This window comes from Halichoerus grypus, chromosome 9 (assembly GCF_964656455.1).
Source record: "Halichoerus grypus chromosome 9, mHalGry1.hap1.1, whole genome shotgun sequence".
In the NCBI taxonomy this organism is placed as follows: Eukaryota; Metazoa; Chordata; class Mammalia; order Carnivora; family Phocidae; genus Halichoerus; species Halichoerus grypus.
Window position 1 is genome coordinate 124148839 of NC_135720.1, and position 274039 is coordinate 124422877.

General features: G+C 40.5%; 1 protein-coding gene across 3 annotated transcripts; it reads right to left on the bottom strand.

The window, feature by feature from the left end:
- Nucleotides 1-9200: 9200 nt before the first annotated feature.
- On the bottom strand, nt 9201-176623 carry F13A1 (coagulation factor XIII A chain). Of its 3 annotated transcripts, none has more exons than XM_078055667.1 (15): nt 176606-176623; nt 174314-174465; nt 162127-162315; nt 130384-130635; nt 105110-105228; nt 101984-102091; nt 74553-74727; nt 71383-71521; nt 54766-54869; nt 53327-53415; nt 44623-44776; nt 36862-37149; nt 31503-31663; nt 17024-17160; nt 9201-10909 (listed from the first exon to the last, which is right to left on the bottom strand). In XM_078055667.1, the coding sequence occupies exons 2-15, from the start codon at nt 174441-174443 to the stop codon at nt 10756-10758; spliced, it is 2199 nt and encodes a 732-aa protein (XP_077911793.1). In that variant the 5' UTR covers nt 174444-174465; nt 176606-176623; the 3' UTR covers nt 9201-10755. The 3 variants fall into 3 exon arrangements, with proteins under 3 accessions (XP_077911793.1, XP_035924728.1, XP_035924729.1); XM_036068835.2 differs by lacking the exon at nt 176606-176623 and adding an exon at nt 176391-176475; XM_036068836.2 differs by lacking the exon at nt 176606-176623 and adding an exon at nt 175853-175901.
- Nucleotides 176624-274039: the final 97416 nt, after the last annotated feature.

A 274039-nucleotide genomic window follows, 5' to 3' on the forward strand; every position in this document is an offset into this window, starting at 1 on the left:
AGACAATCCCAATTTTCTATGACTTTTAGTAGGGTTATAAATATAAAGACTGAGACTTCATAGTTAACAGCCCAGCTCAGCTCTGCACTGTAGAAGACTTTTTACCACCCCCTGGTGGATAAAGTAAGAGAAACAAGATCCCCAAGGTCCAAGGCCAAAGAATGAGCAAACTGCTTAATTCTTGGGATTGGAGGTGTGGAGGGAAAGTGGAGCAATGTTAAGTATATGTAGAGCTGTGAAGTGGGCGATAATTTGATAACTTCCTTATTTAAGTGTCCTGTCTCCCTATTTTGAAGTGCCCAACATTGGGCCCGGGTCCTTCACCGTTGTATTCATTCTGGTCTACTTTAGCCTACCCTTCCTATTCAGGGGTCCCTAACACTTCCCACATAAAGGAGCCCCTTTCCCAGCCAACTTGGATGGAGGATCAGCCTCCATCTCAACAGTGTTCAGCTGTTTTGTTCCTGACAGTTTTTCCTCCCAGAACTGTCTTCTCTTTCTTAGCTATCTCAAAGCTTATTCATATTCTGGATAGTGGTTAACTTGCAACACAGAGTACCACGTGTTTTCCAATGAATTTATGCCTCCATACATACGTAGTGTTTCTTGAAAATTTGACCTCCTCCGACACGCTGATGCAGTTAACATTTTTGAAGCCTGGATTCTTATTAGTTGCTGAGTCCTTAACATCTCTTTGTTTCCAGAACTTTATTTTACTTGCTTTTACTAATATCCATGGTTGTTAAATGGAAGGCAATTGTCATTAAAAATTGGGCCTCAGGTGCTGTGGAAAAAGCCTGGGAACTCAGCTAATAAACTGGGAAGTCTCTGTCTCTTCTTGTTACTTCTACCATTTTCATTACTAACAGTCGAAGAGTATATTGTTCTTATCTGATAAAAAGTTGTTTATAAGGGCTCACTCATGAGGCCCAAGTTATGAGTTATGAGAGAGGTAACAGAATTCTTGTTTATGGACACATGCTTCAAGCACAATTCATGATAGTCATCTCGATCATGGAAAGACTGAATGACACACTGAGTGTTTCAGCTCAGCATGCTGATGTGGAAATGTTAGGTGTTATAAAAAGCACAGTCTGATAATAATAGATCCTTAGAACTGGAAGTGATTTTGGAAATCATCTTATTTGTTCTCTTGTCTAGTTCAGAACCTCATGCAACCATAACCAACAAACAGGCTAGACGCCCAACCCCTGCTTTGGCATGTCCAGGTGAGGACTCACTACCTCGAGTGGTTGTTTGGTCCAATGTGAGAAGCTGTATTTGTGGGAAGGTCAGCACATGGTGCCCAGTTTGAAGATAGAAAATGAAAGCTCAGCTTCTCTCCTTTCTGTTGTCTTCATCTCTAAGTTCCTAAATCCAGCCTCAGCCTGAATCCCAGTCTTAGCAACTGAAGGAGTTCTAGAGTGATTAATGTTATCTGCAAAATTGTTTAAAATCACTTTGGCAGGAGTCTGAGCAGAGAAAAAGGCTATTTCTGACTCTCTGATTATTGTCTTGAGGGGGCTTGTTATGGGAAAATGGGAGTTAGCATTCTGGGAAATCTTGATTAGGATAATTCAGGTTAGAATGCTTCAGGATATTCCATTTCTAGGGAGGAGCAGAAAGTCAATGGGCTATGTTCAAATGAGCTGTGTTCAACGATAGAGTTCTCCTTCTCATCCCATCTTGACCCCCATTCTCTTTTATATTATTTAGGCTTTAATGCTTGCGCCAACTCTAGAAGGTGGAATGGCAAAAAGAAAATAAATTGCCTAGAGACAAAGTGCTTTGGGACTTTAGCGGCATATGGGAAGTGCTTGAATGAGAGTCACCAGAATGACAGGGTTAACCTGAACTATAAGTACCAGGGAGAATAACACTCTTTCCCTACTCCATTAGGTGGCCATTATGACCATTCATTCATTCAACAATGATTACTGACAGACTATCCTGTACCAGATACATAGTGATGTATACACCAGAGCCACAGACCTTCTTTTATAAGTTGAAAAGTGGATGCTTGCCTAAATGGGATTTATTTTAATCGTTTGAAACTGTTAGTCATTTTTGGCAAAGGAAATCATCGTGATGGGTCAGCCAGATACTACAACTTATTTCAACATTTGGTACGAGTTGTCAGGGAAGCCATGCCAAGGCACAGCAGAGATGAAGAGATAATCAACTTTAAGATTAAAAGGTATTATTTTTCCATGTGTTAACATATAGTTTGCCACACAATTTCTGCTGCATTTACTGGCTTTTATATACAATGAGGTGAAGCCCAGCTGAGGTAGCCAGAATATTAATGATGAAGACTTTTTTTTTTTAAAGATTTCATTTATTTATTTGACAGAGAGATAGACAGAAGAGCACAAGCAGAGGGAGAGGGAGAAGCAGGCTCTGCATTGAGCAGGGAGCCCGATGCGGGACTCGATCCCAGGACCCTGAGATCATGACCTGAGCCGAAGGCAGACGCTTAACCATCTGAGCCACCCAGGTGCCCCAATGATGAAGACTGTTAATTTTCTGGTTTTTTTTCTAAGCTGTATCTATGTGGTATTGAAGTGAAGACAGCAACTCCTCCCTCTCTGGCATCCAGATACTTCTTAGGTAGAGAAGTACTTGTTGGTCAAAGAGGTTCATTTGGGTCTGGTCAGATGGTGATCTTTCAAGAAGTAAATCCTCAAGTTGATGTCTTGAGGAGGAAAAACCCCAAGAAACTTAATTAGAATTCAGTTAGTATGCATGGATAACTTCTTAGGCCCAGGAAGGAGGACAACATAAAACCAAAAAATCTTAATGTAGTCAGAACCTGTGGCTTCATCTTGGCACTTCTAAGAATAATTTTCTTACACAAATTTCATTGAGGAATAACTAAGATACTTCCAAATGATTCTTGTTTTCTGATATTCATGCCCTGTGTAATTCCTTTCTCTTGACTGTAGGCTGGATTCAGTGACTCATTTTTAACAGAATATGACAAAAATGATGAGTGTCACTTCTGAGGATAGGTTACAAAAAGGTTTTGGCTTCTGTCTTGCTCTCTTGCCTTCTCATTGTGATGCAAGGTAGATGTCCTGAGCTGCCCTACTGAGAGGCCCATAGGACAAAGAACTGAGAGAGGCCGCCAACCCACAGCCAGCAAGGAACCGAGGCCCTCAGCACGCCTGTCCACAGAAAACCCATGAATGAGCTGAAAGAAGCCTTCAGATGACACTATAGCCCTGGCTAACCTTGAGTGCTGCCTTGTGAGAAACCTTGAGCCAGAGCACCCAGTTAAGTCTCACCTGGATTCCTGAAAAAATTTTTTTTATTATTTTGAGTTCTATGAATATTCTTGAACACTCTTATCTTTTGGTAACTGTATGTACACATTTCTGTCGGAAATATACCTAGGAGTTGAATCACTGAGTCACAGCATGTGTTCAGATTTAGTAGATACTGCCAAGTAGTGTTTCAAAATCTACACTCTCACCAGCAGTGCTCCAGATCAATCCCTATTTTCGGCAGGACTCTTCGCTGCTTCTCAATTCAGCACAGGACCTAGTGTGCCGTGGGATTTAAACAGCATATTTTATTAGTAATAACACTAATGAAAAAATAATAACAGTGAAGGCAACCTCTTGGATACCTAATTATCTAATGTATTAATTTTTGAAAAGCAATATACAGCCAGGACTTCATCATGTGTTATTATTTTACATGTATGGAACACTAACAGAACAAAACATTAAGTGTTAGTTAGGATACATAGATACATGGCTGTGCTTAAATTAGATTTTTAGGGCTATAACCAGGATTAAAGAAGAGAAATGGTGGAAGTAGAACATTTTTATATTATGTTTTCAATATTTAGGTTATTTAGGTGAACCCGGTTTTTTTTTTTTTTTTTTTTTTAGTTTACATTTCCCAGATAGTAGCTGTCACTTTCTGTTTAACATTACTAGTGAAGATATCATGAAAGCCTATTGTTTTTCATCGTGGAGAGAGGTTTTATTTTATTATATCTATTTTTAAATTTTATATCAGTAATAACACTTTGTTGATCTATATGGGTTTTTAGCATTGTATACTCAATAAAGATAATTGGGATATTATTGAAGATGCCTAGCATCTCTTTTAATGATCAAATTCCTTTTTTAGAACCATATTTTTTGAATTCATGGTTATAGCCAAGACAAAAGAAAAAATACTCATGAGCTTGGCCTCGTGTCTATAGTAAAAGCAATGTACAAAAAAGCAAGTTTGGCAGTACCAGGGCAATACCATGGGCACATCAGCCTGGACAGGTCTGGTTTTGGGTAAGGGAATACTTGGTGGCAGGGTGAACCTCTCCCTTGAAAATCCCCAGATGCTATAGATGTCCAACTTTGAAATATGGGTAACATTAGCCATAAGAAACTAACCCCAGAAACAGTAAAGAAAAAGTAAATTATAAATATCATTAAAAGTAGGAGAATAAAGATGTCATTATGGTCAGAAACTATTCAAAATCCATATTAAATGTCATAGTTTATAATGTAAGGGCATGATCTGCTAAGCTTAGGAATCTCTCTTTTCAGGAAAAGGTATAGAAAGGCAAATCATATGGTCCTCCACTTCCTGAGGGCTGTGTAGTGCTGATGAGCACAGGCAAGAGCAACAAGGGTTCACCAGAGACTAGCTCTCAGTGCCTTCTGTCAGGGATCTTGGGGAACCCCGTGGATATGGGCCTTCTATGGTTTGGGATGTTTTGATGAAAGCATGTACAAAAGTGTGGGACCCCACTGTGGCATAAAGGCCCTCATAGATGAAAGGCTGGGCAGAGGACAGCTACTCATTATGACTACTATTGAGTACTGAGAACACATTCTTAAAGGGCAAGACTGCTCTAGGGTCACTGCCATCAAATGACTAGTTTTTGACTCATCTTTAACTGAACACTTCAGGTTTCAGGCCATTATCGGGCTTACCTGTTAAAAGTGGCCACAAATTTCAGGCTTAGGTATAACTGATACAAAAATAAGTTACTTTATTCCATTTGGTTTCACATAGTTAGAGCTAAATCAGTGTAGACCTATGTGCGAATCAAGGCATTTTTGAACGTTCAGGGAGAAAACAATGGCATGTAGGTTCATGACCAGACCGTTCCCTAGTACTTCAGCTCATGGAGAGCCTGGGTTTGGGGGGTAGTAGAGGATCTGACATTGCTTGGAGGTTCTCAGTGGAATGACCCTATTCCCTAAGTCTCTGTGAGAGACAGTGTCATTCTCCATCCTCGGGTTCTCTCTCTCATCTTCAAGTTATCCCTAATAGCATCTAACCAAACCTCAATGAAGCTGATGAAGATCCCAGAAAATCATAGCTTAAAAGGAAGAGTTCAAGGAACTGGCAATATTGAAACTATTAAACTTGGAAGTATACGTGTTAGGTCTCTTCAAATACATGGAAGCTGCTGAGTAATGACAAACTATGCATCGTCCTATATTTTTTGGAAAGAAAAGATGAAGTTCAAACATAGCATTTCCTCAAAGCAAGAAGGGCGTTAATCAGTAAATTGCTCTCCTTTCTGAGATGGTTGGGCTCAGTGCTCTGGTTTTATCTTACTGCATTGCAGATAACCTCAAATCTAGTGACTTAAAACAGCAACCATTTTATATATCTAATGATTTGGTGGGTCAGGAATTTCGGCTAGGCTTGGCAGAGTGATTCTTCTGCTCTAAGTAACTGAGGTCACTTGGTGGTGGTGATGGTACTCAGCTGGTGGATGGGCTGATCTGGGGAGCCCCATATGGCTTTATTATCATATCTGGTGCCTTTGTGGAGATTACTGCAAGGCTGAGTTTGTCTAGGATGGCTGACCAGAGAATTAACATGTAGCTTCTCCAGTATGGCAGTCTCAAAGTAGTTGAGCTCTTATTGGAAGCTCAGGCATTCTATGGAGAGGATTTCAAAAGAGAAGAAGTGAAAGCCACCATTCCCCCAAGGAATGGACCTTAGAACTTGTAGCATTGTTTCTATCCCATTCTTTCAGTCAAAGCAATCATAGAGCCTGCCTAGAGTTGAGGGGTGGGAAGGTGGACCCCACTTCTCAATGGAAGCAGGGACAACAATTTTATGGTATTCTATAATCTACCACCTTTAGGTAAATAAACTGATTGTAATTATTTTTACACTGTCTAAACTTGCTGTAGTTTTCCACTGTCTAAACTTGCTCAAACCAAAAAGAGGAAAGAACGCTTTCTGTGTTATAGGTACTTGCTTTTTACTAATAGAAAATACTCATTAGGACCCCTTATATTTGAATCAGTTTCAGGGCCAGTGAAACATTGCTTAGATAATTACTTAAGTTCTAGAACAATGATTAGTGTGAAAATTAATGGGGGTTCATTAATTGTTATCAGCAGCAAGCTGACCAAGCATCTTTTTGAAAATGGCCATTGTCTTTGGAGCTAAAAAGTGTTCAGTGTAACTCCTGGCACTTGAGGTGAGCACAATCTCCTAGTTACTCATCCTACCGCAACTGAGCTCTTTGTTTTTTCTTCTCACGTAGTTATGTGTTTGTTTTTATGGAGTGATTTCTGACAGATACACTCAAAAGATGTTTGTCTTGTCTTGTTTTAATTCTTCTACAGAGACTAAGAAGGTAAAACTGAGTCTAAGTGGTTCGAAGTGCTGAAAATGGAAGGAGTATCTGTAGAAGCATTTGGCTCTCTTGGGTACTGAGTTGGAGAGCTTGGCCTTTAAGAGAAGTGAGAATGGCCCTAGGAGTAAGATCCTGGGTATTCATCAGTCTCTGCCAATGGTAAATACCTGGTTGCCCAAATTTCAGCTTCTAGGAACTTGTCTGTCATATACTTGTATCAGTCTTTGAAATGGACAGCTGCCCTTGACATGCTACCTTTCTCACTTTGTATCCACTTGGGCCTTCATACATCTCATTTCCCATTCCTAGACCCCAATGCGGCCATGCTCCCAAGCTTATTCCTTCCTCACTGACCTGAGTTAGGCATTCCACCCCATACTCTCTTGGCCTCGTCCCTCTTTGACCCACCCGCTATAGTTCTTAGTTTTGATCCAGTTTTTTGTTTGTTTTTTTGTTTTTCTGTTTTTTTTTTTTTTTTAATTAGCAGTCTTTATTAGCCTTTCTCCACAACACAGGGCAGAAGGTACAAATTCTCATTCTTGGAAGTGCTCCAACTCTGACCCATACCTGTACTTCTGTGGCTGAAATCTCTGTAGATACCGTCTTACAAATGATCTCATGAGTCATTATGGTGAATATGGAGATCCCTGCCTCTTCTTGCTGGATATTGACCATCTTGCCACGCCAAGCTAATTGCAGTTCCCCAGAAAGGTCATGTTCTTTCTCTTCTCTAGGCTGTTACATGAGCTTTTCTTTGCCAAATGATCTCTATCTTACCTCTTGCTCTTTTTTTTTTTCATGATTCAATTTGAATTTCTTCTCCATTATTGGAGATATTAAGGGAGGCTTTTTCAGGCATGTTTTTTCCTCTTTATTCCCATGGTATGCTGGGCAACTCTCAATTAACATAATATCTCATGTACCTTATCTATTTATATATCTGGCCCCCTCCTCTGGATGTGAGTTCTTTCTGGGTAATGACCATGGGACTTTTCATTGTTGAATTCCCAGGCTCTAGGATGATGCCTAATGTTCAATAAATATTTGTTTAATTCATGCTTGCACAATTAATTAATGCATAAATGTTAAATAGATGGTTGGAATAAAGAATGGATAGGTGGTTAAAAGGTGGTTGCCTGGCTGGCTAGCTGGCAGAAGGATGGCTTGATGGTAGAAAAGATGAATGAATGGATAGTTGGGTTGGTTGACTACTAACTTTGTAGTAATATTGGAAGAATGTTCATAAATAACAACCTTACATCTGGAATTTTGTGACTTTTGATTGCACAAACTCCATTTCCTTCCATATTCTTATTATAAATTTGTACATATTTTTGTTGTTATACTGCAACTCTATGAAGAGTCTTGAAGTTGATTTTAATTCAATATTCTTAAAAACTTTGAGAGACAAAAGATGTAAAGAATATACAGTAAATCAGGGGTTGATTTCACCGCTTGCTCCCATCTGCAGCTTGACTTGCCATGATGTGTGGCTTCCTGGACCTTTTTAGGGTCTTTATCAACAGGCTGGAAATAATTACATTTATTTCTTTTACAGGGTTGATGAAGTGAAATTACTTGGAAAAAATGTATTCATACAATCTCTCTCTCTCTCTCTCTCTGTTTCTATCTATATCTATCATCTATCATCTATATCTATCATCTATCTATCTATCTAATCTATCATCTATCTATCCGTCCATCCATCATCTATCATCTATCTATCTACCTATCTCAATTTCTATCATCTATCTACCTATAGTTTTGCATGTGTTGTTAAGTTTTGCTTCATATATCCCCAGAAGAATCTTGTGGAAATGTAAGTATTATTACCCCTCTTTGGTCACTGAAGCTATAAACACAAATAAAGATTTGTTAAGAAGCATAGAGGCCTAGCAGAGGCAGAAACTAGAATTCAGAGTCTCTGGTGCTGAGATTCATTGCTTGTTACCATTGCTAAAATGATTTTTAGAGTCGCAGCATTATTATACAGTGTAGAATCCCAGCTATTAGAGGGGATGGGCTGGTTCTTAGGCGTGATGAATAGGTTTTATTTTGAGTGCCAACTCTAAATCAGTTGGTAATGGCTGCCTGGAGTGCTGCATTGAGGAGAGTTCTGAGGCCCTATCTGAGTTGCAATTGTTCAGTGATGTTGCCATGAATGCAGGATCTCCCATACACACTTGTCATATGTTTTCCATCTTTGTTACAAGATCACAAAAGGTGTTCATTATGATAGGTGTCCAGCTGGTTTGTCTACTGAGTCACTATAATGATTCATGAGATCATTCATGAAAAAGTACCTACAGAGATTTTGCAGTTTCTGGAAGCTGGTTTTGAACTAAATACGTAAACTTCCTCCTTTGATGAATGTGGTTAATAAAATGTAAAGAGAGCAGTGAGGAAAGCTAACTGTGCATGAGTACCTATTAAAGTCATTTCCTTTAAAGGAGAAATGCTTGTTTTCCTAGCCAGGGTTGGTCATCTACTGCTAAGGAAGGGTGGTTTCTTGACCACCTGTGGTTAGTAGTATGTTGTATTGAAAATGAAGTGTTCACTTTTATGCAGATGCAAATATAATCACATTAACTTTATTTGAAGCTTTGATTACATTCTAGTTAATAAGCATATACTACATTAAGCCAGTTTAACCATATAGCAAAATGCATTTCATTTTAAAATTGAGTATTGGAAAGCTTGGCAAATACTGGGATTATTAATTACTTAATAGAATTAGGTATGATGCACATATGGAGGGGACCACTAACCCTCATGGATCCCTGGTGCCTGGAATAGTCTCAAAGGCTTAGAAATGTGGTTATGCAGATCAGAAAATTTCATTCTGGCTTTTCTCACTTTGTTTTTGTTTTTGCTAAGAATCATACCCTAGGCATATCAATGGATAATTTTGATCATAAATCAGCCTTGCAGATAAATAGCAGATAGCCTTGCCTGTTGGAACCTTGGAGCATAATACAAATGATGTCAACATCTTCTGTCATTGGGTCTGTGTTAGCACTGGCTACTTGCAAAATGGACTCTGTATTACCTTTTAGCATCTGTGTCCTGAGCTGAGGTCTCAACATGAGTGATATGAAGGACAACAGGGAATTAGTGGCTGCCCATCCTTCTACACGTCTGGCCACTAAATCCGCCAGATTCTCCAACTCATAGGGCTTGTTTTATCTCTAAAAATGTACCTGGACATCATTGTGTGAAGGAGAGGATCCCAGAGAGACAGATCTTGAAGTATAATCACTAATAAAAGAGACTAATTCCTCATTTTTCCTGTCCCAAGTCAGCCTTGTTACTTTCTAGTCCTGTGGCCCCAAAAGAGTTAAAGTAAAGGATATTGGTTCCTGCTGATCAGGCCACAGTGTGACACCTCTTATAGAAGGCACCATAAAACTCCATTATTTAATAGATCTGAGTATTGCACCTGCTATCTTATCTCCTCTTAGGTGATTAAGTTTCCCACAAATGCAATTTGTTAATATGGGGCCATATCTTCTCACAAGGTAAATCTGTGAAATTTGGCAGGCAGTTGCTTTGCCGCAGGTGTAAGATGAAAGACCTTGCCCTGGCTTTGCCAAGAAGAAAAATGATGTTGTTCTCACTACCTGGGAAAAATATTCTGACACAGAGAGTTGATTCCAAAGAAAGGGGAATAGAATTCTAGGGCCCAAATCATGTGCTTCTCTCCCTTTTGGGGAGTATATTACCTCCAAAAGGCTGAGTGGGAGATCAGAGTCTTGTTTTACATGAAGCCAGGTATTGAGCAAATCCCCTTGTTAAGGGAAGTCCTCTGATATTTGGAGCTGTAGCCATTTGTGATGATAAATGACGACTTCTACTCTTATGAGCCATGAGAACGTAATTAGAGCTTAATTAAAGCTAATGCTCAGAATCTTTTGGAAGGTGGAGTGATTAAAAACTAACTTCCATATTGAATAGTCACACTGAAAAGTAGTCTTTGAAATACATGGCGTTTCTACTCTGGGGCCCCGTGTAGTCCTGGCTGGGTCTTCATACCTAAGTTAAAGCAAGAGCTGACTATATTTTGCATTAGAATTTCCTTAGCCAAGACTACAAGAGGCCCAGTACCCAGGTCCATCTCATCCCCTGTGCATTTATGCAGAAGGTCGTTTTTGAATCTGCAAATCCAGCTCGCCATACACATGTCTCAGGGAGTCACTGGTCATGCTGGCTATCAGCTTCCGACGCCCAGACACCCAGGGTCGACACACTTCTTCCCATTGCACGGTGGAGTTGGGCTGGATTTCACTGAAAGGATGGAAAAGAGAGGAAAGGTTTTACTTTCCAGAGAGGCAGATCCAGTTCCCCACCTTGATCAGGAAGCAGTGAGAACCCTTGCCTGAGTCACATGCTCTCTTTCTCTCAGTTGATGGTAGTAGAAGACAGAAGGGCTGATTTTACCAGTTCCAACCCAAATGAGGCCCCTACATGGGGATGTACCTGTGACAGACCCATTGGGTCATGGTTCCTTCCACTTGGATGCATCAACTGGCATCTACTGCCACTCAGTAGATGTGGTCCATCCAGTGCATGGTGAAGAAGGGCTGAGTCTCCCACAGCCATGAGTCAACTGAAGTCTAGCTTGTCCCCCAGCCTCTGCAGTAGCCTCATGGATGTGACTGATCTCCCTTGGCTCATTTTGGGGCACTCTAGTTCCCTCCTGAATTAGACTCCTATCTGAATCCCCAGCTGACTTTGCTGAGGTCCTGATACTCTAATTAGTTCTTGCCAATCCCTTTGGGATAGACCTTGTTCCCAGGCCCAAGGTCTGGAACATAACCTTACCTGCTGCCAACTGATGGAGTATTTACATGCTCTATAATTCATAATCCTGTTTAACCACCAAATTGGGTCCCTTTGCCCATGTACCTTTCTACTACTCATTTGTGTCCATCCTGATAATGGGACTGGCCTTTAATGGTTCTGGTATTCTCCTCTTCCTCTGCAGCCTATGCACTGATGTTTTCCTAAGCTTCATGGCCAAGCCCACTCCAGTGAATGACTAAGGTCAATCAGGGTTGGGGAGATTTAGGCTTCTTTGGGGTGCTTCACATATTTTACCATATAGAAGCCTCAGGGGGAAGTTACATTCAGGTTTTACATGCATGAGTCCCTCGGGGTAGGTACTATTTGACACACTGAATAGTTAAGAGAAATGGAGGGATAAACAAGTGAGGCAGTTTTTCCAAGATCACACAGCTGTGAATGGTCGGAGATGAGATTTGGACCCAGGTTGTTCTGATTCCCAAATCCATGCTCCTCCATAAAGATGACTTTTCTGATCACTGTGCTAGCTTTTTTTTTTTTAAATAAGCAAGACAGATGCCCTTTTATTCAGTACTAAGAGCTTCTTGCTTGTATTGCTCATAGAGGATTCCTGGTCTCTGCTCTCTGATCCTCAGGGAGAGCATGTACTGGGTGACCTTGCAGGGGATCCTGGGCCAGCACTTCTCTGGGAGGACATCTGGGAGATGAAGGAAGACCACCATGAGTACCTTACACAGAAAAGGGACCTGTTTTCATTGGATTACTGAGGCACAACACGTCAGAATTGAGAAGGACTTAGAAATCACTTAGTCCAGCTACCTCTTATAGGCGAGGAGGATGAGATCCTAAGGAGCCTTATGGAATCTTCCACAGCCATAGCCTGATGACCCAGACCATGGACAAACAAAAATGTGCTGGGGAACATGAAGAGTGTGCTCATGCTAAGAAATGAGGAACATGATGTGCAGAGGAATTCTGTGAATACATTCCTAGTGGAGGGTACTTCCTACTAGTACCATGGAGGGACTGAGGGACCAAAGTAGCAGGGGATGCTGTAGCTTCAGACTGGTGTGGTGGTAGGAGGGGTAACAAGGAAGGGGAACTGCCAAAGAAAGTCTGCAGTGGTTCAAAGGCCTCAGCTATGTGATCCCCTATTTGCCCTTGGGGGCCAGGTCCATAGAGCATTACTTTAAACACAGCCAAAGTACAAGGAGAAATATGGGGCCACATACCTGTGCTTGACCTATTCAATATAAAGTTAGAAGCCCCAAGTTTCCTCAAATAGAGCTAAAACAATATGTATTTTAGATGGCAGTGGATGTACATCCTCTGGGATAGAAAGGGGAAATACCCCAAATCTTTGAAATCTAGACACTAAATAAGAAATCCCTTTCAAACTCTTATACCTGTGCCCAGTGAATTGGGAAAGGCATCTAAGGCCTTGGGGACTCCCCTCTTTGGAACTGCTCCAGGCATTGACTCTGCCACTGCTGGTCTAAATGTCTCAATTAATTTGGTATTTGCTAATTCTCTTCTTTATTTTTGTTCTTTATAAATGTGGTTCTATAAATTATTTTCACCCATTATATAAAAGCCAAATTGGGTGAAAAGTGCACACACATAACCTATATAGGTATTTTTCAAATTCAGTAAATCGATTTTATGATTCAAGGTTTGAAAAACATTGACCTCACCATGGGTTTCCTCACCTGTAAAAGGCAGACACTATAGAATATTGAATAGAGTGTGGGGGTGCCTGGGTGGCTCAGTTGGTTAAGTGTCTGCCTTCAGCTCAGGTCATGATCCCAGGGTCCTGGGATCGAGCTCCGCATCAGACTCTCCACTCAGCGGGGAGCCTGCTTCTCCTCTCCCTCTGCCTGCTGCTCTGCCTACTTGTGCTCGCTTTCTCTCTCTATCAAATAAATAAATAAAATCTTAAAAAAAATGAATAGAGTGTGGAGAGAGTGGGGTGAATTACTATTTGTACTGCACTTAGAAGCATGGCAAATATGGCAATTGCCAAGTGTCGTTTAGTGTCGTTATTACTGTTGCTGTTGCTATAATTATTATTATTAGCACAATCACCCTTGTGGTTGTTGCTTCCTCTGCCTGAACTCTGCAAAACAACTAGGAAAGTAAATTCCTCCTGCCTGTTTGCAGAGAAACAGTTCTCTGTCCTTAATTTACGGTGATAAATTCAATATGAATATATGTTTTAAGATATTTATTTCTCAAGCGCTGGGCAATTTTTACCCTGATCCTTTCATTCTTTCTTCTCTGGTTTCCCCAAGTGATCAATCAGAAACACTTTGCAAAATAGTTGTCTTGCTTAAGGATCTGGCCTAGGGCCATGTAATGCAGGTGACTACCTCAAATAGAAACTATAATCCCTGAGCTTCACTTCGTTACTGGCTCTTATTCATAAACCTGGCCCCATAATGATATTCACATATGTATCTCATACATGTATAGATGTCTACTCAAGACTATCATACAAAGATACTCATACATGAAAATACACATGCATGTCTAAGTATGCATTTATTTATAGATAAATATGTACAGAAAGAGAAAAGAATCACTCACCCATATTGGTAAATGGAGTAATACTGGAATAATCCTATTTGCCTGGGGATAGATGTTGTGATAAATGGTTCTCAGTTAATGTGCTGAGCTATCAAGACATGCTGGCCATTTATCATCTTGAACACACACAGGCAAATGGGATTATTATTACAATAAACTGCAACTATCTATGGGTTGTTCTCCATGTGTCTAGCCCTCAGCTTCTGTCCTACTTGAGAAACTCAAAATTTAAAACAAAATTACAAAGTCGGGGAACTTTTCTCTTGAAATAACTTACTGAACCTGATCATTTTTTAAAGAGAAAAATGAATCTGGAAGATGAATTATTTGATGTTCTGGAAGTATCAAGTGCAGAAACTTGAAAGCTGAGAGTCTGTGGGGGCAGCACTTTCAAGCATCTGAGATAGGTGGGAGGTGGTAGCAGAAGGCAGGAAGGTAAATCATCTTGGAACACAGTTTGGCTCATACCCTGAGCAAGGAGTGAAACACCACTGCTTTCCTCATTCCTAGTTCAGTTCCCTGTTCTCTAGCTCCTGCCTTCTAGGCCCCCTGTTTTGAGCTTGACACCCCTTGTCTTCTAGGGCCTTGGCAGGACTGTGGGTGGATAGGTGGGGGTAGTGATTCCCTTGACTATTCAAGATGTGTATCCTAGAAAGGAATACAGTCTTGTGAACAATTCTGCTACTACACAATTGCTCTTTTTAAGGGTCCAAGTTGTTACATGGATCTGCCACTCTTAGATCAGATCTTGGCAGCATAGGGTACCCTGGAGTGCTTATAATTATCTGACAATATGGATGTGGGTGCTGGCTGGCTCAGGTCTTGGTTGTGAATGTGTGTGCTGGAGTCAGAAGGAGACAGAGAAAGTAGTGCTCTCCAAAGTCCCAAACCCACCCTAGATCGTAAATATTTTCCCTCTCAAGTTCTTTCCAATTTTTGACAGTCTCAGAGAAATAAAGCTACCTTTGTGTTGGAGAGATTCACCTCCTGGATCTGGATTCCCATAAGAGATTGAGGACCTCGCTTTCTGTCTGTTACCCATCTGCCATAGACCAAGGTGTTGGAAGTAACAACCAACAGTACCTTAAGGAAGAGTGTGGGCAGGGCATTTGCCTTGTATCCATGTAAGGACTGGACTCTCCCGTCCTTTCCATGATTCACTCCACTTTGCCCTACCCCAATGTCAGATATTAACAATAAGCGCCTGGACACTCAACTCACTTAGAGCCCTATGCCTCCCAAACTGTAGGTCATTGCACCGTGTGAGGATTAATCTTTCTTCTAACACACAGATTGTCTCTTTTCATGCACTGGCCTATGATCAAGGTGGGATTTTTGGCACAGCCAAGGTGTACAGGTAGCAGAAGGTTCCAGTATCCTCAGATGAGGCTTCCAGGGTTACCATTTGAGAAGGAAAAAATGGATGCAGCGGGGGTCGTTTTGAAGAAGAAACGTGTTTCACTTTGCCTGAGTGATTCTCGCATCTGATTCAAGCGGGAAGGTGCGAGAAGAGGTGAGTGAGGCTGTCGTTTCTGATGAAATCAGGGCTATCACTGCTGACCTCTCCCTCTCACTAAGGATGATTTCTAATTTAATTCTTTTTTTCCCTTCAACTTTCCTAGTAGCACAGGAAGGGTTGTTATGTTTTGTGCTTGCATTTTTAAAAAAGCACTCGAATTATTTTCTCTGTTCTTTATTGCATTCACGGGCAGCAGTCTCTCTTAGACAATGCGATTGCAGAAGCTGTGAGCACTGTAATTTGAAAGGAATGCAGAGAGCACTTAGTGGGCAAATTGTTCTTTAAAGGCATCCCAGAAGGGGTGAAGGAGGCCTTGGCCTGGTCCCACAGTTTCAGAGGGTGTAGCTTCCAGAAAGGGTGTTAGGGAGATTCCTAACATATCTCATCATCAGGCACTTTCTGCAGCCCTCCACCTCTCCTTCTATGCTTTAGAAGTTCACCCCACAGAAAATATGCTAGATCGATTGATGCTGACAGGGACTTATTTGTGGTAGAAATGAAAGTATTAAGCCTCAAAGATTGGGATCCATTCTGGGTGTCACACTTTAAGAGGAGGACTGACAAACTGGTGTATGTGGGAAAGGTTGGAGGGGGGAAGCTAAAGCCACGTTAGAGGTCAGGAGAGATATAGAGAAGATGTGACAACTGTTTGCAAACATTTGCAAGGCACCAGATGGAAGAGAGTTGGGTTTTATTTTGTGCTGATCCAAGTGACAGAATTAAGATCACTGGGTAGGATCAAAAGGTAGAACTGTTTTCTAACAATGAGAGCTACCTGACTGTGAAATGGGCTGTCTTGTTGGGGGACACTCTTTGTCAGCAGAAGTCACAGAAGCTAAGAAACTATAGGGCACAATCTGACAGTGCTAGGTGTGAATGAAGCAGTCTCATTCATTTTATCATGGAGCCTGAGGTAGTCATTTGTCCCCTAGAGAACCAAGTCTGCAACTCTTTAGGCTTCCCTCTATTCTACAGAAAGCAACAGTTCTAGAGTGCTTGTGTCAGGGAAATCTGGAAGGTGGGGCTGGGAAGAAAGGACCCTTGAAAAGGGGCATCTTTCAGCATAATATCTGACGCACACTAGGTACTCCATGGATAGTAGTAGAATTGACACCTGAGGAGGTGGTATGGCAGAATGCTTGAAACTTAATTTCTGAATCAGCCACCCTGAGTCTGAATCTGGGCACCTCTCTTATTAGCTGTGGAACTTGGGGCAAACCAGCCGACCTCTCAAAGCCTCTGCTACCCAAAGGGAGATGATAATAGTACCTATCTCATTAGGGTGGTTTTAAGGATTAAATGATGGAAATGCCAGTCAAACCAGCCCTACCTTTACCCCATGACTCCTAAAAATGGCCAATAAGAAGGTGGCAGCTTCTCAGACATGTTTAATGGGTGTTAGATGTAAGTTTGGAAAAGACAGAGAAAGCTAAGCCTTCCTACAGTCCCACATCACTTGTCACCTTCTCAGTCCCCACACCACCCCTTACCGGAACATCTTCCTCCTTGGCTTCATCAGTCCAGGACCATCCAGGTGTATCCACACATTCCGCAGAGTTTCTTTTAGAGGATTGGTAAACTCAACTATCACCACCATGTCAGAACCAACCATCCTGGTGCCGCGGACCTAAGGCAGAAGTGGGGGAGAATGCAGCTCATTAGCAACACGTAAAACCTTTCTGCTTTCCTGTGTCCTTAGCCATCTTCACTTTTGCTGGTTTTACAGAATGGTTATTTTTTGGCAATGGAACTCGTGTGATGAGGATAGCTGATTGCTTTGACTGGGGGATACCTATTGAGACAAAGATGGAAATTACTAATTAGGATCACACTCTTTTCCTCATTATAAAAACCACCTTAATTAGAGCTCAGGTTAATAGCCATGACCACCAGCTGCTCTTTCTCAGCAGGAGGTGGAAGTGTATTTGGTGTAGCAACACATTTCCATGGTGAGGATGGCCAGGCAAACCCTGCTTCTGGACAGGACTCAAGTTTCCTGCCAGCACACGGGAGATTCCCGAGTTCAAGAGGAAGAAAATACTCTAGGGGGCCTGAGCCTTCTTCCTTTTAGGCACACTAGAAAGAAATGTGGCCAAAGAGGGAGTCATCACTGTGGAATTTGAAGAAAAAGAATCTGGATACTAAAATAAGCAAAAAAAAAAAAAAAAAAGGACTTTTCATCTGCAGTTACAACATCTGAGTCCAGGACAGTGTAAGGTCCTTTGTTGGCAAGTTTATCTATGACAAGTCTCAGAAGTATTGGGTATTTGGCAAAGCATCTCATGAGGTGGCTAGAGTTCAATGTCAGTTCGGCACTTACTAGTAGTGGGGCCTCAGGTGACTTACTCAACCTTTTTGAGATTCAGTTTTCCTGTCTCTAAGACTGGACTGACATTCCTATGGGGTCATCAATGTGAAATGCTATTATTATTTGCTCTTAGGCTGTGTTTACTAGGTTCTAGGAATGGAATGCTCTCCCAACACCAACACAATAAGCTAGAAAATGGCCATGTGTTCTGGGGTTTGTTTGTTTAGAAGATATGTGTGCTGAATGGATGGATCTGAATAAGCTCTACATAACTTGGGAACAAGATAATAATAATAGTTCTTACCTCAAAAAGAAAAGGGTAGAATGGGATAATGCATATAAAGCAACAAACACACTGTAGGACACAAGGCAAAAGCTCCATACTTTATAGCTCATACTGTTTTTGGAATAGCAATGCTCAAGGTAGTTTGTTTTATTCACCTTAAATTTTCGTGCACTTTCAACTCCAATATCTAGCCAGTGCCCAGTAAATATTTGTGAAATCAGGTTAACTGCTTAACAATGGAATTTTTTGACTGAGTTTCCTATGTAACAACTCGGTCATTCTTATACCCTATTTCTTTAAGTGGCATATAGTATAGAAAAAAATCATATGGAAATGAGCCTTTCTTATGAACAGAAGGAAGGAGGAAGGACAATTCCCAGAGAAAAAGACTCTCACTTACTGACTTTGCAGTAAAGAACAAATCTTCATGGGCTTTACTCTTTAAGACACAGTTTGTGTCTAAATTTATGTCTATGGAATTTTAAAAATCTATGAGAAAAATGAAAATTGCAGCCAATTCTCCATGTTTATTACATTCAAATCAACACCTGTTGGGTGGGATGAGGGGACTGCTGGGGTCACAGGGATCAGGGTGGAGCAGACAATGATCATGGTGCTGACCACAGCAGGTGTCATCAAGAGAGCACAGATCATAGGCCAAACGGTTTGTCCAGCGCTTTGCCCGTGGTCTTCAGCCAGCCATGCATACAGAGTCCCCTGGGGAACTTAAAAATCATGGAGGTCTAGGCCCACTCCCAAGCAATTAGCTCAGAACCTCAGGTGGAGCCTGTAATAAGTTTATTGTAAGCACCCCTGTTGATTTCTAGGAGCCAATTTAGAAAACTGCTCCCCAGGTGAAAATCTCTGATGCAGACAAAACATTTAGAAGACAGGCTGAAATTTTCACTTTCTTTCCAGATGTCCTGACTCTATCAATATATATGTTGGAAGTACAGGAGTGCATTATTAGAATACTCTGAGTACTCTTGGTTTAATTTTCAAGTGTGGCCAACATATTTTTCCTAAGTTGGAAAACAATTTCAGAACACTTTTAGATTTTTAAAAATATAAAGATAATGTTTACAAAAACTGCCTGAATTGGAGAAGGTGGGGCTGCTTCAGAGATGCTATTGGTAAAAGTCGGATCACTTTAATTTCATGGGGGGGGATATTTTGGAGCCATCTGCTGTCTTCACGGCATGCTGTTACAGGTATGGACAGAAGCCCCTTACAAAAATCTGGTAATAGCTACTGACCCTTCCTTAACACACACACAGTGACAAATACAAGATACATACACCTCTCACGTGTGGTTTTAGGGGATTCGTTACAGACCCAGAAGATCTATCCATGGACCTCCCAGGCTCATGGGCTCCAGGTGAAGAATGATTTCCATATGGCGAGGCTAGCTCTACGGGAAGATTCCTGCACTGTGGAAAGCAAAGTGTACCCTTCCAGGTCACTTTTGACAGTGCTGGGGAAATTTAGTGTTTGGAAGGCTGGCCTCTGTGCCTGGGTCTTCATGGACAGGCTTTGGATCTGGTGATGATTTGAAGATTAAGCCCTCTCACATAACTTCATGCATCATGCCTAACCAGTTTCCCTTCAGATGTCATCTTTGTAGCCAGCTGCTTCCATGGGTGTGTAAATATTCCCTGGGCTTCCCCGATCCTCAGTGGGCAGGAGGCCACTGACGCAGATGATGCAGGAGGCCCTGGAGAGGTGGGAGGATGAAAGGAGAGGTCTCTTTTCAGGTTGTAGAGTGTTTCTTTTGCAATTAACAAAGACTCAGTGTCCCTTTCCTGACATTCATCTCCTGCACCCAGAATGTAAACTTCCTTTTCCTGACTACTGAGATGCTAATGAACCCTAGAGACTCAAACCAAGCCAAATATGAAAGTCTGCCTAACATTTAACATCCTTGTTTTCTGTGTAGGGAAACTAAGTGGAGATATTTTCCTCCCTTCTTTTGAGGAAAATGGACAAAGTATTTTCACAGTATGCATTGATTTAAGTGAGGCGCCATGCTACGGTATCTGCCAAATGCTGAGAAGACCATTGTGGATGAAAATGTCCAAATCTAATTCTTTACGGAATCTGCACTGTTCCCTTTTCTTTAATGCTGTAAAAATAATTCCATATCATTGTTGTTATATTTCTGAACTTCTTGCTCTTGTAAAAAGTTAAACAAAGGGAGGCTCGAACAATCCAGAGAAGGTTAGGTCAGGAAGAAACTTTTATGTGCACTCACTTCTGAGAAGAGTAGCCATTACTCAGGCCAGAGAAAAGGATAAAGTGTATGTCATTCTTCATGACATCAAAGTCTCTTCTATGTGTTTGATGGTCCTTATTGTTTTCAATATTCCATTTAAAATATCTGTTTTTATTTTTTAAAAAGATTTTATTTATTTATTTGTTAGAGAGACAGAGAGCACAAGCAGGGGGAGTGGCAGGCAGAGGGAGAAGCAGACTCCCCGCTGAGCAAGGAGCCCAATGCGGGACTCGATCCCTGGACCCTGGGATCATGACCTGAGCTGAAGGCAGACGCTTAACAGACTGAGCCACCTAGGTGTCCCTAAAATATCTGTTTTTAAATATTGACATAGAATATGATGCTTTCCAAGTTAAACATTCACCAATACTGACATACTGAGTTCTTGTCTTTTGTATGACTTCATGATAAATAGCAATTATTTTGAGTCTTTGGTGAACGAGAAAGTTACTGATGTGCGCGCGCACACACACACACACATAAATTTTGGAAGCAATTACTTTTCAGGAAATCACAAGATCTCTTCCAAGGAGTATATGCTTTGTAATATGCATACCTGTGTTCAAAATTGAAACTGAAATGAAGGAAAAAAATTTGAGAAAGAATGAATTTAGGTGGCAATTTAATTCACATGATTTAATAGTTCACCTCACGGCCCTTACTTCAAGTGCCATCAATAACGTATTACATGTATTACTGGAAAATAAATTTGTTTCTCCTCTCTAGCCTTGCTGGGAAGAAGTAGTTTCTTATTCATGAACTGTGCTCACATACCAGCACCACCACTGCTTCCAGCTAACTCACTTAGCTTAGCAGTTAGTACATAATACTAATGGTTTTATGGTAGTCAGGCAATGTTCTAAGTCTGCACTGTCCAGTGTGGTAGCCATTGGCCACATGTGGCTACTTAAATTAAATTAAAAATTCGGTCCTTAATTATACTAGCTACATTTCAGGTATGCAATAAACCTGTGGCTAGTGGCCATCATATTGGACAGTGCAGATTTAGAATATTGCCATAATCATAGGAAGTTCTATTGGACAATGCTGTTAAGTGATTTACTTATATTGATTATTTAATCCTCACAACCCTATAAGGTAGATACTACAAGTCTTTGTTTTCCGGAGGAAATTGAGGTGCAGGGAAGCGAAGTAACTTGTTCAAGTTCACATGAATATTAAGTAGGGGAAGTAAGATTGAATGCAGATCTGCTGCCAGTCATTGCTTAATCACATCCCCTTCATGGACTCTGATTGGTAGCCGTGATAATAGCACCTCGCATTATTTTTAGCGTTTCCTTAGTAATGCAGGCATCCTGCTCATGTTTTACTTACATTATCTTGTTTCATCTTCCTTACAGCCCTCCTTATGGGCTTGGGAGCAACATTATCATTATCTTCATTCAACTGATGTCAATCTGACACTTAGAAGATAATCAAAGGACCCAAGTTACAGAGCTAGTAAACTGGTAGAACTCAGATACGAATCTAGGTCTTTCTGACTCCAAAACATTCCTCTTTAAACCCTACATACACTGTCATCTCTGACAGCAGAAAGGCAAAAATAGTAACTTTTTTTTGATGGAAGTAGCTTCTTTATTTTCTGAAATCCACTGATGAAATCATTCACAGTATTACCTTATGTTACCATTAAACTTCCATGTAAGCACGATGATTATAACTTGACCCTGAACTAAATTTGAAAATGTATGTATAACCCAACTCTTTGTCTTTGACTTCATGGGGGAAAGAATCCGATTCCTACGCCAGAGTAAAATGTGACAAGGTAGCCTTGGGGCCTTGATAAATTACTTGATGATAATAGCATTTTCTATTAAAGGTAAAGATAGAAATATCGTTTTAGAAAATACCCAGTTGCCTAAACAGAGTGGGATCATATGAAGGTAGATAAGATTCATTATTCTTGATGTTTTGCTTTGTGTCTGTGTTTCTTTTTTAAGATTAAAAATTAGCAAACGGGGGGGCGCCTGGGTGGCTCAGTTGGTTAAGCGACTGCCTTCGGCTCAGGTCATGATCCTGGAGTCCCTGGATCGAGTCCCGCATCGGGCTCCCTGCTCGGCAGGGAGCCTGCTTCTCCCTATGACCCTCACCCCTCTCATGTGCTCTCTCTCTCTCATTCTCTCTGTCTCAAATAAATAAATAAAATCTTTAAAAAAAAAAAAAATTAGCAAACGGGAAATATATAGAGCAAATTGTGTTTTAGGCACCCCAGTTAGCAGTGATTTCTCATTTTCATTTTCAAATACAGGTTGTTCAGCAGCTGTGCTGAGCAGGGAGGTGCAAATGCACACTTTATAGTGGCAGGGCTCACTCAGAGACATCATCTAGGACGTGCTCTCCTGGCTGATGGAGCATATGCACGGTCTGCTCCTCTGTGACAAACAGCCATGAATGGGCAGAGAGTCAGCTACCCGAGCATGTAAAGCCATGGCTGGTGGTGCTCCACCTGGGACCCTTTGGGGATACATAGGCTACACCTGCTCAGAGCCCCTCAGGATGGGACATCATAGACTGATGTCTTTGTTTTTCTTCACAGATTGAGAAGACAGTGCCAAGGGGGACAACCGCAGTGGGTAGGACACAGAATGTGACCATGGTTGGGGGGCGCTGAGGGAGTGTTGGACTCAGGGTGTAGAGACCAGGGGCTGCCACTGTGTGTCCTCGGACCAAGTTGTTCGAACTCTCTAGGCCTTGGTTCCCCGTGTGGTTATTGGGAGGATATGTGAAACCATCTGGCAGAACATCTGAAACATAGCATTTATTGAATCTAAATGCAATTGATGTTTAAAGGGAGAATCTTATGTTGCCAGCATGACCATGAAAACCTCCTCACCTAGAAGTTCTCTTCTGTGGAATGACTTGGTTATGGTTTCTCAGGTACTGGAGTAGAAAGCCACAAGGAGAGAAGCTGCCAGCCTCCACCAACACTTGAAAGAGAAGTGGAGAAGCCCAGGTCCCCACGCCCCTGTCCCAGCCTCCCTGGCAACTTATGGCCCTGGTGGTCCAGACATGTGACAGAGTCATGCAGAACCCAAGGGAGGTTGGAATGGATAAATGTGCTTGGATGGAGACATGGGAGGGTTCTATGGCTCAGGGTTCAGGGGACAGTTAGAACACAGAGTCTTTGTTTTCATTTCTTGCCTGGCTGGGAAGTTTTAGACATTTAGGCTGTCACAGAGCAAAATGATTTACCCAGTAGCTGTCATGGGGGCACTCATATCTCAAGTGGTTTCCCAGTTTTACCTTCCCCTCCAGGAGAGAGGCATAAGAATTAGGATGTTAGAGGAGCACGGCTCAGACACTCTCCACAGCAATCCTCTGCTTTGCTCTACTCTGGTTAAAATAGGGGCTTTGGGGAGCACGGGCAGAGGGGGAATGAAGAGGATTCTGAACTTAACCTCAGCAAGATCAGTGAGTTCCAGTGAAGAAAAACCAATGGTGTTTCAAGTCAGAGCAGATGTGGATATGGAGCCAATGCTGGGGTTTATCTGTGCAAGTTAGGCAAGGGCCCCCCTTTTTTGGGGTGGACGCTGTTCCCTGCGTGGTGTGGCCGGTGGTGAATGGGCTGGATTTGGTCCCCTCTCAGCCTCCCCCATCCCCAGGCTGGGTGCAGTGTGCACCAGTGTAGGTGTTGGCCTGGAGTGGGGCCTGCCCAGAGGAAGGTCCCGGTACCCTCCTGGGGTGGGGGTGGGGGACAGCGGGGACATTTCCTGTGTGACCTGTGTGGTCCTCAAGGCTGCAAGCCCAGAGGACATTCTGCCTGTTGATTTCTATGAATCACCTCCCTTCGTAGGCCCTGTATGCACTGCAGCCAACCCATGTTAGAACAGAGAGAGAGCACTTCTGGAGCTGACCTAGAAGGGAAATCAGCAGTCTCTCCCCATTTCAGAGAAAAAGTCAATAAAAATGTTCTCCGTGTTGTGTTTTTCTCTGGTATTTTTTTTTAAAAGCATTTCCTACAGATTATTTTACAGAGTGCACACCAAATAACTATTTGTTGAATGAACGGAATACATGAATGTGTAAATGAGTGAGTGGATAAAAGGGAGGAAGCAAAGGGAAGAAAACTCTCAGCCAACAGAACAAATAAGCAAGGAGCCCATGCATGTTATCAGCTTGCTCACGCCGCTCTTGGCCAACACCTAGTGGGGACTGGGCCCAACTCGGGGTGGGAGGAGGCAGTGAGGAATGTCAAAATGGTATCAAAAAAAGCTTGGAAACTGTCAATTGTTTTCATTTTAAATGTTTAAATAGTTTTTTTTTAAATTTGGGGTCACCTGTGTGTTCATGGTTGTAATTAAATTTTTTTTAAATTTTAAGGTTTTATTCTAATTCCAGTTAGTTAACCTACCGCATGATACTAGTTTCAGGTGCACAGTGATTCAAAACTGCCACACAACACCCAGTGCTCATCACAAGTGCACTCCTTAATCCCCATCACCTGTTTCACCCATCCCCCCACTCCCTCCCCTCGGGTAACCATCAGCTTGTTCTCTATAGATAAGAGTCTGTTTTTAAGTTTGTCTCTCTCTCTCTCTTATTTTTTTTTCCTTTGCTTGTTTGTTTTGTTTCTTAAATTCCACATATGAGTGAAATCATATGGTATTTGTTTTTCTCTGATTTATTTCGCTTATATTCTCTAGCTCCACCCATATCATTGCAAATAGCAAGATTTCCTTCTTTTTATGGCTGAATAATATCCCATTATATAGGGGCGCCTGGGTGGCTCAGTCGTTAAGCGTCTGCCTTTGGCTCAGGTCATGATCCCAGGGTCCTGGGATCGAGCCCCACATCGGGCTCCCTGCTCAGCGGGAAGCCTGCTTCTCCCTCTCCCACTCCCCCTGCTTGTGTTCCTGCTCTCACTATCTCTCTCTGTGAAATAAATAAATAAAATCTTTAAAAAAAAAATCCCATTATATACACATACACAGACACCACACCACATCCACATCTTCTTTATCCATTCATCAGTCAATGGACACTTGGGCTGCTTCTGTATCTTGGCTATTGTAAATCATGCTGCTATAAACATCGGGATCATAGTTGTGCTTTTTTTAATCACATACGTAGACAGTGGTTATGTTTTCTCTTAGCAAAATTGTCCCTAGTTCATATGAGAAAATTAGTTCTATTGCTGTTTTGTGCTGTTCTATAAAGGCTGCAGGACATGTTCCACATGACAATACTAAAGAGCTGTTTTAGAATGGCACTTGGAAGAGTTTATTTCCCAGATCCTGAATGGAGGTTATCTGAGGAACATGTGAATGCCTCTTCTCTCTCAGTCTCATGCCAGGCACTTTAAGAGTGGTCTCCCTCCCATGAGGGTTCCACAGGGAACAGAGCACACACTGCATACCCAGTGGTCAGAGTCTATGCCACTAGGTGAGGTTACGTTTGCTATAGACCAGACGGCCACATGCTATCCTAAGCAAGTCTCAGGGGTGTACCTGTTGGATTCACAGGCACAGATGGGACCAGGCAGGGAGGGAGGCAGGGGACATTTATCAGCAACTACCAGGTCCTGGTGTGGGCTAATCATTCTCACAAGCATCACTGATGTTAATGCTCACAACTTTGAGTTTTGCATATGATTGTATTGAAAAATAAGAGTAATAATTAGCATGTTATTCATTCTGCAAAAGGGGATGCAGAAGTTCAGAGAGAGGATGTGTATGAGACAGATGGAGAGAAAGAAAGAGGAGGGAGAGGAGGAGGAGGAGGAGGAGAGAAAGCAAGATGGCGGCTGGCATGAGTGGGTGAGTACGTACTATGATTACCGTAGGTTCTTGCTAGATTCTTTTTTGGGATTATTTCAATGATCCTTCCCAGAAACCCAACCAGGCCAGTACTCTTACTGGATCCATTTTACATAGGAGGGGGTTGAGTAATTAGCTCAAAACAGCCCATGTAGGATTATGAACTCAGGAGGTCCGACTCCAGCCATTGAAACCACTACGTTGTTCCACCTCTTTGTAGAAGGGACTGCTGGTGTCCCTCCCAGTGTTCTCACTCTAGCTGGCTAGAGAACCTGAAAACTGAAGCCTTCACTGCCAACTGGGAATGGGAGAAACCCACCAGAACACTGTTTCCATGTTATACATTGCAGATTGCAAGCAAGCTAGTCTCTAGCCTGGAGATCAGCTCAATTCCCTCCACGTCCCCATTCTCTCCAAACAGTAGCTGTTCACTAAAAATCAAAATGGTGAAGTCTTTTCTTGACTTACAGCATCTTACAACTAACAACACTTGAGAAAAACCTCTATGTCTGATTTTAATAAAACATACTTTTCTCATCAAAATATTTTGATAGCACAAAGAGATGCGTGCTCATTAAAGTTTAATGAGTGTCTCTCCCTGCCATTTTCCACATGAGGATCATACAGTATGACTCACGCATGGTGGGTGCTGGGAATAGTTAACTGGGAGCACAATTTAAACCAGTCTCAATCTTTGTTTTCCCGGGGACAAATGCAGCTGCAGGCGGGGTCCATTAGGGTGTAAGTACATGTCTGCTGACCTAACTGCTTGGTTGATAGTGACATGGGTTCAGACAGGTGGACCCAATAATTGCTCCTGGTTGACCTTTATTTGCTCTAAAAAGGGAGCGAGGTAAGGACAGGGGCACACCGGCTGCCAGGTCACTCCAGTCCCAAGGCTAAACTGGGGAGTCCCAGAAGAGGGCAGTGCCTTGGACAGAGGTTTATCTTCGCTAGTCTCCTGCTGCCTGCCTCACCTCCAGCCAGGGCAGGCTTTCTAGCTCTTTCCACAGGCTGTCTACCTCTCTCCTTGCCTTTGCTCACACTTTCTCCTGGTCTCTGGAGTGGTCTCTGCACCCATGTCTGCAGCTTGAGATGTCATCCATTCATTGAGGATCGTCTACTGTTCTACCACCTTGAGTTTTGGTGCCTTGACCTGATGTGATCTCTCCTCCCCTGAAGAGCACAGACCCTCTGTTAAGGCAGGCACTTTCCATGGAAGTTCCCATGTGAGAGCAATGCAGCCTCGGGGTTATCTGCACAGACTTCCAGTCAGAAAGACTCCACTCCTTCTCTGACCAGCACGTGATCACGGGCAAGTCGCTCATGGACAGAATAGTGACCATACTAACAATGGCCACCAGATGCTTGGTATTTACTGTGTATCGGGCATTAGGTATTCATCAGCTCATCATATACTCACAACAACCTATGAGGTGAGTATGGAGATTTTGCAGATGAGGAAACAGAAGCTATGAGAGATTCAGTGATGTGTCCAGGCTCACACGCATGAGAAAGTAGGCTTTGATTTCAGAACGTTTGGTCCCAGAGCCCATGTTTTTTTTTTTTTTAATTAATTAATTAATTAATTAATTTTTTATTTTTTAATTTTATTATGTTATGTTAGTCACCATACATTACATCATTAGTTTTTGATGTAGTGTTCCATGATTCATTGTTTGCATATAACACCCAGTGCTCCATGCAATACGTGCCCTCAATACCCATCACCGGACTAACCCATCCCCCCACCCCCGTCCCCTCTAAAACCCTCAGTTTGTTTCTCAGAGTTCATAGTCTCTTATGGTTCGTCTCCCCCTCTGATGTCCTCCCCTTCATTTTTCCCTTCCTACTATCTTCTTCTTCTTCTTCTTTTTTTTTTTTAACATATAATGTATTATTTGTTTCAGAGGTACAGGTCTGTGATTCATCAGTCTTACACAAAACAAACAGGCCTCACCACAGCACATACCCTCCCCAATGTCTATCACCCAGCCACCCCATCCCTCCCACTCCCCACCACTCCAGTAACCCTCAGTTTGTTTCCTGAGATTAAGAATTCCTCATATCAGTGAGATCATATGATACTTGTCTTTTTCTGATTTACTTATTTCAGTTAGTATAATACCCTCTAGTTCCATCTACATCGTTGCAAATGGCAAGATTTCATTTTTTTTGATGGCTGCATAACCCAGAGCCCATGTTTTTGATTGTGATATTACCACCCACTTGGGTCTGTTTTCTCATCTGTAAAATGGGGACTGCAATAATACCCACCTCTAGGATGGTCACAAGGACTAACTAAGATAATACAAGAGAATTACAATAATCTAGAGCTCAGTGGCTCCTAGCTGCTGTCATTGTCATCACCACGTGTTGGTCTCATTCCTCTCCTGCCCCAAAATGAAGGGTGGGATGATCACATCCTCCTAACCCTTCATCTCTCACGCAGAGTCACCCTGTGCCCAGCACATTCCTCACAGCGACTTCGAGAGGGTCTGTCCACTGTGGGCCTGACCTAGGCTCAAAGAGATTGACAAGGGGTTCTAGCATCTTCCTAGAATTTGGGGACATGCACCTAGGTAACTGTGGACCCCTGAGCCATTGTGCTTTTGTGCTTTCATGGCCTTTACCTCCTTGACAACTCCTGCTTTAGACAAGTTATTCAACCCCTCTCCCTGAGTTCTCCTGGGCCAAGATCATCATAACCTTCTCTTTCTCCTCTCCTCTTGCTTCCCCCTTCCCTCCCCTTCCCTCCCCTTCCCTCCTCTCCCCTCTGTTCCCCCTTCCCTCTTTCTACCCCTTCCTTCTCTCTTCTCCCTCCCCTGCTCCTTTCTCCTCCTTCCTCTTCTCTCCTCTCCCCTCATTGCCCCCTCCTCTACCCTTCCTCTCTCCTCTCCTCCCCCTCCCCACTTCCCTCTCTTCCTCTTCCTCCCTCCTCTTCCCCACTCCTCTTCTCTCCTCCCTCCATCCCTCCCCTCCCCTCCACTTCCTTCCTCTCCTCTCTTCTCCTCTCCTCTCCTCTCCCCTTCCTCCTCTCCTCTCCTCCACCATCTTCCCTCTTCTCTCCTCTCCTCTCCCCTATTCCTCCCTCCCCTCTTTTTCTCTGTGTCCTCTTTCTCTCTCTCTCAGTCACCCTCAGGACAGTCATATCTCCTGTAGGCCAAGCAGCATCCCAGGTCCCTGGCCCAGGAGCCAGAGTTTCTGGAACCAGAGCCCCTCACAGCTCGGTGACATCTGGGTGGCTTTTAGGGTGTGAGGTTCTTTATCCAGGAGCACCTCTTCCCTTGCTTGGATTTAGTTCATCCCTGGGATTGGCATGGTTAATGAGGTGAGGATGCTCCTGACTCCTTTCCTGAACAAACAGCACTGGACAAAAGCCAGGATTTCCGTCTCACTCAGGCTAGAGCCCTGGTCAAATGGTCCTACCTCTAAATAAGTTTCTTCCAAGAACAGCATCTCCCATACCTTTACAGAAATAAAAACTAAGAAAAAAACAAAACAAAACCCGTAACTCTTTTAAAGGACACTTGCCCTTCCCCAGGTCACTCAACTTGTGGCAGAGGGCATTTCCATTCTGCCCCAGGGGAATTTCACTGCTCTTTAAGTAAACCCAGAAGACAACCAACAAATAATGCTTCACATTAATAATGTCTAAAAGATGAAAGGTATTAGTTTCCTTTATACATCCAGTTTATTGTCAGTGGTGCAATTAAATTCTATCTTAGGCTGTGGCTGGAGCATCCCACAGCTTGGAGGGGCTCTCTCCTGAGCCCTTCACAGGGACAGGGCGTCGGTTCCTAATGAAGGCGGGCCCCACCTCCAGTGGGACAGGTCTCCCAGGGAGCACCTGCCACTGGGGGGGGGGGCCCTGGTTCTGGTACCAGCACCTTATGCTAGTGAATGCACGTTTTCACAGCACTGATGGCCCCTCTGGAGGAGCCCCATGCCACCCTCCATTTGCAGTTGTTTCCTGTTCTGCCTGCAGACCCTACACAACCTCATTGTTCAATTATCTTCTAAGGCCTCTTGTGTGGATGGCGCTGTGAGAGGCTGTGGGCGGGGCCTGAGGGGGAAGGCCTCGGGATGACTTAAGCCTCTCTCAAAATGAAGGACCTGGGCTCTCTGTCTCGATGGGCACGACCTGTGTGTGTTTGGGTGAGCCTCTCCCTGGGGTGACTCATAACATGGCCGTCCTCAAGTGCCATGTGCATAGCGCTAGACCCACTGGCAGCTGCCTTGCTGAGTGCTCCACGACAGTCATTAGCTTTACAAATGATTCACAGCAAATGGTTCATAAGACCCAGGGCTTACAGTACCCCGACCCCTGCCACCTCTGGGGGCATTTAAAATATGCGCAACTTGGTAAACTTTGATGATCATCTTAGAAGAATGAAGCTTAAGATCTGTGCTAATGCTTTTAATCACTTTTGGAAAAAAAGATCTCCAGCAACTTGAGAAGGCCTCTAATACCTGGGTAAGGCTGACATAAGGTTATCATACCCCAAGGACATGGACGGAGGCCTGGGTTTCTGCTCACAGGACAGGAAGGTGTCTCAGGATGTGGCAACAGATGCTGCCAGTGCTCCCGAAAAGAGGGAGCAAACAAATTGCCATATTTGTCTTCCATTTCCATCCATCCTCTGCCCTCCTCTGCCAAGTTTCTTTGAACCATTTGGGCAGAGACTTCTGGTGGTAAATGGAGAGACAAATAAAAACTACTAGCCAAACAGGCAAAATAACCCTATGTTGATAGAAGTCAGAAAGGTGGTTATCTTTGTGATGGGGGAAGGGATTATTGACTGGAAAAGGCATGAGGGAGCTTTCTGGAGTGTTTGGACTCCTCTATGTCTTCATCTGGCTGGTGGTTGCAAGGCGTCTATGTATATACAAACTCACTGTCACCAAGCTGACATCTCAGTGAGTGCATCCTACTGTATACAGTTAGATCTCAATGTCCCGAATGCAGGCGGGAGATGATCCCAGTGGTTTCCATTTCATGCCATGCCTGACCCACTTTACTCTGGAGACACTGAAATTCTATCTGTGTCCATTACACATCTTTATCTTCCTCCACAAGTATGTTTATACCCACAGGTTTTACTTATATCTGCAGCCACATCTATATATTTAAATCTGGAGAGGAGGGAAAAGTGTTATATATGTGTGTGTCTATATATAGGGCAGTTTACTTCTTTCAAAGAACAGGAGGATCTTAGCTCCCCCCCTACTTTTTTTGTTGAGCAGGACACACACACACTAAGTACGCCTGGGTGCCTAATCAATAACCTTGTCCTTCTCCCTTGTCTGAGATGGTAAAACTGACCTTGATGATGAGCTGGGGGATGGTCAGCATGGTGGACTTCTGCTTGGCCAGAACATCCTTGGTCTCGTTGACACGCGCTGTGACAAAGAAGTGCAGGTATGCTTGTTCCAGCAGCTGGCCCATGTACTCGCCCGCTCTGATCGGCACCTCCTCTCTCTTGACTGGCAGGAGGAGAAACAAACATACAGAACATCAGGACCTGAGTTAGACCTGCTTGACTTTGCCCACGTGCTCCATCTCCTTCCCCATCGGGATTCAAGGGAGCAAAAGGACCTCAGCATCCATCAGAAGCCAGCCAAGGTGAAGGATGAAGACTCAATCAAGGACAAAGTCTCGTGCTTCTTGGATAAAACAAGAATGTGCTAGAAATTTAATATTCAGGAAAGCCTTACTAGAGAAAATGTGTCATTTTTTTCCAAACAGTGCTTTTGCTGTTGTAAAAATGCAAAGCCATGACAGGGATGTTGAAGATCAAGGACCAAGGGGTTTTAACTGTGGCTGTTTTGAGTTGACCACGGACAATCCCAAGATGACAGAAACCCAAGGCCACCAGTCCATGTACTGTCCCCTCGTGCAACAAGAAACATCTCTCCCAGGCCATAGGTCACCCTTGAGCAAAACTGTCAACTACCTAAACCTTTTCCTTATAGCACTTCACATTTTCTTTCCAGCTTTTTCTGTACCAATCTTACATGACTTTTCTATATAAGAGAAAGAAGCCTTTGAAACCAGTTTTTATCCTAGGCATTCAGGTCTCTCCCACCCCATTCCTATTTGCAATGTAAAGGACCTCTGTGCTGAATGCCTGGTTCCTCAAGTCACTGATGTTAGCTTTTAGGTGTTGAGGACAGGCCAGTGAGACTGGCATTTAGAGGCTGGGGAGTGGTCCAGGCTCCCCTCCATTCACCATCTGGGCTGAGGGCAGAAATGCTATCTTGTGGCTCTGAATATAGCAGTGAGGTCCTGTTCGGCTGCACTGCCCGCTTTCTCTATCACTCTCATTTCCCACTGCTCAGGATTCAAGAGAGCAAAGAGGCCGAGCCCGGACCATGGTGTAGCACCTGCTCACCTGCTCAGAGCCAGGTGCTAGCACTGCATTGACAGCTGGCCCAGTGGGGAAATGGGTGGCAATGCCTCCATCCCCATGCCCAGAACACAGGCTCCGCAAATGGTCACAGAATGGAACATCTCCACCACTGCTTCCTTGCCCAATGCCTGCCTTTTGCCAAAGATTCCTCATCCCTGTGGAAGTTATTGAAAGGGATGATTCCCAGGGTCCATTGTTTTACGTGCAGGTGCAGGGGATAGTCAGTCCCCAGTGAACAGCAGTCCTGAAATGAGGACGGGATACTGTGTAGGGCAAGCCAGGGCACAGGGAAGGCTCCCTGACTTGTCGGCCCACAGGCGAGGATGCATCAGACCACGCTCATCACCTTCACAGATAAATAGGCGCTGTGACCTCCTCTAGCCCTCTGACTGAGGAGTTCTTAATCCTGGTGGGGACATTAAAAACCCGCCCTGTTGAATTAAGACCAATTAAATCCCAGACCAATTAAATCAGAGTTTTGGAGGCTGGGGCCCAGGCATTATTTTACAGGTTTCGCGGCTGATTTTAATGTGCAGCTGGGGTTTGCGGGGGGGGGGGGGTACTGCTCCAACAACCAGGACGATCCCCACAGGATCAGCTCTGTACAAGCGTTGGTTCATGTGGAAGGTATGGCCCTTCCAGTCCAGGTGCTTGCTGCTTGGAGTGTGGCCTGCAGACCATCAGCTGTGAGCTCATAAGAGACGCAGGTTCTCTGAAACCCCCCACCCCTAACCCCACCCCAACTCACTGAATTACGATCTGCTTTTGAATAAGATGCCCACGTGATGCATATTCAACTTTGAGAAGCTCCCAGAGTTAGGAGGACCTTGGCTTGAACTTGGCCCTTGAATTCTGCTTTTTTAATGACCCTTTCATATTGCCTTCTTTGGGCCTGAGCCTGGACCCTACTTCCTCCATGACTCCCCTAGAAATTAATTGTCCAGACAGATAAGACTCCATCCCTTGACTGGATACAACCTCAGATGAGCACAAGGGGTCTGTTTTTCACGCCCCCAGCTCTGGATGGATGGAGTGGCAAATGGTATGCCTTGAAGAACATATGTTTTGTCTCTAGCTGCCTCCAGCAGTACTAAAAAATGAGATTTCCTCTGGTTAGTACTGGGGAGGGGGCTCTGTTTGACCACTGGATTCCTTGAGGTTGGTGAGATATTTCTGACTTCTTTCTACCAATCTTAACGAAGACTTTTGCTACCTTTATAATGTTGGCACCAGGACATTATTCTCTTGGGTAGAACATTCTCTAAATCATAGCCCTAAGGAAACTGGGCTGTGCTTCCAAGCCCAAGAGAACAGTGCTCCTGAAATAGTATGTTATGTAAGTGCTGTGTTTTGCCACTGCACAAGAAATTGTTCTAGATAAAGTTTATTAAATGTGGCAAGAGAAAGAAGAATAGGTTTTCATTCTATGAGTGGTGGAGCTGGGCTCCTGCCAATATCATTTACTGTGTCTGGGGAAAGCCGAGGGAGACACAGACAGGAGCTGCCTCATCTCTTTTTCCAAAAAGCAAAGAAAACTAAATATAGTCAAGTGGAAATGATAACACCTTTGAAGGTACTGGAAGGTTTAAGTTATTCAAATCTTCCAAGCTGATTCTAGCCCACACATTCTCTTTAATCATCAACCTGGGAAGTATGCCTCCCATTCTACTTGGAAAACTTTCTTTGCAACCGAGTCTCCTAGGAGTGTACTCTGACCTGCTTGATCAAGGTCTAGAATCAGGTGGCTTTTTGCAACACGTTGCAATTTATTTTATTATTATTATTATTTGCCATTTATTTTAGATTGCAGTTTGCAACATATTGCATACAGTTAATTCCACCTGGTCGCTGTCCCTAGATCAGTGACCGAGAGGGTTAATGTATCATGCCATTCCAGCCCTATCAACTCATAGAAGCTCATTTTCTTACTGGATTAGGAAGAAAAGGGGAAGGAGGTGGGATTCTTGTGAGGTGGGAAAGGATGGTGTATAGTTAAACCTAAGTTAGATCAGGCCTCATTTCTGCTCAAAATCCTCTAACGGCTCCTCCGGCTCAGCTCACTTAGAATCAAAGCCAAAGTCCTTACAAGGGCCCACAGTTCTTTATGTGGTCTACGCCATCACTCTCCCTTGCCACCTTTGCTCCCAACTCTGGTTTCCTTGCTACTCATTGAACATATCAAACATGCTCTGGCCTCAGGGCCTTTGCATTTACAGTTTCTTCTGGCTGCAAAGCTTGCTCCTTTCCTTCTGTCAGGTTCCTGTTAAATGTCATCCCATTAGAGAGGTTTTCCCTGATCATCCCACCCCACCAACATTCCCTTCTTCCCTTACCCTGCTTTATATTTTCTTGTTATGTGTATAACTATACTATATGGTACTTTGTTTATTGTCCAGCCCCCACCTCTTAAGACCACAAACCCCATGAGGGTTGGCACTTCTGTTGTGTTCATTGCTGTGTCTCCAGCACAAAACAACATCTAGACATTAAGCATGAAATAAAGGTTTGGGGAACGAATCTACAACCCTGTGGTGTGGATGGTATTGTTCCCATGCACGGAAGAGCTCAGATTACTTAAGTAACTTGCCTAGGGACACACAGCCAGTAGGTGACATAGTCACACCTAAAATCCCCATTTGTCTAATTCCAAGACTCAGTTTCTTTAAACTCCACTGTGTCTGCCTGTTGTCTTGAGTCCTTTCTACTGACTAGTCTTGTCTTTAAGAATTACCTTTCCTACCTTGAGGGATAGGAAAATTGCTAGATCTCTCAGTTTCCAAAAAATATGTACCATGGTGATTTCCTAATCGTTAGTCACATTACTCTAGCTCCGGAAATTTGTTCCCCTAAGGTTGGGTAGGTTTGTTGGAATTAGGATTTTTAGGAATGTTCCCCATTTTTCTGGGAATATCTTTCTATAGCCTCACAAGGGTACTCACTGGGGCTTGGGACAGCCACTGAATCCAGAAAGCTTGAAAACAACTGGGATGTGTGGGTTGGTTATCCCTGGGGGCATATTAGTCTTGCTTGCCTTCACGTTGTAAAACTTATTATTTGTACACCTTTAATTTTCTTTGCCACCTGTCAGGTCAACAGAAATCCAGTGCTCTGAAAGGTTCAGGTCCTTTCCAACCTGCTTTAACTCAACATGCTTGGCCTGGAGACCAGTTTCTCCCAGTTAACTCATTTTACCAGTTATGTGACTAACCTTTGTGCCCCCTAAATACTAGTACCCCAAGAAATTAGATTGGTCAAAACTGCAATTCCCAATGTAAGCTGAAGATTGTCGAGCCCAAGCCTGCTTAAAATATTCTGAATTTTTATAGCGAAGGAGATGCTTTGGAAGGGCATGTATTCGAGGGAGGCTGGGCAGGATCAAGGACGAGAAAGAGACCCCATGAGAGGTGGCAGAGAGAACAAAGCCCTTCAGAAGCTCCTGGACAGCACATCCTGAGTCTCCAGTCTCCTCTCCCAAGGGTGGGCTCTCCCCTGTCCCAATATATCAGCAGATGAGTTTTCAGAAATGGCCCATATGCAGAGCTTAGATCTCTTACTTTCTAAATGGTAAAGCAAAACACATGACTTGGGGAGAGAGATACGGGGGGGGGGGGTTGCTGCTTTCTGATACAGGTGCTTCACAAACTTTCCTGGGCACTAAAATCCCCTTGGGATCTTGTTACAATGTAGATCCTGGTTCAACAGATCTGGGGTGGGACCTGACAGTCTGCATTTCTAACCAGCTCCCAGGGGATGCTGATGTTTCAGGTCCTTGGCCCACACTTTGAGTAGCAAGAAGTTACATTTAATTTTCATGACTCATGGGACTTTAGGCTTTGAAAATTTCAGTGTTCACTTCTATGCATGAGAGGTGAAGCCGAAATCTGAGGCCCCTCTAGAAGAAGGAGGTTCTCCTATGGGGTTCCTGTTTCTGAGCTCTGCGGCAGAACTTTAACTTTGACAGGAAATTATTATTTTTTTTGAGATTCATTTATTTATTTGAGAGAAAGAAAGAGGGAAGGAGCGGGGGGAAGGGGCAGAGGGAAAGGGAGAGAGAGAATCCTCAAGCAGACTCCCACTGAGCACAGAGCCGGAAGCGGGACTCGATCCCACAACCCTGAGATCATGAACTGAGCTGAAATCAAGAGTTGGACACTTAACCAACTGAACCACCCAGGTGCCCCTGACAGGAGGTTATTAATGAGTGACAGCACCAAGCCAGACAGGGAGGCAGAGAACAAGTCCCGGGGAGAAGAGCCCCCCTTGTTAGCTTACAAGACATGGGCTCCAGCATCACTTCAAATGTCTCCTTCTTGAATTCTGTCTTGGAGACCCCCGTGTAGAAGACAATATTGCCCGAGAGATAGGCTGAGAGGGTGTAACGGTTGGAGCTGTTGTTCTGGAAGGTGATAGTTAGCTTGAAGTCTCTTCCCAGCACGGCATTTTCCACTTCAAAATTCATGACCACGTCAGACCTGGGTTTAAGAAGGCCATCCGTGTTGAGGGGCTTTTTAGCCCCATACATCAGTGCAGTTTCCAGGGCCAGCCTCTCTTCTTCTTGGCCTAGGAGAGATGCAGAGATCATGACGGGAAAAGAAATGCAATGCATCAAAGAGAAATTAATAAACACGCTGCGCTCTGGGCACCGTGTGCTATACTGTAAGCCACTCAACTGCTCTTCGAGACGGGCGTCATCATTATTCAGGTGTTACCAATTCTGCAAAATCAGGTTCCTGGAGAGCTATGACCTGCCCAGGCTGCCGAGTTAGTTGGCATCGCCGGGGCTTATCTGAAAGCGGGGTGCTAAGGGGTTGCTCTCAGGGCTGTTTCTCCAGGGCTGCTACTTCAGGGCTCTGCAGGCAGAGTTGGCCCAGTCCAACTCCTCTCAAATAGTGGTGCCAATTTGCTTCCCTCCCCTAATCCTAGCTAGAATTCGGGGGTCTCTAAGCAAAGATTTTGGCGATAGTTGCATCTTGCCATTCCACCCTGTGCTATACCAGTTTTCTCCTATTCACGGGTATTTCTGATAAGACCTGTCTTCCTTGTCTCTCTTTCCACGTGGGCCTGTCCCACTTTTTCCTGCTGAGCTGACCCCTGGGCAGCTGGCGTCCTGCCCTCTACTCCTTCCTCTCTTGCCATCCTCCCCCCTAATACCTCCCCCCCCCCCCGCAGAGTGTAGAGATCACTTTTTCCGCAAATAGCGCACCGCCCCTATACTCAGACCTGGCAAGTCGTTAACAAGCCTTCCCTGCCAAAGGGCTCTAAGGCCAAGTTCCCTTGGGGAGCACTGGGTTGTCTGGGGCCTCCAGATGTTCATTGTCTTGATTCCAGCCTATCAGAGGTTCTGAGCTTGAGCCCTACAGTGAGGAGACTTAGTTAATGTAAGACTTCCCAAACTCATCTGACGCCAACCACATTTTTTTTGAGGGACATCTATTGGCATCTGGGGGTGCACTGAAGTTCTAATGCAGTTGGAGATGTGTGTGCTCTTTTTAGGAAAATGTCTTCTGTGGGATTTCCAGGATGGTGGTGGAGGAGATGAAGGTAGGGACAGGAGGAGAAGGGGTGAGCTCTGGAAGAATCAAACAAGAGCTTTGTGCAGTTGTGGAAGTAAGAAATACAGGTACAAGTCAGACCTCAGAGCTTGCTCCTCCTGGCTCCGAGCTGCGCTGACGTTCCTTACAGAGCCCCGGACAAAATGCTTGGCTTGAGGGGACAGGGCTTGAGGAGGTGTGGAGAGATAGTCTCTATTCTCTTTACCCCCTGAATACCTTTGGGTACATCTTAGTGCATCGTTGAAGACAGAGGCAAATTCTTTGACTTGTAAAAACCAGTCATGGGAATGGCTAGCAAAAAAGAATCACCTGGAAATAAAAGTGTGAGCTTTTAAATTCATTAATTTTAAGATACTGTCTTCTACTTTACTTAGCAATGGAATGCAATGCAGATGAAGAAGTCAATTAACAACAACAGTTATCGCCGAGAGCTAATTCTGTGACAGGTATTGTGGTGAAGTGCATACTGGGCATTGTCTCATTTACTCCTCAGAGAACCCTACAAGGCAGGCACTATTATTACCATCCATGTCCTTGTTTGTAAAAAAAAAGCGGGGGGCACCTACATCACGGGGTTGTTAGGAGGTTTGGAGGCATGCACAAGAACTGGCAGCTACTAGGACTTTGCAAAGACCAAAAATGCCAGTAGGTGTTGCAAACAAACGTGCATGTGCGTGTGTGTTAACAATTTCTCTGACTGCCAAGATAGCAAGAACGTGCCAGGAACAATTGGTCTAGGACAAGCATTGGCCAGAGCACGTGTTTACAGATCAATAGGAGGGAGACATTATCTCCCTACAAAGGGAAGGAGGGGCTATGACAAGGAAAGTTCAGTAAAATATTTCTGCAGAAAGCACCTGGCCAACAGCTCCTCGGGAGAGCATTATTGATGATCACTTTGGATGGGCACCAGATATGCATTTAGACAAAATGGGGGAGGGGAACACCAGCAGCAGGGACCTACCTGTCAGAGAGGTGCCATCTGGGGAAAGAGAGGCTGAGCTGGCCCAGATGAGGGGAAGGGACAATGGAAGGCTTGTGGCGAGCCACGGGAGACTTTATATGGCATCATAGATGGAGGAGCCTCTGGGTCCCCTCTGGGGATCAGCCTGTCCCGGGAGCCAGAGTCGCCAGGCAGTTGTTCCAGAAAAGGAGGCAGGGACGTCAGGGTTTCCCCAGAGCTAGCAGAATTGCCGTCTCTCTGCAGTTGTGCTTTATGCTCTGACATCTTACATAATTCAGGGCCATGAATTTAGTGCTGTGGGAGAATGATCTAAAGCCAGATTATATTTTCTGAGATTCTTCTGTGGCCTCCAGGAGCAAGGTCAAAATCATCTTTCCGTTAACTCAGATGTAATGAAAGTGCCCTTTTATGTTTGTTAAGCTTCTTCTCATTGTTCAGGTGTTAGCTCACATGTCCCCTTCTCAGAGAGCACCCCCTTCCATCACCCTGTGTAATGTGTCGCCAAGCCCAGTCCTCTCATCTCCCACTAACACCTGGTTTTCTGTCCTTTGCCCAGGACTTAACACTACATAACATTATTTTCCCCACTAGAATGCATCTCCATGTTCCCAAGACCTACGACCCGGCCTGGCAAAGAGGCTTTGAAGGATCAAGGTTTGGAAAAGCACTTTGCTTTCATCCAGAGACAAAACTTTCATCTTTTAACAGATACTAAATAGTCCAGTTTGGGATATGTGATGTGCATTTAAATGCACCTGTGAAATGGCCACCGGCATTACCATTCATCTGACGATTTGGTGCTACTTGAGCTGCTATGACGTCCAGGCACCGTGCTAGGCTCAGATGAGAAGCACAGCCCTTCCCTCATGGGTCTCAGGGACAAGTGCAGAGGGATCGCTATACGTGTGCGCTCCACAGACGCCGGGTCAGACGTTCCCATGTGGGGCAGGGCAAGGAGGAGAGACTCAACACCACCTGGGGGCAGGGAAGACTACTTGGAGAGGTTTTACTCTCTGCAGTGAGAGCAAAGCATGAAGAACGTGGCAGCCTGGCTCTCTGGAGGGCTGTCAGCAGCTCTCCCGGCTGCTGCTTGGGATGCCTGTGGGTGTGGTGAGGAGGTGCAGTGAGGGGGCCCAGAAGGCAAATAGCAGAGGCTTGGTGAGCTCTGACTGAAATGCCCTTCGAAGCAACAGAGGAGAGCAAGAGCTTTTAAGCAGTGTCATGACAGGCTCAAATTTATATTTTAAACATGTCACTTTGGCAGCAATGCACGGGTTAGACAAAGGGAAAGAGAGGGTGTGGCAGGAAGGTGGAATTGGGAAATAACAGCAGGTAGCCAGGAGAAAAATACTCATACCCTGACTAATAGTAGTAGTATTGTAGTAAGAATTGAATTACTAGCAGGAGCAGAAACTAACTTTATTGGACATTTATTCTGTATCAGGCACTACGCTAAGGGCTTTCCACACCTGATACCCCTGAATTCTCAGAGTGGCCATAGTATAGAGATAGAGGAGAGGAGATGAATTGGAACTATTTCTAAGGGGACATTTAGAGGGTTTGCTGCATGATTGGTTCTCGAGTTGCTAAATCTGGGGGGACTGTGGTTCTCTTTACTGGGGTCTGAAGTGGCGGAAACAGATCCAGGGAAGAGGAGTGAGAGAAGGCGGCATTCCGGAGGGGTCAGTTTCAGGTTTCTTGGGAGACTTAGGGGAATGTGGAGCTGAACAGATAAGTTGGGCCACAGACACCAACTGGGGGGGTGATCAGTAGATATGTGACTATAATGCCAGCCACAGAGAAAGAACATAAAGTGGGTAGGAATGAAGCCTGAGGACTGAGCCTAGAATAAGTACCATTCAGAGGTGAGGGAAAAAAAGAGGAACTTAGAGTTGCAGAAGGAGATAGCAAAAAGAGTCAAGTAGGTTGGGATACAACCAGGAGAAGTGGTGTCATAGGAACAAAGAGGAGAGAGAATGTCAAGATTCGGGGCTGAGCAGTAGCAACAGAAGGCACGGGAAGCTCAGGCAAGCTGAGATCTGGGAACATTTATTCTACGTGGCAATCCATTGGTCCTGGCAGCCTTGAGATGAGGTGCTTCAAGGGGCGCCTGGGTGGCTCAGTCATTAAGCGTCTGCCTTCGGCTCAGGTCATGATCCCAGAGCCCTGGGATGGAGTCCCCCATCAGGCTCCCCGCTCAGCGGGGAGTCTGCCTCTCCCTCTGCTCTTCACCCTGCTTCTGCTCTCTCTCAAATAATAAAATTAAATAAAATCTTCCAAAAAAAAAACAAAACGAAGAGGAGCTTCAAGGATTTGTGGCTGGTAGCAGAACTCAGGGGATGGTAGGTGAGAAAGGAAACGAAAAGGCGTGCAATGGCATGCCAAGGACAGGCAGTTCTTTCCAGATGTCTGCCATGGAGGCCAGTGGGAAGAAAGAACGGGCATGTTTGGTGGGGAATATATTGCTGAAAAAAAGTTGCGTGGTTTTTTTTTAAACACAGGTGACACTGGATCCTGCTTAAATGCGAATGGGAAGGACCTAATCGGGAAGGAGATATGGAAATACAAGTGGCAGAGGGAATGATTGATGGAACAAAGAGGAAATGGGATCCAGACATCATCATAAAAGAAGACAGATGTCCGCAGAAGTTTTAAGAATTCTGGTTTTCAAAATTTTATAGTTTCCTAATCTTACATATTTGAAAAAAAAGGTATAAAATTAATATTAAGCTTTAGTTCATCCTCCACGTGAAAAATGATCTTTCCACAATTTAGTTAATTAAAATAGTTAATTCCTGAATCTGGTAATAATTTCTTCTCTATGTTTTTATTCATCTCTACATTTTAGTGCCCACATTCAGCATTTATGGATAGAGCAATTATATGAGAGATTCAATAATGAGAAGCAGAGTGACAAATGTATGACCACAATACGAGCAGCCTCTCCTAGGGGCCTGTGGCGACATCTGTAATCACTCAGTCGGTCCTGCCAGATTCAGGCACGGTGTCTGCATCCTTCTGTAAATAACACCCCACTCGGCCATCCCTAAAGTCAGAATTTAAAATGCAGCTGCCATTCTTGGTTAAGAGGCTAATTAACCTCCTGGGATCAAACTCTAGCCCAGAAGCCAGATGGGGTGTCTCATAACTATGCTGACTTAGGGGTTCTTCTGCTTGGACCAGACCCCCATATGGTCCACCTCCCCGAGCCTTGCTTTCTTGCCAAACTTTGGAAGCCTGAACCTCCAGCTATCTTCCTTATCCAGAGTGAGCACATTTTATTTCTTTTAATCTGGTGTCCACCCCTGGTCAAGCCCCAACTCCTCTTCCATTGGACTGGCTTTTGGTCCTTCCTCTTTTGACATCTGACCCTGATTTGGCCTTCACTGCCACCTCCACGGATGACAGCTAATGACAATGGCGTTCTGCTGTGTGGTTTAGAAGAGACAGCTGGTTATCTGGATGGCTCCCTGTAGGGTTACTGCTTCTTCTCTACACTGTCTGTTCAAGACTTTTTCCACACCAGGAGTTTATCCACAATCCCTGGTGGGCTGCCTTTTCCTGGAGAAGTCTCTCCTCATGCTTCACCTGGCCAATACCTGTTTCTCTTTCTGTCTCAGTGAGCCCACCACTAATGTCCTTCAGGATCCCAAGTCTGATTTGGAACTCCCTTCTCTGTGCCCTGTTCTGGGCACCTGCTGCACAACGTGGTGAGGGCTTGCTTCCTGCTCATCTCTCCAGCTAGACGGGAAGGCAGGACTGTGCATCTCATCCCTACACAACAGTGCTGGGAATATGGTGGGTGGTTAAGATCAAGTTGTTGAATGGATGAACGAATAGGTGAGTGAATGTTGCAGCTAGTTTCTTTCTCTTTTTTCTTTTTAAAGATTTTATTTATTCATTTGTCAGAGAGAGAGAGAGAGAGAGCACAAACAGGGGGAGTGCCAGGCAGAGGGAGAAGCAGGCTCCCCACTGAGCAGGGAGTCCGATCCCAGGACTCTGGGATCATGACCTGAGCTGAAGGCAGACGCTTAACTGACTGAGCCACCCCGGCGTCCCTCTTTCTCTTTTCCTAGGGACTTTTATTTTTCCTTTCCAAACCTTTTTGTCCATAACTCTATAACAAGAGGGCATTACTTGTTTGTTTTGTTTTATTGTACTTATGGTTTTTTTAAACTCTCATTTCAGGAAAAAGCCAAAAAGAAAAAAAAAACCCACATTTGTGTCTATGTTGTGCAATGGATGATAACCAATAGAAGAAAAGAATGAACCATTTCAGAAATATAGCAAAAATTCACTAGTTCAGGTGACAAAAATCCTGAATTTCTAATACAATGCGTGAGAAATCTCAATTCAGCAAACTTTCTCTTTATAGTGCAAATTGCTTTTTTAAATAAGAGCAGAGAGACTATCTAAAATATTTAAAATGAATTCTGCATTCCTTAGCACTTCAGGAGTACTGATGAATATTTAGGTATATGCTAATTACTTGTCATTTCTCTCCATTCACTAAAATAAATGCCTACTCCTAAGAACCTCTACTGGTGAATCATTTGTAAAATATACTCCACATTCCCCATCAAGAAACCCAAGCTCCTCTACCTCCTGTCTACTACTGACCTTAGGCAGCTTTGTCTCTAGCCATTGGCACTCTGAGCTTGATGTTTTTAGGACCCTAAACACACCGACTAACTCACATCTCCAGGATGCCTTTGGTCATGTTCCCACTGCCTGGAAGCCCCTGTCTAGATTTCTTTAACTGTGGTCTGTGACTTCTCTTACCCTGCTCTGCTTTTTCTGAATCTCCTGGCTGGACTGTGTGTCTTTCTTCTTTGTTCCCCACACCCTCTGCATGATGATCCTATCACTTTTCCAGGAACAGAAACTGAATCCTGCTCACCGTGGGGATCCCCAGCACCAAACACCATTCTAGACATAGAGTAGGCACCCAGTACTGACCAAAATGGGCTTGAACTCAACAGCTCCATTTGAAACTGTCTACACAATAAACATTATTAACATTAATATTATTTTATAATCGAAATGGGCCTTTGACCTAATTGTCCTGAATTAGTGAGATCACACTGTCTTGTTAATATTGTATTATCTATTTCAAGGGACTTCCGTGATAATTCAATGGAACGATGTATGTGCAAATAGTTTGTAAAGTACTAAACAACTGTGAATGGCTGTTTAAATTTCTATTATTAAACTAAAATTACATTAGTTATACAGTGTTTTCTATTATTGAAAGTTAAGATTCTTCCGTGTTTTTGTGAGCAAGAACTATATTGTGTTAAAAGAGACATGACTTTAAACCAAATTGTCTTCACAAGCAATGTGAAGGGGAATTCTGCTCAAAGCAAATAAAGAAAACTACAAGGAGAAATTGTGGGTGTTAGGTGTCTCCCTCATGAGGGTTTATGGTGTATTCTCCAGAACACATTTCATAGTGACAGCAGGTAAGTATTAAACAAACTTGGGCAAAGAAATCTTCATTCAGTGGCAGTAAGTTACCTTCTTGGAATTTGTAGGTATCAGTAATATCCTTTATGCCATCTCCTCCAACTTCTTTGGTTACAATCAATTTCCCAATGTGGTTGGTATCAACGGTTTCAACCACATGAGTGCCATCTTTCTTGGCTGTAATGTAAACGACATCACTGTTGACCTAAAAACAGGAGAAGGGAGCATTAGCTACCATCTGAAGTCCTTGTCATCAGAATCTCTCTCAGTGGTGTAGCCATCCTGGATCCCTAGAGCGGACATGTTCCTTTCTTCAACAACATTGGATTCATTGGGCTGAACTTGTTTTAAAATGAATCTGAAGGATAATCTAGCTTATTTTAGTTATCAGATGTTATAAATGAAGAGTATTTGGACTATTGATTGTTTAAACATCAACCACTTCTTTCTCTCCTTTTTCTTGCTGGTGAATTCCACCTCCTCAGAAAGAGCCAAAACCATCACACCTGTTACTCACTTTCCCAGACTGCTTTTAATCCAGCAGTGGCTGTGTGACCTACTTCTGGGAAGAAGAAGAAGTCTGCTGGGTGGCTTCTGGGTAGGATTCTTCTCTGTTATAAAAGGAGAGAGTTTGCCCTTCCCTTTCTCCTTTTCAATGTTTTCACATTAAGTGAGGTGATGTTTGGAGCTTTTGTAGCCTCCCCGGGACAGTGAAGAGAAACACTGCCAACAATCCAAAGATGGCCAAGTAGAGAGACAAGAAGCACGTGCGGACTTAACAATGCTGTTAAATGGCTGAGTCAACCCTGGGACCGCCTACTTTAGGATTATCTACATGAGAAAAATTATAGGTAAACTCTTTATGTTTAAGTCATTTTAATTCTGTTACTTGCAGCCAAAAGCATTTTAACTGAAAAATGATATTAGGCTATCAGGAAAAATTCAGGCAATTTTGTGGTGGTTCAGCAATGGAACCATGCTATTTGTGGTATTTGGAGACAGCATCTTGGGGCCATGCCAGCTGACCCCAAGCTCTTCTGACATTCTGCCTTATCAGTCTACTTTCTAGAGACAATGTCTAAATCTGTGCCTGAGGGCTGACTCCCCTAGAGTCTCTTGTTATATTCTTTATAACCACTTTCTTAGGATCCCATTTATTAGCATGGGAGCAGGTAGAAACATGAACTACAGTGTATTATCAGGAGCTCCAGCTGAAAACAGTCTTTGATGTGTTCATGAAATGTTTTCCAAGCTACACATCCCTACTCTTTCAAATAGGGTGACAATAGTGTCTTCCTCACAGTGGTTGGCAAAATTAACTGAAATAGATGTCTGTAAATTACTTATCATAGCCTGGCATAGATCAAATGCTCTATAAATAATAATAATATCATAAATTAATAGTATTGCCAAGATGCTGTAGTGCTATAGTCCTAGAGATGGACAAAATGCATTTAGTCACTGTTCTTGTAGGATTTACACTCTAGTAAGGGAGATTCTGTGCATTAGAATCACCTGGGGAACTTAAAAAAAAAAATAGATGCCCAATTGCGGAGGTCTTGGGCGGGACGCTAAGTCTATTATTTTTAAAAGAAGTTCTCAATTAATTCTATTGGACACCCAGACCTGAGACCCTGGCAATACAGTACAATAAGTACCCGGGGTGGGGGGATGCTTAAGATACCACCAGAGCACCTGGGGCAGTGGGGCAGGGCAGGGTGGGGAGGGGCGGGAAGGTGACTAGGAAGTAACAGCCAAGTTGAAAACTGAAAAATGCATAGGAGTTAGCGAACTAAAGGATCTCATGTTAAGTGCTCTTACCAACCAACCAACCAACCAACCAACAAAAGCTCACAAAAGAACACAAGGAAATTTCTGGAGGCCATGGCCATGTGTACTTCCTTCATTGTGGGGAAGATGTCACAGGTGTATGTGTATGTACAAACTCATCAAGATGTATCTATTAAATGTGTGCAATATTTTACGTTAATCATACCCCAATAAAGCTAAAAAGAATAAAGCAAAAAAAAAAAAAAAATGGAGAGAGGAAGGCTGTGACAGGCAGAGGGACTGCCACAACCACAGGTCGGAGAGGGTGGGTCAGAGACACACTGGATTAGCAAGAACCTCGGGTTCTGATCTTGAATGTGTACTTTTGGAAAGCTACCTTATCCTCTCTGAACTTCAGTTCCTGTTTCTAGAAAATGAAAATAGTTATACTTCTTCTGCCAATTTCATAGTAACGCTTTAATGAGACAGCACCAAGCAAAATAGGATCTATGTGAGCATGACTTGTAAACTTTAAAACTGAGTAAAAATGTAATGGTTTTTATTAGGTAATGGGGGAACTTGATGATAAAGCCCTAACTTTCAAAGTTGAGGTTAAAAAAAGCAACTTTTCTTTACTTTCTCACAAAATGTTCTGAATTTACATGGACTCTGACCTCTACTAAGGTGAAAGCAAGTAGTTGACATTCATTGAAGGGCCACAAGGTTTCAGGGACACTTACAAATTATTTAATCTAAACCTCACAACAACAACCACCTGTGAGGTATGTATTATTATCCCTATTTTATAGATGAGGGTGCCAAGTGGGTTAAGAAGGGTCAGCAAAGTGTTTGTGGTCACATAGCTGGGAGCTGCTGGAGACTGAAACCCTGGGCTGGCCCATCGCCCATTCCCTGACCTTCACCTTGGGCTGGCCCATTCCCTGACCCTCACAGTGCATTGCCTCTCCCATACAGCCCTACCGGACCACCAGCGCCGCCATGAGGTGGTAAGATGGTTTCATGCTTGGGGTGCAAGTGGCTCCATGCATGGGCCTCAGATATCGGAGGGGTGATAAATGGTGACCTCATTCTTCAGCAGAATAATCACAGCTTTGTGGCACTAGCCATAGGATGTGCAAGACCAAAATATGAATTTAGGAATTAGGATAGGCCATGACAGGGCAGACACCAGGGATATTTGTCATTTTGGGAAAAAAAAAAAAAAGTTAAGGAAATTTTAAAAGAGCTTCCTGAGACTTTTGGCTTTCCCTCTGGAGAAGGCCATGCGAGCACAAACAGCCTCCTCCTCTTGCAAATTAGAGCAACAATGCTGATAAATATCTTCTTAATAACAGCCCTTACAACAGTTTACAGTTTTCCAGGGAGACAAGGCTAAATATGAAAAGTGGCTAAATCGTCTTCCCTTGAGCATAGAGCTTAGGAAATTTATGTGGGCTAAAATCTCAGGCCAGCCCAGCAGCACTGTCCCTTGTGGAGAGAGGAGAGGAGAAACCCACATATGAAATGGCTATTGCATATGTATGTTGTGGGGGTGTGGAGAGAAATTATTCTTTCCAATCGATGTTAGCAAGCTTTCTTTTCAGTTTCAGCCACCAGTGCAATGGTCCCCCATCTTGGCTGCGTATGAGCCACTGAGGGCTTAAAAGAGTAATGGTGACAGGCCCCCACCCAAGGCCAACTGCATGTCTGTTGTAGACAGTTGTAAGTGCAGGTGATGCTGGAAAGAATATTGGATCTATACTGTGTGACTTTGGGCAAGTTACTCACTGTCTCTCAGCTTGGGTTTAATAATGCCATTCTTGCTGGGCAGAAACCTAGATCAGTACTGCTGGAGAAAGCCCTATGTTGAAGGCTAATTTCTTTTGAATGAAAAGGAGTCTTAGTGGCCATCTTGTCCTACCCTACACTTGAGGGGACTGTGGTCACATAGAACCTGGGCATCCCAACAGGAAATCTGGTGCTGGTTTCAGCACACCACAACTTTGCCCCTTTGTCAGACACAGGCACTTCGACTCAGCCTCTGCTGAGGTGCTTGCTGAGCCCTGGGGCTCAGCAAAGGTGGGCTGGGGCTGCAAGCTAAGGGTCCCCCCTCGACAAAGTCCTGCACGTGCCCCTGGAATGTAAGCATACGTCTACTGCTGCCAGAAGCTGTGCTCTTTACCACTAAGGATGGAAACTCTTTTTTCAGGATCCAGGAAGATTTGCTTTGTTCATTTGTTCCTAACTAGAGTTAACTACAAAACAGGCTGTGCGGAGAAAGTGGTGCTCCTCTGAGAGCGCACGGAGGCAATGCATGAACCTTCTGGTACAACTGCCATCCTTCTACTCCGTGTGTGCCAGGCCCCTGTGTGTGCTGTCTGCTGCTCTGTCCCTGTGCCTCGTCTCCCACCAGGACTGCCAGCACCTGAGGGCACCATCTGGATCCTATCTCTCTGAGACTCAGTTCTTAGCAGGGTACTCTGCCTCCGCTTCTGTTTGCTTGCTTGCTTCATTCATCCATCCATCCTCATTCATTCAACAAGTATTTATTCATGACTACTTTGTGCCAGAACTTGTTTTCAGTGATGAGGATACATTCATGGAGCTTATATTCTAGAAAGGAGAGAAATAATAACACTAAGGCAAGTGTTATGAGACAGGCCAGGAAGTGAGATTTTAGGTGGGGGTGGGGTGGGATGAGTGAAGACCTCTTTGAGGAGGTGACCTGAGCAGAGACTTGGATGCAAGGAGGGGTCAGATGTGCAAGGATGTGGTGGAGGGTAGGGGAGAGCTTTCCCAGCAAAAGGAACAGTATATATAAAGGTTCAGAAGCAAGAGTATATTGGCATGTTGTCAGAAGAGCAAGAAAGTCAGTATGACTGGAGGGAAATGAGCAAGGGAAGAGGTGGAAGGAAAGCCAGGAGCCAGATCACATAGAATCTTATAAAGACTTGTGCTCAGTTTTATTGTAAGCGTTGTGGAAATCCATTAGAAGGTTGGGGGCAAGGGAGTAATGTGTTTTATTTACATTTTTAAAGGATGATTCTGGTTAGACTGTGGAGAATAAACAGGAAAAGGGTCAGAGGAGGGAAGGGAGGTGTGCTAGGAATCAAGTTCATAGAGCTCAATGTTATTCAGAGCTCAAAAGGTAATAATGGGCATCACAGACCTGGCTGGATGCATGCTCTCTTTAGAAGATATTTCTGGCAAGATGCATGAAGATTAAGAAGAGAAACCAACCTGATTCCAAAATCTTATACATTATTTGAATAAATGGATGAACTATTTTAGATCAGAATAGGAGCCCCCCAAAATGGGCTAAAAAGTGGTAGCAAAATAACGTTGAATTGAGAATGAAGTGTCTGTAGAGTTTGTATACAAAGAACCTCTGGCCCAGAGCAAGGGAAAGTGCTATGTAGCTTCTGAGCAATGGAGCAGTTACTGTGGCCCTGGGGGACCAGTCATCATTGCTGCAAAAATCAGCTCAGTGACAGGGAGGGAAGGAGGGGTGGGCATGTGCTTGAGTGTGCACGTGTGTGCAGGTTTGGGGTGGGCCGGTAGGAAGGGGAGGACAGAGCCAATGAGAGGAAGCTAAGATGGAAGAGAAGCAGCAACCCCCAAGTGCTCAGTGAACACGGGAACTCAGGAGAGGACTTCAGACCCTAGCACTCTTCTGCTCTCTCCTCCCCCCCACCTTTAGAAGCCAAAGGCCACCATTAGTTGGGGACAGAAAAGGCAGATGGGCTTCCAGAATGGAGGTCCTCGTCATGGCGCTGAGGGCATGAGAAATAAGCTTCAAGCCCTGGAAGCTATCTAGAAATGTGAAGAATACATTTTGAAAATGGAGGAGGAGAGGAAAAGGGGCAGAGATAGGATCCTTCCCATGTACATGCCTCTTTTTTTAATTTTTACTTTTTAATTTTTTAATTTGAGTCTAGTTGATACACAATGTTACATAAGTTTCAGGTGTACAACATAGTGATTCAAACTTCTCTATGCTATGCTCACGGCAAGTGTAGCTACCATCTGTCACCATACAACACTATGACAACATCATTGACTATATTCCCTATGCTGTGCCTTTCATCCCCGTGGCTTATTCTATAACTGGAAACCTGTATCCTCTGCTCCCCTTCACTTCTTATTTTGGATTTTGCTTTAACTAAAGGAGACCACGGCTCTGAGAAGATCAAAAAACGTCAGTGAACATGATGTTTAATCCAGCCCGGAAGTGAGTAAGGAATGACCAAGAGAGTCAGCAAGAGGCAAGAAAAGGCACACTGGGCTGCCTGCCTGGGGTGTGACAGGCAGGCTTATGCAGCCAGAGGATGGAGAAGGGAAGGGAGGATGCAGTCTCAACCCGAGTCATGGACACTCTCATTAAAGTTAAATACGATGCCCCCCATGCGCTCCTACTTTGGGCACCCTTGAGAAAAGATTCCTCATACACTTTCAACAGCTTGAGCATCTCTTATAAATGGCTCAGCCCCGGGGTTCAGCCCGTGCCAAAGCAGCAAATCGTCCGCTCTGTCAGACAAGTCTGCAGTGGCTGAGAGAGGAGTAATTATAATCTGCGAATCCCGATGACATGCATAACACCCTGATCTATATTTAATAGTAGCAAAAAGCGTTTGCATTAACAGCTATTAGGCAATTCACTCTTGGAGGGAGGTTGCTCCCTCTGTCTTTCTTTGCAGCAACAAAGCATAATAAAAATATAAAAACATGGCTCTGTGAATTTTAGAGTGATTTCCCATTAAGAGGTTCTCCTAGCATCATAAACTATCAGTTGGCAGCTGGGGAGGTTGGGATAAATCCCCAAATCCCGAAGTGAAATCGAGGGGGATGAAATTCGAAATACAGTCTGCCTTTTTTCCCCAGGCTTCTAGCAACTGTAATGGTAGTCTCCGTGGAAGCAATACTATCCCCTTTGTGTGTTTCAAATTCCTGATCTTGCTGTCTGAATATTCACGCTTATTTTACTTCCTAAACATTTCCGGATGCTGCCTCCTCCTTCCCGCCTCTTGCCATTTGGGGAGCTCAGGCCCCGCCCTCTCGGGTGGGTGTGGAGCAGACACAGCCTTCTCTCTGACCTCCCCCCTGCCCCCAGCTCGGGCCCACCCCTTTCAAGTCCCAGCTCCACGGGGCTCAAGTCTCTCCCCTGTGGGGACTCCTTTACAGGAGTCCAGTTCCTTCTGCCTTCATCTTCTACACCCCTGACACGTCACTTTTCCTGAGCCTGCAACAGCTTGTCATTTCCCACACACCCCATTCCGATGCTCAAATTGTCCCCTCTGCCTCAGATTCTTTCCTTCCTCTGTCTTCTTTCTTACCCACTTGGCCTGAATAACTACAAACTGTCCCTCAAGATGCAGTTCAGGCACTAACCCCTCCAGGGAGCCTCCCTGCCGCTCCCTCCGTGTGCTCCCACAATGCTCTGCCCAGCCACACAGGTGTCATTATCCTCTGTCCTCATGTCACCCTCCCTCCCTGGATGGTGTCTTATGGCCTTTACTGTCCTACTCAGTTCCTGACCTGTGTTTCTCAATTAACGAATCTGTATGTATTAAATGCAGATCATTTATCACCTACATTGCTCATCTGACAATTAGTTCCACAGAGTCTCCTGTACTACTGTTATTTAACTTTTGATGTGCTATGTATTGCCACCTCCCATCAAGAATCTAATTTCTTTTTTTTTTTTAAGATATATTTATTTGAGAGTGAGAACACGAGGGGGAGGGGCAGAGGGAGAGAGAATCTCAAGCAGACTCCCGTTGAGCGCGGAGCCTGTCCAGAGGCTCCATCTCCCAAAACTAAGAGTCAGAGGTTTAACGGACTGGGCCACCCAGGCTCCCCAAGAATCTAGTTTCGTAAGGGTTCTAAGTTCCCCACAGGACAGTGCCTGCCACATATTTATAATAGGTATTTATTCATCCCAGAGTAGTAGTAGAGTGTGGTGGTTAATGGCATGAGCTTCAGTACCTGCCTGGCTTTAGATCTTAGCATGACTGTTTATTAGTTCAATGAATGTGGAAAGGTTATTAACCATGCTGCCTCAATTTTCCTTTCTGTAAAATGGGAAGAATCATAATACCGATTTTAAAGGGTGGCTAACAGCCTCAAATGGTAGGCACAGTGATTACATGGTAAGAACTCTGTATACAACAGACATTACTTCAGTGTGTTTGTTGGTGAAACTATATTCTGGGTAAATCCTGCCTCTCAGCCTCTCACATATTTCTCTTCTCTCCACCCCCTGCCCTCAGCCTCCCAGCCCCCCAACCTTCTCCTTTACCAATACCTTTTATATTTAATTTGATTTTTAGAGATCTCCTTGGAGTATTCTCTAACTGCCTCATCTGCTCCTAGTCCCCGTCCAAATCTTTCAGAATTTCAGACCCTTTACAAAAGTGTTCCCATCAACCCATGAAGTATGCTGCCTTCTAGCTGCCATTCCCTCCCCTCCCTATTTCAGCAGCTCTGCTTTCCCTCCCCGATGATGGAGGAAGGCCTGGAGCGGCAGGAAATGGGTTGCAGTTCCCAGACTAAGACCATGGCTGGGGTGTGTCTGGATTTTGTTTTTACGTGAACTGCTAGGTTAGTGTCAGAGTGAAGTAGTAAGCTCTGAAATTTCAATTCATGGACTGTCTCCACCAATTTTTAGTTGAGGAATTCATTTAGTCACTTAATTTCTCAGGAGCAGTTGATACCTATTTCGTGGGTGCGAAGAACTCAACTAAGGTTCGTAACACAGTTGCTTTTCAAGGAGAAAATCTCAAAACATCAAGGAAAGAAAAATGTTAAGTAAGAACTACATTTAGAATTAAGAGCCTGGAGGTTGGAATGATGTTTAGTTGACTTTGTAGACGTGAAACATGTGCCATGGACTTGGGAAATTTAGAAGTAACAACCTGGCGTCTTATTTTTCAAGTATTAAGAGGTTGGGGAAGAAAGCGGCACTTCTCTCCAGCTTACTACTTACCTCTGCAAAAACAAAGGGTGCGTCAAACTGGAAGCAAATATGGCCGTGCTTAATGGCTTGAACGGAGGCCGGGCCACACCGATACATCCCTGCAACACACAGAGGAAAGGGAAGCATGAGTCTGTCGTCTTCACTTCTGTCCAGATACAGATACAGGCTCTGGAGGGGCAAGTGTTCCCGACTTCATCACTGATCAAGCCCACATGCTTCCCATGGCCAGAGACGGTGAATGACCAAGGTGTGTAATCAAGAGGGCTTTGTTGGAAATGCATCCTCAAACCAAAATTTGAAGCCATGAGAAGAATACAGGGCAGTCACTATGTCTCTGTCTGTTCTCCCACCTAGAACACATACTCCAGATGTTTGTTCTGAGGCTGAGCTGTTTGCTTACAGAGGATTGATCCATTTACACAGGTCTCTGGAATGTTGGAGATGGTAATGTGTCCCCCCTGGTTGTGTTGTTGTTTGTTTTGATTTTTGTGTTTTGTTTTTGGACATTATGCATGTACGTCAAGTATTAAATTGAGGAATTTGGACATTAACAACACACTGATCAATGCCCAGCATGCATTCCTGAAGTCAGTAGGCACATGATTACCTTTACAAAGTTCCTTACATTTTAACCAGCTATCTCTGGTTAATAAGAAATTAACTGCCATTAGTCATTTCTGACGTCTCCTCATGATACATAATTGAGAACACCAGAAAGTGTTGAACATTCTCCCTCAAAATCCAGCATAAATAAAGCATGAGTCTCTTATGAATAAGTTATGAATGTTTATGGATATATGGGTATATACACACACGTCAGTATCTCATATCAACACCTGAGGAAGTAAACATAATAAAAGCTACTGGCTTTTATCATCATATTAAAGAGAAATGGAGGCCTCTGATGTGATTCTATAAGAATCTGAGGGCGGTCATAGGTGCCATTCATTGCTTAGCATAGACTGCAAGTTAGATGATGAATACCCACATACGTAGGTTTTGGAAGAAATCACACAACATAAAAAGAAATCAGGTTCTGGGAAAACAATAATTTAAAGGATGATCTGTAACTATTTTTTGAGTTCTTTATTTTCTCTACTGCATCATAGAGGGCCGAGGTGTATTTTAGAGCCTAGTAAAAGTGCCTACAAGGATATTTTTTTCTCTTGTCTTCAAAACTGCTTATCAAAGCAAGAGTAGATGAATTATATATGTTAAGTTTTATGCTTTTTTTTTTTTTTTTACTGGTTGTAGAATAATCAGGGGAAAACTGACCATTGAAATGAAATTAAACTGATTGACAGGCTGTTAATACCGTACATGGGCCCAGGAAGCACACTTTTGATGTTGGTTCCCAATGGGAGTGTTGCCCACACATCAAATGCAATCCTCACAGCAAAATAAAGATCGCAGTGAAACGAGTTCCATGAGGGATGATGCAGTTTTACCATCACTGTTTTCTTGGGGGGTGCTGTCCACAACTTGCCACCCTCCAAATCCAACGGGAAGATCAGGTCTTGTCATCCAGGCTTCATTCCAGCAGTGGTAGTTCCTGAGAAAACACCACCCCAGTGAGATTAAACTTCCCATCCCATTCAATGCCCCAAGAAATCAAAAGGTGGCCAGAATTCCTGTGAGTACGCTATCTACAAGTTGCTGGGATGGAATAAACCAAATTGGAGACTCCTGAGAGATATCCTGGACTTGAGTTTTCTGGGCAGATGCATTCTCATTGGCACCCCTGGGGGGCATCAGGTGGCTGGACATCTCTCTTCCCTGCTAATATCAGTTTCAAGGCCACCCAGCGCATGAAACAGTTTTGTTCTTAACCATCTTCTGCTGCCTAATGAAACAAAATGTACTATGTGCTAACAGGATAGAAAAGAAAAGTTAATTGAAACTGAAATACATATCTTTGAATTTCTTTTATATTTATGTTTACATTTATGCATATTCGATTTATAAGAAGCAGATCTCTTGTAACAATTAAGCAATAGAATGCTTGTGTTTATGGGCTTAGGCTGTTGCCATAGAAACTATAATGTTAACTCCTGACTATAATTGTCTCTAATTTGTGGCAAATTTCCATTTGGTGTCCAACAAGAAGAAAAGGGTATCAGTGTGAGTGTCTCTTTACCCTTTATTAAAGGTGGGCAACCCACAACCTGAGGGCCATGCAAAACTTTTCAGAACATTGCATATGACCCTTGAGGCAAGAGCATGGAATAAAATGTCATCATGAATTGTATTATCATGTCCTTGGAAAGACCTGAAATTATATGACAGTACAGAAACCAATGAGAGCACACTAACCCATCTGCACTATAGAAAATATTCATATAGTAATAATGATTTAACGGTGGGGGGAGGTAGTTATAACAGTTTGTTTATAGCATGGATGAATTTCAGATCCAGCTACCATTCATCCTTTGCCTAAATGTCCTTCAATGTCAGGAATTCGTACATGTTCCCATCTCCAAGTTTGGCTCATCTTTGATTGGCTCAATTTGGAGGTATTAATTTCACTATGTACCCTTTTTGTACCAGGCTAGGTGCTGGCGATGTGGCGATGACTGATACATAGGTTCATGCCCACAAAGACCCTCATGATCTAGGAGGAATGATGAAAAGGTAAACCAATTGTTACAAACATTTCATAGATTTGCTGTGAGGCTTAAACAAGATGATGGGAGTAAAGCACTTAGAAATAGGGCCTGGCATGTGATAAGTGCTCAAAAATAGTAAGTCTCAGACTTTTTAAAATAATTCATAGAAGTGATGCAGTGGAAATTCATTTGGGGGTACGCTGGGGTCTCAGTGGGAAAACCCTTAGGGAATGAGGACAAGTTTCACAGCAAAAGTAGTACTTGAGCTAAGTCCTGAGGAATGTGGGGGTTTAGAAAGTCAACAAGAGAAGTAAGAACAAATTTGTGGAGGCATGAAATAACCCACACGGTGTGTTTGGGGGACTGCACGCTGTTCGTTGTGGCGTGAGGACAGCGTGCTTGCGTATTTGTGTGCACGGGGGAGAGGGATGGCAGGTGAGGGTGGGCAGAGAATCACAAAACTGACAAATGCACAGCACTTACTGTGTTCCAGGCACTGTTCTAAAACTTTTATGTATATTAGCACAGATGATGTTCCCGTACCGTATTAGAAAGGTACTATTACTATCTCCAGATTGCATGGGAAGCACAGAGAGGTTAAGAATCTTGCCTGAGGTCACACAGCTGGTTAGTGATAGAGCTCCAGGGCCCAAGCTCTTAAACAATGAACTATGCTGTAGGAGAGGATGAGACTGTGAGATCCTTTTATCCCAAATCAAATGATTGAGCTCTATTCTTGGGCAAGTTAAATTTGCAAATCTGTCTTTGTGGAAGTTGGGTGGGGAGGCAGGATGGGCCAAGGAGCTGAGTTGACCTCCACCCCTGTGGGGAGGTCCAGGAGCCATCAGCAGGTATAGCACGTGGAGGTGAGAGAGCTGGATGAGTGCAGGAAGACTTTCGTGTTTCCAGGGAGTATGATGGTTCCATTTACCAAGACTGAATGAAGGAGGAAGAGAAGACGGTTTGTGTTGGGAGGTGTGTGTTGGGTGGCTGACAAGTTCAATTTTGGACGTGATGAACTCGAGAGCCAGTGAGAAACCCAGGAGACAAAACCCTAGAGACGTTTTTATATACCCATGAGACAGTCAGGGTTGGATGAGTTGCTGGCGTCTTCATGGATGGTGGAGGAAAATGGGGACAGAGCCAAATGAGGAGAGCATGGAAACAGAGGGATGCAGTGTAGGTTTTTCTCCTCAGAGTGATCTAGGTTGTGAAGGGAAAAAAAAGAAGATAGGGCCATGGCTAGAAGGTAATGCAACGCAGGCAAGAGTGTTTTGATTAATTTCACATTAGGAGAGATTGTTATGCTTACAGAGGAAGAACCAGTGCAGGGAGTGGGAATAGAGAATAGAGAGATTGAATAAAAGGACACTCAACTCTCAAGAATGCAGGAGGATGAGGTTGACAGCCACACCACTCCTGGGTGTGGGGAGCGAGGCACTGTTTGCAGGGACAGGGAAGTGTAGGTGTAGATCAGGGTCAAGGTGTGGAGGTGTTGGACAGGAACATGAGGTTGGTTCCCACTTGAGAGCCTGTATCTTTCCTCTGAAGCTGGAAAGAAGGTCACTGTGAGTTTAAACATGACGGTTAGCCTCCCTCCAGAACAGTGAAAGTTACATCATTAGGCAGGGAGACCCAGGAAAACGGCAAGGAAACATTTGCAATCCAAATGGACATAGTCCTGCTTCCTACACAATCCATGTAGGCAACCTGTGTTTAGCAATCCTAGCTCTAGCTAGGATTTCACTGTTACACCACCACCCTAGATTAATAGGTGCCAGAACCTCCTTATTTAAAATCAAATATCCTGGACAGGGTTAGCCTTGAACAAGATAAACAAGCTTTGTATTTCAGATCTCAGAGAACTGAGTTTGGGGTTGGGCCTTAGTCAATGGGTAGAAAGCCAATGGCTGGGCTCCCAGGCTCGTCGTGAACAGAGTGGGAGGATGCTACCTCCAAAGCCATAGATTTTTTTTTTTTTTTTAATCATGCCATTCTCTCTGCTCACGAATGGCCAGGGAAAATGTGTCCTGGACCACTCATGCCATGAGGGTTCCCTTTTGTCTGGATGTTAAGTATTTCTGGGTACACATGCTTGTCTTTGATTTCAAGGTCCCCTGTGAAAGGGGTTTAATATTTACAGACATTTCTGAATTCCATTTACCACAAGGTTGTCTGCAGATTGGGGAATATATATGCTTCCTGAAAGGTTACTTTAAAGTTTCTTTATCTAGATCTGTCATAGTCTTTCTGTTTTCATCTTGTAATTTTATTATGCATTCGTCGAGGGAGTGATTCACTTCTGGGGCTCTGTCTTGTTCATGATCACATTCCCAGTGCTAGAGTTAGGCCTTAGGAAGTGCTCAGAAAGTATTGCTTGATTGAAAGGCAAGGACAACTCCTAGCAAGTGTAGGACATCTCCAAGGCAGGTGTAATTAAACTTTTGTTTGTTTGTTTGTTATTAAGATTCATGGTTTTATATTTTCTCAGAGCCTTCATTTGAAACTTGACTTCCCCCTATACGATCAAAATGTACAGTGTCACTTTAAAGGTAAAAGAAAAGTTAGAAACCTTCAAAGTGATCTAGTTTTCTTGTTGCTTCTTTCTAAAGAAGCAGTGTAGAAATTAAAATAAAGCCCCCATTTCATTGAGAGTTATTTAATCAAGTTGAAAATAACTTTGAGGGAGAATAACGATGGAATGACAAGTGAAGAACACGTCTTTGCTTTATGTTACTTTTTGTAGGTTTTCTGCAGTGACAGCTAGTGATTTCTAGAACTCCTTTCAAGGATGCTAATAACTCAGCAGAACTGGTGCAAAGGATCTGCAGAATCTTCACCAAAGGCAGAGCCTCCCTAGAAAAATAACACCATGCATTGCTGAGGGACCTTCAGAGAATGTCACAGCATTGGTTTGGTTTATCCTTTGGTTAAACCCTTTCCTTAGAACTTATGTGTAGCAAATAATCACACACATGCAAAGACAGGTACTTCAGAATGTTCATCCTTGCATAATTTACAAGAAGGAAAAATCAGAAACTGTCCAATACGTGATTGTTTTGAAACACAAAACAGAACATTATTCAGCCATAAAAATGCAGATCTACATTTATTAGGCAGGAAATATGCTTATGGAATATTAAGTTTTAATATTAACACATTATTTAATAATAACACATACAACACAGTGTATGTGTTCATTGTGTATGTAGATAAGTGTGGAAGGCAGAATTCTAAATTGTATAATTTCCTCCCCTTGAATGTGGGTGAAATCTATGAATATGATGGTATATAACTCCTGTGATTATGTTACTTTACATGGCAAAGAGGATTTTGCACATGTAATTAAGATAATTAACCTGTGGACTCTGAGTTAATTAAAAGGGAGATAGCAAGGTGGGCCTGATCTAACCAGGTGAGTCCTTTAAATCTGGGTCTAGAGGTTAGGCAGAGCAAGCTAGAGATTGGAAGCAGCAGAGATATCCTCCTACTGGCCCTGTAAAAGATGGAAGCTTCCATGAGTTCTACAGCTGCAAGGAACTGAATCCTTGCAAGAACCTAAATGAGTTTGAAAGAGAGCCCTGAACATCAGATGGGACCACAGCCTCAGCTAACATTTTGATTGCCATTATTTGAGACCCTGAGCAGAGGACCCAGTTAACCTGTGCCCAAACTCCTGATCCAGAGAAACTGATAATAGTTTTAGGTTGCTAAGTTTTTGGTAATGTGTTATGCAGCAATAAAAATGAGTACAATAGCAAAGAGACATATGAAAGGATACTTAAGAAGATGTTGGAAATGTTCTGAGGAGTTAGAAGATGGATGACTCTGACTTTTGTATTTTTTTTCAGCAATGTTTGAAAATTTTATAATAAGCATGCACTAATTTCTACCCACCCCCCAGATAAGTGAACTATTTTTTATTAAAAGAAAATAGAGCACAGTTAAAAATCTGCCCTGGTTTTAACCACTGGATAAGGTCACATCTGGAGTTGCAAGGGCCTGTGGGATGATGGAGAAGTGGACAGAGAACACAGCTGCGATCAAAATGGGCTTTGGGGCTCTGCATGCTAGATGTTCAAAGACAATAAAGTGGATAATATAAGCAAGGAGTCCTTTACTGCCTTAAACTTGGCTAACTGCTTAAATCCTCCACAGGGTCATCTCATTTGCAATTTGTCCAGGAACGATTTCCTACGAGGGAACAAAGAGATTTGGGCTTGTAACCCTGTTTCTGCAGCTTTATTATGGCTCAAGGGGAAACACAAATAAGATTGAGTGAAAGCCCTCAAGGAGATGTGTTGGACCAACTTCAAGTGTAAACAAATCTTTGAATTCTTTTATTTTAAAAATGGTAGGGGGTGGAAGAAAGGTACTTAGCTATCTTGCAAATTGTGTGTTTGTGGCAGATGGGCGCAGCCCCACTTCCCAGGCTGTTTTGATATACTTTTAATACAGGCAATGCTATTGGTGACAAAAATGACAGCACACCCTGAAATTGTTCCGCTTTGGCCATTCCGGTGGTGGTGGGCATGGGGTGGTATGGGAGTTGTTGAAAGAAGTGGAGGCAAGTTGGTAGATTCTGAGGCTTTTCTAGCAAGACATTCCAAAGTGGAAATGAAAGCTTGGACCAAGAAAAAACTTGTCAATTAGGAAGGGTAATGAAGCAAAACAATGAAAAGGAATTATTCAGAGAAAGGGAGGCATGCTGGAGCAATCTTTTATGGAGCTGGGAGCTGGGAGCTGGGAACACTACACTACTTCAGAATGCAGCTGTTCATTGTTAGGAACTGTTGGAATGCTGAAACCAGGAAGGGGCATTTAAAGTCTCTCTGGGGTCATCAGTCAAGGGTTGGAGGTCCAATCAGGTGGAGACTCAGACAACCCTTCTGTAGAAACCAACTGCCCACCAAGAAAAAAAGAGAAGTAATGAAGGTATTTGTTTTTGCTTGTCCTTTGCAGGGAAGGAGTCCTCCAATGCTAATTGTGAAATCAGTTTAAGCACAGTCTTCTGTAGTATGAGAGACCCCAATCAGGGGGTTTGAAGTTGGGGGTGGGGGTGGGGATGGATATTACTCCCAAAATGAAACTATGAGGTGTATTTATAGAAGAGGTGATAATCAAAATAATTAGTAACTGCTCAGACACAGACATGAACCAACTGGAAATCGCAACCAATCAGAAAGGACACTCAGTCTAAATAAATGCTGTATGTTCCTACCTGTACATACTGGATAAATGCCAGCCCAGATGTATTCAACTACATATACTGTACCATAGTACCTAAGAAGCTTGTTTCCATTTACAAAGTTTTCTGGGAGTGTGTCTTTCCTTAGTCCTGAGCCTTTCCACTCTCTTCTTAAGCTTCCAGGTACTGATTTCTTGAATATTTATTAAGAGCATTTTATAGCAGCCTTATTACAATGATTTTTTTAATTTTACTTTTTTCTCTTCTTTTGATAGCTTCCCCTCTTTTCATTATCTGTTTTACTTTTTAATTGTGGCACAAGAAAATGGCTAAGACAGAGAAGAGAAACAGTCAAGAGAAACTGTCACTAAGGAAGCCAAGACATTGGTTTACTAGACAAAGATTTTTAAATCAGGTATAATAAACATGTTCAAATAACTAAAGAAAACTATCTGAGTAATATTTAATCAAACAGAAGATATCAATGAAAAGATAACAATTATGAAAAGGAATCAAACAGAAATTCTGGAGTTGAAATATACAATAACTAGAATGAAAAATTCAAAAATTAACTAGTGGGTCTCAAAAGCAGATTGGAGTAGACACAAAGAAGAAAGAATTAGTGAACTTGAAGATAAGTAAATTGAAATGAAAAAAATATGAAGAAAAATGAACAGAGCCCCAGAGACATGTGGGATACCATCAAGAGTACCAACATACTCATAGTGAAGGTCCCTGAAGGAAAGGAAAGAGAGAAAGGAGCAGAAAGAATATTTGAAAAAAATAATAGCTAAAAACTTTCCAAATTTGATGAGACATTGATATATACATCTGAGAAGTTAAATTTCAAAAAGGATAAACTCAAAGAGAGATATATACACCTAAATACCTCAGAGTCAAACTGTCAAAAGCTGAAAATAGAGAATTTTGAATACAGTATGAGAAAAGTGATTCATTATGTACAGGAGTTCATCAATAGGATTAAAACTGACTACTCGTCAGAAACCATGGAAGCTAGAATCCAGTGGGATGATATATTCAAATTGCTGAAAGGAAAAGTTAAATAAGAACTGTATATCTAGCAAAAACTACCCTTCAAAAAAGAAGCAAAGGTAACTTACATAGAGAAATAGGCAAAAGAGTATAAATGTATATTTGTTTGAGTTCTTTCCCCCTCTGATTTTAAAGACAACTTCATAAAGCAGTAATTATAAAATTGTGTTGATGTGCTTATAATGTAGAAAGATGCAATCTGTATTACAATAACAGAACAAAAGGTAAGGGGAATGGGACAACGTTTTTGTATGCTATTGAAATTAATTGGTATTAATATGAACTAAGTTGTTTCAAATGATGGTTTTAAATTGTAGTCCCCAGGGAAACTACTAAGGAAAAACCTAAAAAATATATTGTCAAAGAAACAGAAAAAGAATTAAAATAGTATACTACAAAATATCTTTTTATACAAAGTAAGAAAGTAATGGAGGGATGGGGAAGAAAAAAGACATAATGCATATAGAAAGGAAATAGCAAAATTGCAGCTATAAACCCTATTTATCAGTAATTACCTTAAATATTAGTAGACTAAGCACTAAAATCAAAAGGCAGAGATTGGCAAGATGGATAACAAAACTGTATGTTGTATCTAAGAGATACACTTTATATTCAAAGATGCAAATAGGTTGAAAGTAAAAAGGTGGAAAACAAACTGTGCAAATAGAACCAAAAGATAACTGGAGCTCTATATTTATATCAGACAAAATAGACTTATGACAAATATTGTTACTAGAGAAAAAGAAGGACATTTTTTAAAATTTAAATTCAATTAGCCAAGGTATAGTACATCACCCAGAAGCACATTTTATAATGATGAAAGGGTAATGATATTAGGAAAACAACAATCATTAACATATCTGCATCTAATAAGAGGGCCCCAAAATACACAAAATGCAAAACTGACAAAATTGAAGGGAAAAATAGTCAATTTAACAATTCAACCAGAGGTGGGGAGTAGGGGGTAAGCAAAATGGGTGAAGGGGGTCAAAAGGTACAAATTTCCAGTTATTTGAAAGTTGGTAGGTGAGATCTTAAAAGTCCTCATCACACACACACACACACACACACACACACACACACACACACACACATTTTGTAACTATGTATGGCAACAAATATTAGCTAGACTTACTGTGGTGATCATTTTGCAATATACACAAATAATCATTATATTGCACACCTGAGACTAATATAATATGTCAATTATACCTCAATAAAAATAAACAAACAAACAAAACAAAAATAATTTAACAAATAAAAGTTGGAGACTTCAATACTGCACTTTCAATAACAGACAGAACAAGCAGGTAGAAGATTAGCAAGGAAATAGAAGACTAGAACAACACAATAAACCAACCAGACCTAATGGATGTCTATAAAATATCTCACCCAACAACAACAAAATATACATCTCTCAAGGGGAAATGGAACATTCTTTGGAATAGACCATATGTTAGGCCATAAAACAAATCTTAATATTTGATCCATTAACATTTAATCCAATTACTGATAAGTAGGATTTACATCTGCCATTTTGTAAATTCCTTGTTATACGTATTATGTTTTGTTCTTCCTCTATTCCTCATTACTTCCTTACTCTTTGTAAAAAGATGTTTTCCAATATACATTTTAATTCTTTTCTGTTTCTTTTTACTATGTATTTTTCAGTTTTTCCTTAGTGGTTTCTCTGGGGATCATAAGATTCTAACTGAGAACTCTAGTTCAGATTAATAGCAATTTATTTTCAACTGCATGCAAAAACTTTGTTCCGTTTCCCCTGTCCTTTGTGCTATTAATTCAGATTGCATCTTTCTACATTACAAGCCCAGCAACACAATTTTATAATTACTGATATGTGCGTTATATTTCAATAAAGGTGTTATAAAAAAAAGTGGGCTCTAGGGTCAACCCCTCTTGGGTTTGTAATTCAGGCTCTGCCACTTATTGACTGGTGACTGTGGTTAGGTTACTGTGTGCCTCAGTTTCTTCATCTATAAATGAGGACAACAATACCAAGTATCCTAAAAAGTTGTTAAAAAGGTTAAATGAGTTACTACATGCCACCCACTTAGATCAGGACCTGGCACAATGAAAGCATTCCATAAGCATGAGCTATTTTGATTCTTTGGAGGTGGAAAATAACTTTTTCCATCCTTTCTTTAAGACTCTGGTATAGATTCAGAGTGTATATTCTTAGTTCTCTAGTGACAGAGCTCGTGATCTTGTTCTAGGGGATTTCCTCAAAAACAATTTGGCTGACAGTAATGCAGTTAACAAGATAATCTATACTTGAAAAGAAATATCTTTGGTAGATGTTCAGAACTGGTAACCTAGATGCATCACCGGTTAATTTTACAAACCCTTAAACATCTTTAAGCAGTTTGGTTCATATTCAGAAAATTTTCTCTACCTTTATATTTGGAATTCATTTTTGTATAATTCTTTTTTGCACATACAGGAATTAAAATTTAATATAACTTAACACCATGAAGGTCTAACTAGTTGGAACACACTGAGCATCTATAGCAAGGTACAAGATAGATCGATCTAAATTTCAAAAACACGCCTACAATGGTCAAACCTCTATGCCAAGTGCAGAGACTGCAATGAGAATTGGGATCAGTATTATACCCAGTGCTGGCCCCTAGGTGTGAAGGCTGTTTAATTTCCATTCTAAAACTTGCTTCAAAAGAGCTTTATTTATAGATTCAATGCTACCCACTGCAGCAGAGTTTTTTGCATTTGGAGTGAAAAAAATAAAACAATAACAACTGTACTCTTTCCAACAAGTACTGAAGGAAGTTGGGTTTTTTTTTTTTTTAAAGAACCAGATCCACTGAGGCCAGAAATTACAACTACAAAATTTTTCTGTGGTGTGTGTTTGATTTTTGTTTTGTTTTTTGTTTTTCTTCTCTTGGGAGCTGATGTGAAGTCAATTTGCAAAGCAGCACCTATATGTGAGTGGGCGGATCCTAGCTGGCCCTGTGCAGGTGAGCAGGTCTTCACACAGAGCGAGGGGTAGAACCTGCTGCATATGGGAGGAAAGGCCTTGTTGGAAGAAGAGTGAAATTTATTAAAAAATTTTGGGGAGCTCATTAAGACCAAACTCATACATTTATATAAGAGAAAATTAAGGTCCAGAGAAATCAAGCCACTTGCCCAAAGTGACCCAGCTAATCAGTGGCAGAGCTAATCATATTGTCTTGCACCATGGAGAGAGAGAGGGAGGGCAAAATTACAAGAATAGTTTGACTTGATTTGGTGTTTTTCCATGATGCCCTGGGGAAAAACAAAATAAAATTGTGATTACTTTCCACGTGGATCACTGACTAATTTTTAGATCGTTGCAACATTGAGTTGAAACCAAGAAATACAAATTTGCTAGTTCACAATTATTTAAAAAAAATTAAAATTGTAAAAGCCAGTTTAATTTCAACTCTACTTAATTTCAAATGAAAAGGCAATAAAAGGAAATAAAAGACTTGCTAATTGTTGCGGTACTCATGGTTTTCACAATTATCTTTGATATCATATAAACTGTTTAAAACTCTGAGTTACGATGTTTTCTACACCTGCCATTTGGCTAATCAACTGGAACTTGAGAGGCTGACCGGTCAGCTATGGGCCTGGGTGTACACACGTGTGTTCAGCCCACTTCTCTTCATATCCTGAGTGCATGGGCAGCACATACGAGTGAGGGGCTTAGAAGCTGGACAAAAAGGAGTCACGGGGTCTCAAAAGCTGTTGGCTCCAAGAGGAAATCTGGAGCACTGTTGGCTGTTGGACCCTCTAAAACTAAGAGTGAGGGGTGGGTTTGTCTTAAAGGACTCAGGGTTAGACAGTGCCTAGAAGGTAGAGAAGTAGGAGAGGTGGTGATAGGTGGAGGACGGGAAGGAAGGACGGAAGGATGCATCCCCACCCCTAAAGAGTATTAACTCCATCTGCTCCTCATTGAATGCACAGCCTGGGGGCATTAGCTCCTTCAGGAAGGTGGGCAAAGAGCCAGGAGTTCTTTATATAAAGGCAGGAGTGACAAGGGGCTGGAAGGTGAGTTAGAACGAGTTTTGACATTCAACAACCGTGGTCATAAGAATAGAGGCTAACTCTGTATGAGCTTTCATTCCTTCCTGCTGGGTCCTTGAAGCAGATTGCTCTCTCTCAGGTTGTCTCATCTCAGGGCTTTTGACTTTTATAGACATACCCCTGAGTTTCATCTGTGGGCTAAGGTCACTTCCTGGGCATTCCATCTGTGAACAGCACAACCAGAAGATTGCAGGGGGGATAATGGCTTTGAGTCCATGGCCACTTCCCATGTGAACAGGCTTTCCCTTTGCTCCCCTGGGCTTAGGATGGCAGCCCCTTCCCCTCATCTCCATGCCTCCTGGCTCATATTACAACCTACCTTATATTTTTTATAGAGTTCTATATGTGATTGACTCACCCACGAACTAGCTCCTCAAGGGATGTGACTCTTATTTCTTTCTGAATCCTTAGAATCTGGTATTTGGACATAATAGTGCACAATAGTGTTTGTTGAATGAATTAAATGACATTTATTCAGTTAAATGAGCATCAAAAATTTTTTCCAACCAATTCCATTTATTAAGTCCTTGCTCTATGCCCTGCACCCTGTTACATGCTGGCAAAACAAACAAAAACAAATTAGATCAGACATTGCTCTCCCCCATGGGGGCTGCAGTCTGGTGGGGGCCAGCCAAGAGGTGGGCATAGTTCTTTCAGCCCAGAATCATCAAATCTGACTACATCCTCTCCAGCAAAAATGACACAGGATAATGCTTTCATTTAGAAGGAGAAGAGCCTTTCACTGAAATACCTCCATGACACTAATAAGTGCCACCATCCCTTTCTTTTGAAATTGTTTCCATTTCCACTGTGATAGTCATATAATGAGGTGATCAAACTGAGCTCTTTCTTGCAAGGTGAGGCCAAACCATCACTTTACCCCGTGCCCACGGAGTGAGCCGTGTTCTCCCTCCTCAATGAACCTTCATCTCCCTATTCACTGTTTGCACTGCAGCTAAACATTGTGCAAGCATCTTCATTAAACTGTCTGCAGTGATTCATAGTTGCCTTCCTCCAGAGGTTACACATAATTCAAAACCCATCGGCACACAGGGGACAGGCGGCTTAAATTGCTCCTTCCAGGATATGTTACCTTGCGTTGGTCCACTCAGAATTTCATTTGCTACAGTGAGGTCCAATTACTCTGCCCAGCTGTGCCCTTCTAAGGTTCCTTGGCCCCTCCCTCTCCTGAATCTCTAAGAAGCAGCCTCTTCCCTCTGTGGGCATCCACAGTGTGTCCACTCTGCAAAATTGCCGCTCCCTGTGAGGTGAGGCACTCTCAGAGGGGAAATCCACCATGGAGGGACCTGAGGTGCCAAACCAGGAAGCAGGGACATAAGCAGTCAGCCCTCCATGGTCTTTGGTGCTAAAGGGAGAAGAGTCAGAGCATGGGCTGAAATCCATGCTTTGCGCCCCCGCCCCCCATGGCCTTGGGGAGGGCCACGCATAGTATGCCCTTGAAAGCATTCTTGTGCTGGCTCTCTGAACCCTTTGTACTGGCTTACTTCTGCTTGGGCCACGCTGGACCTGGCCGAAGAGGATGCCTTCGGTCACGGTCATGGAGACCCAGCTGGACAAATTAATTCACCACAAACTGTGTACCATCAGGATACCTCAGTGTTAAAGAGATGGGAGAGGTACAAGACAGAGAAAGCAAGAAGTCATTCTCATGGTTGCCTTTAGAAAGAGAGGAGGAAGAGAGGAGGGGGCAGGGCGGGGAAGGCAAGAGCCATGCACAAACCAGGAGGGAGTTGGGGTGAGTTTGTCCAACTGGAGCCTGTGGAAGGAATTGAGTCTGGGGGCTTGGGGGAGGCCACTTGCTCCTGAGACCCCTGCTAGGAAATTCGTTAGGCCATGTGTTGTCAGCCATGCCGTGCTGGTTTCTCAATGGTCAGCTGATGCCCACCAAATCCTCCCTGCCCTCACCTCAGCCTCTAGCCTTTTGCCCTGCCCCCTGCTTGCTCACCAAGCTATAGCTCAGGCCCCTCCTGCTTCTCACCCCTGGCTATTACTAATCTCATTAGCAGGCACCGAGGAGCACTCCCTCTGGGCCTAGCACTATGGTAAGTCCTTTACCTGTATTACCTCATTTAAATGTCACAGCTACCCATCAGGAAATGGTTACCCTCATTCTACTGATGAAGAAACCAAAGCTCAGAGAAGTGAAGTCATTTTCTCGAGGTCACACAGCAAGTAACCGTCAAAGCCAGAGCTTGTGTGGCGGTGTGGCTGTGGTGATCATGTACTGATTGATGTATCCAGGGAAAGTCCCCACTGGCTTTCTCAATCAGGGAGGGCCCTAGAGATTCTTTTGGTTTTACGGAACTTCTATAGTTTGTAGGGTCCACTAGTGTTTGCACTGGGGTGTGTGTGCGTGGGGGGAGACATAAACTTCTGCTTTTGTTTTAAAAATACCCCAAAGGTACAGAAATGGCACAGTCATCTTAGGACGTGGGACACCCCTCTTTTTTTCTGACTGCTTCAATGTGCTTAGGTTGATGGCAACATATTGTCTCCAAGAAATTCCAGCTGTGTGACTAATAATGAAGGCAATAATGACAGCTAACATTCATTAGGCACCTGTTATGCTCTGCTCTGGGCTGAGTGAAATAGGAAATTCTGTCATCTCTACTTTAAGAGAAGGAAAGAGGCACAGAGAGGTGGTGCCTTGTCTAAGGTCACACAGCTGGTCAGTGGCAGAGCCAGGCTTTGGACTCAGACCTGACTGAGCCCTTTAATCTTTGTGTTCCATGGTCAGACGTGTCCCAAATTGAGTTCACATCAGCCAGTTAGTGAGACGGCAGTCACCATATGTTGTAAACCCACCATGAGCCAAACAAGGGGAGGGAATAAGAGCCCAGGGCAATGGTCTGGTGGTGGAGCATGGGTGAGGCCCCCAGACCAGGGAACATAGTCCCAGGGTGATGGGACATTTGTGGAAGGTAATGAGGGAGTGGAAGTTCACAGGGACAGGGAAAGGAATTCAGAGTAGGAAGCCGAAAGATGAGAGCGTTACCAAGAGCAAGATCTATCAGCTTCACAATTTGCTATCAATTTTGTTTAGGGCTTCGTGGGGTTATTTGTTAGGGTGCCCATGGGGATTCATGGTGGAAGCATTTAGATCAAGGAACAGGGAGGAATAATTTCAAACTGCAGTTGGCTAGCAAGGCATTAAGCATGTGTGTACGGGTGCGCGCGCGCGCGTGTGTGTGTAAGGAAAGGTGCACAGAACAGAATACCAAATAATTCTCATTTTGCTATTTTCTACTGTCACAACAGGCTTTTGGGGCAGCTATTTTGGTCTGTTTTTGTTATTCCATATACATGCTGGGCTGCTGTACTGTAATTCCAAGGGCTGAAATGATGCTTTAAATTGCTGTTCAATTTACAGAGGTGAGGTTTTGTCTTGCCTGTACTCTCTTGCTTACCATTGCTCAGCTCATTCCCTTCAAATGAACTGCACTATTTTTTATTCATAGTACCACTCTGCTACTAGTTCCCCGATTTCCTTCTTTCCACATCCTCCAATGAGCATGTTTACCAGTCCTGGCAAGTTAATACTGCTCCTACCACTGTGATCCATTCCTGTAACACGGGGGAGTTAAGGCACTTCTAACTTTTAATTTCTCTTCAAATGAGCTCGTAACTTCTTCCCATCCCCATTTGGATGCTTTTACAACTGACAGTCTTTCCACTTTATTACTTATAAAGAACAACCTTAGGTGACACAGTTTTGGCTTGGATATTCCAACTAGTTCAGAGCCTGGCAATTTCCCCCACACAGACCTTCATAAATATCCCTTACGTTTGGGTTTTTTCCCCTCTTTTTAGAATATTGTTTTGGACTGAGTGGGTCCCATGGACATAGGAAATTTCTTTGGGATCTTAAACCCCCTGTAGCCAGCTTGTGGTGTAGCTGCTCAGGGCAATGAAAGAATGATGTGCTTGGTATTAGTGACAATTTCAACTTTACTCCCATTCCTATCTCTGTTTGAAAGATGAGGTCACAAATCACGGAGAACCACATCTTTACATTCAAAGAGCAATCCCGAGGGCACCTGGGTGGCTCACTCAGTTGAACATCTGACTCTGGATTTTGGCTCAGGTCGTGATCTCAGGGTTGTGAGATCGAGCCCCAGGTGAGGCTCCATGCTCAGCAGGGAGTCTGCTTAAGATTCTCTCTCTCTCTGCCCCTCCCCCAACTTGTGCACTCTCTTTCTCTCCCTCTTTCTCTAAAATAAATAAATAAATCTTTAAAAAAAGAGAACAATCTGGGCGCCTGGGTGGCTCAGTCGGTTAAGCGGCTGCCTTCGGCTCAGGTCATGATCCCAGGGTCCTGGGATCGAGTCCCGCGTCGGGCTCCTTGCTCAGCAGGGAACCTGCTTCTCCCTCTGTCTGCCTGCCACTCCCTCTGCTTATGCTCTCTCTCTCACTCTCTCTGTGTCAAATAAATAAATAAAATCTTAAAAAAAAAATAAAAAAAATAAAAAAAATAAAAAAAGAGAACAATCTAATACTGCAAAGGCAAAAAAAAATTGTGGTTAATGGTCAGATGCACTTGGGTTTTATTCTCAGCTTATCAGATGTGTGACCTTGAGCAAATTACTTTAACCTCTCTGGGCCTCAGTTTCTTCCTCTGTAAATGGAGATACTAATAAGCACCCACATGATACAGCTGTTAAAAGAATAAAATACAATCACATACACACAGACACTGGTACATAACATAGTAAGTGCTTAATAAATGTTAGCTATATTATTCCTGGAGTATTGACATAGAGAATACTCGGGTCCAATACCTCTGCCACTCATCATAATATTCTCATACTAAAGTGGAGAGGAACTAGAATGGGCTCTAGCCTAAAGGCATAGCTAAAACCATGACCCTTTTCAGTGGTTGCTGTTGTAATGCAATGATTGATCTTTATTACTAGAAATGCAAACTGTCTGTGCCGTAACAATTCTCATTCATTCGTTAAAAGCAATCTCTACCAATCAGCCATTTCTGCCTATGGTACTGAACAGTCCTTAAAATAGAAGGGAAAGAAACATCAGACCCAGTCTGTCTTGTGGTTAATGTGTATTGTCACTCTAATTTGATATCAGCAAGTGCCCTTGTAAATCAAACTCACCACACTGAATCCTTGGTGAGTTTGGAGTTCACGTTCCCATCTTCTTCCAGGAAGATGTCCATTTGCAAATTGGCATTATTATCATGGGCTGAGAAGTAATTAGTAACGACTCTTGCTGGTATCCCAAGGCATCGCAAAACTGCAGGAAAGGACAGACCACAACTAAACCCATCACCAAAATTTAATAAATATATAGTGAACAATTCCTTATCATAAGGGACTTCCTTCTTTACCAAAAAGAAAAACCCTTTGCACGTGTTATCAAATGTTCCCTACTGAAGAAAGGGGACTATTGTCAAGCTTCAGGACTATGGAGTGAACCTTGCTGTGTGATCATTCAGAATAAATGGAATAAAAGTACTAAAATCCCAATAATGGGGTTCTAATTGTTTAGTTGCTAATCATACAATCACTAAAGTAGTATTATTTTAGCCCATCTAATAGGACTATGTTCCTGAAAATAATTTTTTTTTAAAAACTCAGCTAGATTTTATTTATTTATTTGAGAGAGAGAGAGTGCACAAACCGGGGGAGGGGCAGAGAGAGAAAGAGAGGGACAAGCAGACTCCCCTGCTGAGTGGGGAGCCTGATGCGGGGCTTGATCCCAGGACCCTGAGATCATGACCTGAGCCGAAGTCAGAGGCTTACCTGACTGAGCCACTCAGGTGCCCCAGAGAAAGATAAATACCATATGATTTCACTTGTATGTGGAATTTAAGAAACAAAACAGATGAACATAGGGGAAGGGAAAGAAAAATAAAATAAGATGAAATCAGAGAGGGAGACAAACCATAAAAGACACTGAACTCTAGGAAACAAACTGAGGGTTGCTGAAGGGGTGGTGGGTGGGGGGAGGGGATAACTGGGTGCTGGGCATTAAGGAGGGTGCTTGATGGAGTGAGCACTGGGTATTATATGCAACTGATGAGTTACTAAATTCTACCTCTGAAACTAATAAAAAAAAAAATTAACTGAAACAACAACAAAAAAAACCCCTCAGCTAATAGGAAGTTATAACAGAGGTCCTCAGTGGGGTTTGCTCTCCTGGCTGGAATTTGCTCTCATGACACTTGGTGGAGGGTGACACCACAGATTCATTTTAATTGCTAGATAATAAATTACCTGGATGCATCTTTTGCCATATGTACCTATTGACTAAACTCAATCCAAATGCCCTCCCTGGCTCCCAGGATGCCAGACATCAGGGCTCATTGAAAATAATTCAGCTGACAATTTTAAGATTAATGGCTTGGCTTGCCTTTTTTTTCTCAGAATAGTTTAGCATTTTTAACCAAAGGCTATCCACCTCCTTCAATAGAACAACCTTGGAAATCCAAACTTGAGTCTGGTAGCATTCAAGTGTTCTTATTAACTGACTTAATCTTAATACCCCAAACAAAAATGAAGGCAGCCACCACCTGCTTCCTACTTCTATCTTCCTGTATTGATTCACAGACCCTATTCAAGCCAAAGTTTTACCAGTAAGATGATTGGCACTCTAGCTCTATTTCTGGCTTACCACTAACTCACAGAATGAGAATTGTTCCAGATTTTGCCTGACCTCATAATTTTAAGGCAGGTGAAGCCTGACACTGGGGCACCTATGCCTCCCTCCTTCCAACTTCCCTCTTGGGGTCTATTCTTACTGTGACTTCCTCACATGTGCTTCTGCCTTTTTCTTAGCTTACCACCAAAGCCTGTTTTCAGGGATAGATCTGATGACCCTTTCATACAAAAGGCATAAATGGATGGAAGGTGTTCACTATTTTATCTGGTTCGAAGCCTGAAGGAATTACACTGGGATAGTGAAATTCAGGACAGCAGGAAGACACAAGGCAGAGGGTCCTTTCTGTTTTCCTGGAAGCATTTCCTAAGAGTAGCTGCTCCCATCAGGCACCCTCTACATAGTCTGGGCTTGGGAATAGTGAGGGAGGGGGGCTACCTCTAATTGTTAGCCCATCATGAAGTTCAGCTTCTATCTAGAACCTCAGAGACCAGCACACCTAGGAAACCGATACACTGGCCTTTATTGCTCTCAGAAAATATATTCCCTTAGCCCTTGGGTATACTCAACTGGCTAAGAAAATAATCTTATTCAGCTTAATACCATAGAAAAACAAAAGCACAAGACGCATAATTTCTTCCCACTTGGATCATTGACTAATCTTGGACTGTTGCAACTTTGAGCTAAAACTGCGAGGCTTCATGATCATTTATAAAAAATGGCCTCATCCTGGCTTCCAGCCTCTAGCCCCTCCTTGATTTTTCTGATTAAAAGAAAAATGCTAACTAGGTAAAACATTCTTTATTAATGAGCAAGCAGAAAGACACTCCAACTTGAGCTTAATGTTTTCTCCAAGGCTGTAGAAATGGCAAGTGAATGAAAATCATTACTAATGATGAAGACATACTGAAATAAATGTATTTTTAAAAATAGTCACTGAATTAACAATAGTATTGTCTGGGCCTAGACAGGCAAATGGCATTTCAAAAAATGATGCATGGAGCTGAAGAGAATAATTCTGTTCCCATATGTTTTCCTCTATAGATTAGATGTTGGGTAGATTAAAAACCAGAAGGGAAAGTGGGGAGTAAAGACTGTTCATTAAGTTCGGATATCTAATTGCTCAGGGGCATTGAGATTCCCATGTAAAAATGGAGATGAAACCACCTGTCACAATCTCTCCCACAGCCAGGGTAAAAATTAAGTGCATATATTTATTAAACCTCTCAGTGGTAAATAATAAGCTAATAAACATATTTATAACACTTTTCAATAACAAATAAGCAGTATATATCTATTATTATTTATCATTTTAAATTTTGTTAATCTTTTTAAAATGTGGGAGGTTACTGAAAAGAAAATGGCATATCCTTTCCCTCACATCATTTCTTGGCCCCTGGGACCCCCATTTCTCTGGGTGTTGAATGATGGATTATGTAGGAAATAGTCCATCATTCTTTCTATAAAGATTCTGCAGTCAAAGAGAAACTATGAGCATATTTGGCCCAGTACAATTTAATTATGCATTGACTACATCCCAGAATAGCCATCTATAAATTCTAGAGAGCTAACAGGGTTGCTAGGTCTCTTTGCCAGTTTATAGATAAAGTGTCTTGAAGTAAAATTCCTTTTGCATTAAAAAAATTTTACTCAATTGGCTACTTACATGTGTTAAAGACACCAGCAAAAACCCAGCATTGACCATACTGGACTGGATTCTTAGTACTCTGGTATTCCAACAGAATGTCAACACTTCCAGTCCAGGCTGATGGGGGGACACCATAGGCATAGATATTGTCCCAGGATCCAACAAGGACGCCTTCATCATCTTTGGCATTAACCTAAATGAGACCATGAGTGGTAAGAAGGAAGAAAGAACATTTAGAAGAATTCTCTCCAGACTCTGACATCAAGCAAGCGAAGGCATCCAGTGCCTTCCAAATGGCCTGTATGATAAAAACAATTCTACTACTGTTTCATTCACTGTTGTGTTGTCAGGGAAAGTGATGCAATAACTAACTGTGCAAGATAACCAAATAACCAAGACTGCTTCTCAAATAACATATTACTGTAATTAAGATGGTGTTGAATAGCAGCTACGAAGACTTGTAATGTCTTCTCTACATGCTTAGGAAAAGATACGCACAGGACACTTGGTCTGGTTGGAGTCATGAGGAAAAGAGGAAGAACACTTGCAAAAGAGGACAGCTCAAGTAGGGATCAAATAGGGACCTTGCCTTTGTGGAAGGAGAATTCAAAACTGACACATGACAGAAATGTATAGGTAGAGTGGGGGCCCAAAGTCTCATGGTCTAGTGAGTTTTGACTTTGATGATGAATTGCAGGCTCTGACAAACTGAAAAAGTAAATAGATGTCATAGGAACCATTAAGAGTTTATAAGAAATTAGATTTCCATGGATACCTTACAATGTTTATTTTAAGCAAGTTGCATTAAAAAAGTATTTCTTTTATGATTTTTTTTATATATAAAATGACTTGGTATTTATTTTCCAAAATTCTCTTTAATTTCATTTTTCACCACATTTGTCCTTTATGATTGTTTAAGGTGATTAAGGTTTTGTAGTTTTGTTAAAAGACCTCCATTTGCAGGAAGGTCCTGGGTATTATAAGTATGGGGTAGATTTAAAAATGGCAATCTTGAAGATTTGGGAAAATCTTGCTACACATTCAGACCACAGAGTTCTGGTAGCAGCAGACCTCAAGTGCAGGAACGAAGACCTCTTGTGTTTAGAAATTAAAAAGACTAAGAAGTAACCATTTCAAGGCCTCAGTTTTTTGGGGGGAGACACTATTGAATCTTACTTCTCTTGGTGTAACTTTCATCATGTTTAATTATACTTAGAAGACTACCTAGGTAAGGAGCAGTGGGAGCTTTTCCAAAAACTGATGCCACTTCAACTATGTTTATGCGTTGACATGGCAAGTGTCTAGAGCCTTGATCCTCAAAGTGTGGTCTGTGGACCAGCAGCTGTGGCATCCTCTGGGAGCTTGTTGGGAATGCAGAATCCCAGTGCCTGCCACAGACCTACTGAATCAGAGTCTGCATTTTAACAAAATCCCGGGGTGATTTCTGTGAATGTTAATTTGAGAAGCATAGGTTTAGACTATGCCAAGAAGACATTAGCAAGCAATGTGAAACATATGATTGAAGCAGGTGTGTTTGGATCATGAAAACCATAGAAGATATATTAAAACATGGGGACTTTACATGTTCGCTGCCTTGCCAATTAACAGCTCAGTCTCAGCACTTGTCCAGACCCCTCTCTTAGGCTTACTGAGTTTAGTTGTAGAGGAGTCTAGTCTCCCCCACTGGGTCATGAATTCATTGAGACTAGAGATTTAAAAAAAATCTATGTCTTTTTTACTTCTAGCAAGTATGGGCAAAGAGCAGGTGCTCAATAATGTTGAATAATCACTTGTATATTCAACAAGCGTATAGTTATTGTTTATATGAATAGGAATAAGACCTTCTCCCTGGGGAGAGATGAACAAGAAACCAATCAAGTGGAATTAAAGTTTACTAATGTTAAGACAGAAAGATGTACAGATAAGGTGGAGGCCCAAAGGAGGTGGTAATAAGTTTCCTCAGGTTGGAGGGTGGTGGTGGTAGTGGGCTGAATAGGGGAAATTATGTGAAAGCTAGGTCTTGAGTGGTTGAGGACCAGACAAGGTCATCTACATAATGGAAACAGTTTGAATAAATGCTTGGTGTCATGAAACAATATGGCAGGTTCAGGGACCTGCTAGGAGCTCTGCATGGGTATCATGTAAGTAGACCATATTGGGTGAAATAGAAAATACCAAAAGGAAACACTTAAAATGTGCTTCTACTGTGAATGACAAACCTTCCACTGAAATATGAGATTTACTCTAGCACTGAGTGGCATTTCCCAAAGAGGGTCCTTCTGGAAAGTGTTCTCTAGATCACCATTCAATTTGATTTAGACATACTATTTCTCCCCCTTGATCTGTTCATTCATGTTAAAGTAAAGGTAACTACTCAGTTGATTTGTTTAATGTAGAAAAAGTAATTCTTTGGAGATTTCTGAAGGACCTTGTTCAGCTAATTGCAAACTCATGCCTTTGATGTAAACTTCGACTTTATCCTGTAACTATATGAAAATGACTAGAATGCAACAGGGTTTAGTCAACCATTTTGGCTCTATTTATGATTAGTACTTCTCCTTGCAGTTGAACTGATTATTTAAAAATCTGTATCTGTTATAACAAAGCCTGAGGAGCACCCTGGTAGGCTATGATGTAGTTTGGTCTTTGTGGATAAGTAGATTCTGGTTTAACTTATATCACCATTTCCTTACCCTTATCATTGAGAAACAGAATAGAGCCTATGAATCTCAGAGGTAAAAGTTCCTAAACTATGGTTCTAATGACTGACTTTCAAACAGATAGCCATTAACTAGAGGACTATTTATAGCATCTGGCTGAACCCAATCAGCTAAGGAGAAGAGAGAAAAAAAAAAAGCTCTCTTCTCTACAGACTTTTAATTGTTAATGCTGAGTTGTTTCCCTGTTGCTAGATAAATCACAACTCTCATTTATTAGCATTTGGTCAGATTAGCTACTGTTTTCTAATTAGAATATTGATTTCTGAGGGGCTCAGACACGGAAAGAGGTAAGTCTTTAGTGACACATGTAAAGGGTTAAAGTAATATCTCCCTCCCTAGACAACAAGATATGTTTGGGGACACTTTAAGGGCACGCTGGTTCTTTTTCATGCCACAATGGACTGTTTTAATACCCTGTCATGAACTCTGACCAGTGTCAGAATGAAATGTCTTGGACTTGCTTCACTCACCAGTGAGTGTCTAGGAGACAATATGAGCCCAGGACTTTGGACAGGGAGTGTTATTCAACTACATTAAATTGTCTTCTCATAATACCCACAATATGGGAAAAGTGAAAAACCAGGCCCCCCCAAAGACATTATGAGCAACATCAGTGGCATAACATAATTCAGTAAACTTCAAAGTCTGGTTCCAAGAAAAAAATGGGGATTATAGATTGGAATAGAGAGGCAGCATGCCTCAGCTCCTGACCCTCACCACCAGTCTCAGAAGCCCTACTGGCAAGTCCACAAAATCATAAGACTTCTCATTTGTATTTCAAAATCTGGAAAGAAACTAGTGGAATTAAAATGCCAATCTTTTCCTTGTTCTGACTGGAACAGTGGGAACAACTGCTGTGGAGAAATGGGTGAGAACGGGTCTGCATCTCTAAAGAGGTAGACATTCTGGAACTAGAGTGGGGAAGTGACATAAAGCCTGAGAGTTACCCCCCCATGGAAAGGAGATAAACCTCCAATTAGGTGGGGTGGATTATCAGATAAGAAATTTAGCAGAACCTTAAAAGAAAGAGCAGAGCCCATGTATTCTAACAGACATTGCCATCTCTCATCTCCCCCCATCCTCCAACCTTTCTTAACATACTTGAGAGTAGATAGAATGAAAAACATTGGCCTCAAACTGTAGTTCAGAGGAAAAATCAAACTAATCTTAATTAGGATGTGTCAAGATTTCACCTACACTATATTAGAGCAAACAGGACATGTGGAGAAGAATTCTGCAAGTATGAACATGAATAAAAAGAAAAGAAGCAGTGAGGAGGGAGGGACAGAGAGAGAGAGAGAGGGAGAGAGGAAGAAAGAAAGGGGAAAGAGAGGGAGACAGAATATGAAAAAAATAATACTTAGAAGAAAATAAAATTAAGAAACAAAGAATTTTCTCACAATCTTAGGAGATCATAGACTTAAAAGACTAAATTGAGGACCAAATCACATGATCATGGAACTAAAAATAAAGTATAAGCTATAAGAAACAGAGTAGATACTGGTAAAAAATAAAATTAATGACATGTACTAGGTGTTGGCTAACTGAATTTAAATAATGATAAAAAAATTAATGACATAGAAGAAAAGCTTGAGATAAAGGAAATACTATGAAAAATATAAAGAGATGAAGTTATTTGGAGATGAGGTAACAGTTAGGGAAAAAAGGATGATACAACATAAGGATAATTAATATCCTTAAAATAGAGAACCCAACAACGTGGTATCTCATGGTTCAATCGGTTAAATGTCCGACTCTTGATTTCAGCTCAGGTCATGATCTCAGGGTTGTGGGATTGAGCCCTGAGTTGGGTTCTGAGCTCAGCGTGGAGTCTGCTTGAGATTCTCTCTCTCCCTCTTCCTCTGCCACTCCCCCTGCTCATGCTCTAAATAAATAAATAAATAAATAAAATCTTAAAAAAAATTGAGAACCTAACAAATGAGGCAGAAGATATATTTATGACATAAGAAAATTTTACCTGAGGAAAAATGGAATCTATACTTTGAAGGAATAATCTGTGCTCCAATGTGATTTGATGCAGAATTCTCATTGCTTAGGAACTTCAATTAATTAAGGTATTTGAACTTAAGAATAAAGAAATAATTGTTCAGTCATACAGGCAGAAAATGCAAATTAGCAACAAGGGAGGAAATAAGGCTGCCTTTAGACTGCTCCACAGCACCATTCAATGGCAAAACACAGTCAATCAATATTTGCACAGTCCTGAGAAAAAAAAAGGTTGACCCAAGAATCTTATATGCAGCTAAGAGGTTCTGCGAGTATAAAGGCGGCCAGCACTCATTTTCAAACATGAAGAATATCAGGGAATTTAGTACCCATTAAAACCAAACTACTTGAAAAGTGATATCAAGATAATTAAGGGCTGAATCAAACAAAGAATCCACAAACAAAGACATTGTGGTAAAAGATCCAGTGATGAGAAAAACCCATATAAGTTTAAAGACTTTTGGGAATTATAGTATCAGAATGAATATGAATTTTAAAACTTGATAATATGATAATAACAATCTTAAAAAAATTAGACATGAGGGAGGAAAGAAGAGAAGGAGAATGGAAGTGCTGATGTTTTAATGTGCCAGGCTCTCTTAGTTAATTGATATCATCTAATATTAAAACATAATGTAAAAATATATAATTAATCTATTCTTTTAATGGTTTTTTAAATAATCTTAGAGGGATCTGTTAAGAAATAGTATTTCTTGTAGTGAAGAAACATTTATTTGATGCTTAACAATGTCTTCTGTTGCAATTCAGATTTTTATTTCTGTGAAAGCAAAATTTAATAAGATTAAATAAAACTTAAATAGAATTTGAGTACAATTAAACATAATACTTTTGAATTAAATAGCATGACAACATTTTGCATAAAGGCAAGCAAACAGACCAATGGAACACAGTAGAGAACACAGAAATAGACTCCAGAAATATAGTTAACTAATTTTTGACAAAATCATAAAGATAATTTCATGATCAAAAGATAATATTTACAACAAATGGTGCTGGAACAATTGGATATTCATATGCAGAAATGAACTTTGATTCATACTTTATGCCATATAAAAATATCTCAAAATGGATCATATACCTAAATATAAAACCTAAAACTATAAAACATCCAGAAGAAAACAGGAAAAAAATTTTATACCCTTTGGTTAGGCAAAGATCTCTTATATATAATACCAAAAAGCAAAGCAAAGAAAAGAAAAATGATTCATAAGGAAAATATCTACAGATTGGAATTCATCAAATTATGAACTTTTGCTCTTTAAAAGACATCATAGGAGAGTGCAAAGGTAAGTCCAGAGTGAAGGAAAATGTTTGTAAATCATTTGTGATAGGGACTTGTATTCAGAATATGTAAAGAACACTAGAAACTCAGTCATAAGAAAATGAATAAAATTTAAAACCATGGGCAAAATATTTGAACAGATACCACATCAAAGAAGATACATGGATGGCAAACAAATGCAACCAAAGATGCTCAACATCATTAGTCAGAGGGAAATGTAAATTAAAACCACAATGATATAACATTATACACCTATTAGAAAGTCGAAAATTAAAAAGACTGATCATATCAAGTGTTGGGGAAGATGTGAATATGTGGGACTCTCATACACTCCTGGTGGTGATGTAAAATGGTACAACTGCTTTGGCAGTTAAAAATTCTGCCAAAATTCTTAAAAATTAAACATACACCTATCATATGACCCAGCCATCCCACTCCTAGGTATTTAAGAAAAATAAAAGCTTTTGCATGAATAATCCTAGCTTTATTTGTAAGAGAAGAAAAAAAAACTGGAAACAGCCTAAATGTCTACCAAAAAGTAAGTGGACCCAGCAATTGCACTCCTGGGTATTTACCCCAAAGACATAGATGTAGTGAAAAGAAGGGCCATATGCACCCCAATGTTCATAGCAGCAATGTCCGCAATAGCCAAACTGTGGAAAGAGCCGAGATGCCCTTCAACAGATGAATGGATAAAGAAGATGTGGCCCATGTATACAATGGAATATTACTCAACCATCAGAAAGGATGAATACCCAACTTTTACATCAACATGGATGGGACTGGAGGAGATTATGCTAAGTGAAATAAGTCAAGCAGAGAAAGTTAATTATCATATGGTTTCACTTACTTGTGGAACATAAGGAATAGCATGGAGAACATTAGGAGAAGGAAGGGAAAAATGAAGGGGGGGGAAATCGGAAGGAGAGATGAACCATGAGAGACTATGGACTCTGAGAAACAAACAGGGTTTTAGAGGGGAGGGGGGAGGGGAGATTGGTTAGCCCGGTGATGGGTATTAAGGAGGGCACGTACTGCATGGAGCACTGGGTGTTATATGAAAACAATGGATCGTGGATCACCACATCAAAAACTAATGATGTATTGTATGGTGACTAACATAACATAATAAAATTTAAAAAAAAAGTAAGTGGATAAACAAATTGTGGTTCTTCTATATAATGGAACACTACTCAGCAATAAGAAGCAAGAAGAAGGAATGGAACACTATTCAGCAATAAAAAGGAATACAAACAATAGCATGAATGAATCTCAAAGTGAGATAAAGAAGACTGAAAGAAGCTAAACAAAAAAGAGTACATACTGCAAGATTCCACTTATGTAAAATTCTAGAAAATATAAATCAATGTGTAATGACAGAAAGCAGGGCAATGATTGCCTGGGGATGGCAGAGAAAGCAGAGACTTGTCAAAAGGAGAAATTACAAAGGAAACTTCTGGGGAATGATAGATATGTTCATTATTTTCATTTTGGTGATGATTTCATGGGTGCATCAAACTTATCAAAATGTGTTCTTTCAATATATGCTGTTTTATTGTATGTTAATTATATCTTAACAAAGCTGTAAAAAGTGTAATACTTTTTAAATTAGCATCTATAGTACAATATCATTTATGATTTTAAAACATTTACCTACTTAAATATCTATGTACTAGTTGAAATGATGTACATCAAATATTAATAATGGTTATTATCTGGTGGTACAATTTGGGTTGATTTTTTTGAGGAAAGATTTTTTAAAGATTTTCATCTTTATATTTTTCTGAATTATCTAAGTTCTTTTTAGAGAACATTATAATTTTTTAAAAGATTTTATTTATTTATTTGAGAGATAAAGAGAGTGAGAGAGAGAGAGAGAGCATGAGCAGGGGGAGGGGCAGAGGGAGAGGGAGAAGCAGACTCCCCTGCTGGGCAGGGAGCCTAATGCGATGCAGGGCTTGATCCCAGAACCCCAGGATCATGACCTGAGCCGAAGGCAGATGCTTAACTAACTGAGCCATCCAGGCCCTCCAAGCATTATAATTTTTTTAACCAAAAAATTAAAAAAAGATCTTTCATAAAAAGAGACTGGAAGCAGATATGAAAGATGCTATTGTATCTAATTCTTGAAGTAGGATATATATATATATATATATATATATATATATATATATATATTTATTTATTTATTTATTCTTATAGTTTTTTAAATGTTTAGAAATTTCCCATGTATGTACCTTAGAGGAGAGAATAGTTAAAATTTATTCTGTGCTCAGTGGGGTAGGGTATCTCTGAATTCCAGGCTTAGGCCCATGGGGAGTGATTACACTGGGTTTGTTCAAATATGGAGAAAGGCAAAGGGAATGCTCTTTGAGGCCAATGATTCAGAATTTGAGCCATCAGGGACTGGAGACTGTGGGAAATCCAGTCAGAAAATAGTGCTTTTGGGATGAGAAGCCCTTTCAATGGGATGACTGCAGGAGGACGAGCCTGTGCTTGGTTCTGTGATGTTAGGGCCTGGTGCTGGGGTCATGCTGGGTAGACCTCCACCCCAGGGTCAGAATAAGCCCCAGGTTCCTGTACAACTCAAAAGATAGGAAGGGCCTTAAAGCATAACCAATACTGGATTTCTCTCCAATTTTGGTCTTGGGGAACTGGACAGATTTTCACCTGATATTGAAAAATAGAGAAAAGTGACATTTCTTGATTCTCCAATTTCCTGAAACATATATGTTTACATTTTATATAATTAGTTTTTTTCCCTGCTTCTTTTATTTTTTTTTTTTAAAGATCTTTATTTATTTGAGAGAGAATGAGAGTGAGAGAGATCACAGAGGGAGAGGGAGGGGGAGATGGAGATGGAGAGGGAGAAACAGACTTGCCGCTGAGCAGGAAGCCCGATGCGGAACTCAATCCCAGGACCCTGAGATCATGACCTGAGCTGAAGGCAGACGCTTAATTGACTGAGCCACACAGATGCCCCAATTTCCTGCTTCTTTTTAAGTATGTAAAGGTATTTTTCTTATACTCTGTGCACATTGTATATGGCTATGATGAAATAACTTCTCTTTGTTATATTCTGTTAAATTTCATTGTTAAAAGTTATGTTCTCATAAAGGCTAGGATTTCTGTAACTCTTGTAGAATACAGTTTTATGCCTCATCCTGTTTATAATAGTTTCTTGAAGACTACTGGATATAAATTTTAGGTAACATGAACTAGCTTCAAAGATGGAGAGTTAAATTTGGGAAGGAAAATAATTATTTATTGAGTAAAGTTCTTTCCAGGTTTTATGAACCACAAGCCCCCAGCTACAATCTGGTGGTGATCAGTCTTAGCTGTAGGTGGAACTGGTGTAGTGGATGTCAAATTGCACCCATGACACTCTAGGGATTTGCAAAAACAGCTCAGTGGTCACTGTGTTGGGGGGTGGAGGAGGAGATGATTGAGTGGTGGTGGTGGTAGCTTCAGGCACCATCTCTCTTCAATGACAACAGCTTCCTTCCTTCCTTTCTTCCTTCCTTCCTTCCTTCCTTCCTTCCTTCCTTCCTTCCTTCCTTCCTTTCTTCTTCTTTTTCCCCCCTTCTTTTGTATTTGGGTTCAAGTGATATTTGCTTGAAAAAAATGGTTCCAAAAGTAAAATTTGAAAATTCACTGATCTTGGAATATAGAGATCTATTTCTTGTGTCTTCCTGTCATTTGTTAAGTGATGTGGCGAGTATGAAGGAGATGAACAAATGCATGAGAGAAAGAAATAGGGTAGCAAGAACTCTATTTCCTCCCTTGCCTCTATCCTCACCTTTGATCCTTTTGGGGCTTTTATAATACCTCTAACAGCTAGGATTTTGATCTAAAGAGTAAGAGAGCCATCTTTTATTTCCTTGGCTTTTCATAGTGGTGGGCTTTACAAGATTTTTTTCTGCCTTGGTGCTTTTAGAAATGTCATTTTCTCTTCCTGGAATTCCCTTCCATACTCAAATCCTTTCTTTATATGGTGCATGCCTACTGATTCTTTGCAACTCAGCTGGTTTCATTCTGGAAATCTTTACCTATCATTTTGATTTGGATGTCTTCTCTCTGTGCTCACATAGTATTCTTTGCTTTGTAATGTAATATCTCCTATATTGCCTCGTGTCATTGTTTGATATTCTTTGCTCTCATTGTGAGGAAGGAAGAAGCAATGCTGTTTGACTTTGTATCCTCTGTACCAGCACAGAGTGAACATTCAATAAGTTCTGCTGAATGAATGAATATGGTATCAGTGGAAGGTGGGTGTAGGTCACTTTTTAATATTTCTTAGATCAAGGCAAATGGGTTAATCAGGGCATAATAGACATTTTGTTGAAATTGAGAAGGTGTTTCTAAAATTTATACAGAAATGCAAAGGATCTAAAATAACCAAAACAACATTGAAAGTGAAGAACAAAGTTGGAGGACTGCCTGATTTGAAGATATACTATAACACTATAGTAATCTAAATTATAGTATAGTATAGTATTGTATAGTATAGTATAGTATAGTTTAGTTTATATAGTATATATAAGGACGGACAAATGACCAATGGTAGAACAGCGTCTAGAAATAGATCCACATTTATATAGTTATTTGATTTTCAACAGTTGTCAAAGCAATTCAATGGGGAAAAAGATAGTCTTTTCAACAAATGAAAGTCTTTGTGACAAATGGAAGTTTTCCCAACAGGCTTTTCAACAAATGGTACTAGAATAAATGGATAAAGCAGGAAAAAATTAAACCTTGACCCCTACCTCACACCACACAGAATGATAACTCAAGATGGATCATAGACCTAAATGTGAAAGCCAAAATTATAAAGCTCCCCCCCAAAAATATAGAAGAATTTCTTCACGACATTGTGGAAATAACATTACTTCCTAGGAAGGATTCTTTTAAAAAAAAGTTTAAAAACTGAATTTCATAAAATTGTAAACCTTTTGTTCCTTAAAATATACTATTAAGAAAATTTAATGGCAAATCATATTCTGCGGAAAATATCTCCTATACACATATGACAAAGGACATGTATTCAGAATATATAGACAACACTACAACTCAATAATAAAAAGACAAACAATCCAATAAGAAATTGGACAAAGACTTGAAAAGATACCACACCAAAAAAGATATATAAATGGCCAATAAATGCCATTTATTTTTTTATTTTTTAATTTTTTTTTAAAGATTTTTTTATTTATTTGACAGAGAGAGACACAGTGAGAGGGAATACAAGCAGGGGGAGTGGGAGAGGGGCAAGCAGGTTTCCGCAGAGCAAGGAGCCTGATGTGGGGCTCAATGTGGGGCTCGATGTGGGGCTCGATCCCAGGACCCTGGGATCATGACCCAAGCCAAAGGCAGATGCCTAATGACTGAGCCACCCAGGGGCCCATAAATGCCATTTATTTGGAAAGGGGCTCAATATCATTAGTCATCAGAAAAATAAAATAAATAAAATAAAAATTAAAACCCCAAAGAGATATCACTATACACCTGCTAGAATGGTTAAAAATAAGAAAGCTGAAACATGCATGTCCTGAATGGAGCACTGGGTGTTATACACAAACAATGAATCATGGAATACTACATCAAAAACTAATGATGTAATGTATGGTGATTAACATAACAAAATAAAAAAAAATGTTAAAAAAAAAAAAAGAAAGCTGAAACATCAAGAAAAGGTGAAACTGTAGAAAAACTGGAACTTTCATGTATTTCTGCCAGGAATGTAAATGGTCCAATTATTTTGGAGAACTGGCAGATCCTTATAAAGTTAAACATACATAGACCCCATGCCTTAGACGTGCCACCTTTAGCTACTTGCTCCAGAGATATGAAAACATATATATAAAACTTATGTTTTATAAGTTTTATTCATAATAGCCCAAAATTGGAAATACCTGAAATGGCCTTCAATAGGTGAATGGATGGACAAATTATGATAGAGAATACAATGAAATGCCACTTGGCAATAAAAAGGAACATATTAAAGACACATGCAACAACTGATTGAATAAAATAAGCCAGCTCCAAAAGGTACATACTGTATGAACCCATTTATGCGAAATTTAAGAACAGGCAAATCTAATCTGTTGCAAGAAATCAGAATAATGGTTGCCTATGGGGGTGTGGATTGACTAAAAGAAAGCACAAGGGAAATTTCTGGGCTGAAGATCATGTCTATATTTTGGTGATAGTGATTGCCTCAGTCAAAAGTCACTGAAATTTGCATTTAATATCCATGCATTTCACTGTATGTAAATTTTACTTAAAAAAAGAGACAACCCATGAATCAACCCTAACCTATATTGTGAAGCATACACTGTTATGCAAATGGCCTTTGGCATATATACTCAACAAAAACTCTGACAGGGGTGGGTAATTAGATTCATTTTTCATGGAAACCATTACAACTAGTTTATTAACCTTGTTCCCTTAGTAACTGAGGATTCTTGTTTGGCCAAAACATATTTTACTAATTGATAATCATGAGAGAAAGAAACAAATGTGGACCAAGAGAGAGAGACTGGGATTTTAAGCTCTTCGAGTGTCTGCTTTTTTCATTGCTATACCACTGCTGCATGGTGTAGGGCTGGTATAGACAGGCCTCCAAAAATACCTGAATGAAAGGAATAGATGGATGAGAAAGACAAAAAAGCAGGGTAGGAAGAGGAAAGGAGAAGGCTGTCAGGGAGAAGGGAGGGGAATGAAAGGAAGGGAATCCAAAGTGCATAACACTGTGTGGCATATCCTAAAGGCTTTGCTGCATTGTATCCATCCATCCTGGGGTGGCTCTCCCAGGAGAGCAGAGCAGCCCCAACTGCACAGCTTGGGGCGGGGGGATGGGGGAAGTGCTGAAAAGCATCCCCATGTTTCAGAAATAGGCTATGTGATTATAAAATAGATGCAGCATTGAAACCTCATTTCGGGAAAGCAATTCAGGGAGACCAGACATTTAGATTGACTACGATTATCACATTCAAGAGATGGTTGGTAATAAATGTCTGTTTTTCTCCAGAAATATGGGGACAACAGACATAAGAAATGCAACCTTAATAATTGAGAAATCAAGCTGTTTGCCCACAAATGGAAACTTCATTACATTGCTGACTTTTACCATTACAGAAAAAAATGTCAGTTCATTGTCCTCTTCTCACCACCCCCAGATCTAAAAGAGAAGGCCTGAATCAGACAGGGCTTGTAAAAGGCATTATGTTTGTATCCAAGGAGCTCATGTGATATAGAAAGAGGACAGTCGGAGAGGACAAATCCAGGGAAATATAACATTGTGTATGGAAGATTGAGGTCAGGCAACCTGATATCCATTTCCAGGTCTCCCAGTGACCTTGGGCAAGTCATATAACTTCCTGATAGCCAATCTCTTCATTTGCATGTTGTTTGTTTATGGAATGAATACAATTTCTCAGAAGTAGCTATGAAAACAATTCTGCTGGGTAAATTCTATTTTTCCACTGGCGTCCAATGTATTTGTTAACTGTAAAAAATTCTTCAAAAAACAAAAATGAAAGTCCCTAGAGAATGAGGTGACATTATGGTAGCATGTTTAGTTTAAAATCATGATTGGTGAAGGGGAGGTGCAAAATGGTGGAGGAGTAGGAGACCTAAATTTCGTCTGGTCCCAGGAATTCAGCTAGATAGTTATCAAACCATCCAGAACACCTACAAACTCAACAGGAGCTCGAAAAAAAGAATAGCAGCAATTCTATGAAAAGAAAAATGACCACTTTCTGGAAGGTAGGACACGCAGAGAAGTGAATTTGAGGTGATATTTGGGAAGATAGACTGTGGGGGGAGGGAGCCTCCGTCAGCCAGCTACCGGCAAGTGATAGAGCCTCGGAGCACAAAATCGGAACTTTTAGAAGTTGGCTCCGCTGAGGGACATCACTCCAGTGGCTAAGCAGGGGGTGGAACCCTCGCGGGACAGTGTGGTCTCAGGACCCTCAGGGTCACAGAAAGACCGGGGGTGCCTGAGTGAGGCAAAGCTCCCAGGTATTGGAGCGGGGAAGCCCGCTGCAGAGGAGTGGGCTCTCAGCTCAGGGTTACCATAAACCGTGATTCGCAGCAGAGTCAGGCCACTGCTCTTCGAGCTGGGACCCAACAAGTGGCAGATCCAGGAGGACTCCCCTTCCTCCTCCAGGAGAAGCAGTGTGGGAGCGCACCACGGGAATCTGCTGGGTTTGGAGACTCCACATGGGGTCGTGTGCCAGAGATAGAAACGCTGGGTCACAGGCTGGGTAAGCACGGAGTGTGGCTGTAGACCAGGGAGATGGGAGTAATTGACTGCTTTTCTCTGGGGGCTCACTGAGGAGTGGGGCCCTGAGTTCTTGGCTCCTCCAGGACCAGAGATTGGGAGGCCACCATTTTCACTCTCATCCTCCAAAGCTGTACGGAAAGCTTGCAGGGAACAAAAGCTCCATAGAGCAAACCTGAGCAGATTACTTAGCCCAGCCCCAGTAAGGGCAGAGCAATTCCACCTCTGGCAAAGACATTTGAGAACCACAGCAACAGGCCACTCCCCCAGAAGATCAGCAAGAACAGCCAGCCAAGACCAAGTTTACCAATCAACGGGAAGGGCAGAACACCAGCACTAGGGGAATACAGCACATAGAATTCATGGCTTTTTTCTCATGATTGTCTTTCAAAGTTAATTTTTTAAATTTTCTTTATTTTTTTCTTTATCTATTTTTTTTTAATTTTTTTTTTTTTAAGATTTTTATTTATTTGTGAGAGAGACAATGAGAGACAGAGAGCATGAGAGGGAGGAAGGTCAGAGGGAGAAGCAGACTCCCTGCTGAGCAGGGAGCCTGATGTGGGACTCGATCCCGGGACTCCAGGATCATGACCTGAGCCGAAGGCAGTCGCTTAACCAACTGAGCCACCCAGGCGCCCTCTTTATCTATTTTTTTAGTTGAATTTTTTTTCTTTCCTTTTTCAACCAACATCTTGTCAATTCCTTTTTTAAAATCTTTTTTAATTTTCACTTTTACAGTCATATTCTATCCCTTCATTGTATTTAACCTTATTTTTTGTATATATATATAAGTTTTTCTTTCTTTAAAATTTTGGGATACAGTTTCTTCTAACAGACCAAAATATACCCTAAATCTAGTGTATGACTTTGTCCTAATCTCCCACCTGATCACATTCTCTCTCTCTCTTTTTAAATTTTTTTTTTCATTCTTTTTTCAACCAACTTCTTATCTTATCAATTCCTTTTTTAAAAATCTTTTTAAATTTTCATCTTTACAGTCATATTTCATCCCTTCATTGTCTTTACCCTTATTTATATATATATATATATAAGTTTTTATTTCTTTAAAATTTTGGAAGGCAATTTCTTCTAACAGACCAAAATACACCCAAAATCTAGTTCACCAGCCTGATCATATTCTTTTTCTTTTTTCCCCCTTTTCCCCATGGTTTCGGGTCTCTTCTGATTTGTTTAGTGTATATTTTTCTGGGGTCATAGTTACCCTTTTAGCATTTTGTTCTCTCATTCATCTGTTCTCCTCTGGACAAACTGGTAAGACGGAAAAACTCACCTCAAAAAAAAAAAAAAAAAAACAAGAGGAAGTACCGACTCCCAGGGACCTAATCAATACAGACATTAGTAAGATGTTGGAACTAGAGTTCAGGGAATGATGATTATAAAGATACTAGCTGGGCTTGAAAAAAGCATAGAAGATACTGGAGAATCCCTTTCTGGAGAAATAAAAGAACTAAAATCTAAGCAAGTCGAAATCGAAAAGGCTATTTATGAGGTGCAATCAAAAATGGAGGCTCTAACTGCTAGGATAAATGAGGCAGAAGAAAGAATCAGTGAGATAGAAGACCAAATGATGGAGAATAAAGAAGCTGAGAAAAAGAGAGATCAACAACTACTGGATCACGAGGGGAGAATTCGAGAGATAAGTGATACCATAAAGTGAAACAACATTAGAATAATTGGGATCCCAGAAGAAGAAGAAAGAGAGAGAGGGGTATAAGATATATTGGAGCAAATTATAGCAGAGAACTTCCCTAATTTGGGGAAGGAAACAGGCATCAAAATCCAGGAGGCACAGAGAACCCCTTCAAAATCAATAAAAATAGTTCAATACCCCGACACCTAATAGTAAAACTCACAAGTCTCAGAGACAAAAAGAAAATCCTGAAAGCAGCTTGGGACAAGAGGTGTGTAACCTACAATGGTAGAAACATTAGATTGGCAGCAGACCTATCCACAGAGACCTGGCAGGCCAGAGAGGACTGGCATGATATATTCAGAGCACTAAATGAGAAAAATATGCAGCCAAAAATACTATATCCAGCTAGGCTGTCACTGAAGATAGAAGAAGAGATAAAACGCTTCCAGGACAAACAAAAACTAAAAGATTTTGCTAACACCAAACCAGCCCTATAAGAAATATTGAAAGGGGTCCTCTAAGCAAAGAGAGAGCCTAAAAGTAACATAGACCAGAAAGGAACACAGACAATATACTGTAACAGCACCTTACAGGCAATACAATGACACTAAATTCATATCTTTCAATAGTTACCCTGAATGTAAATGGGTAAATGCCCCAATCAAAAGACAGAGGCTATCAGATTGGATAAAAACACAAGACCCATTGATATGCTGTCTGCAAGAGACTCATTTTAGACCCAAAGACACCTCCAGATTTAAAGTGAGGGGGTGGAAAACCATTTACCACAATAATGGACATCAAAAAAAAGCTGGGGTGGCAATCCTTATATCAGACAAATTAGATTTTAAACCAAAGACTGTAATAAGAGATGAGGAAGGACACTATATCATACTTAAGGGTCTATCCAACAAGAAGATCTAAGAATTTTAAATATCTAAGCCCCTAACATGGGAGCAGCCAATTATATAAGCCAATGAAAAATCAAAGAAACACATCGACAATAATACAATAATAGTAGGGGACTTTAACACCCCCCCCTCACTGAAATGGACAGATCATCTAAGCAAAATATCAACAAGGAAATAAAGGCTTTAAAAGACACACTGGACCAGATGGACTTCACAGATATATTCAGAACATTCCTAAAGCAACAGAATACACATTCTTCTCTAGTGCACATGGAACATTCTCCAGAATAGATCACATCCTGGGTCACAAATCAGGTCTCAACCAGTCCCAAAAGACTGGGATCATTCCCTGCATATTTTCGGACCAGAATGCTTTGAAACTAGATCTCAGTCACAAGAGGAAAGTTGGAAAGAACTCAAATACATGGAGGCTAAAGAGCATCCTACTAAAGAATGAATGGGTCAACCAGGAAATTAAAGTTGTGCTTTCATTTTCATTTGTTTCCATTTAAAAAATTCATGGAAACAAATGAAAATGAAAACACAACTGTTCCAAATCTTTGGAATGCAGCAAAGGCGGTCCTAAGAGGAAAGTATATAGCAATACAAGCCTTTCTCAAGAAGCAAGAAAGTTCTCAACTACACAACCTAGCCCTACACCCAAAGGAGCTGGAGAAAACAGGAAATAAAGCCTAAACCCAGCAGGAGAAGAGAAATAATAAAGATCAGAGCAGAAATCAATGAAATAGAAACCAAAGATCAGAACAGGTCAACAAAACTAGGAGCTGGTTCTTTGAAAGAATTAATAAGATTGATAAACCCCTGGCCAGACTTATCAAAAAGAAAAGAGAAATGACCCAAATAAATAAAATCATGAATGAAAGAGGAGAGATCACAACCAACACCAAAGAAATACAAACAATTATAAGAACATAGTATGAGCAACTATATGCCAGCAAATTAGACAATCTGGAAGAAATGGATGCATTCCTAGAGACGTATAAACTGCCAAAACTGAGCCAGGAAGAAATAGAAAACCCGAACAGACCCATAGCCAGTAAGGAAATTGAAGCAGTAATCAAAAATCTCCCCAAAAACAAGAGCTCAGGGCCAGAATTCCCAGGGGATTTCTACCAAACATTTAAAGAAGAATTAATACCTATTCTGAAACTGTTCTAAAAAATAGAAATGGAAGGAAAACCTCCAAACTCATTTTATGAGGCCAGCATTACCTTGATCCCCCAAACCAGACAAAGACCCCATCAAAAAGGAGAATGACAGACCAATATCCTTGATGAACACGGATGCAAAAATTCTCACCAAAATACTAGCCAATAGGATCCAACAGTACGTTAAAAGAATTATTCACCATGACCAAGTGGGATTTATTCCTGGGCTGCAAGGTTGGTTCAACATCTGCAAATCAATCAATGTGATACAGTACATTAATAAAAGAAAGAACAAGAACCATATGTTCCTCTCAATAGATGCAGAAAAAGCATTTGACAAAGTACAGCATCCTTTCTTGATTAAAACTCTTCACAGTGTAGGGATAGAGGGCACATACCTCAATATCATAAAAGTCATCTATGAAAAACCCACAGCAAATAGCATTCTCAACAGGGAAAAACTGATGGCTTTCCCCCTAAGGTCTTCTTTTCCAAAGAAGACATCCAAATGGCCAACAGACACATGAAAAAGTGCTCAACATCACTTGGCCTCGGGGAAATCCAAATCAAAACCTCAATGAGATACCACCTCACACCAGTCAGAATGACTAAAATTAACAAGTCAGGAAATGACAGATGCTGGCGAGGATGTGGAGAAAAGGGAACCCTCCTACACTGTTGGTGGGAATGCAAGCTGGTGCAGCCACTCTGGAACACAGTATGGAAGTTCCTCAAAAAGTTGAAAATAGAGCTATCCTACAACCCAGCAATTGCACTACTGGGTATTTGCCCCAAAGATATAAATGTAGTGATCCGAAGGGGCACATGCACCCCAATGTTTGTAGCAGCAATGTCCACAATAGCCAAACTATGGAAAGAGCCAAGATGTCCATCAACAGATGAATGGATAAAGAAGGTGTGGTATATATACACAATGGAATATTATGCAGCCATCAGAAAAAGAAATCTTGCCATTTGCAAGGATGTAGATAGAACTAGAGGGTGTTATGCTAAGCGAAATAAGTCAATCAGAAAAAGACAAGTATCATATGATCTCACTGATATGAGGAATTTGAGAAACAAGACAGAGGATCATAGGGGAAGGGAGGGAAAAATGAAACAAGACAAAACCAGAGAGGGAGACAAACCATAAGAGACTCTTAATCTCAGGAAACAAACTGAGGGTTGCTGGAGTGGAGGGGAGTGGGAGGGATGGGGTGGCTGGGAGATGGACATTGGGGAGGGTATGTACTATGGTGGGAACTGTGAATTGTGTAAGACTGATGAATCACAGAACTGTACCCTGAAACAAATAATACATTATATGTTAATTAAAAAAATTAAAATCATGATTGGATTGCCTGGGTCATTCCTGAACTATAGAAATGCCTCCCATGCTTAGGGAAAACTTGATTCCAATTTTAAGGGTTTAATTTAGAATTGGTATTTTAGTATTTTATACTGTTGGACTACAATAACATTTTTCATTAATCCTAATCTGTAGATTCTCCAAAGTTGCCACCACTGATTGAGTAATGTCATCATCGGAAAAGTTATAAAGAGTAGCAGAGGCCTCTTTTTCTGCTATACCAAAGTGAGGAATGTCATGCTTGACATTCCTGGGCCTGAATCATAGTTAAAGAAAAAAAATATAAAAGCCAAATCAATTCCATCATGAAGCCTACCTCTGGCAATGGTCACCAGCCTGGAAATTTTTACTCCTAGGCATCTGTAAAGTTAGTAATGCAGGGGTGTGTGTCATTGCCACTTTTCCAAAACACCAAAAGGAAGTAGTATCTTTACCTTTACTAAGGTGGCACCAAATCACATTCAGTGTGCTCTTACTGATTGTCTGGTGGTGGTGATCAGCACTATGGACACCATTAGAAGTTCTGATTGGCAATTATATAAATTTTTGACACAAGAATGGGGGTAACAAATTATTATTACATATTCATGCTTTTTTGATAGATGAAAAGTTTCCAAAAATAAGATGCATATGAGGAAATGTGAAAAAGCTCCACAGTGGTGGTATGACTGGGGACAATGGCCATTGAGCACCTGGGTCCTCAGTTCACTCCAATACAGGGGGTTTTAGTTGCTTATAAACCAAAGGTTCAGCTAGATGTGCTTTTTAAATTTTTATTTTATTTTTAAAAAATAAAACTGTTAGGGAACTGTGTTGTGGTTGGTCTGTATAATTAGGGAATAGACTTCATGTTTTTATCTCTGACTTCACAGTTTATTTGGGATGCCTGAAGGGTGGAATTTCTAACCCAGGTGAATTTTTAAATGTAATCTGAGTAGTCATACTAGTTTGTTGCTTGAAGAGGTTTGCTCGATGTGAAGCTTCCAGTAAGATGCTAAAGTCAACAACTGGAGGAAAATAAAAGCATGGTTTTATAGTAAGCCTCTTGTGGAACTACTTGGCAAGCTATCAAAGGAGTGATGTCAGTACTTTTTTTTTTTTTTTAATGCATGGAAAGAGAAAAAACTTTCTAAATACTAGGACAAAGAGAAGTAGTAGCAAAATGGATAAAGTAAAAAATAGCTCTATTTTCAGTTTATCCATGCGATCATGTATGCTGGGGGATCAGAAGCCCTGGAGTCCATCTTGTCTGCAGGTTCCTCAGTCATTCGTCTTGTATTGGGCTCTACGAAACTCCAGGACCTACCTCCACTTGTGGTCAGTTTGATTTACTAGCTGGAATTCGAGATTTTTTATAACACTAAAGAGTACACCAAACATCGATTGGTTAAAAAAAGTTCAATCTTGGAGTTAGTTCCCAAAAGGCACGGTCAGGACAGGGTATTAATGGGGATTAATGATGGCACCGTGGTTCAATATTAGCAAAAGACCAGAGTTAAAAATAAATGTACATATCTCAAGGGAAGCAGGTAAGTCCAGGCTGGCAACAGTATAAAGACTGAAATTTTAAAATATGAAACTATATTGACATTTTTTCTCCTCTCTCTCCTTCCAAAATTTCCCAATAATGTCACATTATTAATATTAATGTTATCGATATTATTATTGAATTAAGCCCCTAGAGGAGCAAGTTACCTCCAGCTACATTTTCCTGCAGTGCTTTTGGCAACTGGCATTTTGGATATAATTTCCACCATGGAGAGGGGGTTTCCATGAATAGCAGCATAATTTGTTATTGCTATGGGCCCTTGTCAGCCATTCTTCTACCTCTTTGTCCAATATCCCAACACGTGGTAGGATAGTGTTTAGTCCTGGGAAAACTCCATGCAAAGCTGGAGAGATTTGGTTTCCCATTCAACCCTAGACTTATTTCATCAGTGAATATGCCATGCTGTTGACATATTCTACTCATCAGCCTGTGTTTTCTATTAGACTGTAAGGTCTTTGAAGGCAGAAATTATGTTTTTTTCTAGACTGTACCCAAGTATCTAGACTGGTAGATTCTCAACAAATACTTGTTGAATGAATGAGTTAATATTGAGTGTTTTACTACTAACGATCACTACCACCATCACCACCATCATGATTATCCCCATGATCATAATCATCACCATCACCATCAGTGGGCACCACTACCAACTACCAATACCACCATCAAACGATATTTGGTGCCTTATCCGCTTTGGGAACTCTTTCCTCAGGGACCCAATGCCTCTAGTTATTTAGAATTCTCTGATTTACACCCTTTTTCATTTATTCCCTATTTCAAAATTCACCTATTCTGGATGCCATTCCCTTGGGTTTTTTTTTTTTTTTTCCTCTAGGAGACAGCTACTTAACTTGATGTCGTAATTGTGTTATTAGTACTGATGTGTAGGTAGTGGCCTTCTAAGGTAATGTGATCTGACAGCAAGAACACTATCTACTTCCAGTTCAGCCATTTATTTGCTATGTGACCTCAAGTGACTTCATTTTCAAGGGCTTCTTCCCCTAGAAAACCCCTGGAGAGTCTTGCAGATTTCATTACTGGTTCTGTGTGCATTTCAACATAGACTTTCTGTTGATAAAGTCTCAACCCAAAAGAGGGAACCTGCACGGAGGTGAAATATTAGGAATTTCACAGTGAATAAAGAAGTGGTATTCACAACAGTGGCCACTCAAGCAGCAGTGTATCTCCCTGGAGAACTCTGCCCATAGTTGCTGCCAGATCCACTCAGTCATGGGACAGGTAACCACCCAGCTGCCAGGCTATACTGTCAAAGCCTTTCCCCTTTCCCAGAACCGTGTTGTTTTTCTCACAGATGGTATAGCACAACTGTTCTGTTAGTCTGACAGAGGCTCAGAGTCCATGTCTGGTTTCTTCAGTGATTCAGGACCAGCAATGGAACGCTTTATTAATGCCCTGTGAGCAAAATGAATTTTCAGACAGCACAAGGCATCCTTCTACAATTTTCCTGGCACATTTCCTGGCAATTGTCCTGGTGGGGACTGTCCCATCATATATGAGGTAGAAAGAAAACAACAATCAAGCAATGTAACTTAAAGGAGAAAGTACAACTTTGGTCAAGTTTCTTCTTTTTTCTAATTTCCTCTATTTAAAATTTTTCTCTCTTAAATCAGTCTGCGGTGTGGCTTTGGTAAAATGCACCACTCAGTATTTAGAAGAGCCTAAATAAAAGTCAGCTTATATAAGGTTATAACATCTCAGACCCAATATCCCAACAATGAGATTACAGGATTTTTAGACTTTCTTTCTCTTGGGAAAATCCAATAGCCCAAGGCTGTCCAGATTGTCATAAACTTTTCCGGTTTTCACATCAAAGTGAAGGAACAACAACTCAAAATGAGGACAAAATAAGATACTGGATTTATAAAGGAAAAAACAGAAGAAAGAAGAACATTGGTTTGAAGAATAAAAAGATATATGTGCTACCACTGGGAATAACAAATGTGGTTCGAGCAGAGAGACAAAATTTTATTTTAAGGATGAAGTGAGTCCTGGAGAGGTTGAGTGATTTGTCCTGAGTCACACAGTAAGTTAGCGGTAGAGTCAGAGCTGAGGGATCTGATCTGACATGGGCCAGAGCTCTTCCCATATGATGCTGCCTCCACTTTTGCTTCAGTAGAGAAATGAAAACCAGCAGGTGTTGGTTTTTTTTTTTTTAAGATTTTATTTATTTATTTGAGAAAGAGAGTGAGCAAGAGAGCATGAGCGGCGGGGTGGGAGGGGGTGGCGGGGCGGGGGGAGGTGCAGAGGGAGAGGGAGAAGCAGACGCCCCGCCAAGCAGGGAGCCCAATGTGGAGCTTGATCCCAGGATTCCAGAATCATGACCTGAGCTGAAGGCAGAAGCTTAACCGACTGAGCCACCTAGGTACCCTGAAAACCAGCAGGTTTTGAATGAGGTAAGAAGACAGATCCTCTGTGCAGGTGAGGAGGGTTATGTTTACTGCATAGTCTGGGAAACTGAACCACAGAGGGGTTTAGTGCTGTGGTCCTCATTGGGGATGGTTTTAACCCCCAGGGAACATTTGGAAATATCTGAAGCCATTCCTGGTGGTCACAACAGGTGGGTGGAAGGTGCTACTATCATCTCTAGGGTAGAAGCCAAGGATGCTGCTAGAATCCTTTTGTGCACAGGCCAACCCCCACAACAAGGAACTATCCAAGGTCATCGACACTGGACAATAAAAATTTTTATCTGGGGATTGTGCACTTAACATCCAGATTTATATTACTATTATTATCATTAGAAAGTTTGCACACCTGAATTATTGTCTGTACTCATTTAGCATTGTGCTCCCACCAACTCCCTGCAAATTCCCTGCAATCTTCAGTGCTAGACTTTGTCATGACCACAGTAGGCAAATTTGTCTTTGGGGCCTCAATCTGCACTTGCCTCTTGTCCCTACTGGGTCCTCTTCAGGCTGCTCATTCCCACTCCTTCGTGGCAGCAGCTGATCCCAGGAAATCGAACTGAAGTCAATGTATTGCCCCTCCCAGAGAATTTGCATGTCACCATGTCTGGCTGTTCTAGTACTGGTATCCTGTGAAAGGAATTCCTAGCCTTGGTGACCAGCCTGAGGAGATACATAAGAAGAATTCCTAGAACACCCAGCGGCAGCCTCAGTTCTTCCCGCCAACGAGGCCAGCCCCCCTGAGAAACCAGGCACAGGCTCCTCTGCCTGGGGATCAACGTTTTGGCCAGACTCATGCTGCTTCAGAACATTTTCTTTTTGGGCTTTCTAAATACATCTTCTCATATTTTAAGGCAAATTTTTGAGAAATTTGAGGGGGATCTTTGTTTTGTTTTTCTTTCAGTCTCTGTTTAACTTCACTCAATTTCAGGATAGATATCCAGAATTTGTGAATGGGAAAGGAACTGCCTAAATGACCAGAAAACAGTTGACTTTTTTTTTTTTAAAGTGTCATGTTTTTTATTGATTTTCAGTTTCTAAAATCATTATAACTGAATAGATTTTGAAAAGATTTATAGAGCTCTTCTAAGGATTAAAGGAGAAAATGGATATGAAAGGGTTTTGAAAACTATCAAACATATATTTTGTGGATGTAAACAATAGTGGGAGTAGAAACAGAAATATCGTCCAAAACGACCCAGGGTGAAACAATCAACAAAATTAAAAGAAAACCTTCACGATGGGAGAAGATATTTGAAAACAACATATCTGATAAAGGGCTAGTATCCAAATCTATAAAGAACTTATCAAACTCAACACCCCAAAAATAATCTAGTTAAGAAATGGGCAGAAGACATGAACAGACATTTTTCCAAAGAAGACATTCAGATGGCTAATAGACACATGAAAATATGCTCAATATCACTCATCATCAGGGAAATACAAATCAAAACTACAATGAGATATCATCTCATACCTGTCAAAATGGCTAAAATTAACAATACAGGAAACCACGGATGTTGGTGAGGATGTGGAGAAAGAGGAACACTCTCAAACTGTTGGTGGGAATGCAAACTGGTGCAGCCACTGTGGAAAACAGTATAGAGGTTCCTCAAAAGGTTAAAAATAGAGCTACCTTATGATCCAGCAATTGTACTACTAGGTATTTATGCAAAGGATACAAAAACACTGATTCGAAGGGACACATGTACCCAGATGTTTACAGCAACATTGTCAACAATAACCAAATTATGGAAAGAGCCCAGATGTTCATTGACTGATGAATGGATAAAGAAGATGTGGTATATAAACAATGAAACATTACTCAGCCATCTAAAAGAATGAAATCTTGCCATTTGCAATGACATGGATGGAGCTAGAGTGTATTATGCTAAGGGAAATAAGTCAGTCAGAGAAAGACAAATACCATATGATTTAACTCATGTGGAATTTAAGAAACAAAACAGATGAACATAGGGAAAGGGGGAAAAAAAGAGAGGGAGGCAAACCATAACAGACTTAACTGTAGAGAAACAAACTGAGGGTTGATGGAGAGGAGGTAGGAGGGGGATGGGCTAAATGGGTAATGGGTATTAAGGAGGGCACTTGATGTGATGAGCACCAGGTGTTATATATAAGTAACGAATCATTAAATTCTACTCCTGAAATCAGTATTACACTATATGTTAACTAACTAAAATTTAAATAAAAACTTGAAACAAAAACAAAACAAAACGAAAAACCGCCCAGGGTAGGGCCTCTGTCTCCTAATGCCCAAGACCTCTCCCTTCAAAAATAAAGCCAACCCAAACCAAACCATTTATCCTCACCCCTCCCCATAGGTTCTGTCGAGTTCTAAATCTTATAATTGGGTTATCAATTTTCAAAATTAGAACTCCATAGGTTTTTTGTGACTTATAACACTCAAGGAAATTTGCATTAGGATTGTGTGTTTAACACAAGATTCCACGGCTTCCACTTGGCCAGATGCCACTACAGAAAGTATTGGGTTAGCTGTTTCATGTTTACTTCCCTCTTGCATTGGCTTGTGTTAGGCAGTGATTTTTAGATTAGTAAAAATATGCACAAGGTGTGAGTAAGCTTAGGCTGGTGAGCGTGCCATTTCAGAATGCAAGAAGGCATTAGTTCATATTCAACCACTGAGAGCTGTTGCTTCCTTCTCACTGCAAACCTGCAATGGTAACTTCCAAGGAAAAGAAAAATGGGAATCTTGTCTGGGAAACAGGAATAGCAGTGATCACCTACAGGTCTAATATATATTGTTATAAATAATTATTATAAAGAAATTCCTAAGTTCTTTAGAATTTGCCATCTTTTCATTATGCAATGTGAACTAACAACAGAAAACAAAACTGCCTGGAGAGATTGGCTTTGCCTTCTTTTTATGCCCATGATCTTCTAAATTTACATGTAGCTTAGGTACTAATAAAAAACAGCCCTTCTTCTTAAAAGCTAACCAGAAATTATATTTCACATCACTATCATTCTAATATGTTTACATGAACAATATTGATTTTATTTAACTCAAACCAAACTCAAAGACAAAATTCTTCCAAAGAGAGGATTTGTTTTTTAGAAAACTTAAGGAAATTGATTAGATTTTTTTTTTTTTTTGCTCAGTCTTTGATTGCAGGAAATAACACCTCACTTAATGTTTCTTCAAGAATATTCTCCTCACAAACCAGATTTGGTATGCTTTAATGCACCAAAGGCAGGATCTATGCTGTATTTATCAGGACAGTCCAGGACTGCACAGGACCTGGGCATCACATTTAATCCACTTCGCCGCCTGACCCCCAACCTTCCTATTCATGATAATTCTGTCTCCTCTCCTAGAAGCTGTTCCATTGCAGGATCTCTGCATTCTTGAAGATGTTTCAGGATCTTCTATAGAGAGCCGCATGGGAGGCAGGAAATGTCTAGATTGGGAGTCTGCAGACCTGGGTTCTAGCTGAGGCTTTGTCACTGACAAACTGTTATCACCCTGTTTCCTAACTTGTAAAATGGCATGCATAATATCTGCCCTACTTACCTCATGCAGTTAATGTGAAGAATTAATTACAAACTATAGGCTAAACTAACTTTCATAAACTAGAAAGCCCTATGGTGAGGTATCATTATAATAGAACCTAGGATTTAGAGTCATTTATTTCTTTACTTTTACATGGGTGTGAAAATGGAGAAAAGCTGTGTCTTGCTCCTTTTTTTCCCTCTTTTTCTGATGCTTCTTGATGTTTGTTTGATTGATAGATTATAGTCATTGACATTTTGTCATGGTCACTCCTCAGTCCCTAGGCAAGAGATTCTAAGAATAAGTGGTCTATAGTATCATGTTATCTATCACCATTTGTCTGAAGCTAAAGAAACATACAGCACTGAGATAAGATTTTGTTTTATAACACTTGACAAGTTCAGGGAATTCAAGACTCTTACAAATAAGAGTTTAAGTCATCATTTCAACAGCTCTTAATGAACTGGCATCTATAATGAGGCAAATGACATGTGTAATCAACATAAGTAATCAGTAGTTGCTTACCATTGCAGACCCAACACGGCTGACTTTGATGGGATTCGCTCTACCAGAAAGGTCCATTTGTGCTTTGTCCATCACATACAGGCAAGCGTCAAGGATGCTATTCTCAAACTATTTGGGAAAAAATAAAAAATAAAATATAAAATGAAAAAGATGAAAAAAATAAAAGAGAAACTACTTAATGTCCACTCTGCAAGCCCAATATCCCCTGCCAAAAAACAAAATGAAAGCACAACCTCATGTTTAGGATATGTGTTTCCTATATAGTAATCACCCATAATCTTTAGTATGAAATGTTAAAAGTAGAAGGAAGAAGACATCCTCTTTTGTTTTTCAGTAAGATGGATAAAAACTTAAAAAGCAAGCTAGAAACATAAACAGAACTACTGGAGAGCTGGTATACTCAAGGATCCTGAACTGACTTGAAGTTCTTCAGAAAATTGTATAAATTAATTTAGATTTCTCCAACATGTGGGCTCTAGTGCCCAAGGCAAAGGAATAAACGATGTACCAAACTCAGGCCAAAGTCTTGAGACCTCAAAAGTAACACGAATGCTTGTGCATCTCAAAAATAAATGGCTCTCAGGTTATCACAGGGAGGTATTTCAGGCCTGTACACCTTGCACTGGTAACAGTAGGACACCTCGTGTCATGAATGCTTGTCCAAGGTTTCTCCTCTTTTAAAACAAGGTAGACTCCAGGGTCAAAGAGAGGGCAGGAAGGCCTAGAGAAAGATTACATTATCAAGGGAACCGCCTGGAAGTCAGTTCCATTGCAGGATCTCTCTGTTCTTAAAGATGTTTCAAGATCTCTTACAGAGAGCAGCATGGGAGGCTGTTTATAGTTCAATTTCCTTAGAAAGAACTACTGGCCCCATGCAACACCAGAATTTTTTTTTTTTTTTTTTTTTTTTTAAAGATTTTATTTATTTATTTGAGAGAGAGAGAATGAGAGAGACAGCACATGAGAGGGGGGAGGGTCACAGGGAGAAGCAGACTCCCCGCCAAGCAGGGAGCCCGATGCGGGACTCGATCCAGGGACTCCAGGATCATGACCTGAGCCGAAGGCAGTCGCTTAACCAACTGAGCCACCCAGGTGCCCCATCACCAGAATTTTTTTTTTAAAGAAAGGAACAAGGGCAAAATGGTAATCAAATGGCAAAATGGGGAAATTTCACCTATACTGCACCTCACTGAACAAGAGATTTCCCTGAATACAAACACTTTGCATATCCATCCAAGTACTTGTGACAGAAACCACAATCTTAATGGCTAATTACTGTGTAGTTCTTTATTAAATCTAGTTAAAATATCAACTTTCTGGGAACCCTAAACTGATAGGATGCATGCTGTAAAGTAAGGGCACTAGTTCTTCAGATATGTAAAGAACTCATTATTCTGGTTCTTATTAAGCATCATTTCTCAGTCTGTGGGACATGAAGTAGTGAACTGGAGAGGTAAAAAATAGTCACAGAACTAGTTGTTTCCCTGCATCATTGCAAACTACTGGCTTGGCTGGTTGTTTGGACTGAAAGACCTAAATTAATGGACTCTGAATGACAACAGAGACAGATGGTGGCTGTGCTCAAGGGTGTCTACCCAAAGGCTACTCAGCATGCTGGCTGAGGAATACTCTGATCATGCTTGGGACTCTTTCCAACTCTTCCCTGTTACCCACCTTGGTGACTTTTTTCCTTATTGATCTCTACATAATGTCACTTCGGGGATATAAATAGAATCACACCTAAACATTAGGAATTAAGACACTAGACAATAGGCAATATCGTGGGCTGTATGTCACTCAGGAAGGTAGGGCTTGTAACCAAGGAGCCAGGTGGGGATCCAAAAACAGGAGAAGAGCACACAGATGATTAGCTTGACAGGACATCAGAAGTGCAGGTGAGTAAGTCTCAGCACTGGGCACACAATTCTCAGGAGTCCGGGTGAAGAAGTGGGTCATGAAGTCAGGCAGACAAGACAAGAACTATTGATGACATTGATCCCAATGGCCAGGCTGGAGCAGGGGTAAGGGATGCAGGGAAAGCTCACATGGAAGTCAAAAGAAGGTATCAGAAACCAAGAAAGTTATCATGCGACCTGGCGAAGCCAGGTTCCATGAAATCTACCCTCCCATATACCCAGAACAATGGTACAATTCCAGTCATCTCAGCCAAATTCTCTGAGAAATGACACACTCATCTTTTCTCATGTTGCTAATGAAGGGTCTTGCTGAACCACAGGACATGTCTTCTTATGGGAATATGGTAGAAATATCAGTCACTTCTTCCATTGTTAGAGATATCAAACTGAAATAGTTTGAATTATTGAATATCTTAAATGGAATACCATTTGCTATTTTATACCCAGACAGTGTGTTATAAGATTGTAGTTGATAAAATGTCTCAAGGTAAAAGTCTAGTGGGCCCTCCTTTGATGAAATGGTGACATTCTTTTCTAATTCTTTTTTTTTTTTTTTAAGATTTTTATTTATTTATTGAGAGAGAGAGAGAATGATAGAGAGCATGAGAGGGAGGAGGGTCAGAGGGAGAAGCAGACTCCCTGCTGAGCAGGGAGCTGGATGTGGGACTCGATCCTGGGACTCCAGGATCATGACCTGAGCCAAAGGCAGTTGCTCAACCAACTGAGCCACCCAGGCGCCCCCATTCTTTTCTAATGCTAATTTCTAATTTTCTAGTATCTTATACTAACAAAAAAGGTGATTTATTTGAGTTGACCACACGCCTTGTAGTATCCTTTGCAGTATTATCAAAACACTTTTCCTTATAAGAAAGGGAAAACTTCAGTCCATTCCATATTGAAGAACAATGTCTGAGCTAATGAGATTTCACTGTACTGGATGCCAAGCATTTCTCACTAGAATGCCACGTTATCCATAGAATCTCTGATCTCCGTAACCTTGTAATACCTAAGATACGTGCTTTCAGTGGATAAATTATGTAGTTGCCTTTCTAAGTCTCTACTCCTGGGCTGTCTGTCTTGGAGTCTCAGATTCTGAAAAGCAGGAAATTGTGCATGTCTAATATCGACATATGGCACCTTGTAGTGATACATGTGACAAAAAATATTAAGGAAAAATGTCCTTGACAATGACAAATATTAAATGGCTCACCTGACCATAACTCCAGCTTCTACTCTTGATGTCATTGAATTCTCCATAAAAAATAACCCCGATGTCATTCAGGACATACTCTTCTCTTTCTTTATCATCATCCAGGTATACAGCATCCTCTGTGTCAGAATTTAAACATAATGACCATTACCAAACCAGACTGTTTTCATATACTCGAAAGTTTGTTCTGGTCCTAAGCTGCATTTTAATTAACTAAATGAAAAAAAAAATGTCTTTTGTTTCACTAAAGAGAGCTCATTTCCTGATATGTAATTTCAGAAATGGTGAACCTAATCGGTAGTGAAGATCAGCATGTAAAGGATCACATTTGTCAGCAAAATGCTGACAAACTCTGGCCTTTTAAGTTCCAAGTAGCACAATTAAATTGACATGTCTCATTAAACATTTTTAGGATTCTGGGACATCAGTAGTTTCAGAATCAGAATTCTGTGATGCAGATACAAATCTGTAACACAGATCAAAAAATAATTTCCAAGCTATTAACATTAATAGAAAACTAGCTGAACTGAAATGATTTTTAAAACAAGTCTGGGATGTATTAGAAGAATGCAGCATGGTCTGTCCTGCCTGGTGTGTGGCGCATCATGGACAGGAGGAGGCAGGCTGGGGGTCATCTCCTATCAATGAACAATCCTTGCGGATATGTTGGTAAGTATGTGTCCGACCCAGTCTCCCGAATCAGCTTCCTCCACTGTGAGGACTTTTCTCCCCTGTGGCTATAATCTTAGGAAGGTCATGTTCCCCATCTGCCTGCTTAGTAATTAGCCTGATACTTATTCTCAGGCCAGGTATGAAAGCAGCAAAAGTATCACCAACAAAGGCAGGACCACACAGGTATAAATCACACTCAGGTAAATTTGCATGTTTGGAACAGGGACACGTTTGATTCTGACTGGGGACATGGTTTATTATGTTTCTCTGGCTCCCTGTTACCTTTGCAGTGTTCTTTCCTCCTCATTCCATGGTAAGACTTTTATCACTCTTTTTGGAGTAGTGTCAACCTTGGCTGCACGTTAGAAGCATCTGGGTAGATTTAAAAACTTCTAATTCCACCTGGACTGAACTCTAGATTGATTAAATAAGAGTTTCTGGGGCCTGGGGCCAAGATCCAGGTATCAAGTGTTTGTTTGTTTTTTCTTTTTAATTTTATTTATTTATATTTATTTATTTATTTAAAGCTCTCCAATGATTCTGATATGCACCACAATTCTCTAGCCCTTTGCTATTCAAAAGAATCATTGAAAGACCAGTGGCATCAGCATTACCTGGGAGTTAGGGAGAAATGCAGAGTCTCAGGCCCCGGCTCAAGTCCTATTGAATCACACTCTGCATGTTAACAAATTTGCAGGGGATTTACGTATACAGTAAGGTTTGCAAAGCACAGCTCGGTCCAACCAGTTTAGATCCCCATTCTGGGCTATATTATAGCTGTGATCGAATCATTTGGAGAGTACTTGGTCTTATCTCCTCCCCAGTACTTTGTTATATCTTCCTGTTTCTATTCTCTACCTCTTGCCTACTACTTGCCTGGTTTTTTGCAACTGTAAACACACACACACTCACATTTACACAGACACCAATGTCCAATAAACTGCACCCATTTAAAGTGTGCAATTTCACAATCAAAATAATAAACATATCCATCACTGCAAAAATTTCTTGTGTCCCTTTGTAATTCCTCCCTCTGGGATTCTCTCTCTGACCTCCCACTCCTGCCAGGGAACCATTAATCTGCGTTCTGTCACTGTAAATTCATTTGCATTTCTTAGAATTTTATATAAAAAGAATCCTCTAGCATGTACTTTTTTTGGGGGGAGGGGGTCTAGCTTCTTTCACTCAGGCTTGTTATTTGAAATTCACCCTCTTGGTTTGAAATTCACCCTCTTGACTGAAATTCAGTCACTCTCCAAATGATTCAATCACAGCTATAATATAGCCCAGAATGGGGATCTAAACTGGTTGGACCGAGCTGTGCTTTGCAAACCTTAATGAATACATAAATCCCCTGCAGATTTGTTAACATGCAGAGTGTGATTCAATAGGACTTGAGCTGGGGCCTGAGACTCTGCATTTCTCCCTAACTCCCAGGTAATGCTGATGCCACTGGTCTTTCAATGATTCTTTTGAATAGCAAAAGGCTAGAGAATTGTGGTGCATATCAGAATCATTGGAGAGCTTTAAATAAATAAATAAATATGTCGTATCAATATCTCATTCATCCCAATGCCATTTCATGTTTCCAGGAAAATCAGAGTTACATGACAAATGTGCAGCAGCCTTCCCTCTGCCCTTGCAGATGTGAGGTCTGATGCCTCACGTTGGCCTTTCAGGGTCTGGAGGCAGAATGCCACGGTTTTACCAGCAGTCTGTGCATAGGCATATGGCCCCGAAACCGAAGTGAGAGCTTCATTTCCAAGTGGAACAAACCAGAGAAGCGACAACTGAGTTCGAGGTCAATATTTCTGAGTAGAAGCACAAAAGAACACTTTTAAAAGAAAATCCCATTAGGGTGTGTGTGAAGGGGCATTGACCATTTGTTATATCTTGCATAGTCCTCCACCAGATATAATCACACATCCTGGAAAGTAAAGCCACTTTTGTTTTCATCCTTTTATAATAGTGGCTTAACTACTGTGACCATTGTGATAATAAACATCTTAGTCAAGTGGGTTTCAGAGGCCTGTTACTAAGATAGAAATCTCCTATTAAGACCACTGAGGTCTAGAAGTGCCATTTGACAATGTGTTTTTAACATGTTTTCATTATAATATGAGATGTTTATACCCTTGTCCTATAAGATATTAGAAATTGCATTGTATTATAGAGCTACTATAATTTAAATGACTGGTATAAAAATAGATTAATGGGTCAAAATAGAGAGCTTAGAAATAGATTTACTGTATGCATGTTTTTATGAAATTAATATATGATAAAGGAAATACTATAAACCAAAGATGAGTGTTTATTAAATTCAGTGAGAAAATTGGCTGTTTGTGAAAAGTAAATTCTCTGTACACCAAAATAAATTGAAAATTAATTTAAAACCTGAATTAAAAAACAGAAAGCATAAGAAATTTAAAATAAAAATTAAAAAATGAGTATTTGGTCTCTAGATGAAAACATTTTATCTAAACAAAAATAATAGAAAAATTTAAAAAGTGTTTTTTAGATTTTTATTATTTATTTATTTATTATTTATTTATGTATTTATTTTAGAGAAAGAGCGAAAGAGTGAGTGTGAGTCGGGGAGGGGGTGGATGGGGCAGAAGGAGAGGGAGAGAGATAGTCTTAAGCAGCCTCTACACCCAGCTCAGAGACTGATGCAGGGCTCAATTCCACAACCTTGAGATCATGACTTTAACTGAACTAAAGAATTGGATGCCCAACTGACTGAGCCACCCAGGTGCCCCTCGGTGTTTTTTTAAAGATAAATATATAACTTGAATTTTAGATATAATATAATTCAAAAGTGCATAACAAACTAGGGATATATTTGCAACAACAGAAAACCTTAGCAATTTTTCCTCATATATAAAGAATCCAATAAATTGATGAGAAAATCATAAAGTGCATTTAAAAAGTCAACAAAAGGAAAACCTGTTCACAGAGAGGAAATGCAAACAGAAACTAAATATATAAAAACAATTTTAACTGAGTAGTAACCTAAGAACTGCAAAGGTTTATAAGTAAATTTTTATCCACAAAAATACAATTTCAATCTATTTTTATTCTTTTATAGACAATATTTTTTTTTTACTTGACTTTAAGGTTTGGCTTTTTCTTTAAAGTTTTGACATTTAAACAGTTTGCATCCAAATATGGGTCTTTTTTTCATTTACCAGGTTTGATACACTCTGATCCTTTACAGTTTGACAATGTGAGTCTTTCTTCAGCTCTGGGAATTTCTCTTTTAACTTTGACTATTTTCTTTTTTTTAATTTTTCTATATTTTCTTATAATAAAATGCCTTTTAGGCAGATGTTGAACTTTCCAGATGTCCTCCATGCCTCTTACCATACTTTCCTCTCTGTCTCTCTCCCTCTGTCTCTCTCTCTATGTATGTATTATACAAGAAAATATGTTAAGAAAGAATACCATCAGCATCTCCAGAAGAATTGAGGAATTCCTGGAACAAAAAAATGGTTGAATGAAGTATGGTATGTAATGAACAGCTATATAAAAGCATTGGGAAGATCTCTATATACTGCTATGGAAGGATATCCAGGAGCTCTTGTTAAGCAAAAAAAAAAGGTGCACAAGAAATGTATGTAGTTTATTACCTTTTATTTAAGAAAGAAGGGAGGTAAATAGGTAGGTAGATACATATTTATGTACATTCACATGTGTGCTTATATTTTTAAATGTAGAGATAAACCAAAAATTAACAAAATTATTATCTAAAGTGTAGGAGGGATAATTGGGAGTTAGACTTTCTCTCTTAAGTATCTTTATTGTTTTGTAATTTGACTTTGGGGTTACATAAATGTTGTGTAAAGTCATAAAACAAAACTAAATAGAAATAAAAGACAAAGCTATTTCTAAATAAATGAAGCCAAAATGAAGCAAATGAACATGACTGTGTAAATAGATTAGTGACTTAACCACAGAAAACTATTTCAAGTTACTTTAAAACAGAGTAATTTCACTATATATGCCCAGTAGAATATAACATAAAGAAAAACTGTAAAATAAACAAAAAAAAATGAAAGAAAAAGTAAACTGTATTAGTTACCATATTGTTACTAATAATATTGATATTGCTATTCTGAAATGAATACAACATGAGGGGGGCGGAGCAAGATGGCGGAGGAGTAGGAGACCTGGATTTCGTCTCCTCTCAGGAATTCAGCTGGATAGGGATCAAACCATTCTGAACACCTACAAACTCAACAGGAGATCAAAGAAAAGAAGAGCAACAACTCTCTGAACAGAAAAGCGACCACTTTCTGGAAGGTAGGACGTGCGGAGAAGTGAATCCGAGGCGATATTCGGGAGGATAGACGGCGGGGGAGGGGCCTCCGTCGGCCGCTTCTGGCAAGTGATAGAGCCACGGAGCACAAAATCAGAACTTTTAGAAGTCTGCTCCGCTGAGGGACGTCACTCTGGTGGCGAAGTGGGGGGTGGAACCCTCGCGGGACAGTGTGGTCTCAGGACCCTCGGGGTCACAGAAAGACCGGGGGTGCCTGAGTGCGGCAGAGCTCCCAGGTATCGGAGCAGGGAAGCCGGCTGCAGAGACGGAGCCCAGGCGCAGGCTCTCAGCTCGGGGTTGCTATAAACCGTGATCCGCGGCACAGTCGGGCCACTGCTCCTCCAGCAGGGACCCAACAAGCGGCAGATCCGGGGAGACTCACCTTCTTCCCCCGGGAGGAGAGGTGCGGGAGCGCACCGCGGGGATCTGCTAGGTTTGGAGACTTCACCCGGGGTCGGGTGCCAGATAGAAAGGCGCGGTCACAGGCCGGGTGAGCGCGGAGTGTGGCCGGAGACCGGGGAGACGGGAGTGACTGACTGCTTTTCTCTGGGGGCTCGCTGAGGAGCGGGACCCCGAGTTCTCGGCTCCTCCGGGTTGGAGACTGGGAGGCCGCCATTTTCACTCTCCGCCTCCAAAGCTGTACGGAAAGCTTGCAGGGAACAAAAGCTCCGGAGAGCAAACCCGAGCAGATTACTCAGCCCGGACCGGCAAGGGCGGGGCAATTTTGCCTCCGGCAAAGACATTTGGGAACCACGGCAACAGGCCCCTCCCCCAGAAGATCAGTGAGAACAGCCAGCCAAGACCAAGTTTACCGATCAATGAGAACGGCAGAACTCCAGCGCTAGGGGAACACTGCACATAGAATTCATGGCTTTTTTACCATGATTCTTTAGTCTTTCAAAGTTAATTATTTTTTTTAACTGTCTTTTTTTCTTTTTTCCTTTTTTCTTTTTTTTTGAATTTTTCTTTTTCCCTTTTTCAACCAACATCTTATCAATCCCTTTTTTAAATAAAAACATTTTTATTTTTCATTTTTAAAGTCATATTCTATCCCTTCATAGTAGTTACCCGTATTTTTGGCATATATATATAAGTTGTTCTCTCTTTAAAATTTTGAGATAGTTTCTTCTAACAGATCAAAATATACTCTAAATCTCTAGTGTATGGTTTTTTTCTACTCCCCTGCCTGATCGCATTCTCTCCCTTTTTTCTTTCTTTCTTTTTTTTTTTTTTTTAATCCTCTTCTTTCTTTTTTCAAACAACTTATCAAATCCTTTTTTAAAATTTTTTATAATTTCCATCTTTACAGTCATATTCCATCCCTTCATCATATCAACCCTTATTTTTGTACATATATAAGTTTTTCTTTCTTTAAAATTTTGGGAGGGACTTTCTTTTAACAGACCAAAATACACCCAAAATCTAGTGTGTGGCACTGATCTATAATCCAGCCTGATCATATTTGATCACATTCTGTTTTTGTTTTGTTTTGTTTTGTTCTGCTTTTGTTTGTTTTTATCTTTATCTTTTTCTTTTTTCTTTTTTTCTTTCCTTTTGTTTTTTCTCTCTTTCCCTCTCTTTTCCCACTGCTTCAGGTCTTTTCTGATTTGTTTAGAGTATATTTTCTGGGGACGTTGTTACCCTGCTAGCATTTTGTTCTCTCATTAATCTATTCTCCTCTGCACAAAATGACAAGACGGAAAAAATCACCTCAACAAAAAGAACAAGAGGTAGTACCGACTGCCAGGGACCTACTCAATACGGACATTAGTACGATGTCAGATCTAGAGTTCAGAATCATCACTTTAAAGATACTAGCTGGGCTTGAAAAAAACATGGAAGTTATTAGAGAAACCCTTTCTGGAGAAGTAAAAGAACTAAAATCGAACCAAGTAGAAATCAAAAAGGCTATTAATGAGGTGCAATCAAATATGGGGGCGCTAACTGCTAGGATAAATGAGGCAGAAGAAAGAATCAGTGAGATAGAAGACCAAATGATGGAAAATAAAGAAGCTGAGAAAAAGAGAGATAAACAACTACTGGATCACGAGGGCAGAATTCGAGAGATAAACGATACCATAAGACGAAACAACATTAGAATAATTGGGATCCCAGAAGAAGAAGAAAGAGAGAGAGGTGCAGAAGGTATAATGGAGCAAATTATAGCAGAGAACTTCCCTAATTTGGGGAAGGAAACAGGCATCAAAATCCAGGAAGCACAGAGAACCCCTCTCAAAATCAATAAAAATAGGTCAACACCCCGACATCTAATAGTAAAACTTACGAGTCTCAGAGACAAAGAGAAAATCCTGAAAGCAGCTCGGGAGAAGAGATATGTAACCTACAATGGTAGAAACATTAGATTGGCAACAGACTTATCCACAGAGACCTGGCAGGCCAGAAAGGACTGGCAGGACATATTCAAAGCACTAAATGAGAAAAATATGCAGCCAAGAATACTATATCCAGCTAGGCTGTCATTGAAAATTGAAGGAGAGATAAAAAGCTTCCAGGACAAACAAAAACTAAAGGAATTTGCAAACACGAAACCAGCCCTACAACAAATATTGAAAGGGGTCCTCTAAGCAAAGAGAGAGCCTAAAAGCAACATAGACCAGAAAGGAACACAAACAATATACAGTAACAGTCACTTTACAGGCAATACAATGGCACTGAACTCCTATCTTTCAATAGTTACCCTGAATGTAAATGGGCTAAATGCCCCAATCAAAAGACAGAGGCTATCAGATTGGATTAAAAAACAAGACCCATCGATATGCTGTCTGCAAGAGACTCATTTTAGACCCAAAGACACCCCCAGATTGAAAGTGAGGGGGTGGAAAACCATTTACCATGCTAATGGACACCAAAAGAAAGCTGGGGTGGCAATCCTTATATCAGACAAATTAGATTTTAAACCAAAGACTGTAATAAGAGATGAGGAAGGACACTATATCCTACTTAAAGGGTCTATCCAACAAGAAGATCTAACAATTGTAAATATCTATGCCCCTAACATGGGAGCAGCCAATTATATAAGGCAATTAATAACAAAAGCAAAGAAACACATTGACAACAATACAATAATAGTGGGGGACTTTAACACCCCCCTCACTGAAATGGACAGATCGTCTAAGCAAAAGATCAACAAGGAAATAAAGACTTTAAATGACACACTGGACCAAATGGACTTCACAGACATATTCAGAACATTCCATCCCAAAGCAACGGAATACACATTCTTCTCTAGTGCCCATGGAACATTCTCCAGAATAGATCACATCCTAGGTCATAAATCAGGTCTCAACCGGTACCAGAAGATTGGGATCATCCCCTGCCTATTTTCAGACCACAATGCTTTGAAACTAGAACTCAATCACAAGAGGAAAGTCAGAAAGAACTCAAATACATGGAGGCTAAAGAGCATCCTACTGAAGAATGAATGGGTCAACCAGGAAATTAAAGAAGAATTAAAAAAATTCATGGAAACCAATGAAAATGAAAACACAACTATTCAAAATCTTTGGGATACAGCAAAGGCAGTCCTAAGAGGAAAGTATATAGCAATACAAGCCTTTCTCAAGAAACAAGAAAGGTCTCAAGTACACAACCTAACCCTACACCTAAAGGAGCTGGAGAAAGAACAGCAAATAAAGCCTAAACCCAGCAGGAGAAGAGAAATAATAAAGATCAGAGCAGAAATCAATGAAATAGAAACCAAAAGAACAGTAGAACAGATCAACGAAACTAGGAGCTGGTTCTTTGAAAGAATTAACAAGATTGATAAGCCCCTGGCCAGACTTATCAAAAAGAAAAGAGAAATGACCCAAATCAACAAAATCATGAATGAAAGAGGAGAAATCACAACCAACACCAAAGAAATACAAACAATTATAAGAACATATTATGAGCAACTCTATGCCAACAAATTAGATAACCTGGAAGTAATGGATGCATTCCTAGAGATGTATCAACTACCAAAACTGAACCAGGAAGAAATAGAACACCTGAACAGACCTATAACCACTAAGGAAATAGAAGCAGTCATCAAAAATCTCCCAAAACACAAAAGCCCAGGGCCAGATGGCTTCCCAGGGGAATTCTACCAAACATTTCAAGAAGACTTAATACCTATCCTTCTGAAACTGTTCCAAAAAATAGAAATGGAAGGAAAACTTCCAAACTCATTTTATGAGGCCAGCATTACCTTGATCCCAAAACCAGACAAAGACCCCATCAAAAAGGAGAATTACAGACCAATATCCCTGATGAACATGGATGCAAAAATTCTCACCAAAATACTAGCCAATAGGATCCAACAGTACATTAAAAGGATTATTCACCACGACCAAGTCGGATTTATCCCTGGGCTGCAAGGTTGGTTCAACATCCGCAAATCAATCAACGTGATACAATACATTAACAAAAGAAAAAACAAGAATCACATGATCCTCTCAATAGATGCAGAAAAAGCATTTGACAAAGTACAGCATCCTTTCTTGATCAAAACTCTTCAGAGTATAGGGATAGAGGGTACATACCTCAATATCATAAAAGCCATCTATGAAAAACCTACAGCGAATATCATTCTCAATGGGGAAAAACTGAGAGCTTTCCCCCTAAGGTCAGGAACGCGGCAGGGATGTCCACTATCACCACTGCTATTCAACATAGTATTGGAAGTCCTAGCCACAGCAATCAGACAACAAAAAGAAATCAAAGGCATCCAAATTGGCAAAGAAGAAGTCAAACTCTCACTCTTTGCAGATGATATGATATTTTATGTGGAAAATCCCAAAGACTCCACCCCAAAACTGCTAGAACTCATACAGGAATTCAGTCAAGTGGCAGGATATAAAATCAATGCACAGAAGTCAGTGGCATTCCTATACACCAACAACAAGTCAGAAGAAAGAGAAATTAAGGAGTCAATCCCATTTACAATTGCACCCAAAACCATAAGATACCTAGGAATAAATCTAACCAAAGAGGCAAAGGATCTGTACTCAGAAAACTATAAAATACTCATGAAAGAAATTGAGGAAGACACAAAGAAATGGAAAAACGTTCCATGCTCATGGATTGGAAGAACAAATATTGTGAAGATGTCAATCCTACCTAGAGCAATCTACACATTCAATGCAATCCCCATCAAAATACCATCCACTTTCTTCAAAGAAATGGAACAAATAATCCTAAAATTTGTATGGAACCAGAAAAGACCCCGCATAGCCAGAGGAATGTTGAAAAAGAAAAGCAAAGCTGGCGGCATCACAATTCCAGACTTCCAGCTCTACTACAAAGCTGTCATCATCAAGACAGTATGGTACTGGCACAAAAACAGACACATAGATCAATGGAACAGAATAGAGAGCCCAGAAATGGACCCTCAACTCTATGGTCAACTAATCTTTGACAAAGCAGGAAAGAATGTCCAATGGAAAAAAGACAGTCTCTTCAACAAATGGTGTTGGGGAAATTGGACAGCCACATGCAGAAGAATGAAACTGGACCATTTCCTTACACCACACACAAAAATAGACTCCAAATGGTTGAAAGACCTCAATGTGAGACAGGAGTCCATCAAAATCCTAAAGGAGAACACAGGCAGCAACCTCTTCGACCTCAGCCGCAGCAACTTCTTCCTAGAAACATCGCCAAAGGCAAGGGAAACAAGGGCAAAAATGAACTATTGGGACTTCATCAAGATAAAAAGCTTTTGCAAAGCAAAGGAAACAGTCAACAAAACCAAAAGACAACTGACAGAATGGGAGAAGATATTTGCAAATGACATATCAGATAAAGGGCTAGTATCCAAAATCTATAAAGAACTCATCAAACTCAACACCAAAAGAACAAAGAATCCAATCAAGAAATGGGCAGAAGACATGAACAGACATTTTTCCAAAGAAGACATCCAAATGGCCAACAGACACATGAAAAAGTGTTCAATATCGCTCGGCATCAGGGAAATCCAAATCAAAACCTCAATGAGATACCACCTCACTCCAGTCAGAATGGCTAAAATTAACAAGTCAGGAAATGACAGATGTTGGCGGGGATGCGGAGAAAGGGGAACCCTCCTACACTGTTGGTGGGAATGCAAGCTGGTGCAGCCACTCTGGAAAACAGTATGGAGGTTCCTCAAAAAGTTGAAAATAGAGCTACCATATGATCCAGCAATTGCACTCCTGGGTATTTACCCCAAAGATACAAAAGTAGGGACCCGAAAGGGTATGTGCACCCCAATGTTTATAGCAGCAATGTCCACAATAGCCCAACTGTGGAAAGAGCCAAGATGCCCATCAACAGATGAATGGATAAAGAAGATGTGGTATATATATACAATGGAATATTATGCAGCCATCAAAAGGAATGAGATCTTGCCATTTGCAACGACGTGGATGGAACTGGAGGGTATTATGCTGAGCGAAATAAGTCAAACAGAGAAAGACATGTATCATATGACCTCACTGATATGAGGAATTCTTAATCTCAGGAAACAAACTGAGGGTTGCTGGAGTGGGGGGTGGGGTGGGAGGGATGGGGTGACTGGGTGATGGACACTGGGGAGGGTATGTGTTCTGGTGAGCGCTGTGAATTGTGCAGGACTGTTGAATCTCAGATCTGTACCTCTGAAACAAATAATGCAATATATGTTAAGAAAGAAAAAAAGAAGAAGAATGTAGCAGGAGGGGAAGAATGAAGGGGGGGAAATCGGAGGGGGAGAAGAACCATGAGAGACGATGGACTCTGAAAAACAAACTGAGGGTTCTAGAGGGGAGGGGGTTGGGAGGATGGGTTAGCCTGGTGATGGGTATTGAGGAGGGCACGTTCTGCATGGAGCACTGGGTGTTATGCACAAACAATGAATCATGGAACACTATATCTAAAACTAATGATGTAATGTATGGGGATTAACATAACAAAAAAAAAAAATTAAAAAAAAAAATGAAATGAATACAACATAAGCAATCATGTTAATGACATTAGAAACCAAGATTTGCAGGATAAGAGAAAAAATGCATAAGCTAAATCAAAGAAATAAAATTTGAAACCTTGTATTTTAACTTCAAGCCACTTATTACATAATATTCTTTTGCAAATCATTTTAGATTTAGTGCTATTTTTCCTCAACTGTTTTATTAATTTTTTTTTTTAATCTGGAGGGAAAGGCATTCTTTCATTTTTCTTTTCATAATGACTTGTAGGCATGATATGATACTTAGTACTGTAGCTACCAGAAATTGGTTTGTAACTCCTGCTGCTGCAGACTAAGAGCTGGACCGATTTTGAATAAGAATGAAAGAATTAAAAAATCTGACTTCAAAAAGAAGTTTTTCTTTAAAATCTTTGTAAAATGGGGGCACCTGGGAGGCACAGTCAGTTAAGAATCTGACTCTTGATTTCGCCTCAGGTCATGCATGATCTCAGGATTGTGAGATCGAGCCCCACGTCAGGCTCTGCACTAGGCATGGAGTCTGCTTAAGATTCTCTCTCTTCCTCTCCCCCTGCCCCCTCCCTCCTCCCCCTCCTCCTCTAAAAATAAATAAATAAATAAACAAACAAACAAACAAACAAATAAATAAAATCTTTGTAAAATGGCTGTAAGACTGACTCATCCTTGGAAAGCTTCATAACTGAGTGAGGTTTACATGGTTGCTGGCCCTCCCAGCCCCATACATTTCTGTAAGTTACCTCTGTGCCTTTGATTTCTCTCTGAATCTTATATGCACATTTGTTTTCTTACTCAAGAGAAAGAAAAATGTATTAAAAAAAAGAAAAATGTATTGAATAAATGAATAAACTTAATATATAAAATTATTAAATACTTCTTTAAAAAGGGTAACTTAGTCATTTATAGCATGTCAAGGATAAATTCAAAGAACTTCTTTTTTTTTCCGAAAGTGCTGTCTGGAGCCTATTGTGTAAATGTAGGTGTTTTGTAAAATAATCTTGAAATTGTACTTTGACATGTTTTTGGTCAGATTGCATCAGGCTTAATTTGTTTTGTTTTGTTTTTCATTTGAAAATGACTTTAGTATTGATTAATTCCATAATTGCCATATTCTGACATTAAGAGCTGTATATCAGCGCAGTAATATACTTTGGGGTATAGGCAGCTTCTTTGCTTCTTCTTTGTCTATCCTTGTCAATTAAGATTTCTTTTCTTGACTCACAAATTCTTTGATGCTTTCAGCCAGAAATTAGTCTTATAAAGCTATTTTTGAGTATAGTTTATATGAAATAAAAATATTTGGCTTTAGTAATAACTTTTCCAAGCTGACCTCATTCTAGCAAGATATTTTTCAGTCCTTTTATTTTATTAGACTATGCACTTTTTCTGAAATATTTTGTAACACTTAACTTTATTGTATTTTTGCCATTTAAAAGGTTGGTGTAGTTGGTCTGTAATTAAGTTGCAAATTTAAAACCACTGTTAGTTTTGTAATTCAAAATATAGTTATTTTTGTCCTAGTACATGTCATTCCACCTGCAGCTATACATGGAATCCCATTGATCTTCTAGCTACGACTCATTTCTTCACAGTTCACAAATGAAGAATGTGAAATTCAGTGAATGCAGTTACTAGTCCTATTGGGGGATGAATCTCATTTCACCAAAATTAAATTGTATTTACTCTAAAATGATGATACAAGTTGATGATACACTCTGAAGTTGGAAGACCTCCTCACTCAAGACTCCAAACTGGCTTATTCAGCTAAATTCTAGGTTACTGCTCTTTACTTTGTTCTCCACTAAGGGGTGTGATTTTTTAAATATTGAAAGATGACCATTCTAACTACTGGCAAATATCTCTGTTTTAGGAAGATATAACATGAAAAATTTTAAAAATATATATGAAGGAAGAGACTGGTTATCTCTTCCTATATTGTTTTGTTTATTCTCTTATGGCCTACAAATACATTTCTTTTTTTTTTTTTTAAAGATTTTATTTATTTCTCAGAGAGAGAGAAAGAGAAAGAGAGAGCACAAGCAGAGGGAGCGGCAGAGGGAGAAGCAGGCTCCCTGCAGAGCAGGGAGCCTGATGCGGGACTCGATCCCAGGATCCTGGGATCATGACCTGAGCCGAAGGCAGACACTTAACGACTGAGCCACCCAGGTGTCCCTACAAATACATTTCTGGAGGTTTGCTTTCACGATGATTTTCATCAACAAATATTATTAAGAGATTTTTTTTCCATTTATACTAGTCCCTGTAATACTGTAAGCGTTTCAATCAGAGCACACTATGATAATCAGAAATCTAATTTCATTATAATAAAATATCAAACAAAAGGATTTTAGAAAAAATAAATTTAAGTTGACAATATCAGTAATAGCTCATGATGTATTTTCTCTTTAGAAACCACATTTTCAAGTTCTACCCACTGAAAAGAACTAGAAAAAACAACCAATGTAGTAGCAATGAGTCTCTTGAGCCTGGATTATGGTCTCTAAGTACCATTCATTTCCCATCCCCCTTCCTTACTAAAAGGTACCCAGGTTCCTAAAAGAAATGACTCACTACAAATCTGGGTAAGGAAATGTACAAGACCAGCTTGAAATACTTCTTCCTACCAGAAAATAAAGAGGCTATTAAAGATTCTAGGAGTCATAGGAATCAGAAATAAACTGGAAAGGGTTCCACTGTCCAAGAATAAGACAATTCAAATATAAAAAAAAAAAGTCACTGCAAAGGATTAAAACACAAAAATTTCAATATTCATACATTTATAGTAATTTTAAAAATTCATTGGTTATCTTTGCAGGGTGCTAAAAACCAACTCATTATTCTGATAACTTAGAAATAAGGAAAGAGACACATATCTAGACTTCTTATATGAATATGACCTCAAGGCAACAAAATAATTGAAGCTAATAAATGCAGAAGGAATGGTAGATTAGAATATTGCCATTTTGCATTCCCTAATGAAATAATGAATCTAGGCTGAAATCATTTGTAACAAGGCTAGTGGGGAATCTCATAATGGATATAAGACTGACAAAACTTGATCCTATTGATAAATCTAAACATCACTAAAAGAGTAACAACCAGACATCATGTATCTCCTGATGGGATGGATGTCCTGGGAAGTGTACAGCATGACTTACATAATATTATTGCTGTACCTTCCCATCCCTACCACAAAAAGAAAATGATCCTCTTGAAGATAAATCTGACTGAGTTTCAGATCAAACTAACTGCTTAATAGAAAATACAGGGGCTAGAGAAATGTTACATGACACCAGGCGATAGCATAGATGTAGCAAAATCTTGATAACTATTGAATCTGGGAGATATATAGGTAGGTATTCATTGTACTACTCTTTCTACTTTTGAGTTCGTTTTAAAGTTTTAATAATAAAAATAAACCTTGCCAAAGGGCATAAAAGAACTTGAATAAATAAAAACATTCAAAATGTCTCTAATTGCATGTGAAGATTCAATATTGTAAAAATATAAATTCTACCCAAATTAGTTTCTATAGTCAATGAAAACCCAACCAAAATTCCACTCAGATTTTTTTAGAATTCTGCATGCTAATTTAAGTTTATCTGAAAAGACAATGTGAAAAAAATAGCCCAAAAATAAAATGTTGAAAATGAAGAAAAATGGGGGCACTTTTCCCATGGTAAATTGAACTTTGGTCCCAATTCATCTGTTCTTTTATCCATGCCTACTCATCCTTCTTTCTAAAGGTATAACATTCCCCTGTTGACCTTGAGTCTTACTTTGGCTAAAAAGGTGTTAGTCGAAGTGATGCAGGCAGGGGTTTGAAATGTGGTTGCACACTTGAGCGTATGCTCTTGCATTTCTGCTATCACCGTGAGAAAAACACGCCCTAGCAAGCCCACTAGTCACAGGAGGATGAAAGACACATGGAGCAGAGCATCTCTATAGCTGGGTGGTAAGGGGTAGGGCCTCTCTGGCTATTCTCACTCAAAGCAGAGCTGGCCAGTCCATCCCAGTCTACATTAGCCCAGCCACAGACAAGCCCCAGATCCATGAGATAACATACTTGTTGTTGTAGACCAGTGACATTTTCTGGTTCTTTCTTAAGTAGTATTACTGTGATTATAGCCAACTAAAACAAAGCTATAATGAAAACTGATTTTGACACAGTAATAGATAAATATATGCATAGAGCTAAGTGTATATTAGATCTTAGTAGATGATAAAGATGGCATTTAAAATCAACAGGTAATGATAATGATATATCTGATCAATAAATGATGTTTTGAAAACTGGCTATTCCTGTGGGAAAAAAATTTCGGTAAGTGACAAATAACCCACTGTTCTAGATACCCACCAGTTTGAACTGTTAGAAAGTGTGTGTGTGTGTGTGTGTGCGTGCGTGCGTGTGTGTGTGTGTGTGTGTGTGTGTGTATTTGTACATAAGTGTGGGGATTGGGAGCTATACCTCTCAAATCCATGGGAGCTGGTAGGAGGAGCTAGGTCTAAATAGCTCATAGAGTTAGGAGCACCAAGGACCCACTGACAACTTCTTGATACTAAGTGACCTCTGGCAAATTAAACTCAGGAGGAAAACAGATTCCACGTGGCGTCATTGGTGAATGTGGCATGATACCTCCATCTGCTTTGCCCACAGCTCTGCCACTAGAGCAGACCTTCAACATGCCTGTAAGAATTACCTTTCCAGGGTGACTAACAGGAGGTAAGTAATAAAGAAGAATTATCTCATTTATTTTACTATTCCTCTGGTGGGAATAATGGGCTAGTTTAAGAAACAACAACAACAACATTGTGGGCTGAGAATTTTGGGATTCACTTATAGGGCTGATTTCAGCCCCCTTGGAAATTACCACTCACCTCCCCCCACACAAAGTAAGAATTTATGACAAACATGTAAAAATGAATGCTGAGCCTATTGATTTTAGTATCTGTATAACTTCTTTGGGAGAAGGAAGGCTATTCATCACCACCTTGGCTCAAAATTTCCTTTTGCTTATTTACATGCTATTTTAAGGTTAAAGCAAGTCCCATTTCCAAAGTCATTAAAGTCAAGCTTCGCAAAGCGAACTCAGGGATCAAAGAAAACTACAGTGCTAAGAATGCTATCATATAAGTTCTCTCCAAAGAGACTGCCTACCAGCTTAAATCAGAATTTGGTTTTGTTTCTGATCCTTGGGAAGAAATAATAACTTGGTCCCTTCAAAAAGGCAAAATGTGTCACCTCTTTAGAGAAGGGAGACATTTTGAGTGAAGGGATTAGTACTAACTTTTACTTGCCTCCCCTTTCTATAAAAGCTGAGCATCACTGAAGAAAGAGGGAAGATATGTTGAGTGAAATTAATCATTCTTCAAGGGAATGGCTTCGCATGAAGAGCAAATGTGATTGGTGCCATCATGGTACCTTTCCCATCTCAAAGTAGAGCAGAGGGGGTGGTGAACCCCAGCAGGCTGTGTGTGCTATAGGCATGTTAGGAATCACTTCCCATCTCTGGGAGTTGGGAAATGGTAGAGCGCAGAAAAGAATGGCATTTCTAGAGTCTGTGTTTTGTGTTTTTCCTTTGGAAGGGTCCAAAGCCACTGTCTTCCTAAAATGGTTTAATACAGCCAATCTCAAGGCCCGCCTTTGCACCCATTAACTCTGGAATGAAATGAATCCAAGAAACACAGGCAAGGAGTTCCTCAACAATTGGGTCCATTTCATTCCTTGCAAACATATTGTATTACATTACAGCTCAGACCAGCTTGGGAAGTTTATTTGATTTTTGCTAATTTACTAGTTTTGCTGATTAAGGACTTTTCAGGTACTTAAATATCTTCAGAAGACAGACTATTATTCATAAAGCAATTCTACAAAGAACATGTCAGAGATTCTTTACTTAGTACATATCCTCAAAGGGAGCCTGTGCCCTTGTTCGCATGCTTATTATTTTTTTTTTCTTTTTTGCAGAGAAAACTGTTGTTTGATCTTATAGCTATCAACCTGGTTTTATTTGTATTTATTTATTTATTTTTAACGGCAGGAATTTCTAATGTTGTAGAACATCATAGAAGCTTCCCAGCTGGCATCTACTTGTTTCTCTTATTACACTAGATAGGCTACCAATCTTGTGCAGGTTCTGATTTTAAAAATAAAAGAGCTTATCCTGACTGAATCAGAATATCCAAGTTTTAGCCCCAGCTTGTTTCCTCATTTTCTATATGACCTTGAGAAATTTATCTAACACCACAGAGTCTGTTTTCTCTCTTGAAATGTGAGGCTCATAATTCTCTCTCTGACTCTCAGAGTGATGGTCATCAATTCAATTCAGCACACATTCATTGAACATTAACTAGGTGCCTGGCACCATGCTAGGCTGAATGAGAGAAGAATCCTGCTTTCTGAAATACACAATGCAGAGAGATGCTGGCTTTGAGCATTCTTTGAAGAGTATAAACAACTACACAGAAGGAATCACACACTGCATGAATTGGCCGATGAATGTGATTCTGGACTAGACCCTCTCAACTCTGCTCCTTCCAGAGCATTTCCTGAACAGCTTTGGACCTTGACTCTGGGGTCATCTACATGCCATTGGAAAGAATGTCTACTGTGAGCTCTCTGAGCTCCCTTCTGATTGCAGTGCCATACTGAATAATACTAACTTGGTGTGAAAAGGATGAATTAACCTTGAATGTTTCAGACACTTGCAAGAGTGATATATGCTGTTTTATTAAATAGAAGTTTTAAATAAATAAGGGTTTAAAATTTTCACATAAGCTTTTTTAAGACTTCATAAAAATTCAATTAACCAACTATCTGATTGTTATTTTGTGCAAATACTATTCTAGGGGCTGGAGAGGGTACAAAGATAAGCCACTGACCCATCTCTCTCCACCCCCTGGCTAGGCCAGGTGACCCTATTATATATTCTTATTGTGCTGTGACTTATTTTAATACTTTTTACAATTGTAACTCAGGTTTATTAGTAATTCATTTGTGAAATCTTTGTGGAAGCTCTAGGAGGGCAAACATTATCTTTTTCACTGCCATATTCCCAGTGCCTAACTCAATGCTGACCCTTAACATTTGTGGATGAATAAGTAATATTGTCGTACTACCCATGAGTACACATGTTGTCATGGGGGGAGATATACCATCAATATTTGTGGATTGATGAATGGCTCTAGTCTGAGGGTATAAATTCTGGCCTGAGCACAAGGGTCTTCAAAAGAGAGGGGTATTGGTCATTGTTACCTGATGTATTACTCCATTCTGTACTGAAGGGTCTAAAAGACCATGTATAATTACAAAGCAAATAGTGTAGAAATTAATGTCATATAAAATACAAGCTGGTTGTATTTATTTACGGTCTATTAAAGGTATCAAGATATGGAAACACTGATTTTTTTACATCAAATTTAATTGATTTCTTTGTTTAAAGGAAAATACAAAAGTCACAGTGAATAAAAAGTTAGAAGTACCAGATGCTAATTTGGTGTCAGATGCTAAGAGAGAGAAATCCACATACACTTGTGCCCACAAATTCACTCCCACACATACCATATATGTTTTTGACTTTTTTCAAGATGGTAAGGTGTGAGATTACATTTACAACTTATCTGTGATGGTAGGTGTAATGAGCCTAAAAAGTATTTACTTAGAATTATTAAATCAATGCAGTAAACATTTATTAAACATTAAGTATGTACCAGGCACCGTGCTAGGGGCTGGGATACAAGGCTGAATGAGGTAAGGGGAAACCAGCAATGGGGAATGTGGGGGAAACAAATTAGGAAGAGAAGAAAGACCCCCTGAATATGATTGATGTCCAACCAAACAGAACAATCAAATACGGACCCAGAGTATTAGCACAGGTATGGGACAATCTTTCAGAATACACTATCTGGCACTAATGCTAGACTACCAATCTGGAACACTCTGAATTTAAACAAGGAAATATATTCCATAATCCAGAGCTCCTGAGAGGTTAGAAAAATAAGAGGAATTCACAATAAATGCCCAACTCCTTCCTGCTACCTTTGTGGATACAGTTTTCTTTCCAACACCAGAGAAGCCTGGTGACCCTATGGAATGGATTTGAAGCCTGGTTAGCACTATTAAATTAAAAAACTGACCAATAATTCTTGCTGCTTCCACCCCTGCCCTCACTAGTGTGGTATTGCTATTGATCCCCATTAATGATTTAGTGATTAAGGAGGATAAATTGCCTATGAATGCAAAGCAAGCTGAAGGGCTCCCAGGAACCCAGCTGAACATTCTCCTATCAATAAGTACTGTACATGCCTATAAAATTTTCAACCCAGTGTCCTAAGCCACCTTGGATTTCACTTCCACATCAAGTATGCAGTATTTTCAGCATCTTGCTCATCTTGCTCTATTTTGTCAACTTCTGATTTCCTCTGTTATTTTTTCTACTTGGGCAATGGCTCTCTTTTTACCTGCCAGACCGTATCTCTGTGAGTCCCTTGTTATGAATTAGCATAACAGCTGTCAGGATACAGTGTACTGGGCTGTGTGTGGGGTCCATCCCACAGATCCTCTTTTGGATTTTATGCCTTAACTTCCGGGTGGGGAAAACCACACAGTGAATGAAGTGAGGAGGTGATGTCTTTCTCCTATTTCATAAACATTCTCTCGGAGATCTCTGTGAGCATTCCTAAAAAAGATTTCACTATTTATTTTATTTTAGAGAGAGAGAGAGTGAGAGAGAGTGGGAGGAGGGGCAGAGGGAGAGGGAAAGAATCTCAAGCAGACTCTGCGCTGAGTTCAGAGCCCGATGCAGGGCTCAATCTCACAACTCTGAGATCATGACCTGAGCCGAAATCAAGAGTCAGACACTGAACTGACTGAGTCACCCAGGTGCCCCTCAGTGAGTATTAATATAAGAATATAAAAGGATCTTATCTTAAAAACTGGCACCAGAATTTTTCTGGAGGGAATGGTCTTGGAAAAGTGTGTAGTTCCCAAAAGTCTCACTGTTGGAGGAACCCAAACAGCAAAATAAAAAAGCTTGCTGAACTGCTCTGCATGAGAGAATAAAGACAGTCTGCTCCTAAGAGAGGATGCAAGAAGAGCATAGGAACAAGGAGGAATGAAAGGGTTTAGAGAAGAGGCAATAGGTGGGGAGAGACCGGGATTGGGTTTAGGGAGGAGTTGGTGAAATTTTAAGCAAAGTATACTCTCCTATGTTTTGTCATTATTTTTTTGTGATTATTATGTAAACCAGTGGTTCTCTAAGTGTGGTCCCTGACCAGCAGCATCGGCATCCGCTGGGAACTGGTTAGAAATGCAATTCTCAGGCTCTATCAGAGCTACTCAATCTGAGGGTGCTGCCCAGAAACACTTTCACAGGCCCTCCAGGCCATTCCGATGTGTTCCACGTTTGAGAAATGGAGTCAGTCTTGCCTCCTCTCACCCTGCACGCCAAATTGCAGCCAACGTCTAGCACATAGATGTTCTGTATGACCTTTTTTGATGTTTCAGAGGCATAACTGCTGTGAGCACTGGGAGAAATTGGATTCTGAGAGGTGGAGATGACCATGAAGATATGCCTGAGGAATTTGTAGAGAAGTTGGGACACTCATAGGCCAAAGAATTAGGGGGACTGTGGTGGTTTTCCCTGAGTTCTGGGGAGCAGGGAGGACCCACCTGCCATGTTCCTAGAATAAGCCCACTTCCCACCTCCAACTCTCAGTCCTTTTTTATCAAGCCTCCAACACTCCCCTCCTTGCTTCTGGTTCTCAACAGATGACTTTGCTTTTAACCTCACTGGGAAAAAGAGAATCACAAAATGGAAACAACCTTGTCCTCCTTCTACTGAATCTAGAAAAGCTGCACACTTCACCCATCTTCCACGTTGCTCTTGTCACAGTGGAAGGTGGACAGCCCCACCTATCAAGGGCTCTTCACCTGTTTCCTGAATTCCACCCACTCAAGGATTTCACTCCCTAAGTCAGTTCTTCTCAACCTTGGCTTTAAAAATCACCTGCAGACCTTTTTAAAAACCCTAAAGCCCAAGGGCACCTGGGTGGCTCAGTCAGTTGAGTCTGACTCTAGATTTCGGCTCAGGTCATGATCTCAGGGTGGTGAGCTCGAGCTCCGTGTCTGGTTCTGCACTAGATGTGGAGCCTGCTTCAGATTCTCTCTCTACCTCTCCATCTGCCCCTCCCCCTCACCCCGCTCACACACTCTCTCTCTCTCTAAAAAACAAAACAAAACAGACAAACCCTAAAGCCCAGGCTACACAGCAGATCAACCAGAATGTCTGAGACATAAGTAGTTAATACCCTGGGTGATTCTAATGTGCAGCCAAGGCTGTGGATCACTACCCTCTCTCTGGGAAGTAAACTCATCTTTTCCTGATTTGTCTCCATCTCCATAAAATTATGCCTACTCTAGTCTGTCTTTAAAAAATTCTTTGCCCTTCTTATCACCATCTCTGTTTTGCAGAAAGTCTTCTTGCAGAAGATGGCAATAGCTGTTATCTCCACGTTCTTACTTCCCGTTACGCTGGAGCCCACGCCCATCTCTCTGGCTTCTGTCTCCATCACTGCGGTAAAGCAATCTTTCCAAGTTCCCCAGTGACTTCCATATTTCCACAGTTTATGGCCACTTTCTTTCCCTATCCTATTTAACTCATCAGCAGCATTCCAAAGAACCAGTTGCTGTCTTCTTGAATCAATCAATTATCCAGCTCTGTGACACCATGCTCTTCTGATTTCCTTTAACTCCTTCTCTGTCTCCTTCTCCTTTGTCTAGACTCTAATTGTTGATGATACTAAATCCGTGTTTGTTCTTTCTTTAAACTTCCCTGCTAGCTCCTGAAGGTGCCCGTATTTATATCCCAAGCTCAGCCATCTCCTTGGAGCTATAGATTCACTGATTCAAGTGGCTACCTGATGTTTTCACTTGGAGATCCTACAGATATCACCAAATTAACATTTCTAAATGTAATTCTTAGTTCCACTCCTAGATCTTCTCCTCCACTTCCCCCAGTCTTCCTAGCTCTGAAAATGGCACCACCACCAACCTACTTGGTCAGATAGCAGCTATCTAGAGTTATTCTTGACTCTTCCCTCTTCTTCACCTCCCATGATCAACCCCTCTGCAATATCTGTTCTAAATCCAAAGTAGATCTCCAATTCATCCCCTCCTCCTCATCTCCACTGCCACCACCATAGTCCTGTCCATCTTCTTTGTCCTGGGCCACAGCTTCCAAACTGATCTATCTAGTTTTATTCTCACCTTTGTCCATTCAGTGATACTTAGGGGAGGGCCCTCTGCTCCCTTTCTGTAATGCAGCATCGAGTGCCAGGGCCATGTTTTCTCTACACTAGGCGACTCCTTCTGAACAGGGAAACCTGCAAGCTGCTCAATGGATACAACTGAAGACCAAGGCAGGGATCAGGTAGTAGAAAGACTATCCACCTCCTGAATGATTCTCCTATAAACTCAATGTCAGGCAACATCACTAACCATTTTTACCTCTGGAAAACTGGAAACATAAGTTGAAATGCATGTAGACACGTACCCCATGATATGTGAGATAATCCTTTTTTGGGATTATACCAAATTTGGGGTAAACCATATCATTTTATAAATCCCTTAGAGTGCTGGATAGTTACATGAAATTATATGATTTTCTTTTTGTAATGCAAAGAAAGTCAATAAAGAATTCCTAGTTTATTTATTTTATAAATATGAATTTTTAAAATACAATTTTTTACAATAGGCCATGTCCTAAGCACTCCTCTGTTTCATTCCTTTGCTAATTCTTTCTCTATTAGACCTCCAAATGCTGGTGTTCCTTAGGGCTTGATCCTATATCTTCTTTCCTCTCTATATTTTCTACCTAGGTGCAGATGACTCCCAAGTTTACAACCCTGATTCTCCTCTCCAGATTCACAAAGCAGAATACCTACTTGTCATTTCTGCTTAGGTATCCACAGTTATCTCCAACTTAACATTTTTAAAATCATAGTGTGTCTCTACATCTTCATTCCCTTCAGTCTTTCCCACCTCTGTAAATAGCACCACATCGCCTCAGTCACAGAATGCTTTATATCTGGTTGACAAGATTATTGTACACAGGAGTGCACCTTTGAATAGCACATGGCCCCATTAACATCTCCTATTACCATCAACCTTGGATATCTGTCTCAGAGATAGGATTATCAGGTACAAGATGATGGGGCGGTGAGTGGGGAGTATAGGATTAGCTCCGTGCCATCTGCCAACACCATTAGAACTGATAATTCAAAGAAAAGGTCAGTAGGATCCAGGTCTATGTTATATATGAGTAGACAACGTTGTTGTTCACTTATTATCAACATGTAAGTGCAGCTCAATCCTGATTCAGATGCAACACTCACGAGGAATGGACATTCAAAATCAGCAAAAAAATATAGACTCATTTTGGAAGAGAGTGGAGAGCAATACACAGGAAGTAAGATGATGTGAGACATCTTCTGTCCTATGTCAGCTTTTATAAGTTTCATTACCTTATTTTTTAAGATCTAAAAGCGCACCCTCTTCCATTAATGCTGTTGCAATGTTTGCTTCTGCCTCTGGAACTGAAAATCAGCTCCATACCAAGTATGGAAGCAGTGGGCTGATAAAGAAGGGCAGAGATGGGGATGAGGGAAAAATACTATGTGTGACTAAGTTTTTAAATTGAATTGAGAGAAATCCTAGGACTTGACCTATTTTATTTGAATATAAATAGATTAAGCTTCTGTAACAGACAGAAAGGAAGACTCAGAATAGCAGTAGAGATTAAGTTTTATTATGTTAAACTAAAGTTACATGTTTGTACATCCAGAGTTATGGCTTATGAAATTTGCACCCACTCGGCATATACACAAATTTATGGGATTCTTTCAACATCCAGGCTTTCTGCTCTTGAATTAGGGAGGATAGGATCAACTTTATCCTATTTTTCTGAAACCAGATTATAGAACCTAAAAGTCTTGAAAGCCCATTTTGTTTACAGAGTAATAACATACACAGAAGTGACACCATTAACACCTAGCTCCACAATTAACTAATTGTGCAACTTCAGGCATTCATCCATTATTTCCTGGAATGAATTCTATAGCAGCATTAACTTAATATCCACAGGCTTTGTCCTCATATACATTAAGGACAAATTTCATATTTTTTTTTCTGTCTTTCAACCATGGGAAACAGTGTATATAGAAAAGGGACATATCTTCTAGAGTAATTCTGCTATCCCTCCAAAAAGAGATGCATTAGAAAAATATGAACTATTTTTTTTTTTAATGAGAAAAATGTTTGCTTCTTACCTTCACACCAAGGATTGAAGAGAATGTACGTGTCCGTTTCTGGGTTTCGGCTGGTGCGGAGTATGCCGTAGGGGGTCCAGACAGCAACATACATACGGAATTTCCCCACAATGCACTCCGGAGAAGACTGGATGGATAGCCGGACAGACCTGTCCTCTCTCATGACAACCTTGGCCCCCCACTTGCCTCTCTGCAGCTCCGGGACAACAGGAACTGGAATGTAGGTTCCCTTGTTCTCCTGAGGGTAGCGACCTTTGAGAAGAAAGAAGTGTCGAGTTGATTTCACAAACCATTTTTGTTCTCACTCTGTCATCTTGTAGCTGAAGGTTAAAATAATTAATTAGACCTGAAATCGTTAAGACTTGGGTTTGAATTTCATTTCTGCTACCGTGTTGCTACGTGACATTAGTTGATTTTTTTCTTTGAAGCTCAGATTTGTCATGTCTAGATTAAAAAAGAAAGAATAACAATACTTACAGGAATGTTCATTGGTTAGTTAATGAATTCAAATAAGATGTAGAAATCATAATCTGGGATGCAAAAACAAAATGGAGCTTATAGGGTACTGTGAAGTTATCATTCCCTGAAATTCTGCTCTCTAAAAGTTAGAATTGCTCTTTTAGGGGATAGGCAAATGTGTTTTTGCTTATTCTGAATACGACTTGTTATATTACCTATATTAGGATTGTATTTATAGGTTGTACATGTGACCATTTTCATATTCAACTGAAACACGTGTTTATTGCCAGTCTCATCAGGGATTTAGGCTTATAACTTGGGTAAGAATTCAGGCTCCAGAGGCAAGTTCTCTAGATTTGAATCTTGGCTCTGCTCCTCCCTTACCCTGGCAACTTCTGGCAAATTACTTGACCTTTACAAATCCCTATTTCTTTCTCTTTTTCTTCATCAGTAAATGAGGATAATAATATTACCTGAGGAGGAAATAAAATAACACATGTAAGATGCTTTGCCTATAATTTTTCATGCAGAGCAAATTTTAGCTATTATTTCAATAGAAGATTAAGCAACAGGGAATTTTACCATATTTCCAGGCTTAGAACACTTTATGTATAAGCTATCTCAGGATACATTTTATTTGTCTTTATTGCAGTCATTTTAGACCAAATTCTTTTTTTTAAAAAATTTTTTATTGTTATGTTAATCACCATACATTACATCATTAGTTTTTGATGTAGTGTTCCATGATTCATTGTTTGTGCATAACACCCAGTGCTCCATGCAGAATGTGCCCTCTTTAATACCCATCACCAGGCTAACCCATCCTCCCACCCCCCTCCCCTCTAGAACCCTCAGTTTGTTTTTCAGAGACCATCATCTCTCATGGTTAGTCTCCCCCTCCTATTTCCCCCCCCTTCATTCTTCCCCTCCTGCTATCTTCTTCTTTTTTTTTTTCTTAACATATATTGCATTATTTGTTTCAGAGGTACAGATCTGTGATTCAACAGTCTTGCACAATTCACAGAGCTCACCATAGCACATACCCTCTCCAATGTCTATCACCCAGCGACCCCATCCCTCCCACCCCACCCCCCACTCCAGCAACCCTCAGTTTGTTTCCTGAGATTAAGAATTCCTCATATCAGTGAGTAGACCAAATTCTTAATTCATGGTGTTAACCTCAAAACTAAATTTTACCAATGAGTTCCTGAAAAATAGTCTTCACAGTATCTCTCTCTCTCTCTCTCTCTACCTCTCTCTCTCTATATATATATATGTGTGTGTGTGTATATATATATAAATCTATCTATATATAAAAATCTTAAGTCTCTCTCTCTCTATATATATATATGTATATCTATATCTCTCTCTCTCCATATATATATGGAGAGATATATGTATCTCAAGTCAACTTCACAGCATTCTTTTTTTTTTTTAAGATTTGTTTATTTATTAGAGAGCGAGTGAGCATGGGAGCAGGGGCAGGAGGGGCAGAGGGAGAGGGAGATAGAGAATCCAAAGCAGACTCCCCGCTGAGCAGGGAGCCTGACGTGGGGCTTAATCCCAGGACCCTGAGATCATGACCTGAGCTGAAATCAAGATTCGGACTCTCAACTGACTGAGCCACCCAGATGCCCCTCAACTTCACAGTATCCTTGACTTTTCAGCTTACAGTTTAATTTATAGTTTAGTGTACAAGATAATCAAATGTATAGATATTTTAAAATGGAGCAGATCTTTCATTTACAAATTTTTCCAAAATGTGTTACATATTTAATTCTAATTGACTTGAAGAAAAATACAAATCAGGCTAATAAGTCTGCAAATCATTTTGACTGCAAGCAGAAGAAACTTTAAGGGAAAAACTTATTTACTTTAATTGTTTTATAGAAAACACGTAGAGGATTCTGCATTAAAACTAACAAAAACAATGCTTCGTTTGGGCCTCCAATTACATAGGATGTGCTATGAGATCTTAAAGGATTCTTTGGTAGGCATATTTTCAAAGATAGAGCATTCTAAGGAGGTAGTTGCATAAGTTAACTGCTGTGTAATTTTGTGAGATGCTTAATCTTAATGAAAATAATAATTTACACAGTGCAAGCCAGGGAGAAAGATTAGAACCCCAGTGCTTTGCTATGTGTTAGGGGTATCAGTTAATCACCACTCAGGATGAATATTACCATAAATCCAATAAAGCCTTAAAAATGGTTTGCTGCCAAGGTGCAACATTGTCTAGGTGGTGTTTTGGGGAATATAGGGAGCTTAGTCTCTGTGAATGCTGCACATAAATCCTGCAAGAGCTGTTTGCTCCAAAGGCACTTCCATATTTCCTGGGTATGCTCCTCTTTGTGCTTGTTCAAACTGGGGGATGAGGCTGCCTTTTTCTCTGGAGGCATTGTTGCTCTCTGGAGCCCCCATCACTACTGAAGTGTAGACATCAAACACAGTCTCACCTGCTAAATGGGACCATAATTCATTCATTACAGGGGCTCCTGGCAGCAGTTGCCACTAAATCCTGGCCTGGATTTAGAATACACAGTATTAAATATAATATAGGCTTAGTAAAGATAAATTTTCAGAGATAAAATCGATGTGCTAATGACAGATTAGATTTTTTTTAAAAGGATAAAAGGAATTTTAAAATGCACTACATAAGAAAGCTCCTTTAGGAGCAGCAATGAAGTAGGAGAGTATCTCTGAAATTATGTGTGTGCTACGAGCCTTTGCACTAACATCCACTTTTGTTAGGAACATTGAAATAACTAAGACAATCACTAGTTTCCATTATTACACCTGAAATTATGATCTCAAAGATATTAAATTTTACCTATCAAATTCATGGTATACCATAGAAAGGAAAGAAAAAGGAGAGCCTTGTTTATTCATTCTGGCTTTGGGCACAGTCACAACCTAATCTGAAGACTAGTTTGAACATTTTTCATTCATGCAACAATATTGCCTGCTATGTGCTAGACATTATTCTAAGTGCTAGGAATACAAGAGTGAACAAAACAGACTCTTGTGCTCATAGAGCTTGTAGTCTGTGGAAAAAGCCAATGCGTGTGCTGTTTATTACGTGCATGTTACTGCTTTATTCCTTATATTAATCTGTGAGAAGGAAATTATTATCATCATCCTAAATTTGACAAATCAAGAAACTAACACACATGTCAATTTGTCCAAGGTGATGCAACTAGTAAGTAGCAAGTGTGAGATCTGAACCTTGTCTGGCTGGAGAGCCTGACAATTTCCACTAAGCTCTACCACAGTTGTACGCAGTTGGAGTTGGTGAAAACTATGTTCAAATTCTGACTCCACAATTCACTATAGGTGTAACTTTGCACAAATTGCTTAATTGTTTGAGTTTTCATTTTCTTGTCTCTGCAGTTCCGGAAATGGAAAGAAGATAGATTTTATAACATACTAAAAGCTTTACACTTGGTGCATGGTAAGGGGTAACTTAGGAGACATTTATTGTTTGTGTTTAAACATAACAGCTACTGGAAAGTAAAGCCAGAAGGAAGAAGAGGTGATTCCGTCCCCCTACCCCCCACCCTGCAAGGTCTGGTTCTAAATCAGAAGAAATGTGAGTGTCCCAGTGAAAGCTGGTTACTTTTGTGGAGGGAAGTGTTGTGGCCACGGGGAGAGCAATTCGGCTGGCTCAGACCCTGACCGTCTGATCATGGTACTTACTTGTCCTCTCTCACTTATTCTGTAAAATGGGATACTAGGGGTCATAGTTGGTGATGGAGAGGGCAGGTCAATAAATGGCAGTTATTGCTATAATATTTCCCCCATTGTCTCAGGCTTTCTGATTCCTCTAAGTGATCCTTTCTCTGCACCAAGAGCAGGAAGCCAGGATGGGTTCACTGACAGTCAACTTATAGAACCCAAATCTACTTCAAAGGCCAGTTCATTCCTGAGTCAAATATATTGAGCTAAGAGAACGCATGCAGCCCACTCCCACAATCAATAAAAAACATGACATCATTCATTATTAACCAAAAAGCCTTAATAATTCCAAAATCATCATGTAAGAATCACCTGAAACCTGTCCCTCACTCATAACTTGTGATTTTGTGAATCATTTATGGTGACTGTCATCTTCATTCATTCATGCCTTAATCAGGAGTTGGCAAGTGATGATCTACAGGCCAAAGGTACCTTACTGCCTGTTTGTGTAAATAAAGTTTGATTGGCACACACTCATCCATTCAAGTATGATTGTGCTACAACAGCAGAGTAGAGTAGCTGTGACAGGGACCATATGGTCTGCAATGCCTAAAATATTTACTATCTGGCCCTTACAGTAAATAGTTGTCAAACTGTGCCTTAGAGAATTTTACATTTTATTTATTTAAGGGGTGATTTATTATGGAGACTCAACATCTAAGACTGGGACCTAAGAAGAAAATATTATCACCTAGTTTTTCCTTCCAAAGAGAAATATGTCACTAAACTAATAACAAGCATTTGAACCACTATTAGGTCAACATTTGGTTTCCTTAACACCTCCTTAAATTCCTCACAGTCTTAGATGGTGTTGAAGACATAGGAAGCTGGTTATAATTTTTTTATCGATTTCACTAGACATAGCTAAAATGTTCAATTTTATTACTGTACAAGGTGTTTAGAGTTGCCAAGACAGTTCATATAGCTAGAGACGGAAATAAAGTGACAGGAATGAAGATTTATTTCTGGGGTCCTTTCTTGCGAGGGAATTTTTGCAGATGGGAAAATGAGGGTCCTTGAGGTTGTCACATGGAGAACATCCATATAGCTAGGCAGAGGTAGAGACAGGGCTTGGACCAAGATCTCTGTACTGTGATATCCGTTCTTTCTCTGCATCAAGGGGGAGGATACTGAAGGCATTACAAAATAATAATAATAATAATAATGTATCAATATTGTTCATCATTTATGACAAATATACCATGTTAGTGTATAATGTTAATACTGGGGAAAACTAGATGCAGGTTTATTTTTAAAAATTTATTTATTTATTTTAGAGAGAGAAAGGGAGAGAGTACGTACAAAAGTGGGGGAGGGGCAGAGGGAGAGAGAGAGAGAGAGAAGCATACTCCCTGCTGAGTGTGGAGCCAAAGCTGGGGTCAATCCCAGGACCCAGAGATCATGACCTGAGCCAAAACCAAGAGTCCGATGCTTAACCAACTGTGCCACCGAAGTACCCTAGATGCAGGGTTGATAAGAACTCTCTGTACTATCCTCATAATTTTTCTTTAAACCAAAAAGTATTCTCTCTTTTTTTTTTTTTTTTTTTGAGAAAGAGAACATGAGCAAGGGAAAGGACAGGGGGGAGAGAGAGAGAGAATCTCAAGCAGACTCCTTATTGAGCACAGAGCCCAACATGGGGCTCGATCTCATGACCTTGTGGTCATGACCTGAGCCAAAGTCAAGAGTTGGACGCTCACCTGATTGAGCCACCCAGGTGCCCCTAAACTGAAAGTATTCTAAAATAAACTATTTAAAAACAAAGATGAAGAAAAGAGAAGAATAAAGTTAGAACATTTGAAGGGAAAGGAGTCCAAAGGACAGTGAGGGGATCGCCTTGGTGAATAGGAGAGGTCTGAGAGACAGAAGCATGGGTGCAAGGGCTTAATAACCAGTAGTGAGAAAGAAGACCTGCAGGGGGAGCTTGCAAAGAGAAGCTGCCGGCTACAAGGGATTTGAGTTGGGAAGGTTTCTAAAGCCCTGTTAGGGACTGAAGGGAGATAGGGAAACAGCGCTGCTGATATGGTCAGGCCACGCAGCACCAGACCAGCATATGGAAGCAAATCAGGAACAGGTAGTGAGTACATTCATTCCAAAGGGAGGAAGATGAACCCAAGTTCACAGACCTTTTCTTATTCACTGTATGGAAAAGCTGATTATTAATGGGAGACCTGACATGTCAATAGTACCACAGGGTCTTGTCAGCTGCTCTATACACCATGTTTAATTCTGAATGTAATGATTTCAATGACAGCTCTGGGGAAGAATTTTCTATGATTGAGCTGTGAGTGAGGAAGTTGTGACAGAGTAGTATTTCATTTCGCTAAATAGCCCTTCTCACCCCCAGGAGGTAGCATGTATAAGAGACCACGATCAGGCTGCACTCCAGAACACCCATCCATCAACATCCATGACTAAATCTGGATGAGAACCTCAGCCTTACACAGGTGATCACCATGCACACAGTTGCTGAAAGTGTGGAATGCCCAGATAATTATTCCACCCCCCCAAATTGTGGGACTTTTGTGTTAAAAAATCTGAGCAAGAAAAATAGAAGCAGAAAATATAATATCTCAGAAAGGATTCTTATTTTGTTTTTAATAACATAGTCTTTGAAATTGGAGTACCAACCATGAAAAAAATATAATTACTGATTGCATTCTTTCACACTTATCTAAAATTGGTGCCATCTTCCCAACTGATCTAGAAATTAACACATGCTCTTAGTTTAAGGGCTTGTTTTCATTTGTAAATTAGTTTTGAGGCCACAGAAAGACCATTTGTAAGGCAAAATTCACTTGGACCGTATGCCTACATTCGAACACCCCTGTGTCTTCTTTAACCTCACTCTCTCCTTACACATACATGGGTGAATACAGAGAGACTCACCAACCTTAACACTCCCATCCTGGAACCAGGAGGAAGTGGGTGAACATATTTAGTTCCTTAAGATTTTATTTTTTACTAACATGGGCTCGTCGAGCCTGAGCTTTTTACATGGCTTCATCATATCTGTGTCGTTCACATGATAGACAAGAGAAATCCACCTCCAGCTCATACTCTGCCCTATGTGTCCTTGGGGAAAATTAGCTCTCAACTATTCATTGCACAGACCAGAGAACCCTCTTCATGCAAAGTGCTGCCTAGGTAAAACTCTACAGAGGAACATGTTGCATTTTAAAAATTCATTTTTTAGTAAGTTGATGGACTGGAATATATTTATATTGAAAACACAATGTCCAAAAAAAGGAAGAAGGAAACACAATGTCCCATGTGCTAATTAGGTTCCCAGATAGTCCATAAAGGCCACTAATCAGCATATAGTATGGTCAGTATGGTTGAATATTGTTGCTAATAGAATTATTCTGACTTCACTTTGCTCATACCTAGAAACCGGAAGAACATACTCAGCAAGGAGGAGGAGTAGGTACCTGTAACTGCAGAAGACATGCCTGCCAGTCACTTTCTCTTGGTGCTCTGAAATGAAGAAGCTTATACCTCAGGACACCCCTATTTCCCTCATCTCTTGGGCATGTCATCTGTAAGTCAAGTGACCATAGTTGTGCTCCATCTATGCTAGACTTAGTAACAGTAAGTAGTAAGACACTTCTTAATTAATCACCTGAAAAGTCCAAACAAAACTGTTCCTTCTTATTCACTTACATATCTATTTTTCTTATTAAACTGAAATAAAGATATTATCTTACTTGTCTTTATAGTCCCATAGAATATCACAATGCCATGCACCAAATAGGCGCAAAATAAATTTCAGTAGGATCGAATTGTGCTTTTTGCAGATGTCAAGTCCCATTAAGAAAATCACAGAGACTTTAGAAGCTCTGGCATGAGATGCTTGTAGCAAGCCAGTTGTCAATTCCAAGCATCCTTCACAAGAAATGAAAATTTCTAGTTCGAAACCTTTTCCTTCAAAGGGGTGTTTTCCATTCACATATAAATATGTTTTAAGCTAAACTCTGACTTCACCTAACTGCAGACTTTCTTTAATAGTGAATTCTTAGAAGAGGATCATCTCTAGGGAACTCATGAATATATCATGTCTCCAGCTGGGAAGGTAAATTTCATGATGTTAATTCATTTTTCCATTTGATTCATTTGTTTTTCCCATGACACAACTTTCATGCTCAAAATAATCAATCTATTTCCAAATGGGCCCTGGAAGTGTTGCTGTGGCAACATGGTGCATGTGTATGACCTGGAAGTAGGAGTACGTAGCCTTGCAGGGAAGCAAACCTGGTTTTAACAGCCTTGGGATGGAACGGGAGTGCACGGGAACCAGGATGCAATAAGTCCCTGCATAACTTTTAGAAACATCAGGTTACCAACTGTAAAAATGAAACAACACCATCAAAAAAGAAACAATCAAAAGAAAGGCACAGGAATCTTGGATGGTAACAACTAAGAGGAGAGAAACGCAAATGTTCAAAAGCAAATCATTTCATTGAGGACTTCAGGAATTTGCCCTATTTCGTATCTTGCCAGTGGGGGAGTTTATACACATATTTTCGATATTTCCTGAGGGAAGAAAGCTTCCTGGCAATGTTTCTTCTGTGGCTCCAGCAAACTGGGGAAGGAAAGGGAAGCTTCTTGAGGACAGAGACTGAGTTGTGTTTAACGTTGCGTACCCAGTGGTGTGCAAGATGCTTGGAACATACTAGGTGCTCAATAAATATTTGGTAAATTGAAGATAGATATACTCTTTTTTTTTTAAATGTTTTATTTATTTATTCGTGAGAGTCAGAGAGAGAGAGAGAGAGAGAGGCAGAGGCAGAGGGAGAAGCAGGCTCCCCGTGGAGCAAGGAGCCCGATGCGGGACTCGATCCCAGGACCCTGGGATCATGACCTGAGCCGAAGGCAGACGCTTAACCATCTGAGCCACCCAGGCGCCCCAAGATAGATATACTCTTTAAGGAGTCTTTTTTACTTTAATTTTATGTCACTTTTCTTTCAGTCTTTCCTACATCTTTTAAAATCTTTTTCGGAGTAAGGTGAAACTTTGTGAAATAACCAGCACTGTGCTAGGCTCTTTGAGTGACTCAAAAAAAATAAATAAAGCTAACTCTTGGTGCAGACCATCAGCATTAAGAAGTACACACCTTCGATGGCCAAGCAAGGCAATAATCTGTATATGAGGAGACCAGAGCCTGGCCAACAACATAGACAAGGGGAAAAGGACATGAGGGAAAAAATCAGAGATAACCTCAAGGGCATTGAGATATAAGAATTTCCTCATCTATGAAATAAGACTATAGAGCTCCTGCAACAAAATTGACACTCATTGTAAACGTGCCTACAGTATGCCAGGTTGTAGCTGGGTTATTAGCCATGAGAACAGGGTGTCTCAGGGTTTCTGAAACATAATCGTCACAGCTGTTTGGTGCACTGGAAACCCAGAGGAGGAAGAGGTTAAAGGTGCTCTGGAAGTTAGAGAGGATCCCTCAGAGAAGGTGGCTTTGGGATATAATTTTAAAGATGGACAAGGTGGGAAGGAACCTTCCCAGCAGAGAGAATAAGGAAAATGTGGGGCATAAGGGAACGACAAAACCCCTGTGGCAGTAGAAGCAGTTGTCTTGGGCAGGGTAAGAGCCAAGGGGATATTTGATGTTGTGCAAAGACATTAGGCTGTGTCCTAGGAGGGGCTGGAGATGGGACAGGAGCCATTGAGAAGCTTTAAGTGGCTTCATGAGATTTGCACTTTAGAAAGATCACTTTGGTGGCAGGATTGGAGAATGGTTCAGAAGGGACAAGCATGGAAGAAAACCAGGCAGAGGGCTGCTGAAGTACTTAGGTGAGACATGACAGTGTCCTCAGATTGAAAATGACTGGCTCTGGATAATGACCTAAGAGGGAGGATAAGTGGACAGTTTAGAGTAGAAGCAATAGAGGCTTAGTCAGGTGTGAGATGCTGGTTCTGGGTGAGAGGGGTAAAACCAAGCTAACCCTAGGTTTTGTTCATTCTTCACCCACGAGCTTTTGAGTGCTTACTAGATGCCAGGTGCTGTTCTAGTTGTTAGGTACACAGCCACAAGTAAAACATCACCCCCTTGAGCCCTAAGAGTCATGACTCAGTTGCAAGCCTTTTTGAGCATGCTGCTCTCTAAGGGGTCTGCTCCAAAAATCAGGTCTGGTGTGGTTAACCGCCATGCAGATTTACTCAATAAAGCTAGTTTTCTGGAAGTTCCCTGAACCACATGTATGTGTTGCCTAGAAGACAGAATATTTTTAGTTTTTAAGAAAAAAATCATGAACATAAAATCTCTATGATTTAGGTGAAGTTGGTTATAGAACATAACACTACACTATAGATTTGTTCATACTGCTAAACCAATTTCTAAGGAATAGGACGAACAGAAGTCAGAGAATTTGGATTTGAGTTCTAGGTTGTCCACTTGGGAAAACCAACTACTGTTTGTGCTTATTGTGCCTGTTGACCACCTGGTTGTTCTCAGACCCAATGCTCATATCTCTGAGAAACCTCATCCTCGTTCTACATAAAACCCTATTCCCAGGTTCCTTTGCCCTCTGGCTTCTAGGTAGGTTTGACCCATGAGAGGCTTTGGAGGCAGATGGGGTACATGTCAGGGTCTGTCTTCCCTTCTCTCTCTGCTTCTGGAGACACTGAATCTCTTCCAAGGCTCTCGGCTCCCACTGGGAACTGGTCTGTCCCTGCCTGGCTCCAACTCTCAGGGATTACTTCTGGGTTCTGGTAAGATCTCCTCCTCCACCATGTGCCTCCAGCTCCAGTTTTGGTAGCAATTTTCTGCTGCTACTAATTCCTGAGTTGCCTCACTGTGGCTTCTTAGTTGTTCTCTCAGCAGTGTAACCAATTCCTTTGACTACACTTCCATTGCTTATACAACCTAGAGAAGTTTCTGTTGCACCTTCTGGACCCTGACCCTGCAGCGTGTCAGATAGTACTAATACTCTGTATCAGCTCTAACAGTTACGTCCATGTAATATCTGGAAAAACTGGGGCTCAGAGAACTTAAGTGATTGGCTATCAATTGCAGAACAATGACTTGAACCCAGGTCTGTTTGGTCTAGCACTCATGCCTGGGAAGGCTAATCAGCTTCTCAGTCTGTTTTCCATCTGTAAACTGGCCTTACAAAGGATGAGATTTAAATCATAATGTGTGTGAAGGGCATGGCATGAGCTGAACATATTATTATAATTCTCATTATTATATGGTGTCTGAGGGTCACAACAGCAAATAAAGCTCATTAAACCTATTTTATTTTTATTTCTGAGCATGACCACATGGGTAGTGAAGAAGCTGGCTGCTGATGTGGTATGGTTCAGAGATTTATTCAACGGACATTTACCAAGCACCATTTAAATGCCAGGCACTCCTCTAGGTACTGAGAATACAGTGACGTCAACACAGATAGGTTCATGGGGCATACAGTTTAGTGGGGATAAACAGACAATAAACAAATAAATATGTACATGTCAATGGAAGTAAATGCCATGAAAAAGTAAATAAAGGAGCTTCAGGGGACAGAGAATAATGGGGTTAGGGTGCTGATTTGGAGAGAGTGACTAGGTAGGACTCTCTGGTAAGGCAACATTTGAGCAGAGATGCAAAAGAAGAGTAGAAATGAGCCATACAAACATCTTTGCAATGAGTGCAAAGGTCCTGAGGAAGATGATACTTAGTATGCTTGAGGAGGCTGCTGTGCCTTGGAGCAGTGGGAACATTGGAGAGAGCTGTAGGAGATGAGGTAAGAGAGAGTCAGGACATCAAGTAGGGCTTTGTAGGCTGTTGTCAGGACTCGAATTTATTCTGACGGAAAGAAGAAATCACTAGAAAAGACACATCATCTGCCTTAAGTTATTCTTAAAAATCACGTTGGCTGCTGTGTGAAGACTAAAGGAGAGCAAAAGATGACTAGGAAGACCTCTTGGCGTCTCAGAATATTCCCACTTTGCTTTTTGATAATGAAAATCCTTCCAATGGAGGACAAATTAGAGATAATGCTAAAATGTTTATATCCCTGGGAAGTTTGCTTAAATTCATTACTCTGTGATATGAAACCTGATTACCATAACTTTCCTTAAAGCTGGTTTCACAGCTGGAAGACAAGTGGACATTAAACATAGGGAAACTTGCTCATGGAAGATGGTACAAAAAATGCGGCCATTTGAAGTACAAAGTTTGTCTACGTCACAGTTGTTTCTAGAGCAAGCTCTAGTCCTTCCCTAGCATGAGTTTAAATGAGGGTCTATTGTTTTATCAATTCATTGAGGTTTAAATCCTCCAGATTCCAGGAATGTCAAGGAGAGAGCTAGGATGTTGATGTCAGAATGACTAGTTTATTGTACTTTGATGGATTTCATGATTATAAACCAAACTTCATGTCAGTTTTTTGCTCCTTTCACTCCAACACTTTCAATGGACAGAGGATAATTCCACCTTTCCTTGGGCTTCTTCCACACTCAAGCTGGGCTCTGGTAACTCAAGGCAGGTTTGGAGAGGGCCGGAAAACACACTTTGGATTAAAAGTGGGGATCACTGACTGGATGTATGACAGCAGCTTTAGTGCCTACCTCCTTCATGTTCTCAATCAGCCTCAGGAAGCGTGCCATAAGAAATTCCCTCCTACAAGAACTGAATTTCCCCAGCAAATGGTAATTGTATGGAGCCAAACCTCCATTTGTTTGAGTTGTATCCATCATGTAAGCAGACTGAGGCTTGTGGGTCTTATAAGAAAGACTCATTTAGTTAAAATAAGAGCAACTGGCTTAAAAAACAGTGTCATTAGCCAACAAGGGTAGGATCAAAAGTTTAGCTGAATATCTTCCAAGCAAAGCAGACCTCTGATGAAATTGTCACTAAAACATTCAATTCTTAATAATAATTTAATGGCAATGCTGATGGGAACAGGGACAAATCATTGGTAATCTAACAAAAATATTTGTCTGTCTTTGGAATGCAAATATATGAATGCAATTCATAATAGCAAGTGCTAAATGAGTTTGCATTGCCAGAAATTAAACCAATTGCCGATAGAGCAAAAATCAGCATAGAAATATTCTAGGCAATGAGATGCAGTCCATTTGGTATTAGTCTGCAGGTGGATATCAACAATACATACTCAATAAACATTTATGTAAACAGATATTTATAAATTGCTGACTATGAGCAAAGTAATATCACTTTACCTGGAAGTGACAAAGGTAGTATGAGATGTATATGATATACTTCCTGCACTCAGTGAGTTTATAATCAAACATCAAGTTTAGACTGTAATTCAAGTCAGAAGTCTAATGCCACATGAGGGTAACAGATCTAGAGCAGTGCACGTATTTCATGGAGCACTGGGTGTTATACACAAACAATGAATCATGGAACACTACATCAAAAATTAATGATGTACTTTATGGTGACTAACATAACATAATAAAAAATTATTTAAAAAAAAAGTTAAAAGTTAAAGAAAATAGAGCAGTGGATCGATGGTGGAGTCAGGAACCACTTTATTAAAGACATAAAAACAAAAAATAGAACTTGAGGGATGGGCAAAAAGAATGACATGCTCGTTGCATTTTATTAGCTCATATGTACATTTAGGTGTGGATGTTCATTTGCTTATTTAGATGTTCATAGTTGCATCATGAGCTAATCACTGTTTACATTTAAAAGCATCATAAAAAGAACTGTACTGAAGCCTGATTTTCATGGCAATGACATAACCAACTACATAAGTGACCATGAAGAAGACCTTGTTTAAACACAAGGATGTAAAAGAACCATATACTGGGTTGGACCAATGGAGCCCTGCCTAGAGATGCGGGTGGAAAAAGGCAATTGTTCTTCCTCACATCTCCCCAAGGCACAAGATATTCCAATCTTCTCCCATTTCTTCTGGCAACTTGTTGCCCACTGATTTGCCTAAAATTTTTAAAATAAAAGTAACTTTCAAGTATCTCTTTATTTGTGGACTAAAGGTGTACAAGTTCGCCCTCCATGAATGACACCCAAGTCCTGTCCTTTGGAAAAAGGCACAATGAGGGAATTTTGTTGAAAAACTCTGTCACTACTCCTGAACTCCAAAGTTTAACACCAAACTCAGGGCATATGCTCTGAAGTTTCAAACTGCTGAGTGGCCGAAGATCACTTTGGGACTTCCTCTGGGCCTGCCCCCGCAGTAGCTCCTGGTGACCAAACATCTCCATGCTATACCCAATAAAACAGCCATTTGACTACTCATTCTAAAGGAACTGGTCTCAGCTAACAGTAAGTAGCAAGAGTCTAATAAATCCACTTTTCCTAAAATTTTAATATATGATAAGACTAATTATACTTCTTTTTTTTTTTTAAGATTTTATTTATTTATTTGACTAAGAGAGACAGTGAGAGAGGGAACACAAGCAGGGGGAGTGAGAGAGGGAGAAGCAGGCTTCCCGACGAGCAGGGAGCCCAATGCAGGGCTTGATCCCTGGACCCCGGGACCATGACCTGAGCCGAAGGCAGACGCCTAATGACTGAGCCACCCAGGTGCCCCTAATTATACTCCCTTTTACCTCCAAATTCACTTTTTATGGAAATAATTCCCTAACATGTTAAATAAATTGTCATAGTTAAATTCCATTCATGGCACACAATTTGGAGAGAGGGATCGGTTCCTGTATTCACCTCCCATTCAGTGGATGTTGTATCCTTCCAAGACCTTTCCAGACCCCAGGCCCGGCATCTGAATTTCACTGATTCCTCCCTGAGGGAAGAGACTAGGTATAAGGAGCTTGGTTAAAGTATCATAACAACTTGATCAGTCAATATCACTATGCCTAATGTCAAAATAATACATTTGTATTGTTTTAGGCCACTAAGATTATAATCATTTATTACAGCAGCAATAGAAAGCTAACACAAACACAAAACACACAGTTGTCATGTTTTGAAGATTCATGAAGTATCAGTTTGAGTGATATTATTATCTGTCCTATGCCTATACTCACTCAAGTCTCTTTGGGTATAAATTAAGAGAAAATTAGGATGAGAAATGTTATGAAGGTCATGGGTCAGGGGTCATCATAGATATATCATGGAAGAAAAACAATAAGTGAGATAAACCTAGATTCAATTAGGAAATACTGACAGGAGGTAAAATAGTAGTGAGCACACATAGGACCCAGATCATGATTTCTAAATATTACTTTCTATTAAAAGGAAGCAGGGCTCCTCTGAGAAATGGTTGATTTCAGGGCTGGGGTAGGGAAAATACAAGAATGAGCCTGAAACATCTTGTTGCACCAGAAAATAAGGAATGAAGGATACTGAAGCCAGTTGGAGGAGCTTCCAACTGGCAAAATCTAGGATAATTTGAACATCAAATTAATTAATGATAGTAACAGATTTAAGTAACCCATTTAATTAAAAGAAGAAATCATGAATTCATATGGACATCAATTAATCATTCTATCACTAAAAATTTTGATGATGAATGGAAAAAATTCATAGTCTCAAGGTACTTTCTTTTAAAGTACTTATTAACTACAAAGGGAACAAAAAAGAACTTTGTAGTAGGGAACCCTGACAGACACCACTGTGTTGGGTTCTGAGATGTGCTGCCCAGAGTTGCTGGGAGTGATGCCAGAAAATGGTCCTGGGCAGGTCAGCTCTTTGGGAACTGCCTAAGCTGAAGAAAACTGCCTCTGAAGACCTGTTCCAGCTCCATAACTCCCCATGAGATCAGCTGTTGCCTTTGTTAGGACTGCTCACAGCTCATCCTCTCCCTCTGCCCAAGTATTCCCAAGAGCACTCTGTATTCAACTTCTTTCATACTAATTTCAAAGTCTACTTCCTGTGGAACCCAACTGCTATACAATGAATGCTGGTATCCCCATCCCCCAAACTCTTATGTTGAAATCTAACCCTCAATAAGATGGTATTTGGAAGGGGCCCTTGGGGAGGTGACTAGTCCATGAGGATGGAGCCCTCATGAATGGGAATAGTGCACCTATAAAAGAGATCCTAGAGAGCTCCCTTACCCTTTCCACCATGTCTGGACACAGCAAGAAGACAGCTAGCTGTCTATGAACCAGGAAGTAGGTTCTCATCAAACACTAAATCTGTTGGCACCTGGATTTTGGACTTTTCAGTCCTCCAGCATGGCAAGAAATAAATGTCCATTGTTTATAAGCCACCCAGTCTATGGCATTTGTAAAGCAGCCCGAACAGACTAAAACACCAACGTATGACACTGCCTTCATTAACTGATCAAAGTTAATATCATCAGGAATGGGATCTGTAAAAAATTATGTGCAACCAGATAGGATTCACTGAGAAGAACACAAACCACTTTTGTGTATTACTGCCAGAGATACATACCAGATTGTAATCATGAGGAAACATTAGAGAAACCCAGATTGAGAGGCATTCTACAAAATTAACTGCCTTTACATGCTTCATAGGTGTCAAGTAATGAAAGTCAAGGAAAGACCAAGAAAGTGTTTCAAATTGAAAGAACATGACATGACAACAAAATGCAACATGTGATTCTGCACCAGACCCTCTTGCTATAAAGGACAGCAGCAATAGAAAGGGACAATTGGTGACACTCAAATGGGGTCTGAATTATTAGATGATCATAACTTCACAATGTTAACTTCCTGATTCTGATGGTTATATAGGAGAATGTCTTTGCTCATGGGACATCAGATGGACAACAACTCTCTAATGGTTCTGAAAAAAAAAAGTGTTTTGTACTATTCTCGTAAATTTTCTGTACAGTGTAGTTTATTCCAAATTAAAAAAAAAAAATGGGTGGCTCATTTGGTTAACCATCTGACTTCTTGATCTCACGGTCATGGAATTGAGCCCAGCAGAGTCTGCTTCTCCTTTTCCCTCTGCCCCTTCCCCTACTCATGCACATGCTCTCTCTCTCTCTCAAATAAAGTCTTAAAAAAAAAAAAAGACTTTTGCAACAACAGAACAACATGTATACCCACTGTTTGTATAATTTTCCATGTTCTTCCTTTTTTTTTTTTTTTTTAATACCATCAATGACGTAGGTCTTCCAGTTTCCTAAGGAGAGCAATACTTGTGGAGCTTTCTTGCTTTGGAACACCAATATCAATTCTCCAAAAGTATGTGCTGAAGGGATACCCTCCTGGTTGCCCTGCACTGAGCAATGGCCTATCTTTAACAACAGGCAAAATACAGCCTTTCGCCTCAAGAAGCATCAGCTCTAGGAGAATACAGAACTGAATGATGAGGAGCAAAATGTCAATGAAGGGCTCAGACTGTTGCATAATAATGTAAAGAGAGTCCAAGTTTGAAGAAATCAATACAGGAGTGGTTACTTAGTAAATCGGCGAAATAGGGATAATGGAGCACCCAGAAGGCCTGCTTTACGGTGTCATATAAATCTAGGGGAAATAAAGCAGAGAGCAAAAAGAGACTTCTTTCTAACTTCTGAAGATGATTACCTTATAGTTGTGCCCTAAATAATCAGGACTGTGATTTTTTTTCTTGAAATTTTATCTCGGTGGTTATAAACACAAGTACTGTCTTTATGAATCATCTTTATTTTTAAAATTTGGCTAACACTCCACTCAAGTGTCTTTGACATGTTTAAAGCAATTTGTTTCACAAATATGAAAGTTAGAAAAAAATGAAATGACGGAAATGAAGTGTAATGGAGACAGTGTGTCATTTTCTATCACTTAGAAATATGTTGCACAAATAAAAAAGTTGTTTGATGGAAAATGCCAAACTAGCTGTCTCCACTACTTCATGTCCATCATTTTAGTCACCGAACCTTTGTTTTTGTCTCCTTCTGTGGAATTAATTGCCTCAAATACTAAGGGCTCCTGTCTGCCCTGTACACTAATTTTCCGGTGAACTTACAGCATATATGTCAACCCATCTTTGAGATGCTGGACATCAAACATGGCTTCTCTCTTTGGGAGCCAGTTAGGGGATGGAGAAGGAAAGACATATTGCCTTTGTATTTTCCCAGTCAAGGAAACAGGACTTCAAATAGCATTCATTCTTATAAGTCCAAATGGAAAGCATAACACCTTTAATGGAGGAGTTGATAGCATTGTGCTGACAGCTGCTTTCCAAAAAAAATTTCCTGCACATGTGTTTGTCTCTGGGCCAATACAACAGCACATGGGGTTGCACACACTTCATTAGCTGCTGGATGGCAAGAAGGGTCAGGACCCAAGGATTCTCATTCTATGGGGTCTGTCTCAGTCTGCTGGGGCTGTAACAAAATGCCATAGACTACCTGGCTTAAACATCAGACATTCATTTCTCACAGTTCTGGAGGCTGGAAAGTCTAAGATCAAGACACAGGCAGATTTGGTTCCTGGTGAGAACCCTCCTCTTGCAAATGGCAGCTGTGTCCTTCCTTGGTGGTTGGGAGACATAGCTCTGATCACTCTTCTTCTTAAAAGGATACAAATCCCATCATGGGGCCCCACCCTCATGACCTCATCTAATCCTAATTATCTCCCAAAGACCTCAGCAACAAAGACCATCCCATTGGGGATTAGGGCTTCAATATAGGAATTTGGTGGATGGATGAAGGAACACAAACATTCAGCCAATAGCAATGTCTCATCTCTCTTCTCTATCCCCTCTCCCTTATTAAGGGCCTTTGGGCTATCCTGCCAGGACTATACCTTAACCAAGTTTCTCATACCTGGTCTCTTCCCTCAAGGAGGAATCAGTAGAATTCAGATTATGAATATTGGCTGGTCCTAGCATTTCTGACCTGATGCTGAAGCTGGGATCTGGAAAGATCTTGGAAGGATACAGGGTTCACTGAATGGGAAGCAAAGATAGGAACCCATCCCCATCTCCAAATTGTGTGCAATGAACGGAATTCAATGATGGCAATTTATTCATTTAAAATGTTAGGGAATTGGGGTGCCTGGGTGGCTCAGTCCTTAAGCGTCTGCCTTCGGCTCAGGTCATGATCCCAGAGTCCTGGGATTGAGCCCCACATCATGTTCCCTGCTCAGCAGGAAGCCTGCTTCTCCCTCTCCCACTCCCACTGCTTGTATTCCCTCTCTCGCTGTCTCTCTCTCTGTCAAATAAATAAATAAAATCTTTAAAAAATAAATAAAATGTTAGGGAATTATTTCCATGAAAAATAAATATGGAGGTGAGAGGAAGTATGAGTAGTCTTACTGGATATTTGAATTTTAGCAAGAATGGATTTATTAGAATCTTGCCATTAGCTGTTAGCTGGGACCCAGTTCCTTTAGAATGAGTTGCAAAAAGCTAATTTCATGGGGTGCAGTGGGGAGATGTTTGGTGACCAGATGCCGTCAGGGAAGGCAAGTGCAAATGAAGTGCCAGTGTAAGGATTTCTGAGCTGCCCAATGCGCAGTACAAAATTCTTGATACATTTGCAAGACCACTACCTCAGTTTCCTCACATGCAAAATGCAGATTATAATTGTAACTACCTCCTATAGCTAGACCACACGCACAGAGAATGATCACAGACCTGACCTGGGATTCCACACTGGTTGAACCACACTCATGGACTTTGGCCCATTTATTCCCCTATTTGTTCCAAGTCTCTGTAATACTCTCCCTGTCTGGTCCTAGTACTCTCCCAGGTGATCTGATTAAACATCCAGAGAACTCAAGGCTGCCACCACCACCCAGAACCCTGAGGGGTTATAGAGGACTGTGGCAATACCTTGCACAGTTCCAAAAGAGATCTGGAGAGAGGTTTAGCTCTCTGGGGGGCAAAAGTGGCTGTCTTCCCCCTCAGGCCCCTGAGTAGCTCAGGTCTCTTTGCTCCTGCAGTGAGGAGGTGCAAAGGAGCCCACACTATACCTCAGATAACTTGCTGAGGCCTGTTTCCAGATCTGTGCCTGTTTGCCCATTTCCTGTTGCTGGGTCTCCTTTCCTTTGTTCTGCCTCATCTTGAATGGATGTCCCTGCTTGACCTCACCCATGCTGGAGGAACTCACCATCCCAAGTCTGCATTTCCAAAGCCAGATCAACATGGCACCACACCCAACCCAATGCTCTTGGCTTGTCATGTCTTCCCTATCCGAAATGGTTTTTCTGTACTCTGTTTGGACACTTATTCCAATTTTTTAACATCACAAGATTGTTCTCTTTTCCTCTCTACATCCCTCTAGATTTCTAGTAGCTTCCTATTGCCTCAGCTCTGATTTGGCAATCATATATCCAAGGTTTGCCAAGAATAGCCCCAGATTATGCCTACTTTCTTAGCATCTCCTCTATTTAGTCACTCCTTCCCTCTCAAAAGTGTCTTGGCTTGGAGGATGCATGATAGGGTCACCCTAGCTGTGATCCACTGAGTTCTATCAGGCCCTGGGTTGACCTTGTGCAAGAATGTATTTGAACACTTTATTGCTCATGGGTAGTTTCCAGACCTATAAAACAGTTAGTTGGGTAAAGTGATGGCTATGATACTTTCCAGTGCCCAAATATTTATGATTCTGTGATTCTATGAAAAGCACCAAGCTTTGGACTGCTTCATATTTAGCAATGAGCAGGTACACAGAGTAAAACATTTAGAGAGGCATGCTTTTCAGAGCAGCCAATCCTAACTGCTTGGTGGGCAGTATTCCTGGACTCTCGTCCTCCTCCTTCAGCTCCTTGTTTCTGCCTTGAATACAAGCTCGACCCTCCATCTCTTTCATTCCATACACTTTCAACTTATGGTACCCTATTCTCCTGTATCTCTTCATACCTGACTCCTGATGCTTTTCATCTTTTTCTCAATATTTATTGTTGGAACATCTTGTTTCCTCAGGACATTGCTCTCCGCAGAGTGTCAGCTAGTTATTCTGCAGAGTCAATTTGTGCAAATTTACAAAGGGGTCAGTTGGATAGTATTAGCCATCCTTACAGACACTTTTCATTTTTCTAGGGGATATTATGCATTAATTTGAAGGAGTAACCACAATGGAAGAATTCGTCATGCTGTTGGTGGAACACCTTTCATGGCTCATCATATAGGCAGCTACCTCTACCTGACTATAGATCTGGCAGGTGGTAATCATATGTTGGTGAACATAATGTATGAATAAATGAATGAGACTGAAAATCTATTTTTACTATAATCCATTTTATTATCATTCTACACATTCCTCCTTGGAAGCCTTTATTTTTAAAGTATATTTGGCTTCCCAGTTCGAAGTGTGAGAATTTGATCATCTTTAGATTATCAGGAAAACATGGATTGTAGATATCACTCTCCCCCGCCCCTCCCACAGGCATATTGGGTGAGTAAAATAAAGGGATGTGTATATCATTCAAGTCTCTCTTGAGACTTCATGTGCACAGAAACCTACGCCATTTATTGAGCCCCTTTTAAACTGCTCTTGAAAGCTAATGGTGACTTAATTGCATTCGATCATGTTAATGAGATTCTGACCTTTGACAAAAGATAGTTTTTCAGGGCTCGTGTTGTAATCTGACATGATGAAGTGGATTGCTTAGGGGCGATAATGATTCTGCTGTGTGGAGAATCCAGATGTCACGGCTCACATCTACAAACCCAGCAGAAGACACAACAGAAGAGCTCTGAATTCTAGTTAGTGCAAACATTCACTAAGCAAACAATAACTGGAGGCTGACTCCATAAGGTAAGAACATCCCTAATGGACTTGTCAGGATGGGTCTCCATACCACAGCAAGCTCCATGAAACTCCAGGAGCTTCAAGAACCAGTGGTGCCCAAACCAAATATAGCTGTGAGATCTGATTCAGTCCAGGATTCCTTTTTTCATTACAAATATGTGTACATCAGCAGAAAATACACTCTTAGGCTTCCACGAATGCCTTCCTCCCACCCTGGAGTGTACATACTTCCTGTCCCTCTTCTGATACTCCCAGTTCCTCAACATCCATCTCAAGACTTACTTGCCTTGTCCCAAGACCTCACACTTTACTTCTAGCCTGGGTCCCTCCTGTCTGCCTGCCTCTGTCACACATTTCTCGTAGGGAAATTGATTTTATACTATCTGGTTGTGTTTATTAATTGTAGAATTCTTCTCACCCCAACCATAGTAAGCTCTTTAAGGACAGGGATGGTGTCTTAAATCCCCCATGGCATCTCACACAGACACAGTGGCGGTTTCTGCATCAGAAATTCACTGAACTAGTCATGAGATGAGATATTATAAAGACAGTTAAACAGAGAAAGGAAATAGGGAAACGAAAGAAGCCACAACAAGACCCCCTGAAGAACCTCCAACAGTGCAGCAAAGGAACCTCTAGGTGGCTAAGCTACACTTTAGGCAGAGATAGGCCAGTGCATTCAGAGCATCCAACCTGGCTTCCTGGAGGCTCTCACACAAATTGCTATACTCACCTCCTAAGGATAACTCTTACTACTCCCCTAACGGGTAAACACCAAAACATCCACCCATAGGACTATGTGTATGTGTGTACAAGAGAGAGAACAAGAGTGAGAGCAAGAGAAAAACATAGAGAGACAGAGATGGAGAGTAAGAGAAATGACAAGAAAGGATAGAAAACATCAGAAGGCTGAGATACTGAGAAGAAATAAAAGGTGAAAAGGATAGCAACAGAGAGGTGCAGCTATTTATAGCTTGCCTGTGGTCCTCTAACACCTGTCTGGCTCTGGTTGCTGTTATAGCAATGCTTTATGAAGGTTATACTGCCTTAAGGAATACTGTAAGGATTTAGTTTTCCTATATAGTTGCAATATTCAAAATAAGCCTGGTAATTGGGTCATCTTATTAGCAAGCAACTATCCCTAAGGAGTTCCAAGAGCTTTCCAGTCAGTCCCTCGTCAGTCCATGTAACACACTCACAGAGTAATGAGATGGCATGGATTATGAATAATTAGTCCATTTTTATCCATTCTTCAGTGGGTTTTCATTCCAGTTGGACACTGTCTCTCTTTTCACGGATTGGAGACTTAAGAGCAAGGTATTACGGTGGACACATTAATTTTCATTAAATGTTTTCCCCCTCCTTTTTTAACTTCACATACTGCAAGAATGTCTTAGAATTTATATGGAAAAGCCAGGCAATGCCCATGCTGAATAATCCCTGAGTTCAGACCATAGGTTTCTGGTCGTGTACAGTTTCAATTATGTGGGTGCTAATTAGTCAAGGTTATGAATTCACACAGGTGAAAGAGGTCAATGTAAGGTACAGCATGAAGACAGAAAGAGAGGGCAGTGAGGGCAATAGCAAATTAGGGGAATAAAAAAGAGGGAGAAAGAGGAGGAGGAAGTCAGGCATCTATGCAGGATTCTCATTCCAACCTCCACCGTCTTTTATGAGTGCACCACACAGCATACTTGATGTTATAAAACACACTGGCAACTCTATTACCCTCAAGATCCGAGGCTTCACTTAGAAACCCCAGCTCTGCAGGATGGGATGTGGGTCACAAGGCAGGGCCGAGGGGACTCCCCACAGGTCTCTCGCACTAGAATTTGGATGTCGATTCCTCCTACTTTGAGACTAAACAGCTTCTGTCATTTCAGCTAGAACTGTAGGCAAATAATTCCTGGCAGAACTTGGCCTATGGGTTGTCAGGGTTCCTATTTGATTAATTAAGCTGTCAGCATGGATGTTGTAAACACTGGATATTTTTGTTTGGAGGTTCAATGGTCATTATCTTTGCTTTGCTAGCAGGAGAGAAAAGAGAGAGCAATGGCCTCCTATTTGCCTTTTTGACAGCACTTTCTTACTTAGTAATAATCCTTCATCAGAGAACCTCACTCAGTGCCACTGGTCCTGACTACAAAGCCTTTGAGGGCTCACCTTGCCATCTTTTCTCTCACTGCCCTTTCTTCAGACCCAGGGTGGAGGTGGGGCATTACCAGGGGAATATATAATAGTGGGAAAATTGGTCCCATAGAAAGCTGAAGAGTCACTCATATCTAGAGTCAGGCTAAGCCAGTGCTTCAGCAAGTCTCCATTTACAGGTAGACCATCAAGGAGCTTAGAGGAGAATAAATGGATTAATCTACCAAAAAGTGTAATGAGGATTAATTTTACTATTTGATTACAAACTTCGCAATGTGTCTGGCTTCTTTTAAAGATATTTATTTATTTATTTATTTATTTATTTATTTATTTATTTATTTATTTATTTATTTTAGAGCAAAAGGGAAAGAGAGAGAAAGAAAGAGCATGAGTGGGGGGTTGGGAGGACAGAGGGAGAGGGAGAGAGAGAATCTAAAGCAGACTCCAAGCCCAGAGTGGAGTCCAACGTGGGGCTGGATCTCACGACCCTGAGATCATGATCTGGGTGGAAATCAAGAGTCAGATGCTTAACTGACTGAGCCACCTGGGCGCACCTGGCCTTCTGTTGTAGGGCCAAAGTGGACAGACCACTGGGCTAAGATTCTGATCGTCTAAGAGGAAGCTGGGAACAGGGGGTTTCCCCTTCCCTGCACAACCCTGGGTCAGTCACTCAATCCCTATGCACTCCGGTTTCCAGATTTTCAGTGAGGCTTATTCCTACCCTCCCTGCTTCCCAGCGTTGTTTTTGAGAATAAGAAAGTAAGAAGGTGCTTTCCTATACATTATCTCCTTTAATCCATAAATAGCTGTTAGAAGTAAATATTTTCAGGTGAGGAAATGTAACCGGGGGGATCTGTGATTCTGTTGTTGCTTTGAGTGGTGGAACGGGGACTCTCACTGGGTCTGCCTGACTCCAAACCCTCCCCAACCACTGTATTGCTTCCTGGACCCTTTATCAGAGGAGCTGTCATCCCTGAAATGTCTATACACCCAGAAAAGGGTCAGTCACTGTGGCATAAACCTTTTCTTCAGACCATAGTGCATTACTTTAATATAGGTGAGTCTTATTTGACCATGTAAAAAAAAAAAAAACCCAAAAAACAAACAAGCCACAATTGCACTACTTTTTGTTTTAAAGGTAAATTGTTTTTAAAAGGAGGAAAAATCATATAAAATCATGTATTGCACATTTACCCTGTCATCTATTAGTAAGATTCCTTCCCCTCCCCAAGTCTCTTACTGATGTTACTGACAACAGTCTCAGCCCTCCAATTTATCTTTCATACTCTGCCACAGTAATCTAAAAAGAAAACACTTAAAGCTTTTTAATATAATCCTTTTAAGAACTCTTCCATAGAATCTTCTGGCTGTTTATAGACTAATACATAAACTTGAATCAAGGTATATGAGGCCATCAATATGTTTCCAAGTTTTCTTTCTCCACTGAACTTCACATTTTTTTCCTAGGACATCTATTTTCCCATTCCATTGGGTCAACTCCTACTTGTTCTTTGAGATCCAGCTCTTCTTGGGGGACTCTTCCAACTAGTCCTACAGTCTAGTAGTCTACTCTCCAGCGTGCTTTCCAAGCACTGTGCCCAAGAGATTGGCATTCAGCTCAACTTCTAGTGTCCAGGCTGTCCCCTCCAGACTCTTTGAGAGCAGAGGATGAACATGTATTAATACTCTAATCCCAACTCAGTGCTTTGCACATGAAAGGTGTTCAGTAAGAGTCTAATAAACACATTCAGAGGAAAGTTATGATAACAGGAGCCAAACAAAAATCTGGCAAATAAATATATAAATGTAAAAAAGAAAAGTAAAGTAATCCTTTATGAAGAGAAAAGTTACGGAGTATAAGTGCCAAATTTATAGTTATTTTAATGTTGGCACAAAATCTAAAGTATCAAAGAAGAAAAAAAACAGATAATATATTAAGTTACCATACTACATAGACTACAGTATTCTGCAGAATTAAGGTAATTTGTAACAGTAGTTCAGCATCTCCTTGAGTTAGTTGTGTATTTTACTAAAGAGTATAATGAAAATAAAAACATGGTAGAGTAATGTTTGTAGTAAAACAATTTTGAGAAGCGTTAGGCTAAAGAAGATTCACTTTTTTGGCCCTGTGCATCCTCAGAGCCTTTAATATACTAAGGTGTGTTGGGATTCTCCAAGAAAAGGCACAAAACACAGCATGACCTAAATGCATTTGACCATGGAACTTTTTTTTTTAAGGAGTCTTTCACAGGACACGTGTTCATAGAGAACACACTCTGAGAAACACTGTCCTAGTTTCTTAGATGCCATTATTCGTCACTTCACAGAGGCTTAAAAATGAACACACTTATCGTCAATGCAGACACAGAAGAAAAAATGTGAAATGACATCCCATATAAATGCTGCTTCAAAATGATGGAATGGGTAGCCTATTTTTATTAAAACACAGCATGAAATAGTGGAGAGAGCATAGGCTAAGAAATATTTCTCTATATCTTACCAGCTGCATGATTTGGGGCAAGAAATATCTCAGCAGATAAACTGTGCTCTGTCCATGAAAATCACGGATAGTGATTTTATCTGACTCCCTGAACCAAAAATCTATAGGGGAACAGAGGTCTCAAAGGGTCTTGGTTATGCTCTCAGATATAAGAAATAGTTCTTTGCTTTCTCAGCTCCTGCCGCACCTGCTCACCTCCTACGTCTTTGAAAAACTTGAGGTCATCAGGCATGACTACCTCCGCGGGGAGCCTGCTTCTCCCTCTGCCTCTGACTCTCTCTCTCTCTCTCTGTCTCTCATGAATAAATAAATAAAATCTTAAAAAAAAAAAGTTTTAAAAAAACCAAAAAAATAAAGGCAGGATCATTTATAAATAAATCCTGTGGTTCTGAAGATAGTAACAAAGGAAACTCCAGTGCTTAGCACATCCCAGCTCATCTGACACAAAGTCACAGGGAAAGAGAAAGGAACAATAATAAAAACTGAATGCAAACTGCAAACAAGTAAGTGTAAGGTGACTTTTTTTCTGTGTTTTAATATAATGATAGCTTGCTCTATGCAATAGTTATATTCTTTAAATTAGTGTATAAATTGGTCTTTATTGATAAATCTAATCCTGGTATAAACACTTCAAAAGAAATATTTGAAAAGATTCTTTATGTTTTTATTTTTTACAAAGCATTCTCTTTCCTGTTTTTTAATTCACTCCTTCTACTTTCTAGGTTTCCTGAAATTGAGGTGCACCTGCATGTATGTATAAGACTCTGTGCTTCCTTTCATTTCCAGTGCACATTTGATACTCTTGTCTCTTCTCATTACAGCAATTACTTTTAAAATCCAATTTTCATGGTTTTATTCAATCCTATTGAAATAAATATTGCATTTTTTTCTTTTTTTTTTTTAAGAAGGCTCCACGCCTGGCATGGAGCCCTGAGATCAAGACCTGAACTGAGATCAAGAGTCGGATACTTAACCAACTGAGCCACCCAGGCACCCCACAAATACTGCATTTTAAGAGAAATATCTCTGAGCCCCATGAATGTCCCACAGTTCTTTCTCTTCAGTCCTGGTCCTACCACCGTCATGAAGCCTCAGGCCATCATGGCACCTCCCGAATGACATGGGGTGCACAAAGAACACTAACTGGGATAAATCCTCTATCATTGGTCTTTTAAGGCCCTTTACCAATGTGATTGATTTCTCATACACTAAAGAGTAGAATGTGGAATTATGTTATTTTTCTTTCCTTGTTTCTGCAGGAAATTTGGAAATACAAAATCCTCAAATGTAATAACACCTATTATAGGCTACACATATTGGAATACAGCTTAACTCTGAAAGTACACATTGTGGGGTCTAAGAAGGATTTAGAATACGTGTTGGTTTTTAAAATATATGGATTTTTATCTCAAAGGTAAATTTGCTATGCTTCCCCTCTCCCACCTTTTCATTGAAGGAACAAAAGTAATACAATGCCTTTTGTGAAAAAGAAGTGAGGACTTCACATGCTCATGGTGGTGATGCTGTGGTCATGGCCCTGACCTTCCCACTCAGGACAAAGCACCCTGCCCCAGTGGCTCACAGCTCCTACTGGGAACCCAATCTGACACTCCTCTTGTCATCTTCCCTAAGACTTCTATTATTATAACTGTTTTCTGAGTGGTCTGTGGGAAAGAGGCTCAGACCTCAATCAAGTCCACTTCAGGGACAAAGCTTTCCTCTCTCCTCTCTGCACTAAATATTTGGCTATAAAGGAGATAAAAAGTTCCTGTGTAGTGGGAGCAAAACTGGGGACAGAGCTTCAAACGTGCATTTGTTGACACACGGGTAGTGATCATTGCATTACAAAGGTGTGAAGGGCATTTTAATCAAATCTAGTCCAAACAAGTGTGCGTGTCCACACACCCACACTGACCCAAAAGTGATAAATGAACTTAGGGGAAAAAAATACAAATAAATTTTCATCAGATTTTAAAATATTCTGGAAAATATTAGCTGTGGATTCCTTTCTCACCTGAAGTACTCATTATTAAAAAATATTAACAATAATAGTCTGCTCCCTAAAATGTAATGAAATTGTGGTTATTGCATTTCACCTAACATACAGGAATGATAATTCAGTTTTCCTTTCTCTCACCCCACAATTGAGATAGCAAACAGTTCTGTGCAAAACCCCCACATTGTACTGATGCTGTTTATTCAGTGATCTCTTTCCTCCTTTCCCATTTCCACTCTGGCTTCAACTGATTTTCCCACATTTATGTACAAATTTGTCCTGTAAATGAAAGGAATAGAAACCATATACCTCAAGTAGTTAGGGGTCAGAGATTTTTTTCTAAGGAAGTGTTGTTTATTTTTAGCTTTGATGTTATTACTCTTAATTTATATATATATATATATATATATATATATATATATATAAATGTAATATATATATAAAAATATAATATATATAAATGTTATATATATATATATATATATATATATTCCCACAGAGATCATAATTTTACCTAGATGCCTACATATAATCATATCATCGTCCTTGCCTTTTTTCTCTTTTCCTTACTAGCTTCCCCTTTCCTTTTGCTTCTCCCTTCCTTATTTTGGTTATTCTCCCATCTCCCAACAAGGAATGCATGTCATTACCTATGTGTGTGCTTCTTACTCTTTTCTGCACTTACAATACTCTGCAGACCTAGGCACAGACATAGTTACACACACGTAGAGAAGATCATATATACTCCTCCATATTTTGTTTCCTCACCACTACCTCACCTGAAATCATCTGGCATAGGTCTAATTCATCCTTTTTTTAAAGTAACAATCCATTGTGTGACTATATCACAATATATTCCACCATTCCACTACTGAGGGGTGTTTATTTTTATGTCACTATAACAATGCTACAGTAAATAATACCTATCTTTATAAACTAGACTTTAAATATCTTTGGTACAGATTTCCAAGAGTGGAGTTACTGCGTCAAAGGCATATGTCTTTTTAATATTAACAGATACTGCCAAACTGCTTTCTAAAAAGGTTATGAAATTATACATTTATATCAGCAATGTATGTTTTTCTCAACATACATGCCAGCAACAGATATTACAGTTTTTTTCTAAATTTTTGCCTGTTGGATAGAAATGACTTTGCTTGGCTTTCCCAGTCTGCTAGTGAATTTGACCATGTTTTCATATGATTACAGGTTATTTGGACTTTCTTAATTGTGAATTGTCTCTTCATATACTTTGTCTATTTTTCTATTGCTTATCTTCAGATTGTCAATTTGTAAGAGCTTTTTTTTCTATGTTAACCTTTTATCTCTGATGTATGTTCTGAATATTTTTCCAGCTCTATCTTTTATCCATTGACTTCGTATGTGATATTTTTGTCATATACTTATATTTTGGTCATTTGTTCATATATGTGGTCATCTGTGGTATTTTGGCATATATAAAACAAATATATATACATGTAAAATAATATATATAATTATACATGTACAGATAAATATATATTAAATACAAGAATATGTTAAATGCATATACTTACATGTAATATATATATATACTAAAATACCTAGATGTAAAATACAACATCATTTAATTTATTAAAACAACAAACAAAAAAACAAAAAGCCCATATACTTTTCTTACTCCACAAAACCAACAACTACGTATTAAGTAATCTTACATACTGACATCGATTTCTGGATTCTCTATTCTGTTCCACAAAACACTTCTTATAATATGTTCTGATAGATGCTTCTGATAGAAAATGCTCTTTTATTTATTCTTTCTTTGTATCATTTTCTTGATTATTGCCAAGTAATTACTCTTACAAATGAACTCTTATTTTATTCAAGACAAAAAAAATCCTTCAATTGGAAATGCATTATATTTACATACTAATTTTGGGACATTTAAAAAAAATTGAGATATCATATCCAAAAACATACTTACTTTTTCAAAATTTTTTCACATCTCTTATTAAGATTTAATAGCTGCTTTGTGTTCTGCATCTTGTTTTTTTTAATTCGTTTTTATATTTCATAGTTTTAGTAACTTTTATATGTGGAATTTTTTTTTCTTATTTCTATTTCTAGGTTCTCAATGCTAAAGAGAAAGGCTATTGACTTTTATGTATTTATCTTCTATCTAGCCATCTTACAAAGTTTTATTAATACTGTGCCTTTGTCCTTGAATCTGTTGGGTTTTCTATATATACAATCATAGCAGTAGCAAAATATATAATTTTATTTTTCTCAGTATTTATAGGAGATATTTCTCATTTGCTAAAATCTTTAAAGCTTAGAAAAAAAAAGAATGGCAATAGCAGGTATCTCTAATTTCTCATTATAATTAAATTAACTTTTTGCAACTTAAAATACCAAAAGTTGTTGGTTTGGGGTAAATAATTTTTACTATAATTGAGGAAATTTTTTTTACTTTTGTTTTATTTAAAGTCTTTAAAAAAAAAAAAACAGCTGCTGAATTTAATCATGTTCCTTTCAGTGACTATTGATTTGATTGCCTGATTTTTTTCTTTTAATTTATTTATATGTAGGATTATATAGATAGTTTTCTGATATTGAGCCACCTTTGCTTTTTTGTGCATGTGTTTACTTGCTATATCTGTAAATTTCTAGGGAAATATTTACTAAATGTGTCAAATGTTAATAGCTATAATTTAAAGGGTACCAGGACCTAATTAATTTGGGAAACACCCAACCAAACGAGTTAAATGGTACTTCCCAGAACTGTTAAGCTAATGTATATTGTCAACCTACAAAAGGAGATAAGAGTACAAAGTGTTTTGTGAACTTTACTTGACTGTCTATCTTTCATGAGCCATCCTATGGGAGTAGATTAGAGCAGAACAGAGTTTGGGAAATGCTTATATGGAGATTGTATACTAAGAACTGAAAATAGTTTTAGCACGTAAGACCAATGAAATCACGAGAGAAGAGTTGATAAATTAAAAGCCACACTATCGGATGTCAAAAACAACTGGGGAAAAATAATTAACTAACATTTGTACCAATTATACTCACTTTTATTGTACAGATTTTTACTTGGATAGGCCTAAATGTTTGGCATTATACAGACCCATCTTAGAGCATAGGGTGGTCCTGGGGCAGGATGTAGCCCCAGCTCCAGCCAATTGTCAAAATATAATTCTAGGAAGTAAACAGTTGCACCTGTATCCTTCTCTACTATGCGGCCCATGGTATCATGACTATCATAACATGATGACACAGATGGACTATCACAACATGGCTTGCCCAAGGCACTCACCAATGACATATTCCACTCTGAAGAGATCCCTTCTGGGGTCATATGGACGATTGAAGTCGATCTGGATGAAGAAAGTCTGTCCTCTACGTACAATCAGCTTGTTGTTTTCATACTTGTCAGTGTGGTGGTCCACTTTATTGGTGTCCCATCTCTCCTTGAACAGGTGAACATTTGCGACATGAAGGTAGTCTACACATAAAGAAAACAGTTGAGGGACACCACTGAGTAACTTTGATACAACCACAAACTCAAAAAACAAGATTGCTTTTCCTGATTCTTTAGGTATTGAGGTAATGTGGTCTGTTGGATTAAACTCTCTACAGGGGGTTGATAGATTTAAGAGTCATTCTCTTGTGACATTCTTGCCTTCAAAGAGGATTTTAAAAGCTTTCCCCGCTGTGACCTCACTTCATACCACAAGGCACTCCCTTGGGATAGACAGAGCAGTGCTGATGATGCCTCCCACATAGGTCTAGGTACAGAGAAACTAGGACCAGAGTTCAAGTCTACACATTCCCGGCTCATGCTGGCTTTCATCATGACTATCACCTCACTATGTCACTAATTAGGAATAAGAAAGGGATAGCCATTTCAATTTTATCTTTAAAAAGGGAGGCATTAAATCTGACAAAGCCTCAAAGGGATGTTCCAAAGGTCCAAAGTTGACCTTTAATTCAAAATTCTCCTCTTCAGGTAGGGTCAAATATCCCTCCTTCTATAATTCTAAAAGTAGATCTGGTCCCTCAAAGGTAGGAAAGAAAAGAACAGGTGTGGAGACAAAATACTGACATTTCATTGAGATAGATATAACTGTTTCCACTTTGAACATGAAGAAATAAATCTTCACATTTCCACCAATCTGGAAGTCAACCCTGGTCTGATACAAAAATCTATAGGTCTTTCCTCTGGCTTTTGGAATTGGGAGGGTAAATGTCACTTATACATTTATTTGAGACATGATAGCACTGGATAAAGGTTAGATCTCCTCCTACCTTTCTCCCATTCCTCTGCAAATGATCACTGAATATGGAGGTAACTCTGCCCATCTACACTGTAGTTTGCAAGATCTAGTCTAGAGATAGATTTCTGCATGCACACTTGGAGTTGTAAAGGGGAATTAGGGAGAGAGGCTGGTGGGGGTACACTAGCCTTCTGCCTACCCTGACCCAGTCTGTTGCATGGTTTGCCCTCACAGCTGTGAATACAGTATACACAGAGCACAGCTGCTGAGCCTGTACTCATGCTGGAGCATCACCCGGAAAGACTCCAATGCCTTCCTTTGTGTTTACATGGGAATCCTGTGCAGGACACTTGGTCCCCTCTAGCCTCATTTTTGTCTCATAGGCAAAACCAAGAAGTTGGGCTCATTTAGATACTCTCCACTTCTAAAGTTTAGGAGTTCCTGAAACACTCTTGATTAATTCAAAGTCCAGGTAATCCTGAGTTTGAATCCCAGGTCTCTTACTTACATAGGTAAGGGATGTAGCCTCACAGAAGCTGAGTTTTCTCACCTTTCAAATGAGGAGACTAATACTTTGAGAATTTCTACAAAAATTCAATTACATAACAAGACAACAGCTCTGGCATGATGCCTGGCACATAGTGGGGCCATAGGCTTACTTGTGGCTAGCTTAACTATAAACTCTGATGGAGCCATTGTATATTTTACATGATGTGGTGTTCAGTGGGCTATTCTGACTGCAACATTACAGCCCAAAGAAGTGCAAGATACAGTTCTATTTTTACCCCATTGCAGAACCCTGAACATTGTCCCCTAAAGGGCACTTTCCTTCCATTATGCTGTGGGTGGAAGATGTTTAATTCTCTAGACCTCTCTCTTCCAAGCTGCCTTTCCCCTAAGTTCTCTGGTCTTATTAAGGTCACAATCCCTAGTGTTAAGTCAGCTTCAGAAAGAGCTGGAGACTCATAAATGTCTTAGTTGAAAAGGACCTTAGTAATCAACTCATCTGGTCCTCCTTCTTAGCACTGTGCCTTTCAATAATGTTTTTGTTTTGTTTAAATGTCTAAAAACTGAATCCTCAGAAATGGGTTTAATCAGGTCTCCATTCATCAGCACCAATGGAAGGAATGCACTGATATTATAGCCTCACAGAATCTCTGAGGGCAAAGGCACTTTCTAGACCATCTGGTAGACCTGCTATGTACTGCATGAAACATCTTGGAAGCCCAAATGCTTAGGCTTTTTGTCTTCATCTGAACAGGAAACACACTATCTCACAAAGCAAACAGTCCATTTTTAAACAATTTTAATTATTTGACAAGCCCTCTTAAGATGAACTCACATCTGCTTCCTTGTAATTTTTCTAACCATGGATCTTGGTTCTGATTTCTGGATAAATATAGACTACATTCTATTCATTTCATCTGGTACTCCTTAGGTATATAAAGGCTTCTATTCCTTTGACTAAAACATTCTCCATTTCCTCAACTGTTCTTTTCCAGAACTTTAACCCTCTACTATTTTCTGGAATGCATTTCATTTTATAAATTTCTCTCTAGTTGTATTTTTCCTAGAATTAAGTACATTATTCTAGCTGTGGTATTTCCAATGAAAGACAGAGACTGCTACATCTTTCAAAACAACTAGCATATTTCTGTTATTTCAGTCAAAGATATCGTTAGTATTTTGAATAGTTTTACCTTATTTTTGATTTACATTAAGCATCTGTTAAAGCAAAAACCTTTAGGGTGGGGGGATGGGTTAGCCTGGTGATGGGTATTAAAGAGGGCATGTACTGCATGGAGCACTGGGTGTTATACGCAAACAATGAATCATGGAACACTACATCAAAAACTAATGATGTAATGTATGGTGATTAACATAACATAATAAAAAAATTAAAAAAAATAAAAATACATTCTGATGTCATTTCTACCAGTAGTGCATTATGATTCAATACAGATCCCTAGAAGCCAGCCATATCTATACAAAGGTTTTCTTCTTTGTAGCTCAGTTTTAAGGCTTTGCATGTATTCATATTAAATTTCATCTTATTGAATTTGGTTAATTATTCCAAGCTCTTAATATAATTGTAGACCCTAAGCATATGTTCAATATATTTAATATTCTCCGCAACTTCCTGTCCTCCAGGAATTTTATGCGTGTCATTTTATGTTGCCATTCAAGGCATGGATATAAATGTTGATTAGGTCACTACCTAATAAATACAAGCTCAATAAATACACAGTGGTAGATACTAAAAAGTGAACAGATAATTAGGACATAGCACCATAAATATTCTGATAAAGCAGTATAGGGTATCGGGTAGAAGAGGGTATCTGGGAGGTATAGGAAGCCTGTAACTCAGATTGAGGGAGTGGAATTAAGGAAGCTTTTTGGAGGAAGGGAGGTATATAAGCAATGGTCAGAAAGATGAACAAGTTATCCAGGTATAAAAAGGGGTGGGGAAGGATGTTTCAGGGAGAGGGGAGTGAAGACTTAGGCAACAGAGTGTCTGGTTTACTTAAGAAATTGAAAGATGATTGGTTGGCTGGAGTGTAGTAGTGGGACCACAAAGGAGGAATAGGCAGGAGCTGCTCATGCAAGCCCTGTAGACCATGTTAGGAAATTTGGACTTCCACTGCATTGGGGATCCCGTGAAAAATCTGAAATAGCAAACTGACATGTCTTTATATGTGTGTGTGTGTGTGTGCGTGTGCAAATTTCAACTTCTTCTGGTGAAAGAGTAAGAAAAGGAAAGGATGGTGGCCGTGTTGGAGGCAGGAAGGTCAGTTAAGAAGCTACTGCAGAATTCCAGGTGAGGGATTGGGTGAGTCTAATCTGCCTGCAGGTATTGAATGCACTGGTCCTGGAGCACTGCCAGAATTCGCCTCATCTCCTCCCACCTCCACTCCCATAATAATGTGCCCCTGAAAATGAGTATATTAGTTTTATGCCTTGGCTTCCCAAGCATCTTTGACAAAGGGAAAAATAAAGCTGGAAAGAGAAAGTCAAGTATTTTTTAGTATCTGGTTCTCATTGGCTTTATTTTTATTGCAAATGGAAACTCTGGCTTTCTAGTTCCATGAGCCTGTCCAGTGAACCTGGTTAATGTCTAGTGAGTCTGGTTAAAGCCAGTCTATCCTCAAAGTAGTGTAATGCAGTGATACTTCGATGGGACATTGATATGCACTGGAAGAATAAGAGTTCCATGGTTAAGCCAGTTTTGGGAAACCAAAGTCAATTAGGATACTTGAAGGATTTATGGGAGACTTTTATTGATGTAGACTATAACTCTCCTAGAGGTGTCATGTTTTCCAAACTTAAATGACTATGGGAACTATTTTTGGGGGCAGTGTTTTGCAGAATATGTTCTAGGAGATGCTTCACTATTTACTAATTGTGCAACCTCAGGGAAGTTATTTAATCTCTCTTCACTTTCTTTATCTTTAAAAAGACAATAAAACACTTGCCTTATAGGGTTAGTGTAAGGATTAGATGAAAAAAAAATGTATGTAAAGTGCTTTAGCACTATGTCTGGCACTTAGTAAATTCTCACAAATTATTTTTATTATATTAGCATTGTTATTATTAAGAGAGGAGATTAGCATAGTGGATAAGAGCATGGATTTTGGAGCCAGACTGCCTGGACTCACATCCCAGCTCTGGCACTTACTATTGCTGTGACTTAGCACAAGTTATACAAATTTCCTGTGCCTCAGTTTTATTGCCCGCAAAATGGTGGTGGTGTGGGGATTAAATGAGAGAATGCTGCATTCCCGGGGTGCCTGGGTGGCTCAGTCAGTTAGGTGTTCCACTCTTGATTTTGGTTCAGGTCATGACCTCAGTGTCAGTCAGTTAGGTGTCCCACTCTTGATTTTGGTTCAGGTCATGACCTCAGGGTCATAAGATTGAATCCCACCTTGGGCTCTGCGCTCAGCATGGAGCCTGCTTGAGATTCTCTCTTCCCTCTCCCTCTGCCCACCTCCTGCCCCCACTAGTGTATGCTCTCTCTCTAAAAGAAGAAAGAAAGAGAAAGAAAGAAAGAAAGAAAGAAAGAAAGAAAGAAAGAAAGAAAGAAAGGAAGGAAGGAAGAAAAAAGAAAGAAGAAAGAAAGAAAAAGAAAGAAAGCTTCATTCCTTGTATTCTGAGAAGATAGGCCTGCTTTTCTTTTCTTACATTTCTACAGGTGGGTGAAATAATTTTCTCCTCTTCATTCCCAGAATACATTTTTCCTTTTTTAAATAAAAATTAATTATAATTAAGCACTTTGTGTCACGTTGATATAGGTGATTTTATTTGTGGGACTGTAAGCCCTTTGAGGACAAGACCTCACCTTCAGTGTACCCAGGACAATGCGAAAAGAAGCCATAGCAAATATACCACTTTTCACTTTAAACAAATGTAATGCCTGAATTGGAGCTTGAAGTTAGTTTATGCATCATAAAATGGATATTCTATTACTGCATGAAGATGGACAATAGTAAGCAAAATGGACAATAGAAAGAACTATGATATTTGTATATCTATGCTTATATTTTATGACCAACATCTGTAGAGCCCTTGTTATTATTAGGTATTGTAAACACCAAATACAAAGGTTGCTCTGTGGGTGAGTGTCCATGAGCAATGTAAAAAATGTTTAATTGGTGGTATTGGGACCACCAATTAACCATACAAGTCTTTAAATGTCATTTATCAGACAATTTAACATTTCAGGACTATATATAGTATGTTGTATATTGTAACAGTGTTGAAGACAGTGATCTGGGGTTTTATGACATGAGACCTCCAGCCCAGAACTTTTATTTCAGACTGGAATAAAAATGCCATGACTTGATAGTACATAACTTATATATCGCTTATAACAAAAGGTAAGCAAGAGTACTAATAAATTCTTTTGAGTATATAAAACCTAAGCCAAAAATAATCTACAGTTTCACAGTGAAAACAAATATATATATTTATTTTTTTCACATAAAAATACATATTAAGTAATAATATTATTTTATATTACATAATGATAATATATAAAATAAATGTATATTAACATATACATGAAGGATTTGTTTTAAAATAAGGCAATCTACAATGTTATAATTTTAATAACACTTCATTCCAAGTATGGAGTTTTTAAAAATGTTATTTTTTTCTAAGTGATCTTATCATTCTCTACTGCAATATCTCTCTAACAGGTCATTGCCTTCAGGAAAAAAGAAAAAAAATATCATGAAAATTACAGTGGTACCCTATGTGGGGGAAAAACTAAGGCAATGATAAGTAAAATTTCCCTGTGTAATCTCTTAAAATAAAAGTCCATATTAAAAATAATTTAAACCAAGGAAAACATTTCATTTAAAAAATAAAACTTGAGGGATGCCTGGGTGGCTCAGTTGGTTAAGCGTCTGACTCTTAATTTTGGCTCAGGTCATGATCTCAGGGTCGTGAGATCAAGCCCTGCGTTGGGCTCCACACTCAGGGTAGAGTCTGCTTGAGATTCTCCCTCTCTTTCTGTGCCTCCTTCGGCTCGTGCTCTCCCTCTCTTTCTAAATAAATGAAATTAAAAAAAAAAAAAATAAAACCTTGACCAAAACATGGAAGATTAAAAGCAACACTGAGAGTTTGAGAGTTTGAGGAGCTAATGTTCTAGACTGTAGTCAAATGGACAAGACATATGGAAGAGTAATGGGAGGGTGCTTTATCCTTTAGAGGGAGAAGGAAATGACAGCCCTATTGCCCTCCCCCTAGTGTAATCTGGTAGATCTCCAGATCTGCAAGGGGGGTGAATTTTTATTGCACCAACTTGCACATAAGGAATAAGGTGAAGTCCCAATACCACCAATTAAACATTTTTTTCATTGCTCATGGACACTCACCCACAGAGCAGCCTTTGTATTTGGTGTTTACAATACCTAATAATAACAAGGGCTCTACAGATGTTGGTCATAAAATATAAGCATAGATATACAAATATCATAGTTCTTTCTATTGTCCATTTTGCTTACTATTGTCCATCTTCATGCAGTAAACACTCAGTAAACATTTATTAAGCTGGCATATTGATTTCTGCCTTTTTTTATTGGATTAACGAGACATAGTTTAGATTGAAAGAGCCTTCTCATCATCCAGGCTCCATTTGACACAAACAGGAAATGAATTTACTTCTCCCTGTCCAAGCCCAGTTCCTGACAAAATGGAGCCACTTATTGCTAAGCTACTTTTCGGTTTGGTTTTTTGGTTTTTTGGTTTTTTGGGTTTTTTGAGATATTGTAGCTGGGAAGTTGGCAGCTTGCTCTTTCGAAGTGACAGCTTTCAAAAAGTCTACCTAACACAATTTAGCCTAATTCCAAACACATCAGAAAATGGACTGTTAAAAAAAAAAAAAATCTCTCCTCATGAGCCCGCTGCCTCCCTGTCTTCCTACCCTTTCCCTAATATGAAAAAAAGTAGATTATTTTCTCCTTAGGTTGTAAAAATATTCTTCCAAGAATGATTATACCTGTCACAGACGGAATCTTGAAATAAGTTGAATGTTTAGGTTCATATCCTAGGAATTCCCTAGTGAATTGAAATCTCCATGCAATCTTTGGTAATATTATTACCAAACTGTAGGCATAAATACTGTCCATGAGGAAGTAGGTTTGTTTATTGTTGAAACAACAGGATAAATTTCCTCTCTCTATTTCTCTTGGATACCCCAAATTTTAAAGTATCATTAATTAGAATGATTAAAAACATTTTCTTAAGCAGCTTATTGTTTTTTAACTGTTGCTATTCAAATGTCCTGTACCGTAAAATGTAGAAGAAATGCTCAGTGGCTCAGAGGAAGCTAGAATAAGAAGTGAGACCAGTATCTTCTCCAGAGATGGAAATCCGTCTGGTTTACTTTTCCTCTCACCAGAAGTATCTCAACAGCCTCCAAATGTATTTCCTTCTCTCCATTTGCTCCTCACCATTAGAATTACCTTCATGAAACATAGTTCTGGGGCGCCTGGGTGGCTCAGTTGGTTAAGCGACTGCCTTCAGCTCAGGTCATGATCCTGGAGTCCCGGGATCGAGTCCCACATCGGGCTCCCTGCTCAGCGGGGGGTCTGCTTCTCCCTCTGACCCTCCTCCCTCTCATGCTCTCTGTCTCTCGTTCTCTCTCTCTCAAATAAATAAATAAAATCTTAAAAAAAAAAAAAAAAGAAACATAGTTCTGATTATGTCATTTTGCTATTTAGAATCCTTTGCAAGTCCTTCTTTATCTGCAGGAGAAAAGGTAAGGTCTCAGTGTACCTACTATAACAGGTCCCTGCCTACTTTTCCCAGGCTCATCCCTGCCTTGTCCCCATTACTTGATATGTACTGTTCCCTCTGCTAGAAATGCTGTTCCCATGCACTTGTCTGCCTGGAAGACTCCTATTCATCCTCTAAGACCAAACTCAGATGGCCTTTCATCATAAAGCCTTCCTCACCCTCTTTCCCACTGTCCCCACACCATATCATTACTTTCTCTGTTCTTTCACTGCAACTGGCATAATTTCTGTGACATTATTTGTTGCACTGAATTGCAATTATATTTTCTGTGTCTATTTCATCTAGTAGATGGAGAGCCACTTGAGGCCAGGGATTGGCTTACTCATCTTTGTGTCCTCAGAGAGAACTTAGCATACTTCCTGACACATAGGTGGCAATCATTAAATGCTTTTACACAAACTGAATGAAATGATGAATTGGTTCTATACAACATCATTTCTTCATCATACATTAAATGCCTTTCTAATTCTTTTAAAAACCCTCAATCCAGAGAGGTTTACTCTGCACAAAGGAGAGATTGATAATTAACTAGTTAATTAATTGCTTTGGTTCTGACAGGGTGTGGGGTGGGAAGGAGGAGAGATGCTCAGAAAGGCACAAGACCCCATTAGCCTGAAAGATTCTAGATCTCTCCTGCATTTGACTTTTTAGGGATCTAGACTTGCTTTCCAGTTTGAATTCATCACATTAGATCTGCCAAGTAAGGATTATAATCACTACTGCAAAGGATAACCTATGGTTAATAATGCAGAGTCAAACAAGACCAAGAATATAAGGCTATCTTCCAGAACATTACATCTCCTGCTAAAATAACCTTTGAGACTAGGAAAGCTGTAGAGAGATTTCCAGAAACAACCACTAAACATACAGAACAGTCTATTAGGAAGAGATGCAAATCCAGCAATCTGAGGAGATTTTCACATATTTTAATTGGCTACAACTAAGTTCAGAAGGGGGCATGAAGAACCCCTAAAACACATGAGGATGTCAAACATCATGACTGACTGGCTGGTCCCATCTCTGGGCTCTCACTGTCACCTCAAATATTTCCTTTTTTTTTTTTTTAAATATCATGATGCTGTATGGGAAGAGCCTCATGTGAGTTTATACATTTTGAAATGCAGGCTAAAGTCATTCTTAACCAAATATTCACAAAAGCTGTGAATTAAGGGTATCATACCACTCAGTGTATATTATATATATATTGACTGTCACAGGAGCATTCGAAATGAAAAATCTGCCATTTATCCCTTTTCCTCCTCTTGCTTCTCTGCCTTCTCAGTCAGTTTGGAAAGAGCACCTTGATGAAGGGACACTTTTGGAAAAAGCTTCTATTGAAACAAATGAGTTTGACTTAGGGCTTTGTGAGCCAAAGCTGTCCTCAGACCAGGGCTCAGGGAGCTTCAAGCCTTCTTTGATGCCCCTAGGGGTCACTGCATAAACTGCAAGAAGACAGCAGCTAATCACACGTGACAGCCTTAGCAGGGGATGACTTGGGAGAAATGGATGTATTTTGTGTCAGAAAACCTGCTTTTTGGCACAATAAAAGAGAAATATGAAATGTAAAGGATAAGTAGGGGATAGTTCTTGATCACATGGTTTCTATACTGGTATTTTTCTTCTATTCTACTCATCTAGGACTTCCCCCATGATACCTGGGTTCAGAGACCCTATCCTCATGGTGTGTAGCACTTAGCTCACATGTGGGAGACAGATTAAATGAAGACATGTTTTTAAAACCTGGAACCTGCTATTAATAATAAGATTATAATGACTCTAGGCCTGATGAGTCATTCAATTCTCAAGTGATTGATTGTTCATTCATTCTACAAATAGTCATTGGACACTCATATTCCTCTGCCAGGGCCTGTAATAGGTATCCCAGAATGTCACTTGGGCTGTGGACACATATATTGTCAAGCAAATGATGACTGATTTTTCAAAATAATTCCCTACCCGTGCCTCCAAAAATAAATACACAGAAATCAATAATCCCAGATTTTTTTTTAAATCAACCTACCTACTCAAGTTCTCTGGTAGTTTTGATTTCTTGTTAGGAACATTTTGTTCAGATTTCAGATATACAGCCCCTGTAAGCTGTTACATGTTCCCCTTAGAAACAAGTGTTCACTGAGGTGGGCTCCCAACCTTGTAGGGTATGACAACTTGCACATTCTGAATCAATGAGCATTTGTTGGTCAAGTGTCTCATAGATCAGGTGTCTCATAGGCACTAGTCATTTGATCATCATGGCAACTGTGAAGTAAGTATTGCTTCCATTTTCTTGATGGAGAAACTGAGGCTCCCCTGGGTGGCAAAGTTAGTGACAAATGTGGAACCAGAACCCAATTCTTCTGAGTCCTGAACCAAGGGGCTCTTTGCTACATCTCACTGTCTCTGTTCACATTTCTCCTCACTGATCCTATGCCCCTTTCTCTTTCTGTTCTTATTGCCCACTTCTTTCAGCACCTTGGCCCCCATTCCCCAGGGCCAAAAGTCTTCTCTGCCAGAGGAGGATTTTGCTAAAACACTGAATACACCAAGGTATAATAATTTGCTTATAATTGCTTGATAATTTGACGTCTGCATGCTTTCCAATTTTATTTGCATTCTTAGAGAAAGGAAGGAAAAGAAAAGAAAAGGATAAACCCAAGTTTGGGCAGTGAAGGAGTGAACATCAACTACTTGCTTTGACCTCAGTTTCCCCACCTTGTAACATGGGGATTTAGATGAGTTAATTAACAAGTACTTTTTAACTCAGTTCTGTGTCTCTAATTGCAGAGTTGTAGGGAATGCAGCACCCCACTCGGAGAGAGAGCTCAGAACTACAAGTTCACAAGTCTGTCCGGACGCTTCCACTCAACTGAAGAAGCCCTTCTGTGAGTTCCCCCCTCCAAATTTGGATGGTACCTTAATGGATGGTACTAGATATCTCTGTTTTCACAGTTGGATATCAAATTGTCTAGACATGATAGTAACCCAATCAAACCTGTCTACAAGGTGTAGGCAGTTCTCTAATTTGCCGGACTTGTTAATAATCAGCATGGTTCTTTCCTTTTGCTTTCAAATGCTGATCTCTTTCTGAGGAGGCGGATTAACCACCCACCACAGGGGTGATCGTGGGCACCTGCCCCCAACAAGTGGGTGTTTACCTCCCAGTGAAACCTAGCGCACAGTACCCTCAGGAGCAGAAGTGGGCTTGCTGCATGAGTGCTACCAACAAAAAGTGGTCCATGAGAGATGCCATTCAAGGACATGTGAATGTCCCTGCTGTGACCCAAGGGAATGGTGTCTGTGTCACCAAGCCACTGCTGGCTCCTGGGCCCCATCACAGTTGACAGGGCTGAGTGGAGGTCAGCTGCTGGCTGCTACTCCCAGAGCAGGTCCCTTGGGATCATTGGAGGCGAGAGCAGGGGAAGCAGCTTGCCTCACCTGCTCACTAGGCTGTTCTGGAGAGAAATAGAGGGCTTCCATCTCCATTACTGTCAGAGTCTGGCATCTTTCACCAGCTCTGAAATTCACAGCAATGGAGGGAGGCAGGAGGAGGGAGAGGGAAAGAGGCACAAGCCAGACAATCAAAACAGCCACAATATTTTGGAAGTGGAAACTTCCAGCTAGAGAATATTTTTAAAAGCAGAACAGCAGGGCTGGAAGAGGCATCCACTGAGCCAATGCCCTTGTTTTTTAGAGGAAATAGCTAAGAGGTAGAAAGACAAAGTGACTTCCCTGGGATCACAAAGCTATTAAGTGGTAGAACTGGGACGAGAATCTGGATCTTGGGGCCTTTTACCACTCAAAAGAAGGTCTGGGAGTCTTTTCTTTAATACCAGACACTGGCAGGGGAGCCGCTTTTGTGGGAACCTAGTGGAGACAAAGGGTGCTGACCCAGCCACACCTGCAGGTAGGAGCAGGTGGGGGACCCTGTACCTTGCAGGTTGACACCTCGGGGCATCAACCCTTGCAGCTCCACAGTGGGGAGGTCATCCTCTGCCTCATTGGACGCGTTGCGGGGCAGGGCTCTCCTGCCTCCAAATGCAGGCTCGGAGGTCTCGGACATTCTCAGCTAGCTTCACAGGCTCCTTGTGGGGGAGAAAGGGAGACACAGAAAAGGAATGGGAGGCGAGTTACATTTGAGACAAGGATTCAAAAATAGAGAAGCAGACATGTCTGTGTGGGGTAGCACTGAAGCAACACATTGTGAGTTTCACATAAATAAAGCTTGAGAAGTGGCAGTAAGGATTAGTCTAATGATGGAGCACAGTTCCCCAAGGACCTTGGGGAGATTTCTTGTCTGTCAAAACATATGGAAAGCAGAAGAAACGGGACTTATTTGGAGAAATAAGATTTTAGAAAGCAGGGTTTTTTTTCCCCCCTCATTACCCCTAAAGGCAGTATTTTTGCAAGAAACGTTTAATGTCATATGCCCGTACATATGTCCATTTCATATAGACTTACGAAGCCCTAAGTCACTTTTAAGAATAAAGTTATCCAACCATGTCCAGATAAGTGGCATCCTCCAAAGCATTCATTTTTGCAACTTCATTCAACCAATATTTAATGAGAGCCTACTATGTGCCCAGCTGTGATCTGGGCACTTGGGATACATCAGAGAACAAAACAGAGGATTGTTGACCTAGAGAGCTTTCCGTCCAGTGAGGGTTAGGGTGGAGGCCACACTTTGCAGAGGTAAACAGAAAAGGGTGTGAGAAGGTGGCAAGTGCTTTGGAGCCAGGACCACACAGAGCAGGAGGAGGCTGATGGAATCTGGGTGGGTGAAGGGGGTACACTGCAATTTTAAATTAGGGCTATTAATAGCCTTTCTCTGAATGTATTTGGTCAGTGGTGCTAATACTGACTTTTCCCCAAGCCTGCTTCCCCTTCCTCTGGAGTTTGTACAGGCGAGGAGCCAGCTTAAACACCACACACCTCACTGTCAGGCCCCAATCAGTCAGTACTTGTTGACCAACTGACCAAATAAAGGGAGCCCTTGTTTCTGGCCCAAATGGAGCTTTTACCTTGATCACCTGGATCGCCCAGTCATGACTCTTGGTTATTTGGCTCTTTTCAAAAACCAAGCACACCCTCAAAGATGAAGAGCATCCACTATAGAGGCAACCAGAGTAGACTGTTCCGGAAACATGTTGAGCAAAGGCAACACAGCTGGAGACAAGAGAACCACTTTCTAGGGTATTTGGTCTGGGAAGGAGACAGCAATGTTTGCGAGTATAAAGTCTGAATAGGTTTCCGTAAATACCTACAGACATACTTACACAAAGGCTCCAGTGAGCTAAGGGGACAGGGAGAAAGGGTTAATGATGGAGGGAAGGTAAGAAAAAGCAGTCCTCTGGAGGAAAATAAGCCGGGTGAGGAGGGGAGGGTGTAGGGGAGAACAGAGTAGAGCAGTGCGGTAGCCTGTTGGGAGAGAGAACCCAGAAAGCAAAGAGCTGGTGAGCCCCAGGTGCTTACCAGGTAAGGGGAGACTGTGCAGGTGAGTGCAGGTGGGCAGAAGCAACCCCTTCTCCACAGGTCTGGGGGGGCAAGTGCTCAACTTCAGCTCTTGCATTGGGAGAGGGAAAGGGGATGCACAGGGATGCAGAGCCAAGCCAAGCAGTGTTCTTACCTGGTCCTATATCCCTCTCTCTCTAACCTTTTGTTTCACCCCTCCATAGTCTGCTCCCCTGAAGAGAGGGGAGCTCCCTTGGGGAAGCACTCCCAGGTCCTTTATTCCCATCTGGTGGCCTTCTTGCAAGCAGCACCTTCTGGGAAGCTTGGAGTACCTGAGAAGTTCCCCGCTTGGACGGAAGTGGGGCTGGGTAGGCGCTGAGATGGGGACCAGGAGAGGCAGTGGAAAAATGGGGGCGCCTCTGACCCTTGTCCCCTATACCCAGAGCGGCCGCCTGAGGGATCGCTGGAAAACTCTAGGGCAGGGGGGCAGGCGCAGCGGGCCCCTCGGCTCCTGGGTGCAGGTTTGCCGTGAGGCCTGGCAGGAGGGGCTGCTGCTTACCTGCGGTCCCCGCCTGAGGTGCCCTAATGCAGGCTGGCTCTGTGCGGCTCAGGGGTACTTCCTCAAAAGGACGCAGGAAAAACGACAAGAAAGTTGCCTCTTAAATAACTTCCTAACAGCCCCCACCCTCCTCCCCCTCCAATCCCACAGGGTTTTCTCCTCCCCCTTCTTGACAGCTGGAGCAAACAGAGCAGCTTCTAGGACTTTCTACTTACTTCTGCCATCCTGCTGATGTTATTCTGGCATGAGTTCCTCCTCCCACCCACGCCCCCTTACTCCCAAGTTCCTAGCCCTGCTTCTCCTCACCATCCCCACCTCCAGTTCTGCCGCCCCTCTCCAGCGCCCCCGCACACCCTGCCCCCTCCCTTTCCTCAGAGGGGCTGGAAGGGTCTTCCTCTGCAGGCAATGTCCCCCCTGGGGATTCTGAGGTTGGCTGCTTGGATGAAGGGTGGGTCTGCCCTCTGGCAGACAGGTCACAGACAGCTGTGACCATGCATAAAGCAAGAGAAATGTGTCCTTCTTGAGTCAATAAGGCTGAGGGGGGATGGTCTGCTTTCTTAAAACATCCATGGGAGCCTCAGCCACCACCTAACTGCAAGACTTCCCACAGGAGGGGAGGCCCAGCCCTGGGGAGGATGAGTAAATAACTTTAAGTGTCACAAAATTAGAAAATAACAGTGTTTTGTTTTGTTTTTTTCCTGAAAACCATTTTGGTTTATCTTCAAATAACTGGAGAAATAGAAAATTTTTCTTCTATGTATATATTTTTTTCTGAGTCTTTGTATCTCTAAATACTCCTATTTTCAGACATGGCTATTTTTAACCTTCTTTACTGTCTTCAAATTTCTGACCTTGCCCCTTGATCTAATTTCAGAGAGAGAGGGGGAAAAAAAAGACACCATCGGTTAGGAATTCTCTAAATTTCTGCTACCAATCTATGAACTTGCCTGCAAACTTACCCATATTTCCCTCTTTCTTTCTCTTACTAAAGTGGAAAAGGTTTCCAGTCACCCCTTTGTCCGTGGCCAAGTGCATGAGGCCCTGCCTTTTTGCCTGTGGTCCATGTCACCTTGTTCTCCAGGGCCTTGACATACTGCATATCCATTCTTCCTCCTCTATCTTCAAGCTCCCACTCGGGCAGCTTCTCCCCACCAGCACTGACACAACTTCAAGATAAGTCTCTTCAATACTAAGTTAAATCCTTCCCTGGGCCAACATGCCCCCGGCTATTGCTCCCCTCTTTCCTCTTCATTGCAAGCTTCTGCCATCTGGCATCTGCCCCCATCATTCTGTTGAAACTAGCTTAAGGTCACCAATGGTCTGTGCTAAATACAAAGGACAGGATTCTGTTCTAATTCACTTACCCTTTGGAGACACTGAACTTGCCCACTCTTGCCTTGAAGGTTTGTCCCCCTCGATTCTGGGGCATTACACTCCCCCAGTGCTGCACACACTCCCTCGGATTAACGTGGTGTTCCCATCGTTCTCATTTCCCATCTGTATCCTGACATGTCTTTAGGTCTTTAGCCATGATCTTTTCTAGAACCTCAGATTCCCCAATGTAATTTAGGTCTTTAGCCATGATCTTTTCTAGAACCTCAGATTCCCCAATGTAACTGCCTCCTAACCATCTTGGCATGCCCCAGTGATAACTCACACTCATCATGTCTAAAATGAGATGTGTAATTTCCCCTGAAAACCTGGTCCATCTCAAAAGTTCCCTGTCTCAGTGAATGCCATCACCCTAATTCTGTTGCCAAGCCAGACATGTGGTGTTGTTCTCGGCACTTCCTTCTTTTCCTCCCCTCAACTCCCAAATCCAATCCCTCAACAAACACTTTCTATTCTTCCTCTTAAATATCTCTTGAGCTTACCCATCCACTCCCACTCCCACTGTGGAGGTTCAGACCACCACATCATCCTCTGTTGTCAAAATCCCCAGAACCACCTACCGCTTCCAATCTTGAGTCCTCCAACCTGTTTTCCACACTGCAGTGAGAAAGAGCTTTGAGGGGCTCAAATCTGAAATCATATTGTTTGCATAAACTCTTCTATCACCACTTCCCTTTGCTTTTAGGATAAAGTCCAAACTTTGGTTGCCTGGGTCTCTGCAATGTCTGTCCTACTTTACCTTCCATCCCCATCTCTTTCGCTCTCTCTTGCCTTATGCTCTCTTGCCTTCTGCCCTGCTCTCTCTTGCCTTCTGACCCCCACTCTACCCACCCCCTGCCCCCCAACCTCTTGGGCTATGCTCCAGCCCCAGTGATTTCCCTGCTTATACCACTTGTACCGCTGCCAGAAAAACGCTCCTCTCCTCTCGCCTCTTCTCACCACCAGACTGTTTCTTACTTGCTCTCCAGATCTCAGCCTAAACTGCACACATGCCCTGCAGGGAGTTGGCCTTGTCCTGGTGCTTCTCTTACGATGCAGCCACTGTCTGTCTCCTTGTCTGTACTCCCACTAAACTGCATGAGGGTAGAGACCCCAAATGGAGTTCTCCAGGGAGAGTCTGCTGACCATTCCATTACTCAAAGTCCATCCTTTCCATATTCTTTGCTGAGTTCTAGAGAAGGACCATCCTACTCTGGTAGTTCTTCCGACAAAAATCAAGCCTGAGTGTCGAGAATTCCTAGAGACCCCCTTGCCCATGTGGGTCTGGGGAAGAGTGGGGCAGCTTTGCTTCCTTCAGATTAGGTGGCACAGCTGCCAGACCCCCTGGGATTCCTGGCTGTGCTGTGCATTCAGGACAGGCTTGTCACCCTCACAACCGCCACCTCTGTGCCACTTTTGGCCTGAGACTCAGTAATTATTGTGTGACTATGCATACATGTTGTTTAGCTTTCTAACTTCCCCAAACCACTGACCCAGAAACATTAAAAACGCAATGGCTTTCCTTGTGCCTAAAACTAGTGTCAATAAGAGAGTGTCTGGGGTCACCAAGCACAGCACGTGGTTGAAGCCCAGAGATGTTACAGAGCTTTTCCTCACAGCACTGAGGCTTAGAAGTCAGAACGAAGTTTCCTGGCCATACCATGAACCTTGAGCTATGCCAAAAAAATGTGACTATTGTAGAAGCAGCTGGATGAATAGACTCTGAACTCTGTGGTGTCCTTTGTTTCTGAATGTTTCTTGCCTGGTATGGAGGTGGCACAATATAGGTATTTAAGGAACGTTGCATGTGGGGTCCAGCTGGGAAAACAAAAACCACCTCGGATATTTTTAAAAGAGGGAACGAACACAGGGGTTTGGTTACATGGGTGCCAGAAGAGACCAGAAGCCAAAGAGGAGAAAGCAAATCAACTCAGCAATTAGCAACAGCAAGGGGGCGTGGTGTCATCACAGCACAAGGGTTGGGGTTTTAGGGCGGGGACTGGAACTGCTTGACATCTGGTCATCACCAGAAACACTGTCTGTCTGAGGTCAGGAGGGAGGGAAGAATGACTCTGGCTCTTCTCTTCCTTCCCTTTCCACTCTCCCTCCAGTGTCTCTCATTTGCTCAATTTAGTGAAAATCAGTTGATAAAGGAGTCCGGGTAACAGTCCACAAAGCTGGTACCACCACATCTGTGTTGAGAGGGCTTCCCGAGACCACCCCCAGGTTTGATGATTCACCAGGCTGTCATCCTCTCAGCTGTGATTTATTACGGTGAAAAGATAAAAATCAAAATCAGCAAAGGAAAAGGCTCATGGAGTAAAGTCCCAAGAAAGCCAGGAGCAGACTTCCAAGAGTCCCCAGTGGCATCAGACACATGCTTACATCCCCCAGCTATGAATGTGACAATCCGTGTGGAATGTTGCCTACCGGAGAAGCTCATTAGAGACCCAGTGCCCAGGGTTGTTATTGGAGGCTGGTCACACAGGTACTCTGCTGAGCAGGTACCAAACTCCAGACTCGCAGAAGGAAAGCAGGTGCTCAGCATAAACTGCATTGTCTGTCCAAACAGCGTGGGCACAGACAGCCATGTTCATCAGTTAGGGAACAGTGGGACTCCTGAAGTCCAAGTTCCCAGATGCCAGCCAAGGGCTAGCCATGCAAAGAAGACTTTCTGAGGAGGGCAGTCTCGGGTGTGCTGTGTTGACTCCTTTCTCCATATCACCCACCCTGCCCCCCCCCCCACACACCCCCAAAACAGAGTAAAGCAAGGACAAAGTGAGGAGTGGATCTCTGGGCAAACAGTTCTAGTGAGGCCTGTCCCTCACTCTCCCTTCTAGACATTGCTGTCGGGGCCATAGTAATTGCTTGGAGCAAGAGGAAACTCCAAGGGGAAGGTCCTTGATCGGGGTAATACAGTCGCCCCCACACACACTTTCCCTGGCCTCACTGGCTCAGGATGGGACCTCTGAAGAGGCGTGCATTCTCTCGGAGTGCATAAGCCCTGGCACACCTTCTCACTTCACTGCAACTAAAGGGGCCATGATCCCGCTGCCCTGTTGGTTGAGACAGAGCTGCAATTAACCCCTCATTGCCTACTCAAGGGGCAGGGCAAGAATACCTACACCCGTCACTTAGGGATCCTGGCTCCCGTCAGAAATATGTAGCAATGTCTGGGAGCTGTAGGTGAACAGAAGGTGCATGGGATGGGAGGAAGGATTCCAAGTTATCTTACTTTGACTTGTTCAGTCTGAGTTTTCATTTCTAGGGTGTGGACACTCTTCTCTCTAGATAAACTACCATCTCTCTCCTACTTGGCAATACCCAGAAGCAGACTATTTGCTCAGGGGATGACTTTTCCAGCAAACTCTATTTGATTTATATGCAAAACATCACATCTCAAACAAACAACAAAAAAGTCAGTCACGTCTGGACCCTGCTGGTTTTTTTCCAGTTGAAACAGACCTGGATTTTGTTGGTTATAGATGTAGTTGGTTGCACAGGGAGTGGATATAAATAACAACAAAGTTGCCAAACCCTCCAACATAAATGACCAAAGTCCATCTCTTGGGGAAGACTGTCTCCTCCAGTGACCTTGAGTCTTAGGAACTGGGGGGAACTTTCCACTCCAGAAGAGGTGGGGTTAGGGACAGGATGGGAAGGAGGCTGGGCAGAAAGTTTATAATCACATTCCAGCCATCAGAGTGAACAGTCAGTAAAGGAGAGTGGGCCTCTGCATCCATTCACGTCTTTCTAGAAACCTCAGGGGAGTCTTCACAAAGTCTGACAATGACATTTAAAGCCACGAGAAGCAATTTATAAAGCACCATCACAGCTGCCTCTGCAACAGGGCTTGGGTTCTGAGAAAGGACCGTTCCTCTAAGGGCTCTTTTCCTTCTTCTTTTAGGAGAGATGTAAAACCACACCAATGACAGTTCCAGATGGCAGATGCTTCTCGTTGCTTCAGCTTCCCTGGGCATGACCCTCTCTTGCCAGCGTTCTGCCATCATACTTAATCTACCTTCCCAGGAACAGCAGATTGCTGGGCTCAATCTCCTCATGGCAGGGTCCTCCATGAGGACAAATGGAGGCATGCAAGATTTAACTAATGCTCTTGTGAGCTTACAGAGAATATCTCGGTCTTTATTATTATTGTTATTTTTAATTTTGGTAAAATATACATAACATAAAATTTACTATCTTAACCATTTTTAAGGGTGCAGTTCAACAGTGTTAAGTATATTCAGTGTTGTGCAACCAACCTTCAGAATTTCTTCATCTTGCAAAACTGAAACTCTATACCCATTAAATAATTGTGTGTGTGTGTGTGTCTATGTGAGTGTGTGTGTAAGGGTATTTGTGAATGTGTGCCCGTCTGTGTGAGTGGGTATGTGTCTGAGTGTGTATGTAAGGGTAGTTGTGGGTATGTGCCTAAATGTGAGTGCATTGACTTTGTGAGTGCATTTGAATGACTGTACTTGTGAGTGTGTGCCCATCTGTGTGAGTGAGTGTGTGTGCAGGGACAAGGGAGGACAGAAGAACTGCCGAGGGGATGGCTCAGCTATGTGGACTCTTGGAGGTGGATTTAGCTTCAGGAAACTCTCCATTGGCTTCCTAGCACCTCCTGAGTTCTGGCTGGACTTAAGGAGACTCTAAGAGCTTTTTACCCTTTAAAAGACTATAAAATATGACAAAAGTTACCTAGCACTAGATCTCTTACAGATGAAGGCTTTCAAACTTGAAGGGAGATTTTCTAAAATGTTGATTAATCAGAGACATCCAGGGGGGGCGGAGCAAGATGGCGGAGGAGTAGGAGACCTGGATTTCGTCTCCTCTCAGGAATTCAGCTGGATAGGGATCAAACCATTCTGAACACCTACAAACTCAACAGGAGATCAAAGAAAAGAAGAGCAACAACTCTCTGAACAGAAAAGCGACCACTTTTTGGAAGGTAGGACGTGCGGAGAAGTGAATCCGAGGCGATATTCGGGAGGATAGACGGCGGGGGAGGGGCCTCCGTCGGCCGCTTCTGGCAAGTGATAGAGCCACGGAGCACAAAATCGGAACTTTTAGAAGTCTGGTCCGCTGAGGGACGTCACTCTGGTGGCGAAGTGGGGGGTGGAACCCTCGCGGGACAGTGTGGTCTCAGGACCCTCGGGGTCACAGAAAGACCGGGGGTGCCTGAGTGCGGCAGAGCTCCCAGGTATTGGAGCAGGGAAGCCGGCTGGAGAGACGGAGCCCAGGCGCGGGCTCTCAGCTCGGGGTTGTCATAAACCGTGATCCGCGGCACAGTCGGGCCACAGCTCCTCCAGCAGGGACCCAACAAGTGGCAGATCCGGGGAGACTCACCTTCTTCCCCCGGGAGGAGAGGTGCGGGAGCGCACCGCGGGGATCTGCTGGGTTTGGAGACTCCACCCGGGGTCGGGTGCCAGATAGAAAGGCGCGGTCACAGGCCGGGTGAGCGCGGAGTGTGGCCGGAGACCGGGGAGACGGGAGTGACTGACTGCTTTTCTCTGGGGGCTCGCTGAGGAGCGGGACCCTGAGTTCTCGGCTCCTCCGGGGCGGAGACTGGGAGGCCGCCATTTTCACTCTCGGCCTCCAAAGCTGTACGGAAAGCTTGCAGGGAACAAAAGCTCCGGAGAGCAAACCCGAGCAGATTACTTAGCCCGGACCGGCAAGGGCGGGGCAATTTTGCCTCCGGCAAAGACATTTGGGAACCACGGCAACAGGCCCCTCCCCCAGAAGATCAGCGAGAACAGCCAGCCAAGACCAAGTTTACCGATCAATGAGAACGGCAGAACTCCAGCGCTAGGGGAACACTGCACATAGAATTCATGGCTTTTTTACCATGATTCTTTAGTCTTTCAAAGTTAATTATTTTTTTTAAGTGTCTTTTTTTCTTTTTTCCTTTTTTCTTTTTTTTTGAATTTTTCTTTTTCCCTTTTTCAACCAACATCTTATCAATCCCTTTTTTAAAAAAAAAAACATTTTTATTTTTCATTTTTAAAGTCATATTCTATCCCTTCATAGTAGTTACTCGTATTTTGGGCATATATATATATAAGTTGTTCTCTCCTTAAAATCTTGAGATAGTTTCTTCTAACAGATCAAAATATACTCTAAATCTCTAGTGTATGGTTTTTTTCTACTCCCCTGCCTGATCACATTCTCTCCCTTTTTTCTTTCTTTCTTTCTTTTTTTTTTAATCCTCTTCTTTCTTTTTTCAAACAACTTATCAAATCCTTTTTTAAAATTTTTTATAATTTCCATCTTTACAGTCATATTCCATCCCTTCATCATATCAACCCTTATTTTTGTACATATATAAGTTTTTCTTTCTTTAAAATTTTGAGAGGGACTTTCTTTTAACAGACCAAAATACACCCAAAACCTAGTGTGTGGCACTGATCTATAATCCAGCCTGATCATATTTGATCACATTCTGTTTTTGTTTTGTTTTGTTTTGTTCTGCTTTTGTTTGTTTTTATCTTTATCTTTATCTTTTTTCTTTTTTTCTTTCCTTTTCTTTTTTCTCTCTTTCCCTTTCTTTTCCCACTGCTTCAGGTCTTTTCTGATTTGTTTAGAGTATATTTTCTGGGGACGTTGTTACCCTGCTAGCATTTTGTTCTCTCATTAATCTATTCTCCTCTGCACAAAATGACAAGACGGAAAAAATCACCTCAACAAAAAGAACAAGAGGTAGTACCGACTGCCAGGGACCTACTCAATACGGACATTAGTACGATGTCAGATCTAGAGTTCAGAATCATCACTTTAAAGATACTAGCTGGGCTTGAAAAAAACATGGAAGTTATTAGAGAAACCCTTTCTGGAGAAGTAAAAGAACTAAAATCGAACCAAGTAGAAATCAAAAAGGCTATTAATGAGGTGCAATCAAATATGGGGGCGCTAACTGCTAGGATAAATGAGGCAGAAGAAAGAATCAGCGAGATAGAAGACCAAATGATGGAAAATAAAGAAGCTGAGAAAAAGAGAGATAAACAACTACTGGATCACGAGGGCAGAATTCGAGAGATAAACGATACCATAAGACGAAACAACATTAGAATAATTGGGATCCCAGAAGAAGAAGAAAGAGAGAGAGGTGCAGAAGGTATAATGGAGCAAATTATAGCAGAGAACTTCCCTAATTTGGGGAAGGAAACAGGCATCAAAATCCAGGAAGCACAGAGAACCCCTCTCAAAATCAATAAAAATAGGTCAACACCCCGACATCTAATAGTAAAACTTACGAGTCTCAGAGACAAAGAGAAAATCCTGAAAGCAGCTCGGGAGAAGAGATATGTAACCTACAATGGTAGAAACATTAGATTGGCAACAGACTTATCCACAGAGACCTGGCAGGCCAGAAAGGACTGGCAGGACATATTCAGAGCACTAAATGAGAAAAATATGCAGCCAAGAATACTATATCCAGCTAGGCTGTCATTGAAAATTGAAGGAGAGATAAAAAGCTTCCAGGACAAACAAAAACTAAAGGAATTTGCAAACACGAAACCAGCCCTACAACAAATATTGAAAGCGGTCCTCTAAGCAAAGAGAGAGCCTAAAAGCAACATAGACCAGAAAGGAACACAAACAATATACAGTAACAGTCACTTTACAGGCAATACAATGGCACTGAACTCCTATCTTTCAATAGTTACCCTGAATGTAAATGGGCTAAATGCCCCAATCAAAAGACACAGGCTATCAGATTGGATTAAAAAACAAGACCCATCCATATGCTGTCTGCAAGAGACTCATTTTAGACCCAAAGACACCCCCAGATTGAAAGTGAGGGGGTGGAAAACCATTTACCATGCTAATGGACACCAAAAGAAAGCTGGGGTGGCAATCCTTATATCAGACAAATTAGATTTTAAACCAAAGACTGTAATAAGAGATGAGGAAGGACACTATATCCTACTTAAAGGGTCTATCCAACAAGAAGATCTAACAATTGTAAATATCTATGCCCCTAACATGGGAGCAGCCAATTATATAAGGCAATTAATAACAAAAGCAAAGAAACACATTGACAACAATACAATAATAGTGGGGGACTTTAACACCCCCCTCACTGAAATGGACAGATCGTCTAAGCAAAAGATCAACAAGGAAATAAAGACTTTAAATGACACACTGGACCAAATGGACTTCACAGACATATTCAGAACATTCCATCCCAAAGCAACGGAATACACATTCTTCTCTAGTGCCCATGGAACATTCTCCAGAATAGATCACATCCTAGGTCATAAATCAGGTCTCAACCGGTACCAGAAGATTGGGATCATCCCCTGCCTATTTTCAGACCACAATGCTTTGAAACTAGAACTCAATCACAAGAGGAAAGTCAGAAAGAACTCAAATACATGGAGGCTAAAGAGCATCCTACTGAAGAATGAATGGGTCAACCAGGAAATTAAAGAAGAATTAAAAAAATTCATGGAAACCAATGAAAATGAAAACACAACTATTCAAAATCTTTGGGATACAGCAAAGGCAGTCCTAAGAGGAAAGTATATAGCAATACAAGCCTTTCTCAAGAAACAAGAAAGGTCTCAAGTACACAACCTAACCCTACACCTAAAGGAGCTGGAGAAAGAACAGCAAATAAAGCCTAAACCCAGCAGGAGAAGAGAAATAATAAAGATCAGAGCAGAAATCAATGAAATAGAAACCAAAAGAACAGTAGAACAGATCAACGAAACTAGGAGCTGGTTCTTTGAAAGAATTAACAAGATTGATAAGCCCCTGGCCAGACTTATCAAAAAGAAAAGAGAAATGACCCAAATCAACAAAATCATGAATGAAAGAGGAGAAATCACAACCAACACCAAAGAAATACAAACAATTATAAGAACATATTATGAGCAACTCTATGCCAACAAATTAGATAACCTGGAAGTAATGGATGCATTCCTAGAGATGTATCAACTACCAAAACTGAACCAGGAAGAAATAGAACACCTGAACAGACCTATAACCACTAAGGAAATAGAAGCAGTCATCAAAAATCTCCCAAAACACAAAAGCCCAGGGCCAGATGGCTTCCCAGGGGAATTCTACCAAACATTTCAAGAAGAATTAATACCTATCCTTCTGAAACTGTTCCAAAAAATAGAAATGGAAGGAAAACTTCCAAACTCATTTTATGAGGCCAGCATTACCTTGATCCCAAAACCAGACAAAGACCCCATTAAAAAGGAGAATTACAGACCAATATCCCTGATGAACATGGATGCAAAAATTCTCACCAAAATACTAGCCAATAGGATCCAACAGTACATTAAAAGGATTATTCACCACGACCAAGTCGGATTTATCCCTGGGCTGCAAGGTTGGTTCAACATCCGCAAATCAATCAACGTGATACAATACATTAACAAAAGAAAAAACAAGAATCACATGATCCTCTCAATAGATGCAGAAAAAGCATTTGACAAAGTACAGCATCCTTTCTTGATCAAAACTCTTCAGAGTATAGGGATAGAGGGTACATACCTCAATATCATAAAAGCCATCTATGAAAAACCTACAGCGAATATCATTCTCAATGGGGAAAAACTGAGAGCTTTCCCCCTAAGGTCAGGAACGCGGCAGGGATGTCCACTATCACCACTGCTATTCAACATAGTATTGGAAGTCCTAGCCACAGCAATCAGACAACAAAAAGAAATCAAAGGCATCCAAATTGGCAAAGAAGAAGTCAAACTCTCACTCTTTGCAGATGATATGATACTTTATGTGGAAAATCCCAAAGACTCCACCCCAAAACTGCTAGAACTCATACAGGAATTCAGTCAAGTGGCAGGATATAAAATCAATGCACAGAAGTCAGTGGCATTCCTATACACCAACAACAAGTCAGAAGAAAGAGAAATTAAGGAGTCGATCCCATTTACAATTGCACCCAAAACCATAAGATACCTAGGAATAAATCTAACCAAAGAGGCAAAGGATCTGTACTCAGAAAACTATAAAATACTCATGAAAGAAATTGAGGAAGACACAAAGAAATGGAAAAACGTTCCATGCTCATGGATTGGAAGAACAAATATTGTGAAGATGTCAATCCTACCTAGAGCAATCTACACATTCAATGCAATCCCCATCAAAATACCATCCACTTTCTTCAAAGAAATGGAACAAATAATCCTAAAATTTGTATGGAACCAGAAAAGACCCCGCATAGCCAGAGGAATGTTGAAAAAGAAAAGCAAAGCCGGCGGCATCACAATTCCAGACTTCCAGCTCTACTACAAAGCTGTCATCATCAAGACAGTATGGTACTGGCACAAAAACAGACACATAGATCAATGGAACAGAATAGAGAGCCCAGAAATGGACCCTCAACTCTATGGTCAACTCATCTTCGACAAAGCAGGAAAGAATGTCCAATGGAAAAAAGACAGTCTCTTCAACAAATGGTGTTGGGAAAATTGGACAGCCACATGCAGAAGAATGAAACTGGACCATTTCCTTACACCACACACAAAAATAGACTCCAAATGGTTGAAAGACCTCAATGTGAGACAGGAGTCCATCAAAATCCTAAAGGAGAACACAGGCAGCAACCTCTTCGACCTCAGCCGCAGCAACTTCTTCCTAGAAACATCGCCAAAGGCAAGGGAAGCAAGGGCAAAAATGAACTATTGGGACTTCATCAAGATAAAAAGCTTTTGCAAAGCAAAGGAAACAGTCAACAAAACCAAAAGACAACTGACAGAATGGGAGAAGATATTTGCAAATGACATATCAGATAAAGGGCTAGTATCCAAAATCTATAAAGAACTCATCAAACTCAACACCAAAAGAACAAAGAATCCAATCAAGAAATGGGCAGAAGACATGAACAGACATTTCTCCAAAGAAGACATCCAAATGGCCAACAGACACATGAAAAAGTGTTCAATATCGCTCGGCATCAGGGAAATCCAAATCAAAACCTCAATGAGATACCACCTCACACCAGTCAGAATGGCTAAAATTAACAAGTCAGGAAATGACAGATGTTGGCGGGGATGCGGAGAAAGGGGAACCCTCCTACACTGTTGGTGGGAATGCAAGCTGGTGCAGCCACTCTGGAAAACAGTATGGAGGTTCCTCAAAAAGTTGAAAATAGAGCTACCATATGATCCAGCAATTGCACTACTGGGTATTTACCCCAAAGATACAAAAGTAGGGACCCGAAAGGCTACGTGCACCCCGATGTTTATAGCAGCAATGTCCACAATAGCCAAACTGTGGAAAGAGCCAAGATGTCCATCAACAGATGAATGGATAAAGAAGATGTGGTATATATATGCAATGGAATATTATGCAGCCATCAAAAGGAATAAGATCTTGCCATTTGCAACGACGTGGATGGAACTGGAGGGTATTATGCTGAGCGAAATAAGTCAAACAGAGAAAGACATGTATCATATGACCTCACTGATATGAGGAATTCTTAATCTCAGGAAACAAACTGAGGGTTGCTGGAGTGGGGGGTGGGGTGGGAGGGATGGGGTGACTGGGTGATGGACACTGGGGAGGGTATGTGTTCTGGTAAGCGCTGTGAATTGTGCAGGACTGTTGAATCTCAGATCTGTACCTCTGAAACAAATAATGCAATATATGTTAAGAAAGAAAAAAAGAAGAAGAAGAATGTAGCAGGAGGGGAAGAATGAAGGGGGGGAAATCGGAGGGGGAGAAGAACCATGAGAGACGATGGACTCTGAAAAACAAACTGGGGGTTCTAGAGGGGAGGGGGTTGGGAGGATGGGTTAGCCTGGTGATGGGTATTGAGGAGGGCATGTTCTGCATGGAGCACTGGGTGTTATGCACAAACAATGAATCATGGAACACTATATCTAAAACTAATGATGTAATGTATGGGGATTAACATAACAATAAAAAATTAAATTAAAAAAAAAAAAAATCAGAGACATCCAGAGTAGGGGAGAGATGCCCTTACGAAGCTCTAACCAGCCTCACCAGCATACAGCATGGACACATGGCAAGATCTGCTTGGTTTTCGTGATTCCTTTCCTTACTCTGGTGGTACCCAGACTCTACTCATCACAGAAGCCAAGCATGACACCCCACACCCACCTATCCTGCTTACCTCGCTTTTCAGGAGAAAAAACATTCAGTGATAACAAAGCATTATGAAAAAAAACAGCAATTAAAATAGAAACATAACAATGCATATGAACAAAATGACCAGCAGAAGTGAAACCCACGGTAATGCCACAAATTTGTTACAAATGTATTGTTTGAAAGAATAGTAGCAATTGAAAACCACCACCAACCCCCAGATAATGGGGAGGCACTACAAACAATGGCTTGCTGCATTAAGAAATCCAGAACACTAACTACCTGTGTGTGCATGTGTGCACGCTTGTGTGCTTGAGTTCAGCAGGAACCTTGCAAGTGTCCCCAGGTGCAATATGGCAGCTGGAGTTAGAATCAAGGCTTCCGGGGGCGGAGCAAGATGGTGGAGGAGTAGGAGACCTGGATTTCGTCTCCTCTCAGGAATTCAGCTGGATAGGGATCAAACCATTCTGAACACCTACAAACTCAACAGGAGATCGAAGAAAAGAATAGCAACAACTCTCTGAACAGAAAAGCGACCACTTTCTGGAAGGTAGGACGTGCGGAGAAGTGAATCCGAGGCGTTATTCGGGAGGATAGACGGCGGGGGAGGGGCCTCCATCGGCCGCTTCTGGCAAGTGATAGAGCCGCGGAGCACAAAATCGGAACTTTTAGAAGTCGGCTCCGCTGAGGGACGTCACTCTGGTGGCGAGGTGGGGGGTGGAACCCTCGCGGGACAGTGTGGTCTCAGGACCCTCGGGGTCACAGAAAGACCGGGGGTGCCTGAGTGCGGCAGAGCTCCCAGGTATCGGAGCAGGGAAGCCGGCTGCAGAGACGGAGCCCAGGCGCGGGCTCTCAGCTCGGGGTTGCCATAAACCGTGATCCGCGGCACAGTCGGGCCACTGCTCCTCCAGCAGGGACCCAACAAGCGGCAGATCCGGGGAGACTCACCTTCTTCCCCCGGGAGGAGAGGTGCGGGAGCGCACTGCAGGGATCTGCTGGGTCTGGAGACTCCACCCGGGGTCGGGTGCCAGATAGAAAGGCGCGGTCACAGGCCGGGTGAGTGCGGAGTGTGGCCGGAGACCGGAGAGACGGGAGTGACTGACTGCTTTTCTCTGGGGGCTCGCTGAGGAGCGGGACCCCGAGTTCTCGGCTCCTCCGGGGCGGAGACTGGGAGGCCGCCATTTTCACTCTCCGCCTCCAAAGCTGTAGGGAAAGCTTGCAGGGAACAAAAGCTCCGGAGAGCAAACCCGAGCAGATTACTTAGCCCGGACCGGCAAGGGCGGGGCAATTCTGCCTCCAGCAAAGACATTTGGGAACCACGGCAACAGGCCCCTCCCCCAGAAGATCAGCGAGAACAGCCAGCCAAGACCAGGTTTACCGATCAATGAGAACGACAGAGCTCCAGCGCTAGGGGAATACTGCACATAGAATTCATGGCTTTTTTACCATGATTCTGTAGTCTTTCAAAGTAAATTATTTTTTTTAACTGTCTTTTTTTCTTTTTTTTTGAATTTTTCTTTTTCCCTTTTTCAACCAACATCTTATCAATCCCTTTTTTAAAAAAAAATTTTTTTATTTTTCATTTTTAAAGTCATATTCTATCCCTTCATAGTAGTTACCTGTATTTTTGGCATATATATATAAGTTGTTCTCTCTTTAAAATTTTGAGATAGTTTCTTCTAACAGATCAAAATATACTCTAAATCTCTAGTGTATGGTTTTTTTCTACTCCCCTGCCTGATCACATTCTCTCCCTTTTTTCTTTCTTTTTTTTTTTAATTCTCTTCTTTCTTTTTTCAAACAACTTATCAAATCCTTTTTTAAAATTTTTTATAATTTCCATCTTTACAGTCATATTCCATCCCTTCATCATATCAACCCTTATTTTTGTACATATAAAGTTTTTCTTTCTTTAAAATTTTGGGAGGGACTTTCTTTTAACAGACCAAAATACACCCAAAATCTAGTGTGTGGCATTGATCTATAAACCAGCCTGATCATATTTGATCACATTCTGTTTTTGTTTTGTTTTGTTCTGCTTTTGTTTGTTTTTATCTTTATCTTTATCTTTTTCTTTTTTCTTTTTTTCTTTCTTTTTCTTTTTTCTCTCTTTCCCTTTCTTTTCCCACTGCTTCAGATCTTTTCTGATTTGTTTAGAGTATATTTTCTGGGGACGTTGTTACCCTGCTAGCATTTTGTTCTCTCATTAATCTATTCTCCTCTGCACAAAATGACAAGACGGAAAAAATCACCTCAACAAAAAGAACAAGAGGTAGTACCGACTGCCAGGGACCTACTCAATACGGACATTAGTACGATGTCAGATCTAGAGTTCAGAATCATCACTTTAAAGATACTAGCTGGGCTTGAAAAAAGCATGGAAGTTATTAGAGAAACCGTTCCTGGAGAAGTAAAAGAACTAAAATCTAACCAAGTAGAAATCAAAAAGGCTATTAATGAGGTGCAATCAAATATGGGGGCGCTAACTGCTAGGATAAATGAGGCAGAAGAAAGAATCAGTGAGATAGAAGACCAAATGATGGAAAATAAAGAAGCTGAAAAAAAGAGAGATCAACAACTACTGGATCACGAGGGCAGAATTCGAGAGATAAACGATACCATAAGACGAAACAACATTAGAATAATTGGGATCCCAGAAGAAGAAGAAAGAGAGAGAGGGGCAGAAGGTATAATGGAGCAAATTATAGCAGAGAACTTCCCTAATTTGGGGAAGGAAACAGGCATCAAAATCCAGGAAGCACAGAGAACCCCTCTCAAAATCAATAAAAATAGGTCAACACCCCAACATCTAATAGTAAAACTTACGAGTCTCAGAGACAAAGAGAAAATCCTGAAAGCAGCTCGGGAGAAGAGATATGTAACCTACAATGGTAGAAACATTAGATTGGCAACAGACTTATCCACAGAGACCTGGCAGGCCAGAAAGGACTGGCAGGACATATTCAAAGCACTAAATGAGAAAAATATGCAGCCAAGAATACTATATCCAGCTAGGCTGTCATTGAAAATTGAAGGAGAGATAAAAAGCTTCCAGGACAAACAAAAACTAAAGGAATTTGCAAACACGAAACCAGCCCTACAACAAATATTGAAAGGGGTCCTCTAAGCAAAGAGAGAGCCTAAAAGCAACATAGACCAGAAAGGAACACAAACAATATACAGTAACAGTCATTTTACAGGCAATACAATGGCACTAAATTCCTATCTTTCAGTAGTTATCCTGAATGTAAATGGGCTAAATGCCCCAATCAAAAGACACAGGCTATCAGATTGGATTAAAAAACAAGACCCATCCATATGCTGTCTGCAAGAGACTCATTTTAGACCCAAAGACACCCCCAGATTTAAAGTGAGGGGGTGGAAAACGATTTACAATGCTAATGGACACCAAAAGAAAGCTGGGGTGGCAATCCTTATATCAGACAAATTAGATTTTAAACCAAAGACTGTAATAAGAGATGAGGAAGGACACTATATCACACTTAAAGGGTCTATCCAACAAGAAGATCTAACAATTGTAAATATCTATGCCCCTAACATGGGAGCAGCCAATTATATAAGGCAATTAATAACAAAAGCAAAGAAACACATTGACAACAATACAATAATAGTGGGGGACTTTAACACCCCCCTCACTGAAATGGACAGATCGTCTAAGCAAAAGATCAACAAGGAAATAAAGACTTTAAATGACACACTGGACCAAATGGACTTCACAGACATATTCAGAACATTCCATCCCAAAGCAACAGAATACACATTCTTCTCTAGTGCGCATGGAACATTCTCCAGAATAGATCACATCCTAGGTCATAAATCAGGTCTCAACCGGTACCAGAAGATTGGGATCATCCTCTGCCTATTTTCAGACCACAATGCTTTGAAACTAGAACTCAATCACAAGAGGAAAGTCGGAAAGAACTCAAATACATGGAGGCTAAAGAGCATCCTACTGAAGAATGAATGGGTCAACCAGGAAATTAAAGAAGAATTAAAAAAATTCATGGAAACCAATGAAAATGAAAACACAACTATTCAAAATCTTTGGGATACAGCAAAGGCAGTCCTAAGAGGAAAGTATATAGCAATACAAGCCTTTCTCAAGAAACAAGAAAGGTCTCAAGTACACAACCTAACCCTACACCTAAAGGAGCTGGAGAAAGAACAGCAAATGTAGTCTATACCCAGCAGGAGAAGAGAAATAATAAAGATCAGAGCAGAAATCAATGAAATAGAAACCAAAAGAACAGTAGAACAGATCAACGAAACTAGGAGCTGGTTCTTTGAAAGAATTAACAAGATTGATAAGCCCCTGGCCAGACTTATCAAAAAGAAAAGAGAAATGACCCAAATCAACAAAATCATGAATGAAAGAGGAGAAATCACAACCAACACCAAAGAAATACAAACAATTATAAGAACATATTATGAGCAACTCTATGCCAGCAAATTAGATAACCTGGAAGTAATGGATGCATTCCTAGAGATGTATCAACTACCCAAACTGAACCAGGAAGAAATAGAAAACCTGAACAGACCTATAACCACTAAGGAAATAGAAGCAGTCATCAAAAATCTCCCAAAACACAAAAGCCCAGGGCCAGATAGCTTCCCAGGGGAATTCTACCAAACATTTCAAGAAGAATTAATACCTATCCTTCTGAAACTGTTCCAAAAAATAGAAATGGAAGGAAAACTTCCAAACTCATTTTATGAGGCCAGCATTACCTTGATCCCAAAACCAGACAAAGACCCCATCAAAAAGGAGAATTACAGACCAATATCCCTGATGAACATGGATGCAAAAATTCTCACCAAAGTACTAGCCAATAGGATCCAACAGTACATTAAAAGGATCATTCACCACGACCAAGTCGGATTTATCCCTGGGCTGCAAGGTTGGTTCAACATCCACAAATCAATCAACGTGATACAATACATTAACGAAAGAAAGAACAAGAATCATATGATCCTCTCAATAGATGCAGAAAAAGCATTTGACAAAGTACAGCATCCTTTCTTGATCAAAACTCTTCAGAGTATAGGCATAGAGGGTACATACCTCAATATCATAAAAGCCATCTATGAAAAACCTACAGCGAATATCATTCTCAATGGGGAAAAACTGAGAGCTTTCCCCCTAAGGTCAGGAACGCGGCAGGGATGTCCACTATCACCACTGCTATTCAACATAGTATTGGAAGTCCTAGCCACAGCAATCAGACAACAAAAAGAAATCAAAGGCATCCAAATTGGCAAAGAAGAAGTCAAACTCTCACTCTTTGCAGATGATATGATACTTTATGTGGAAAATCCCAAAGACTCCACCCCAAAACTGCTAGAACTCATACAGGAATTCAGTCAAGTGGCAGGATATAAAATCAATGCACAGAAGTCAGTGGCATTCCTATACACCAACAACAAGTCAGAAGAAAGAGAGATTAAGGAGTCGATCCCATTTACAATTGCACCCAAAACCATAAGATACCTAGGAATAAATCTAACCAAAGAGGCAAAGGATCTGTACTCAGAAAACTATAAAATACTCATGAAAGAAATTGAGGAAGACACAAAGAAATGGAAAAACGTTCCATGCTCATGGATTGGAAGAAAAAATATTGTGAAGATGTCAATCCTACCTAGAGCAATCTACACATTCAATGCAATTCCCATCAAAATACCATCCACTTTCTTCAAAGAAATGGAACAAATAATCCTAAAATTTGTATGGAACCAGAAAAGACCCCGCATAGCCAGAGGAATGTGGAAAAAGAAAAGCAAAGCTGGCGGCATCACAATTCCGGGCTTCCAGCTCTACTACAAAGCTGTCATCATCAAGACAGTATGGTACTGGCACAAAAACAGACACATAGATCAATGGAACAGAATAGAGAGCCCAGAAATGGACCCTCAACTCTATGGTCAACTCATCTTCGACAAAGCAGGAAAGAATGTCCAATGGAAAAAAGACAGTCTCTTCAACAAATGGTGTTGGGAAAATTGGACAGCCACATGCAGAAGAATGAAACTGGACCATTTCCTTACACCACACACAAAAATAGACTCCAAATGGTTGAAAGACCTCAATGTGAGACAGGAGTCCATCAAAATCCTAGAGGAGAACACAGGCAGCAACCTCTTCGACCTCAGCCGCAGCAACTTCTTCCTAGAAACATCACCAAAGGCAAGGGAAGCAAGGGCAAAAATGAACTATTGGGACTTCATCAAGATAAAAAGCTTTTGCAAAGCAAAGGAAACAGTCAACAAAACCAAAAGACAACTGACAGAATGGGAGAAGATATTTGCAAATGACATATCAGATAAAGGGCTAGTATCCAAAATCTATAAAGAACTCATCAAACTCAACACCCAAAGAACAAAGAATCCAATCAAGAAATGGGCAGAAGACATGAACAGACATTTTTCCAAAGAAGACATCCAAACGGCCAACAGACACATGAAAAAGTATTCAATATCGCTCGGCATCAGGGAAATCCAAATCAAAACCTCAATGAGATACCACCTCTCACCAGTCAGAATGGCTAAAATTAACAAGTCAGGAAATGACAGATGTTGGCGGGGATGCGGAGAAAGGGGAACCCTCCTACACTGTTGGTGGGAATGCAAGCTGGTGCAGCCACTCTGGAAAACAGTATGGAGGTTCCTCAAAAAGTTGAAAATAGAGCTACCATATGATCCAGCAATTGCACTACTGGGTATTTACCCCAAAGATACAAAAGTAGGGACCCGAAAGGGTACGTGCACCCCGATGTTTATAGCAGCAATGTCCACAATAACCAAACTGTGGAAAGAGCCAAGATGTCCATCAACAGATGAATGGATAAAGAAGATGTGGTATATATATACAATGGAATATTATGCACCCATCAAAAAGAACGAGATCTTGCCATTTGCGATGACGTGGATAGAACTGGAGGGTATTATGCTGAGCGAAATAAGTCAAACAGAGAAAGACATGTATCATATGACCTCACTGATATGAGGAATTCTTAATCTCAGGAAACAAACTGAGGGTTGCTGGAGTGGGGGGTGGGGTGGGAGGGATGGGGTGACTGGGTGATGGACACTGGGGAGGGTATGTGCTCTGGTAAGCGCTGTGAATTGTGCAAGACTGTTGAATCTCAGATCTGTACCTCTGAAACAAATAATGCAATATATGTTAAGAAAGAAAAAAAAGAAGAAGAAGAATGTAGCAGGAGGGGAAGAATGAAAGGGGGGAAATCGGAGGGGGAGAAGAACCATGAGAGACGATGGACTCTGAAAAACAAACTGAGGGTTCTAGAGGGGAGGGAGGTGGGAGGATGGGTTAGCCTGGTGATGGGTATTGGGGAGGGCACGTTCTGCATGGAGCACTGGGTGTTATGCACAAACAATGAATCATGGAACACTATATCTAAAACTAATGATGTAATGTATGGGGATTAACATAACAATAAAAAAATTAAAAAAAAAATAAAGAATCAAGGCTTCCTCCCCTGCTACCTGTGTGACCTTGGGCAAATTACTTCCTTAATATCTCTGTACCTCAGTTCCCTCACCTGTAGAGTGTGATCATAATAGTGTTTTCCTCGCAGGTCGTGAAGGTCAAAGAAGAGGGTACGTGTGAAACACTGTTCAGCCCCTGGCAAGCAGCCAACACATCACCAATGGTGGCAGATGTGACCTGAGCAAACCCATCCCAACCATGATGAACATTTTAACTTTTCCTAATAATTGGTATCATCTGTACTCTCTCTCATTATCAGTGAAGTGAATATTTAACTTGTTAATAATTTCAGATATTTGGGAGGAGGTCATAATCAGCATTTATCGAAGCAATTTTCAGTCAGGAAAATTCTTGAGGAGTTTCAGGAGATTGATAATTGGCAGGTTGCAATTGTGCACGCAAGGATACAAGTGGGTCTATTTCTAACTGAAGTGAATGAAAAACCTTCCAACACAAGGAAGCTGTCAAGGGAGCAGGTGTTTGTCACATAGCAATAGATAACTGAGACACGTTAGTCCAACAAGTATTTATCTAACACCTACTATTGGCGGACTGTGCGATGAATAAGAGAAGGATTTTGGTTGGAGCATGCTAAGCGAATGGACCAGCTTTTGTGTGGTCCCAGATCTCTTTGGAAGCTGGCATCCAAGTTGGTCAAAGGGCAGACCTGGCTGGGCATCTTATCAAACCCTTCTAAGGGGGCCCTGGGCAGGGGCGCCCCTGTCTATGGCAGTCACTATGCCCACGACCCCGTGTTCCCGTCGTGGTCATACAACAGCATCTTTTTTCTTATGAGGTAAAGTACTAGAATTAGGCAAGCAAGACTATTCTGAAGGGGAGTAAAAGCAGAGATAAACACTGAAACTTGGAAACTGAAAGCGGACCTTTGAGTAAAGGCAGGCCGGAAATGGAGAGGACGTGATGTTCTGCTGGATCTTTCCAGCAGCAGAACTTCTGGATAATTATTTATGTATTTCCAAAGCAAGCCAAAGGCCATTGCATAATCACATGTGTGAGTGCCAAGATCCAGCCAAAGAAGAGGGCAAGTTCTCTTTTCTTTGGTGCTCACTCGGCAATTTCTACAAGGAGGCTTGCAGTGAGGTGCAGAGTCCTTCCTGTGAATGTGTTTCTTGTTAGTGCATTTCTGTGATCACAATGGTAATGAGAAGTTGTTAAAGTAGCATCTGAAATATTAGCTGTACCATATGGACGTATATCATGATCCACCGAAAATATTTCCCACAACTTATTTTTATCTTCAATAAAAACAATTTATATATATACACACTCATGCAGTCAAGCCACCATGTGGAGGGATCATTTGGAGGGGCCACATGGAGAGGTAGAGGCCCTGAGACTACGTGGACCGAAAGACGAGCCCGGCTGTCCCAGTCTCCTAACTGAATCCAGCCTTCACCTGTCTCTGACAGTTCACCACCTGCAAGAGTGAGCCATCTTGAAAATGCATCCTCTGGCCCCAGGCAAGCGATACCAGCAGATACCATGTGGAAGAGAGACAAGCTACTCTGCTGAGCCTTGCCAAAATAATAAAATTTTGAGCAATCAAATAAAGTGGCTGGTATTTCAATCCAATAAGCTTTGGGATAGTTTGTTAGTTTGTTACATAGCAATAGATAACTGTGACACATCAGTCCAACAAGTATTTATCTAACACCTACTATTGGCGGACTGTGTGATAAATAAGAAATGTCACCTTTAAGGCATACACTCCAGATGGGGAAAGTATATTAAAAGCTAGTCTTTTGGAATTTAGTCAACAAGTCTGTTTCAAAGATTTCATAGACTTCCAAATTTCATAGACTTTTTCTTTTTCACTCCCAACACAAATGTCTTTCACGTGGACCTAATCTGCCCTATAAAATATATTCAAAATACGTGTTGATTAATTAATGAATTAAAGTCAGTAGACTATCTGATCAATGAAAGCAATATGGGTTGCTGACAAAAAATGGGAAGTAAGGGTTTTCAGTAAATTATGTGGGAAGAGCCAGTTTTACTTTGTTTCTTGCCTTAAACAGTCAGCCACTCATTTAAAGTTGGGTTTCCAAATCAGAGAGCCACATAAAAGGAAGCTCCAAATAACTGCAAGGGTAAATAATGATTTGTGTTTCCTAAAATGCTTCACTCATACATAGTAATCCTTATTTAAGTCATAGATGTCCAATCCCTTTCCCCATAACCAGCTGCCCATTTACATTCTACCCCCCTGACGACTTTCTTCGAGCCATTTATCCCATGGTTTTTATGTCCATCCAATCAAAATTATTTTAATCACAGAGAGAGGACTGAGGGAAGCACAGGGGAGTCTTATACCACAAGACCTGGGAACCCGTTATGCATACCGTGGCAACAACTGTCCATCCCTAATCTGACATATAGAGAGGGTACCATATACCTTCTGGAGGCCGAGTTTGGAAATACTGGGACAGACACTTGGTATCCATGAATGGTGATAAATCTACTCAATACCCTGACCCATTTCTGCCAACCTCTTCCCTCCCTGCTTGCACTGCTTTCAACCATATACACTTGAAAACTTCAGGCAAGATCTCATTTTGAGAGGGAAATGGTGCTACAGGAAAAGAAAAATAAAGTATGTCATAGACGAACACAATCAAGCTAATTAAATCAACTTGAGACTAACATGGCATGATTTCTTTCAAGTCTTTTCTCCCGTGAGAGTACTAATTTACATAGTTTTCCATAGTACTAAATTCTCTATGTGTATATATATATGAATGTGTTTCTTGTTAGTGCATTAGACATATATATATAATTTATTATTACTGCACATATTTTAATTTCCATATAGATATAATCCTTTTATTATGTAGGAATTCTACAATATATATGTGCTATATTTGCATACATAAAAAGCATATATGTTTATATATACATAAAACATATATATGTATTTATGTATAGACATAATGGGTGTCATAGGGTTGAACAGCCTAGAGAAAGATACAGAAATTAGAAATTATTTTGATTTTTAACATTTCCCTGCAAAATGATTTCTTCTTTTTTTTAAGATTTATTTATTTATTTTAGAGAGAGAGGGTAGCAGAGGGGCAGAGGGAGTGGGAGAGAATCCCAAGCAGACTCCCCTCTGAGCACGGAGCCCAACTCGAGGCTTGATCTCATGACCCTGAGATCATGACCTGAGCCAAAACCAAGAGTCGGACACTCAACTGACTGCACCACCCAGGCACCCCGCCTTCAAAATATCTTCATCTAAAAAGGCAATTGTATCTTCTCTCACTCCTTAAATTGGGATTGATTATAGAAAACACAGCTGTGATTTATTGCACAATACTAATAACTTCTAGTTGCCAGTAACTTACACCATACAAAGCATTTTCATGACTGCTATTTAAGTCTCAGAACAACCCTCTGCAGTATCGCTGAACACAAATAAGGAAACTGAGGCTTGACAAGGGGAAGGGACTTGTTCCTAATTACACAGCTGCTAAATTACACATCTGGGACTTGAATGAGTTTTGTGGTTTTTTTTTAAGTCAAATTCAGTGTCAGCTAAAATACAATTTCGCCAAGCCACTCTCTCTCTCTTAGTTAAAATTTCCCTTCAAACCTACATGTTCCAAGGTCCTTGTAGAGTTGGACTCCTGCTATTCCTGGAAGACAATTGATTACAACTCTCCAAATCCTCTGAGTGGTGACATAGGCAAGTAGCCACCTGCCCAGTGGTTTTTAAGTAGAGTGAGTAGGAGACAATAAAGTGAGGCGACTAGCCTACCTAGTGGATGCCATCCCTGTGGGTGGGGTACCTCTGAGACACTGCAGGGACTAGACTTGGGTCCCCTCGAGCCTGACTGCAAAACCCAGAGTTCAGTGATAACTGAAACTCTATGCCTCTTAAGTAACATTTCCTGCAGGAACACAGAAGCAGAATGCTTACCTGAAGGAAGGACTCCACTAGGAAGACTGGTCAAAACAGCACTAAACCAAGTGTGCAGCAAGGTGGACCCCAGCACTGACCTTTCACCAACTTTCTCCCTCATTATATTAAAAATCACGCCAGAGGTGGATATTTAACATTGGTAATGAGACATGTGATGCAAAGAAATATGACCTTTAAGTGCACAAGGCGCTAAGAAGTCTCCACCTCTACACGCTTAAACGTTACTTCTTTCCCACCTCCGTCCCTTTAAAAACTTTCCCAGCCTTTGTTCTGAGAGCCAGCCTGAAGGACCGTTTACCCTGTTCTGTCTCCCATGTGCTGGAGTACAAGCCCCAGTAAAGCCTTGCCTGAACTCCCATTTGCCTCTAGTCAATTTCTATTGCTTAGAATGCCCACAAACCCAAGCTGGTCACACCTCTACCCCACCCTTGTTTGTCAACACACTGCAATAAACGATAGCTTTTATTGGACATCTGAATGGGCCAGGGATTCTGCTAGTTGTTGTAGGGGATTCAGCAGTGAGCAAGAGAGATTGGCCTTTTCCTCAAGGGCTTATAGTCAGTGCCTATGCTCATCAATGAAGGAAAAAAGCAACATGTCTCAACCATCCTGGACACTTTAACCTTGATATTCCCACCCTTGAGAGCTCTTTCCCATGGCTCAGCTTTATGGAATTGTGTTCATTGTATTCTGGACCACCTTGGTTCCCCACAGCAAGTTAGAACCACCCAGTACATCGACCATTAGGATCCTTGCTCCAACCCTCACTGCTTCTCTAAGCTAACGATGCCTTCCAGCACAGGCAGGAAATGTGACAGAAGAACTTCCCAGTCTAACAAATGACAGCGGAAAATGCTTCCGTGGCTGGGACTTGGCGATCAAAGTGCATCGCACGTGTTCATCAGCTGTAGTTCAGATGGTTTCTATTTTACTCTGCATTAATTTTTTATGAAATCTCTCTAGGACCCAGGGGACCCGTAATTGGCTTTTAGTTCTTTATTCTGCGAGTCCTGTCTAATTGCCGAGATGGTTGCATGATAAGACTTACATTTTAAGGTGGCTTTATGTATTTACCAGCCTTCCCATCTGCAGGCAAGCTCACATTGCTGTGTGGAATGTTAATCACGGTTTTCTTTTGGTGGCGGGATGGAGGAATTATTGGGCTATTTATATATTTTCTTTTTATTATCATTTTTTCCCATCAGTGGCATTATGTACAGAGCATTACCAACAACAAACCTCAGACTCTATCTTCTAATTTCAGTTTGATTTTTAGAAAGATTTTATTTATTTATTTGAGAGAGAGAGAGAGAGAGAGAGAGAGCATGTGCACGAGCAGGGGGGAGGGGCAGAGGGAGAAGCAGACTCCCTGCTGAGAGGGGAGCCCGACAGGGGGCTTGATCCCAGACCCCAAAGATCATGACCTGACCTGAAGGCAGACACTTAAGAGACTGAGCCACCCAGGCGCCCCTTCAGTTTGATTCTTTTTTTTTTTTAAAGATTTTTTATTTATTTATTTGAGAGAGAGAGACTGAGAGAGAGAGCACATGAGAGGGGGGAGGGTCGGGAGGGTCAGAGAGAGAAGCAGACTCCCTGCCGAGCAGGGAGCCCGATGCGGGACTCGATCCAGGGACTCCAGGATCATGACCTGAGCCGAAGGCAGTCGCTTAACCAACTGAGCCCCCCAGGCGCCCCACTTCAGTTTGATTCTTAAGGAGCGTATGAAATCTATGCAGTAGAAGCAAGGCCTATTTCAAAGGAAGCCTGCTCTTTGTAGGAAACATGCTCATATGGTTAGGTATGTATGATATGAGGCCTGTGGGGCCCAAAGGGTGTCTTCACTCCCCTTTGGAGCAGCAGTCCTGATTTTGTATTAGATTGTCCCTGGATCCTTCAGTGCAGCCAGCTAGTGGCTCTCACAGCGTGTCCCTGGCCTACCTTGCACCCCCATTATGAAAGGACCTCATAGATTATTTAGAAAACACTATCCTATAAAAATGAGAAGAGAGGCCTGGAGAGTTGCTTGTTGCCAAGGGTCTCCATGCAAGGCTAGGACTACAGTCTCTGGCTCTAATTTCAGATGTTCTTTTTCTTATCAACATCATATACTTCTTGAAAACTAAGAAGAAAAAAAGTGGTCATTTGGTCAAAGTTCCTTAAAGGGAAGCTAACAGAGGTATGCAGGATCTGCCTCATGCCACTGATTTTCTTCCAGTTGTGACTATAGCTACACACCTTGGCAGACCGCATGCGAGAGGCCCCTGAAACGCAATTTCACATCCTTGACTTCTCCCGTTGCTTTCAAATTTTTTACCCACTCTAGATTTTGCATTAGGAGTGATGTTTGCGGAGAAAGAAAAAGATTTCATTTTTGGCACTTTTGCCTCGATGGCACTTTTCCCAGTCTCCTGACTGCTTCACATGGCAAGAGTACCTTGGATTTGTGTGGGAGAGATCTCCTGTTTTGTGCTCTGGCAGCTCCAAGCTCCTGAGACTTCATTCGCTGGAGTGCCTGGCTTTTGATACGGCCCCTGGTTAGAAACCTTGCTCTCCAGGGTCATTAGCCTTCTTTCTTCTGCAAAACTTCCCATCTAGGAGGCAGCTTCGGCACCACTGTTAAGTCTGAATTTGCTAGAATTTAACTCATCATCACAGACCATAAAAACCTCTGCTCCTTTAAGTCTCTCAAGTGTGTGAAAGCTGAATGCATGGGAAGGAGCTGCCTATCAATGTATGTTTTGCCCTGTGTTCTCGGGGCAAAGAGGTATTGTTCAGCGGCGTTTCTTCAGTTCTTGAAGGTGGAAGGCAGTGCTTCTATTAGAAGCTTTGCTTTCTTCAAAAGGAAGCAATCAATGCAATTCTGCAAGTATGCTCTGAACCCTTCCTAGGACCTAAGAACAGTGCCAGAGGCCGTAGGACGGTGACCCTCACTCAAATGCTGGTGTGCAGGAGAATCATTGGGAGAGCTTCTGATTAGATAGGTCTGGGGCAAGCTCCAATTCATTTGTTTCTGAAAAGTGCCAAGGGATGCTGATGTGGTCTGTGGACCCTACTTTGAATTTCCCAGCTGTGAGAGACCCTTAATGAATTTCTAGGGTTTTGTGAAAAGACAGTCAGATATTCAAATTAGATAATGAGACAAGACATAACGCAGGACCAAATAACCCAAGCTCCCAAATGCACATCAGAGAGAGGGAATGTCAAGGGCCTTCAGGAGGTGATGGAAACAGTGTGGACCAGAAACATCAGACTAGTCAGTTGCCACTAGTCTGTGGTAGGAGTTGGGAGGTGGCAGGGTTTTGAAGAAAGGGCATGATATGGATGGGTCGAGGAGAGGGGAAAGCTCTCTGGGAGAGGAAAATAAAAGTGATATTTGGGGTGCCTGGGTGGCTCAGTTGGTTGAGCGTCTGACTCTTGGTTTTGGCTCAAGTCATGATCTCATGGGTCATGAACCCATGGGTTGTGAGATCGAGCCCCGTGTCAGGCTCACGGGTCAGCAGGGAGTCTGCTTGAAGATTCTTTCCCTCTGCCCACCCCCTTCTCTCAAGTAAATAAATAAATCTTTTTAAAAAAGGTGATATTTAATGATAATAAAGGTGATTATATAATCGAGAGTTTGCGCTGAGAGTTGATGAGATTAGTTTTGCAGAGTACATAGTGTTAAAAAGAAGACCACAAACCCAAAATGGCATCACTTAGGTTAAGGGCCCAAGTCAGTAAACCAAGATTTATTAATACCTAACCTGACTTCAGTTTCACCCCCACACCCTTGAAATGGAACCTTTAACCAGCTAATATGGGAATTTTCTGCTCGGCACAGGAAATTTATTGATAAATCCTTTCCTTCCCCTTAGGAGGGAGACCTTGCCTAAAACAATGGATTCTTTGCTAATAATTTCCTTTTTTCCACTCCCTCTCTACCTATAAAAATCTTTCCTTTTCTGTAGCCCTTTGGAGTTCCCCTCTACTTACTTGCTAGGTGGGATGCTGCCAGATTCGTGAATTGGTTAATAAGGCTAACTAGATCTTTAAAATTTACTTGGTTGAATTTTTGTTATTTAACAGATTTGGTGGCAGCAAAGGGATTCAAAGTGAACTTCCAGCAGCATTTGGGGACAAAAAGAAACACAGTACCCCTGAACCCTTTGAGTTCACTGTGTTTCTCGCCATTTCTGAGGGCTGAGGGTGAGTTCCTCTAGGTTCTGAGTTCTGCTCTTTTTTCATTCGATTTCCCAATTTAATCAGCTTTCCTTTATAGAGCAGGTCAGTTGGGCTAGCAGACAGTTATGCCTGGAGCCCAATAGAACTGGCATTTGCTCAGAGTCCACTTGAACTGGCAGTTTTGCCCAGAGCCCAACTGAGCTGGCAGAAGGGTCTGCCCAGAGCCAAGCCCCTAGCCTTTCAGACCACAATTCCCAGATGGAAAACATCAGCAAGTTTCCACGGGGATTGGTGGTGGTGTGTGCAGACCCTCCTGTGGCCAGAGCGCAGTCACATTGCTTGGTTACTGCCGATGCATGAAAGTGCACGTTTTCGTTGGTCTTGTTTTGTATATATAAAGACTGTTGCTGGGGGATCTCAGAGGCCCAAAAGCCATGAAAAATGGTGGGCATGGGTAGAGTATTTAAAGGCTATTAGAGTGCTTGCTATGTCAAGTGTCAAGGTTAGATTGACACTATGTCATCACCAACCTCAAGAAAGCTTCCGTGCAATGAAGTTCACTATAAAACATGCACAACCCCCCACCCTGCAGCATATCCCTTTTAGGTAATAGTTCAGCTCTTAGAAACTCAAAGGCTTAGCTAATGGGATCCTTAGATCCTTGACTCTAGAGTCAAGCACCCATCTTGTTGCATACCTGCTTATTTTATGTCTAAGGAATATATATAGTCCCAGAAGTTATACATTTCTAGCAAAACCAGCAAAAATCCTACTAAGCTTGTTTCGTGTCCTGAGGAACTTGGCTTGGTAACTATCAGGTTGGGGGCCCCACAATGAGGCCAGACAGAAATGTGAGTCGCACCCCATTTGCAGCTAGATATAGCTGGACAGACATGAGGGTTCACTCTATTTGTGGCCGGTTCCTACCAAACTGCTGCCAGTCCTCAGGAGAATTACAACCTAGCAATACAGTGGTCATTATGGGGAATGATCAGATCATTTAAGAAGCACACTTGAAAGCAAGGATTCCCAAATTAAACAGAATGGGATACCTGTTTTAATTGGCAAGCTGAAGCTTCCAAAAGGTTTCAAAGTTTTAAAGTAGTTTCATTGCAAAAGGCTAATAAATTAAAGATGTAAAAAAGTACCTAAAACAGAAGGCTATAAGGCTGCCATACCTCCTACTGTTCTCCTTTCCTTGACTCCTCATTCTGCTGATCCTCTGTCTCAATTATTTTTCCACTCTGAAAAGACTACACAACTGAAAACCAAAGTCTGCCAACTTAATGGCCTTACAGACACCCCCATATCTACCTTAAACGGCCCCCATATGGGCTCCTCCCAGCATTGTAGAAATAGAGGGATTTTCTGGGAAACTGCTGTTATTCCCTTAAACAGCCAAGGGGAGGGGGAACCTTTGGAAAATACCAGAACCTCCAGAGGGGATCCTGGAAAAACTGGCAGAAGCCAGCAAAGGGTGAAAAATCTTACCAGAATTAGCGCTTCCATATCTCTGTCTGTAGTGCCCACTGGAGAGAGGAAAATAAAATTTCACGTCCCTGGGGGGCGGAAAAAGATGGCTGAGGAGTAGAAGACCTGGATTTCATCTGGTCCCAGGAATTCAGCTGGATAGGGATCAAACCATTCTGAACACCTACAAACTCAACAGGAGATCGAAGAAAAGAATAGCAGCAACTCTCTGAACAGAAAAGCGACCACTTTCTGGAAGGTAGGACGTGCGGAGAAGTGAATCCGAGGCGATATTTGGGAGGATAGACGGCGGGGGAGGGGCCTCCATCGGCCGCTTCTGGCAAGTGATAGAGCCATGGAGCACAAAATCAGAACTTTTAGAAGTCTGCTCCGCTGAGGGACGTCACTCTGGTGGCGAAGTGGGGGGTGGAACCCTCGCGGGACAGTGTGGTCTCAGGACCCTCGGGGTCACAGAAAGACCGGGGGTGCCTGAGTGCGGCAGAGCTCCCAGGTATCGGAGCAGGGAAGCCGGCTGCAGAGACGGAGCCCAGGTGCGGGCTCTCAGCTCGGGGTTGTCATAGACCGTGATCCGCGGCACAGTCGGGCCACTGCTCCTCCAGCAGGGACCCAACAAGCGGCAGATCTGGGGAGACTCCCCTTCCTCCCCAGGGGAGGAGCAGCGCGGGAGCGCACCGCGGGGATCTGCTGGGTTTGGAGACTCCACACGGGGTCGGGTACCAGACATAGAAACGTGCGGTAACAGGCTGGGTGAGCACGGAGTGCGGCCGGAGACCGGGGAGGTGGGAGTGACTGACTGTTTTTCTCTGGGGGCTCGCTGAGGAGCGGGGCCCCGAGTTCTCGGCTCCTCCGGGGCGGAGACTGGGAGGCCGCCATTTTCACTCTCGGCCTCCAAAGCTGTACGGAAAGCTTGCAGGGAACAAAAGCTCCGGAGAGCAAACCCGAGCAGATTACTTAGCCCGGACCGGCAAGGGTGGGGCAATTTTGCCTCCGGCAAAGACATTTGGGAACCACGGCAACAGGCCCCTCCCCCAGAAGATCAGCGAGAACAGCCAGCCAAGACCAAGTTTACCGATCAATGAGAACGGCAGAGCTCCAGCGCTAAGGGAATACTGCACATAGAATTCATGGCTTTTTTACCATGATTCTTTAGTCTTTCAAAGTTAATTTTTTTTAACTTTTTTTTTTATTTTTCTTTTTCCCTTTTTCAACCAACATCTTATCAATCACTTTTTTAAAAGCCATTTTTATTTTTCATTTTTAGGGTCATATTCTATCCCTTCATAGTAGTTACCCTAAATCTCTAGCATATGGCTTTGTTCTGGTCTCCTGCCTGATCACATTCTCTCCCATTTTTTTCTTTTTTTTTTAAAGCCTCTTCTTTCTTTTTTCAAACAACTTATCAATTCCTTTTATAAAATCTTTTATAATTTTCATCTTTACAGTCATGTTCCATCTCTTCATCGTATTAACCCTTATTTTTGTACATATGTAAGTTTTTCTTTCTTTAAAATTTTGGGAGGCACTTTCTTCTAACAGACCAAAATACACCCAAAATCTAGTGTGTGGCACTGATCTATGCACCAGCCTGATCATATTTGATCATATTCTGTTTTTTTTGGTTTTGTTCTGTTTTTGTTTTTATCTTTCTGTTTTTCTTTTTTTCTCTTTTTCTTTTTTCTTTCTTTCCTTTTCTTTTCCCCTGGTTTCAGGTCTTTTCTGATTTGTGTAGAGTATATTTTCTGGGGACGTTGTTACCCTGTTAGCATTTTGTTCTCTCATTCATCTATTCTCCTCTGGACAAAATGACAAGACGGAAAAAATCACCTCAACAAAAAGAAGAAGAGGCAGTACCGACTTCCAGGGACCTAGTCAATACGGACATTAGTACGATGTTGCAACTAGAGTTCAGAATGATGATTTTAAAGATACTGGCTGGGCTTGAAAAAAGCATGGAAGTTATTAGAGAAACACTTTCTGGAGAAATAAAAGAACTAAAATCTAACCAAGTTGAAATCAAAAAGGCTATTAATGAGGTGCAATAAAAAATGGAGCCTCTAACTGCTGGGATAAATGAGGCAGAAGAGAGAATTGGCAATATAGAAGACCAAATGATGGAAAATAAAGAAGCTGAGAAAAAGAGAGATAAACAACTACTGGATCACAAGGGCAGAATTCAAGAGACAAGTGATACCATAAGACAAAACAACATTAGAATAATTGGGATCCCAGAAGAAGAAGAGAGGGGCAGGAGGTATATTGGAGCAAATTATAGCAGACAACTTCCCTAATTTGGGGAAGGAAACAGGCATCAAAATCCAGGAGGCACAGAGAACCCCTCTCAAAATCAATAAAAATATGTCAACACCCCAACATCTAATAGTAAAACTTATGAGTCTCAGAGACAAAGAGAAAATCCTGAAAGCAACTCGGGAGAAGAGATATGTAACCTACAATGGTAGAAACATTAGATTGGCAACAGACCTATCCACAGAGACCTGGCAGACCAGAAAGGACTGGCATGATATATTCAGAGCACTAAATGAGGAAAATATGCAGCCAAGAATACTATATCCAGCTAGGCTGTCATTGAAAATTGAAGGAGAGATAAAAAGCTTCCAGGACAAACAAAAACTAAAGGAATTTGCAAACATGAAACCAGCCCTACAAGAAATCTTGAAAGGGGTCCTCTAAGCAAAGAGAGAGCCTAAAAGCAACATAGACCAGAAAGGAACACAGACAATATACAGTAACAGTCACCTTACAGGCAATACAATGGCACTAAATTCCTATCTTTCAATAGTTACCCTGAATGTAAATGGGCTAAATGCCCCAATCAAAAGACATAGGATATCATATTGGATAAAAAAACAAGACCCATCGCTATGCTGTCTGCAAGAGACTCATTTTAGACCCAAAGACACCCCCAGATTGAAAGTGAAGGGGTGGAAAATGATTTACCATGCTAATGGACACCAAAAGAAAGCTGGGGTGGCAATCCTTATATCAGACAAATTAGATTTTATTTTATTATTTTTTTTATTTTTTATTTTTAAAAGATTTTTTATTTATTTATTTGACAGAGAGAGACACAGCGAGAGAGGGAACACAAGCAGGGGGAGTGGGAGAGGGAGAAGCAGGCTTCCCACAGAGCAGGGAGCCCGACGTGGGGCTCGATCCCAGGACCCTGGGATCATGACCTGAGCCGAAGGCAGACGCTTAACGACTGAGCCACCCAGGCACCCCGACAAATTAGATTTTAAACCAAAGACTGTAATAAGAGATGAGGAAGGACACTATATCCTACTTAAAGGGTCTATCCAACAAGAAGATCTAACAATTGTAAATATCTATGCCCCTAACATGGGAGGAGCCAATTATATAAGGCAATTAATAACAAAAGCAAAGAAACACATCGACAACAATACAATAATAGTGGGGGACTTTAACACCTCCAACACTGAAATGGACAGATCATCTAAGCAATAGACCAACAAGGAAATAAAGACTTTAAATGACACACTGGACCAAATGGACTTTACAGATATATTCAGAACATTCCATCCCAAAGCAACAGAATACACATTCTTCTCTAGTGCCCATGGAATAGATCACATCCTAGGTCACAAATCTGGTTTCAACTCGTACCAAAAGATTGGGATCATTCCCTGCATATTTTCAGACCACAATGCTTTGAAACTAGAACTCAATCACAAGAGGAAAGTCAGAAAGAACTCAAATACATGGAGGCTAAAGAGCATCCTACTAAAGAATGAATGGGTCAACCAGGAAATTAAAGAAGAATTTAAAAAATTCATGGAAACCAATGAAAATGAAAACAGAACTGTTCAAAATCTTTGGGATACAACAAAGGCAGTCCTAAGAGGAAAGTATATAGCAATACAAGCCTTTCTCAAGAAACAAGAAAGGTCTTAAATACACAACCTAACCCTACACCTAAAGGAGCTAGAGAAAGAACAGGAAATACAGCCTAAACCCAGCAGGAGAAGAGAAATAATAAAGATCAGAGCAGAAATCAATGAAATAGAAACCAAAAGAACAGTAGAACAGATCAAGGAAACAAGGAGCTGGATCTTTGAAAGAATTAGCAAGATTGATAAACCCCTGGCCAGACTTATCAAAAAGAAAAGAGAAATGACCCAAATCAACAAAATCATGAATGAAAGAGGAGAGATCACAACCAACACCAAAGAAATACAAACAATTCTAAGAACATATTATGAGCAACTATATACCAGTAAATTAGATAATCTGGAAGAAATGGATGCCTTCCTAGAGATGTATCAACTACCAAAATTGAACCAGGAAGAAATAGAAAACCTGAACAGACCTATAACTACTAAGGAAATTGAAGCAGTCATCAAAAATCTCCCAAGAAACAAAAGCCCAGGGCCAGATGGCTTCCCAGGGGAATTCTACCAAACATTTAAAGAAGAATTAATACCTATTCTTCTGAAACTGTTCCAAAAAATAGAAATGGAAGGAAAACTTCCAAACTCGTTTTATGAGGCCAGCATTACCTTGATCCCCAAACCAGACAAAGACCCCATCAAAAAGGAGAATTACAGACCAATATCCTTGATGAACACGGATGCAAAAATTCTCACCAAAATACTAGCCAATAGGATCCAACAGTACATTAAAAGGATTATTCACCACGACCAAGTGGGATTTATCCCTGGGACGCAAGGTTGGTTTAACATCTGCAAATCAATCAATGTGATATAATACATTAATAAAAGAAAGAACAAGAACCATATGATCCTCTCAATAGACGCAGAAAAAGCATTTGACAAAGTACAGCATCCTTTCTTGATCAAAACTCTTCAGAGTATAGGCATAGAGGGTACATACCTCAATATCATAAAAGCCATCTATGAAAAACCCACAGCGAATATCATTCTCAATGGGGAAAAACTGAGAGCTTTCCCCCTAAGGTCAGGAACACAGCAGGGATGTCCACTATCACCACTGCTATTCAACATAGTATTAGAAGTCCTAGCCACAGCAATCAGACAACAAAAAGAAATCAAAGGCATCCAAATTGGCAAAGAAGAAGTCAAACTCTCACTCTTTGCAGATAATATGATACTTTATGTGGAAAACCTGAAAGACTCCACCCCCAAACTGCTAGAACTCATACAGGAATTCAGTAAAGTGGCAGGATATAAAATCAATGCACAGAAATCAGTGGCATTCCTATACACCAACAACAAGACAGAAGAAAGAGAAATTAAGGAGTCGATCCCATTTACAATTGCACCCAAAACCATAAGATACCTAGGAATAAATCTAACCAAAGAGGCAAAGAATCTGTACTCAGAAAACTATAAAATACTCATGAAAGAAATTGAGGAAGACACAAAGAAATGGAAAAACGTTCCAAAACATTCCATGCTCAGGGATTCGAAGAACAAGTATTGTGAAGATGTCAATGCTACCTAGAGAAATCTACACATTCAATGCAATCCCCATCAAAATACCACCTACTTTTTTCAAAGAAATGGAACAAATAATCCTAAAATTTGTATGGAATCAGAAAAGACCCCAAATAGCCAGAGGAATGTTGAAAAAGAAAAGCAAAGCTGGTGGCATCACAATTCCGGACTTCCAGCTCTATTACAAAGCTGTCATCATCAAGACAGTATGGTACTGGCACAAAAACAGACACATAGATCAATGGAACAGAATCGAGAGCCCAGAAATGGACCCTCAGCTCTATGGTCAACTAATCTTCGACAAAGCAGGAAAGAATGTCCAATGGAAAAAAGACAGTCTCTTCAACAAATGGTGTTGGGAAAATTGGACAGCCACATGCAGAAGAATGAAACTGGGCCATTTCCTTACACCACACACAAAAATAGACTCAAAATGGTTGAAAGATCTAAATGTGAGATAGGAGTCCATCAACATCCTAAAGGAGAACACACACAGCAACCTCTTCGACCTCAGCCGCAGCAACTTCTTCCTAGAAACATCGCCAAAGGCAAGGGAAGCAAGGGCAAAAATGAACTCTTGCGACCTCATCAAGATAAAAAGCTTTTTCACAGCAAAAGAAATAGTCAACAAAACCAAAAGACAACTGACAGAATGGGAGAAGATATTTGCAAATGACATATCAGATAAAGGGCTAGTATCCAAAATCTATAAAGAACTTATCAAACTCAACACCCAAAGAAGAAATGATCCAATCAAGAAATGGGCAGAAGACATGAACAGACATTTCTGCAAAGAAGACATCCAAATGGCCAACAGACACATGAAAAAGTGCTCAACATCACTCGGCATCAGGGAAATCCAAATCAAAACCTCAATGAGATATCACCTCACACCAGTCAGAATGGCTAAAATTAACAAGTCAGGAAACGACAGATGTTGGTGGGGATGTGGAAAAAGGGGAACCCTCCTACACTGTTGGTGGGAATGCAAGCTGGTGCAGCCATTCTGGAAATCAGTATGGAGGTTCTTCAAAAAGTTGAAAATAGAGCTACCATACGATCCAGCAATTGCACTACTGGGTATTTACCCCAAAGATACAAATGTAGGGATCCAAAGGGGTATGTGCACCCCGATGTTTATAGCAGCAATGTCCACAATAGCCAAACTGTGGAAAGAGCCAAGATGTCCATCGACAGATGAATGGATAAAGAAGATGTGTGTATATAGAATGGAATATTATGCAGCCATCAAAAAGAATGAGATCTTGCCATTTGCAACGACATGGATGGAACTGGAGGGTATTATGCTGAGTGAAATAAGTCAATCAGAGAAAGACATGTATCACATGACCTCACTGATATGAGGAATTCTTAATCTCAGGAAACAAATGGAGGGTTGCTGGAGTGGTGGGGTGTGGGAGGGTTGGGGTGACTGGGTGATAGACATTGGGGAGGGCATGTGCTATGGTGAGCGCTGTGAAGTGTGCAAGACTGTTGAATCACAGATCTGTACCTCTGAAGCAAATAATACATTATATGTTAAAAAAAAGAAGAAGAAGAAGAAGATAGCAGGAGGGGAAGAATGAAGGGGGCGAAATCAGAAAGGGAGACGAACCATGAGAGACTATGGACTCTGAAAAACAAACTGAGGGTTCTAGAGGGGAGGGGTGTGGGAGGATGGGTTAGCCTGGTGATGGGTATTAAAGAGGGCACGTTTTGCATGGAGCACTGGGTGTTATATGCAAATAATGAATCATGGAACACTACATCAAAAACTAATGATGTAATGTATGGGGATTAACATAACATAATAAAAAAACTTGGGAGAATGACTAACTTTGATGTTTCATAAAGTTTTTATTGGGTAACCTAAACTTAATTATTAAGAACAAGTAAATTAAATAAGTGTAAATAAAATTAAAAATTTTAGGTAAATTTTAAATTGTCTCCCAAATCTATTTGGTAACCTAAAACCTTACAGTTTTGCTGAGTTAGGTTAAATGATAAATTAAGTTAAATTCATTCAATATCAAGATCATTTCCAAATAAGATAAAATACTGAAACATTAATTACGAACATGGGTTTATCTACTTTTGCCTTTCTTATTATAGAAAACTGAAGATAAATTTGCCTCTGTTAGTAAACATGTTTTGTGCTTTATTAAAAGATTGTACGTTATAGTTTTTAGAACTTATGGAATGTGCCCTTAAATTTTGCCAACCTAAAGAGTGCTGGTGTAGTAGACAGTTCAGAATTGCTTACTTATTATTTTTCACAAGAAATTAAGGTTTCTAAGAGTTAAGAATTCTAGTAAATTCTGTAATTAAGACTACTGGAAATAATAAGGGAAACAACTCTGTATGCAAGGGATATAAGATGTGTGTTTTGGTAAGAAATAGTGTGAGAAATTGAAATACATTTTTTAAGGGAAAAGAAAGTAATTTTGTCCTAAAGTGAGGTCAGTTATTTAAAGAGGGAAAAGAAGTTAGGATAAAATCTGAAAGCAGAAGGAAAGAAAGAAGAAAGAAAGAAAGAAAGGAAGGGAGAAAGAAGGAAGGAAGGAAGGAAGGAAGGAAGGAAGGAAGGAAGGAAGGAAGGAAGGAAGGAAGGAAGGAAGGAAGGAAGGAAGGAAGGAGGGAGGGAGGAAAGAAGGAAGGAAGGAAGGAAGGAACGGTAGAGTGTATGATATGATATGAAGGAAGGAAGGAAGGAAGGGAAAGGAAGGAGGAAAGAAAGAGAGAAGGAAAGTTGTAGAAGGTTTGTGAAAAAGGAATCTTTGGAAAGGAATTTTATGTGTGGTCAGGATTGACTAAGATTGAAATTAATTAAGTTTTAATATCAAAAGTAAGCCAGTGCAAAATTAGAATTTGGTGTTCTCTCTGTTAAAAAGACATAGGTTTTTCTTTTCTTTTTTTTGGTGGTTGGAAGGGGTGATTTATTGTCTGCTAACGTCTTTTTGACCTGGAATGTTCCAAAGAATTTGTTAAACTAATTAGGCTTATTTGGTGTGTTGATTATATGGAAAGCATTATCAAATAAGAAGTAATACTATGTTTTCTTTATGTTGTATTGTAAGATTGTGGCACATGTGGATAAAGTCTATTCTGATTCTACAAAAAATGGCCCTTCATTGCCAGGATTTTGCCATCCTGATGTCCTTGTACCATGGCAACAGTCTGCTCCTGAATCAGAGAAAATCAGAGAAATTAATATGAGCAAATAATGGTTGAAAATTTAATGAATAGTCCTGGCTATGGGAAGCCCAAGAAGGCTACTTGGTTCTTCCCAGCTCCCTGGCAAGTCCCATTTTTAAATCTTTACCTTCCTTCACCCACCATGGTACATTTAAGATGACTCGGATTATAAATAACATTGGTGGGGAGACTTCCACAAAATTGCAAAAATAGTGTACCATCAATATCTAGATTGTCAGGTCCATAATCCTGGAAAAATTGTTTTTGTCCCCAGAGGCTTCAGAAATTTTCCCTCTGGACCCTTTGCACTCCTGCAGCTGGACTTCATTCAATTCCCAGTTAGCATGAGTTATCAATATATTTTTTTAAGTTTTTATTCAAATTCCAGTTAACATACAGTGTGATATTAGTTTCAGGTGTACAATATAGTGATACACCATACATCACTGGTGCTCATCACAAGTGCAGTCCTTAATCTCCATCACCTGTTTAACCCATGCCCCCCACCCCCCTCCTGCCTGGTAACCATCAGTTTGTTCTCTACAGTTACAAGTCTGTTTCTTGGGGCGCCTGGATGGCTCAGTCGGTTAAGCATCTGCCTTTGGCTCAGGTCATGATCCCAGGATCCTGGGATGGGGTTCCTGGGATGGAGCCCCACATCGGGCTGACTGCTCAGAAGGGAGCCTGCTTCTCCAACTACTTCTGCAGCTCCCCCTGCTTCTGCGCTCTCTCCCTCTCTCTCTGTCAAATAAATAAATAAAATCTTTAAAAAAAAAAAAAGTCTGTTTCTTGGTTTGTCTTTCTCTTTTTTTTCCCCTTTGCTTGTTTGTTTTGTTTCTTAAATTCCACATATGAGTGAAATCATATGGTTTCTGTCTTTCTCTGACTGACTTATTTCACTTAGCATAATACCCTTTAGTTCCATCCATGCCATTGCAAATGGCAAGATTTCATTCTTTTATGGCTGAGCAATAATCCATTATATATATATATAATGGAAACAGTCCACATGTCCATCAACTGATGAATGGATAAGGAACATGTGGGCTGTTTCCATTATTTGGTATTGTAGATAATGTTGCTATAAACATTGGGGTGCATGTATTCTTTTGAATTAGCACTTTTGTATTCTTTGGGTAAATACCCAGTAGTGCAATTGCTGGGTTGTAGGGTAGCTCTATTTTTAACTTTCTGAGGGACCTCCATACTGTTTTCCAAAGTGACTGCACCAGCACATCTTTACCAACACTTATTGTTTCTTGTTGACTTTAGCCATTCTGACAGGTGTGAGGTGATAGCTCTTTGTGCTTTTGATTTGTATTCCCCTGATGATTCATGATGTTGAGCATCTTTTCATGTGTCTGTTAACCTTCTGTAAGTCTTCTTTGGAAAAATGTCTGTTCATGTGTTCTGCCCATTCTTAAACTGGATTATTCATTTTGGGGATGTTGAGTTTTAGAAGTTCTTTATATATTTTGGATACTAACTCTTTATCAGATATGTCATTTGCAAATATCTTCTCCCATTCCATAGGTTGCCTTTTAGTTTTGTTGATTGTGTCCTTTGTTGTGCAGAAGCTTCTTGTTTTAATGAAGTCCCAGTAGTTTATTTTTGCTTTTGTTTCCCTTGCCTTAGGAAACATATCTAGAAAGAAAGGTTATCAATGTATTTTTGTTATTTTTCATATGTTTTCTTGATGGGTTAAAGCCTTTTCCTGCCACAAGGATAGTGTCCTCACAATGGGAAAAAAATGTTAAAAAATGTGTTTCCCACTTGGGGTATACCTTCTATAATCTGGTGAACAGGGCACCCATTTCACTGGGCAAATCACGTGAGCTTTACCAAAAACCTTGCAGATTTTTGGAATTCTATCAGTATATAGCCTTCTGCTGATCCCTTGTCTGGTGCTGGTCTAACCAGCTACTGTAAGTCTCTGTCGTCTTATGCTCAAGTCTGTCATCAACAGGTTAAAGAAGTCTCTCAAGATCCCAATTCAAAGCATCCTGGCGGTCACAGTGTAGAGTCTATGACTGGGTATTGTGGGAATATCATCAGAGGAAGACAGCCCTTGAGCTCAGTTGAAAGGAACCTTACCAAGTACTCCTAATGACATACTGTTGCAAAACTAGAAGGCATTGAGCCTTGGGTACACATCACACAGTTTAGGAAATCTCAATCTGACACCTGGTGCTGTATAGATACTGGAGACCTCTGAATCAAACTGATGCAAAGAGAAGCAGCTTATGTCAAAGTAGACTGCTTCCACCCGAGATGACAGATCAAGACTTCATACATTAACTAAACATGAAACCTTTCTCCTTTTCCTTTTGCTCTGGCATTGGCCTGGAAAGATAATACCCTCATCTATATCTCCCAGGCTAAGAAGAATAACCTCTGGAATTTAGAACAACTTTTTATTTCAGCCTAGGAGAAAAATCTAATTGTGCCTTTAACTTTTCATAAGAAAATAAGACATCTTGGGGCACCCGGGTGGCTCAGTTGGTTAAGCAACCTCCTCTTGATTTCAGCTCAGGTCTTGACCTCAGGGTTATGAATTCAAGCCCCATTTGGGCTCCACACTGGGTGTGGAGCCTACTTAAAATGAAAAAAAGACATTTCATTGGTCCCCTAAATCTACATCATTGAGTTAAAAAGGACCTAACAGGACGCTTTCATGATTTGGGATTCACTCCTTTTGGTAAGCTCCTATTTCCCTGGTTAGGAATAAATGTAAATGATGCTTTATCAGGACCTTTTCCTTAATTCTTGAAATTATTGCAGAATCTGCTGCCAGAGCAATAGCTGCCCAACAAAGATCCTTAGACACTCTGGCCAAAATTGTTCTTGATAATAAAATAGTCCTTGATTATCTTTTAGTTGAGCAAAGATGTGTCTGCTGTGGCCAACACCACCTGATGTACCTGGATCAACACTTCTGGGCAAGTTAAAACTCAATTACATAAGATCATCAAGCAAGCCACTTGGCTTAAAAAGATGACTCCTTGGGGCACCTGGGTGGCTCAGTCAGTTAAGCATCAGACTCTTGATTTTGGCTCAGGTCATGATCCCAGGGTCATGAAATCAAGCCCCACATCTGGCACAGACTGGGTATGGGTATGGAGCCTGCTTAAGATTCTCTCGCAGGGTGCCTGGGTTAGGTGTTTGACTCTTAGTTTCGGCTCAGGTCATGATCTCAGGGTTGTGAGATCGAGCTCTGCATTGGGCTCCATGCTGAGCGCAGTCTGCTTGAGATTTTTTCCTTCTCCCTCTTCCTCTCCCTCTGCTCCTCTACCCTCTCTCTCCCTTTCCCTCTACGCCTCCCCCCTCTTAAAAAATAGTGACTCCTTCAGCAGGGTCTTTCTTTGACTTATTTGATTTGATTGGTTTGGGTGTTGGGGATCATGGCTTCAAAGTGCATTCCAAACATTAGGAATTATCCTGTTTATAGTAACCACGATAATCCCCCTGGTGTATTATAGCCTCTCAAAAGCTTTAAATGCATCTTGCAGCCATTAACCACCAAGTAAATGATCTTTCTTACACCAGAACATCAAAGAAAAAAACAACACAAAACACCAACTCAAACCATGTGCACCTGAAGTTGTAACCTGTGATTATCACAGAGATTAAGAAAAAATTTCATGATCTGTGAATACCACACAAAGGAACAACAAGAGCTGCAAAACTACTGTACATACCTGAGAGTGCTCTAATGCCTTGAATTTTGATCACATCTCTCAGTTAAGCTGAGAGTCTGATCAAAAGGGGAAAATTGTTAAAAAGAAAACCACAAACGCAAAATGGTGTCGTTTAGGTTAAGGCCAGTCAGTAAACCAAGACTTAATACCTAGTTTAACTGCAGTTACAACCCCCCAGAAATGGACCTTTAACCAGTCAACATAGGAATTTCCTGGTCAGTACAGGAAATTTACTGATAGATCCCTTTAATTTCCCTTAGGAGGATGCCCTTGCCCAAACAACGGATTCCTTGCTAATAATTTCCTTTTCTTTCACTCCCTCTCTCCCTTTAACAATTTTTTCTTCTCTGTAGCTTTTGGAGCTCCCCTTTACTTGCTTGCTAAATGGGATGCTGTCTGATTCATGCATTGATTAATAAAGTCAGAACTTTAAAATGTAGTTGGTTGAATTTTTATTATTTAACAATAGTTTCTGTGAAAATAAACAAAGACTAACCAAATAAGAATAAGAAAAAGCCATTTATTCTGAAGTTGCTATAATGAGGGAGTGAGTCAGAGAGAGACTCAAAGGCAGGCAAAGAAGGAGGACAGCTTTATTTTATTTTATTTTATTGGGGGAGCAGCTTTATAGTGGAATAAAGGGAAGCTAGCAGGTGTGCCCTCTTTGGAGGCTGTTGGCATAAGAAATCAGTAGACAGGCTAACAAAGTAGAACATCCTAGTGATTTGTTAGGGGTGCATATTTGGTTTACTTTTGTTACTCCTAAGTTGGAGATGGGGACAAAAATTAGATAAGTTATTGTTAATTAGGTCCTGACCATTTAACATGGATTGTTATAGTCATTGTTTTGTGCTTTGGATTGTTACTCAAGATAGCAATGAAGGGGGGTGCCTGGGTGGCTCCGTCAGTTAAGTGTCTGCCGTCTGCTCAGGTTATGATCTCAGGGTCCTGGGATGGAGCCCTGCATTGGGTTCCCCACTCATTGGGGAGCCTACTTCTCCCTCTCCCTCTGCAGCTTCCCCTGCTTGTGCTCTCTCTCTCTCTCAAATAAATAAGTAAATAATCTTAAAAAGAAAAAAAGATAGCAATCAAGTTTCCTGCAAGTTTGACTTACAGGAGGCTGGTTTCCTGGACTGGTTACAGGCAGACCTCATTTTATCGCACTTGGCAGGTATTCAATTTTTTACAAATTAAAGGTATGTGGCAGCCGTGCATCGAGAAAATCTTTGGGCACCATTCTTCAACAGCATGTGTTCACTTTATGTCTCTGTGTCACATTTTGTTAATTCTCACAATATTTCAAACTCTTTCATTATTATTGTATTTGTTATGATGATCTGTGATCCATGATCTTTGATATTACTATTTGTAATTATTTGGGGGCATGAAGGACCACATCTATATAAGATAAAATTTAATCTATAAATGTGTTGGTCTGCCTGCTCCACCAGCTGCTGTTCTTGTCTCTCTCCCTATTTCCTGAGACATAATAAAATTGAACTTAGGACAATTAATAGCCCTATAGTGGTCCCTAAGTGTTCAAGTGAAAGGAAGAGTCACACATCCCTCACTTTAAATCAAAAGCTGTAAGTGATAAAGCTTAGTGAGGAAGACATGTAGAAAGAGGAGAGAGGTCAAAATCTAGGCCTCTAGCATGAAACAGCCAAGTTGTGAATGCAAAGGTAAAGTTCTTGAAGGAAATTAAAAGTGCTACTCCGGGGAAATCATGAATAATAAGAAAGCAACACAGCCCTATTACTGATATAGAGAAAGTTTTAGTGGTCCAGATAGAAGATCAAAGCAGCCACAATATACCTTTATGCCAAAGCCTATTCCAGAGCAAGACCCTAACTCTTTCCAATTCTATGAGGCTGAGAGAGGTGAGGAAGCTGCAGAGAGAAGTCTGAAGCTACCAGAGGTTGGTTCATGAGGTTTAAGGCAAGAAGCCATCTTCAAAACATCAAAGTGTAAGGTGATGTAAATGCTGATGTAGAAATTTCAGCAAATTATCCAGACAATCTAGCTAAGGTAATTAATGAAGGTGGCTGCACTAAACAACAAATTTTCAAGGTACCCCAAGCAGCCTTCTATTGGAAGAAGATGTCATCTAAAACTTGCATAGCTAGAGGGAAGTCAATGCCTACCTTCAAAGCTTCAAAGGACAAGCTGACTCTTAATTAGGGGCTAATGAACCTGGTGACTTTAAAGTTGAAGCCAATGCTCATTTACCACAACAAAAATCCAAGGGCCCTTAAGAATTATTCTAAATCTATTCTGCTTGTGCTCTATAAATGGAACAACAAAACCTAGATGACAGCACATCTATTTACATCATGGTTTACTGAATATTTTAAACCCACTGTTGAGACCTACTGCTCAGGAAAAAAAAAGATTCTTTTCAAAATATTACTGCTCATTGACAATGCACCTGCTCACCCAAGAGCTTTGATGGAGATGTACAATGAGATTAATGTTGTTTTCATGCCTGCTAACACAACATCCATTCTGTGGTTAATGGATCAAGAAGTTATTTCAACTTTCAAGTCTTATTATTGAAGAAATACATCTTGTAAGGCTATAGCTGCCATAGATTGTGATTCCTCTGGTGGATCTGGACAAAGTAAATTGAAAACCTTCTGGAAAGATTTCACCATGCTAGATGACATTCAGAACATTGGCAACTCATGGGAAAAGGTCAAAATATCCACATGAGCAGGAGTTTGGAAGAAGTTGGTTCCCAGTCTCATGAGTGACTTTGAGGGGTTTAAGACTTCCATAGAAGAAATAACTGCAGATGTAGTAGAAATAGCAAGATAAATAGAATTAGAAATGGAGCTTTAAGATGTGACAACTGCTGCCATCTCATGATAAAACTTGAACAGATGAGGAGTTGTTTCTTACAGATGAGCCAAGAAAGTGTTTTCCTGGGATGGCACCTACTCCTGGGGAAGATACTGTGAAGACTGTTGAAATGACAGCAGAGGATTTAGAATATGACATAACTTAGTTGATAAAGCTGAGGCAGGTTTGAGAGGATGGACTCCAATTTTAAAAGAAGTTCTATTGTGGGCAAAATGTTATCAAGCAACAACACATGCTACAGAAAAATTGCTCATGAAAGGCAGAGTTAATCAATGTGGCAAATTTCGTTGTTGTCTTAGCTGGCCCACCTCTAGCAACCACCACCCTGATCAGTCAGCAGCCAACAACATGAAGGCAGGACCCTCCACCAGCAAGAAGATGATGCTCACTGAAAGCTCAGATGATTTTTTTTTTTGCAATAAAGTATTTTTAAGTAAGGTATGCATATAATTTTTAGACATAATATTATTGCTCACTTAGTAGACCACAGTATTGTGTAAACATAACTTATATAAGCACTGGGAAACCAAAAAATTAACTTGACTCACTTTACTGCCATATTTGCTTTAATGTGTGACACCAAACCTGCAGTATATTTGAGGTATGTCTATACTGTACATAAGACATGGTCTCCTGAGTAGGTTGCTGCTGGGTGTGGGTCAGAGCTCTATTTTTATATGTGGTCTGGCCATTGTCTGTTTGTATATTCAGTCTCTCATTTCTGTTTTGGAGAGAGAGATAGATACTTTAGGGTTTTGTGGGTTGTCCGGATGTCATCCATCCCTTCATCTTTTTTTCCCATTCATCTTTTGGGAATGTGGGCTTGTAGCCTCAGTCCATTTCACTGGTGAATTTTGAGTGCCCCTTTCCTTTTTTCCTGAGTACTCAGGAGCCCCTTCTGTGTTCTCTTTATTCCATAATGCCTCAGATAGATAACGAGTAAACTTCTGAGGGAGAAGACACTGGTCCAGTGGCCCCTAAGTAAAGCCCAAACCTTGGGCTGCATTGCTGCTCATTGGGTGAAAGCTATGACTTGTATCACTAAAGAGATGCCAGGGCTGCTGGGGAGGCATCAAGGACTAAAGGTCACAGTTCTCTCCTTGACCTCATGTGAAAGGACAGTTGAGTGCTTTCTGCAGAAGTTTCTAAGTCTCCAGCTAGAGGGGAGTCTTACAGATTCTTGTTAGATGCATATGGCCACAGGCTGCAGCTCCTCTGCTGATGGAGGGAAGTGGAAACCCTGTAGGTGGTGTCCTTTGTTGCCAAAGCTAACATCCCTTAGGCCTGCAGGCCCCAAGCAACTGAGCGAGGTCATCTCTTTTTTTGGCAAGCATTTAAAAAGGCTCCACAGCAGCGGTTCCTAGAAACCATGCTGAGGTTTTATGGGAATACCCTCTGCTCTCACCATCTGCCTGCTTTTTCTTTAGCCTCAGAGTTGGGCTACCAATTTAAATCTTCCAGCAGAAATGTCCTTCCTTTAGGTTTCTTGACCAGCTCCTTGATGATGGTCCATAACCTTTTAGCCACCTCCTTGCTCTGCAGGTGGCTCAACACTGTTTCTTTACCCCATTTTGTTTTACTCACTGAAACCTTTCTTGATGTGGTCCCGGGATGTCTAGTGAATTGTGACACCTAATTACATTCCCTAAGTCAAGCCCATGTGTTTGTCTTTTTCTCTAAGTTGCGTATTTGCTGCACTTAAATTCTTTACTCATGGAGAAATTCAACAGGTAAATCCATCACAGATTGAATTAGTTCAGTAAACTAAAATGACCATAAGCACTCAATGTAAAATATTTTAGCATTTAAAAAATATCTAAACATAGGTATTATTAAAATAAATAATACATCTAGAAACTAGGATTTTTCAGCTTTGACTTCAGACATGTTGAGTATATTTGGGCATGTGTATTTTTTTCTCAGCTTCTCTTATAGCTACTTATGGCCAGGTGATAGCACTCTGGACAATGGGGAAATACATGGAGATATGTGTAAAATTTCTGGTGTGATCCATAAAGGTGGGGTATGCCCTTTCTTGTTCTAATTTCCTTCTTTTTGGCTGGAATGTGAACATGATGGCTGGAGCTAAGGCAGCCTCATGAATCATAAGGCAAAAGGATACTAAGGATAGTGAAAGAAACAGCAGAGAGCCTGAGCTCCTGTGGTTCCTATTCTAGTCCTGGACCATCTTGTCAGATCCTAAAGTGAGAGTAAAATAAACAGGTGTTCAGTTTAAAGTACTGTTATTGTTGTTGTTGTTGTTGTTGTTTTTAGATCACTTGCAACCATGCCCAATTCTAATACATACACCAAAATAATCAAAGAGCAAAGAATAAATTTCACATTGTTCTTTAAAGGATGGGAAGAACATTTATGCCATACAGGACTGCTCTGTCACTCTAAATTGACCCAGAAGCATATTCATTGGAGTTGCAAACAGTAACTCACCATGCTCACAATCTTTAGTGTTAGAGCTGCTTATATACACAAGATGAAACAGAAGTCGTTATATCCAGCCACTGATGTTTGCCTTTATATATCACCAAGAATAAAATAATGTCATGTCGAATATGGAAGCAGTAATGATATCAGAGTATCAGGAAAGCTTTAGGTTAGAAATAATGGAAGGATGAGTTTTCTTTAAAAAAAGAAAGAAAACCTGACAAAGCAACCAAACAAACAAATAGAACAGGGTTAACATAAAATATGTGGATGATAAAAGCCAGGCTTTACAATCTCAATTTCAAATACCTTCAGGAATGAGCAATTTACTTAAACGTGGTGTGATTTTAGATTACTGGTGTGGCAGGAACTCATACTCAAAACCTGAGAGTCCGTGTCCTGCCTGAACACATTCAGCTTTTTCTAAAACATGCTTCTGGCCAAATAAAACACACTGGTGAGCCAGTCTTATGTCTGGACCACCAGTTTGTGCCCCTGGTAAATTTTGATCAACATTTGCATTGGGTTATAGTAGACAGATTCCACTGTTGAGGCAAGACATACTCAGGCATCAAGGGGTTTACAATCAAGGAGAGGAAGGCAAGATGGATAAACACAGTTTCTGTCTGCATGATGACATTTAGAAACTGAAATGCCTCACGAGGATTAGGAGTTATAATCAGGGAAGTTTACCTTTGAACTAGGTATGAGGTATGGAGGCTAAGGGAGTGATCCAGATCAGAAACTAAAACCCAAGTACTAGACAGAGAGAAAAGAAGTGCACAGCCAAAGCTGGGATCCAGAGATACCTAATTTTCAAAACTAGGGTTTCAAATCCAAACTGTAAACCATCAGTCTCTTTCTTCCTTTCCAGGTTCGTTGAGCTATAATTGACATATAATACTGTGTAAGTTCAAGATGTACAGTGTATACACCCATTAGTCTTTGAAGCGTATGACAAAAAGTAACCCATATTACATAACACAATCAGGGTTAAGTTCAGGAAGGACAATATGCAGAAAACAGACTGAAACGCTGATAGTCATTCTTCCCATCTACCCACTCAAAAATACAAGGCTCAAAAATAATTACATAAAATCAGGATTTATTAACAAAGCCTTGAGTTAATGACTTACTTGGTTCAAATCCCCTTTAATTTAAATAAGTGATATGATCTTAGAAATTATTAAGAGTACATCTGTTCCCTTTAATTTCTACTTTGATTATTGACAAATATACAACATTATTTCATAGACTGTGGTTAAGATAGGCTACATGGTCCAACTCCCCTTATGAAAAAACTGACAATTCAGAAAATTAAAATGCATTTTCCTATAATATTCTTTTTTCCAGATATAACACTGTTCCTGAATTAATTACCTAGCTAGAAAAAAATACATAATTTCATGTGAGTTACTAAAAGAACCAGAATATTAGAAGATACTATGAGAAATGTGCACTGAAAAGAAGAGCTAGGAATGAATCACAAATCTTAGACTTTATTATCTTCACTCATGAGACACCTTTACTTGAGTGAAGGGAAACAGCACATGTGAAAAATTGCCAAAGAAGCTCAATATATAGGAATCAACACATTGACATCTAAAAGGAGGAAAGCATGGTTCAATAGCATCAGTCCAATTCTTCACATCTACATTGTGGGACAGATGGAGAAACAAATTGACATATAAAAGGTCACTGATTTTGATATTCCTAGGACAGAAATGATTCCAACTGGGAGTAAATCCACAAGTCACTGAAGTGTGAAGGGCTAATCCACTTTATCGCCTTCATCAAATATTTAGAAATGGTACAATACTCATTGGAAAGAACTAAAAGGATAAGAGAGGAATTTTTCAGTTCTACGGTTTAAATATGCACAAGCTAAATACTTCATTAAAACTTTGGCATTTTTCTTCTATGAGAACAAGAGCCTTCTTAGTGGAATTTGAGACACGGTCAACGGGACTATATATCCAAAAGATATTATAAGTTTTCCATATGTCTTTATATGGTAACACTAAAATACCACTTAAATATTTTGCAGAATAGAAGAAGCCTGGTGGTCACAGGCCAGTCACTTGGTCTGTTGGCCCAGTGACTGATTTTTTACATTAAGAATTTGATGTTAAAGATTTACATTAAAGATTCAGTTGCTGGCCTGAAACAGTAAGTCTTCCCGCAATGCATTGCTTCCTTCCCCAAGTTATTTCGGAGATAATGGATTTTAAAAAGTCCACTAAACTGTATGTAGCTGTTTTTAGAATAAGCATAAAGCCTATGAGGTTGATCACTAGAATAAAAGTTACCTTGGGATCTATCCCAAATACAATGAAATAATGCATTAAGCAAAAGCTTCAAAATAAGAAACTTCTTCCTAATGTTCTTAAAATTCTGCACAATGAAACTCAAAGCATCCAGCCAGGATAAAACTGGTTTAATAGGATACAAGAGGTTATGACACAAAACAGTAGTCATCACAAGTTAATACAGCTTTGCTGTTCAGGTACCGTAGTTCTTTTTCAGAACATTGGATGTCCTTTTAAGATTTTATTGATAAGGGGCAAAATAACTACACAAGATGGGACTGTTGAAAGATAATCTATATTCTCCAAAGAAACTAAAAGTTATTGTAAACAAGTTATAACACATAAACTGCACTTACCTTTCTCCTCAATCCAAGTTATGGTTCCCACCAGCTGCTGGAATCCCTAAACAATGGGCAAACAATCAGAATTACGTGCTTTGTTTTTGTTTTTATTAGTCAAGATGGCAGAAAAATAAGCTGGTGTTGAAAGCACAATAGATTTGAAATAATAACACCTAAATTAGAGTCACAGCTGGGCCACCTTTGGCTGGGCAGCCTTGGACAATTCACTTTATTTATTTTGTCTTGAATTCCTTTTCTATAGGCTGAGGAATTTAAATAGATCATCTCTAAATGCTTTTCAAGGTCTGACATTTAGTATGTAGTATGGCTATGTGCAGCTATTTTTTTCCTTTAGGAATTCCTGGACAGTGAAAAAGAAAAAGAAAAAAAGGGTGGGGGGAATTCCTGGAAGGTTTTGTTGTCCTTTTCTTATGATACCTATTGGAAACACCACTGCTTTCTCCTTTAGGATCCTTCCTATGCAGTCCCCAGACCTAAGAGTAATCAGATTCCTCTGCTGGGGATTAGTTTGGAAAAGGGCATGTGACTCAAGTTGGGAACATTAAAATCAAGAACTCTGGGAAAGTTCATTCTTGTTTTTCTGATAAAATATCTGCTTTCTTTCTCTGGACCTGGTGGGCTGCAGAATGTCAAATCTGAAATATTATTATCTCTCTACCACTCTAGAGGTGACACCAATGTTTTGAGAAAGGCTGAGTCCAAGGATTGCCAGGAAAAATGGATGCAGACCCCAGGATGAAGTTAGCACTGAAGCTGACCCTACTCTGTACTTCCAGTTACATAAGTCAACACATTTACTATTCCTTTAGCCAGTTGGAGTTGGTGCTCTCTGGTTCCTGCCGACAGACTTGAAATATTCATTCATGCTAGTCTTTCCTCTGCACTCATGCAGCATGCTGTGGAAGAAGTATTAAGAATGACTCACCTGCAATGTGTCCACTTGATCTAGAATCTCAGCAGCAGAAAGAACCTAAACTGTGAGGTTGTTATGTAGAGAAATAGCATTTAATACATATGTCATGAATAAATAAGAAAAAATAATATTGGCAGCTAACATTTATTGAGTGCTTACTACTTGCCAAAACACACAAAGGAATTGTTCCTTTTAGATGTTCACAACCCAATCAGATGCCACTGTGATTATTCCCACTGATCAAATAAAATGAGAAATTAAGTACCTTGTCCAAGAGCACTCATAGGATTTCAGTCAACTCATCCAATTTCAGGGCCCAAGCTCTCCATTTTTATTTTTATTTATTTGTATTTATTTATTTATTTATTTATTTATTTATTTATTTATTACTGATTTAGGTTTATTTGTACAAATAGCACAGGAGGACACCAGCCTCATGCAGCAGAAGCCCAGAGGTCACAATACTGTTTCTGTCCTCATATTGACTAACAGAGGCCTCTACCCTGGAGGCCTCATGGGAGCCTGGGCACCTTTGGGAACCAGGGCCAGAGTGTCAGCTGCAGCCTGGGCTTTGGTTTGAGCCTTGCCCTAGGCCTTTGGTCAGTAGAACCTGAGACCCTTGGCAGTGTGGCACGAGCAGGTGTCTCAAGCTTGGGGTGAGTGATGTAGGCAAGTTGATGGAACTGGTGGCTGCCACGCTTAGGGATCTTCAGCTTGACTTCACTGGGCTTGATGAGGGCCTGAACAGCCTCAGCACGTGCACTCGTGGCCTTGGCATTGTTGGCCGGCATCTTCTTCACGCCCTTCTTGTTGTGCTTCTTGGCAAAGTGCATGTTCCTCAGGAACTTGGGGTCTACCTCCTTAACAGATTCCCATCTTTGTCTTTGGGATTTCTTGATGCTGTTTCTGTGCCATTTTCATGACCTGTTGTGTGTGGTGTTGTTCATGGCCTTGGCCATGTCTATACAAAAGCCCACAGTTCCCGAGTACCTAGGACCAGCCAAGTTCTGTATTTTTTATTTCAGCTACTTTAGATGTTTTCTAGTTCATAGCTACTCAAAATGTGGTCCAGGTCCAGCTACAAGTCTGCAAACCATCTGCACCATTTAATTCATCTGATTTTTTTTTTTTAAATAGTAAGGCTTTCCCAGTGAAGAAAGCATACATTCTGTCTGAATAAAGGCCGGTCTTCCTCAAGAAATAAGTTGCTAACATCTCACCAACAATGCAATGCTTGGAATGGTGCTAGTTCAGTTTATTACCTCAAAGGAAACTCTCTGACTATATGATAATCACATATATAGAGAGTTTGTATAATGGTGTACAACTTTTTTCTTGCTATTCCTTTCAAGTTGTTATCAGCTCATAAAGAATTTATTTGGGGTATCCCCCCTCTCTCTGATATTGCTTCCCCTTCACTCCTCACTTCACCACCCAAACACTCCTCAGGGCTTCCTCTCCTCTGCTCACCTTTCCCAGGCTCCAAGGTGAGCCTCACCAGGTCCCCAAGGTTCTGAACATTGCTTCTGGCTCCAAGGCTAGGTATTTACTGTGCTTTGAGGGAGGAGGCCTGAAGTCTTTCCAATTCCTCAGAGTGGAGCATCTTCAGAAAAAAATAAATAAAATACATCAAAACCATCCCTTTTAGCCAATATTGGTCAACTTCCTATGGAATAGCTTCAGGTGTTATTTTGTTAATTAAGAACATCTTGTTCTTCCCCAAAGGAAAAAGAAGGAGAGGATGAGAAGGAATAAAAATTCTACCCTACCAAACATACACCCTCTGGTTGTGCTCATTTTTTTTTTCCTCACATGTTGAAGAATATGGAAAATGACATCCTCCTTGAATGGCATTTGGGACCCACTGGTCTTGATCAAGCACCCATCTGTCAGACACTAATGCAAAATTGATCTCTCGTGCATGCAGCATGTACAGGGTAAGAGGAGAACATAATGGGTCTTTTTAAAAAATGAAGAAAAGATATTGCCTTCCTCACTCTTTAGGGTTTCTGACTCTGACATCAATTGCTATCTGGTGGATCCACCAATGGAACGAAAAATTTTGTATATTTATGCATTTTTTCTGGAGAAAGAGTCTGTGACTCCAGGTAGGTTGATGACACATTCCTGATCTGTTTGCCCAATGCAGAGAGAGCAGTCAACTACATGGTTAGCATACTTTTCTTCCACTTACGGGTAGATGGAAATATACATATTTAATCACATTTTTATGAAAATATGACAAATTAATAAACTTGTGTGGCATAACCATGAAAATCTATGCCATGGCTTCAGACTATGCTCATGCCTTTTCCAGTCATCTCACAAATACCCTTCACCCCTAATGGAGAAAAAAGTAAATGTATGTCTTATTCTATGTAAGTCAGTAAAGGAAGGTGACAGATTTGAATTTCATTTGGAGATGGCTAAATGGAGAGAATGTGTAACTTAAAACAAAATAAAGCTTGAAGACAATGTCAATTTGGAATTTAGCTTTTTCTGTTGTGAGACAATTTAGAGATCATAAGGAGATGAGTTTTTCCTACCAAGTGAAAAGAATCTCTTAATTTTTCAGTAATAATGAACATGTTGTCACATGTCTGTTCTTAACTTTCAACTTTTACTTTGATTCTCCTTTGGAACTTAGATCACTTATGAAAATACAATAGCACAGACCTTTATCTATACTTTGCAAACAAATAAGAAAATTAGTTTGTTCTACATTCAATCATACTTTTCAAGAGAGAGGAAAGTATATAACAAATCTTTAAAACCATGCTATTTTTGTAGATGTGAGTTTAGGTAATTATCATTTAAGGATTTTTATATTCATTTGGAAAGTCTTGTATTTTAATAAAGACTTCTGCAAATATGCACATTGGATTAAACACCAATTGGCTCATAAATTAAGCCCTAAACAGTTAAAACCATCTGCCTTCTTTGCTGTGAGTCTTAGATACCAAGAGCTCAACTAAGTCACTCTGAATGCTTCTCAGTGGTCACCCCTGACATTTTCTGACATGCTTCCCAGAACTCAGGGGCCAAGGAACATCTGGTACCACATTTATGATTTATCATTACATAAACCAAAGATGCTGAGAATGCCCACATGAAAGAAGCACACTGTAAACAAATTTAGTTTCAATAATAATCAGTCTTTGATTTGTGCTGTTAACTTTTCAAAGAACTTTCATAAACTAATAACATGAAATAACATTTAAACATCACTTTATCACCTCCAGAACCCATTTACATGCATTATTTCATTTGTCTTTCACAAGAATTCTGTAGAATAGATGGGCCAGGGACTTATACCCACATTCTTCAGATGAGAAAACCTAGATGAGAAAACCAAGGACTCATATCCACATTCTTCAGATGAAGAGATCTGACTGTGTCACACAACTAGCAAGGAGTAATGTTACAAGTTCTCTAGTGCTCTTTTCAACATACCTTGATGTAACTCTCATTTAACGTCTCCTGTAGATCTTACAATTGTCTTTCCAGATAATTAGAGGTGATACTATGATAAATATCATAATTATATCAATATGATAGTTATAATGTTGTCTCAGGTTGGGTACTAGTTTCTTTGAGTAGCCACTTCTGGATTCCAAAGAAAAAGAAGTCGGGTCTCATTTGAGCTTTCTGGATACACTATGTTCCTAGACCCTAAGGACAAAACAAAACAAAATAAAACCCACCACAGAACAAAACAAATCAAAATACCAAAGGAAGCTTTTAAGAGTGTGGAATGTGGAGAGGAAGAGCACTGAATGGTAGAGTCTAAGATGAGCTGGGGGTGGATCCGTACCCAACTAATTATGTGGCCTTGATAAAATCACTAGGGATGGGTGTTAGTTTTGTGGACAAGGCACCAAATACTGGTAGTGCTCTTAAAAATCTGTTTTCTAAATGAGAAAAAAAAATTAACTAACTCTCTCAGGGCAACAAAACAGAAAAGTAGAATTGGAATTTATGGCTCCAAGACCTGTACTGGCCTCAACGTCCTCAGTGATTTTGTTGACTGCAATGACCTTTAAAAGTCCCTTCCATCTCTCAAATTCTGAGTCTATGTTGATATTATAGAGGTTCACTAACAAATCAAACTCTCCCAGTTGACTTCAATCTCCTATGGTTTTTTGACAATAATTTGAAATTTAAGCTAGTAAATTGTGATGTATCTTAAAAGGCCATTATGGTTCTATAGTACTAGCTTGCTGTTGTTACTGTCAGTGTTGTTGTTGTTACTAATTTGGTATTAGGTTTCTCTAATTGTTTACTGACATCTGTTTTAAATTTTATTTATTGCACCAAATCATGTATCTTTAAAGACTACTGATACCTTTCCTGTTTTTCTGCTACCCAAATCAAATATCATCTGACAAGAAGAATAACATCTTTTTATCAAAGAAGTCTAATCTGACAAGTTAGCATTTAAATACTTTTTAGTTCTCATAAGGAAGCAACTGAATATAGTCTCCAGTATGAAACATTGTTAAATATCTTGTGTTTTTTCACCAAATTTAGGGAATTTGCAATCTCTTTTTCTTCAAATATTTTTTTATGACTCGTTCTTTCCTTTCCTTTAGAGATTTCAATTACATGCATGTTAGGACTTTGAATATTACTCCATTGAGACTCTGTTCATTTTTCCCCTAATCTGTTTTCTCTCTGCTCTTTAGATTGGATAATTTCTATTAATCTGTTTCTGTTGATCTTTTTCTGGTGTCATCTCCAATCCATTGTTAAGTCCATCAGTGAATTTATACTTCAGGAAACTTATTTATTTAACAAAATTCCCATTAAGTTTTTTAAGTTTAAATTCAAGTTAGTTAACATATAGTGTAGTGGTTTCAGGAGTAAAATTTTGTGATTCATTACTTACATATAACACCCAGTGCTCATCACAGCCAAGTGCCCTTCTTAATGCCTGTCACCCATTTAGCCCATCCCCCACCCACCTCTCCTCCAGCAACCCTCAGTTTGTTCTCTATAGTCAAAAGTCTCTTATGGTTTGCCTCCATCTCTGTTTTTATCTTATTTTATTTTTCATTCCTTTCCCCTGTGTTCATCTGTTTGGTTTCTTTAATTCCACATATGAGTGAAATTATATAGTTGTCTTTCGTTGACTCACTTTGCTTAGCATAATACACTCTAGTTCCATCCACATCATTGCAAATGGCAAGATTTCACTCTTTTTTGATGCCTGAGTAATATTCCATTGTATATATATACCACATCTTTATCCATTCGTCCACTGATGGACATTTGGGCTCTTTCCATAATTTAGCTATTGTTGACAGTGCTGCTATAAACATTGGGGTTAATGTGCCCCTTTGAATCAGCATTTTTGTATCCTTTGGGTAAATACCTAGTAGTGCAATTGCTGGCTCATAGGCTAGCTCCCTTTTTTAGCTTTTTGAGGAATCTCCATGCTGTTTTCCACAGTGGCTGTGTCAGTTTGCATTCCCACCAACAGTGTAGGAGGGTTCCCCTTTCCCTGCATGCTCTCCAACATCTGTTGTTTCCTGAGTTGCTAATTTTAGTCATTCTGGCAGGTGTGAGGTGGTATTTCATTGTGGTTTTGATTTGTATCTCCCTGATAATGCTTGATGTCGAGCATTTTTTCGTCTGTTAGCCATCTGGATGTCTTCTTGGAGAAATGTCTGTTCATGTCTTCTGCCCATTTTTAATTACATAATTTATTTTTTCTGTGTTGAATCATATGAGTCCTTTATAGATTCTGGATACTAGTTCTTTATCCGATATGCCGTTTGCAAATAATATCTTCTCCCATTCTATAGGCTGCCTTTTAGTTTTGTTGATTGTTTCCTTTGCTGTGCAGAAGTTTTTATCTTGATGAGGTCCCAGTAGTTCATTTTTGCTTCTGTTTCCTTTGCCTCAGGAGACATAGCTAGAAAAATGTTGCTATGGCCAATGTTAGAGAAATTACTGTCTGTGCTCTCTTCTCTCTCTTCTAGGATTTTTATGGTTTCATGTTCACATTTAGGTCCTTAATCCATTTGAGTTTATTTTTGTGTATGGTTTAAGAAAGTGGTCCAATTTTATTCTTTTGGTTGTAGCTGTCTAGTTTTTCCATCATTTGTTGAAGAAACATTTTATCTCTTTCTATTCTGACTGATAGCCTTGCTAGATAGAGTATTCTTGGCTGCAGGTTTTTTTTTTTCAGCACTTTGAATATACCATGCCATTTTCTTCTAGCTGGCAAAGTTTCTGCTGAAAAATCAACTGATAGCCTTATGGGGGTTCCCTTGTGTGTAACTGTTTTCTTTTCTCTTGCTGCTTTTAAAATTCTCTCCTCACTTCCTTTTGCCATTTTAGTTACTATGTGTCTTGTGGACTTCATTGGGTTGATTTTGTTTAGGGCTCTCTGTACCTCCTGGGTTGGGATTTCTGTTTCCTTCCGCAGATTTAGGAAGTTTTCAACTATCATTTATTCAAATAAATTTTCTGTCTCCTTTTGTGTCTCTTCTACTGGTATCCCTATAATGTAAATGTTATTATGCTGGCTGGTGTTGCTGAGTTTCCTGTCTATTTTCATTTTTTTTTTTAATTACTTTTCTCTCTCCTGTTCAGATCGATTGCTTTCCATTACTCTGTCCTCCAGGTCACTGATCTTCCACTGCTCTTTCACTTCCTCTAGCTTATTATTTATTCCCTCTAGTGTATTTTAAATTTCAGTTATTGAGCTCTTCATCTTTGCTTCTTTTTTGTTTCCTATCTCTTTGTTAAGGGTCTCACTGAGGTCCTCTACTTTTTTCTTAATTCCAATTGAGTATCTTTATGATCATTACTTTAAGTTCTTTATCAGGCATATTGCTTATCTCCATTTCCTTGAGGTGTCTTGCTGTGATTTTGTCCAGTTTTTTCATTTGGAACACATGCCTCTGTCTTTTTATTTTGTCTAACACTCTGTCTGTTTCTATGTGTTAGGAAAATCAGCTATGCCTCCTGCTTTAGAAAGTAGTGGCCCTATGAAGAAGAGGTCCTATAGTGCCCTGCAATGCAATGTCCCTTTTTCACTACAACCTGGCCCTTTTGGAGCATCTCCTATGTATGTTGTGTGCATCCTACTATTGTGGCTGAGCTGTGTTTGCCTTCAGTCCAGTCATCTGCAATGGCTCTTTTTGCATGTTGTGAGAAGGGCTTAGTCCCCATGCCATTAATGGGCCAGTTTAGGGCCACATTGGGCTTGAGTTGAGTCAGACCAGGCATTTGCCAGAAATGCAGTAACACCAAACTGCAGGGCACTTTCCCTGTGTTGTGCCCTGAGAAGCTTTTGTTGGTGGGTGGGATCTGCAGTCAGACTAGTTGTTTGCCCCCAGTCCACTCCTGGAGCCTCAGTCTGATGGTTGTATGTGGTTATCTTTCCCTCTCCATGGGGCAGGAGTCACTTTGGAGTGGTACTGGTCCCTGTCAGGGCTGCTTGCTCACTACCACATTTGTGGCACTGCTTTGGATAGGCTCCAGCCAAGAGCATTTTGATAGGGCAGGGCACGTGGTATTAGCAACCCACACTTAATTTTGCTGGAAATCAAGTAGTTTGGCCTCTTTATAGTGAAGTTTCTACTCATCAATGCAAGGAAGAATGTAAAATCTCCATGGAAAGGAATTTATACCTCTAAGAATCACTACTCCAGAAACTGATAAAATTTAAATTACAGAACTTGACAGATTACCTAAAGTGTTCTCATGTAACCATTATGTCATTTTATATAAAATCTGGATGTGCAGTATTTAGAACTAAAGAAGACTTTAGTCTTCTTCTATCATGTAGTCAAGCCCCTATTGTCTCCAGACCTGAAACAGAAGTCCAAAGCAGGGATTTGCTTCAACATCTAACCAAACAAGGAGTCCTCAAATCACAGCATACAGCCTATGAGAGCCTGTTGTTTTTTTTTGTGTGTGTCCCTGTGCAGAGATAGTCAGGATGGAAATTTCCAGAGTCTTAGTCATCATACCAAGAATAATCCATGAAAACACATACTCTGCATACCTGAGGCTTGGGTCTCAAATTCCTATTTGGTTTTCTATCCTGGGAAACTAAGCTACATAATAGGTAAGCCTCAAAAACCATATTTACCCCATAATCCTAAGGCATAGATTGGAAGCTGACCAAATAGTCTGTTCCTTGTCCCCTCTCCTTGAAATTACACCTTGGGCTTGCCTTCTGGATCTTATTTTTCCTACTGTGGAGAAATAAGGATGCCAAAAGACAAGACCAGTGATGGAAAATGAGCCCTTCCTCCTCAAAATAGTGACCAGCTGGCCTAAGTTCCTACACCATTTTCCCTTTATCTGGGTACCACTTTAATTTGGTTTCCAAGTGTAACAATACTTCTTAAGGTAAAGACACATGTAGGATGGTAGTATCACATCAACTATATGGGGGAAAATGGAGGGGAGAATAGACATGTAGAGTACCATCACTATTGCCCAGAAATTATGTCCTATAGGATGCAGCTGGGATAGATGATGCCAATGACCAAACACCTGTAGGAATCCTACATCTCACAGAAGCTTGTGTTATATGCTCATGACTACAGGCAGGTAATTGATGCCCAGATGGTGAATAAGTTCCATCTATGGGGAGAAAGAAAGGTGAAGAGAGAGGGAAAAACTATAAATCCACTGAGTGTTCACCAAAAACAAACTGAATTTATTTTGGAACACTTCAGCTAAATTTAGATTGACTGTATTGTGTTTTTTTTTTTCATTCATAAAAACTGAAGGCTTCTTAGCTCAGTAATAGAGAATATTTTTCATTTTTTTGCACACTCATGTGTCTGAAAGTAAAATGAATCCCCCTAAACAATCAACATTTTTGAGTGTACATTATGTGCTAGGTGTTCTGTTGTGTGTTTAAAATTGCCTCACAAAGCAAGTATTTCTGAAATAGATACTGAATAGAGAAAGTGTAGGATCATGGAGAATAAACATTTCTCACTTTAATAGATTGTTTCCATGAAATGGAAATGGCCATGAAAATAACCACACTGATTTATGTTCCAACAGCATTGTAAAAAAAAAAAAAGGAAGAAGAAGAATACTGGTTTCCTCATAAGTTCATCAGAACATATTATCAAACATAAATTGATTTTAAATCTGAGCAAATTTTAATGTGTTTAATTAAACTATTATATTTCTTCATGAATTATATATTAATATTCTATCCATATCTAACCATCTATTATTGGTTGTTTGCATTTTACTTACTAGTCAGTGTAACTCTGTATTTATTGTAGCTATTAATTCCTTAACTGTTATTTATGTTCATCTAATTATAATTTGTCACTTAACTTTTAAAATGCCTTTTTAATAGAGGGGATATTAATTTTATGGGTTCATATCTATAAATCTTTTGTGTTTTGTTTTAAAGGCCTTCACCATTTCCATTACAAAAAAGATTCTCTAATAATTTATAATTTTGATTTTAACATTTAGGACTTTGCATCTGAAATTTACTTGGGCTATGGTGTGAGATAGAATTTTTTTTTTTCACCAAATTGATAGCCAAGTGTCCCAACATAATTTGTTGAAATTTTTTTTCTTCTTTCTCTATTGATTTGAAGTGACACTGTTCTCAGACACCAGATTTCCAGATAGATATGTGGTTGTGCTTCTATCTAATGTTCTGTTTTTCTTTTCCATTGATCTATTTACCTTGTCTCATGCCACATGAGCAGTTCTCATTGTTCTTCCCTTTTAAAATTATTACAGTTATTCCTGTTCATTTACTTTCACAGATGATTTTGTTTTAGCATCTAGGTGATTTTTATTTTCTTATTTACATTTTCTCTATTTTTTTAAATTACTGTGCGTAATTTTTATAACCTAAAAAAGTAGGTTTTATATTTTTTTGTTTTTATAAGGGATATGATATTTTAAATACAAAATAAAGAAAACATTTCGGATATGGCTTTGCTTCTTTAATCACCTAGTTTGATGCAGATATCTTGATACTAATTCCAGAGGCTTTCTTTTGTTTTAACAACTTCTATACCAGTGACATAAAAAATAATACTCAGAGACACTGCAAGACAGCATAGCATAGTGGGAAACACTTGGGTTTTGATATACAAGACCTAGGATCTAGTTTATTTGGTTTTTTGTTATTGTTGTTGTTTTTGTTTTTTAAGATTTTATTCATTTATTTGAGAGAGAGTGAGCGACAGAGAGCATGAGTGGGGTGGAGGGGCAGAAGGAGAGGGAGAAGCAGGCTTCCCTCCGAGCAGGGAGCCCGACGTGGGATCATGACCTAAGCCAAAGGCAGATGCTTAACCAACTGAGCCACCCAGGTGCCCAGATCTAGTTTATTTGATAATGGATAAGCCAAATGGATTTTTTTTTATTTGCCTTTAAGATGTATGTATGAATGTATGTATTTTTAGTGAAGTAGAGTTGACATATAACATATTAGTTTCAGGTATACACACAAATGATTTGATATTTGTGTACATTGCACAATGATCACCACAATAAATCTAGTCACCATCTACCACCATACATAGTTACCATTATTTTCTTGTGATAAGGACTTCTAAGATTTACTCTTTTAGCAACTTCTGAATATACAATACAGTATTTTTAACTATAGTCACCAGGCTGTACATTACATCCCCATGACTTATTTTATAGCTGGAATTTTGTATTTTTGATTCCTTTTGCCCATTTTACCCCCTGCCTCAGTAACCACACATTTGTTTTCTGTATCTATGAGCTTGGTTTTTTGTTTCTTTGTTTCTTTTGTTTTGTTTTGTTTTAGTTTTAACAGATAAGTGATAATATATGGTATTTGTCCTCCTCTGTCTGACTTATTTCATTTAGTATAATGCCCTCAAAGTCCATTCATGTTTTTATAAAATGGCAAGATTTTTTTCCTTTTTATGGCTGAATAGATATTCCATTGTGTGGAATTCCAAATTTGTTATCCATTCATCCATCAGTGGAGACTTAGGTTACTTTCATATCTTGGCTATTTTAAATAATGCTGCAAAGAACATGGGGTGCATATATCTTTTCAAATTACAATTGATCCTTGAACAAACACCCCCTGAACAGTTGAAAATCCATGTATAACTTTTAACCACCACCTCCCCAAGAAGCCTTACTGATAACACAGTTGTTTAACACATATTTTGTATAAGTATTATACACTGTAGTCTTCTTTTTCTTCAAATTTTTACTTAAATCCTAATTAGTGCAATGTTGGTCTCAGGAGTAGAATTGTATTCTTATAATAAATTAAGCTAGAGAAAAGAAATATTAGTAAGAAAATCATAAAGAAGAGAAAATACATTTACAATACTGTATTATAAAAAAAAATCTGTGTAAGGGCACACACACAGTTCAAACCTGTGTTGTTCAAGCACCAACTGTAGTGTTCCATTTTCTTTGGATAGATACCCAGAAATGAAATTGCTGGATCATATGGTAGTTTTATTTTTCATTTTTTGAGGAACCCCCATACTGATTTCCATAGTGGCTGCACCAGTTTGCATTCCCACCAGCAGTGTGAGAGGGTTCCTTTTTCTCCACATCCTTGTCAACACTTGCTGTTTCTTGTGTTTTTGAAGATAGCCATTCTTACAAGTGGGAGGTGATATCTCACTGTGGTTTTGATTTGCATTTCCCTGATGATTAGTGATGTTAAGCATTTTTTCATCTTCCTAGTGTTCATCTGTATGTCTTCTTTGGAAAAATGTCTATTTAGATCCTCTGACCATTTTTGTTTGTTTGTTTACTTGTTTTGTTTTGTTTTTTTTTTTAGAGAGAGAGAGTGTGACTTGGGGGGGGGGCAGAGGGAGAGGGAGAGAGAGAGAATCTTAAGCAGGCTCTAAGACCCGACCTGGGGCTGATCTCATGACCCTGAGATCATGACCCGAGCTGAAACCAAGAGTTGGATGCTTAACTGACTGAGCCACCCAGGCACCCCTGACCATTCTTAATCAGATGATGATGATTTTGCTGTTGAGTTGTATGAATTCTTAACACATTTTGGCTATTTGCCCCTTATCAGATGTATGATTTGCAAATATATTCTCCCATTCAGTAGATAGCCTTTTCATTTTGTTGATGGTTTAATTTCCTGTACAGAGGCTTTTAAGTGACTTGTAGTCCCATTTGTTTATTTTTGCTTTATTACCTTTGCATTGGGAGTCAGATCCAAAAAATCATTGCCAAAACTGATGTCAAGATGCTTACCACCTATTTTTTTTTCTAGGAGTTTTATGGTTTCAGGACTTATATTCAAGTCTTTAATCCATTTTGGGTTAATTTTTTGTGTAAATGCAAATACTAGTCTAGTTTTATTCTTTGGTATGTGGCTGTCCTGTCCTCATAGTATATTCTTGTCTGTTTTGTCATAAATTATTTGGGCATATATGTATGGGTTTATATCTGGGCTGTTTATTTTGTTCCTTGGGTCTATATGTCTGTTTTTTGTATCAATAGAATATTGCTTTGATTACTATAGATTTGTAATATTTTTTGAAATAAGGGAGTGTGATCCAGCTTAGTTTTCTCAAGATTGTTGGGCTATTCTGGGTCTTTTGTGGTTCCAGACACATTTTAGGAATGTATATGTCCTATTTCTCTGAAAAATGCCATTGAAATTTTGATAGGGATTGCATTGAATCTGTAGATTGGACACTTTAACTATTAATTCTTCCAATCAATGAGCATGAAATATCTTTCCATTTATTTGCACTTTCTTCAATTTCTTTCATTAATGTTTCATAGTTTTCAATGTACAGATTTTTTACCTCTTTAAATGTATTCCTAAATATTATTTTTCATGTAATTGTGAATGGGATTGTTTTCTTAATTTCTCTTTCTGACAATTATTAGTATATAAAAATACAACATATCTTTGTATATTGATTTTATATCCTGCTGTTTTACTTAATATATTTATTAGTTTTAACATTTTTTTTTTTTTTGGTTGAGTCTTTAGGATTTTTCTATACATATCATGTCATCTGCAAAAAGTGATAGTTTTACTTCTTTCTTTCCAATTTGGGTGTCTTTCATTTCTTTTTCTTGCCTAATTGTTCTGATTGGTACTTCCAGTACTATGTTCAATAATAGTAGTGAGAGTGGACATCTTTGTCTTGTTCCTGACTTTAGAGGAAAAGCTCTCAGCTTTAGCTGAGGACTTGTTGTACATGGTCTTTTTTTATGCTGATGTACGGTTCCCATTATACCCACTTTGTTGAAAGTTTCCTTTTTATCATAAATGGATGTTGAATTTTGTCCAGTGCTTTTTATGAATCTGTTGGGATGACTATATAAATTTTATCCCTCATTTTGTTAATGTGGTATATCACATTGATTGGTTTGCAGATGTTGAACTATCCTTGCATCCTTGGAGTAAATCCTACTTGATCATAGTGTATGATCCTTTTAATGTATTGTTGAATTCAGTTTGCTAATATTTTATAGAAGATTTTTGCATTTATCTTCATCAGGGATACTATAGTTATCTTTTCTTATGGTGCCCTTTTCTGGTTTTTGTTTCAGGGTAATTATGACCTCATAAAATAAGTTTAAAAGCTTTCTCTTCTATTTTTTTTTTTTTTTGGAAAAATCTTTTCCTAGGTTTTTCAGCAATGCATTTTTTTTTAATTGAAGTACAGTTGACACACCATATTACATTACATAAGTTTCAAGTGTACAACATAGTGATTCAACAAGTCTACATGTAATGCTATGCTCACCACAGGTATAGCTACCATCTGTCACCATACAGCACTATTACAACACCATTGACTATATTCTCTATGCTGTACCTTTTATCCTCATGACTTATTCGTGAGAGTCTGTATCTCCCACTTCCCTTCACTCATTTTGTCCATATCCTCACTCCTGTCCCTTCTGGCAACCATCAGTTTGTTCTATTTTGGGGTCTCTTTCTGCTTTTTGTTTGTTTATTCATTTGTTTGTTTTTTAAGTTCCACATATAAATGAAATCATATGGTATTTGTCTTTCTCTCTCTGACTTATTTCACTTAGCATCATACTTTCTAGGTCCATCCATGGTGTCACAAATGGCAGATCTCACCTTATTTATTTATTCATTCATTCTTTCTTTCATTCATTATTATTTTTTAAATTCCATTATAATTAACATACAGTATTGTATTAGTTTCGGGTGGACAATATAATGATTCAACAATTCTATACATTACTCAGTGCTCATCATGATAAGTGTATTCTTAATCCCCTTCACCTATTTCACCCATTGCCCATCCACCTCCCCTCTGGTAACCATCAGTTTGTTCTCTATAGTTAAGAGTCTGTGTCTTGGTTTGTCTCTCCCTCTCTCTCTCTTTCTCTCTTTACCTTTGCTTATTTATTTTTTTCTTAAATTCCACACATGATTGAAATCACATGGTATTTGTCTTTCTCTGACTTATTTCACTTAGCATTTTGTCCTCTAGCTCCATCCATATTGTTGCAAATGGAAAGATTTCATTCTTTTAATGGCTGAATAATATTCCCCTGGATATGTATACCACACTTTATTTATCCATTCATCTATCGATGGGCACTGGGCTGCTTCCATATCTTGGTTATTATAAATAATGCTGCAATAAACATAGGGTGGAAAAGTTTGAGAAAGATTGTTATTACTTCTTTGAATGTTTGGTAGAATTTACAAGTGAAGCTGTTTAGTCATAGACTTTTGTTTGTTGGGAGGTTTTTGATTAATGATTCAATCTCCTTAGCAGTAATCAATTTATTCAGATTTTTTTATTTTCATGATTCAGTCTTTGAAGCTTGTATGTTTCTAGGAATTTATCCATTTCCTTTAGGTTATCAAATGTGTCAATGTATAATTATTTTAGTAGTCTGTTATGATCCTTTGTATTTCTGTGGTATTCATTATAATGTCTCCTCTTTTTTTTTTTTCTGATTTTATTTGAGCCTTCTCTTTTTTTCTTTGTTTGCCAATTTTATTTGTCTTTTCAAAGGACCAGCTTAGTTTCATTGAACTTTTCTATTGTCTTTTCAGTCTCTATTTCATTTATTTCCAGTCTGATCTGGGTTTTTTCCTCCTTCTACTAACTTTGGGAGTTTGTTCTTCTTTGACTAGAAAGCTGTTTTTCTCTCCCTCAATTCTGAATGTTAACTTTGCTTGGTAGAGTATTCCTAGTTGGACTTTTTTTTCTTTTAGCACTCTGAATATATTGTTCCTTTTTCTTCTGGTCTGCAAAGTTTCTGCTGAAAAATCCGCTGATAGTCTTATTAGGGTTCCCTTGTACATAACAAGGTGTTTTTCTCTTGCTCCTTTTAAGAACCTCTCTTTGTCTTCAACTTTTGACCTCTCAATTATAATGTGTCTTCATGTGGATCTTATTTGGAATTTTCTAGGTTTCTTGAATCTGGATGTCAATTTCCTTCTCGAAGTTAGGGAAGTTTTTAGCTATTATTCTTCAAACAAATTTTCTTCCCCTTTCACTCTCTTCTTCTTCTGGGACCCTCATAATGAAAGTGTTATTCTACTTCATGTTGTCCTGTAAGTTCTTTAAGCTATCTTCTCTTTTTAAAATTCTTTTTTTTTCTTTTTGCTGTTCTGATTGGGTGAGTTCCACCATTGTGCTTTTGAAATCACTGATCCTTTCTTCTGCTTCATTAGCATGCTTTTGAAACCTGCTAGTATATTTTTCAGTTCACTTATATTTTTTTAGCTCTGTGATTTCTGTTTGGTATTTTATTATTTTTTCTATCTCTTCGTTGAAGTTCGTACCTTATTCATCCATTCTTCTTCCAAGTTTGGTGAGCAATTTTATGACTAGTACCTTGAACTCTTTATTAGGCAAATTACTTATCTCTGTTTCATTAAGTTTTTTTCTGAAGTTTTATTTTGTCCTTTTGTTTGGAACATACTCCTCTGTTTCTTCATTTTGCTTGGCTCTCTCTGTTTGTTTCTATGTATTAGATAAAACAGCCACCTCTCCCAGTCTTGAAGGACTGAGCTTGTGTAGAAGATGAATTTTATCATTCAACTTTACCTCAGTTCTTTGTTGTCTCTTGAACCTTTGTGATTGTCCAAGCAGCCTATTTTATTTTCAATAACTTCTAATTTTGAGTGTTTGTCAAGACCTCTCAATGTCCCAAAGTGAGGTGGGAAGAATCTCAGTCAGCACCTAGTTTCAGGTTGAAAGGAAGGCAGAGCCTTGGGCTGCCACTTTTAAACTATGCAAATATATACAGTCTTGTGGGACTGTAATTGTAAACCTGGCTGGCCTCTAGACCAGGGCATCTAGAGGTATCCCTTTGGCAATACTTACAAAAATCAGGGCTCCAGATGAGTGTATAATCTCCTTTCTGGGAGAAACCAGCAAGCTGGAATAAGGCACAGGGAGAGCTCAAGGATGGCATTCCCCAGCCTATTTCCCTAGAGTGGCACCATAGGCAAACCTGAAGCCTGTCTTTCATGCCAAAGCTCTGGGAAAAATAAATAGGCTTTTTTTTTTTTTTTCCACAGAAATACTGGGGGTATGTTTTGGCCTGCTGTTTTTGTAGTGCCTTGGGGGCTGTAGCCTGCTAAGAACTCTCTCTCTAATTGTCATGGGACCCAGGAACACAAGCCCTCTAGACCTAGGAGATCAAGGTGTGTCCCCTGAGTGATAGCCACAAAAACTGTGGCACCAGATGTGCATAAAAGTACCCTCTGAGAGGATATTGGCACTGTGGAGCATGGCAAAGAGAGAATGTGAAGATTACACACTTCAGTGTCACCAAGGGAAAGAAAAGACAGTGCCTGCCAGCTTAAGCAAGACATAAGGAAAGCACCAAGATGGTGCCCATATATTGGAGGGTAAAGATGGTATCCATCAGAAAAAAAATGGTGCTTACCTGATTTAGCAAGGTAGAAGGAGAGCACAAAAATTCTGTCCATCAGTGCCTCCATTTCCAGAAAGTATCCCAATAGGCCCCTTCCCTCTGGTGAATGCTTTTAGATGAGCAAATAAGTATCCTTCACATAGAGTCTGGACACTTTTCAAACTGTTGCTTCTGCACTGGGCTTTAAGATGAATAAGTGAACATGAGTCCTTTAAGAGCAGTTTCTCTGTTCGCTAAACCGTTTGCATCTTATGGATGGAACCCTATTGATTTCAAAGCCATGTGCTTTGGGGGTTCATCTCTCAGGTGCAGGTCTTAAAGGTTGAGATGCCTGATGTGGGGTAACTACTTTGCTTCTCAGAGAGAAGCTCCAAATGTGTGAGTTCCCTCCCAATTGTGAGTTGCCATGCAAGGGGAAGGGTTTATGGCAAGACCACATCTCAGCCTCTCCTACCCACCTTGATATCACCCTTTTCTTCTTTGTGATGTGAAGGAGCTGTTCAGTTACTTTTCAGGTCTTTTTCAGAGGGAATTGTTCCATATGTACCTGTAGATTCATTGAGTTCCCCGGGAAGAGGTGAGTTCAGGGTATTCCTACATTGGCACCTTGAACCACCTTCCCCAGATGATTTTCTAAAGCAACTAACCACTTTCCATGAAATATCGTGCTGTTATGTTAACTAATGTTGCATTGTTTAGATACTGATTTTGGGAAAATAGCTGTCTTTAAAATATTGAGTATTCCCTTAAACAAACATAATCTATCCTTCCATTTGTTAAGGTTTTTTTTCTATATTTCATTAAGCTTTATACTTTTTTTGATAAAGATTCTTATTAGGTTTATTTCTCAGGATTTTTTTTTTGCTTCCTCATTTTTATTATTTTTTTATTCTTACTGATAAATTTACTTTTTATTTTTATTAATTTAAATTCAATTAATTAACATATAGTGTATTATTTGTTTCAGGGGTACAAGTCTGTGATTCATCAGTCTTATATAATATCCAGTGCTTATTACAACACATACCCTCCCCAATGCCCATCACCCAGTTACCCCATCCCTCCCCCCCTCTCCCCTTCAGCAAACCTCAGTTTATTTCCTATCATTAAGAGTCTCTTATGGTTTGTCTTCCTCTCTGGTTTCTTCTTGTTGACAAAACCAAAAGACAACTGACAGAATGGGAGAAGATATTTGCAAATGACATATCAAATAAAGGGCTAATATCCAAAATCTATAAAGAACTTATCAAACTCAACACCCAAAGAACAAATAATCCAATCAAGAAATGGGCAGAAGACATGAACAGATATTTCTCAGGATTTCATTGTTTTTATTTTTATAATAAATTACTCTTTCTCTTTACATGGTCAACTGGTTATTGGTTATAGAAAATATACTGATTTTTTTAACATTGTTTTTATAAGTGATTAATTACTGTGCTAATTCTTTCATTAGGTCAGATCATTTTTCAGTTGGCTTTCATACATTTTAGATTTTCAAATATACTGGCTTACCATCTGGAAAAAAACCTCCAAATATCTTTATCTTTTTTCCAATATTTAAAACTCATATTTTTTCTTGTTTTATTGCATTGTCCAGAACCTCCAGAACAATGTTGAATAATAGCAATAATGATGGGAATCCTTTTCTCATTAGAATAAAGTTCAAGAAGCAGAAATATAGCATCAGTAGGTATGAAAATTTTAAAAGGCTGATGTTTCATATTACTAAGTTCTCATCTGAAAATATTTGTGGCAAATCTCACTTTGACCAGTAGTGTATAAATGTACCTGTCTAATTAATCCTTAGGCCACATTTTGCATCCAGTAATTGTAAGAAATTAGTCTGATCATTTAAACAATGGTCTGATGTTGAAAAGACTATAAAGACATGAAGCACGCCTAGCAGCTTAGCACATCTTTTTAAATATATTGATATATTTATATATTGATATATTCCAAAACAAAGTCTATCTTAGTTTTGGAAGATCATACCAGCAAAATATGTCTTTCACTGTGGTAGATAAATACACTTTCAAAATGGCTTAAAATGCATGTCTTTCTAACACAAAATGTACTTCGACAATCACTGTTCTTGTCAGTTATTACTACACTTGGATTACATTGCTCTATTGTTTTTGACTGCATTTTTTTTGCATTTGCATCAGTTAGGTTTGTGAAATTTGTGAATTTCATATTTGCTGAACTTTTTTTTTATATTCTTAATTTTATTTTATTTATTTATTTATTTATTTATTTATTTATTATGTTATGTTAGTCACCATACTGAACTTTTTAAACTTTTCATCATCTTCGAATAACTGGCTAGACTAAAAATTGCTGCAGACAACAGAAGAATCTGTGCAGTACAATGCTGGCAGAGGTCTACTAAATGGACATGCCTGATATATTTCATCATTGTAACCCATGCTCTACCACAGGAGTCAGACTTGCTGGATTATATAAATGGAGTAATATTTTTCATTTGCTTCTGTCTCTGCCCTGACTTAGAGGAAGGATTTAAAAACAAAAATATTTTCTGGGCACTGCTTCCTGCATGAACTCTGCCCATTTTAATCACAAGGGTTTCCTATTTTTAAGAATCAAGAGCTGGATTTTAATGGGTTCTTTCACCCTAATGGGGTTTAGGTCTTAGAATGTTCAGAGCTGACAGAGTCAGAATTTAAAAAGCAATTAGTCATTACTGGACATAGTGTTAATCCTCAAGAATTTCTACACCCACTTGTATTCCAGGCAAGCTCCCATCAAGTGCCTTTTTGACCCAGTAAGATAAAGAAGTGGGTATAGTACATATTACTAATTTTGATCCTTTGGATTATTGAATCATCCTCTTATAATTGCTTCTCTTCTATTTCTACACATCCATGTTGCACTCACCTAGTACACAGTTAGCTCAGAATAGTTTTTGTAAAAATAAAGAGCTGTTTAGTGAGGGTCTGCTTATTTTATTACTGCCAGCAGCACAACATTAAAAAGGACTATTTAACAAAGTAGCCAAAGTCTTTAAATGATTGCTCAACCAGCTCATCAAGATGATCTAACAGATCCTCACACAGTAAACTATCTTTGCATGTTCCTTTCTTTATTATTTGTCGGTCATTAAAAAAGGAACAGCTGCACAGACAAGCCCCCAATAGCAGCAGCTATAAAATGATAAAAGTGGAAAAATAATAACTGTATAGGGGAGAAATCTGGCAGATACCTCTTTAATCAAGAGATCAAAGTAAATCCAATAATGGAACAAATCAACATCCTGTGCCTCTTGATATGATACACTGAGAACACAACATCATTTTTGAGGTATTGCTGCCCCAAATGCACAACTTGAATTTCCTTGTGAGGAAACACCAAACAAACCCAAATTGAAGGACATTCTACAAAAACACCTGAACTTTCCTTCAAAAATGTCAAGGTCATAAAAATCAAGCAAAGACTAAGGAACCAACTATTCTAGATTAAAGAAGACTAAAAAGACAGACACCTGAATATAATACATGATTTGAAATTTTCTTTTGTTATAAAGCACATTAGGACAATTTGCAAAATAGGAAAGTCTATAGATTAGACTGGATGATAAACTTGCATCAGTGTTACCTTGTTAATTGTAATATTTGTCATGAAGTTATATAAAAGAATGTCTTTGTTTTACCAGCACAGAATCACCTGACCGCTTACAGCTGTAAGGAAAAATGGAAAATTCAGTGTATATGCAAGTATCAATGGGCTGGTTAAGAATTAGTGTTCCACTACCAAAGGAGAGGAAGAGAATAGGTACTAGAATAAAACTAGTGGTCTTAGTCATGAAGAACATGTTCTTGGGAAAGTTGATTGTAAAAAAGACAAGGTCACAGAAAAGGAAGACTTATTTTAAGACTATTACAGATGATCTTACGGATGAGAATGAAACTATACCTTGGCGTGGCTTCACGTGGTGTGCAACGGAAAGATCAGGGGCTGAGCTTCCTCTCTATCCTGCTCTCTCATGGGTCACACAATCTCCTTCACCTCCACTTTCATCTTCCTTTTCCTCCACCTACCTGCCTCACTGATGATTCCAAATGGCATTCCCAATTCCCAAGTCTATATTACATGGCAGATCCAGCTTTTACTTTCAACTCTCAGTGCCCATTATTTCCCCATTCACATCTGATTGGTCCCACTCATACTTTTGTGCAAGGACAGAAGTTGACCATAATGTGCATGAAGTGCTTTAGGACAGGTGTCAATCCCAGTCTAATCATAGGTGGCTTAACAGAGAAGAGGCAATGTCTCATGGTCTCCTGGACTCTCAAAGAGGGTTACAGTCAGAGATTCCCCTAGAAGAATAAATAGTCTGGGGGAGAAATGATTGTGACCAGTAATATAGTACTTTAGATAGACAGGCTGCAAACTGGAATATACTTCAGAACACTTCCCACCTGGAAAAAAAAAGGCCAAAATGGAGATGAAGTGGCCCATTTATTTCCAGAAGTAAAAAAAAAAAAACCTGCTAAGATCCATCTTGAGAACAGCAAATCAAGTAGCCAAAGTGGAAATGTACAGTAAACATGATGAGAGAAAATTACTCTCAATAAAAACCGTTATTGACCTTTTTCAAAGACCTTTCCCCAAGAGCATATGTATGGATTGGACCAGGCACAGGAGGGGCAACAGGCAGTAAATCCAGGCAATCTGCAGTCAGATGAAAAGAGAACTGAAACCTGAGAGCAGTTCCCCCCACATACATACCCCCAGTAAGCTCTCTGCCTTTACTTGAATCTTTTTCCTAGGCTCAGAAGGTCTTGGCAAATCTGGCAGCTGTCACAAAATACCATCTGTCCTAAGAAAACGGGTGCAGAGGTGGCTGTAACCCAGGGGATTTTCCAAGCGCTGTCAGCATGCATTTTTGCTGGTAAAGGAGCACAATCAAGTCCCTGACAAGACAGTAAAAACCCTACAAAGCAAATCCTGGAAGTTGTGCTCACAGAGGACTGGATGCGGGTTTGGGTGTAGGGGATGGTGGCCACCCACTCGTGGAAGAAGGGGAAAATGAGGAGGAGTCCACTGAAGGCTGCACACATTCAAGAGAGGCTGAGAGAGAGAAGGAGGGAGGGGCATGGGGACTATATAAAGTGGGTAAAAGGCTGGCCTTCTGAGAATCTGTCAGTATCTGGGTGTGTAGATTCATCAGTATTGCCTGTAACTGTAGCCTATGGTCTAGAGCTGACTCCTAACTTGAGGCCATGTTGACATTTCAACACTCAGTTCATCAGCTGACAGATTCAAAACTGTCCTCATAAGCTCTCTTTAGAAAAGTTAGCCAAGCATTTGAAAAGGGAACTCTTTGGGCTCTGTCCTGCCATCATTGGTAAGAGGAGGTTTTCTCCAAGTTGCTGGGGAAGCCACCTCCCTATGTTTAGGACAACACCCGGATGCTGGTTCTTTCAGGGGGGGAGCCAGGTATTTGGTTCTGGCTCCTCGATTTTTCAGGAGACTCAGAGCACTGCAATCGTTATATATCTCCCAGCAAAACTGTGGCTGTGGGTCCTGTTTGCTTTGTGACCACCCCCTAATGCTTTTTAACTAAGCTCCTGGCCATTGTTCTGAACCAGTGCTAAGATGAGAGCAGACTCTCTGAGGAATACTTCAAAGCCTGCTATCCATGCAGGGGAGTCTCCCTAAACATGCAGCAATAGTTTGACTCAACCAGATGTTTGAGAGGAATCTGGGAGATGCTTCTGGAAACTAGAACCTCAGCTAGGCAAGAACCAAATGCAGGCAGATGAGAAAAGCACAGAAATACATGCAAAGGAAACACACACACACACACACACACACACACACACACACACACACACACACTTTTCAATTCCACAGTTAGCCCCAAGCAGAAGCAGCAGTTTGTAAATACTTCTTTCTCACTCATATGAGACAGCATGAAATACATTTCTGGAAAGATGTCTGAGCCATGGGTGGAGTATCGATCCCCCTTTAATGATGAAAGGATTCGAAGACTCCTTAAGTGTCAGAGTCTCAGGGCTTTCCTGCAGGGAGGGGGCTGCTGTAACCTCTGGGGTTGGGAGCACGGCCCTTTGCAGAAGGTGCAGAAGCTTTTCATTTGTCTGGAAAGAAAGACAAAGGCTAAACCACAGCCTGGTGTTCACTTTGAGTGGGACATCCTGAGACCTATCAGGTACTTGCCAGCCTGTGAAGGAGGTTGGCAGTGCCCTGCCTGTGGCATATGCTTATGTTCTACCAGAGTTTGAGGCATTTAGGCTTCATGTCTAGGTAGGTGCTTTGCCCTTCCTTTTCTTTGGCTGTGTCTACCATGTGGTTAGAAGGGCTTTTTTAACATGTATCATATGACCTCACTGATATGAGGAATTCTTAATCTCAGGAAACAAACTGAGGGTTGCTGGAGTGGGGGGTGGGGTGGGAGGGGTGGGGTGACTGGGTGATGGACACTGGGGAGGGTATGTGCTCTGGTAAGCGCTGTGAATTGTGCAAGACTGTTGAATCTCAGATCTGTACCTCTGAAACAAATAATGCAATATATGTTAAGAAAGAAAAAAAGAAGAAGAAGAATGTAGCAGGAGGGGAAGAATGAAGGGGGGGAAATCGGAGGGGGAGAAGAACCATGAGAGACAATGGACTCTGAAAAACAAACTGAGGGTTCTAGAGGGGAGGGGGGTGGGGGGATGGGTTAGCCTGGTGATGGGTATTGAGGAGGGCACGTTCTGCATGGAGCACTGGGTGTTATGCACAAACAATGAATCATGGAACACTATATCTAAAACTAATGATGTAATGTATGGGGATTAACATAACAATAAAAAAATTTAAAAAGAAGGGCTTTTTTATAGGCGGTCAAGAAACCAAAATGCATAGGAATGTAGCAATCTCCCTTGTGACACTGGATTCTTGGTCTCCTTAAAATAATTTATACATACATGTTTATATCTTTTATTTAATTAACGAACACTTATATACCAATTCCTACGTATACTTACATACCAGCTACCATGTTTAAAATACTCTTTCGAGACCTTTGTAAATGAGAATTCATTTAATCTTCAAAACAACTCCAGAACTGCAGTTCCTTTTCTTATCCCCACTGTATAGATGGGGAAACTGAGGCGCGAGTAGGTTAAGTTACATGTTCAAAGTTACACAACTTGCACGTGATGAGTCCTGTGTTCAAAGAGACCCTCTGACTCCAGAATCTTCGCATTACTGTTATATTCCACCAACTTGGCCCTACACTAGCTCTGCTTGCTCTCTGTTAGATAAGGACCTGTGAGGGAAAGTTTAATAACACTTAGTCACTTAAGCAGTTCGGTGGTAATAGGATTTTTACATGGACATTTTTTCCAGGCTATAAACTCTCTAGGATGATTTGGGAGTGTGTGTACATCTACACTTCTGATCATTCAAATTCACCTTTGCAAAGACTTAGACATTGTATAAAGAGAGTTCTAGATGATGAATTTGTTAACACTGCAAATAATTGTTAATTGTGGTGCAAGTCATACTAAAGCGTGTGAAGTGAAGCAAAGTCTGCTTTCACAAAATTTCAGTTAAACTATACATTTATTTATCTCAGAAAAAAATAGGAATAGTCTAGATGCAGTTAAAGAAAAACATGCTACCAAATGGTGCAAAGAACAAAAAGAAACTATTATAAGTGGAAATGTCTGGTTATTTACTCATTGTAAAATTCTAGACCTTCATTTTATCAGTCCCATTAATTGGTTATTACTAATTATTACTGGCTTTTTATGCTGTTTATACTTGCTTTTATTTTATTCTCATTTTTAGAGTTTTACTCATACATTCAGTTCTACATTGAAACTGTTAACATTTTTTGAATGTAGTCATTGTTTGAATGTAGAAGGTAATCAAAGATATTCAAGCATTAAAGTATTTTTTCATAGGAATAACAGTTGCTTGGGGAGTGTCTTAAGGACATTCTGAGATGAGTAAGAATAAGATTTTGAAATTGAAGACAGGAATTTAGACCCAGGGCTCCCATCACCTTCCCTCCCCGAGGAAGCCTCATGGAGCAAAAATGCCAGTGTGGGAATCAGATGGCACACTATGCTAAAGGCTTTTAAAGATTATAAATCCTCTCGTTCATAGAGTGCCTATGACAGACCCCAGAAGAGCCATTGTTCTAATGATGCCTCCTATTTCCCTGAAAGATATCAAGAAAACAGACACCAATGTCCAAAGTAGCCCAGGGGCAGGCAGAGTCCAGACCCCCATGGAGTAGGGTTTCCCAATTTGGCAAATAAAAATATAGGAAGGCCAGTTCCTACGAATTCAAATTTCAGATAAACAACAAATAAATTATTTACGGTAAGTGTATCCCAAATATGTCATGAGACATACTTATACTAAAAAAAGTAATTCAAATGTAACTGGGCATCCTGTATTTTATTAGGCAACCCTACCAGGGGGGCAGAGAGAACATAGATGCATTGAGGTCGCTTACCTCTATCGACAGATGAGTGCAATAATCTTTGCATCTGCTTTGCCCAGATGAGTAGTATAAACTGTTTTTATGCAATCAGGATATGAGTATTTTTGGGGGAGTCTGTGCCCAGCCACGAATGAGAAGCAGCAAGTGGATAACACTGGAAGTCAGAGGCACTGAACTCATGCCCTTCCTCTGGCACTCCGTGTGTGCCCTTGGACAAGCCAGGGAATCTGTAGGGAAGGGAGAAGGAAGTAAGAAATTTTCAGCTTCATCCATAAATTGGGATGATGTCTACTAACTGGTTATGGTTTGGGGGAGGCTTAAATAATATCACCAACCATAAAAGTGCTTTTTGGACACAAAAATTATACACCAAAATACTACACAAAGATGAGATATCATGATCACATTCACCAACTTTAACTGTTTGGAGAAAAATAAGGGAGGAGAAGGTAGAACAGGAACCCCCCTCCTCCTCTGGTCTCTGTCTCCTTCATCTAGAGCCTCTGATGTGTCTTTCATATATTAACGGATATAGAATCACCATGACCACCCCAACTCTTTGTAATTAATTCAATTCAAGCTGTCACCACAGGAATGACTCAGCAAAATTTGATATTTTGTTAACTTAAACTTCTTAGCTGAGAGCAGCCCGACTATTTCACAACTAGCCAAATACATGTCAGAAAGAGTTAAGCCCTTCCACGTGACAGATCTAGCACAGGTTTCTTTACAAAATAAAGATGTAGGGCCAATTGTCACTGAAGCAAAAGGCTGACATATAGAAATCGCTATCTGGTATGAAGCGTGGTTATCCTGGCGAACATTCTTGGGAGTCTGAAGATCTGGATTTGAGGACAAACTGCTCCATACTGTGTGTTCTGGGGCCAGTCATTTAACCTCTCTGAGCCTCAATGTTGTTATTTACACAGTAAAAATAGTAGCTATCTATCTCCTGTAGACTGCTGTGAAGATTAAGTGAGGCTTACATATGTATATAGCACTTTGCGAAGTGTATTATATAATAAAATGCAAGTCATAATTCTCATTTATCTATGTTGTGTTTGTGTTATCCTAACTGAAATAGAAGTAAAATCTTCTAAAAACACCATCAAGTGTGGTGGCCTTATTTTTGTCATCTATCTCCTACATTGATTTTTTTGGACTATATACCTCTCTGAAATAAAATTGTCCTTGCTTTCTTTCAACTAAAATTTGAAGTATTTGGGAAACTTATATGCAATTTAGTTCAGCAGTTCGGAAGGATGTTGAATATTTAAAATGTGTCTTTTTAATCTGAGGCTATGAGAGCCTCAGATGATTTTCGTGTCTGCAGACATGCCCTCTGACAACTCAAAGTCAGCTTTATAAAGCTCTCCACCTTTCATACCCAGACAAACTTGTTAACAGTGCCAACAAATGAGAATTACAGTGCAATTCAGACAAAGGGGTGTAATAAGTCAGAGGAAATCTGCTTTGGCAAGAATCATAGTGAATGCAATGCAGATAGCTCTGAGCTGTAAATGTCACTCCCTACCACGTATAGGTCTCAGCTGAGCAGGTAGGGGTCCGCCTTACCTCGAACCACTGAGCAATTGGGAGCCTGACTAATATTTATTATTCATAAGAAATGGAGCCAGTGCATTTCAGACATTTGCAAAACGTTGCAGCCGTTAATGAGGTGGGGGAAGCGATCTGTTCCCCAGTGGCCCCCGACTGTGTTTATTTGAATGTGTGATCATTAGACTGCACAAGTCTCTCTGGGGCTCAGTGCCCAGAGTGCATTACACCCTGGAGAATGGGAAAATACTTTAATTAACAACAGGAGTAGGCAGGCCTGCTGGGCTCCTTCTGTTCCCATCCTCAGGACCTGAAAAGTCTGCACTCAGTCCTCACCTCCACCATTTTTCATTACCAACATAAAAGAAAACACTAAGCAACAATTTCATTTTGATTTGGAAAGACCATTAAATATAAGATATTTCTCCTCCTTCCTTCCTCTGATTCAATGTTATTAGTAACCAACATGCCAACACACCAACACATATACATATCCACTAGCATGCTCATATACATACTCACACATACACTTGCAGGCATGCACAAGGCATGAACTTGATGTTCCTGGATATTCCATATGCTCTGCGAACCGTACGGTACTCCAGGGTGCATAGATGGATAACATGCCAAATTGGCTTGGAGTATGCATTCGTTTGAACGTGCAAATTTATGTTAGTCAATTACTCAGATAAATGATTTGGTTCATTAATTTAAATAAAAGGGTGGCAAATTCCTAGCACATTATCTGAGAGATGATGTGTGTTTGTTCGTTTGTTTGTTTTTAAATGTTGAATCATTGATTTCTCCGGGGCATCTGGGTGGCTCAGTCAGTTAGGCATCTGCCTTCGGCTCAGGGTATGATCCAAGCGTCCTGGGATCAGCCCTGCATTGGGCTCTCGGCTCAGCGGGGAGCCTGCTTCGCCCTCTCCCTCTGCCTGCAGCTCCCCCTGCTTGTGCTCTCTCTGTCAAATAAACAGATAAAATCTTTAAAAAAAAAATGAATCAGTGATTTCTGCCTGAACTGGTTATGTCTAAAACCATGTCATACCCAACCAAAATTTGCAGGCAAGGAGAGTGAAGCTGCCATGTTCACTCTTAAAAGACAAACTCTCATAATTGAATCTTGTGCTCTATGTCCCAGGCTGATTTCTCACTGCATGTGAACATGAGTGTGAGCAGACTGGCTGCATGCACATGTATAGGCTGACCACTTGTGTTGTCCCCATGGCTCAGTCTGTGGGCTGACTTCTTGGAGAATAGTTATTTTATGGCAGGAACTCTAGGTTGACCAGAACTCAGAATTCACTTAATGAAGACTCACTCTATCAATCGGTAAGTATTGATTGAGCATCCATTGGTCTCCCTCATTGATATAGGCCCAAAAAACAGTGAGCAATCCAGGTGGAGAGAGATCGGTGTCTGACGCATATTTGGAGAAGATTAAATGTTGGTGTGTGTAGTTGGGCTTTTAGCCTTCTGAAAAGCATACTTTTCTTCCCAAGGTCTATTAAGGAAGTTTGATTGCTTTTTAGGGTAGTAAGCAGGAGTGGAATAAATGGCAATCTAAGGAAACCTTAAAAAAATTAAACTTACTATTTTAGAACAATTTTAAATATACAGAAAAATTGTGAAAGCAATGCAGAGAATTCCTATATATCTCACAACTAGTTTCCCCTATTATTAACATCTTACATTGGCATAGTACATGTGTTATAATTAATGAATCAATAATGATACATTATTATTAATTAAGGTTCATACTTTATTTCAATTTCTTTCCTTTTTGCCTTAGGTCCCCATTTCTCTTCCAGGCTCAAGATACTACATTTCACTATAAGATATTATCTCCACCCAAGATACTATGTTACACTACATGATACTGCTTTCAGTCTTCGTGTCTCCTGAGGCTCCTCTGGGCTGAGGCAGTTCCTCAGACTTTATTTTTTATGACCTTGGAAGTTTGAGGAGACTGATTTTGTAGAATTAAATTGGGATTTGTCTAATGCTTTTCTCATGATTAGATAGGGGTTGTGGTTTTTGGGGAGGAAGACCACAGAGATAAAATGCCCCCTTCATTACATGATACCAAGTGTACATACTATCAACATGACTTCTTGCAGACACCGTTTTCTCCTCCCCCAGTAGCCTATTGCCTAAAAATATTTAAGACCCTTTTTGCAAAAGTGGCCCTACAAGGAATCTATCATACCCACAGGCTCCTTGGCCCACTTCCTGGATCATGACTGGCCTCTTATTTCAGTTACATGGGTTATGGACCATCATATTTATCACACAGCATGTTCTTTCCCAAGTAAACATCATCTTCAACATTGACATTAAACATTTAAGATGCACAGAAGCTGTTAACTCTTATATAGAGAATATCGTTTTATTTCATTCTAGAAAATCAAGTAAATCTTGTTATACTTATGTGTGAAAAATTTTGGCAATTGAGTGTTTCAAGAAAAAGCTGAACCTTTACATTTGACTTGTTGGTGATCTTTGCATTTTAAATGTTCCTATCACAGCTGAATATTTTTGGTATAATTTTTCCTTAACAAAACTTATGGGGTTGAGAACATGCGTATTTACTGATTATCTACTCTGCATAAGTATTTTGCATTTAAATATTGCAGTAACCCTATAAGTCAGGTATAATTATGTTCATTTTACAGATGAAGAAGTGGCTCTGGGAGACCAAGTCACATGATTGATAAATGATGAGCCAGAATGTATGAATGACCTAGGTTCTTTCTATGATACACAACATTCCTGCTGGAGTTGATAATGGTGTATGTTGAGAGAGGACAGAGTGGGCTCTCTTACATACCTGAAATGCCCCCATTAGACGTGTAAGACTTTGGGTCTTGGAGAATTTCCATACTTCAAGAAACTTCTGGAAAAGTGCAAGTTTTTATTCCTATAGACATTTTCACATCCTTTGCATGCTTGCTAAAAAAATATTCTTTATACTTCTTCATTTATTCTCTATTTAGGCAATGGTTCTTGTTCCTTTATGATCTCAATGCTAAAACAAATGTGTTTATTATAACTTCTCATGAAAATTAGAGGAGTTCCCCCAGAAAGTTAAGCGAAGGTGACTTTAATAATAGAGTAGAATAGATAAATATTTCATTGTAACCAATAATCGATCAATATGAAGATAGTTGCAACAATGTAACAAAGCACACTTTTTATGATATATAAGGAACCAAAATAACTTAATGAGAAAAAGAGCAAGCCAATGGAATTGTGAACAAAGCTCATGAAGAAACAGTTTTCAAATAGATGCAAAATTTTTAAAAGGTTTTATTTATTTATTTGACAGAGAGAAACACAGCTAGAGAGGGAACACAACCAGGTGGAGTGGGAGAGGGAGAAGCAGGCTTCCCGCTGAGCAGGGAGCCCGATGTGGGGCTCGATCCCAGGACCCTGGGATCATGACCTGAGCCGAAGGGGGACACTTAACGACTGAGCCACCCAGGTGCCCCTCAAATAGATGCAAATTTAAACAATATGGCTTTGACTCATCAAATTGGCAAAGATTAAAAATTCTAATACCTAAGAGTTGGCAAGAATGTTAAAAGGAATGATTTTTTTTTAGCAATGCCTATCATAGCTTTAATGTCGATTTCCTTTGAGCCAAAGATTCTAATTCTAGAAATTTACCCTATAGAAATATTTGTTCAAATGTACAAACATAGATTTCCCAGTACATTAACTGTATCATTGTTTGCAAATTACAAGAAAGAGGAAACAACTCAAATGTCAATTAATGGGAGTATGTTGAAATAAATTATAGCATGTTAGAAAGCTATGCTGTCATTAAAAAGATAAGATAGAGCTCTTATACCCACCTTATGTTTGCAAGTGAAAGAAAATCAGGTTGCTGAAGGTTGTATTTCTTACCCATTTAAGACAACATATATGGCTTTACCTGTATATTTTCACGCATCTTTTGAATGTTGTAGTGATGGGGCTTTACAAAAAAAGAGAATTCTAAGCTCAGCATGCTCTTAGTCCTCGGAATGGGACAGTGTATGCATCTGCCAACAGAGCAGCAATTTAAGAAAACATTTGATAAGCAGGAAGCTCATAAATTCATTGAAAACATGTTAGATTGAAGTCATTGTGTATTATTAACTGAATCTATGGTGACTCTAGGAAATAGCAAAAGCACGGAAGTTATATAAAATAACTCTTTAAACATGCAAATTATATTAATTGAGTGGTCACAAATTTAATTAACATTTTCTCTGATTTCCTTATCACATGCTGAATATTATAAAATGAAAAATATATATGACTATTACATAAAATATTCCTATATTCTTCAACTTTATGTAATTGCTATTCAATTCTAATTAACCCATTAAAACAACAACAACAACAACAACATTAGTCTGAAATATCTCCTGATGTTTTTCCCCTGCTTAGTGAGAGTCCATTTGAGGAAAGGCTTATTATAACCATACTCAAATATTTTGATCCCCTAAAATATTTTACTTATGTTACACCAATGAAGGTAATGAACTGAATGCAACAACAGCACCCAGCCCAAGAGGTAAATACATCATCCATCCATTAAAACATTAATTGACAAAGAAGTAAGAATTCATCCTGCCACGTGTAGGCAGACCCACTGGGGGCTTCTGAGGCTCTCAGTGAAAAAGGAAGCTTCTTATGGCAAAGGTGAAGGCCACCCACTTGATGTCTACAAAACCTGAATAAACTTGCCATGTCTGATGTCTTTTGAACTAAACCTAGCACAATGATACTCTCTGGATGTTCTTGTGTAGTTCTAAGGCTTTAAATACATATCATATTTTTTCTTAAGATTTTATTTATTCACTTGAGACACAGAGATACAGAGAGAGAGAGAGAGAGCATGAGCAGGGAGAGAGGCAGAGGGAGAGGGAGAAGCAGGCTCCCTGCTGAGCCAGGAGCCCGATGTGGGGCTTGATCCCAGGACCCTGGGATCATGACCTGAGCCAAAGGCAGATGCTTAACCATCTGAGCCACCCAAGAGCCCCAATACATATCATAGTTTACTGATCCTCAGCCTGATATTACCTCAGAAAATAGTCTCTCCAGCCACTTCTAACATGAAATGGTGAAGACATACACAGATCTGGGAAGCTGTCAAAAGGATACCTGGTCACCATCACAAGTATTGTGATTTAGAGCAGAAAATATAGGCAAAAAAACCTCTCATGTGGATGCACAGAAATGCCACCTCAAACAACAGCCAATAAAGAAGAAAAAACAATAAATGAAACAGCTGAAGGAAATAAATCAAGAAAGTATGGCAGCCTGGTTGGACCCAAGGAGTGCTTTGAATAGCAGCAAGCTCTGGAAATAGTAGCAGAATTTAGCTCCATCGAACATGCAGTCTGGTCTGTGGGCTGTTGCTCATTCACTGTGGCTTTTGTTTTGTTTTTGGGGTTTTTTTTTGTAACCACTCCTCACAAAGGTGGGGCTCAGTGGTAAAAGACACTGTTATTACATCGCTCAATCTGTCTTCATTTTCAAATTGTGGTGCAATATTTATACAAAATAACACATACCAAGTTTTTAATGGTCACAAACAAACCTCAAAGGCACGAAGACTTGGATAGGCTTTCAGAAGTCCAGCTCCTTGGTGAATGAATCATGATCTCTTTGATCTAACATCTGGACGGCATCCTCTTGAAGGATCTAATTCCCTATACATTCACTTATCTTCCTCATATCACAAGATCCAGCCTTAGGCATGCAGGCTAAAAGCAGGGAAATGTTTCAGAGCCTAAGCTAAGTTGACAATTTGTATTTCTTCAAGCATCATGGTTCAGTCTTTTTTTTTTTTTACTTAAAAATTTTTAAAACAAATTAGATATCTTTTATTGCTGTGGTCTCAATATATCACACAGTGCTTAGCACATTGTTGACAATAAATAGCTAAGGAATAAGGAAAAAGGGGGAGGAGTTTATTTGAGAGAACTGGGACATAATTATCCAGTTATATCTTCAATTTCCAGATTTCCTGTAGCATGAGTCAACTACTAGCCCAGCAAACACCAGACAACAGTATTTAAAGAAAGGAGCTGGGCCAGTACTATTTCTATGGCCAGCAAAACTCAGGAATGGCAACAGCAGAGAAAGGAATAAAAGTTTCAAGGCTAAGGGTAACCAGTGAAATAAGCTAGAACCTCTAGCTTCAGAGTTGTGAAAGTAGCCCCACAAAGTGTAGCACCAGGTCTGGAATTCCACAGTTCATGGATCTACAAAGGGAGAGATTTTACATAGAAAGGACAGTTTATAAGTATTTTCCTAGGGTACATGTATGCCCCTAACCAAACCAATCTGGACTTACTAGAACTTAAACAGTTATATGTCCATATTGCGGGGTCTCCATCCCTGTATTTTTGGTGGAATTCTGGCCACCCTAGGGCTCTTCATGAAGAGTCACTGATTAATTCAACAAATATCTATTGAGACACAGATAGGTAGCAGTCATGATATGGGGATACAACTGCAAGCAGGATATTCATGAACCTCACCCTAAGCAGCTGATGACCTTGTGAAAGGTTCTGGGGTCTCTTAGGATTTGTCTGACTTGTTTTCTGAGTGCCAGTTCTGTTGACTCCCACAATGTCCACTATTCTCCTTTCCCCATTCCATTTGCCTTGGAGATGATTGCTACCACTAGCCATACCCACCCAGCTGTACTGTCAGTGCCCAGCAGAGTCACTGCTCCTCTGATGGTGCCCATCAAATTGCTCTATGGCTGTAGTGTCCCTGTTAAAGATGTGGAGGACCATGCCCAGGCTGCCATGAGCTGAGGATGCTGAAGGAACTGGTGCCATTTCCCACCATGTTAGAAGTTGCCTGCATCCATGTTACTGACATCTTACAATCCATCAGGTGATGGTGACCATTGCAAAGAGGAAAAACTAAGTAAGGTAACCAGACAGAGAAATGGTAGGGATATCCTTTTATATAGAGTGATCGGCAAGGGTCACTCTGATAAGGTGAGCTTTGAGCTGAGACAGAAGAGAGTGAAGGAAGTAATCACATGAATATCTGGAGGAAGAACATCACAGGCAGAGGGATGAACAAGTGCAAAGGTCCTGAGGAAATATTGCATCTGATATTTTCAAGTAACCCCAGGGAAGAGAATGTGGTTGGAGCAGACTGAATTAGGAGGAAATGAAGTCAGGAAGTAGAGGAGTCAGATCACATAGAGTCTTTAGGCCTTGGGAAGGACTTTGGATTTTCTTCTGAGTTGCACAAGAAGCCATTGTGAGGAGGTGCCAAGAAAAGTGGCATGATGTGACTTGGGTTTGAGAATCAACCCAAGAAACCCAACCAACCCATCTCTTTGATCTGGGGTGTGGCAAATAGACTGAAGGGATCCAAAAGGGGAAGTAGGGAGATCATTTGGGGGCTTTGAAATAATATAGGTGAGACATGATGGTAACTTGGATCAGGATAGTAGCAGTGAGGTTGGAGGACCCGGTTGGACTCAAATTTTACCGTATATTGGATATGAGGTGGGAGGGAAAGAGAGTTAGAATGACTCCAGGTTTCTTAGCCTGAGTAGCTTGAGAAGTGATGTTAGTTGACTGGGATGGGAAGTCTAAGGGAGAAGCAGGCTGGTGGGGTAAGGTTAAAACTTTAGTTATGGACATGTTGATTTCAAGATGCCTGTTAAGTATCCAGGGTAGATTTTGATTAGGCAGCTGAATATACAAGATTAGAGTATAGGAAGAAATCTGAATTTGTGATTTAAAATTGGGGGCCTTCATCATATAAATCAGTGGAACTAAGTTAGATTAAATAGGCACTAAGCATTATAGATAAGAGAAAAGATCTGAGGACTCCTTCTGAAGGATCCTGGAGACCAGCAACATGCAGAACTAAAGAAACAGTAAGCATGTAGGGAAAAAACAAAACAAAACAAAACAAAAACTGAGCAGAAGCAGCCAGTGAATGTGGTGCCCCAAAGACTCATTCAAGAAAGCATATCAGGGGATAATCAGCTGTATCAAATGCTGTTAACACAAGGAGCAAAATGAGTCTAAGGATTGACTGAGGAAGACTAAGGTTGTCTGTATAGAGGTCATTTTTATGTGAACGAATATTTATTTCCAAACTGAGACACTTTTGAGAATGAAAGCTGATGTGTATTACTAATCTACTACTTTCTAACAAATTATCCCCCAAACTTAGTGACTTAACAGCAAACATTTATTATCTCATACAGTTTATGTGGGCCTAGAACTTTAGAGTGGCTTTGCTGCACAGTTCTATCTCAGGACCTCTCACGAGATGGCACTCAGATATTGGCCAGAGCTACAGTCATCTGAAGGCTTAACAGAGGCTATAAGATCTCCTTCCAAGGTGGCTCACTCACATGGTGAGTTAGCGCTGGTTGTTGCCAGAGGCCCCAGGGTCCTAACAACATAGAATCTGATTTCCTTCAGTGCAAGTGACCCAAGAAAGCAAGGATGAAATGATTACACAAGTCAGCCCTACTCAGTCTGGGAGGGAACCACAGAAGAGTATGAATACTTGGAGGCTAGGATAATTGGGGGTTATCCTAGAGGATGGCTACAAGAGGATGTTATTAATATTTATGCCCAGACAGGTGGCTCAGGCCACCATCTGACTCTTGGTTTCAGCTTGGGTCATGATATCAGGGTCATGAGATCAAGCCCTATGTTGGGCTCCGCATTCAGCAGGGAGTCTGCTTGAGACTTTCTCTCTCTCCCTCTGCCTCTCCCCCCACTCGCACATTCTCTCTCTCTCTCTCAAATAAATAAATAAATCTTTAAAAATATATATTTATGCCCAGACAACAGATGTGAGCAGGAACCATCTCAGGCAAACTGAGATGTATGGTCACCCTAGTCTGGTGACTTTGAATAGAATGGTTTCAGGGGAGTGGAGTGATAGAGGTGAAAACCAATACCAATGAAATTCAGTCTCAAAACTTTTGCTCTATTACTGGATGAAAAATTAGCTCTTTTTCCATCTCTTTCCACTAGGCTTGAACTAGAATTGTGAATATGACTGGTAGCCAATTTGCCATTAACTTGGTGTCAAAGAATAAAACCAACAGAAAACCTTCTGTCAAGAGACAGAAATTCTCGGGGCACTTGGGTGCCTTAGTCAGTTAATTGTCTGCCTTCTGCTCAGGTCATGATCCCAGGGTCCTGGGATTGAGTCCCACATCGGGCTCCCTGCTCCGCGGGGAGTCTGCTTCTCCCTCTGCCTCCTGCTCCCCCTGCTTGTGCTCTCTCTTTCTCTCTCAAATAAATAAATAAAATCTTAAAAAAAGAGAGAGAGAGAGAGACAGAAATTCTCAGTAACATTGTCTGAGCACTTGGATCCAGTCAAGCCTAAAGCTCACAGTAGCTGGAAAGGTCATCACACTTTCCCCCAGCCCCTTTAAAAAAAATAGACTTCTCAAATTAACAACCAAAAGAATCCAGATGAATGTCTCTCTTATTTAAGCAAATTCTCATGGACCACAATCTACAAATGTCCCAAACACATCCAGGCATGTCTGAGTGCAGGGTAAACATAGCTTAAACTTGGTCTGGTCTCCCTGCGACTCCAGGAACGTTGTTCAGATCATCTCCTTTAAGGACTTTTATTTATATCAGCATCTTAATTGGTGGCTAGGATTATATAATGGATTTTATATGTAGGAGTATACACTGACATTGAGTTCATATTGGTACTTGAGCAACCCATAAAAGTCCATCTTCAAAGACAGGAAATGCCACAAGTCCTTCGTTAGAGACAATGTTACTCTATGAAACACTGAGGGCTCTTCCCTAAATCAATCCAATAACAAAATTCTTGCCTAGGAAAATGCTTCCAGCAGAATGGTTGGACCATCCATCCTAAACCAAACTGAAGTCCCTCTCTATACAGGAAAAGAAAATATCCAGGTTTAGATTATATGTTAGTTACTTTCTCTTCTCTTACTTTCTAACTAACCACCTTCAAGATCTTGATTCCTTCAGTCATCCAGCAGGAACAAAGTTGGATTTTTATATAGCCTATCAGAAATTATTTTGAATTTGAAACAAAACAAAACAAAAAAACCCTCTATAGGTAGAAGGACATAGAAGAGAGGCTAGAGGTGAACAGAGAAAGTTAGCAGTGGCTGAAATCAGCCTGCAGGCTCTCCCTTGCAGAAGGGCTATCCCGGAGCTGCGGAGTAAGGGCTTGCCACCTGGAAGTTTCCCCAGACCACTGCCTCTTTATAATGCACATTGAGAGACAAGAACAGAACTGAGCTGTGCATGCAGAAAATTGAATGTGTCCATTGATCCAACAATTCTGAACAAATTCTCATTCTTGTTATCACAGCAATTAGTCCCATGGTCATTGGAGCATTGAAATACAGCAGTTTGGTGCCACTTGTCTTACTCCCTTGTTTTACCCAAACATGAAACACATTCAGATTGGGACAGAGCAAACCTTCTTAACTTTCAATCACCATCTGCTTCAATTTAGGAAATGGTTTGAGGAGAGGGAGTGGCAGGGAGGTGACATTTAATTTCAAGATCTCCCCACTGCTCCCCATTGCCGCCACTGCATTAGCTTGCTCCTTTCAGAGAACACAAACATTTCCTGAGCAACTACTTTACATGAGATACTTTCTTATACATTGTCTCATTTAATCTCACAAGTAGGATTTATAGCTGCCTCTCTTGAAGAGGCACAGCTTACACGGAACACTGCATGTGGTAGAAACATTGGTGGTAGAAACAGTGGTAATGAACAAAATGTGCTAATGGGTTGAACATAGAACCAAGAACCCACAGAGCCAATTCATGATCCCAGACCCACTACTGCCCTTGAGATATGACCTCAACAATACCATCTGTACCTCAGTTTCCCTTAAAATGCAATGTACAACAGAGGAGTGTGATTGCCATGTTGAATGTAGCACCCGGAGCTTCTTTAAAGGTGTTTCAAAATGCACGGCATGATAACTCTTGAGTAAATAGGCATTTCACACTTAGACTTACCCAGTCGGGGTGTGGAGGATGATGTGAATTGATCCCACTGCTTTCTCCATGTAGTTCAATGTTTCCAGATGGTGCGTTCAATTAGAGTTTATTTCAGCATCTTAAATGAAATCTATTGAGAAATGATAGCTCACTTTAGAAGTGTACACTCTACCGGGGGGAAAAGCATATCAACACACTATCCCTAACATGCTATGTTACTTCTCCACAGCTCATGGCATGGAAACTGCCATAACTTTCCCCAGGCAGACTTAATAGAGAAAAAGTCAGTGCTGTTTCCTCTGCTGAGTATCAGATTTTTCCTCTTGAACATTCTCAACTTTGGCACTATGGACATTTGGAGTTGGATAATTACTTTTTTTTTTTTTTTTAAAGTAGGATCAATGCACAGCATGGAACCCAATGTAGGGCTTGAACTCACAACCCTGAGATCAAGACCTGAGCTGAGATCAAGAGTTGGACACTCAGCCAACTGAGCCACCCAGGTGCCCCTTGAGTTGGATAATTCTTTACTGCGGGGGTTGTCCTGTGCACTGAAGTCTGTTTATTAGCATGCCTGGCCTCTACCCACTAGATTTCCATAGCAGCTGTCCCCAAACTGTAACAACGAAAAATATCTCCAGACATTGCCAGCTGTCTGGGGGTAAAATCACCAGGTCTTCTGACTACTCCCTGGCCACATATCTAGTCCTTGGGAATGGCAAAGGAGTTATGTTTTTATCTACCTGATCATAGTAAGAAAGAGAAAATGAATTTCCTCTGAAAGAAGTCCATTAAATGTTGAGTGATTCTTCCCAGAACTACAGTTATACCTAAATTATTACAGGGTTAATCCAATTTCCTCTGAGGCCATGCTGATTTAGGCAAAACAGCCCTTCATCAGTTTCTCTTCCACACTTCCTCTTCTGTTCCCTCCTGTGCCTGGAGAGGTTCAACTATTCTCAGAACACACAGTCATAGAGCGTCTTGCAAGGTTGGATACCTTTGGATCCTCTAATACACACACACACACACACACACCTAGACAACCCAACACATGGCTATAGGGTGATGAATAAAGTCAGTTTCCACCACCATGTTTTCCTTACTCAACTCACCTGACTTTCCTTCCTCTGGCCATAGAATGTTCCATTCCCTTCCATTCATGAAACTCTTACCCGCCTTCAGCCACACCCCTCTTCTTGTTAGGAGATCCATGCCCTCTAAGCTTCCAAAATTACAACAACAACATATATATGTATATACACACACACATATATAATTTGCAACAAATATATATATAATTTACAACAAATTTACAACAACATATATATACATATATATTACATATGTACATACATTACACATACATACATATATGTACAATATATTACATATGCTGTATGTACATATGTAATGTTTACATGTGTAATATGTTGTACACATATGTACAACATATGTATATATTGACCATCTGAAATCTATGCAGTATTATAATAATTATATAATAATTATATAATATATTATTGTAATTATATATAAAATATAATTTTATATTATATATATAAATTATTGTATTACTTATATATTATATATATAATTACTGTCATACTGCATAGATTTCAAATGGTCAGTTCTCATAAATAAGTAGCAAATGTTTTTTCCCTTCTGACTTAGCTAAATCTACAGCCGGTGTCTGTGTTGATGACTGCCCAGATATTATCTGGAAATGCTCACCACAGCTCGCATTGCATACAGGTGCTCACACACAATAAAAAAATAGACCCCCAGATTTCCCCTTGTCCCCTTCCATATCCACCCTGCTCAGGACAAACCTGTGCCTCCCCACTGTGCACACCCCACTGCTTTCTCTATAGCCATGCTCTCACACTTCCATGCTGAGAGGGCTGAGAAGCTGCTGCAGGAGGGCTGGACTCTGGGGAAACACGAGCCTCACCTTCAAAGAGCTTAAGGTATAGCGAGGACCAAAGGCAGGTAAGCAAGTAATAATATAGGGCAATGTGGGAAGAACCTACAGGGCAGGCTAGCAATCCCATCTTGGGGATTGAGCTCCCAGAAACCCTCCTAAACAAAATGCCATCTAATTTAATTTTTTCACTGAAATATAGGCTTTTATTTGTAACAAACAAATATTAAGCTATAAAGTATTTTTGTACAAATTTAATACTTTCTTAGCATGGTATTTATCATCTATGAATGATTTTGGGGAATTCAGAATTGTTGCAAATATTTGTATGGAAAAAAAAAACCCTCTGACAAATAAACAGTGATTTTTAAAAGGCCAAAAAATTATGACATACAGTTTTTTGGTGCTTTGAATATATTTTAGTGTTCTAGACTGAGCCCTATACCATGCTTATTGTTACAGAATTTTCTAAGGGGGAAAGGTTTTACCATAAAACTTGAAAAGCAGCGTGGAAGAATGGGAAGAACATGGGTTTTAAAATCAGATCTGGGTTTGAATTCCAGCTCTGGTACTCACTGGTAGTATAAAATTTAGTTACTGTGACTCAGTTTCCCTATGATACTGAAGGTCATATCTACACTCCAGGACTGTTGGAAGGACAAGATGTAAAACACAAGTGAAAGTCCTAAAATAGCCTGCAGACAGAAACATCCCCCAGACTAATCATACATTTATTTTAGGTGACAAAGATTTTAACTCAAAGACCACGATGCCTGTCCTCAGAGAACATGACATGTATCTCTGAGTGATGCAGGCCAAGAGAGACTTGGGAGAGTATTCTTTGTAGCAGTCTAAATAATGAAAGATGTCAAGAAAACTCAGAGAGATTAACTAGTCCCCCTCTGACTCAACACTTTCTATATATCAGCAACAAGTTAAAATGGGTTTGCCCTTAGATAAACCTTCAGGACAACATGATTTCAGGGCAAAGAGAAAGTCCCCTAAACTCCAAAAATATCTTCCTATCTGTTCAGTAGTGCCTGAAATTAACTGGGAGGACTAATGTTTCATTCTATAATTAGATATAAAATGCCCTAGAAGAGGTAACTTCTTAATGTTTAGAAACTTTTGGCCAAAGAATACAAATAATGGTGTCAGATCTTTTATAGGCAAGGTTCTAAGGGCAGTGGTTCTTACACATTAAAGGGAGTAAGAATTACCCAGGTAGTATATTTAAAAACAGGTTCAGGGGTGCATGAATGACACAGTCAGTTGAGTGCCTTATTCTTGGTTTCATCTCAGGTCATGATCTTGGAGTCGTGGGATCGAGTCCCATGTCAGGCTACACACCTAGCATGGAGTCTGCTTGAGACTCTCGCTCCCTCTGCCCCTCCAACCCTACCCCCAGCCCTCTCCTCTCTCTCTGTCTGAAATAAATTTTTAAAATGAATAAATAAATAAAAAGCAGGTTCAGATATTTGTATACTCAAATACACAGCAGCATCAGTCCCCATGGCCAGAATGTGGAAGCAGCCCGAGTGTCTCCTGACAGACAAATAGATGAACCAAAGGTGGTAAACGCATACAATGGAATACTATGCAAACGTACAAAGGAACTTCTGACACATTCTACAACACGAGTGAACCTTGAGGACCTTATGACAAATACCGTGTGATCCCACTTCTATGAAGTATCCAAAGTAGTCAAATTCACAGAGACAGAAAGTAGAAGGGTAGTTGCCAGAGGCGGGGGGAGGGAGAATGGGAAATTAGGGTTTAATGGGGACAGAGTTTCCGTCCGGGAAGATGAAAAGTTCTAGAGGTGGATGGTGGTGATGGTTGTACAATAATGTGAATGTACTTAATGCCACTGAACTGTACACTTAAAAATAGTTATAATGGTAAATGTTATGTTATGCAGATTTGACCACAATCTAAAATAATAATAACAATACAAAAGGGGGAAAAAAGCAGGTTTCTGGGTCCTGCTGTCAATAAGTCTGATTTAGTAGGTGTATTTGTTAGGGTTTCAACCGTAGACAGAATTCATCCCAGATGGCTCAGCAGAAGGGCCTAAGATGAGGGTGTGAACAAGGTCAAGAAGGCCACAGGGATGTTTAGGCACCCAGAGACCTGTGACAGCAGAATGGCATCACTGTTCCTGCAGCTGAAGAAGCAATGGTGGAGAGGACAGAGATGGTGTTGCCCAAGCCCAGTGAGAGCTGGCTCCATGACGTGGCGCAGCCAGGATGAGGGGCTAAGCAGCCACGAGGAGGTGTGTGCTACAGAGACGTAAAGACAAAGCAGGGCAGGGCCTGGAAGAAGTATGCTGATTCCCACCCCTCTTCTTTTCTCATCTCCTGCTGGGGCCTCCCATTCACCAAACCCAACTCAAAGTAGACTAGGAGCCAGGGACCCAGACTAGGAGCCAGGGACCCAGTTAGCAAGGGACAGCCTGGCAGGGTGCAGAGCAAGCAGAGAAACGTGGAGAATAAGTTTGGTGGAGGCAAACAGAATAAGCCACATAATAGGTCTGAGTGGTGCTCTGGATTCTGTGTTTTCATTTTTAATGTTTTATTTAACTTCAATTTAGTTAACATATGCTATATTATTAGCTTCAGGGGTAGAATTTAGTGATTCATCAGTTGCAATATAACACCCAGTGCTCATTCCATCAAGTGCCCTCCTTAATTCCCAACACCCAGTTACCCCATCCTCCCACATACCTCCCCTCCAGCAACCCTCAGTTTGTTTCCTAGAGTTCAGCATCTCTTATGCTTTGCCTCCCTCTCCGTTTTCATCTTATTTTAATTTTCCTTCCTTTCCGCTATGTGGATTCTGTGGGGGTTTTTTCTTTCTTTTTTTTTTTATTGTTGTGTTAGTCACCATACAATACATCATTAGTTTTTGATGTAGTGATCCATGATTCATTGTTTGCAAATAACACCCAGTGCTCCATGCAATACGTGCCCTCCTTAATACCCATCACCGGGCTAACCCATCCCCCCACCCTCCTCCCCTCTAAAACTTTCAGTCTGTTTCTCGGAGTCCATAGTCTCTCATGGTTTGTCTCCCCGCTCCGATTCCCCCCCCCTTCATTTTTCCCTTCCTTCTCCTAATGTCCTCCATGCTATACCTTATGTTCCACAAATAAGTGAAACCATATGATAATTGTCTTATTTCACTTAGCATAATACTCTCCAGTTCCATCCATGTTGATGCAAAAGTTGGGTATTCATCCTTTCTGATGGTTGAGTAATATTCCATTGTATATATGGACCACATCTTCTTTATCCATTCATCTATTATAGGGCATCTTGGCTCTTTCCACAGTTTGGCTATTGTGGACATTGCTGCTATGAACATTGGGGTGCATATGGCCGTTCTTTTCACTACATCTGTATCTTTGGGGTAAATACCCAGTAGTGCGATTGCTGGGTCATAGGGTAGCTCTATTTTTAACTTTTTTTTAGGAACCTCCACACTGTTTTCCAAAGTGGCTGTACCAACATGCATTCCCACCAACCGTGTACGAACGAGGGTTCCCCTTTCTCTACAACCTCTCCAACATTTGTTGTTTCTTGCCTTGTCAATTTTTGCCATTCTAACTGGTGTAAGGTGGTATCTCAATGTGGTTTTGATTTGAATTTCCCTGATGGCTAATGATGTTGAACATTTTTTCATGTGTCTGTTAGCCATTTGTATGTCTTCTTTGGAGAACTGTCTGTGCATGTCTTCTGCCCATTTTTTGACTTGATTATTTGTTTTTTGGGTGTTGAGTGTGAGAAGTTCTTTATAGATCTTGGATATCAGTCCTTTGTCTGCAGTGTCATTTGCAAAAATCTTCTCCCATTCTGTGGGTTGCCTCTTTGTTTTGTTGACTGTTTCCTTTGCTGTGCAGAAGCTTTTTATCTTGATGAAGTCCCAAAAGTTATTTTCGCATTTGTTTCCCTTGCCTTTGGAGACCTGTCTTGAAAGAAGTTGCTGTGGCCAATGTTGAAGAGGTTACTGCCTATGTTCTCCTCTAGGATTTTGTTGGATTCCTGTCTCACACTGAGGTCTTTCATCCATTTTGAGTTTATCTTTGTGTGTGGTGTAAGAGAATGGTCGAGTTTGATTCTGTGTTTTTAAAAAACACCTTAGGAAATCCTTTTGTAGGGGCCCCCAACACATCCTAAGGACATGGTCTTAGGAGAAAGGGCTGGAATGCAAGAAAGCACTGAGTGGCCAAAGTGTTGTTGCAGGTGGACATGGGGTAGACTAAGCTGATAGAAGGGGCGCAAGACACAATGCCACAACCGTGACCCACAGACCAGTACTACTGTTCCCCTTCAGTTGCCAAACTGAATCTTCATTGGAGGACACCACCCGTACAACATCACCTCAGACGTCTCTGTACCTTAATGCACACAGCTACGGTTTCTGTGGATGAGCAGGCACCTGACAGATTTGCCTGTCTGAGAAAGTGGACAAGTTCTTGGCAGACCCAAATGTGATATAGAGCCTACTAAAACCACAAGCATCATTATTCTAAAGACTGCATCTGCTTTTAAGTAAACTCTCAGATTAAGCAATAAACCTGCAGAGTTCTAAGAAAGTCAGATGCTGCCCAAAAACTTTGCAACCTGTGTATTAATACAAATAGGTTGCTAACTGTGGACAAGGAAACAGTAGCTATTTCAAGAGATCGTAAGTTATGTAGAAGTTAAGTGTAAAGCTTCTAATATACAATAAGCATCAGTTATACAATCGCAAGATTCATTCTTATTTATTCATTTATTTAACTTTTACTGAACCCCTGTAGTACAGGTGTGAATCTGGATGCCAGGAGGATAGTGCTGAACACAACAGATGAGACCTAGTTTCTTGAGCAACTGAAGTAGCTCAGGATATGGCAATGACTTCTGCCACACCACAGATTTTTGGAGGTTAACAAGACTGAATTACTCTTCACAGGACTTTAGTGAATGTGCTGATGTTTTCCTAAGAACAGGTGGTGGAGTAAAATTCTAGTCTGTGTCCTATAAATTCTGTCCACCAAAGCTTGGCACAACAGTTTATTCTTCCTCCCTTCCTTCCTTCATTCCTTCCTTCCTTCCTTCCTCCCTCCTTCCCTTCCTCCCTCCCTCTCTTCCTTCCTTCCTTCCTTTCTCTCTCTCTTTCCTCTTCCCTCCCTCCTTCCCTCCCCCCACCCCTCCCTCCCTCCCTCCTTCCTTCCTTCCTTGCTTTGCTTTTCCCCAATCATAGATAAACTGTTATACTAGTTATGCTTTAAAAATTATTACTCCAATATTCAGTCCCAGCCAAATAGTTCTGGAAAACAATCTTAACCTCCCCTACCACCAAATTCAAGGGGCTTTTATATTGAAGTCAGAAAACACCCAGAATTGTTCAGTAAATAGCCTATTTTGTGTTCCTACAAGCGAACAGAGAAAATACTCCTCCTAAGGAACTATCACATTGCTACTCAATCGTATTTTATTGATCGCTGATGCCCCAGCTCTAACCAGGGTAACCAACTCATTCCAGTTTCAGGACTAGTGTTCCAGGAAACTGCTCAGTCATGGGGAAGGCAAAATAATTGGTCATCCTTCCTCTAACACAGTAATGCCTAACAGATTCTCAATACACATCTTCTGTATGAATGAAGAAACAACCTCATAAAAAAAATATGCAAAACTCACTCTCACATTCCACCAACTCAGTTCTCTCTAGGACATTTTCATGTAAAACCAGAAAAACGTGACTTTCATACAAAAGGCTGTTTCCACTTATAATCCTTAAAAATCAGATGTTTTAGATTTGAACCTTAAAATATTAAAATCCACATATAAACTCTGTCAATATGTTTATTTTAGGATTCTAGGAGAAAAATATCACGGTGCTTATTCTTGTTATATGCTGTAACTTTCATTCATTCAGATATAAGTGGGGCAAGCAAATGCATTTGGAAAATAGACTTTGAAACTCTGATCTTTAAA

Excerpts from the sequence above, each read along its gene's own strand:
- F13A1 (XM_078055667.1), bottom strand. The coding sequence starts at position 174,443 with ATGTCCGAGACCTCCGAGCCTGCATTTGGAGGCAGGAGAGCCCTGCCC. Across the intron at positions 74,728-101,983 it reads GCCGTGTTGGGTCTGCAATG|GTTAATGCCAAAGATGATGA; the intron begins GTAAGCAACTAC and ends GGTCTCATTTAG. Across the intron at positions 37,150-44,622 it reads TACCTACAAATTCCAAGAAG|GCCAAGAAGAAGAGAGGCTG; the intron begins GTAACTTACTGC and ends CATCTCTCCTAG.